General features: G+C 37.8%; 2 protein-coding genes and 1 pseudogene across 5 annotated transcripts; 2 read left to right on the top strand and 1 right to left on the bottom strand.

Moving 5' to 3' along the window:
- Positions 1 to 5,017: 5,017 nt before the first annotated feature.
- Positions 5,018 to 5,708, bottom strand: LOC119259793 (60S ribosomal protein L12-like; annotated as a pseudogene).
- Positions 5,709 to 56,773: 51,065 nt separating this feature from the next.
- On the top strand, positions 56,774 to 173,111 carry XPO4 (exportin 4). 2 transcript variants are annotated; one of them, XM_037527353.2, is made up of 23 exons: positions 56,774 to 56,920; positions 76,690 to 76,795; positions 81,976 to 82,117; positions 87,143 to 87,281; positions 97,461 to 97,577; positions 98,296 to 98,449; positions 120,151 to 120,263; positions 124,670 to 124,827; positions 125,072 to 125,246; positions 148,559 to 148,735; positions 149,323 to 149,465; positions 149,967 to 150,112; positions 150,917 to 151,094; positions 156,269 to 156,428; positions 156,954 to 157,123; positions 157,924 to 158,098; positions 159,807 to 160,100; positions 161,357 to 161,537; positions 162,247 to 162,365; positions 164,697 to 164,827; positions 165,391 to 165,508; positions 165,933 to 166,025; positions 167,865 to 173,111. In XM_037527353.2, the coding sequence occupies exons 1-23, from the start codon at positions 56,852 to 56,854 to the stop codon at positions 168,060 to 168,062; spliced, it is 3,456 nt and encodes a 1,151-aa protein (XP_037383250.1). In that variant the 5' UTR covers positions 56,774 to 56,851; the 3' UTR covers positions 168,063 to 173,111. The 2 variants fall into 2 exon arrangements, with proteins under 2 accessions (XP_037383250.1, XP_037383252.1); XM_037527355.2 differs by lacking the exon at positions 56,774 to 56,920 and adding an exon at positions 81,711 to 81,865 and having other exon boundaries at positions 76,757 to 76,795.
- A 5,902-nt stretch (positions 173,112 to 179,013) lies between these two features.
- On the top strand, positions 179,014 to 198,894 carry EEF1AKMT1 (EEF1A lysine methyltransferase 1). 3 transcript variants are annotated; one of them, XM_037527357.2, is made up of 5 exons: positions 179,014 to 179,048; positions 185,620 to 185,782; positions 192,151 to 192,233; positions 195,590 to 195,870; positions 197,279 to 198,894. In XM_037527357.2, exons 2-5 carry the CDS (start codon positions 185,639 to 185,641, stop codon positions 197,413 to 197,415), a joined length of 645 nt encoding a protein of 214 aa, XP_037383254.1. In that variant the 5' UTR covers positions 179,014 to 179,048; positions 185,620 to 185,638; the 3' UTR covers positions 197,416 to 198,894. The 3 variants fall into 3 exon arrangements, with proteins under 3 accessions (XP_037383254.1, XP_037383253.1, XP_054557480.1); XM_037527356.2 differs by lacking the exon at positions 179,014 to 179,048 and adding an exon at positions 179,473 to 179,542; XM_054701505.1 differs by lacking the exon at positions 179,014 to 179,048 and adding an exon at positions 181,930 to 183,687.
- The last annotated feature ends 5,127 nt before the right edge of the window (positions 198,895 to 204,021 follow it).

The raw sequence follows: 204,021 nt of genomic DNA on the forward strand, positions 1-204,021 counted from the left end.
TCCCATCGCAATGAACATTTCAGTATCTGATCTTTTTCTATATAAACAGCTGGAATAAATGTCCTATGAGCCATCATTTTGTGCATGTTCGAGTAAAAATGTAGGACAGATTCCTAGAGGTGGAACAGTTAACTGTATTTGCTATTTTTATTGCCAAGTTGCCCTTCAAAGATCTCAGAAGAAACACTTCCATGATTCTCCTACACATCTTGCTCTGTATGCCAAGAATGCAAGGCCCTGAGAGCTCTTTACATGAGCCATTTCTCATGTAACAAGTTTGCAATGAGCAACTTAAGGAATGAGTGATATCTCCCTTCAAGATAAAAGAGCCAGCTTGCTTACTGCTTGCTATAATAGGGGCAGACTCCCCCAAATTGGCAGTCCTCGACAGAATCTGTCTGGATCTCTTGTGCTTCCCCTATGGGACTTAGGGACAAGGCAAACCTGTGCAAACATGCTGACACTCATGCCACTTACTGTACTGTGAGTAGTAAAGAGGGGCATGGCGCCTCATTATTCCCTTGTAAAGGTACAAGTCTCCACTGATCCCCTCTTGACATACAGAGTCAGAGATGTATCTTTGTTACTGCTGAGTAGGGTGGAAGTACATGCTCTCCAAGTTGTGTCCTCTAACTACAGTGCCACTGGGAAGTACTCAACTGTCCACAAGGCTTCCTCTGACACCGTGCTAGCAGGAAGGGAGAGAGATGCCTCGGTACTGACAGGTGGATTGTGAGTCCAAGTTTCCTGTGTTTTCTACTTGGACTGCCAGGAAGAAAGCATTGCCAGCCAATGGGGATAAAAATCCAGTTTTCACTTGGAGTTCTCTGAAATGACTCCAGCAGGAATGTTGAGGGGGCTCATTGCAGCCTTGCAAGGATGTAATTACAGGCTCTCCATTCCACTTTGGTTGCAGTGGATGGGGGTGGCTGCACAGTTTCTTCTGTGTTGATTGGTTGGACTAAAGCAGTTATTGTCTAAAAGTTATCTTGATAGTTTACCCCTTTACTCCTCTTTTGGACAGAGCAGGCCTTTTGTTGGTATTTTTTGGTGCTTATTGGCATTTTCTGGTCACCAGCTCCTTTAGTTCCAAGTCTAGTCTATTGAGGCAAAAAGAAAATCCAGAGAATTCACTACTATGTCATTCCTTGGCTGTGGGCATCCCAAGCTGCTTTAGTTTTTCCTCTCTACCTTTCAGAATCTTGTTTGTTGTCTATATAATATTCAGGAGCTTTAGTTGTAGTTAGCAGGAGGAATAGAAAAAAACTACTTCATCTTTCTGGAAGTAGATGTGGGTTATAATTTCAATTTTAACTAAAATTCAAAATTCAATTAGTTAGATTTCACATGATCAATACCCAGGCGTTTAATGGCTACCCTATTGAATAGCGCACATCAGAGAAAATAGTTCTCTCATTTTGCATTAATCCTTGCATTGAAAAACATCTTGCTGTATTTTGGGACCAATAAACAGTTAGTCCTCATCTCTTTCTTCTGTGTCACTTTGATTTGGGCAATAGAGAAACCACACTATTTCTCAGGTAACAGTCTACTGAAGATCCACAGTCCATCCAATACTGCCTTTGAGTCAGTAGCAGCCTAATTCCTTTCATGCTTTGCTATCTGACTACCTGTTATTTCCTAAAATCACTCATTTTCTGACTGTCTCTTTAAGTTGTTGACTAATATCTGCAAGGATCAGGATAGCTTATAGGCAGAAGAATAAGATAATAGTATGTATAACACACCTCCTTCTCTCTGTTTTCTATACAGCACTATTTAAGCAAGGCACACATCTGGCTGAATCCAGACTCAACCTCAAAATCCAACTCAGCACTTGGAGCAGTCTTATCCATTGATCAAAGTGGGCGTTTGAGACATACCTGCCACTCTTGGCATAAAAATCACCAATCTCTTAACTTCCTCCCTTCTTCTTTTGGTCCTATGACCTCTGAACTCTTTGAGCACCTCAATTTTAATTTATTCCTTTTTCACCTTCCTCAACTCATACACCACTATGATCAAAGAAATGCACATTTTTCCTGTTCCTAAAAATTAATTGATTATAATTGGTTCCATTAATTGATTTAATTGACAGAAGAATCAGTTCAAACAGGACTATAACAAAAGAATCATGGGTAAGGAATCAGGGGCCTTGATTCTAAGACCAACTGTGTATAACTTTGGAAAGTTAGAACTTCTGTCAGATTTACTACTTATATTTATTAGTTGTTATTGATTTATGAGTCATTTATATATTGCAGATACAAATGCCTTATCAGAAGTCAGGTTTGCAAATATCTTCCACTCTTGAAAGTATATATTTTTCCATGTTTTGATTGTGTTATTTGAAGCACAACAAGTTATAGTCTTGATGAAGTATAATTCCTCTTTTTTGTCCTTTGTCATTTTTTTTTAAAGATTTATTTATTTTATTTATACATGCACTGGGTAGAGTCAGAAGCACGGGAGGGTGAGAGAATTCACCAGAGCCAGAGCTGGGAGCAGAACAGGCAGACAGATGGAGGACATTGCTGAGGGGAGCAGCAGGCATGGCAGAAGAGGTCTGCGCACCATGTGGGACCCTCACCGGGGTCCGGGGATCGAACTGGCGCTGCAGAGGCTGCGGGAAGCTTTGCAGCCCAGTGCTCAACTGCTGCGCCACCAGGGAGGCCCTGTCATTTGCATTTTTGTTGCTGCATCTAAGATGACTTTCCCTAACCCAAGTCATGAAAAATTACATTTTCTTCTAAGTATTGTATACTTTACAATATACATTACATGATCCATTTAAAGTTTGAGGTTATTTTCTGGTCTTTCTCTTCTGTTCCATTCATCTGTGAGTCTATTTTTATTCCAATACCAACCTGCTTTAATTACTATTGTCTTGTAGTATAGATTGAGGTCAGGGACTATAATATGTCCATTTCTGTTCTTTTTTCTCAGGAGTGTTTTTGCTATTCCAGGTCTTTTGTACTTCCAAATAAATGTCATGCTTGTTTTCATTCTTTTTCCATGAAGAATGGCCTTTGGAATTTGTTAGGGGTTGCACTGAATTTTGCCATAAGTAATAGCCATTTAAAGACGTTGACTCTTTCAATCCACAAGCATGGGATACCTCCCACCTCTGTGTTTTCTATTTCTTTTAAAAATGTCTTATTGTTTTAAGTGCATAGATCTACTACTTTGGGTAAATTTATTCCAAGATATTTAGTTATTCTGATGCAGTTGGAAGGGAAATTGTTTTTTTCTGACTTCTCAGTTCATTGTTCACATATAGAAACAACACAGATTTTTTTATATTAATTTTGTAGCCTGGCATTTTACTGTATTCATATATTATTTCTAACAGCTTTTACTGGAGTCTATATTTTCAATTTTCAATATATATTTTCATATTATCTGCAAATAGTGATACTTGTACTTCTTCCTTTCCAATTTGGATTCCTTTTATATCCTTTTTTTTTCTAATTACTCTTACCAGGACTTCCAACAGTATATTGACTAGTAGTGGTCAGAGAGGACATCCTTGTCTTGTTACTGTTCTTCAAGGAAAAGCTTTCAGTTTTCACTGTACAGTATGATGTTAACCGTAGTTTTGTCTTACATAGCCTTTGTTATGTTATAGGTTCTTTTTATACCCATTATATTGAGGATTTTTATCATAAAAGGATTTTGAATACTGTCAATTGCTTGTCTCTTGAGATGATATAATTTTTGTCTTTCATTGATGTGGTAGATCCTATTTATTGATTTGCATATGTTGAATAATCCTTCCATCCCTGGAATAAATCACACTTGATTATAATGAATGATTCTTTCATAGTAATGTTGAATTTGGTTTGCTAGTATTTTGTTGAGGATTTTTGCATCATTTTCATCAGAGATATTATTCTGCAGTTTTTTCTTTTTTGTGTGATGTTCTTGACTAGTTTTGTTATCAGGATTGAGTTCATAGGATGTATTTGGGAGTTTTCCCTCCTTTTTAATTTTACAGATGAGTTTAGAAGGACAGGTATTAATTTTTCTTTGAAGTTTTGGTAGAATTTTCTAGTGAAGTCATCTGGTCTTGGAGTTTTGTTTTTTGAGAGGCTTATGCTTACTGTTTCAATTTCCTAACTCAAGGACCTATTCAGGTTTTGTTTTCTTTTCATCCTGGTTCTTTTCATCCTGATTCAGTTCTGGAAGTTGTATGTTTCTAAGAATATGCCTATTTCTCCTCTGTTGCCCAATTTGTTGCCATATAATTGTTCATAATACTCTTATGATCCTTTGTGTTTTTATAGTAACTGCTATAACTTCTCTTTCATTTCTGATTTTATTTATATGTGCTTTCTCTCTCTTCTTCGTGAGTCTGGATAAAGGTTTGTCTGCTTTGTTAATCTTTCCAGACAACCAATTTTTGGTTTCATGGATCTTTTGTATTATCTTTTTTATTTCTAATTCATTAATTTCTGCTCTAATTTTTATTATTTCCTTCCATCTATTGACTTTTGTTCATTTATTTTCTTTTTTTTTAAGATTTATTTATTTACGCATACAAGAGCTGGGGTGCAGGCCAGAGATGCAGGGTTGAAAGGATTCACCAGACACAGACTGGGAACAGAACAGGCAGACTGACTGAAATATACTGCTGAGAGGAGCAGCGGGCGAGTTAGGAGAGGTCTGCTGCCAGCTCCTTGGCTGGGGATAGAACCAATGCAGTGGCTGCAGACAGCCTCGTAGGTTGCGTCTTAACCCCTTGAGCCACCTGGGAGGCCGTGGAATTGCTGTAATTTTTTTTTAGAAGTGGGATACAGGGCAGAGTTGTGGAGGGTGAGAAGATTTGCCAGCAAGAGCGGGAGCAGAAAAGGCAGATTGACTGAAATACACTGCTGAGGGGAGCAGCGGGAGAGACAGGAGAGGCTTGCTGCGCCATGTGGGTTACTCCCAGCCAGCCTGGGATCAAACCCTCACTACAAAGGCACAGACAGCTTCACAGTGCTGCGCTCAACCCCCTGCACCACAGGGAGGCCCGGAATGGCTGTAATTTTTAACTGTCCACAGAATAATTGTTGTTACTATATATATTTTTGGGTTTTTTGTTTTGTTTTGTTTTGTTTTTCCACTGTCAAATGATCCTTTATCGTGATTTTCCTCGATTTTTCTTAACTGGCAGGGCACTCCACCCCACCGCTATTGATGTCATCGATGATGTCTTAAGGGTGGCGGCCATCAACACTGCAGCCCACAGACTGGGCGGTACCGAGGATCTCTTTAATGGTGCCAGAGAGTTCTCTAGCTAAAGATGGGTGCCCCATCTGCCGGGCTATGCTGACAATCTCGTCGAACGTAGTATTTCCACTGTGCTTAATGTTTTTCTGCTTCTTCCGGTCCCTTTGTGGTCCTTGAGGGCTTTGATGATGAGGACAGAGGCTGAAGGTACCACCTCAATCTGGGCCTGTCTGTTATGAATGGTGAGTTTCACTGTTATCCTCAGCCCCTTCCAATCACTAGTTGCCTTGGAAATGTCATCGCTGACTTTTTTTTGGAGACAGACCCAGGGGTCCAATCTTGGAGGCCAGGGCAGACATGGCACCGATTTCCCCACTGGTGCACCGCAGGTATAAGACTTTGACTTCATTGGGATCGAACTTAGGCAGCATGGTGGGGCCAGCTGGTGTCGGATGAACCTGGATTCAGGATGACAGAAGAAAGTTGCATCTTGGCCTCCTCCAAGCCCAAGGCTGAAAGTCTTTTTATTATATTTTTCTTTCATATTAGTTACTAAATGTTACTAAAATGTTTCCTTTATTGTAACGTTTTTTTACACTTAGGTTTTTATGTTTTCTCTTTTATGTGTTTTCAAGAACTCTTTTTTTTTTTTAATAGAGGCATTTTTTTTTTATTTATTTGTTTGTTTGTTTGTTTGTTTTGTTTGTACAAGCACTGGGTACAGTCAGAAGCGCGGGAGGGTGAGAGAATTCACCAGAGCCAGAGCGGGGAGCAGAGCAGGCAGAAGGACCGGAGTACACTGCTGAGGGGAGCAGCGGGCGGCAGGAGAGGTCTGCGCGCCATGTGGGACCCTCCTCCAGTGGCCGGGGAGCAGCTGGGGATCGAACCGGCGCCGCAGAGGGCGCGGGCAGTTTCGCAACCCAGCGCTCAACTGCTGTGCCACCGGGGAGGCCCTTCAAGAACTCTTTATACTTAGATGCTTGACTGAAATACACTACTGAGGGGAGCTGCGGGTGAGGCAAGAGAGGTCTCTGAGCCATGTGGGCCACCTCCCTGGCCTGGGATGGAACTCATGCTGCAATGGCTGTGGATAGTTTTGTTTTGTTTTGTTTTTATATCCTTTTTCTAGTTCCTGTCATTGTGAGTTTAGGTATCTTATTTGCATTCTTTCCTGAACTAGGCCTGCATTGCTATGAACTTCCCTCTTAGTATTGCTTTATTACCACAATCCCTAAGTCTGACAACTTGTGTCTTTATTTTCATTCATTGCCAGGTATTTCATGATTTCACCTTTGATTTCCTTATTAACCCAAAGGTTGTTCAAAAACATGTTGTTTATTCTCCACACATTTGTTATCTACCCCTTTTCTTCCTTGGCTTGGTTTCTAGTTTCACACCATTATATAATCTGAAAAAATGCTTGATGTGACTTCAAATTCATAAATTAATATATTGAGTCTTGTTTTGTGTCTCAATATGTGGTCTATCTTTTAAAATGTTCCATGCTCACTTGAGAAGAAGATATATTCAGGTGTCTTGAAATTGGAATGTCCCATAAATACTGATCAAGTCAATCTCATCCAATTTTTCATTTACAGTCATTATTTCTTTGGTGATTTTCTGTCTGGATGATGTCTTTTGCTGTAAGTAGAAAGGTGTTAAAGTCCCCTATTATGTTGCTGTCAATGTCTTCCTTTGTGTCTATTACTATTTCCTTTATATTTTTCAGTGCTGCTATATTGGTGCATATATATTGATAATTGTTATGTGTTCTTATTGATCCATTTATCTTTATGTAATGTCCAACATCATTTCTTACTATCTTATTTTTACTGGAAGTCTATTTTATCTGACATTGCTATAATGTTTCCCACTTTTAAAAATATTCCAGGGGTCTCCCCTGGTGGTGCAGGTGGTTGACCACTGTGCTGTGAAGCTGTCCGCAGCCTCTGCAGCACTGGTTCGATCCTGGCTGGCCAGCAAGTGTCCCACATGGCACGGCAGACCTCTCCTGTTGCTCCCACTACTCCCCTCAGCAGTGTATTTCGTCAGACTCCCTGTTCTGTTCCCCACTCTGTCTCTGGTGAATCCTCTCACCCTCCATACCTCTGGCCTGTACCCCAGTTCTTGTATAAATAAATAAATAAATCTTTAAAAAAATATATTCCATTGGATCCTAGCAGCAATTTCCAACCCTTTACTTAGTGTCTGTTTGTCATTGTAACTTAAGTGATTCTCTTGTAAGCCGTATACAGCTGGGTTTTTCTTTTTAATCCATCTGTCCACTTTGTACCTTTTGATTAGTGAGTTCAACCATTTACATAAAGGGTGATTATTGCTTTATGAAGGCTTGCTGCTGCAGTTTTGTTTATACTCTTCTGGTTTTATATTTATTTATTTATTTATCTATTTATTTATTTCCTTATTCAATTATTTTTGTGGATTTTTGCCCTTCAGATTTAGATAAAAAATCTCCTGTCAACTTTTTTTGTTGGCAAACTCCACCTTTTGTTTGCCTGGGAAGGCCTTTATTTCTCCCTGATACTGAAAAACAGTGCCTGCAGGATATAGAATTCTTGGCTGAAAGTTTTTATGTTTGAGTATTTTGAATATGTCATTCTGTTGTCTTTAGACCTATAGAGTTCCTGTTAAGAAGTCTAATGAAAGCTTGATGGGAGGACCTTTATAAGTTACCTACTATTTTTCCCTAGCCACCTTCTGTGTTCCTCCTTTGTCTTGAATTCTTGATAGTTTTAGTACTATTGTCTAGGAACAGGACTTAATGCATTTAGATAACTCACTCTTCTGTTAGCTTCATGTGTAATAGGAACAGTGAATAGTAACCTCTAAACCAGTTGGAGGTGCTCATAGCCAACTCAGTGGTAGAAGGTGGGGCTTTTCAAACTCCATCCCCTGAACGGGGACTGATGGGAAATAGGGCAGAGCTGAAACTTTTGGCAGTTAAACTGTTAAAGCTCTTTGCCAGTTATACTGTGAGGTTTTTGGTAGTTGTGACCATTGGACTTTGGGCAGTTAAGCTGCTGGAGTTCTGACAGTTAAATTGCCAATGCGGAGGGGTGTCTATGAAGAGAAGACACTATCTTGCTATCTACAACTGTAGTTTTGATTACAGTATATGCTCAGCAGGTGCTATATGGGGTAGGACAGACCATATTTGGTCACATGCCAATCTGTATATTCTCTCTCTCTTTCTCTCTCTCTCCCTCCTATGTTTCCCTCCTACCTTCCCTTCTGAAATACCTATTCTACTTATGTTGCCTTTTCTCATGAAGTTGGAGAATTCTCATAGTGCTTCTTTATTATTATTAAATCTTATTTCTATTTCTTCTTCCATATGATTAACTTGTGAATTGCTATCTTCAAGGTCACTCACTTAAAACTGTCAATCCATTGAAAATGGACCAATCTCAGTAGAGGTCCCATGGACACCAATCAGATTCGAGATTGCACCAATGCCAAAGGGGCTTGAAGTATTCAGTTTTTTGTTTGTTTGTTTTTGTGGGACCCTCACCAGTGGCCGGGGAATGAACCAGCACTGCAGAGGCTGCGGGCAGCCTCGCAGCCCAGCGCTCAACCGCTGCGCCACCAGGGGAGGCCCTTGAAGTATTCAGTTTTGAAGCCAAACCTCAGTCTAGGTCAAGTTGGGCACACTGGTGCATTTCAACCAGCACCAATCAAATAGGTGGGATTGTTAATGGACCAATGGACCAATCCATGAGATTGGAGCTCTCATGGGTGCCAATCAACTAAAAGGAACAATTGAGTTTGAAAAGTGGGTACCCTGAAGAGTCTATAAGTCAAGCACCAGCCAGCTGAAGTGGTCAATCAGATTCATCCAGACTCTCTGCTGGGAAGACCTTTGTAGAGCTATAACACTGGTTCCTGTCCTCTGGCACTGTTCCTTCACAAACTTGATCTCTGATTCTGCCTCTGACATTGCCAACAAAGTGACACCATTGACCCTGTGTTAGGTGTCATGAAAGAGCTGTTTGCTGTTGGCTTTATGCCCAGCATTTGTAAGAGCTATAACACTGGCCCTTGCTTCTGATATATCTGCCACCAGCCCCTGGTGCTGTTGCCTTTGTAGCAAACTGGCACAGTGTCCTGTGCTGCCTGGTCTTTGGATTGTTGTTGATGATTGTTGTGGTGGTTCTGTAGAGATCTTCATAAAGACCTTTGCAGAGACCTTCAAGATCTGAGACTTTCCAGATTTTCACATCTCATCTCTGCTTCAAACCACCACCTGACCATTGCTACTGCCTCTGGCCCTGCCTCTAACTCTTTTCTCTCTCAATTCTCTATCTCTCACTCCCCTTTTGTAAATAAATTCTGTTGTTATTGAGCCCTGAGCCTGAGTCATGTCCTGCAATTGTAGTTGTAATGAAATGAGTGGTCAGGGCAGGAGGATTGTGATACCAGCATAGGCCAGAATGGCCTATCCACCTGCCTGGTCTCTAAGACAAGAGAGCCAGCAAAAAGCCCCAAGAGGCCAAAAATCAAAACCAAGGGCTACAGCAACAGTATACCCACACAATAGGGGCCTATGGGCTATATAGCCAATCAAAGGACAGTTCTTGATTGGTCCATTCCATGATCCAGGAATTACACCATTGCATAAAAGGACTCTGAGAAGCTACTGCCACAACTTACAAAAGGGTGGTTGCTGGGCTCTGAGGAGCAACTGTCACAACTAACTTGTGGTGAAGCAGCAGGGTGAGAGAACACCACTGCTGCTGCAGGCTCCTACCGCTGAGGCGGCTGGGTTGCAGTAACAGTGAGAGCATGGGTGAGAAATCACCAACTATGACATTTTGTCTCTCAGGCTTTGCAGTTTCAACTTGATCCCTCGTTTGATCTGTTCTGATTCATAGCTTTCTCTAGAATTCTTCATCTCATTTATTGAGTTCTTTACATTGTGAACCTGTAATTTTCTGATTCAGACAGCAGGACTTCTAGCCCAGCCGAGGACCTGCATACATAGACCATAGTCTCTACTGAAGTCAGTAAAGACCAAAAAAATTAATTCATTTCAGTTTTTACATTCTGTTCATTTATATTATTTATAAATTTTTTTATTTTATATTTTATTTCTGAGTTCATTAATTTATTTTTCTGAGTTTTGTTGTATCTCTGATCAATTTTTCTGAGTTCTCTTATATCACTTTGATTTGCCTTTTGAGCTTCCTGCTATCAATTTGAGTTTATCTTTTACAATTTTGAACTTTCTCACAGGGAGATATAATCTTCCACGTCTTTGTGGGTGAATTCTGGAGAGTTGTTCTCTTCTTGTGATGTCATAATCTCTTGCAGTCTTAAGTTGCCATGTTTTGTTTTTGTCTGCCCCTTTCATTAGTTTAAATTTTCCTATTTTTTAAAAAAATCTGGCTTAGTAACTTAGGGAGTTTAACTACTTTTACTTTTCCAGCAGGTGGTATTGTGTTTTGATTTGACATGAATTAATTTTTTTGGTCTTTACTGGCTTCAGCAGGGACTACGGTCTGTGTATGCAGGGCCCTCTGTGGGTCTGGAGTCCTGCTGTCTGTTTCCTCCACTGTGACCACATCTCCAAGTGTTTTTCCCCACCTATCTAGTGAAACATGAATCTTTTCCTTATTTCTTTTTGCGAAGTTTGTGTTGGTCTCTGAACCATAGAGCGTTGCTTTTTTTTCTCATCCTGTGCCATGGGACTCTCCTAGAGTACAGTCCATCCAGTTAATTGTTAGATATTTCTCTTGGGAACAAAGCAAGGAACATCCTCTCCTGCCATCTGGTTTGTTTATTTTTAATTCCACATATAAGTGAGGTTATATGATACGTGTTTCTCTGTCTGATTTTTTCGCTTAGTATGTATGTCCTCAAAATCCATTCATGTTGTTGCAAATAACAGCTTCCTTCTTTTTTTTTACTGAATTATATTCCATTGTATATATATACACACCACACTTTCTTTATCTATTCTTCTACTATGGGTACTTAGGCTGTATTCATTTCTTGGCTATTATAAATAATGCTATAATGAGCATGAGGGTGCAGGTATCTGTTAAAGTTAATGCTTTAATTTCCTTTGGATATTTACCCAGAACTGGTATTACTGGATCATATGATAACTCTACTTTTAACTTTCCATAAATGCTGCATTAATTTACATCCCACCAACAGGGTAAAAGGGTTTCCTTTACTCCACATGTTCACCAACATTTGTTATAGCTTGTCTTTTTGATAATAGTCATTATAACATATGAAAGTTGAGACCGCATTGCACTTTTGAATTGCATTTCCTTAATGACTAGTAATGATAAGCATATTTTCTTGTTCCTGTTTGTTGCTAATATACTCTCTTTATAAAAACAACTACAACTTGCTCATTTTAAGTTAAATTATTTGTTATTTTGCTTGGTTAGTGTTTTTTTTTTTTTTTTAAAGATTTATTTGTTTATACAAGAACCAGAGTACAGGCCAGATGTGTGGGTGGGTGAGAGAATTCACCAGAGACCAAGCAGGGAACAGAACAGGCAGACTGACTGAAATACACTGCTGAAGGGAGCAGCAGGCAAGACAGGAGAGGTCTGCCGCACCATGTGGTTATCTCTGCAGCTAGCCGGGATCGAACCTGCACTGCAGAAGCTGCAGACAGCTTTACAGTGCTGCACTAAAAGTCTGTGCCACCCGAGAGGCCCTCCATCAGTGTTTTTATGTTTCTATTTAAGAAATCTTTTCCTTCCCCATGAGCAAAGAAGAAATTCTCCTGTGTTTTCTTCTAGAAGTTTTTTTAGTTTCAGATTTTATATTAGATCTAGAATCCATATCAAAGTAAACTTGTGTTTTGTGAACATGTCTTAATACCCCATTGACTTCCTCTGCCTGCCAGATAGTAGGAATTGATATTTTTATTAAATTCATGTATACATCTACAAACTCCTTCAGCACATGACTTGTATATGACAGTCATTTGTTTTCTCTCTGATTCATTCATATCAAGTAGTGCCTAACACACTGATTGCTATACATAATAATCACCCTCAAAATAGATTCCTACATGAAAAGATGTTCACCTCTTGTTATTAGGGAAATGCAAAACAACACAAAAAAATAATACCTCATACCCATGAGAATGGCTTTTATCAAAAAACACAAGAATGAAGTGTTAGAGAGGAGGTAGAGCAAAGGCAACCCTTGTACACTATTGTGGGAATGCAAAATGATGAGGCCATTATAGAACACAAAATGGTGGTTTGTCAAAAAAAAAAATTGAAATTCTATGTGATTATACTTCAGGGTATTTACCTGAACAACACAAAAATATTATTTGAAGAGAAATATGACCCCATGTTCACTACATTATTTAAAATAATCAAGGTTATGGAATAACCTAAGTGCCCATGGACAGATGACAGATGGACAGATAAAGAAGTTTTGGTCTATGGAGGTGAGCACCTCTGACTCCAGACCCAGCCACAAGCTCCTTAGGAGCAGAGGCTTGAGTTGCAACCTTGAAGGACCTACCTGTTTACCACAGTTCCCCACTGGGCCAAGAATTGCATAGGCCATTCTTCTGTATGAGGAAACTTCAGCAACCCTCTGCCTTCCTGGTCAACAGAAACAGGCCCTGAGGGCCTCCCCGGTGGCACAGCAGTTGAGCGCTGAGTTGCGAAGCTGCCCGAGGACTCTGCGACGCCGGTTCGATCCCCGGCTGCTCCCCGGCCACCGGAGGAGGGTCCCACATGGCGCGCAAACCTCTCCTGCCGCCCACTGCTCCCCTCAGCAGTGTACTTCGGTCCTTCTGCCTGCTCTGCTCCCCGCTCTGGCTCTGGTGAATTCTCTCACCCTCCCATGCTTCTGACTGTACCCAGTGCATGTATGTATAAACAAACAAACAAATAAATAAATAAAATATGCCTCTATAAAAAAAAAAAAAAGAAACAGGCCCTGAACCACCATTCCCGGGAGAGACAACTAAACCTCTTGACCCAGCACCCGCCCTTCCACAAAACCACCAGAACAAAGACGTGTCTTGGAGAAGGATCTAGCATCATCCCAAGTCCTACAAGACCCCAGTCATTGTACCCACCATCAAGTAAACACCTAGAACAATTGGCGGAGAAGGACTTAAACACAACAAAAGCCCCAAATACAACAGAGAAAAATCCAAAGCAAACGATGGGGAGAAATAAAAATACAATTGACCAAGAAAGTCATCAGGGGAATAATATATAACAGAGAGAAATTCAAACTCTAGAACCCAATCACATAGACACAGAAGAATTCTTCTCTGTCATATGAAAAATTCAAAGGAGCCATAATTAAGAAGCCAAAGAACTCAAACAACACAAATAAAACTCAGAAAAACAAATCAGAGGTACATAAGAACATGCAGAACAGCTAAGCTTTGGAGACAACCCAAATGCCCAAAAATAGATGACTGGATCAAGAAGATGTGGTACATATACACCATGGAATATTACTCAGCATTCAAAAAAGATAAACACATGCAATTTGCAGCAACATGGATGGAGCTGGAAGGGATCATGCTCAGCGAAATAAGTCAGAAAGAAAAAGAAAACTACCAGATGGTCTCACTCATAGCAGGAATCTAGAAAACTTAAAATAAGGGACCAGGAAAAAGAATAACTATAAGAAAGAAAATATCAAAATCAACAAACAACTATGAACCAGAGACACTCTGTGGGGGGTGGGGGGCAGGGAAAGGAGGGCTTGGGGTCAAAATAAGGGGGTTGTAATTGTATGGGGAATCTAAAAATAAAATTTAAATAATAAAAAAAATTTAAAAAGAACATGCAGAAAAGGAAAAGAATATATGAGAAGCATAACCAACGAACAGAAGGTCAAGATTAAAACTTTAAATAAGAAAACAAAAGAAGTGCAGGATATAAGAAGATCAATGGAGGAGGTAAAAAAAAATTCTGGACAAAGACAGGGAAATAGAATAAAATATATGGAAGAATAGTCAGTATTCTCAAAGATACAGATATAAAAACTAAGAAAGAAAAAGAAAGATACAAAGAAAAAAGAGTAAAGAGAAACACTTCTATATATACACAAGAAAACATAGGTAAAACACTCCATGATGTAAACTTCAGAAACATCTTTGAGGACTCATCTCCAAAAGCAAGGAGAATATAAACACCTGGTACTACATCAAATGAAAGTCTGTATAATAAAAAAGACAGCAACCAAAACAATAAGACATCCTACTGAATGAGAAAAAATATTTGCATACCAGACAATAGATGAGACTGACACCAAATAGCTCACACAACACAACAAAACCAAATCAAAGAACCCAATTTAAAAAAAAAAAAAAATGGGCAGAAGACTTAAGAAAATGCTTCTCCAAAGAATAAATGCAAATGGCCAACAGGCATATGAAAAAATGTTCAACGTCACTTACCATCAGGGATATGCAAATAACAACCACAATGAGATACCACCTAATACCTGTGAGAATGGCCCATATTAGAATAAACAGAAACAATAAATGCTGGTGAAGATGTGGTGATAAAAGAACCGTCTTAGGGCCTCCCCAGTGGCGCAGCGGTTGAGCTCTGGGTTGCGAAGCTGCCCACAGCCTCCGCGGCACCGGTTCAATCCCCAGCTGCTCCCCGGCCACCGGGCGAGGGTCCCACATGGCGCGCAGACCTCTCCTGCCGCCCGCTGCTCCCCTCAGCAGTGTACTTCAGTCCTTCTGCCTGCTCTGCTCCCCGCTCTGGCTCTGGTGAATTCTCTCACCCTCCCGCGCTTCTGACTGTACCCAGTGCTTGTATAAATAAATAAATAAATAAATCTTTTAAAAAAAAAAAAAAGAACCGTCTTACACTGCTGGTGGGAATGTAAACTGGTCCAGCCACTGGTTCAGTGTGTGAAGAGCTCAAAATACTAAAAATGGATGTACCATACGATCCAGTGATTCCACTTCCAAGAGTCCACCCAAAGCACACAAAAACACTAATGTGCTGAAGAAGAAGAAATAAAAAAAACCATCCCTTTTGTTATTGAAACAAAAAAAATCAAATATTTGGGAATAAATCTAACAAAAGAGATAAAGGACCTATACAAAGAAAACTATAAAACACTGTTAAAAGAAATAGAAGAAGACACAAAGAAATGGAGAGACATCCCCTGCTCGTGGATTGGAAGAATAAACATTATTAAAATGGCCATCCTTCCAAAAGCAATATACAGATTCAATGCTATTCCAATCAAAATTTCAATGTCATTCTTCAAAGAAATAGAACAATTATTGATGAAATTCATATGGAATCACAAAAAACCCCGAATAGCCAAAGCTCTCCTGAAAAAAAAAAGAAGGGAATGGAGGCATTACACTCCCAGACTTCAAACTATACTACAAAGCCATAATCATCAAAACTGCATGGTATTGGAACAAGAACAGACATACAGACCAATGGAATCGAATAGAAAATCCAGAAATAAATCCACAGATTTATGGTCAACTAATCTTTGACAAAGGAGCAAAGACTATGCATTGGAGCAAAGAAAGTTTGTTCAATAAATGGTGCTGGGAAAACTGGGTCGCTACATGCAAAAGAATGAAGCTTGACCACTACCTCACACCATACACAAAAATCAACTCAAAATGGATTAAAGAACTAGACATAAGACCTGAAACCATAAAATATATAGAAGGAAATATAGGCGAAACACTACGTGATCTGCACATCAAAGACATCTTTACAGACACATCACCCAAAGCAGTGATAGTGAAAGCAAAGATAAACAGCTGGGACTACATCAAATTAAAGAGCTTCTGCACAGCAAAAGAGACAATAACAAAAACAAAGAGAAACCCCACCAACTGGGAGAACATTTTTGCACCCAACACTAATGATAAAGGACTGATCACAAAAATCTGCAAAGAGCTGATGAGACTCAACAACAACAAAGAAAATAATCCAGTCAAAAAATGGGCAGAAGAGCTAAAAAGAAACTTCTCTGAAGAGGAAATGCAAATGGCCAACAGGCATATGAAAAAATGTTCAACATCACTTGCCATCAGGGAAATGCAAATCAAAACTACCATGAGATACCATCTTACACCAGTGAGAATGGCACATATTAAAAAAACTAGCAACAACAAATGCTGGCGAGGGTGTGGAGAAAAAGGAACTCTTCTGCACTGTTGGTGGGAGTGCAAACTGGTCCAACCACTGTGGAGAGCTGTGTGGAGATTTCTGGACCTACTAAACATAGAGCTTCCATATGATCCAGCAATTCCACTCCTAGGTATTTACCCAAAGGACACAGAAACATCAATTCCAAAGAGCACCTGCACCCCTATGTTTATAGCAGCACTGTTTACAATAGCTAAGCTTTGGAAACAACCCAAATGCCCAAAAATAGATGACTGGATCAAGAAGATGTGGTACATATATACCATGGAATATTACTCAGCATTCAAAAAAGATAAACACATGCAATTTGCAGCAACATGGATGGCGCTGGAAGGGATCATGCTCAGCGAAATAAGCCAAAAAGAAAAAGAAAAATACCGGATGGTCTCACTCATAGCAGGAATCTAGAAAACTTAAATAAGGGACCAGGAAAATGAATAACTATAAGAAAGTGAAAATCAAAATCAACAAAAAACTATGAACCAGAGACACTTTTAGGGGGTGGGGGCGGGAGGGGAGGGATTGGGGTCAGAATGGGGGGGCTGCAATTGTATGGGGAATATAACAATAAAATTTATAAAAAAAAAAAAAACACTAATGTGAAAGGAGACCTGGACACCTATATTTGTTGCAACACTATTTACAATAGCCAAGATACGGAAACAACCCAAATGCCAGAACAGATGAATGGATCAAGAAGATGTGGTATACACACACACACACACACACAATGTGATCAAAAAAGATACTCATGTCATTTGCAGCAACATGGATGGTGCTGGAAGGGATTTTACTAAGTGAAATAATCCAGAAGGAAAAACATATATATTGGATGGTTTCACTTACATGTGGAATATAGAGAAACTGAACAAATGGTTAGGTAAAAGACAAATATTGCAAGCTGACTGTAGATCTGAGGAATACAGTAAGGGAGGGGGAGGGACAGGGGTTAGAACAGGGGAAGGAAGAGCACAAGGGACTGTGGTGATGGCTCATGGGTGCTATGGTGGTGGGAGAACTACAGGGACTACACCTGAGGGGAGAAATAAAATACTCTCCAAAAATTAACAATGATGTAAGAAAATAAATTTTAAAAATAAAAAAGAAGTTGTGATATATTAACAATGGAGTACAACTCAGCTATAAGAAAGATGAAATCCTGCCATTTGGAACAGAATGGATGAACCTAGAGGGTATTATAGGTATTATAATACCTATAATATTATACATCCTGAGATAAGTCAGGAGAAAGCCACTGTCTGATTTCATTCATATGGGGGTACATAAACAAAATAATATAGGCAGGGATTGGACCATGAAAGAACATACGCCTCTTTGTAAGGATTCTGGAAGAGGGTAGCCAAAATTGGTTTCTTTTGCTTGCAACCAAAGAACTCTGCCAAATTCAACTGAATCACAAACTCAAGAGCTCCAGGGTTACAACCAAGCCTTTGAGAAGGTAAGGTATTAATGCCTTGTAGTTCTACAGTGAGGGTCACCTGTCCAGTGTCACATTGTGACAACCAGAGTTTAGGTCTTCTGTCTCTTAAGATGGAGCAGTTCACCTCACTGATGCCAGCTTTTTACCCCATTTGGTTTCTAGTATAATATTTTGCTTTGAGACAGATTCTGTGGAGATGATGATACTGAATTTAGGCATGTTTAAAACATGAAAAGAAGACTATGTTAGTTGGTAAGAGTGTAAAAGTGTCAAACAGTACTTCTTCCAATGTTTAAAATATCTGGAATTTTTAAGCAATCCCTCATTTTAAAAGAGCATTAATCTTTCTTCATTTCCCTTTTCCTGGAATCAGTATTCTCCTTAACCAATATTCTTGTGTTGAACAAAACAAAGAAAGTTACCTGTGGTGGTTTCAGCAACTCCCACCCATCAGGAAGGAATGGCACTGGCATGGGCCCCAGCGAAAACTCACCTCGTGTGCAATCTGTGCAAAGAGTGACTGTCTAATTAGGTAAATGCCTTTGATTTAAAAAAGGAATATGCTGAATAGCTGAAGTATTTTTAAAAGTAATAAAGATGTTTAAATGAGTCATGTGGTTTATAGTAACTCCTAGGAAACCCTTTTCAAAACAATTTCTCTCTAGTCTCTGTTGATACATACAGTATGGGTTTCTGTGAGCAAATATGACTGTAAAAGTGGCATCTTAGACCAGAGTGGAACTTCTCAAATGTAGCCTGTAGATTTCAGGGGTTCACAAGATCGTCTTCTTTACCTATATATCTCTGGGAGTCTGGAGTTTCTCTACTTACTACACCCAAACAGCACACCACACCAGAATGGATGTGCAGGCAGAAATCAGAATTCAGATATTTCTATTGAATTGCCAAAAATAAAATAATCTTATTCATCCCATCACCATAACTTTTGTGTAATTTTGGAAAAGATACTTTGTATAAAACATGCTATTTTTTTCATTTATAAATGAATATTTTGAAATGTATTAGCTTTAATTTCTAATATAATAATGTTAAGAGCTAGAACCCTTTTCATCCCCTCATTTCAAACGCCACAGTTCTTTAGGGTCTTGAATAATTTTTAAATATTTTTGAAGATTTCTTTTTTTTCTGTTATGTTTATTGAGGTAAAGTGGACTTACATCTTTGTATCTGCCTTGAGGGTTATAGGTTTAAAACTCTACAAATGTATAATTTCACATACTGCCCACCACCAGTACCAACAAGCAGACCAAGCTCACTGTGGCCTCCCATTCACCTCCCAGGAAGTGCAGGCTGGAGGTTGTGTGGGTCAGGGAGGCAGAGTGTCTCCCAGACTCCCGAGGGAGGGTGCAGGCACTCCTGGGAGACCAGAGATCATGTTGGAGATGACTACTTGGCTCTCTCCACATAGTCTGAACCCAGACTCTAGTCTTCTGGATGTCCCTTGTTGATCTCCAGAAAAAGCTATGCTCTCCCAGTGAATTACCTTCTCTCCTTCCCTGCTGGTGGGAGAGCCAGGGGAACAGCTGGGGGAAGTGCCAATTGCCCTTCCACTGATCTGACACCATTCCTGACTTACTGTTTCTCAGTTTTTCCTTCCCTTTTTGATCATTTTTTGGCCCACCTTGTTAAGACACTGATTCTCATTTCCCCAGCCCTATTCTAGGTGTGGCCACTCCTGCCAGGTGCTTGTTCTCAGTGTTCCTGAGAGAAGTAAAGACGCAAGGATCTTGTCTAACTGCCATCTTCTCCCCCTAAGTTGCCAGCCTTCAACATTTTGTAAGAGTGTGAAGACATCCTAACATCAAAAAGTTTGAGACCAGCTTAACTAGAATAATGTGTGCTGTGAAGTTTTCAAAGGTGGAGGAAAATAAAAGGCAGTGCAATGTCAAGAGCCTGTTTGGAGTGAGCCTGGTGTACCTGGTGCTTGGAAGGCTGAGAAACTGTGACCTACTCCTGTGTGGTTGGGCTATAGAGTCATTGCCGTAGTGGAATCCGGAGCCAACTCTAAGCCGCACTGCAAGACACCCACTAGCAGAGGATGAAGGAAGGGAGGAGCAGAGTGGGCAGGAAGACCTGAAGTGTCTGTAACACCAGCTGGCCACTCTCTCGGTGGATGGTGTCAGCTTGCCCTCCAGCCCTTGTGTTCTGGTTTGTTCCTGTTCTCTTTACCAAGTGTCTGCTCTTGACAATCTGCTTCTGATCAGTGGGCCATCCTTTTATTTCATGGATGTCCCTTGTTGAACTCTGAAGAAAGCTATGTTCTCCCAGGGAATTACGGGTCCCACCTTACCTTGCTGAATGAGCTAGCTGCCATCTTGTGTGTGTGGTGCCTACTTCCTGTGGTCACTAAACTACAGACACTATCTGGGTTCAAAGATTGCAGTCCAGCCACATGCCAACCTATAAATTTACTATCTCTCTCTTAGCACTTCCTTTTCTCAATTCCTGTAATTAAATGCTGTTGTTGTTTCTCCCTATGTGCCTGCTTTTGAGACATGTCTTGCAGCTGTAAACATGTGGGTGATGACCCACCAAATGGATGTCTTTTCCCTAGGGTTTGCTCTATTTCTGCTTGGAACTCACAGTGGGGACAGATACCTGTAACTGGCAAGCCCAAGGTCCTCTTCCTTGTGCTAGCCTCCACAAACACAATGCAATTGCTGGACATGTGGCAGGATTATTCTGTTCCTAATTTAGAGATCTTTGGTTTCCACTGAGTGTTCTCTCGCTGCATGTTTGAGTAAAAATTGAGACCAATCTTCAGTCAGCTCTTCTCCATCTCTTCCTCTTTCTCCTTCCTCTTCTTCCTTTACATCTTCTCCTCTTTTAAGTTGTAATTTTGGGGATCTGATAAAGCCTCATTTATGAAAGCTTTCAAGATTTTGGTGGTATGTCAGATTTTTGGGGCACACATCTGGGGCTTGTTTTCAATCCCTACTAGGATTTCTGCTTTTGGGAGTCTTCTTGGTGTGTTTGTGAAATTTCTCCAGATTTGTTTTTAGTTTGAGAGGTGGAAAGCCTTCTACTCTAGCTGAGAATAGAAGCAAACAAATTAACTATTTTTTCAAGATTCTGCTGGTTTGGAGGGACGGAATTTCTCCTCAGTCCCCAGTGGGAAGGGTGTTTCATGACCAATAGTATCTGGAAGGTTGCCCTCTTTTTTGTTCAATCAACCCATCAAGAATTAGCTAAATGAACTGAATCAGCCAACTGCCATCTTGAACATGTGGCTCCTGCTTATGTGGTCTCTAAACAACAGACACTATCTGAGTTAAAAGATTGCAGTCCAGCCACATGCCAACCTATGAATTTGTTCTCTATCTCACTCTTAGCTCTCCCTTTTCTCACTTCCTGTAATTAAGAGTTGTTATTGTTTCTCCCTGTGTCTGCTGACTTCCTGGTTGAATTCTGACCGACTAGGACAAGCTCAGTTGTCAAATGGAAGAATTTCAAACTGTTATATCCCTCCATGAAATAGTTTTAGAAAAGATAGAGGCCCGCTTAATGACACAAAGAAGAGCAGCCATCTCCTTACCTTGAGAGTTGTAAAATGGAGGTTCAAGAAGACCATCACTTGTTCCAACACAAGGAAGAAGACCTTGGGCTTGCCAGTTATGGGTATCTGGCCCCACAGTTGGAGAATACCTTCCAAGATGCCAGCATCACTTCTGGGGAGTCTGCAGATGATCTAAAGGACTTGCTGACCCTCTTCCCAAGAGTAAAACCAGAAAGAGTTCTCTTTCTCACAACTAACAGGGAACCAAATTTGGCCACAGGGGCTATTTTTCTACCCAGAGGTAGAAAATTTCCTTTGTAGCTAATTTTTGATGGGTTGATTGAACAAAAAAAAGGCAACCTTCCAGATACTATTGATCACTTGACACCCTTTCCACTTCCAGAACTGGAGAAATTCTGTTCCTCCAGACCAGCAGAAACTTTAAAAGATGACTAATTTGTTTGCTTCTATTTTTGAACCTCATCATCTCACCTGGGTGGACATATAATTCGTTACATATGCTACTAATGTTGGATGATAAGAGAATGGCTTTAGGGAAGGCCAGTGAAGAGGATCCAGAAACTCTGAAATTGGAGGAAGCTATCCCAATGGTGGGGTCCCAGTGATTGTGAAACAGAAAGACTGGAATACTATGAGAGGTGCTTATTAGTAGAACTAAGGAAAGAATGCCTAAGTAAAAGAGTTTTGATAACTTACTGGAGTTTTAGCAAAAGACCAATGAGGATCTGTTTGAAATTTTGAAAGGATTATTCAAATGTATAGTAGTTATACAAACATGAATCCAGATGCTCCAGAAAATTCTTGGATTAATACAATAATCAATCTGTAGTGTACTCTGGCTATAAGCAGGAAATTAATCAATGGATAAGTCCTCCCCACTTAGTGGATATATATAACCTTTAGGATTTATAATGTGAGAGAAGAAAGATATCTATAAAAGGGTAATAAAGTGGTTTGGCTGGTGGACCTCCAGGACATGCCAAAAATACAGATATAATAATAATAGAATTGGTGGATAGGAGCAGAGCCCCAAAGAGAAAGAAATATCCTCAAAAAGAAGAGGTCACATGGGGAGTTTAGCCAGTTTTAAAAAAGTTTCTCCAATCTGGTCGCATTTGGTCATGCCTCTCCCCCACAACACTCTGATTTTGCTGGTGATGCAACCCAACACCACTGAGTACCATTTTGTTCAGGATGCAAGAGATATTAAGGAGATTTTCCAGATCATACACCCAAAAATGTCTAATCCATATACTGTTTCTGACTCTATGTGCATGAGAGACAGTCGTCTGGGGGTGCTAATCCAATAATTAGGCTCAGAAATGCAGCCTGTTGCATACATGTCCAAACAGCTGGATCACACCACTAAGGGGTGGCTTCCATGTTTGTAGGCATAGCTGCTACATGTGATCTTCTGAATGAAGCAGAGAAATTTGCCTTCTGTTAACCCATCATTGTGGTCACCATACCAGGTTTTGACATTGCTAGGACAAAGGGGTTGACTTTTGTTTACTGCTAGATGCATGAGGAAGTAACACTCTACTAGATAACTCCAATGAGCTTATTTATTTATACAAGCACTGGGTACAGTCAGAAGCGTGGGAGGGTGAGAGAATTCACCAGAACCAGAGCGGGGAATAGAACAGGCAGACTGACGAAGAAATACACTGCTGAGGGGACGGCAGAAGAGGTCTGTGCTCCATATGGACCCTCATTGGTGGCCGGGGAATGAACCGGCACTGCAGAGGCTGCAGGCAGCTTCGCAGCCCAGTGCTCAACTGCTGCGCCACCAGGGGAGGCCCTCACTAACTCTTTAAATCTAGCTACCTTGTTCCCAATCAATGCAGAAAGCCATGAGGATGGAATCTCTTTTTTTTTTTTAATATTTTTTTTTTTTTTAAAGATTTATTTATACAAGAACCGGGGTAGAGGCCAGATGTGCAGGAGGGTAAGAGGATCCACCAGAGACAGAGCGGGGAACAGAACAGGCAGACTGATGAAAGACACTGCTGAGGGGAGCAGCGGGCGAGACAGGAGAGGTCTGCCGCGCCATGTGGGACCCTTGCGGCCAGCCAGGATCGAACCGGCGCTGCAGAGGCTGTAGACAGCTTCACAGCACTGCGCTCAACAGCCTGCGCCACCAGGGGAGGCCCGGAATCTTAATCCATAATGGCTTAGAGACTATTGAAACAGTGTGCGCTAACCAGCCAGATTTGTCTGACCAGTCCCTTCTGGATCCTGAGTGAGTTTATGGAATTAAGGATATGCCATGGTGATGCTTCAGGACACAAGGATACCAAGGCCCTCTCAATGAGGATGTTGGCACATAAAGCCGAACTGATAGTTCTGACCCAAACCCTAGAACTTTCTGTAGCTCAGAAGACAAACATATACACAGCCTCAAAATATGTCTTCAAGGTTCTACATAGACATGGAAATGTGTGAAAGGAAGGGGGACTCCTTATAACCAGCTACAAAAATGTTAAGATGTTAAGTACCTGCTAGAGAGCTTAGCCTACCTAAGAGCAATAGCTTTTTTATCTGCCTCAATGGGGATACATTTCCCCAGTCACCAATTTCAGTCACCTGAAACTGCAGGAGGCAACAGAAGAACTGATTACACAACTAAGGTCACTGCTCATTCTGCTCTTCAGGGGACACTCATCCTTCTCTTGGACTTATCCAAACTTGTTTCCAAATACTGACCAAGATGAGGAAAGGACTGGTGAATGGGGATTTACCAACACTGACCCCCAACTTCACATGGTAAATCAACACACATGGATTGATAGTCCTCCCAGAGGCCCTAGTTGGTCCAGTGTTGAAACATCTGCATGAAAGACCCCACTATGAAAGAGATATCTTGCTAGAGTCTATGTGCCCATATTTAAAGGGCTTCTATCTGCTTAGAGTGGTTCAATAAATTACCCAAAGTTGTCATTTATTTTATTATTTTTAAAAGATTTATTTATTTATGCATACAAGAACTGGGGTAGAGGCCAGAGGTGTGGGGGCGGGGGAGGATTCACCAAACACAAAGTGGGAACAGAATAGGCAGATTAACTGAAATACAGTGCTGAGGGGAGCAATGGGCGAGTCAGAAGAGGTCCGCTGCGCCATGTGGGTAGCTCCCTGGCCAGAGATAGAACTTGTGCTGCAGATGCTGTGAACAGCCTCGTATGTTGCGTCTTAACCCCTTGCACCACCAGGGAGGCCCCAAAGTAGACATTTATGTGCCAAGAATAACCCCAAGACTGACGCACATCCTAAATAAATCTGTGGGATTCAGTATCAAGGCAAGTGCTCCTTTGAAGACAGGCAAGTGAATTTTATCCAAATGTTCAGAACACTGGCAATTACAAGTATCTTTTGGTCCTTATGGGCACTTTCTTGGCATGGGTGGAAGCTTTCCCCACCAGTAAAGAAAAAGTTTCAGAGGTTGCCAAACATTTGTTGAAGGAAATAATTCCTCACTTTGGATTTCCTAGCTCTTTTCAGTGATAATTGCTCTGCATTTGTTTCAGAAGTAACTCACAAAGTCAGTAGCACCTTACAGATTATGTGGAAGCTATAGACCACCCAGAGACTACAATCTACAGGAAAACTGATGATCATACCCTAAAGAAAGACCTTGGTGAAACCATGCAAAGAAACCCATCTGCATTGGGACCAGGCATTGTCTATCGCCCTCCTTTGAATAAGAGTGACTCCTAGAAGTAGGCTTCGTGTAAACCCCCTTGACATCATCTTTGGAAGACCATTCTTAGTGTCAATTTTGAACAATGTACCAGATGTAGAACAAGAATGCAAAATCAGACAGTTCTACAACATAGCCAGGAAATTTTAGCTGTAACTCATCAATTTGCTCTCTCTAGGATTTCTGCAGGATTTCTATGCCTCCAGATGAACTCTCACATAGTTTCAGACCAGGTGACTGGTCTTATTCAAGATCTCAAAGAGTGGAGATGCCCACCCCTCTGTTGGAGAAATGGTCTGTTCCTATGATGTTTTGCTAGCCACTTACATGTCTTTGAAACTTGCAGGCATAAAACACCGGGTACATCACTCCAGAGTGGTGAATACGCTGGAATACAATGACTTGCAGACCAAGACACGTTTGTCTTTTGAACCTGTTGGAAGATCTGTGATAATTTGATTAAGAAAAAAGGCAAAGATTTAAATTTTCTTCCCTTTCAGCTTCTGTTGCAGGATACCTTAGGACTGACCTAATAAACACTGGAAACCCGGATATGATAAATAAGACTATAAGCCTTCCTTGGTAATGGCTCTTAATGTTTTTTCTCTTTCAAAAGTCTAAGGTATGTAAGATGGTACCTGACATATTGCAGCTAATAACTCCAGCCATTAATATTACCCAGTTTTGGAAATTTGGTTTTGATGCCATGGAAAAAAATTGGTTTCCATTTTGCTTTTAATTTTTTGTTTTTTTACAATTTTGATTTTTGCAAGTTTTTATATATTGTCCTATGTTTCAGTTTTTCTTTTGATCTCTTTGTAGAGTGTTTCTGCAAGCAAATATGAGTAAAAACTACAGTTGCATAAGATATTCCATGTGGGTTAAATTTAAAATTAAGGGATCTGTCTGTGTCTATATGATAATATGTCTTCTCCTTTGGGTTTAATTGCTCTGGCCTACAGATGAAAGACAGTGCCTATAAAATTTTAGCTCAAAAATATGATTGGAACTGGCTCAGGTGTTTCCAGAATGCATGGCCTGGGATAGCCTGTGGTTAATGAAACTAATTTGGTATTTAATGGTTTGGGTTGGAACACATATATTTTTGAAGTACAGCTATCTGGTATAATTTTATTTATTTATTTATTACATCATTGTTTTCTGTTTCTTTTTTGTTTTATATATTTTTTTACATAATTTTTCATTTTTGTACAATGTATGCATTTTCATCTTGGTTATAGTCCCCGTAAAATTCCCTCCACCCATTCACCCATGAACTAGCACCATGGTCCCTTGTGCTCTTCCCACCCTTGTTTTGATCCTACTCCCTTCCCACCCCCATAGAATGTCTCTGATTTATAGCTGCCTGTTGATTTTGATTTTTACTTTATTATAATTAGTTTTTTTCCCCCGATCCCTTATTTGGATCCTCTACATTCCTGCTATAAGTGAGACCATCCAGTATTTTTCTTTTTCTTTCTGGCTTATTTCACTGAGCATGATCCTTTCTAGCTCCATCCATGTTGCTGCAAATGGCATGAGTTTATCTTTTTTGATTGCTGAGTAATATTCCATTGTGTATATGTACCACCTCTTCTTGATCCAGTTATCTATTTTGGGGCATTTGGGTTGTTTCCATAGCTTACCTATGGTAAATAGTGCACAGAAGAGGTAGCATAAAGTGAACTTGCTCATATTAAGTCTTTAAACATCAGGTAAAATGAAAGTTGGGAAATTGTTTTTTTAAGATTAATAATTCTAATTATGAATGTGCAGTAATAAATTATAGTTTGGGTATCAGCATTGTGCTGATGGGGCCTAGTTAAAATTTTTACATCTGAAATTGTCATTGGGGAGTAATTAAATGTTTTTTTCCCTAATACTTAAAACAAAACAAAATTGGCAATCTCATGTTTTATTAATCAGAGGAAATTTTATGGAATCTCACTAGAGCTTTTGAGAAATCCCATAAAATTTCACCCTTTCCTTATGGGAAAGACATTCAGTGAATTCTACCTATTTAGTATTTGCCTGGTAAACTGGAAGTTAATGGAAAGCATTGTCACTAGAGAGAAATATTAACCAGTGCATACATTTGAAGAGCAAAATTGGTATTCTAAAATTGTCATGTGGACTTCTTGTTTGATATGTTCTGATATAATATTGTTTGCAAATTCTGTGGTGGTTGTTATAATTTTGAAAAAATTTCCTTGTCAATTATGTAATTATTTGGTCTTTAACTTTGGTTATTTGAAATTTTTGGTACTTGCCAATTTTTTTTCTAGAAAACAGGATAAGGACCTTCACAATATTTTAAGACTCAATTAACAGAATTCAAGATTGTGAGTTTTTTTCTTTGGGATGGAATGCACCATTGAAGATGAACAAAATTTTAATAAGTTTTTATTTAACTAGAAATAGAGATTTATGCCATGCTGGCTATACATGGGCAAGGCCTGATAACCAATTGCTTCTCCTTTGGATACAATGCAACCCCAGAGAAAACTGTCTTATGAGGCCACACCCCAGCATCCAGATATCTGACTTTTATCACCATATACATGGTGACAAATACTGAAAGCAAGGAAATTGTTGGGGAGGCGGGGAACAACACCTCCAAGCCAGTCCCATGAGGCCACATACTGAGGAGAGTTGCTGGCCCCTGCCCCTAGCACTACTATGGGAGGCTGTTTCAGTGGAGGAGTTCACAACACCCATCAAGAAGGCAGCAATGCTTCAAGGCCTGTTTGGCATGAGCTTGACTGTTCAGTGCTCATGGGATGGAGGACCACTCTCCACTCCCGTCTGATGGGGCCACAGAAACATTGCCATTGTGGGATCCAGAGCCTCCTCCCCTTCCATGCTGCCAGGCACTAGCCAGTAGGGGGTGGAGCCTTCCACTCCACCCCCAGCGGTCTTAATGAGGGCAGCTGGGAAAGAAGGGAGGAGCAGAATGGCCATGAAGACTTCAAAGAGCAGAAACAGGAGGGCCTCTGTCCTGGTGGATGACATCAACTTGCTCTCCGGTCCATATATTCTAGTTTTCTCGTGCTCTCTTTGACATGTGTTCAGCCCCAGTACTCTTCTTCAGATTGGGGAACATGTACCTCCTTTCACATCCTGGCTTGCCTTGATGAGGAGGCCAGCTGCCATCTTGTGCATGCAATTCTTGCTTCCTCTGTTGAGCAAGTCATGTGCCATGGTGCATGGTGGGCTCCTGCTTGGATTCCATTCCCTATACCTGACACTATCTGGAATAGAACAGATTGCATCTCACCACACGCTGGCCTATATAGTCTCTCTCTCTCTCATGGTTGTCTTCGCCCCCACTGTGTTTTTTTCCCTGTGTGTCTGCTTTTGAGTGCTGCACTGAAGTTAAGAACATGTGGGTGAGGGCCCACCAACCAGGTCATACCAACTCCCCAGGTTTGCTCCATTTCAAAAGCACCACAGAATATACACATTTGTTTCAGTGGTTCTGCACCCATTTGAGACCCTGACTTGGTAGCAGGTACTGAAGTAGAGTCAGGGGAACCCACAGTGTTATTTCCATCAGTCTCCCTACTGAAGACTCAATACCTCTCACTGGTGCCATTGTCTGTGTCAGACACCTCACCTGCCACTCCAGACCTTTGTCCTTTCCTATCTGGGTCCCTCGATACCTGCCCCCACACCATTGCCATCCAGATGCCAGCTGCATGTGGACTCCACCATCCCTATGTGCACACTCACCATAAGCTGGCTCCCCAGGACCTCTGGTTCTCACACTTCAGAAGCCATAAGTGCAGGGAATGAAAGTGCAAGGGATGAGTCATCGACCAATGAGGTTTGGGAGCAAATAGATATATCCTTCTCCTTCCTGCCTCCAAGGAGAGTGTGAGGGATAGTGTCAGAAGACCATTCAGGAATTAGAGTACTGGGCTATGCTAGGTACCAGGTTGAGGTCAAAATTCTAACAGAAATTTACCACTTCACAATATTTTCAGCACTTGCAGAGTATAATGGACCTTCAAAGGAGAAAAACATTTTTATTACGGTTATTTTAAATTTAATTTGACTTTAAGTAACAAGAATTAAAGAATAGCTTCTAAAAATAACAATCTACCAAGAACTAACCTTTAGATTTTCCTACAGCAGCATTCTGTTTAATTATCCAAAATGTTATTTACTGAGCTGTGTATTCAGTCTCTCTCCAAGCTCTCGGAATCTAACTCTTATCCATAATGTAATTTGTTTCAAATCGTGCATGGCTCAAGGTTTCTAGTAAGTCTTTTCCATATTAAAGGACAAATCAAGGATTCTCTCTCTTTCTCTTTAGTTTTTATTTATTCCATTTATTTAAACTTTATTAAGGTGTCATTTATGTAATTTACATCTCATAAATTTTTACTTAAAAATATACCATTCAATGCTTTTAAGCAAGTTTTTCTACTTGTGCAACATTCACCGTAATCCAGTTTTAGGTTATTTTCATTATCCTAATAATATACTTCATGATCACTATCATTACCCAACTCCAATCCCAGGGAACCACTAGACTACCTTCTGTTTCTAAATTCCTTTAAGTATAATTGTACAATATGTGGCCTGTTATAACTAGTTCTTTTGCTTAGCGTGTTTTTGAGGCTCATCCATGTTGTAATGTCTTAGTATTTCATTCTGTTTTATTGCTGAATAATATTCCATTTTATAGCTGTATCATATTTTATTCATCTACCAGCTGGTGGATTTTTCCTCCTGCTTTTTGGCTATGTACAAAGATGCTATGAAAATTTGTATGCAAGTCTATGTATAGATGCATGTTTTGTTTCATCTCTCCTGGGTAGATGCTTAAGAATGAAATTGCTGTGTCATATGGTAAATTTACATTTAGCTTTTAAAAAATGGCCCATCCATTTTCTAAAGTGACTAGCTTTCATTATTTTTTTTTAAGATTTTTTTATTTATTTATACAAGAACTGGAGTACAGGCCAGATGCACAGGAGGGTGAGAGGATTCACCAGAGCCAGAGCGGGGAACAGAACAGGCAGACTGACGAAATGCACTGCTGAGGGGAGCAGCAGGCGAGACAGGAGTGGTCAGCTTTGCTATGTGGGATTCTTTCCAGCCGGCCGGGATCGAACCCACGCTGAAGAAGCTGCGGATAGCTTCACAGCACTGCGCTCAACTGCCTGCGCCACCAGGGAGGCCCAGCTTTCATTATGTTTAACTAATACAAAAATTGCATTGATGGTCTTATAGTAATTTTTTTTTTTACATCCTTCTTCATTTTTGTACAATGTATATTTTTTCATCTTGGTTATAGTCCCCATGAAATTCCTACCACCAATTCACCTGAGTACCGTCACCATAGTTCCTTCTCTTCTTCCCACCCCTGTTTTGATCCTACTCCCCTCTCATCCCCTTCCCCCCAGTAGAATGTCTCTGGTTTGTAGTTACCTGTTGATTTTGATATTTACTTTATTATAATTACTTTTTTTTCCTGATCCCTTATTTGGATCCCCTACATTCCTCCTAAAGGTGAAACAATCCAGTATTTTTCTTTTTCTTTCTGGCTTATTTCACTGAGCATGATCCCTTCCAGCTCCATCCATTTTGCTGCAAATGGCATGAGTTTATCTATTATGATTGCTGAGTAATATTATATTGTGTATATATCCATATCTTCTTGATCCAGTCATCTATTTTTGGGCATTTGGGTTATTTCCATAGCTTATCCATAGTAAATAATGCTGCAATAAACATAGGGGTGCAGGTGTCCTTTTGAATTAGTGTTTTTGTGTCCTTTGGGTAGATCCCTAGATGTGGATTTGCTGGGACATATGGAAGCTCCATTTTTAGCAGTTTGAGGAATCTCCAAACAGCTTTCCATAGTGGTTGGACCAGTTTGCATTCCAACCTGTAGTGTAGGAGAGTTCCTTTTTCTCTACATCCTTACCAACAATTGTTGCTAGTTTTATTAATATGTGCCATTCTCACTGGTGTGAGGTGGTATCTCATTGTGAATTTGATTTGCATTTCCCTGATTACGAGCGATGTTGAACATTTTTTCATATGCCTGTTAACCAATTGCATTTCTTTTTGGAGAAGTGTCTTTTTAGCTCCTCTGCCCAATTTTTGACTGGGTTGTTTACTTTGATTTTGTTGAGTTTCCTCAGCTCTTTGTAGATCTTTGTGATCAGTATCTTATTTTTAGTATTGTGTGCAAACATTTTCTCCCAATCAGTGGGGTGTCTCTTTGTTTTGGTTAATAATGAAAAAAAATTACACAGGTCCTATACTTCTGTTTTTGAGGAGAATTTTTATTGCTGTTTCAATTTCCATGATTATGATCTGTTTCTTCCAATTTAGTTTTTATTTTTTTAAGTAGATTGCATTTTATTATTTTTTTATTTAAATATTTTATTTTATATAATTCTTACATCTCTTTTCATCTTTGCAAAAAGTATGCATTTTCATTTTGGTTATATTCCCCATAAAATTGCACCCCCCCTTATTTTGACTCTAGTCCTTCCTTTCCCCACCCTTCCCGAACCCCCCCCACCCTGTAGTGTGTCTCTGGTTTATAGTTGCTCGTTGATTTTGATTTTTACTTTGTATTGGTTAGTCTTTTTCCTGGTCTCTTATTTAGGTTTGCTAAATTCCTGCTATGAGTGAGACCATCTGGTAGTTTTCTTTTTCTTTCTGACTTATTTTGCTGAGCATGATCCCTTCCAGCTCCATCCATGTTGCTGCAAATTGCATGTGTTTATCTTTTTTGATTGCTGAGTAATATCCCATTGTGTATATGTACCACATCTTCTTGATCCAGTCATCTATTTTTGGGCATTTGGGTTGTTTCTATAGCTTAGCTATTGTAAATAGTGTTGCTATAAACATAGGGGTGCAGGTGCCCTTTGGAATTACTGTTTCTGTGTCATCTGGGTAAATACCTAGGAGTGGAATTGCTGGATCATATGGAAGCTATGTCTTTAATAGGTTGAGGAATCTTCACACAGCTCTCCATAGTGGTTGGACCAGTTTACACTCCCACCAGCAGTGCTGGAGAGTTCCTTTTTCTCCACAACCTTGCCAACATTTGTTGTTGCTAATTTTTTTAATATGTGCCATTCTCACTGGTGTGAGATGCTATCTCATTGTAGTTTTGATTTGCATTTCCCTGATTACAAGTGATGTTGAACATTTTTTCATTTGCCTGTTGGCCATTTGCATTTCTTCTTCAGAGAAGTTTCTTTTTAGCTCTTATGCCCATTTTTTGACTGGATTATTCTCTTTGTTTTTGTTGAGTCTTATCAGCTCTTTGTAGATTTTTGTGATCTGTCCTTTAACGTTAGTGTTGTGTGCAAAAATTTTCTCCCAGTCAGTGGGGTTTCTCTTTGTTTTGGTTATTGTCTCTTTTGCTGTGCAGAAGCTCTTTAATTTGATGTAGTCCCAGCTGTTTATCTTTGCCTTCACTATCCCTGCTTTGGGTGATGTGTCTGTAAAGATGTCTTTGAGGTGCATGTTATGTAGTGTTTCACCTACATTTCCTTCTATGTATTTTATGGTTTCAGGTCTTATGTCTAGTTCTTTAATCCATTTTGAGTTGGTTTTTGTGCATGGTATGAGGTAGTGGTCAAGCTTCATTCTTTTGCATGTAGCGACCCAGTTTTCCCAGCACCATTTATTGAACAAACTTTCTTTGCTCCAGTGCATATTCTTTGCTCCTTTGTCAAATATTAGTTGACCATAAATCTGTTGGTATTTTTCTGGATTTTCTATTCGATTCCATTGGTCTGTGTGTCTGTTCTGGTTCCAATACCATGCAGTTTTGATGATTATGGCTTTGTAGTATAGTTTGAAGTCTGGGAGTGTGATGCCTCCATGCTCTTCTTTTTTGTTTTCAGAAGAGCTTTGGCTATTCGGGGTTTTGGTGATTCCATATGAATTTCATCAATAATTGTTCTATTTCTTTGAAGAATGTCATTGAAATTTTTATTGGAATAGCATTGAATCTGTATATTGCTTTTGGTACGATGGCCATTTTGATGATGATAATTCTTCCAATCCATGAGCAGGGGATGTCTTTCCATTTCTGTGTGTCTTCTTCTATTTCTTTTAACAGTGTTTTATAGTGTTCTTTGTATAGGTCCTTTACCTCTTTTGTTAGATTTATTCCCAAGTATTTGATTTTTTTTGTTTTGATAATAAAAGGGATGGTTTTTTTGATTTCTTCTTCTTCACATTTATTGTTTGTGTATAGGAAGGCTACTGATTTTTGCGTGTTGATTTTGTATCCTGCCACTTTACTGAACTGATTGATTAGTTGAATTAGTTTTTCTGTGGAGTTTTTGGGGTTCTCTATGTATATTATCATATCATCTGCAAATAGTGATAGTATGACTTCTTCTTTTCCTATTTGGATTCTCTGTATGTCTTTCTCTTGTCTTATTGCTCTGGCTAGGACTTCCAGTATTATATTGAAAAGCAGTGGTGAGACTGGACATCCTTGTCTTGTTCCAGATCTTAATGGAAATGCTTTCAGCTTTTCACCATTGAGAATGATACTGGCTGTTGGCTTGTCATATATGGCCTTTATGATGTTATGTTCCTTGTATCCCAAGAATTTCAAGGGTTTTATCGTGAATGGGTGTTGTACTTTGTTGAAAGCTTTCTCGGCATCTATTGATATCACAATATGTTTTTTATATTTCTTTTTGTTGATGTGTTGGATGACGTTGATTGATTTTCGGATGTTGAACCATCCTTGTGTTCCTGGAATGAATCCTGCTTGGTCGTGGTGAATTATCTTATGGATACATTGTTGGATTCTGATAGCTAAAATTTTATTGAGGATTTTTGCATCAGTGTTCATTAGGGAGATTGGCCTGTAGTTTTCCTTTTTTGTGTTGTCCTTGTTTGGTTTTGGTATTAGTGTAATGTTAGCTTCATAGAACGTGTTTGGTATTGTCCCTTCCTTCTCAATTTTTTGGAAGAGTTTGTGAAGGATAGGCACTAATTCGTCTCTGAATGTTTGGTAGAATTCATTTGTAAATCCATCAGGTCCTGGGCTTTTGTTTTTGGGAGGTTTTTGATTACCATTTCAATTTCGCTGCTTGTAATTGTTCTGTTTAGATGTTCTATTTCTTCTTTATCTAGCTTTGGGTGATTGTAGAGTTGTAGGAATTTGTCCATCTCCTCTAGATTGTTGAACTTGTTTCCATATAACTGTTCATAGTAGTTACTGATTATTCTTTTGATTTCTGCTGTGTCCGTTGTGATTTCTCCTCTTTCATTTATGATCCTGTTTATTTGTGCTTTCTCCCTTTTTCCTTTGTGAGCCTGGCTAGGGGTTTGTCTATTTTATTTATTTTTTCAAAGAACCAGCTCTTGGTTTCATTGATCTTTTGGATTGTTTTTTTAGTTTCAATTTCATTTATTTCTGCTTTGGTTTTTATTATTTCTTTTCTTCTACTGGTTTTGGGTTTTTTTTTTTATTGTTCTTTTTCTAGATCTTTGAGCTTCGAGATTAGGTTGTTTCTTTGAGTTCTTTCTTGTTTCTTGATGTGAGCTTCTATTGCTATATATTTTCCTCTTATTACTGCTTTTGTAGCATCCCATACATTTGGGATATTGGTGTCCTCCTTGTCATTCAATTCAAAGAATTTTTTAATTTCTTCTTTGATCTCCTCATTAGTCCAGTGGTCTTCCAGTAGTGTGGTTTTTAATTTCCATGAGGTAGGAAAGTTCCTTGCCTTCTTTTTATGGCTTATTTCTAGTTTGATGCCTTCATGGTCAGAAAAGATGGTTGGTATGATTTCAATCTTGGTGTATCTGTTGATGTTTGTCTTGTGCCCCAGCATGTGATCGATCCTGGAGAATGATCCGTGTGCGCTTGAGAAAAATGTGTATTCTGTTTTTTTGGGGTTTAGTGTTCTATAGATGTCTGTTAAGCCCAAATGCTCTAGGTCCTTATTTAGAGCTTTAGTTTCTTTACTTATTTTTTGTCTTGTTGATCTATCCATTGTTGATAGTGGTGTGTTGAAGTCTCCCACTACATATGTGTTTTCTCTGATGTCTGTTTTCAGAGATGACAACAGTTGTCTGATATATTTTGGTGCTCCTTCGTTTGGTGAGTATATGTTAATGAGTGTTATTTCTTCTTGAAGTATTGTCCCCTTAATCATAATGTAGTGACCATTGGGGTCTCTTTTTTCATTTTTTTGAGTTTGAAATCTGTTTTATCTGATATAAGTATAGCTGTTCCTGCTTTCTTTTTTGGTCCATTTGCTTGTAGGATTGTTTTCCATCCTTTAACTTTGAGTCTATTTTTATCTTTTGTAGCTAAATGTGTTTCCTGGAGATAGCAAAAGGTTGGGTTTTGTTTCTTAATCCAGGCTGCAACTCTGTGTCTTTTTATTGAAGAGTTTAGTTCATTTACATTTAGAGTTAATATTGATATGTTAGCATCTGTATTTGCCACTGTGTTTGTCTTTCCTGTGGTTTTATTTATTTATTCTTTTAATAACTTTTTTTTTGGCCTTCTTTCGTTGTTATTCATCCCTCTGTTGGTTCTGGCTTTAGGACTCCTTGTAGTATTTTTTGGAGTGGGGGTTTAGTCGTAATGAAATTCCAGAGTTTCTGTTTGTCTGGGAAGGTCCTTATTCTTTCTTCATAGAGGAAGAATAGCTTTGCAGGATAGAGTATTCTTGGTTGGCATTTGTTTATTATTTCCTTCCCTCTACAAGCTATGGGTCTTGTTCCTATTTGTCAAGTTGCTTTAGGTGTAGATTAGGGTACGTAATGTGGGCTTGTAGTACAACTATCTTCCCACTTAAGACTGTTCTTGCTGCCTCTGGTAAATTCTGGTAGCTTATAGCTTATAGCCTCCTTTTCATTAGTCTAATGTTAGTTTTGATGTCTTTTCTAGTTTCCTCTTTTATTCAATAACTATTAAGCAGTATATTGTTTAGTCTCCGTGTATTTATAAGTTCTTCTGTTCTTTTTTTTTTTTTTCTTTAGAGTTGATTTCTAGCTTTATAGCATTATGGTCAGAGAGAGTACTTGGTATAAATTTGATATTTGTTGTTTTACTGACCATTGACTTGCATCCTAACACATCATCTATTCTTGGAGATGTTCCATGTGAACTTGAGAAAAACGTGTGTGCAGTGGGTTTTGATTGTAGGGTTTTGTAGATATCTGTTAAACTTATTTGGGCTAACTCTTCATTTAAAACTGTTTCCTCATTTAGTCTCTGTCTTATTGATCCGTTCATAGTTGTAAGTGGAGTGTTAAAATCCTCTAGTGTTTTTGTATTGTTGTCAATATTTCCCTTTAGTTCTGTTAATAATTGTATAACTCTTCCTGACTAGTTTTGGTTGCCATTTGTTGTAGGATTATCATCCAGTCTTTAAGTCTGTGTTTGCCTTTGGTAGTAGGGTGAATTTCCGGTGAACAGTAGATGGTTAGACTTTTTTCTGAAATCCATTCAGCCACTGTCTACCTTTTAATTGGTGAATTCAAGCCATTTATATTTAAGGTTATTATTGAGACAAATGATTATTATGCTTTTTTATGTTTGCCTTTTTGCTTATTTTATTTTTATAGTAGTGACGCACACTTTTTATGTCATTCTGTAGGCTCGAAATGAACAATATAGGGAACTTCATTTTGCTTATCCATAGCTCCTAAATTTTCAATAATGAAAACTTGTTATTTATATAAACAATGTTATAAAAAAATTAACAAAAAATTAAAGGTAAAATGTAGGGTGTTTGGATTCCAACAAAACAGGAGTTTTCAAATAGCACATTAAATAAGTAGGTATAATTAAGAATGCTTTTTCCAAAGAGTGAATTTTTGCTAAGTTTTACATATTATCACAGAATTTTGCTGTTTTATTTATTATCACCAGCTTGAGTTTCCCATCTTTTTTTTTTTTTAAGATTTATTTATTTATTTATACAAGCACTGGGTACAGTCAGAAGCGCGGGAGGGTGAGAGAATTCACCAGAGTAAGAGTGGAGAGAAGAACAGGCAGACTGATGAAGTACACTGCTGAGGGGAGCAGCGGGAGGCAGGAGAGGTCTGTGGGCCATGTGGGACCCTCACCCGGTAGCCAGGGATCGAACAAGCGCTGCAGAGGCTGTGGGCAGCTTTGCAATCCAGCGCTCAATCACTGCGCCACTGTGAAGGCCCAAGTTTCCTATCTTTTCTGGCTTTCTTTCTTTTTTTTTGTATAAAATATTCTTATTTCATTCAGTATTTTCATTAATAATGAATATTAAACTAAGGAGGTGAACACAATTTTTCACATCTTATAGTTTAATATAGTAACCTATATTATTATTATCTTAAGCAAATTTTTAAAGTTTTATTTTAATTTTTTGGGCTTACAGTTTTTGCTCTTCCATATATACACATGCACCACTCACCCTCCACCCAAGCACCCATGCCAACAGCCCAACCACCTCCCTGTCTTTTTTGCTCCTCCCTCCCCTCTTGTAACCATTATATTCTTTTACTGAGCTCAAGATTTATTTCTACTTTTTTCTGACTTTTATTACTAGATTGGACAGATGGAAATTTTTTTATAATTTATTATTTTATTTTCTTACATCATTGTTCAGTTTTGTACATATTTGATTTCTCCCCTTATGTGTAGTCCCCATAATTCTCTCACCACCAAGTGTCCCTCGACCATCACCATTGTCCCTTGTGCTCTTCCCTCCCCTGTTTGATCTCTCTCCCTCTCCTTCCCCTGCTGTATGCCTCAGATCTATGGTTTGTCTGCAAATTTTGTCTTTATCCTGATCCTTTGTTTGGTTTCCCTATATTCCCCCTATAAGTGAGACCATCTGATATTTTTCTTTTTCAGATGAAAGATGTCTAATGTTTTTTTAAAAAAATAACTGTCTCCTGATTAGTTACCCAGCATACATTCTTTAAATTTCCCCCAGTTTCAAACATAAAGGGGAACCTGGCTGAGGCAAGAATCAAAATATGTTTAATGATAGTATTTACTTGTCTTCGCCTTGACTCTGGGTGAGGGTAAGGCAGGTATTTCTCAAATCACAGTCACAGGCTACAAATAATAGCCTTTTCTATGAGCAGACACAGGTGATCCAATCTAAGTCTCCTTATCAGTTCAGGCTTCCTAACTATTCCTGTTTGGTAGCCATAGGCTCAAACTGACAAGCCACTCTGCACCCTTATTCCTGTAGTTCTCCTGTGATGTACCCTCTGTCCTGCATACAGACTTCATGCACCCTTCTTTCCAGTATAGTTATTAGGTTTTAAAGTTTCAGATACAGGAATATGCTCTTACTAAGAACAGCAGAGAGGCTCTCTACGGAAGCTGCCCCTACTTGTCATGGGTTGACTGCCCCAGTACTGTTCCACTTTAATTATTTTTCCTACCCCTTCCCACCAAGCCATTGCTCTTGATGCATGCAATAGTCATCCAGTCATCATTCAGGAGTCTTTGTTTAGGGATAATAAGTTGTAAATATGTGGAGGAGGTGAGCCCAGTGTCTTTGCTCTGCCACTACAAACTTTATTTTAAACAGTCTAATGGCTATCCATTTTTCATGTAATAATTTTATTATATTACTGATTGATCACAAAAATAACCTATAGCAGTAGCAATCACAATTCAGCTACAATATAATTTTTCAAAATAAAATTGTTCTCCTAGAACATGCTTTTAACAGGTAACATTTTTTTTTAATCCAAAGTTTGATTTACAAAAGTATAAAGGCTTTCCTTTTTTTCAAATGAAATCTGGATTTTTCAATTTCAGTCTGGGTCCTTTAAGAACTTACACACTAAGGCCATCCTACCAAAAGCAATATATGGATTCAATGCTATTCCAATCAAAATTTCAATGTCATTCTTCAAAGAAATAGAACAATTATTGATGAAATTCATATGGAATCACAAAAAACCCCGAATAGCCAAAGCTCTCCTGAAAAAAAAAGAAGGGAATGGAGGCATCACACTCCCAGACTTCAAACTATACTACAAAGCCATAATCATCAAAACTGCATGGTATTGGAACAAGAATAGACATACAGACCAATGGAATCGAATAGAAAATCCACAAATGAACCCACAGATTTATGGTCAACTAATCTTTGACAAAGGAGCAAAGAATATGCATTGGAGCAAAGAAAGTTTGTTCAATAAATGGTGCTGGGAAAACTGGGTCGCTACATGCAAAAGAATGAAGCTTGACCACTACCTCACACCATACACAAAAATCAACTCAAAATGGATTAAAGAACTAGACATAAGACCTGAAACCATAAAATACATAGAAGGAAATATAGGCGAAACACTACGTGATATTCACATCAAAGACATCTTTACAGACACATCACCCAAAGCAGGGATAGTGAAGGCAAAGATAAACAGCTGGGACTACATCAAATTAAAGAGCTTCTGCACAGCAAAAGAGGCAATAACAAAAACAAAGAGAAACCCCACCAACTGGGAGAACATTTTTGCATACAACACTAATGATAAAGGACTGATCACAAAAATCTGCAAAGAGCTGATGAGACTCAACAACAACAAAGAAAATAATCCAGTCAAAAAATGGGCAGAAGAGCTAAAAAGAAACTTCTCTGAAGAGGAAATGCAAATGGCCAACAGGCATATGAAAAAATGTTCAACATTACTTGTAATCAGGGAAATGCAAATCAAAACTACCATGAGGGCCTCCCCGGTGGCACAGTGGTTGAGCACTGGGCTGTGAAGCTGCCCGCATCCTCTGCAGCACCGGTTCTATCCCCAACCACCAGCGAGGGTCCCACATGGCGCGCAGACCTCTCCTGCCGCCCGCTGCTCCCCTCAGCAGTGTACTTTGTCACTCTGCCTGTTCTACTCTCCGCTCTGGCTCTGGTGAATTCTCTCACCCTCCTGCACTTCTGACTGTACCAGGAATAAAATAAATAAATAAATAAATAAACAAACAAACAAATAAATAAATAAATCTTTAAAAAAAAACTACCATGAGATACCATCTCACACCAGTGAGAATGGCACATATTAAAAAAACTAGCAACAACAAATGTTGGCGAGGGTGTGGAGAAAAAGGAACTCTTCTGCACTGTTGGTGGGAGTGCAAACTGGTCCAACCACTATGGAGAGCTGTGTGGAGATTTCTGGACCTACTAAACATAGAGCTTCCATATGATCCAGCAATTCCACTCCTAGGTATTTACCCAAAGGACACAGAAACATCAATTCCAAAGAGCACCTGCACCCCTATGTTTATAGCAGCACTGTTTACAATAGCTAAGCTTTGGAAACAACCCAAATGCCCAAAAATAGATGACTGGATCAAGAAGATGTGGTACATATATACCATGGAATATTACTCAGCATTCAAAAAAGATAAACACATGCAATTTGCAGCAACATGGATGGCGCTGGAAGGGATCATGCTCAGCGAAATAAGCCAAAAAGAAAAAGAAAAATACCGGATGGTCTCACTCATAGCAGGAATCTAGAAAACTTAAATAAGGGACCAGGAAAATGAATAACTATAAGAAAGTGAAAATCAAAATCAACAAAAAACTATGAACCAGAGACACTTTTTGGGGGTGGGGGGCGGGAGGGGAGGGATTGGGGTCAGAATGGGGGGGGTTGCAATTATATGGGGAATATAAAAATAAAATTTATTATTTAAAAAAAAAGATTCCAGAACATGGAAAATGTTCTATAAAAAAAATAAAATAAATAAACAGTTTTCATGTATATTCCCAAAAAATAAATAAATAAAATAGAAATATGATAAAAAAAAAAGAACTTACACACTAAGTATATAAATATCAGAAAAGGAACAATCTAGAAACCAAGACCATGCACGTTAGGTGAATTTTAAAATATTAAAAAAAAATTTGTTAAGTAGAAATAACTAGAATCCACCATCAAAATTTCAAGAAAGGATTAATACTTGGAATAAGAAATACCTCAAGAACAGAAAAGGATGTAAAACAACATTAAAAAAAAAAAAAAGAATAGAGGGCCTCCCCATTGGCTTAAGAGGTTAAGACACAGCATTATGAAACTATCCGCAACTACAGCAGCACAAGTTTGATCCCCGGCCAGGGAGGTGACGCACTTGATGCAGCAGACCTCTCCTGTCTCACCCGCTGCTCCCCTCAGCAGTGTATTTCAGTCAGTCTGTCTGTACGGTTCCCCGCTCTGTCTCTGATGAATCCCCTCACTCCGCCACACACACACCCCTCTGGCCTGAACCCCAGTTCTTGTATGCATAAATAAATAAATCTTTAAAAAAAAAAGGAATAGAGAAGGAAAATAAAATTGCTTCCCCAAATATGACTCAAAATTTTCTTCTCAATTAATTTTTCCCCAGAATTTTGAAATTAAAATATTTATGAATTAGAGTGAAGGTTTCAATTGAAGTCAGTGACAGCTTCATGGTACTTGTCTCCTGAGGAAGCTGTGGAATTTGGTTTTGAATTATTAATAGTTTTGATAAGTAGGGGTTCAGTGGGGTATGGTTGCGCCACCTTTTTCTCCAGAAAAAAATTTCCCAGAGATCATCTTAATTTTGTTGAGTAGGATTTTTGTGCATTTCTCTGATGGGATTTTCATGGATATTTATACTAAACAGCGATAAATAGATAACTGCTGAATGTGTCATTTCTTTCCAACAATGATTTCATAATCACAGCTGAAATAAAAACAGGTATTAATAGAATGTATGTAGAAATACTCCAATGCAAATAAATACAGTTTGTGGTTTGATTTCCTTTACTCTCGAATATACATAGAATATACTGATATTAATATGCTTGGATGTACTTCATTTAGTAGCAAATTTATCCTTAATTCTATATGTCGTCTTAGTGCAGAGAGTATCACAAGTTCTCTGAGTTCCAAATCAAACAAACAGTAGAGGGAGCTGGTGATGTATTTTTGTGAGATTTGTACTCACTTTAAGGATCCACTAAATTTCTTGGCAGGTCATTTCCAAGGAGAAGTAGGAATTCTTCAATAAACCACCTGCAAATTACAGTATTTTCTTTTCCTTATTCTTATAGTATTTCCAGAAAGGTTCTGTTTCTCCTGCATACTCACTTAGAAACTATAACGTGCAGATTTCTATTACGTTAAGGCAAATCTGCATTAATATGTTGGGTACCGTTGTATTCAATGTTTGTATTGAGCACCACTTTGCACTTATTAAATACTTAATTTTTTTTTTTTTTAAATATTAAATTTTATTTTTATATTCCCCCATACAATTGCAAACGCCCCATTCTGACCCCAATCCTTCCCCTCCCGCCCCCCACCCCCCAAAAGTGTCTCTGGTTCATAGTTTTTTGTTGATTTTGATTTTCACTTTCTTATATTCATTTTCCTGGTCCCTTATTTAAGTTTTCTAGATTCCTGCTATGAGTGAGACCATCCGGTATTTTTCTTTTTCTTTTTGGCTTATTTCGCTGAGCATGATCCCTTCCAGTGCCATCCATGTTGCTGCAAATTGCATGTGTTTATCTTTTTTGAATGCTGAGTAATATTCCATGGTATATATGTACCACATCTTCTTGATCCAGTCATCTATTTTTGGGCATTTGGGTTGTTTCCAAAGCTTAGCTATTGTAAACAGTGCTGCTATAAACATAGGAGTGCAGGTGCTCTTTGGAATTGATGTTTCTGTGTCCTTTGGGTAAATACCTAGGAGTGGAATTGCTGGATCATATGGAAGCTCTATGTTTAGTAGGTCCAGAAATCTCCACACAGCTCTCCATAGTGGTTGGACCAGTTTGCACTCCCACCAACAGTGCACAAGAGTTCCTTTTTCTCCACATCCTCGCCAACATTTGTTGTTGCTAGTTTTTTTAATATGTGCCATTCTCACTGGTGTGAGATGGTATCTCATGGTAGTTTTGATTTGCATTTCCCTGATTACAAGTGATGTTGAACATTTTTTCATATGTCTGTTGGCCATTTGCATTTCCTCTTCAGAGAAGTTTCTTTTTAGCTCTTCTGCCCATTTTTTGACTGGATTATTTTCTTTGTTGTTGCTGAGTCTCATCAGCTCTTTGCAGATTTTTGTGATCAGTCCTTTATCATTAGTGTTGGGTGCAAAAATGTTCTCCCAGTTGGTGGGGTTTCTCTTTGTTTTTGTTATTGTCTCTTTTGCTGTGCAGAAGCTCTTTAATTTGATGTAGTCCCAGCTGTTTATCTTTCTCTTCACTATCACTGCTTTGGGTGATGTGTCTGTAAAGATGTCTTTGATGTGCAAATCCCGTAGTGTTTCGCCTATATTTCCTTCTATGTATTTTATGGTTTCAGGTCTTATGTCTAGTTCTTTAATCCATTTTGAGTTGATTTTGTGTATGGTGTGAGGTAGTGGTCAAGCTTCATTCTTTTGCATGTAGCGACCCAGTTTTCCCAGCACCATTTATTGAACAAACTTTCTTTGCTCCAATGCATAGTCTTTGCTCCTTTGTCAAAGATTAGTTGACCATAAATCTGTGGGTTTATTTCTGGATTTTCTATTCGGTTCCATTGGTCTGTATGTCTGTTCTTGTTCCAATACCATGCAGTTTTGATGATTATGGCTTTGTAGTATAGTTTGAAGTCTGGGAGTGTGATGCCTCCATTTCCTTCTTTTTTTTTCAGTAGAGCTTTGGCTATTCGGGGTTTTTGGTGATTCCATATGAATTTCATCAATAATTGTTCTATTTCTTTGAAGAATGCCTTTGAGATTTTGATTGGAATAGCATTGAATCTGTATATTGCTTTTGGTAGGACGGCCATTTTAATAACGTTTATTCTTCCAATCCATGAGCAGGGGATGTCTTTCTATTTCTTTGTGTCTTCTTCTATTTCTTTTAACAGTGTTTTATAGTTTTCTTTGTATAGGTCCTTTACCTCTTTTGTTAGATTTATTCCCAAATATTTGATTTTTTTTGTTTCGATAATAAAAGGGGTGGTTTTTTTGATTTCTTCTTCTTCAGATTTATTGTTTGTGTATAGGAAGGCTACTGACTTTTGCGTGTTGATTTTGTATCCTGCCACTTTACTGAACTGACTGATGAGTTGAATTAGTTTTTCTGTGGAGATTTTGGGGTTCTCTATGTATATTATCATATCATCTGCAAATAGTGATAGTTTGACTTCTTCTTTTCCTATTTGGATTCCTTGGATGTCTTTCTCTTGTCTTATTGCTCTGGCTAGGACTTCCAGTATTATATTGAAAAGCAGTGGTGAGAGTGGACATCCTTGTCTTGTTCCAGATCTTAATGGAATTGCTTTCAGCTTTTCACCATTGAGAATGATACTGGCTGTTGGCTTGTCATAGATGGCCTTTATGATGTTGAGGTATGTTCCTTGTATCCCAAGAATTTCAAGGGCTTTTATCATGAATGGGTGTTGCACTTTGTCGAAAGCTTTCTCAGCATCTATTGATATTATCATATGGTTTTTATATTTCTTTTTGTTGATGTGTTGGATAACGTTGATTGATTTTCGGATGTTAAACCATCCTTGTGCCCCTGGAATGAATCCAACTTGGTCGTGGTGAATTATCTTATGGATACATTGTTGGATTCTGATAGCTAAAATTTTATTGAGGATTTTTGCATCAGTGTTCATTAGGGAGATTGGCCTATAGTTTTCCTTTTTTGTGTTGTCCTTATTCGGTTTTGGTATTAGTGTAATATTGGCTTCATAGAACGTGTTTGGTATTGTCCCTTCCTTCTCAATTTTTTGGAAGAGTTTGTGAAGGATAGGCACTAATTCGTCTCTGAATGTTTGGTAGAATTCATTTGTAAATCCATCAGGTCCTGGGCTTTTGTTTTTGGGGAGGTTTTTATTACCATTTCAATTTCGCTGCTTGTAATTGGTCTGTTTAGGTGTTCTATTTCTTCTTTATCTAGCTTTGGGTGATTGTAGAGTTGTAGGAATTTGTCCATCTCCTCTAGATTGTTGAACTTGTTTCCATATAACTGTTCATAGTAGTTACTGATTATTCTTTTGATTTCTGCTGTGTCCGTTGTGATTTCTCCTCTTTCATTTATGATTCTGTGTATTTGTGCTTTCTCCCTTTTTTCCTTTGTGAGCCTGGCTAGGGGTTTGTCTATTTTATTTATTTTTTCAAAGAACCAGCTCTTGGTTTCATTGATCTTTTGGATTGTTTTTTTAGTTTCAATTTCATTTATTTCTGCTTTGGTTTTTTATTATTTCTTTTCTTCTGCTGGTTCTGGGGTTTTTTGTTGTTCTTTTTCTAGATCTTTGAGCTTCGAGATTAGGTTGTTTCTTTGAGTTCTTTCTTGTTTTTTGATGTGAGCTTCTATTGCTATATATTTTCCTCTTATTACTGCTTTTGCTGCATCCCATACATTTAGGATATTGGTGTCCTCCTTGTCATTCAATTCAAAGAATTTTTTAATTTCTTCTTTGATCTCCTCGTTAGTCCAGTGGTCTTCCAGTAGTGTGGCTTTTAATCTCCATGAGGTAGGATAGTTCCTTGCCTTCTTTTTATGATTTATTTCTAGTTTGATGCCTTCGTGGTCAGAAAAGATGGTTGGTATGATTTCAATCTTGGTGTATCTGTTGATGTTTGTCTTGTGCCCCAGTATGTGATCGATCCTGGAGAATGATCCGTGTGCGCTTGAGAAAAATGTGTACTCCGTTTTTTTTGGGTTTAGTGTTCTATAGATGTCTGTTAAGCCCAAATGCTCTAGGTCCTTATTTAGAGCTTTAGTTTCTTTACTTATTTTTTGTCTTGTTGATCTATCCATTGTTGATAGTGGTGTGTTGAAGTCTCCCACTACATATGTGTTTTCTCTGATGTCTGTTTTCAGAGAGGACAACAGTTGTCTGATATATTTTGGTGCTCTTTCGTTTGGTGAGTATATGTTAATGAGTGTTATTTCTTCTTGAAGTATTGTCCCCTTAATCATAATGTAGTGACCATTGGGGTCTCTTTTAATTTTTTTGAGTTTGAAGTCTGTTTTATCTGATATAAGTATAGCTGTTCCTGCTTTCTTTTTTGGTCCATTTGCTTGTAGGATTGTTTTCCATCCTTTGACTTTGAGCCTATTTTTATCTTTTGTAGCTAAATGTGTTTCCTGGAGACAGCAAAAGGTTGGGTTTTGTTTCTTAATCCAGGCTGCAACTCTGTGTCTTTTTATTGAAGAGTTTAGTCCATTTACATTTAGAGTTAATATTGATATGTTAGCATCTGTATTTGCCATTATGGTTGTCTTTCCTTTGATTTTATTTATTTATTCTTTTAATAACTTTTTTTTTTTTTTTGGTCTTCTTTCGTTGTTATTCGTCCCTCTGAGGTTCTGGCTTTAGGATTCCTTGTAGTATTTTTTGGAGTGGGGGTTTAGTCGCAATGAAATTCCGGAGTTTCTCTTTGTCTGGGAAGGTCCATATTCTTTCTTCATGGAGGAAAGAGAGCTTTGCGGGATAGAGTATTCTTGGTTGGCATCTGTTTTCTTGGAGTCTGTTGACTATGTCCCTCCACTCTCTCCTTGCCCGTAGTGTTTCTTCAGAGAAGTCTGATGTCAGCCTGATTGGTTTTCCTTTGAATGTTATCTGTTTCTTCCCTCTTGTCAGCTTCATTATTTTTTCCTTGTCCTGGATTCTTGGGAGCTTTACTATTATGTGTCTTGCTGTGTTTTTCCTTTCGTCGTGGAAGTTTGGTGTTCTTCTTGCTTCTTGTATATCAATTTTCAGCTCCTTCTTCTCATTTGGGAAGTTCTCTTCAATTATATCCATGAATATTTTCTCTGTTCCTACATCTCTCTCCTCTCCTTCTGGAATTCCTATAACTCTTATATTTCCTTTCCTCATGGAGTCAGATAGTTCCCGAAGTCTTTCTTCATTCTTTTTCCTTCGTACTTCTCTTTCCTTTTCTGTTTTGGTTCTTTTTATTTCTGTGTCTTCAAGATTACTTATTCGTTCTTCCATTTCATCTATTCTGCTTTCATTGCTTTTCCCAGAGTTCTTTAGTTCCTCCATTAATTCTTTGATCTGCTGCATTTCTCTTACTTCCCTCTTTAGGGACTCAATTTCCTTCTTCTGATCTATCACTTTTTTAATCATGGCAATTTTAAATTCTCTTTCTGGAAGGCTCAGAAGTTCTTCCAAGTTGCTGTCGTTGCAATCTGGGGAGTGGTTTTCTTTTTGTGGTGTGCTTCTTTCCTGAGGAGTTGTTAGGTTGCGTGTGGTTCTTCTACTCCCTACTGTCTGTTTTCTAATTTGTCGTATGCGTTGGGACACTGTGTTGCTCGGACTGACTGACATCTTGGGTGAACTTCTCCGCTCCCCTCTGGCTCTTCCAGGAGCCATCTCTGTCTTCTGGGGGAGCTTTCTGCTGGTTTTAGGCAGTTTTTACTGAAGAAATGTCCCTGTTCTCAAATGGCGAAGCGGGATGCAGTCCCTGCGCCTCCGGTTTCAGGCACACTCTTCTGCGCCCCCGGTCTGCCCCGGACGTGGGTGCCTGCTCCCTCTGTGGGCTCAGACTGCTGGTCGGAAGGGGCCTGGCGTGGAATAACTTCCCGGCTGGCCACTGGGTCCTCCAGAAACCTTCTGCCCTTTTCAAGCAGTCTTAAGAAATGTCCTGTTTTATAGGGTGTTAGTGACTTTTTTTTTTCCTGGTCACTAGGTAGCGCCAGAGATCTCTCCTATTGGCCTTGGGGGGCTGTTTTTCGCCTCCCCCCACCCCGTGGGACAGAGAACAGAGCGGGAATGGTAGGGTACACCTCAACAGCTTTGGGGTGCTGTGTCTGCCTTGTGCCCCACCGTCGTGGAGAAACCACGGCCCGAATTTTCGTGCCCCGGGTCTCAGTTCAAAGCCCTCAGTTCCAGGACGCGGGCTGTAGCCCAGTTCAGTGGCGCGGGAATGGCGCCTTTTGCACAGCTCCCGTGCCTGGGCGCCTGGTTCCTGCTCACTCAGGGAGGGACCTTCACCTCAGTTAGGACCTCCGTGCGTCTCCCCGCAAGCCTAGGTCGCAGGCGCGGGGACCTGGGCAGCCGCGATCCAGGTCTGCACTTGCTTTTCAAGCTCCCCGAGCGCGCTGCGTTTCCGCGCCAGCTTACCGGCAGCCCGGGCTGTGTGCGCGTCTCCCGGGGTCTTTGTTCTTCTCTAATGGCGCCAGGAGCTGTTCGCTCACCCCCGCGGCGGATCCTGCAGGGTTCGCCTCAGCTCCCGTTCACGGGGTGTGGTGGCTGCAATAGTTCCTTTCCACTCACAGTCCCGCTTGCTTCGTCGTTTGTTCTTGTGGGCCGTTTTGGTTTGTTGGTTCCTCCTCTCTGCCGGTCGGAGAGTGCCGCCTCTGTGGGCGGGGGAGGGGAGCAGGGTTCTGCGCTTCCCTCCCTTCTAGTCCTCTTTTATGGCCACTTTCTTCTTCGGGCAGTTCGCTGGCGTCACCCGTTTATCTTCCGTGTCCCAGTTCTCACTGGGACCTGCCGCTTTTCCTCCCTATTCACTTTTTTTAATGGGAGATCTTACTCGCAGTGTCTCCTCGCCGCCATGTTGCTCCGCCCCCTTTCCTAAATACTTAATATTTAAGCTTGAATTTTGCAAAATCTGTGGGTGTCTACATAAATTTACAATAAGTTTTTGCAGGACAGCAATATAAAGCAAATATGATTATCTGTTTCAATTAATAAATTCTATTGGTCATCACTTTCATCAGACTTTAAATTTGTAGCATTTACCTTCCAGATTTAGAAGAATTTTGGTTTAATAGGATTGTTCTCTGAAATTTCTGTGGGTTAATAGGTCTTCATCACAGTTTTAGTGATTTTTAATTGCTAAGTGATTTTTAATTGTATACCTTACAAAGGTACTGTATTGTACCTGGTCTTTGGTTAGAAGTATTTTACATAATAGTTGCTACATTTTTACATATGATATAAATGAAAAAAACCTAGATTATAAAATTATAATGCTATGGAGTTCAACAACCTGATATAAATTCTGATTTTATTTTCTAAAAGCAAGCTGATTCGAAAACAAATTTCAAGATGGTAACTTGTGAGAGCAGGAGATATACAATCACTCCACTTTTTGCAACTGCTTATTTCACTGACTCACACAATCATGCACATAAAAACTGTGTGATAGTTTAATAACATACTTAGTATTTGAGAACTTCAAATATTAATGTTTCATAGACATGCAGAAACCTGCTTTCTGTGAAAAATATTTTATGAAATATTTCTTTTGGTCTGACAAATTTTTATTTCTAGGGAAACGAAATTAAGTTCCTTTAAATTTGATTATCATACTACTTCTGGTTCTGTACCACTACCTTCAAAGATTTTAGAACTTTGACTTATATTATCCCTTAATATTTTCTAGATCAATTATCTTTTATATCAAAAAGGAACTATTCTTATTAAATATTCTCATTTAATTGGGGTTTTAAAAAGTCTTTGTCCCTTTTTTTATTCCCTTAAGAGAGTATAGAAAAAGCAAAAAAAAAAAAAAAGTATAGAAAAAGCACTCATCTTCCTGCATAGCTCATATAATTCATCTGTATTTCTTGTCACATCTTTAAATTAATTAATAATGTGCTGAATATTCTTGTTACTCGTTGGTGACCTTATCTCAAGGTGTTCTTTGGTTTTTAGCGTGGATAAGAGACGGATATACAGATGTCCAGCAGAATTTTTTACTCTATTCTCCTTGAGACTATAGCATTGGATTTGCAAGACAAATAGCTGTGTTCAGAACTATGTCTGAAACTGAGCAAAGCTGGGGATGGTCACAATTTGTAAGTTCCCATCGTGTGCTTACAATTGTAAAAACAACTGAAGCTCAGCATGCAAAAACAACAGGGTTGATTTACAAAGGTGTGGTTGAGATAAGAAAAGAGTTTCTAAAGCCACAAATGGCTGGCTGTCCTGCCTCAGAGAGTGTCCACAGTGAGAGCAGTCCCAACCAAAATCTGTTAGTGTAAGATGTTATTGTCCCTCTGATAAGAGCTTGGAACTAGTAGTGTATCAGGGTGGTTCCCAGGGAGAGGGGGGATTCCAGGTTCCCTGACCCACCCAAGGAAGAGTAGATGTGAGTAGGGAAGTGGGGAAGCAGAAAAGGAGACTGGGGAAAGAAGGATACGGATGGAGAGTAAGGAGACCTGGAGGAGGCATGTGGAGCAGAGACACATGTAAAGAAGCTGCACTTGCTTGGCCTTGGACTTATACCAGGAACTTGAGGAACATGGAAGCAGACACTTGAAAAAGACAGAGATGTGAGTAAGAGACCAGTGGGGAGGCTGACAATGCCATTTATGTTGACTTCAGTTTTTACTTAGCTGTTTTCCCTCCAGACTTGCCTGGATCATTCTGCCCCTTTTCTATGGGTCCCCACTAGAAGGTGCCTTAAACTTGTGGCAGGTTTTTGGGCTTCAGTGACCCTGCTTTGGGCCAACCCTGTTTGGCTGTGCATTTACCCACGAGGCCATGGGTAACTTCAAGTGCTTGACTTGGAAACTATATTCTTTTCTTTTCTCTGTTGCACACTAATTGTATTACAGTTCCTTTCCATTGAAGGTCTTGTGGACTAGAGCATGTTTTGTCTTGATGCGGCAGATGGCAGAACCTATTTACAATAGGTTGGGCAGGTTTGGAGGCTCAGGGGTGCCCCTCACCCTGCCTTGTAACAGTAGCACACAAGTAAATGGTGGACCGGGACCATGGTACTACTGAGGCCACAATGTAGCAGCAGTCCAAAGGCCAGGTTGGGCAAGCCAGACTGGACAACTCTCAGAGGTATTGCCAGAGGAGCATGGTAGGCATAGGTCAGAGGCATTCCCAATGAATGCAACTAAAGTCAAGGTCTTGAAGGTCTGCGGAGGTCTGTGAGGGTCTGTGACAAAAGTCTCAGGGAAGAGTCCAGATGAGTCTCTCTTAAGCTGATTGAAGCCTCTGCTTAAATCCCCTTTTAGAATACTTGTCTTTCAAACCTGATTGCTCTATTTTCCAAACCAGCTCTGTTTCCAGGACTTAATTAGTGTCAGTGAGAGCCCAAACCCAATTGGTCTGTTTTCAGAACAAGCTTAGGATTCAAAACCCAAACCCCTGTAGAGTGTCCAACTGCCCTGCCCTCTCTTGAGCTGGGTGTGTGGTAAGGGGCCGCCATGGCGCTGGGACACTTGCTGCACCTGGCTGAAGCTGGATGGAGCAGGGCAGACAAGATCTGCTGTATCTGAATGGTGCGAGGCAGGTTTGAACCTGATCTTTGTGTCTCCAAAACTGCCAAGCCGTTTTGTTTTTTAAGCCAATCAAAGCCAGGAGATGACAATCCATTCTCAGGGGGCAATCTTGTGCTGAAATTAGCCATCAAACCCAGCTTGCACTGGGTTGCCCATGAGCTGTGTGCTGAGCTCAGGAGGTGCCAGCGGCAGGAAGGGAGAGAGGTGTATGCCTGGCACCCAGGGGTCTCCCTCCCCAGGCCATGTACTGGGATAGAGCCAGGTAATTTCTGCCACCACTGGAGAACCAGGAGCCATGAGGGCTACACTTCCATGTTCACAATGTGTATATTGATAATGTGAGGTTGACTTACACAAGCTGAATAGTGTCATCATGGGATATGAATACCAATGGGAATTACAATCACAATCATTGTAAATTTGATGATGGTAGTGGGAAGCTAAGTCCAGAGTGGGCTTTCCCAGGTTTTCCTTCACTTGGACACACATTGTGTGTTCAATTCCTGGTACCTTATTTTTCAAGAGTATATTAGTCTTCAACTTTAATATTTTTGAAAGTGTGGCATTAATGTATACCATAACTAATAACACCTAAAAATTAAAATTATGCATCCCTAAATAGTCTGAACAGGGGCCTCCCTCTTGGCTCAGGGATTAAAGTCTCAGCACTATCAAGCTATTGCCAGCCACTGCGGCATGAGTTCGATCCCTGACCAGGAAGCTAACCCACATATTGTGCAGCAGACCTCTCCTGTTTCGCCTGCTGCTCCCCTCAGTAATGTATTACAGTAGATCCGCCTATTCTGCTCTCCACTCTGTCTCTGGTGAATCCTCTCACATCCCACACCTCTGGCCTACACCACAGTTTTTGTACACATAAATAATAAAAAAAATCTTAAAAAAAATAGTCTGAACATTAAAAGTTAAGCATTAAAACAACTAAAATGAAAGGGGAAAATTTTCAAAGAGCTTCTGTATATGTGGGTTATAATTATTGGCATTTACTGCGTTAAAAGTTAAAATTGAGAAAGTAAAAGAAATATTAATTCACTTAAAATAATAGTAAACTCATTACAAGTTCATAAAATTTATGAAAAATAACTATTTTTAAAAGGAAAAAATTGAGTGCTTTTTTTTTTTTTTTTACATTTTTACCAGATTCCTTACCATCTACCTAAAATCTAAAAGGTTTGTTTTGTTTCTAGTTCCATAAGTGAGTGAAATCTTATTTGTGTTTGGTATTTGTCTTTCTCCCTTTATTTCACTTAACATAATCCCTTCACGGTCCATCTATGTTGTTGTGAATGCAAGATTCATCTTTTTTATAGCTAAGTAGTATACCATTGTGTATATATAATGTATCTTCTTTATCCATTCATGCACCTTTGTGCACTTGAGTTGTTTCCCCATCTTGGCTACAATGAACACAGAGATACCTATGTCTTTTTTTTTGTTTTCATATTCTTCAGGTAAATATTCAATAGCGGGATTACTGGATCACATGGTAGTTTTTTTTTTTTTTTGAGGAAACTTCATATTGTTTTTCTTAGGGGCTGAACAGTCTACATTCCCATCAATAGTGTATGAGGGTATCTTTTTATCCACATCCTTGCCAACCAAACAAAAGTCATTAACCTATTCACATCTTCTCTGTTACTGTCACTACTCATTTTTATTATACCATTTATTACTTCTTGACTTTTTGATAACAGTCTGGTATGAGATAAACTCTTATTGTGGTTTTGATTTGCATTTCCCAAATGTATTTTTATTTATTGGTCATCTGTATATTTGTGTCTTCTTTAATTTCCTTTGGCAACATTTTGTAGTTTTTAGTGTACAAATCTTACACCTCCTTGGGTAAGCTTATTCCTAAGTATTTTATTCTATTTAATGATATTGTAAATGAAATCACTTTCTTAATTTCCTTTTCAGATAGTTAATTATTAGTAAACATAGAAATACTAAGGTAATTCATGGGTGTGATTATTTTGACAAGATGTTTATGACTTGACAAATGATGGTTTTACAAAAATATATGAGGTTCTATTGGCAAATGCAAAAACAAACTAATATATGTAAAAGTAAAAAACAATGGGAACATTATAATATGGATTGTGCAAACATAAGGAATTTGATAGTAGTCCTAGATTACGTCACCATATTTCATGATTTAACAGTCTTCAAGAACTCAGATAATATACTAAACTGTAATAAGTCAATTTTTTCACAGGTGGCATAAAATTCAAGTTACTGAATATCTGAACACCCAGTAATGCACTAAAATTGAAATCACAAACAAGAAGACACTTGTAAAACAATTTGTCTTTTGAAAAGTAAAAGCTTTAGACTTTCTATAGGCAGCTTTGCTTTACTTCTCAGTTTTGTTGTATTTTCCATATATTTCAACTTTGATACAGATTTTTAGTAGTCTTTATTATATGGATAGCTGAAAAAGTTGACATAATCACTTAAAATATCCTTACTTATGCTGTAATTATAAGCCAAAAGCTTAGCTAGAAAGCCTGGGTCCAAATCTCAGTTCTGTTATTTCTGAGGCAAGTTATCTACTGTATGTATTGTCTACTTTGAATCTGACACACTTGTAATAGTCTCCATTTTACAGATGATCAAACTGAGGTCCTGGGATGTTAAATTACCAGTATACATCTCAGAGGAGATATAATACAAACCCAGTTTTGACTTGAATTCTACTTCATCACATAAGATACTAGACTGCAAAACTTAGTCCTAAATCACTTATCTTTTCTGGGTCCTTTTTCCTTCATCTGAAAAACAGGAGATCATTAAGTATTTTCAGTTTTTTAATCTTTAGACTTTATACTCGCTAAGTTCTCTTCTTTTTAAAATATCATTATCTGTGACTCACAACCATTGGTTTTTTCCTTTGTACCAGAATGTTAGTAGTGGAGACAGTCATACTACATTTTTGCCTAACAAATGTACCAAAGAACCACCAACTTAGGAAAAGACAAAATTTAGTTAATTTGGCTATAAAACAAATCCCAGTGGTTTTCCTAAAAAAAAAAAAAAAAAAAAAAAAACCAAAAAACTCTCCACTCCAAAAAGAAATAAACAACAACAACAACTATGTTTTCAAGGTAAAGATATAATATACTAATCACTTTTGGTGAAGAATAAGCAGGAATAATTTTAGGGTCCATGGCATTGTATGTGTTAAAGGAGTACCCTAAAAGTAGAGGGGAATGTATTTGTGAAATGTTCTTGATTTCAGGCACATTTCAACCAGACACCCACCCTTTCCTAGACCATACTATTTCTCTCATGCTTACTAGGAAATTAGTGGAATCTGCACCACTTTCTTTTCTTCTATTTTAGCATAGAAGAACTAGGCTGGAACACTACTTCATATACCTCCCTAGTGGCTGTTATTATTGAATAACAATTCAAAAAATAAAGAGTCAGGCACTAGAGGGGAGGTTAAACTATTAGGTAAATTATAGTGTCTTCCACCATTGAGAGTGTAAAATTTCCTTTTCTTTCTTTCTTTTTCTTTTTTTGATTATAAGTCTCAAGTTTTATTTAAATAACCTTCAGCGAGAACAGAGTGGGCCAACCACTACCCCTCCCCTGTAACAGCAATTACCCAAGACAGTGCAGCCTACAGCCAGCCTGCCAGCCACTCATGTGAGGAGTGGGGTGCCTCTCAACAGGGACTGCCACGATCTTGGCCCTGATCAGCAGCTGTGGTCGCATCCACTGTTGAGTGAGGGCTCTTGATGGTTTTATCTTCTGACACGATATGGCACATGCCAGATACTTAGTCAAATATTTGTTGAATGCTTACTCAGGGCACTGTTAACCATTTTGTTTCACACAATTAAAAAAATTAATTTACTTTCTTACATTGTTCATTTTTGTACAGCATCTGGTTTCTCCCCTCAGTGTAGTCCCTGTAGTTCTCCCAGCTTGATAGCTGGGAACCGCCGCATAGTCCCTTGTGCTCTTCCCTCCAGTTTTGACACCTCTCTTCCCCTCCTGTGCTGTATGCCACTGACCTATGTATGGTCAGCTTGCAAACTTTGTCCTTTATTTTTTAAACCTTTTGTTCGTTTTTTCTATATTCCACATATTAGTGAAACCATTCAGTTTTTACCTTTCTCTTGTCTGGTTTTTTCACTTAGCATAATCTCTTTCAACTCCATTCCTATTGCTGCAAATGGCATGAGTTTATCTTTTTTGATTGCTTAGTATTCCATTATAGTTTCACACAATTCTTTAAAAGGCCATTAAATGCATTTTGGCTTCCTTTTCCCTTTTGTAAGGAAATAAAAGGTAATTCCCTTGTTTTTCATACAATCATACAATTTTTATCTCCCAAGGTTAAGGTGTAGAGATGCCAAATACCAGAAGCATTTTTTCAGCGACTCCAGTAATACACAATTCTGTTGCAGTGATTAAAAAAAAAAAAAAAACACAAAAGTATAGCCTATTGATAACTAGTAAGAAATATAGAAAGAGCTCAACAGAGGAAACTTAGAAACATCGAAATGATTTGACTTTCTATGCAGCCCCAGGATGTAGTACATTTCCAAAGATAAACGTTATAGAAAGTAAATGACATTATAGAAAGTAAATCCCCTCATCCAAACTTTAAAAAAAAAACAAAACACAAATGATTTGAATACTGAAATAGTTGTTCTCAGGGCCACTTGCCTTGAATGCTTTAAAGAAGCAAGGAGGAAAAGCTGAATTACTAGATATTCTAACACACCTTTCAACAAGGATTCCATAATTAACACCACTATTTTGAATTCTTTAAACACGACAAAACTAGTGGCTACTGAGTTCTTACTGGATTCACGAAACGAAGTGGTCAAGCTTAGGGTTCCCATTTTTCTCACTCCAAGAGACAGCCCTTAGTTGAGGGAAGGGCAAGATAAAAGGATGGATTTTCCTGCTAGGATCTTGTCCTTTCTACCGTTCAAGTAAGTTTGGACACATCTTTTGCGGGACCTCCACTAAGAGACCAAATGTACCATTCAAGCAACACTTCTTTTTAAGGCAAGGAGGAACAGGGAGGTAGGAGGCATAAGGAAGATGTTTTTAAAGGCGGCGCACGCAGGAAAAAGAGCGGCTCCAGGTCAGAGCCTACACTTCGTGGCGCTTAGAAGGGAAAAGAACAGCCAAGGTAGACTAGCGGGGGAAGAGACACCTCCCCCTCCCCCGAGAGCGCAGGAAGAGCGCCAGGGGTGCCGCGGCCTCGGGGGGAGCGAGGCCCGCGCCTAGGCGCCGCCGGCACGCATGCGCGACCCGGAGTCGCGGCGCCCGCCCCGCGCGGCCGTCACGGTCTGCGCCATCCCCGCGTCTGCCCGGCGCGGAGCTTCGGGCCTCCACACCCGAGTCCGGCGGCCCCGCTTGCGCTCTCCGCCTCCCCTGCCTGCCAGACTCCGCCGGCCTTGCAGTCCCCGCGGCGGTCGCGACGTCGGCGTCGGCCGCGCTGCTTCGGCTGCGGGGCGCGCTTCAGCCCGGGGTCGCGGCGGCGATTGGCCGGCCGCGGCGCCCGCTCCCATAATGCAGCGCATGGCGCGTCATTGAAGAGAGACCATGATGGCGGCGGCGCTGGGGCCCCCAGAAGTGATCGCTCAGCTGGAGAACGCAGCCAAAGTTCTGATGGTGAGTACGCCGCGCCCCCGCGTCCCGGCAGCCGCGGGTGTCGGGCGGCCTTGCAGGGCTAGGCCTGGCTGCCCACTGGGCTGCGACCCGCGAGGGTCTCCAGGGAGCCCCGGAGGTGGAGGAGGAGGAGGTGGCGGTGGCGTGGCGCAGAATTCTCCATCCTTTCCTCCTGCCTTTAGTCCCTGCTTTCTGGGGCTCCCCCTTTTCCCTATATCTCTGGCACCCCAGCAGGACGGCGGGTTAGGGTAGTGTAGAAGGAAGGCTTCCTGTGCCACGGTCTTCGATTTACACCCTGCTGGGCGGACTGGGTCCAGAGCGAGCACAGGGAGCTAGGTCGGGTCATCTCCGCAGAGCTTGGTAGGGGGCTGTTTGCGCGCAGCTGAGGAGTTGGTGCCAAGAGGGAAGAGGTGGCTTACCCGGGTACTGTAAGCAATCCTTGTTTCCTTCTTGTATTCGGATCCCCGAGAGCTTTTTCTGTTCTGCAGTCACCTCGGGTAACCCAGCCGGCAACACGTGGAAGGACCGGCAGGAGACAGGGAGGGGGATCTTTGGGACCAAGGTCATTGGGGCAAAACTTGGTCCAGTATCTCTCTGTGGGTCGCGTCTTAAGGAGAGCTGTGTCTAGGGTGCATATGTTGACTTCATTCTTAACACTGTACAATAAACCGTTTGATGAGTGGATTATTTACCCAGGGAGTTTGAGGAGGCCAAGTGAAAGGATAAAAAACATTCCACTAAGGAATAGAAGTAAGAATAAACTATTTCAGTTGCTCAGTGAACTGTGTGTTTTTATTTGCTGGTTCAGTTTTGCTTTTATAAATTATGATTACCGTGTTTGTAGTGTTTTTTTTTTTTTAAATACAAAGTTTAGAGGTTCATTTGAGTGCTTGAGTTGATTCACCTTTCTAAGAATTGAATGTAGCGAGTCTTGTTACCTTTATGGTCTCTCCCCCCCATTTTTTTTTTTTTGGTGTTTGGGTTCTATGTTGCAGCATCCCACCCATAAATTCATGAACAAATTCTATCATATTTTGTAGTTCCATTTATTAAGTTCTGTTTTCACACACAACATTAGATAGCTCATGAGATTTAGCTCATGAAATTCAAAGTCCAATAAAAAGCAGAATTTACTTGGTTCATCATGAGCAAAGTTAAATGAATCGTTTTGTCACAAAACTGAATAATGTTTTCAGACTTTTTCAAGTTAAGCCCAGGAAAAAAACTACCTCATTAGTATCCCTCATAATATGTACAAAGATCTTAAAATCCCTGACATGAGAGCACGTGCTGAAAAACCGGAACATTTTCTAGGAGCTAAGTGCTCTATTTTCATTAGACTCTGGAAGGAGTATGTGACCTAAAAACACTGCATTAGTTCTTACATTGACAAGGTAAAATTAATATCTTTTTATCTTTAGCCTGAATATTAGCCTTTCTCTTTGCCAGTACCTCTCCCCTTTCCTAGCAAAGTTACTTTTATCATATATAAGAGGGTAGATGAGAAGATAGTAGTAAGTACTGTTTATTACATTGCCACATATTATGCTTGTTATATTTTATACTTTATTAATTATCATAATAGCTTTACAAGGTTGAGAGAGTTTGAGTGGTTGAATTAGATTTAGAACTGAGATCTAAGGGTGAGTGAGTCTCTTTCCACTCTGCCACTTCTTAAATATGTGATAAAGATATTCAGTTACATTTTCTCCCCTTAATTGATGTAACATTAGTTTACAACACTGTATATGATTTCAGGGAGTAAATTTCACACATCCCCCCTCCAGACATATGTCACCACACTATTTACATACTTCTAAATCATTCCAGAAAAGACTATTTGAGAAAAATGTTATTAAAAGTAGAAAATTTTTGGAAATTTCTACATATCTTCAACAATGTCTCAGTATCAGTTACTGTGTTATTTCTCATATGAAAGCTACATTCTGGTTTATTAATAGTAATAGTTCAGGGCCTCCCAGGTGGTGCAGTGGTTGAGCGCTGGGTTGCAAAGCTGCCCGCAGCCTCTGCAGTGCTGGTTCGATCCCCGGCTGCTCCCCAACCACCGGAGGAGGGTCCCACATGGCGTGCAGACCTCTCCTGCCGCCCGCTGCTCCCCTCAGCAGTGTACTTCAGTCCTTCTGCCTACTCTGCTCCCTGCTCTGGCTCTGGTGAATTCTCTCACCCTCCCGCGCTTATGACTGTATCCAGTGCTTGTAAATAAATTAAAAAAAAAAAAATAGTAATAGTTCACATTGTTGTAAGGTTCTGTGCCAAACACATATATTACCTTATTTAATCTTTAATAAGATGTTGTTTTCTTTTTCTAGACTAAGGAAGTCAAACATGTAGATGCTACGTAATTTACTCATTTTTTTTTTTTTAAAGATTTATTTATTTTCATACAAGAACCGGGGTACAGGCCAGATGCGCAGGAGGGTGAGAAGATTCACCAGAGACAGAGTGGGGAACAGAACAGGCAGACTGACGAAATACACTGCTGAGGGGAGCAGCGGGCGAGACAGGAGAGGTCTGCTGCGCCATGTGGGATTCTCACAGGCCAGCAGGGATCCCACCCACCCTGCAGAGGCTAAGGCTCTCAACCCCCTGCCCCACCAGGGAGGCCCTACTCATTTTTTTCAAAGATTTATTTTTTTTTTTAAAGATTTATTTATTTATTTATACAAGCATTGGGTACAGTCAGAAGCGCGGGAGGGTGAGAGAATTTACCAGAGCCAGAGCGGGGAGCAAAACAGGCAGATTGACGAAGTACACTGCTGAGGGGAGCAGCGGGCGGCAGGAGAGGTCTGCGCACCAGGTGGGACCCTCCTCCGGTGGCTGGGGATCGAACCGGCACTGCAGAGGCGCGGGCAGCTTCGCAACCCAGCGCTCAACCACTGTGCCACCGAGGAGGCCCTCAAAGATTTATTTATGCATACAAGAACTGGGGTACAGATCAGAGGTGTCGGGGGTAAGAAGATTCACCGGAGATAGAGTGGGAAACAGAACAGGCAGATTGACCGAAATACACTGTTGAGGGGAGCAGCAGGAGAGACAGGAGAGGTCTGCCTGCCATGTGGGATCGAACTCGTGCTGCAGGGGCTGCAGATTGCTTCATAGTGCGTTGCTTAACTCCTTGTGTCACCAGGGAGGCCCTACTCAATTTTTTAGAAATTTATTTTTTTATAGTCAAAAGGCAGCTTTATTATAAAAAGAGAAGGAAAGTAAAGGATGCTTACACAGACACAAGCGGGCAGAAAGAGTTGCCCCGTGAGAGGGACAGGTTTGTTAAACGAAAGGCCTGCATGGTCACAGGCAGGCAGCCTTGACAGAAGAGCTGCCTCTGCTGATTTGCAAAGGTTAGTGAAGAGAAACACCGGCATAGTCACAGGTGGGCAGGAGAGCTGCTGCCATTTACTTAACCCTTAAAGGAAACTGGTAGAGTTGGGACTCCAACTCACATCTGTTTATTACTGTAGTGTCTGTGGTTCTTAACCTGTAGGTCGTGGGACTAGAACATGATTAAATCACTTTGAAATATTTAAGATAACAAAGCTCTTACAATTATTAAGCATTAGTGTATTTTTTTCAAGTGGTGGTTTTAGCATTTATTCACCTGTGAGTCTAAGGAAAGCTTGTTTATAGACAATTGCTCTGTTGTGTAATTGTTAAGTTTTGAGAATAATTAATGAGGTAAATAATTAGTGACATCTTGTACAATTATTTTATTTTTCCACTTGGTAGTCCATTTAGTTCATGAAAATTAGAGTTTTAGTGTGTAGAACAATCTCAAGATAAGCTTTTAATATTGTGGTCTTATGGAGTCCACATTGGATATGAGAAGCAAAATTTGGGTGCATACATACTTTTTTTTGTATGGGATCGATAACATTCATCAGGTTCTCTCAGGAAATAGAGACCATGAAATATAATAACCTAGTCTAAGCATTCTCCCTTCCATTCTGCAGATGGGGAAACTGAGGTTCAAAGAGGTAGAAGTGACTTGCCAAAGGTAGGTCACAAAGCAAATCTAGTGATAATACTGATTCAGAACCCAATCACCAGTCTCCTGTTTCTGAACTCTTAAAATTTTTATTCAACCATATTGCTTCTCAAAGTCAGTGTAAATATAACATCATAAAAATTGCATTTGATTACTTGATGAGAAATTTCTAAATGTGTTTTTAGATATTGCAGTTGTTTCACTGTGAGCCCCTGTTTTATCAATCTTAATAGGTTATTGGGTAAGCTGTCAAATAAAACATACACAAAAAAGACATTTATGCATTTCATAGGTCTCAATATAAAGTAGTAATGGGGCTTATTTTCTGTCGATGCGTGTACATACTTCTTAATCTTCTAAGTCAAGACAGTGAGTGTGTTTTATGTACAAGGTATTAGCTAGAAAATAAATGTGAAAGTAAATAAATTAGAATGAGGAAGAATTGTGGTAAATTAGTAACAGTATGCAGGTGAAGTTACCTGTTCAGAAAAAAACCGCAGACAAAGGTCCTGAAAGTTCGTTTAAATAGATCCTGAAAATTTCTTTTCAAGATTCCAGTAGCTGGCCATTGCTTAAGATACCTAACTTTAAATTTATATACACTCAGATTAAGTGAAGTCCACCACACTTCTGTACTAACATTCTCATCAGTGATAATACTGTGTTAGCTTTGACTGTGTTAGTAAGTTCACTTACAACCTGAACATTTGATTTGGTAGTTATATTTTATGATATTTAAAAGATATAACTAATACTGAGATATATTTTCAAGCATATTAACACACAACTGTATAGAATGAAGTGAGTCTCCTTCTTTTCCCTTTCCCCCGCTCTCAGTCCATTTTCCTAAGTGATCCATATCAAGTTTATACTTTGAACTTTTTTCCTGTACATCTACAATATATATTAGTTTTTTTTAACATAAATAATGCAAACGTTCTTGATTTTAAAAATTCTTAGAGATGTCTTTCTAAATGATGAATTCATTTTGTACAGGAAGGAATATAGGGAAAAGCGCCCGTTCCCTTTCTTTAGAAACTGTTTCTTGTGTGTCCATATTGAAAATCTCTTAAGCATATAAGAGCATACATACATCACTTTGAAAATTATTTTTTTACACAAATGATATATGATCCATATCTTCCCAAAATTTTCTTTGTTTAATCCCATTATGGGTGAATTTTACCTGGGCTGTGTGTGTGTGAGAGAGAGAAACAGAAAGAGAAAGGAGAGAGAGAATAGATGTAAAATGTAGGATGTTTTGATTTTAGAAACTTTATATAAAGAAAAAGTTTAGTATTCTTTTTTGGTATTAATATTGCATTGTTTGAACCATAAACCCAGAGTGCTTTATTTGTGTTCTTGAATTTTCTTGGCTTTTTCCCCTGGCTCTCTTGGTCTTCTTGGGAGTATGTACAGTGATAATAGAAAATAGTGCAGAGCACATATGTTAACTGATACAATAAGGTAATATGTTGTTTTAAAACAAGGATAGGTTTTATTTTTATTTTTATTTTTTACATATTTTATTTATTTATTTATTTATTATTTTAAAAATAATAAATTTTATTTTTATATTCCCCCATACAATTGCAAACCCCCCATTCTGACCCGAATCCCTCCCCTCCCGCCCCCCACCCCCAAAAAGTGTCTCTGGTAAAACAAGAATAGGTTTTAATATGTCTAAATCCAACTTCAATAAAAGGGATTCAAATTGTTTTTTCATAGTTTTTAATTGTGAAATTTGGTTACTATTTTGATAGCATCTTCTATTGCAGTTCAGTGAAAAGGATGAGTCTAAAGAAAGCTAGGATAAGGGGATATAGTAGTCTTAATTTTTTTTTAATGCCAGAAGTAACTCTTGTTAGAGGCGAGTGAATGTATATTTGGGGGGAGCTAGGAATTGTCCCAAAACAATTTGGATAAGCCCATACTTTCTCAATATTTGTCTTGAAAATTAAGAGATTTAATTCTTTTTGTTTGTGTTTTTTTGAGATAAAATTCACATAACATGAAATAAATGAACCACGTTTCCCCCACCACCCTTCCTTATTATTATTATTATTATTATTTTTTATTTATACAAGAACCGGGTGTGGGAGGGTGAGAGGATTCACGAGAGACAGAGCAGGGAACAGAACAGGCAGACTGAAGAAATACACTGCTGAGGGGAGCAGCGGGAGAGACAAGAGAGGTCTGCTTGCCATGTGGGTTGCTCTGAGGCCAGCGGGGATAGAACCGGCACTGCCAAAGCTGCGGACAGCTTCTCAGTGCGGCGCTCAAGCCGCCTGCGCCAACAGGGAGGCCCCCCCTTTATTATTACCTTCCTCCTTCCTTCTTAACTTCAGAGCCCTCACAGCAATTTTGTCTATTTTTTTGTATTTTACATTGTTAAATTGTCTGCTGTGTAAATACCTATTGTTTGTTTTTGTCATCCTGACGTGCTTTACTACCTGTAATTCCCTTGAACTCCCTCCATTTTGCTATAAATGACTGATTTTCATGTTTCATTGGGGCAGAGTAGTATACCATAGTGTGCATGTACCACATATTCTTGTCTATTGGTGAACATTAAGGCTGCTTCCATGTCCTGGCTATTGTGCTGCATTAAACATTGTAGAGAATATGGTTTATTCATTGATGGGTTTATGTTCTTTGGATAGAAGCCAAGCTTGCTGGGTTGTACAGTATTTTCATTTTTAGTTTTTTAAGATAAATCTAAATGGTTTTCCAGATTGCCTGTACCTGTTAACATTCCCACTAATAATACCTTAGGGTTCCTCTTTCTCTGCCTCCTCTCTAGCATTATGTTATTGGGGATCTTTTTTATACATGTCTTTCTCACATGTTTGAGATGGTTATCTCATCATGGTTTTTTTTTGTTTGTTTTTTTTTTTAAAGATTTATTTATACAAACACTGGGTACAGTCAGAAGCGCGGGAGGGTGAGAGAATTCACCAGAGCCAGAGCAGTGAGCAGAGCAGGCAGAGGGGCAAAATACACTGCTGAGGGGAGCAGTGGGCGGCAGGAGAGGTCTGCATGCCATGTGGGACCTTCGCCTGGGGGGCTGCAGGCAGCTTCACAGCCCAGTGCTCAACCACTGTGCCACCAGGGGAGGCCCTCTCATCATGGTTTTAACCTTCATCTATCTTATTGGAAATGATGATGAATATTTTTTGGTTTTGTCGGCTTTCTGGATATATTCCTTGGTGAGTTGTTTGTAGCTGCTGCCTATCTATTGGGTTCTTTTTCTGTTGTTGAATTGTGTGAGTTTTTTATATATCTTGGATGGTAACCCCATGTCAGTTACATGTTGTGAATATTTTCTTCTGTTCCAATATTTTATTGTACAAAAGTTTTTTGACTTGAGGTAATCTCAACTGTTTATTTTGCTATTATTTTCCTTACCATAGGAGCCAGTCACCAAAAACATCTTTATTGTTGATGTCATGGAATATATTGCCAATGTTTTCTTCTATGTATTTTATTGTTGTCTCATCTTAATCTTTATTCCATTTGAAATTTATTTTTGTGTATGGAGTTAGAGAGTAACCTAACTCATTCTTTTATGTGTGGCCTTCCAATTTCCCAGCACCATTTATTAAAGAGACTCTTTTCCCATTGTATGGTAGTAGCTCCTTTATCATAGGTTAGGCACTGATGTGTGTGTGGCTTTATTTCTATTCCATTGATCCACACAACTGATTTTGTGCCAATACTATATTATTTTTAATAACACTGGTTTATAGTAAAGTTTGAATTTAGGTAATATGATGCTTTAATTTCTCTCCTTTTTCTCAGGATTAATTTTGCTAGTTGAGACCTTTTGTGGATCCATGTAAATTTCAATATATTTTGTTCAATTTCTTTGGAAAACATAGGTATATTGATGGGGAGTCGTGTTAAACTTACATATCACTTTAGGCAGGATGAGTCATTTTGACTATTTTGATTCTCCCCATCAGTGAGCATAGGATGTCCTCCTCCTCCTTTTGTCACTATCTAAGTCCTTTAATAATATCTTGCAGTTCTTATATGAATCTTTCACCTTAGGTTAATTCTGAGGTGTTTGATTCTTTCTGAAACAATTGTAAATGGGGTTATTGTCTTAATTTCTTTTTTTTCTCTCATTTGTTTTGTATACAACTCTACAGATTATTGCTTATTTTAATAATTAACATTTTTATTTTTTACATCATTTTTCAGTTTTAAGCAATATTTGCTTCCCCCCACCCCCTCAGGTGTAGTCCCCATAGAATTTCCTTCACCAGTGCACCATCACCTCAGTCCCCTATGCTCCTCCTTCCCTCTGATCCCTCTCCCCCCTCCTCCCCTGCAGGATGTCACTGATTTATAATTGTTTTGCTTTGTTGTGCTTTGTACTGTTACTGTTTTTTTACACTGATGTCTTACTTGGTTCCTCTATATTCCTGCTATAAGTGAAACCATCCAATATTTTTCTTTTTCCTTCTGGCTTATTTCACTGAGCATAATTCCTTCTAGCTCCATCCACGTTGCTGCGAATGGCATGAGTTTATATTTTTTTGATTGCTGAATAGTATTCCACTGTGTATATATACCACATCTTCCTGATCCAGTCATCTATTTTTGGGCATCTGGGTTGTTTCCAGGTTTTACCTATGGTAAATAGTGCAGCAGTAAACATAGGGGCACAGGTGCTCTTTTGGATCAATGTTTTTGTGCCCTTTGGGTAGATCCCTAGAGTGGAATTGTCAGGTCATATGGCAGCTCCATTTTTAGTAGACTGAGGAACCTTCAGGCAGCTTTCCTAGTTGTTGGACCAGTTTCCACTCCCATCAGCAATGTAGGAGAGTTCCTTTTTCACCACATCCTCGCCAACATTTGTTGTTGCTAGTTTTTTTACTCTGTGCCATTTTTACTGGTGTAAGGTGGTATCTCAATGTGGTTTTGATTTGCATTTCCCTGATTATAAGGGATGTTGAACATTTTTTTCCTATGCCTGTTGAACGCTTGCATTTCCTCTTTGGAGAAATGTCTTTTAAGTTCTTCTGCCCATTTTTTTTTTTTTTTTTTTTTAAGATTTATTTATTTATACAAGCACTGGGTGCAGTCAGAAGCGCGGGAGGGTGAGAGAATTCACCAGAGCCAGAGCGGGGAGCAGAGCAGGTTCTGCCCATTTCTTGACTGGATTGTTCACTTTGTTTTTGTTGAGTTGTGTGAGTTCTTTGTATATCTTTGTGATCAGTCCCTTACCAGTTGTATGGAGTGCAAAAAATTTTTCCCAGTCAGTGGGGTGTCTCTTTGTTTTGGTTAATGTCTCTTTTGCTGTACAGAAGCTTTTAGCTTCATGTAATCCCAGGTGTTTATCTTTTCCTTAAATTTCTTTGCTTTGGGTGATGAGTTTTTAAAGGTATTACTGAGATGTATGTCTTGTAGTGTTTCACCTATGTTTTCTTCTATAATTTTATGGTTTCAGGTCTTATGTCCAGTTCTTTTATCCATTTTGAGTTGATTTTTGTGCACGGTGAGAGGTAGTGGTCTAGTTTCATTTTTTTGCATGTGGTGGTCTAGTTTTCCCAGCACCGTTTGCTGAACAAATTGTCCATCTTCCATTTTGTATTCTTATTCTTTGCTCCTTTGTCACAGATTAGTTGTCCATATAAGTGTGGCTTTATTTCTGGAGTCTGTTTGGTTCCATTGGTCTAACGCTGTAGATTTTTGTACTTTTTTTTTTTAATTTGCCACTTTGCTGTATTCATCTATTTCTATTAGATTTTTGGTGGAATCCTAAGGGTTTTCTATGTATATCATCTGTGAATAGTGATGTTTTCACTTCTTTTCTGACTTGGATTCCTTTTATTTCCTGTTTTTGTTTGGCAGCTCTGACCACAAAACCTCTACTACTAAGTTAAAAAGAAGTAATGACAGAGGGCATCCTTGCTATCACTTTTTACCACTAAGTTTTAGATTGACTATTGGCTTGTAATGTATGACCTTTATTATATTGAGGTAGTTTCCTTCTATTCCGATCTTGTTTAGAATGGGTGGTGTCTCTTATCAATGCTGTTTCTGCATCTATTGATACAATATTTAATTCTAAACCATAATATACCCATTTTAATATAAGGTTATTTCTCTCCAGTCTTTGGCTAATGCAATTTTGGAAAGATGATCTGTCTTTATTTTGTGGTTTTGTAGCAGTCACTAGGGACTTTTTTAGAAAACAGTAAGACTGTGACCTAATCAAATGATACCTGACCAAAATCACCCTGTTCTTATATTTAAAAAACATGGGAAATTATTAAAATTGAGGACTTGAATGGCAGTATAACTTAGAGCTTCTGGAGCCAGACTCTGGATTCTTAGCTCTACTTCTTACTAGCTAGGTGCCATTTAGTGAGTCTTTTAATCTCCAAGTATCTGTTTCTTCATCTCTTCAATAGGAAAATAATAATACTGACCTTACGGAGTTAGTGGAAGATGAAATGGTTTTTACTTTACATTCAAAGGAAAGTAGTTAGTGTAGTGCTTGGCACATAGTAAGTGCTGTATAAATGTTAGTTATTTTGTATCTTGCTGTATTAAATAACAAAACATCAAAGCACGTAAATCAAGGTAACCTTTTAATCACTCAATAAATATTTGAGTTAATTAAATTTCCTCTAGAGTAGTGCTGATAGAACATTTCCATATCTACACTTTCCAGTATGGTAGCCAGTAACTACAGGTACATATTGCACCTGAAATGTGACTAGTGCAATGAGGAACTGGATTTTTAATTTTAATTTAAATAGCCACGTGTGGGTAGTGACTTACCATATTGGGCAGCACAGGCCTGGTGTCTGTATGTCTCTTTGCAGTCATCTTTTCATTTGTAATTACTGAGTCCAGATTTCAAATAATTCTTACAGGCTTTATTATTACTTCTGGCTGTTGAATTCCCCGTCAGTATTGATTCTAGATATAAATGAATCTTTAATATGTTTTCTTTTATTATTCTGATTCTTTTTCTTGCTCTAGAATAATCAAAATACTACTTTTGAAAATATTGATGGTGGGCCTCCCCGGTGGCGCAGTGGTTGAGTGCTGGGTTGCGAAGCTGCCCTCAGCCTCTGCAGCATCAGTTCGATCCCCGGCCACGGGGCTAGGGTTGCACATGGCACACAGACCTCCCCTGCCACCCGCTGCTCCCCTTGGCAGTGTACTTCAGTTCTTCTGCCTGTTCTTCTCCCTGCTCCCTGCTCTGGCTCTGGTGAATTCTCTCGCCCTCCCGCCCTTCTGACTGTACCCAGTGCTTGTATAAATAAATGAATAAATCTTTAAAAAAGAAAAGAAAATATTGATGGTATGTAATATTGATGAAGAGAAGATGGCCATATTCTTGGTTTCATAATTATAAATCATTTTCATTTTTAGATTAATAAACAATCAGCATGATCAAGACAGTGAATTTTTCATCACCTTTATATGCACACTATCTTTAAATTTTGTCCACTTACGAACTATATCAAATACATTTTTTTACACAGATATAGAAGAGTAAAGAATACTTGATTTTAGCGAATCAAGTTGATTCAGGTTCTTGTCATAAAATATTCGGTAATGAAATAATGTAATGACTGGATGAGAATATGTATTTCCTTTTGTCCCTCAAATTATATTATTCTTTCATTGATTCATGAGTTTGAGAAAATTCATCTAGGGCAGGGTCTCTCAGCATTGTCACTGTTGATGTTTTGGGCAGGGTAATTCTCTGTTGTTGTCAGCTGGCCTGTGCATGGTAGGATGTTGAGCAGCGTACATACCCTTTATGCACTAGTTGCCAATAGCACTCCCCAGTTGTGGCAACCAAAAATGTCTCCAGACATTGTTAGATGTCCTTTGGTGGACAAAATTGCCTCAGTTGAGACCCACTGATCTAGAATATCATCATCTGAAGACTAAGAGTCTGAGATTACACTTGCATGATCAATTTTACCATTATTGATAGTCTGCTCATTAACTTTATGCAATTCTAGGAATATATCATTTTCTATCTCTTGTCCAGTGTGATAGCCACTAGCCACATGTGACTCTTGAGTACTTGAAATGTGCCTAGTGCAACTAAGGAACTAAAATTTTAACTTAATTTGATTTAAATAGCCGCATGTGGCTAATGACTATGAATTGAGCAGTACTGGATTGCTGCTGTAGATCATTTTGCGTTCATCTTCTGATAGCATCTCATAATTATAAGCTCTCTTGTTGGTTTTCTTTGTCATTATGAGTGGAAAAAAAATGAATTCTTAACACTGCCCAATGAAATATTTTTAAAAGAGATTACAAAAAATGATGTCTTCAAGTTTCTTTTATACCTTCTTGAAAGATCATGCTGTACTTTGAGCACTGTGGTTTAAAAAAAAAAAAAATTGAGGAATAGTATTGATAATTTATTTTGCTGTTGCATCTTTTTTTCCCGGTGCTTTCATCATATCTTGTTTTTGAATTTTGTTATTATTTTAGTCTTAACATAGTTGGGAATAATTCATGAGTTCTGATGAAGTAATCCTTAACATGATGAAATAGCAAGACTTTTCATGATATAGAAAGTTAGTGATAGTTAAGATCTATAAGTTAGATTTGTGAAAAGAGTGTAATACAAGTTATTTATGGACTCAAATTACTTTAATTAGAATGAGTTATTATATTTTTTACAAAGTAAAATTTGTCTTTATTTTTTGGAAGACCTTTAAGAAAAATGAAAAGTCGTGAAATACCAGACATTGTAGATAGTTAGAACTGCTACCAAAAAAACAAACTCCAAAAATTGAATCCAGTGGACCGTGATGGTATACTGACAATTAAGGGAATGCCTTTATTGCCTCAACTTGTTTCCATATGTTAGCTATTGTAAATTGTGCTGCAACATTAGGTATGTTTACTAATGGTGTATTGCAAATTCCTTTTACCATGTTAAAGAAGTTGTCATTCTCATTTTACTAAAAGTTTAGTCATGTTTTTGTTTTTGTTTTTTTTTTTTTTTAAGATTTATTTATTTATTTATACAAGCACTGGGTACAGTCAGAAGCGCAGGAGGGTGAGAGAATTCACCAGAGCCAGAGTGGGGAGCAGAAGCAGGCAGAAGGACTGAAGTACACTGCTGAGGGGAGCAGTGGGTGGCAGGAGAGGTCTGCGTGCCATGTGGGACCCTCCTTCGGTGGCCGGGGAGCAGCCGGGGATTGAACCGGCACTGCAGAGGCTGCAGGCAGCTTTGCAGCCCAGCACTCAACTACTGTGCCACCAGGGGAGGCCCTAGTCATGGTTTTTAATTTATTAACCATGTTTCTGCATTTTAAATAGTCTTTTCTCCTTTGATATGAATGTGTAAGGTGGTGGTTGATTTTCTAGTATCAACCCAGTTTTGCATTTCCAGGATAAACCAGCTTGGTCAGACTTTTTTAAAAAGTCCATAGTAGCATGTGAGCTATCTAAAGATTTCTTTTCTGTTCATGAGTCAAGACTGGCTTATGAGTTTTTAGTTTCTTGCACTGTCTTCGTCTGGTTTTGGTATTGGCATATTTATGATGATATGCTAACCTCAAATGGGTTGAAGAATGTTGTAGGAGGCAGGAATGGACCACAGTGCAGGTTTTCTGATCCCATGCAGACCAGGTAAAGGAGGAGTCAGAGTCCTCAGTGGTTCTTTGCAGGTTTTTTATTGGGGTTCACCAGGCACATGGCAGGCAGGGGTGCTGGGAGGCTGGCAGTCCTCCCAGCCCCCAGCAAATCTTCACTCTATCTGGGCTCTCTGGCGTTCTCTGCTTCTGCTTTGGGCTTCTTCTTTTTCGGCTTCTGCTGCTGCTGGCGTCCCCGTGATGCCGCCCTTAAAAGCCCAGTCTTAGCCCAGGTGAATCCCATCTACCTATGCCCACACCCTATTCCAGGTGCCCGCCATCAGGCATGCATTCAGGACCTCAAGGATCCTGATGGCGGGAGGGCAAAAAAGCCTGACATATTTCCTTACTCTACAAATGTTTTCTTTTGTATTCTCTTGAAGTCTATGTAGGATGGAATTATTCTCTACTGTTTTCTATAATCATGTATGTAGGTCAGTGGGTTTTAAAGAAAACTATTTTAAACCACTGATTTAATTTAATTATTGTAGGACTTTAGGTTTTCTATATTTTGCTAAGTCATGGTGTTATATTTGTCTAGGGATTTGTTCATAGCATGTACTTTTTAATATTTATCATCATAAAGTTGTTTGTTTATATATTTATTTATACATACAAGCACTGGGTACAGGCAGAAGCGCAGGAGGGTGAGAGAATTCACCAGAGCCAGAGTGGGGAGCAGAGCAGGCAGAAGGACCGAAGTACACTGTTGAGGGGAGCAGCGGGCGGCAGAAGAGGTCTGCGCGCCATGTGGGACCCTCCTTTGGTGGCCGGGGAGCGGCTAGGGAGCAGCCGGGGATTGAACTGGCGCTGCAGAGGCTGCAGGCAGCTTTGCAACCCAGTGCTCAACCACTGCGCCACTAGGGAGGCTCTGTTTTTTTTTTTTTTAATATCTCTTATCTGAGACATCTGTTATATTCTCTTTTCATTTTGCCTATTTATATAGTTGTGCTCTTCCTCCCCTGACCTCCATCTCTTTAGTGATCTTGTCAATGTTTTATCAGTTTTATTGGTCATTTTGAAAAAGCAGTTTTGGGGTTTTATTTATTTCTATTGTATATGTAATTTCTGTTTCATCCTTTTCTGTACATTATTGTACTTCTGTTTTCTTTGGATAGGTTCTGCTGTTTTTCTAAGTTCTTAGATGTTTACCTCATTTGTTTTAATCTTAATTTCTAAAGTAAGCATTTAAGGCTGTGCATTTTCCTCTAGTATTCCACAGGTTTTTGATATGAAGTATTCATCAATTCTAAATGTTTTCCATTAGGATTTCTCTTTTTGTCCTTCAATTTTTCGTTAAATCAGGTTATAACTTAATAGCTTTGTGCTTAGAGAATGTATCATGTATATACCAGTGTTTTGTAATTTATTTGAATATGCTTTATGGCTTAAAATGTTGTCAGTTCCTGTTATGTGTTTGTAAAGGATGTGTGTGACCAGTTAAAGGAGTGTTGTGTCCTGTCATTATTTCCTTTATATATATTTGAGACAGCGTGTTATTTATATACCATTTTTTGAATATAGATGGCCCACTTTAGTAATGTTTGAAGAGAAAAATGCCTATTTTTGGTTTTGAATCTCAGCCGATTAAATCTTTGATGGCTGGGGTGTGGGGTTTTTGTTGTTGTTTTTTTTTTTTTTTTTTAAGCTTCTTGGAGCTTTCTGATACAGATAACTTGTTTGGAAACCATTGCTAAGTCATTTTCAACCCAAGAAGAAAGAATTTTTTAATTTTATTTTTATATCATTGTTCATTTTTGTGTAAAGTTTGATTTCTCCCCTGAGGTGTAATCCCCATAAAATTTCCACTCCAAAATCACCTGTGCACCGGTCACCATAATCTCTTGTGTTTTTTCCCTTCCCTTTTTTGACCCCTCCCTCTCCTCCTCCTCTCCTAAGGTATGTCTCAGTTCTATATTTGCTTGCAAGTATTTGTCTTTTTTTTCTTTCTGACCCCTTGTTTCTATAAGTGAAACCATCAGATTTTTTTTCCTTCTGACTTATTTCAGTGAGCATTAGTCCCTCCAACTCCATCCATGTTGCTGCAAATGGCATGAATTTATCTTTTTTGATTGCTGAGTCGTATTCCATTTTATATATGTACCACATCTTGTTGATCCAGTCATCTGTTTTTAGACATTTAGATTGTTTCCATATGTTAGCTGTTGTAAATAGTGCTGCAATGAACATAGGAGTGCAGGTTTCCTTTTGAATTAATGTTTTTTTGTGTCCTTTGGGTAGATCCCTAGGAGTGGAATTGCTAGGTCATATGGTAGATCCACTTTTAGTAATTTGAGGGTTTTCCACACAGCTTTTCATAGCGGTTGGACCAGTTTGCTTTCCCACCAGCAGTGTAAAAGCGTTCCTTTTTCTCCACATCCTTGCCAACATTTGTTGTTAATTTTTTAAATATGGGCCATTCTTAGTGGTGTGAGATGAGATATTCATTTGGTTTTGATTTGCATTTCCCTGATTATAAGTAATGTTGAGCATTTTTTCATGTGCCTGTTATCAAGAAGAAAGAATTTAAGGTTTTCATTTTTGGAAACTAAAGTGTTTACTAAACTGCCATTTAATATATTGGCTTGATAATTTTATTGTTTTTGTATGGTGGTTAATTATATTATATTATATTATACTTCATTTTTAATGAAATTTGATATTTTATAAGTATAATTTTTTGTTATATAAAGTCATATTCAGACTTGTACTTTATTAAGTGTGGATATCAAAGTATCCAAAAATCATTAGTTTAGGAAATATTTTTGTCTGTAGAAAAGCTGGTATATTAATTTGCAAAACTAAGCCTGTGTAGTGCTTTTTATGAATGATAGGAAGAAAGAATATATAGTTCAGAAATACTTGGGGTAATTCATAGTTGATTTTTATTCATAAAACACGGGAATAGCGTTTACTGATATGCTCTACATTCAGGATATAGTCAGCAGATGTTAATGATGAAGCATCTTGTAAAACATAAACTCAAATTGATGAATTAGGGACAATAGTGACAAAGAATTTGCCAGTGGAAGGACAAAAATATTTATATTTAGCATAGTTACTGCTTTAGAGTTTCACTAATGAAGTCTTTTAAAACTATTCAAGAATTTAACATTATTTAATGGAAATATTTTCATTTTTATCTAGATGCTGTAGAGGGTGCTGTATCATTAGGAATAGTAGTTTGAGTTGACTTCAATTATAAGAATTTCTTTAGGGTAGAGTTTCAAAGCTAGTTAATTTCTCTTGGATATACATCTTATTACTATTTTGACTAAAATTAGAGTGACTAATATTGCATAATTGACATAGTTTGTGTTTTTAATAGTTTAGTGTATTTTAATAGCAAACTTAAAGCAACAGCACAGAAGACAGACAACATTAAAAACATGTACTTGATGGGGCCTCCCCGGTGGCGCAGCGGTTGAGCGCTGGGTTGCGAGGCTGCCCGCGGCCTATGCCGGCGCCGGTTCGATCCCCTGCTGCTCCCCGGCCACCGGAGGAGGGTCCCACATGGCGCGCAGACCTCTCCTGCCGCCCGCTGCTCCCCTCAGCAGTGTATTTCGGTCCTTCTGCCTGCTCTGCTCCCTGCTCTGGCTCTGGTGAATTCTCTCGCCCTCCCACGATTCTGACTGTGCCCAGTGTATGTATTAACAAAACAAACAAACAAATAAATAAATAAATAAAACATGCCTCTATTAAAAAAAAAATTAAAAAAAAAAAAAACATGTACTTGCATGTTGGACAACTCAGAAAAAGCATAGTGAATGGATGGAATCTACTGTATGATAAAAATGCTGCAAACACCATTTAGTTGCTGTCAATAAGAAATTTACTTGTTTAAAAAAAATCGAAATGCTAAAATTGTCCAGAAAAATTTAACAGGTTTATTTATAATTGCTATAATTATATGCTGAAACTTGTTCACTGAAACATTTTGACTTGCATAAATCTTTATATCCCCACATTTATATTAAAAATTCACACAGAAACGAAAATGGAAAAAATGCCAATACCTGATTTCTGTCCCCTACTTTTTCACTTGCAATCATATACTTTGGCACCTTTTTTTTTTAAAAAGATTTATTTATTTATACAAGCACTGGGTATAGTCAGAAGCGTGGGAGGGTGAGAGAATTCACCAGAGCCAGAGCGGGGAACAGAACAGGCAGACTGACGAAATAGACTGCTGAGGGGAGCAGTGGGACATAGCAGGCGAGGTCTGTCGCTCCATGTGGGACCATCGCCGGGGATCAAACCAGCGCTGCAGAGGCTGCGGGCAGCTTCGCAGCCCAGCGCTTAACTGCTGCACGGCCAGGGGAGGCCCTGCTTTGGCATCTTTTGACCCTGGAGGAAAACCATTATTAACATTCAGAACTACCAATATCGAGAAGAAGATTTTTTTTTTTTTTTTTTTTTGGAAAATGAAGTGTTTTCTTATCATAGTTGTTTCTTAAGCATGTTCTCCAGCAATGTGACATGCTAGCTGTGTCTTTTGACATAATTATAACACATTTGGCATGGAGAGCACACAGATGGTGTCTTCCAAAGGGCCAAGCATATAGATAGGTCTCCCTTGCCTCCTGCAAAGCACTGATAGCTGAACTATGGAAGCACGGGTGTGTTTTGAAGTTGTGAGCAATTTCTCACACCAGATGCTGGAAGAGAAGTTTGCAGATCAGTGCAGGGGATTTCTGATAAGGTCTCATTTCATGTGGTGCCGCAATACCTGTTCTGTATTAATGGATTTCTTCACCGTTTCAGTAGAGAGCCACTCTTTGTCAATGACTTTTGTAGCTAGTTGCTTCCTCTGTGCTTTACCACAAGGGTATTGGCAGGCAGCCATGGCAGGAGCCGTGGTACAGAGACCTCCTTACTTACCCTGTCATTGAGTAGGTCTTGGGGAGCTGTGGGCCTGAGGTGCTGGCTAGAGATCCTGTAGTGGGGCCTCTGAACATGATTATTGATACAGTTTGTAATTAATATTGCTCTAATAGTTGCAAAGTGTTTTTCATCTTCCAGATTCTTCTACTATAGTTAATTTTGATTTCCTCCTTATTTGTTCCAATAACAATGGCTTACTTTCCTATTGCTTACCTTCATTCTGACCTCCCAAAAGGAGAATTCTGATATTTGCTTGGCAGGCTGTATAAACTATTTCTTTTGCTTCTTTTCAGATGGGGGACAGTGGGTGAAAGATAACCAAATCATACAATGAGAATATTCCCATTATAAAAGGTAGATTGGGTTCAGCAGAATATTATCTTTATAAGAAAGATTAAGACAAAAGGAATTTTAAAATCTGGACAGACTTTAGAAGTTGTTTTGTTAATAAAGAAGTCTTACTGACTAACTTATTGCTCAGAGTTCTGTAAATTCCAAATTTTTACTATTCAATTTTTTTTTTCTGATTTAATGGTCATTATACCTGTGCAGAATTACCTGATAATACTAGAAATCAGTTTTTAATCACCAGGGCTGAAGAATTTAGAAATTATCTGAACTTAGTTAAGTTAGATATACTGGTGTATTTTGGAATAAAAGACATCAGCTGTGTTTAAAAAAAATTAATACACAAAAAAATCTTTTTTAAAAATGTAAGCAACTTTAAAGAATTTTGACCCACATCTTGCCAGGACTTTCTTCCATTTACTTAAACTATTTTAAATATTTACTATGAAATTTTATACTATAATTTCTTTTTAAAGCTCAAATAAGAGGGCCTTCCTGGTGGTGCACACAGTTGAGTGCAGCACTGTCGAAGCTGCCTGCAGCCTCTGCAGTGCCGGTTCTATATCCGCTGGCCTCGGAGCAACCCACATGGCGAGCAGACCTCTCCTGTCTCGCCCGCTGCTCCCCTCAGCAGTGTCTTTCGTCAGTCTGCCTGTTCTGTTCCCTGCTCTGTTTCTGGTGAATCCTCTCACCCTCCCGCGCATCTGGCCTGTACCCCGGTTCTTGTATAAATAAAATAAATCTTTGAGAAAAAAAAAAAAAAACTCAAATAAGAATTTGTCCTTTCATTGCCCTCCAAAAGTGTAAGCATTTTCCTTTCTGGGTAAAAGAATTGATATTGTTCAAGCTTTCATATTAAACAAGTATACTCTGTTTTTGTTTTTGTTTTTTTAACTCTCAAGGCACCGCCTTCCATGGTCAATAATGAACAGCGCCAGCATGCAGAGCACATATTCTTATCATTTAGAAAATCAAAATCACCCTTTGCAGTTTGCAAACATATTTTGGGTAAGTATTCACTTTTACAAATGTTTTGCTTATTAATCAAATATAATTTTTCTATCTTAAACAGATATTTTAAATTGCATTTAAAATAAGCAGGTTTATATGGTGAAAATTTTCCATTAATAATCATTCTACTGCATTGACTTAAAAATTGTCTATAAAACCAGATAGAAAACCTTCTGTTTACCTTTGGATTCCACCCCACTTCCCAAGATGTTGTGTTCAATAAATTGTTTTATTGTTGACCGTGACATGAAGGCTGTTAAATGGTAGGAACAAAAGCTAATAATTCTTTAAAATTATTTTCAAGTGTGATCTTTTATTATAGAAAATGTGCTATAATTTTTCTTCTCCCAATATTTTTAAAATAAGGTTGTTTTGGAAGTGCCTATAATTGCAGGGTTTTTGTATTTTTCTTCCATAATTTTTTTAAAAACCATTGTTTGTACTCAGCTTCCTCAGTGAATATTAGTTCTGTGTAGGTTATCACTGTATATCCTAAAATGAATTAATTGATTTTAACTTTTATAAAAAAATATTTTTATGAGTACTTCATGATCTATTTTCAAAAATGATTTCTTTCCTTTAAAAATAATCACAGAAGCTACAACTCTTTTCCAAAGATGGCATTTTCTGATATATATATATATATATAGCATCTTGCCTCTTAATATTTTTCTGTATTTGTAAGAGATTTTATTAATTATTTATATTTTATAACCTGATTATGATTGACTGTTTTTTCTTAATTAGGGCCTTTTTTGTAATCCATGTTTAAGTCCTTTTTGTAAGACTTTGCAGTTAGTTTCCAGATTGAAATAACGTACAATTAAAGTTATGTGTTAAAAATGCTTTACATATATGCACTTATAAATGAGAGTTGTTAGCTTTGAGTGGGAAGATCACTGGTGTAGAAGCTGAGACCCATGTGCCAATGATGCCTGCTGCTGGTTGTCAGCTTGAGGAAGTCACTTACCACTGTGAAATGGGAATAATGATACCATTTTTTTTAATGGACTTGGCTATCATAAATTATTGTGAGGCACAAGTATAGTAGCATAAAAACACTTTGATAAAAGACAATTATTTAGACCCCTTAGCTCATTTCAAACAGCATTTAAAAACATAAGCTTAAAATATATTCTATATATTGTCTGTTTTGCAGGGAGTTAGCAATGGTGAAGGTGGTTCTGTCTCACTTAGGTATTAGATCTTATTAGAGAAACCGTTTTATTAATCACCCTTTAAATTATAAGTGAGGCAGTTTTGAATTTTTTTTTTTTTTTTTTTTGGAGTGGTCAGATTATATACTTGAATGGATTTGTTTCTGTCACAAATTTTGTTATCTTATACCTGCAGAGAATATTTAACTCATTGTTAAAAGAAGCAAAATTAAGCATCTGTACTAATTTGAGGGAGCCTTACTTCATCCTTATTGCCTTGAAATTGCTCAGCATTAATAGATTTAGGTTTATAGATTTAGATGAATAGATTTAGAAAATCATTGTGTTAAACTAGTAACCTAAAATAATTTCAAACTGGTTTTCATGACATGCCTTAACTAGAATTTCATCAGTATTTCATCTGACTTTCTATTGTAATTCAGTTGTCATTCTGTACTAGTTGGGAAATAATTCATCTAAGTTATAAGTATTTTACTAGAGTGTATTTGTTTATACCATTCTTTCCTTTTTAGAGTGTGTATATTTTATGAAGTAGTATTGTTTTGTTATGATTTGAGCTTGTTTTGAAATACTTTTGTTTTTCCCATAAAAATTTCTAAAGAATAGAATTGCTAGTTCCAGCCATGCTTTTAAAATTAGTTTGGGTTTTGAGATATTAACTATTTAAAAGATTGAGTGCATGTATTACAAGCATAATCATTAATGTACTGCAAAACTCTGTGTTACATTAATGTTTACATCTAAACTTCACAGAAAATCTTTTAACTCCTTACTCAGTTGCCACCAGCACAGTGGTTAATTCCTCTAAGAAGACTTCTCATACAAATGGCAGTCAATCGCAATTCAGAATTTTCACATTCTTATTTAGGGATTATTTGTCATTTTTATAGAACGTCTGGGTAATATAGTCTAATAAAGGGAAGACTTTCTCTTTGATACTTCCCCTTTCTGGCCTCTTAAAATTCTTCCCTCTTCTAACTTAACTTTTATTACGTTTGTCAATTTTCCTCATAACTCTCATCTTAACTTTTTATTTACTTTCGTTTTTTTTGTTTGTTTGTTTGCTCTCTTCTGTGTTCACGCACATGTGTGTGTGCATGTTGCATGCTTGTGCATTGTGTCAGAACAACACTTTTCGACTTTAGACAGGAGTCTTTGGCACTTAGGAATTTACTAGTTTTTAGGGTTAAATGTTCATTCAAAATATCTGTGAATTCTGGTCTTTAGTTAAAGACAAACTTCCAAAAACTGAGGAATTAGTTCAGTGCTTTGGTGCTGACTTTGTAGTAATCTTTTATTCTTTCTTGGGCAGAAATAGATTTTGTTAATTTCTTATTTCAGAAGTACCTGAAATAAAGTGAAACCTGAGATTTACTGATATGTGTGATTCTGTATCATTAAGCAGATTTTTTTCACTTTCCTTGCCTGTGCTTTGGATAGAAATTGTCAAGATCTGAGAAGTGATTGTAGTAACTAAACATCTGGTGCTTGACTAAAAGGGTTCTCTTTTACTTGAAAAAATTTTCTTTTGATCAGAAAGTAGTGCTTTTCCTTTATTTACTATTTACTTCACTTGACCTTTGTCTTCATGGCTTTGTCTAGTTTCAAATGGCTGACAAGATACAAATGAATTTTATATACATTGCTATTGAAGTTACTGTGGTACTAAGTGAAAGCTTCCTGCTAAAGTGGACAAAAATAATTTATCATCTAGACAGGGAAGATATTTATCATCTAGACAATGGAAGATCATCCTAAAAGTATTAGAAATTCTAGATAAATTGTGAGTTCTTCATGAAGACTTTGCTGTTTCATGTCTCTTTACAGGACAAAGCAAGAATAATATTCATTTGTACTTTTGAAGTACTGATCTTCTGCTCATAGGTTTCTAGATTTCATTTAAGCATCTTTTGCACATTTATATTACATATAATTAATTTATTGAGGTTAATTTTTTTATGAGAGGTTATAATTAGGTTAGAGAAATTCCCCTTTTAAATTAGGGATGTAACCCCCCACCCCCATTCCTTCATTCTTAGAGATAGCTTCTTATGGTAGTAGTAATTTAGAGATCTTAATATAATACGGAGACATCTAAGAAAAAGTGTAATCTTGAAAACTATTGAATATCATTCACTTTCTGTAATTGTCCCCCAGTCCACTCTCACCCCTACACCTAGGGGAAAAAAGCGTAGGATATAATCACAAATAGTTAGAAATAAGCATGTTTTATTGCTCATGTAAACCAAAAGATACTTGTTTGGTCTTCTTTGGCCTATACATTTAGGGATGGATTAGTATTGCTCAATAAACATTCACCAGCCATGTGACTTTTAATTTCTTCTTTTAATCTCTTGATATATCAGTTTCTTCCAACTGCAAGAATTGAATCCGACAATCTTTGGATTTCTTTTTCTAAAATTCTGTGAATCCTTTAGTTAAGATTTTGAGGGTTTTGTCCTTAAAATTTTTACTAATACAGTAGAAAATAAAGACAGGCAAACAGCCATCATTTCCTTTTAAGAAGAGGTTTATAATACGTTTTTTTGCATTATCTTTATGAAGCAGTATGTATTTCTTTTTAGGTGATCTAAATAGATAAAACTGGTTTCTGTTTCAAATCCTCTTTGAATAAAACACTTTTTTCCCCCCCCTCCTGGAACACTTAAACACATCTTTTAGTAATAGGCGTACATTTTGGGAAGCTATTTATTTATTGATTATATTTTTAGATTTCTAAATTTTGATGCGTTCTAATCTCAGTTCATGTTAAGTTAGCATGGAAAAACCAAGCTTAAAAAAATAGGTTCAAATTAGTTCCTCTTAGTTTTGGTATGTTCAAAATTTCTATGTAGTAGTCTAATATTAGAGGAATTTATGTAGAACATACCTTTCCTTGAACATTATTTTAACTAATTGTGTCAAGATCACTTTTAAGATTTTTAAATAACCTGAGCTTAACTAGGAGAGAAAATGATGTTCCTGTCTATATCTTCATGCTCTTCTGGATAAATTCTTGGAGGTGCCCATCTATACCTAGAGTTAATTTCTTACGGCCTTCAGATACTTGTATCTAGTGATCTTGGCAAATAACCTAGAGTCTAATCATAAACTTTTCATGGATTTCACATTATGGTTATTTTTCAGACCTTCAAAAAATTTCTACTTTTTCTTGACTTCATTTTGACTGTTTCTCCCTTTTGATAATGCTGTTTGGAAACTGATTGTAGTGGAATTGGTGGATAAAAGAAAAAATAGAAAATTAATACAAATTATTTCCTAGGTATGTTAATTTTCTATTTTTCAACCTTCTCATTTAGTTTTTAGTTCAGGTACTATATCTTGCTAGTAAAGCTGGATCTTTCTAAGTGTAGCTTTGAGATTTACTCAGTTTGATCAGTATTGCAATCAGAAAATTCATAAAAACTTCTCACCTTGTGTAATGTGACTTTTTTATATATGTAATTTTACAAAAAATAACTTAGACATGATTGTCTTTATTTCTGAACTTGCTATTGGAGATGGGTCATCCTGCTAAAGGATTACTTAATAAACTGAATTTTTTTAACAGCATGACTCATCACAAATAGTAATGTTCAAAGACTAGTTTATTAATATGTTTTCCAGATATAAATACAAAGTTCTATTTTGCACAGGGTGAGAATCTCTTAGGAAACTTTCTGATTGCTTTATATTTTTATTTTTATTTTTTTTAAAGCTGTGTTATTTTTTAGTTCTTCATGCTTTGGAAGTAACAGTTGAAGAGAGGTGAGGAAAGTTTGTGAAAATTGTGATCGGTGATTAGCTGCCACCTGCCTGAGGTGTCTTCTGAGAGGAACTAACCTCTTTGTGGTGCTAGAGCAAGGTCACTGGATTAAAAAAAGAACAGGTAACCATCTTATTCCTTGTCTGAAAAGTTCTGTTTTAAAATTAATACATGCAGAATGCTCAGCGGAAGATGAACTGCTGTTTAAAGGAAGTTTCTAATTTTCTCCTCAGAAACAAGTAAAGTAGACTATGTCCTCTTTCAAGCTGCTACAGCCATAATGGAAGCAGTTGTCCGAGAGTGGATTCTCTTGGAAAAAGGTAGCATCGAGTCACTGCGAACATTCCTTTTAACCTATGTCTTACAAAGACCTAAGTAAGTACACAGAGGAGTTACTGCTAAAATACTATTGCTGAGCTTATCCATTTTTAGCTTTTTGATTTGTGTTTTTTCCTTTATGTTTTAATGATGCAAAGTTATAGTTAGGCTCTGTGTGGGGCTCATATTTTAAAAACTCATACACATGTATTATAGGTTGTATTGGTACTTAATGAAAGACTACATTTTATTTAAGTTTATGATACTAAGTTTTGCTTCTTTGAGAAGATTTTTAGTAAATATTAAGTTGCTTTTGTTATTGTTGAGTACTGAAAATACTGATTATAAGTAAAAGTTGATCTTTGACTCAGTTGAAAATCCCTTATATTCTCTTGGTGTTTGGTAAGTATTAGAAGGTATAGGTGAGTATTCCAGTAAGGAGTGATCAGGGATTTCATGAACCATTAAATAAGTAAATATTATGTATATATGCACATAGTAGTGTGTATTAAAAGACTATAGAAGAAAAAATACTATTTTTTTTTTAATAGTCTCCTTTGGAGAGGGAATCACAGTGAAAGTGACTTTTTAAAAAATATTATACTCATTGTAGTATTTAAACTATTTTTTAAGATTTATTTATTTATACAAGAACTGGGGTACAGTCAGTGGCACAGGAGGGTGAGAGAATTCATCAGGGACAGCGGGGAGCAGAACAGTCAGATGGACCAAAGACACTGCTGAGGGGAGCAGCGGGCGAGGCAAGAGAGGTCTGCCACTCCATGTGTGTTTCTCCCCGGCTGGCAGGTAATCGAACCGGTGCTGCAGAGGCTGTGGGCAGCTTCAAAGTGCAGTGCTCAACCCACTGCGCCACCGGGAGGCCTTATTTAAACAATTTAAAGACTGTATTTGTAGTTTCTTTGATTTTCTTTTTTTAATATGAGAAAAATTAATTAAAACTTTTGGGGGGCCTCCCCAGCGCTTGAGCGCTGGGCTACGAAGCTGCCCGCAGCCTCTGCAGCGCCAGTTCAATCCCCGGCCACCAGATGAGGGTCCCACATGGCAGGCAGACCTCTCCTGCCGCCCGCTGCTCCCCTCAGCAGTGTACTTTGGTCCTTCTGCCTGTTCTGCTCCCCGCTCTGGTTCTGGTGAATTCTCTCACCCTCCCGCGCTTCTGACTGTACCCAGTGCTTGTATAAATAAATAAATAAATCTTTAAAAAATAAATAAAACTTTTGGGGTAGAAATTCACGGATGACTTATATATGTATTTTAAAAGTCCCCAAATACCAAGTCTTATTTAAGAACATGCAGTGCACATTGTATGTGCTGTTTTTATGTGAAGATTTTTGTATAGGTGTTCATTTCCAAATTCAATGAAGAAAATGATGTTTATGTAATCGGGAATGCTTATAATTAGGAATGTCAATTGATCACCGTAAACATGCATAAAATTTTAAAAATAATTAGAGCTTACTATCATACCTTTGTTCCTCCAACTGTTCACTAGTAGTCTCTGAGTTTATAATATTTAGTAATTACTTGCATGACTTTAGCACTCAGTTAAGTGCTAACTGCTTTACTTACAGAAAAATGCATGAGGAAAAAACTATGTTTTACTTAACCTATTAGCATTACAAGTTAAATAGATAATGTGTTTTATATGTGAGTGGCTTTCCCCACCTCCTTTTAACAGAATAAGAGAAACTTGCCCTGGTTTCAAACCTTTCTTTTCTCCTTCATGCTAGTTTTATTTATTTTTTTAAATTTTAATTTGTTGCTTGATGAGGCCATTTGGGTATGATGCAAGCTTTCCCTTAAAGCTGCTCATTTATATTACCCATAGCATGGGAACCACTGAACATGGGGCTTGGTTAACTTAATGTGACAAATTTTGATTGTGTGTATATTTGTGATTTATTGTATTGAGATTATCCAAAATAATCTCAAGTATTTGGATTAGCTCAGAAACTATTTGAGTTGATTTTGAAGTTGCACATTGATATAGCTCACATATATATTTTCTTCCAAACTCTTGTTTTGAAAAAGTAAGCCAAGTGGAAAGAATAGTACAGTGAATGTGCATATTCCTTCTCTCTACTAGATGCCCAGTTAACATTTTGTCACATTTATTTCTCTCAAATATGTGTTTTCCTCTGGAACAATGTAAAAGTATGCCACAGAATCATGAAGCTCATCCTTAAATACTTTATTTAACTGTCTTCCTTAATTGCATAATCTAAATACTTGAAATAATAAGTATAGTTATATTTTCTAATATAATTCCAGTTTTGTGATTTCCCCCATTATCTGAATATGATATGTATATCCGTTCTCTCTTTTACAGGTTATTTTTTTTTCTCCATTATTATATATTTAGTTGTCATGTCTCTTTAATCTCTTTTTAATTTAGAGTAATTCTGCTCTTTGTTTTTTATGACAGCCATTTTTATGTTGTATAATGTCTTACAATATGGATCAGAGTCAAGCTGAAACTTTTGATACACTGCATAGGTCAAATACTATAGGTTATGTAGTATAGAATATTATATAATGTGAACTTCCTATACATGTACAGAATTTTTTCTTTTCTATTTTTTCCTCCTATTTTAGGAAAAAAATTTCCATGCAGCAAAAGAGGGTACACTTTTAAAAAGACAGTATAACATAGTGATTGAGAAAAGGGACTGTGAGTCCCATTTCTGCCACTTAATCTCATTATGCATTAATTTTCTGATTATTAAATAGAGTGAGTAATAGTTCTATACTTAGAAGATTGTTGTGAGGATTGTGTAATGCTTGAGAAGTTAATTCGTATAGTCTTGCATATCATAAACATTTAATAAATGTTAGCTGTTATTTTCCTTATGATTTGTAATTCTTACCAACAGACAAGTTTTATGTGTTTTATAGTAGTATTCAGCTTCACAGATTTTCTAGTGGTCTATTGTGTTGTCCCCTAGCAGTACAAAATTCCTTTTGGTCCACTGATAATTTGCACATTATAGAATGTCTGCATTTATTTGCTTGATTAATCTTCACATTTGTGGGGTTTTTTTTTTCCTTAAAGATTTATTTATTTATTTATACAAGCACTGGGTACAGTCAGAAGTGCGGGAGGGTGAGAGAATTTACCAGAGCCAGAGCGGAGAGCAGAATAGGCAGAAGGACTGAAGTACGCTGCTGAGGGGAGCAGCGGGCGGCAGAGAGGTCTGCGTGCCATGTGGGACCCTCACCCAGCGGCCGGGGATCGAACTGGCGCTGCAGAGGCTGCAGGCAGCTTTGCAGCCCAGCGCTCAACCGCTGTGCCACCAGGGGAGGCCCTTCACATTTGTGTTTTGAAGAAATTTTTTTTCACTGAAGTCTTCATATGGGGAGATATGTTCTTTCATTTGAATAAGTGTTTAAAAATACTTATGTGGCACACAGTGTACTTTGTCATGGGACAACACTAGCATTATACTTAGTGTGGCGACTGGAAGATACAATTAAACCTATTAACAGATGCCTCATGTTATGTGAGGTATGGGAAGAGCCATCATTAGTCATGAACAGTCACATTGTAGAGGAGCTGTTCACGAAATGCTTTATGGATAAAATGGCAACATAATCTTGGCAGGGAGGTGTAGAAGTTCAGAGCCCTGGAGAGCATGAGTATTGTGCCACCAACTGAAAGTAATTCAGTGCATCTGCAGTTTTGACTCTCTGTGCAAGGCATGATTTCAGAGAGGGGAGCAGGTATCTAGCTGTGGAAGTAAAATAATTTATGTCCATATAGGGACATTTTTTCAGAATAAAAGAAAGCACTATTAATAATAATATATGGACAACATGAATGTCCTAGAAAAGCCGGGATAGGTCCTACTGATTATAAGCCAGATTAAAGGATTTTAATTTATGCTAAGGTAGCATGGTGGTTTTATCCTTTCAGCATTCTGGAAGCTGGATTATAAAGGGTTATTTTCTTTTAAGATTTATTTACGCATACAAGAACTGGGGTACAAGCCAGAGGTGCGGGGGGTGAGAGAACTCACCAGAGACAGAGTGGGGAACAAAACAGGCAGACTGTCTAAGGTACACTGCTGAGGGGAGCAGCGGCAGAGACAGATTTCTTGCCGCGCCATGTTCCTAACTCCCTGACTGGTTGGGGATTGAACTTGTGCTGCAGAGGCTGCAGATAGCTTCACAGTGCTGTGCTTAGCCCCTTGCACCACCAGGGAGGCCCTAAAGGGTTATTTTCTGAATCTTTAAAAAGATTCAGATCTTTGGGCCTCCCCAGTGGCGCAGCAGTTGAGCGCTGGGTTGCGAAGCTGCCCGCAGCCTCTGCAGCACCGGTTTGATCCCCGGTCACCGGCTGAGGGTCCCACATGGCACGCAGATATCTCCTGCCACCCGCTGCTCCCCTCAGCAGTGTACTTCGTCAGTCTGCGTGCTCTGCTCTCTGCTCTGACTCTGGTGAATTCTCTCACCCTCCCACGCTTCTGACTGTACCCAGTGCTTGTATAAATAAATAAATAAATGAATCTTTAAAAAAAAAAAATTCAGATCTTTAAAAAGAAATGATTTTGAAAAGGCAGTTATGTCTCTAAGTGGCCTAATGGGCTTTGTAGAATGCCAAAACTTGAAATTTTGTGCTTCTGTCACCACACTAAAGAGCGAAACTTAGATATGAAAACAAAAAAAGGTTTTTGTAGAATTTGTATGTTTCCAAAATATATCTTTGATAGCTAGCATGTTTCCTTTACATAATAAAGGGAGTGAATTTATGGTAATAGTACTGGTTTGAGATGGTTATCAGATCAGAATTTATCTCCTAATCAGCAGGATCTTAATCTGCCCTTAGTGAACTGTCTTAGCCTACTAAACACTGAAGCAGCTAGCATTTACATAGTACTTAGTATGCACTGGGAACAGTTTTAAGAATTTTTAGTCCTTATTATCTGTGCATTGCCAGTAGAGTAAGTATACTTACCCTCAGATTTAAGTGGTGTTATTAGTAGTTTTAGGCATTTTGACAACTTTGGGAATATTTTTATATTAGATTCATGTAAACATTTTCACAATGATTTTTATGTTTTACAGCCTCCAAAAGTATGTTCGGGAACAGATTCTATTAGCAGTAGCAGTAATTGTAAAACGAGGATCATTAGATAAATCAATTGACTGCAAAAGCATTTTTCATGAAGTGAGCCAGTTGATAAGTAGTGGCAATCCTACTGTGGTAAGTACACTATTTATATTCACAGATATTTCAAGTTTTTATTTTGTATTATATAGATGCCATTATAACAGGTATTAGATGGCTACATAAAAGAACAAGTACACAGTTTAAGTAATAAAGCAATTTTCACTTGTTCATGTTTTCTTTTAGTTCTTTTTATATTTACATATTACAGTATACTTTTTAGTATATTTTAGCTGTAGTATACTTTTTCTTTTGATTCTGTTTCTTCATATTGCCATAGTTCATAATCATCAGTGTTATAAAATGTAATTTATAAAACCATAATTTTAACTACTTTTTAGACATTTTCTCCCTTTTTTTTTTTTTTGGTGGGACCCTCGCCGGTGGCCGGGGATTGAACTGGCACTGCAGAGGCTACAGGCAGCCTCGCAACCCTCCCATTTTTAATAAAAGTGAAAACGACCAGTGATAATAGAACTGTTAGAATAAAATATATTTTATGTAACAAGAATAATAAATGTTATACTAACAGTTCAAGGTACACTGTGACTTCTAGGTATTAAGGTCACTTGAATGAATTTGAGAACCACTGTTTTTGATTGAGTTACTCTGAGTAGCCTGAATTTTTTTTTCTTCCTTTTGAGAACTGGAGTTGTACGCAGACAATGTTTGTTTGCAGTCACTCTGTTAGAAGCAGGAGGAATTGAAATTGTTGTTAGTAATCCTTGATTAGAACTGACATTTAATTCATACAGAATTGGGATTGGTGATATTTGGCTGTTTGGATTCTTGCATATTAAATCTTTAATTTGGATAGTTTTTTTAATTTCCCCAGCCTCTTTTTTTTAATCACTTGAATCATATCTATGTGAGGTGATGCATCTTACAACTCTTTCTGAATAACTATTTTCAATGGGTCCTAAGTGAGTGAATGGTGTGATTTTAATCATTTATTTGATGCTTTAGGAGATGGTAGGAATTTTTAGGAGGGCTAAATATCTGCACAGTGTCTTATATCTTACTCTCATTTCTTCCTGTACATAGATGTTCATCCACCTTCCTCCTCTAGCCATCTATTTTCTACTCCTGTGGACCCTGAAACTGATAATACCATGCTCTTGGTTAAAGGAATGTTGTTTTTTTGTTATCCCCTTTGGAATTCACCAGTGGTCATGTATTTTTTTTCCTTCTCAACTTTGTTGAGGAATAATTTACACTCATTATTGCATCCATTTAAAAAGTTTGCTTTGACGAGTTGTGACAGTCATATATATATCAATGAACTACCACAGTTGAGATCACAAGCATTATCTTTATCTCAAATTTTGATTCTGTGGCTATTGTGTTCTAAGCCATGTTTATAGCAGAATTCTTCTGTGTTGATGCAAATGTTCAGTATCTACTCTCCAATGTGTAGCCACTGCACTAACCACTTGTTTCTTTTGAGCATTGAAATGTGGCCAATATCACCGAGGAACTGAAGTTTCATTTTATTTAATTTAAATTCAAATAGCCACATGTAGCTAGTGGCAGCTATATTGGACCCGTGTTGTTCTGGAGACTTTGCTAATCCGAAAGTCTAATTTCATGTGCTTTTCACTTAATTTTAATATTGAAAATTTAATGTTTATATAAAACTAACCACTTCAAAAATGTATGTTTGAATCATTACATTTATGAATTATTTCTCTTGAAGATAGCATACAAATAAGATTTCATAAAAAATTACTGAGGTCGTGAAATAAATCAGAATGAAAAAGAATATTGGATGGTTTCACTTATAGGAGGAACATAGGGCAACCATACAAGGGATCAGGAAGAAAAAAGAAAACTAGCAGGGAAACTATAAATCCAAGACATTCATCAGGGGAGGGGGAGGGAGAAGGAGCAAAATGGGAGGGAAGAGAGCACAAGGGGATATTTTGATGGTTCTCGGGTGACTTAGGTTGTGGGACTATCATGGGGATTACACCTCAGAGGAGAAATCAAACATTGTACAAAAACGAACAATAATGTAATATATATATTTATATATTTATACATATAAATAAAAATTACTGAGCTAAAAATGATTGGGAAGCTGCTTTTGGCTTATATTAATATATACACTCAATCTATTTGTAAATATGGTTTCCATTTTTGATGAAGAGCTTTGCTCTTGAGGTACTGATCATCAGTGCTACATGTATTAGTTGTATAACAGTAAACTTGTTATTTATGTAAGTTCTCATTAGCATTTGCTGCCTAGCTCATGGCTACATGCATGATTCAGTGGTTGCATCACTGATATTTGAGGGTAAGCCAGTATTGGATGTAACTAGCCAGAAATAGTAGGGCAAAGGTTCGGAACTGAAGCTGCTGCTTGAAACTAACCTAGACCCTTCTACCCTGAATCTAGTTACTTTTCGTAGTTTATATTCTGCTTAAGGACATGTTTCATTGACAAAGCTACAGTAAAGGAGTCCTGCTTATTCTTCAATGTTTAAACTTTAGTAAACTAACCAGTAATTTGGGGATCTATATACTTATGACTAATGTCTTTCCCCTTGTTAGTTTGGTGATCCCATTGTCTGTGATTTCAGCATTAAGGCAGTATTTCTGCTGCCCTCATTCCTCATAGTTAGCTTTCACACTGGATGCTGCAGACAAAGGATCAAGAGTCCCTTTCTTCTCCCAGAAGTGAACACGTACTCAGGAATTGTGTTTTCCATTTCCTTTCCCCTTGAGTAATTTGACAAAAAGTAGTCCCAGTGCAACCCTGACAAGTGAATTTTGGAGCCACTGAAATAATTAATGTTCTGAGAATGACTGGAAAAGATGTAACTGATCAGAGAAGATGTTGGTTTATTTACAGTGCTTCCACTTTGAGAATAGTGGGTAATTTAATGTCTTGATGACATACTCCAAAACAGAGACTAAATTAAAATTGAGTTGAATTTCTATTAACAGGGCTAAGAACTTTATAATAGTAGGGGATCAGAAGTGGGAAGTAGAATTTAATTTCAAGATTACTGGGTGAATTTGGTGTGATGACCACTTGTAAATATTAAACTTAAAAAATATTCTTACATTTATATGGCAAGTTAAATACCATCCTGTGGCCACTTACTGTTTGTTGTTGTCTGGCACCTTGAAATTAGCTCATTCAGCTGGTCTAAAATGTGATTACAGACAAGTGAGACATTTTATTGCAACCTCCACTCTCTTTTTCTTTCTCTCAGACTGTTAAGAATTTGTGGGAGTGGTTCACAAATTTACTTATGGTTTTATTAGTCCCAGAGACAGGAGCAGTGGGAGAGGTGTTTAAAATTTTGAAAAAAAAAAAAGTAGAATGATAAAGTGGTCAGAACACTGATAAAATATTGGCAGTGTCAGGTACAGGCAGAAAATTCCCTAACCCAACTGGATCCTTAAGACCAAGTGGGCAAACAGGTAACATCAGACAGATTAGGTGGAGAAAAGGTCAAAAGTTAACAATTACATGGATAATTTACGTAGTTGTTGATTTTAAAGACTTATGGAGCTGATCTAGGTTGTTTATCCTGCATTTTGGGACCTGCAGCACCAAAGAGAGTGGGGTGGAGGACTTTACATTTTTACCTGACATACAAGAAGGGGGTGCTTCATCCCTGCTCTGAGAGTAAAGATGAGATGGTTAGAGAAGTCATATTCACTGATAAGCCTTCAATTAGGTGAGGCTCCCTTGCAAACTGTATTCTTCTAGGTCCTTAAAGGGGAAGCAATGATTGCTTCTACAGTTAGGAAAAGGACAAAAGTTCAGGATGTGATGATTTCTTTTTGATTTGCTAAGAGTGAGGAACAGAAGCTTCTCAGGCACAAGTGATATCATTGCTCTTAGCTTAAATACTTTAATTGCCATGGCAGAAAATCTTGAGACTGTTTCGGAGAATTTTAGTGTGGTCTGATTTCAGTACCTTCAGCTAGAAACTTTATTTCTAAAGGTGATTTTAAGAGATACTTGAAAAGAAGAGGAAATTGACTAATAGTTTGCTGTAGATGAAAGAAAAGGTTAACCTCATTAATTAAATTAGGTAACTTTCTCCTTACACCTCTTTGAGAATGACAGTTCATTAGCCAGAAACTTAATATAGTTTGACTTGCACTTTTCCCTTTCTAAGAGTATTAATTTCGGGTGGTCCAACACTATGTACTAGTTTAATACACATATTTAAATAAGTTTAGAGGTAGTGTAGTTGTAGGGTAAAGAAAATGTCAGGCTTTTCTGCCCTTCCGCCATCAGGATAGATGATGGATCCTTGTCCTGAATGCATGCCTGATGGCGGGCACCTGGAATAGTGTGTGGGCATAGGTAGATGGGATTCAGCTGAGTTAAGACTGTGCTTTTAAGGGCGGCGTCACGGGGGGACGCCAGCAGCCCCAGCCAGCAGCAGCAGAACCCGAAAGAGAAGCCAAGAAGCAGCAGAACGAACGCTAGAGAGCCCAGATAGAGTGAAGACTTGCTGGGGGCTGGGAGGCCTGCCAGCCCCCCAGCCAGCACCCCTACCTGCCATATGCCTGGTGAACCCCAAATAAAACACCTGCAAAACTACTGAGGACTCTGACTCCTCCTTTACCCGGTCTGCATGGGATCAGAAAACCTGCACTGTGCCCAGTCCTGACTTTACAGTAGTGTAATACAACACTGCGATTTTGGTTTTATACTTAAGTTTAAATACCCACTCTGCCACTTATTACCTAACATGAGCAAATTGCTCAATTTATCTAGATACTGATACACTAATTTATAAAATAAATATGATAATATTCATTTCCAGGGCTGGTCAGAAGAGGAAAGACAATGTTAGGTGTCATCTCACACTCCTTTCTTATACTATTTTGGGATGTGAAATATATTAAATTATCTCTTTTCCTATCAAGCAATATTTTAAGTTTTGAAAATGAGAAGAAAGGATTTATGCTATTATTCACAGATGGAAACTAATTGTATTTAAAAACAAGGTGACCTACACATTAGCTTTGCTTTAAATGCTTTAATATTTTATAGCCTTGGGTTTTTTACAGATAGTACTATGGCAAAATACCTAATACATAAAATATTTCCTGAGGAGATTGTCTTTTTACACACAGTTGTTTTCCGTGTATTATGATGAATCCTTAGAGTAAGTATGCTTGTACAATTATTAAATAATATGTTGTTTTCACCATCTTTGAACAGGTCATTTCTCTATGGTTATAAAGGTTGCCTTGGTTGCCTCATTTCAGTTTGCAATACTGTCAGACTTACTCTGCTAATTTAAGAGGGGTAGATATGGATACTTTATTTCCTAAGGAAAATAAGAAAATTATAAGTTAACATTTAATCTATCTCATGCTTGTTTTATTTCCTTTGAAAGTGGTAAGCATAGTTAAATCACTCTTATTGCTGTTTTCATTTTGCATTTAAACCTCTTTTCTTCCTCTTTACCAGGCTAGAGTGAAGTGGGTGAGAAATTTCCTTGTCTATAGCAGTGCTGCGCCTGGATGTGATAGCTTAATCTCTCTTATCACAAGTCTCATTGATGTTTACTTAGAACAGCAGCTGGAAGTCTGCTTTATGTATGGCAACCTTTCATAAAGTTTATTCTTGGTAATAAAAGTTCCGGGGGCAAGAGCCAGGCTATTATAAGAGAATCCTCTTTCTGAACAAGGGTATTTTATTTTGTCAGCTGAAGTTAGTGTTTGAGTATTTTGTACTCGTGACAGTAAGCTGGTGAGGAAGGCAATCTATTTCTGAAGTGTTTTTTTTTTTTTTATCACTATCAAGAAATTAATGGCTTTTACTAGAAATGAGAATTCCACTATAAGACTTAAGTCACTTAAGTTGTTAACCAATATATTAACCTGTGAATTTTCAGTACCAACAAAAGAAAGTATGTATGACTATAATAACTTTGAACACTTTTACTTGTTTTATGTGTTTAAACTTTGACCTTTCAGTTGTCAACAGCTAAAAATTAGGGAACACGTCACATTCAATTTTCATCTTCCTGTGTTAATAAAGTTTCAAGCATAGAAGTTAACATTGATTCTTAGTAATCCAAATGACATTTCGAGCATCTACTTTGCACCTTAAATGATGCTTCAGTTATGGATCTCTTTTTTATTTAATAGCTTACCTTGTAATTTTAATTAGGTGGGATGTAGATGGATGAGAAAATCACAGGAGGACCAGAAAAAACAATATAGGTGGTTGTATTTTATGATAATGACAAAAGTACTGTTGACATTTTACCTTGTCTTATTCTAACCTGCTGTATTTACATACTACTTTTACATGCATTATCTAATTAGAACTTTAGGACTATCATGTGATTAGGTACTGAGACCAAGAAAGATGAAATGATTTGCCTTCATTTACTTGAAGTGGTAAATCTTAAACTGTTTGAACCCATATTTTCTGACTTATCTAAACAGTGAGATTCTTGACTTTTTGGGCTCCCAAAAGAGCCTTGTAGTTTTTTAAATTAGAATTTATTTTTGATATATTGATAGCTTAGTAAATTTTATTGTTTGATTTCTAACTTGATGAAAATAGAGTGATCAATTAAGGACTACTTGTTAGTGGTAGTCAAATTGCCAGCAGCAGTGAGGGATAGACACTAACACAAAACATGATTCAGAAAAGCTATAAAACCAACATAAATCAAAAAGCATTGGGCTATGGTGCCACTTTGTCAAAGGGTGTAAAGTCTGGTATGTTTTAGTACATGACAAGTATTCAAGTTATACCATCAAATAATAGATTCCTTAGAAATAATTCTTCTGGAGAAATTTACATGAAGTATGTTTCACTAAAAAATACTTGCTTGCTGAATTTGGAAAATTAACTGACTTTAACTTAATTCTTTAGATCTTGGATAAAGGAAACAGTACTATGTTAACCACTTATAAATCTAAGATTTGTGCTAATGGTATTTTTATACTGATCTGATCCCTGTTAATTCAATATGACAGTTTCAGCTCAAAGTTGACTAACTTTGATTTAATTAAAATTCACCAATTTTAATTATTTGAAACTTGTTTCTAACCCTCCTAAATATCAGAGTCATTGTCTCTAGTATGGAATTAATATCTTAGCCCTTCCTGTGACAGAGGTCAGAGAGAAACCACTTGAGGGTACTTGTCAGTTCAGGGGGAGTTAAGAGTACTGCATTAGGAATGACCATTGAGACCTAAAGGTCTGAAGCAAGCAGACAGCGAACCTTCTACAAGGGTAAGGAAAACAAAAAACTTGTGATTTCTCATAGGTAGGTTTGGTTTGATGTCCCCCTTCTTCCCTTTCTCTCTCTGAAGAAGGAGCTGTCCCCTTTTTTTTCTTTTTTTTAATCCAAAAGAGAAGGTTTATTATTAAAAAAAGGAAAGGACGCTTGCACAAACACAAGTGGACAGGCTGGGGAGGAGAGCTGCCAGGAGCTGTCCTCCTTATTTCTCCCTTACGATTTCATTTATGGCTTGTTTCCCTAGCTGTCTCTTTACAAAATAATGCATCTAACTTTATTTTAATAAACTATAATTAAAATTAATAATTAAATACTGAAAATGGATAGACATTGGGGTATGAGTCTTAGACTTGTGATATGTGTAATTTCTCCATGCATGAAAGTACTTGAATGTACTTGTTTTATGGGTGGATTTGAACTTTTTTATTAGTTGAAAATTTGATATGTTGGTGAGATCTCTATTGCTATAACTCTATAAAGTAATTCCATCCTCCCCACTAAAGCCTCCTTGTTCAAGAACGTTTGTGCTACAAGAGTCTTTTATTTTAAAAAATCCTTTTTTCTGACCTCAGAAATGTTCTTGACTTTGTTTGCTCCTGCCCTTTCCTTCACTTATTTTTCCATATGTTGACTACAGTCACATTCATTTATTGTTAGGAAGTTTATTAAATATAAACACACATTTAAAAAATTTTGAGTCCATGCTTCAGTTATTCATTAGAATTGTTACAAAAAATTTGAATGAGGTCACAGTTAAAAAATATGCCATTTTTGTGGTGAATATGTTAGTGCTAACAAACTCTAGCCACAAAACTTAAAAACTATAATAATAAGTTTATTTAATAAATGCTTCTGGATTCTTCTGGGTTCTTGCATAGTTTTGATTAGGTAGTGCATGAATTCTTTTTTCAAGAAATTGAGATCTGAGATACAGAAATTGATTTTAAGTTCCATCTTCTTAAACATTTAGGTATCTGTTCATAATGTTTAATTTACTGAACTGTTACTTAGAAAAGATAAATGAAAAGCTAAGACTGAAAAAATAAGATATTAAAAATTGCTTTCAGGATCATGATGGCATGTTATATAGATCATTGTGAGTTGCCTTTCTCCACTGAATTTTACTAAACTGAATTTAACACCTGCTTTCCCCACCAAAGCTTAGCTGTATTTAAAAACTATGTTCGTTGTTGATTCCAATGTTATTTAAATGTTGACATTTTGATTGTTGGCACTTTAATCATTAATCACAATTTTAAAAGACCTTTTTTTAAAAGTAGTTTTACTAAGTAAAATTGAAGGGTTTGTACTTGGTGAGTTTTTAAGATTCTTTTAAACTGTAAAATGAAGTGATTGTGTGATAAAAGTGTTTTCTCTGTAAGAGCCTCTTTAGTGCCTGCTTTCTTCTCTGTGTGTCTGGGGCCGTGCAAAGACATTAAAACTTGTGTACTTTTCTTAAAGATTTGGGAAAGGTGAAGCATTTTTATACTAAAACAAGTATATTTTTAAGTAGAATTGCGTGTGTGTGTGTGTGTGTGTGTGTGTGTGTGTTTGAACTAAACCAGGCATTTCAACAGTTCTTTTATTATTGTTGAAGGCTGCTTAATCTGTCCTCATTGTACCACCCTCCCTCTAACTCCCCAGGGAATTTACTGCTTCTGTTCTCTGTTGCTAGGATTTCCTGGTGTGAAAAAGTCTGAAAAGTTGCATATATATTAGTTATACAGTCATGCTTATTTTAGTTGAAATTAAGAGACAGATAGGAATTTAATTCATTTCTGCTTTTTTTTAAAGGAAAATTTTAGACACACAAAAATAGGCAAGTTGTATATTGGTTACTCATGTAGCCATCATTAAGCTTCAACTCATGCCACTCTTTAGGAATTTAATTTTTTGTGTATTTCCCAAGATTTGCCAAGATAAGCATCTGTAAGGTCAAGGTACTGACATCAGAAGCATTTCTGAACAAAGATGTTGCAGTTGGTGGGTGGGTAGACTCTTCAGCTGTTGTATAAGCTTGCATAAATAGTATCATCTTGACTTTAATCTTCCCCTTGTTCAGAGGTAGTGTGCATATTTCTGTTTAACCCCTGGAAATTTGCCAAATTAATTTGTATCCATCCTTGGCACCTTCACTCTAAATGTTACATGAATAAAAGCAGTAAATCGATATTAGCAGTCTATTGAATAGAGCCATTGAGAAGGAAAATCATTATCTTCCTTAAAAATTTTTTGTGTATTACCTGGTTAATATTTTGAAAACTATAAAATCTGTGTCACTTTTTATCTTTTTGGGAATACAGATATCAGAATATAAAATGAGAGAGACCTAGATTCAAACCTCACTCCAAATCTCACTTCTTTTTTTTTTTAAATTTATTTATTTATGCATACAAGAACTGGGGTACAGGCCAGAGGTGTGGGGGGTGAGAGGACTCACCAGAGACAGTGGGGGACAGAACAGGCAGACTGACTGAAATACACTGCTGAGGGAAGCAGAGGGGAGACAGGAGAGGTCTGCCGCGCCATGTGGGTTTCTCCCTGGCTGGCCGGGGATTGAACTCATGCTGCAGAGGCTATGAATTGCTTCATAGTGCAGTGCCTAACCCCTTGTGCCACCAGGGAGGCCCTCACTTCCTTTTTTAATATAAAAAGGACATAGCAATCATTGTTTGAGTTAGGTAATACATTCAAAATTAATTATCTTAAAATATCGTTTGCACTGTATTATGTATGAGTTCAAGTCTTAAATGGATTTTTCTCAACTGGAGTTGAGAAAGTACTATTACTTTATTATTTAGAAAGGAAAACTAATAACCTAATATTTGCCATATGTAATTTTTGACTGGTAGGTATAAGATCTAAAGATGTAGTAGAAGAGCTAATAGAAAGTATTTATGTTTGAACAAATGTTCTGTTGAAGCAAAACACTGGAAAAAGTGCCTCACTATTATTTCTTATCAAATAATTACAGCAAACTCTGGCCTGTTCTATCCTAACTGCACTATTGAGTGAATTCTCAAGTTCAAGCAAAACTAGTAACATTGGACTAAGTATGGAATTCCATGGTAACTGCAAACGAATTTTTCAGGTATGTTTCCCTTATATTTTAATTATTAGATTGTTCATTTTTTACTCAATCTGTTCCTAATGGAGTAAGAATACTTTATCTAGTTGAATGGTAACCAGTACTTGAGGATTTGTGGTGTGATTGCAAGGATACAGTAAAGTGATAGATTTGGTGAACATAGTTGACAATTTAGAATACTTGTTTGATATTAGTCTAAATAAAACAAAAAGAAAATGCTTCTGTGAAGATCCTAAGTTTATTGTTTTGCTCTGTGTTTAGATGTAACCAGTTCAAATGGTGGGACTCTGTCGGCCTTAAAAATAGGCCTGGCAGAATGCCAAAGAGCGCTGTGTATTTAAAATGTTATTGCAGATGGTGTGGCCTCTTTGTCGCCTATGTATTGTTTGGCTCTGAAGTAGAGTTATGTGAACAAGTTGGCTTCAGTCTGAGGGCTCTGCACTATAGCAGCTGGCCCCTTCCAGCTTGGAGTGGTTGTCAAAGACTGACTTCTCTACAGCGTTTTATGTATATTATAGTATATGTGGCCAGATTGTTGTCTTTTGAAAGCATACTGTGATGAAAAATACGAGCAGAGCAGAACAGAAAATGTAAAGTTCTTAAGGAAATAGTGTTTTCCTTTGGAAATGTTAAGGTTTTTATTAAATTGTGTTGTTCTTCTACAAGGGACTATATTTTGAATAAGCTTTTGATATAAAAATATGTGTAACATATACTATAGGAAGAAGACCTTCGTCAAATCTTCATGTTAACTGTTGAAGTTCTGCAAGAGTTCAGCAGGCGCGAAAACCTCAATGCTCAAATGTCTTCTGTATTTCAGCGTTATCTTGCACTTGCCAATCAAGTCTTGAGCTGGAACTTTCTTCCTCCAAATTATATCCTTTTAACAACTGAATAATTTTTTGTGATAATTTTCCTAGGTGATATAATTATGACTGGAGCACTTTATCATCAGTCATAATTAAGGTTTATAAATAATTTTTCTCACCCCATGTAGGTTTGTAAAAACATGTTGGAAAAATAAGTCTTTTTAGAAACAATTTTCTTTTATAATTCCTCAATGCAGTGGACTACTAGAACATTTTAAATTTTATTTACAACTCTGTGCAGAATGGTTGAATAAATTGGAAACATTTGGTAGATGATGGGACTGTTGCTACAGAATAGTATTCTTGAGGTAAAGGGAAAAGACAGGAAGTGCATTTTATCAGGAAACTGATTCTCTTTGTAACGTGATTTAGATTGAATTTTGAGCTGACATTCTTTAAAGCTAGTTTGGACTTTTCTGGTTTGGTTTTTGTGAATGATATTGTTTAAGTGTAGATGGTAAGCTTATCCTTTGATAAGTTTATTCTTTGAAGGCCTTTTCCAATATAAAAATATGGTAATATCATTTGTGGCAGATTATTTTAGTAATATAAAACAATTTAAATAGGTTATATTATCTGTTTTTTTATCAGGTACTAAAGTTGGGATATATAATTATATTTTAGAAAGTTATTTCATAAAGTTTGTGTTTTGCTACATTTGCTGATTGAAAGGAATAATAAATAGTATATAGATACTCATTTGTATCATTGTTGAGTCCAACAAATCTAGATTCAAGTCTCAGTTCATCTTAGGTAAGTTATTTATCTGAGGTCTTAGTTTATGCCAAAAGTATTATGGGCAGGTGTGGATTGTTGAGTTAATTAAATGAAACAATACATTTAAAACACTTAAGAATTAACCACTATTTATTGTGCTCTTACTGGTCTATTTGAATAGAGCAGTTCATCAGCTAGCTATCTTTATTATCTTCTTCTTGATCTAATATATTCCTTATGGTATAGGATACTGTAGGAAATTTAACCTGTTCTCGATGTCTTTAATCCATCCTTTCTTGGGACAAAAAGGGTTAAATATCTATTTAGGAGACAAAGATAATAAGAAAATGAATCATGTCAAAAAAGTAAGGTGAAACATTTCTCTTTCAACAGAGGAAAGAGCTACTACATTCATATACAAAGAAATTAGCTAATTATTTATGGCTAGTGAAATTGTGGGATTTTAAAGGACCAAGTGGGGTGTAACTTTTTCTTCTATTTTCAAGCTAATATATATTTTTTAAATATTTTATTTTATATAATTCTTACATCATTTTTCATTTTTGCACAATGTATACATTTTCATTTTGGTTATATTCCCCATACAATTGCACCTCCCCTTACTTTGATCTTAATCATTCCTCTCCCCGCCCCCCTAGTGTGTCTCTGGTTTATAGTTGCTTGTTGATTTTGATTTTTACTTTGTATTGATTAGACTTTTTCCTGGTCCCTTATTTAGGTTTTCTAAATTCCTACTATGAGTGAGACCATCCAGTATTTTTCTTTTTCTTTCTGACTTACTTCGCTGAGCATGATTCCTTCTAGCTCCATCCATGTTGCTGCAAACTGCATGTGTTTATCTTTTTTGATTGCTGAGTAATATTCCACTGTGTATATGTACCACATCTTCTTGATCCAGTCATCTATTTTTGGGCATTTGGGTTGTTTCCATAGCTTAGCTATTGTAAATAGTGCTGCTATAAACACAGGGGTTCAGGCTAATATATTAATGTAATAGAAAATTAACTGTACAAAATGCTGGATAGGAAAGTGAGTCTCTGACTCAAAACCTAAGTTCTCCAGTTTTCTTTCCTAAAGGAACCATGATCAGTTGTTGCTTTGTGGTGCAAAGCTAACATGAAGTTAATCAATAGTCTCTAATCATCTTCTCCTAACAATCAGTTTTATATTTTCAATATATTATTTTGGTTGTTAAGAGGCAAGAATTTCTTATGTGTACATTAAAATAATTTCCCCATTGAATGTCACAATATAATTTTGCTCTAGTCTTTGTTAATTAAAAAAAAAAAAGTCACAAAACTCTCTGTTTTAGAGAAAATGTAGTTGGCTGAAGAGTGACTGTTTCATAAAAGGAAACAGTTCTCTAGGAATTTAGAAACAAAGTTTGTTTGAAGATACATTAAGTATTTTACAAACATTTTAAATATTTGTTAAATATTATAAAGATTTCAAGAAAGCTTTGGAAAACCTGTCATAGAAAAACAATAATCACTACTACCCTGTTGCCAAAGGAAATAATTCCTTGTTTAAAGAAAAGTAGATTTTAATCTTTCTTGCTTATATTCTACTTTAAGAATTACAAGTTGGGCCTCCCCGGTGGCGCAGCAGTTAAGCGCTGGGTTGCGAAGCTGCCCGCAGCCTCTGCAGCGCCGGTTCGATCCCTGGCCGCTGGGTGAGGGTCCCACATGGCGCGCAGACCTCTCCTGCCGCCTGCTGCTCCCCTCAGCAGTGTACTTCATCAGTCTGCCTGTTCTGCTCTCCGCTCTGGCTCTGGTGAATTCTCTCATCCTCCCGCGCTTCTGACTGTACTCAGTGCTTGTATAAATAAATAAATAAATATTTAAAAAAAAAAAAAGAATTACAAGTGATTTCCTATGTGACTTTTGATGTTTGTTGGCTAACTGAACTACATAGTTAAGTAGTCCTTTCTTTAAGTGGATTAGCTTTAAGTGTAGGAAGAAAAAAAACATGGCAATGAATTAAAGTTGCATTTTTTGTGGTTAAAGAAATTAGTTCCAAGGAATCCAATTTGTTAATTAATGAGAAATCTGTCATTTCATCAGTGGGGAGAAAATCTAATAATTTTGTACTTTAGACAGGATCTAATGATCAAACTTAACATATTTAATATGTTTTAAGTTTATGGTTTTTTGAAATATGATTTATCTTTTAGGATAAGCAGATGAACAGCAAGTAGATCTTGTAAAATGTGTTGTATATTTTGTATCAAATATATTTGATCATTTAGAGTGGCATTATGTTAAATAAGATTATGTTAAATTATCGTTATCCATCCCTATTCATAATTTTTGTAATCTACTTTCCTTTTTTGTATCTCTGTATTTGTTGTAATTTTAACATTCAGAAATACTGTAATTCAAAGAATTGCCATATGCCCCTTATGAAGATTCATCAATTGTTGACATTTTGTCTGCTTTTTTTTACTTCTGTTCACACATACATGTACATATGTACATGTTTGTGTACATGCATGTAGATACTTAAGCACATTTTCATCTCAACCATTTGGGAGCATTTGTCCACATTACATCCATTTACCCTTGAATACTTCGTGTATGTTTTTCTGTATGTTTTCCTGTGATGAAGAGTTTTAATGTTGCACTGTGGTTCTTATAGGAGAATGTCTTACAAAACTATAGTACAGTTTTAAAAATCAAGAAGTTTAGTGTTAATACATGCTATCATCTGATCTACAGCCCATATTCAAATTTTGTCATTAGTCTCAATATCTTTATAGCTATTTTTAATGCTTTGTATTTAGTTGTCCTTGATCTGGAGCAGTCCTTTAGTTTTCTTTCATAGACTTGACATATTTGAAGTGTATAGGTTAATAACTTTTAGAAATGTGCTTAAATTTGTGTCTTTCTAATGTTTCATCGTGATTAGATTCATATTTTTTGTTTACATTTTTTTTTAATAGAGGCATGATTTATTTGTTTGTTTGTTTGTTTGTTTGTTTTGTTTTGTTTATACATGTACTGGGTACAGTCAGAAGCGCGGGAGGGTGAGAGAATTCACCAGATCCAGAGCAGGGAGCAGAGCAGGCAGAAGGACCGAAGTACACTGCTGAGGGGAGCAGCGGGCGGCAGGAGCGGTCTGCGCGCCATGTGGGACCCTCCTCCGGTGGCCGGGGAGCAGCCAGGGATCGAACCGGGGCCGCAGAGGCTGTGGGCAGCTTCGCAACCCAGTGCTCAACTGCTGCGCCACCGGGGAGGCCCAGATTCAGATTTTTTTTGTAGTAATACTATAGCAGTGATATTGTAATTTTGTAGTAATACTGTAGCAGTCCCTTTCAGTACTTTGTGGCAGGGAACACAGTATGTCATTTTACCATTTGGGGTGATAAAGTATTCCGAAGCTTGAATCACTTGATTATGGTGGTTCCTGACATTTCCCCAAAACCTTCCCTTTCCTTTTATAATTAATAATTTGCCATGTTATACTTACAGACTATATAAATATTCTTTCTCCTAAATGTTTCACTGATTAGCTCTAGCTTGCATTGGTGATTCTTGCCTGGATCAGTTGTTACAATAGTTGTAAGATAGCAAACCTTTTGCATTTATTTGGCAGCATTTTCCCATTAGGAAGTTTTCTTACTTATTTATTCATTCTTCTATTTGCATCAGTATTACTCACAGGTTCTTATTCTTTGGAATGGATTGTTATCTGTTCCTATCATTCATTATTTTGATGCCCACATTGTTCCAGCTTTGATGTCTGCCAGTGACCTCTCTGTCCTTTTGATTTGTCCTACTATTAAGTTTCTACTGAAATGACTTAGGCTTAAAGTTTTAGGGGTGAATAATTTTAGATGTTGCTGACTAAAATAAAAGACAAAGGATTTATTAGATAATCAAAGTGAGGATTTCCACCACCATGCAGTCAGATGGAATTTAATCTGTGAGAACTGTTCAGACAATCACAAATTGAATGTATATAGATAGGAACAATGAGTCATTGACATCAAAATGTAATTATTTTGTGGGGCAGGGGAGGGTTTCTGTTTTCCTTCTGTAGGCTTAGATCTTTCCATTTCCTCATTGATCTTGACCAAAAAATATGTTTATGATATCTATGTGAAGAGGAGGACAGTGCTGGGGTTTAACCACTTCTCTACTACTAAAGTATGCACTGGAGATACAGGACTGGGTTTCCATTACTTGTCTTTTTTTTTTTTTTTTTTTTTTTTTAAAGATTTATTTATTTATGACTACAAAAACTGGGGTACAGGCCAGAGATGTAACTTTGGTTTTTATTGGGTGTTGAAAGGCTAGTTTACCTGAAGGTAGTAGATTTTTGCATAGGCTACTTCACAGAATAAGATTGAGTCTGTTCTGACTTCAGGTTTATGAGGATGGTTTATTTATAAAATGTTCTTAATGTTCTATGATGAATCCATTCTAATTATTTTAAAATTTTACTTGACATGTATAGAACTTTAAATTGAGCTCTCTTAAAGAAAATCTATGTACTGAAGCACTGTATCTGTGATTTTGCTGAAGATAGTTTTCATTGCAGTGATAATTGGCTAGTCTTTATAATAGCTTTAATTTTTATTTTTTGAAATGTAATTGTTATATTTAAAAATTAAATTAAATTTTTATTTATTTTACCTAAATAATTGCGATCTCTGTTAATATGTAACTCAGTTGCCCTAACAGCTTTTCTTAATTTGAAATACAAAAGCGTAATGGAAAGAGATATTGTTCATAAAACTCAGTGGTCTGTAATGTTAAATGTACATATTCAGCCCAGCAATTTTATATGTTGTATGTGTTAGGCATTATTTCTTGGGAAATGAAAGGATGCAAATACAGACCAAAATGTGCATTTGATTGCCTACATGGAAATTTTGAGATGAAACTATTGAAGCTTTTAGAAATTTCTCAGAAATTTATGTAAAATATGACTATAAAAATGTTATGGGGAGGGCCTCCCCTGGTGGTGCAGGCGGTTGAGCGCCGCACTGTGAGGCTGTCTGCAGCCTCTACAGCGCGGGTTCGATCCCGGCCGGCTGGCGAGGGTCCCACATGGCTGGGCAGACCTCTCCTGTCTGGCCCGCTGCTCCCCTCAGCAGTGTATTTCATCAGTCCGCCTGTCCTGTTCCCCACTCTGTCTCTGGTGAGTCCTCTCACCCTATCGCGTAAAAAAAAAAGTTATTGGGGATACCAATTGAGACTAGCACAACAGTGGAACAAGGATGTACAAAGAGTAGTTCTGATAAAAGAAATTTGAGTTTTAATGCTGTCATATTTATTGACTTGTTTTGTTATGATCTTAGATCAAAAATCTATACGCAGGGGCCTCCCCAATGGTGCAGCAGGTTGAGCACAGTGCTGTGAAGCTGTCTACAGCCTCTGTAGCATGGGTTTGATTCCCAACCCACCAGGGAGATTCCCATATGGCGCAGCAGACCTCTCCTTTCACACCCACTGCTCCCCTCTGCAGTGCTTTCTGTCTGCCTGCCTGTTCTGCTCCCCACTCTGTCTCTGGTGAATCCTCTCACCCTCCCATGCCTCTGGCCTGTACCCCAGCTAGTGTATAAATAAAAAATACTAAAAAAAAAATCTATATGCATACAAAGTTACACTAAAGTAATGTAATTCTCCAACAGTCGTTCTCAGTAGGGGGTGATACTGTACACTTGAGATATTTGGCACTCTGGAGACATTTTAGTTGTCACAAGTAGTGAAGTGCTACTGGCAACTAGTGGGTACATACCAGAGAAACTGCTAAACATCCCACAGTGCACAACAAGCAGTTATCCTACCGAAAGTGTCAGTAGTCATTCACACAAAAATTTGTATATGAATGCATATAACACTATTATTCTTAATAGGCAAAAAGTAGAAGTGACCTGAGTATCCATCAATTGATGAATGGGTAAATGTGTTTTACCCATATTACAGAATATTGTTAATAAAAAAGGAATAGTAGTACTGATATATACTATAATGTGGATAACATTTAAATGAAAGAAGCCATTTACATAAGACCACATATTATGTGACTCCATGTACATGAAATGTTCAGAGTAAGGAAATCTGTGGATAGTGGTTAGGGCCAGGGTAGTTGGAGGGAAAAAGGAGGTGAAAACAGGGCCTCCCTGGGGTTAAGTCTCAGCACTATGAAGCTATAGGCAGCCTCTACAGCAAGAATTCAAACATGGCATAGCAGATCTCTCCTGTCTTGCCTGCTGCTCCCCTCAACAGAGTATCTCAGTAGATCCTCCTGTTCTGCACCCTAGTCTGTCTCTGATGAATCCTCTCAGTCTCTGGCACTTCTCGCCTACACCCCAGCTCTTGTATGTATAAATAAAATAAATCATTAAAAAAAAAAGGAGGTGAAAATATAAGTATGTGGTCTTTTGGAGGTGATAAAAATGTTCTGAAATTACATTGTGATGGCTGTGTAATTATGAACCATTGAGTTGTTTGTATATTCCCATGAGTAAATTGTATAGTATGTGGATTAAGTCTCAACAAAAGCTTTAAAATATTACTCATATCTAGGGTTAGAAGTATTGCCAATTAGCCAATTACCCACTGTCGATAGGATGTTATGTTATGGAGGGAAATTAGGGGTGAAGATAAAGCTTTGAGAAATAATCCAATGTTAGGACCATTGAAGTCAGGGATAGGAAAAGTCATTCAAAGAGAAGAGTACCAATGTTAAGACTTTTAAGAAAGTGAGAACCAGGAAGAAGCAAAAGAGATTAAAGCAGGACACTTCAGGTAAGCAGAGGGGAGAACCAGATAGGACTCTTTGGTAAGCAAAGATAAATGAGTGTCAAATAGAAAAAGGCGTGGACATAGTCTATTGCATGTAGCATATAGATTGAAAATAAGCCTTTAGTTATAAATTGGAACATATATAATCATATTGAGATCTATTTAAGCAAGTGAATTTTGGTTTATTAATATATAAATTGAATTACTTATTTCCTTTCTATACGTTTCAGTTTTGACAGGATTTTTTGTGTGTATCAGGAAGCTGTGCTTTACATTTTTTTTTTTAAGGATTTATTTATGCATACAAGAACTGGAGGGCCTCCTCTGGTGGCGCAGCGGGTGAGTGCTGGTTTGCGAGGCTGCCCGCAGCCTCTATAGCACTAGTTCGATCCCCGGCCACCGGCAAGGGTCCCACAAAAACAAAGAACAAAAAACAAAAAACTGGAGTACAGGCTATAGTAGAGTTGTGGGGGGTGAGAGGATTCTCCACAGACAAAGTGGGGAACAGAATAGGCAGATTGACTGAAATACACTCCTGAGGGGAGCAGCAGGTGAGAGGAGATGTCTGCTGTGCCATGTGGGTAGCTCCCTGGCCGGGGATTGAACTTGTGTTGCAGTGGCTGCGGATACCTTCGTAGGTTGCGTCTTAACCCCTCACGCCACCAGGGAGGCCCAGGAAGCTGTGCTCTAGATTTAACAGTAAGAGCATGTGGGTTTAGTTCTTTCATGAATTAAGTTACATTTAGCCATTGGTAGAACTATACTTCCTACCTTGGTCGGTGTCTTTAGCGATTTTGGTCGTTATTTGCAGGGGACGAAAGAGTCTGTGTGACTCTATTATCATTAATGCAACATCTTTGTTCTACTGATAGTAGGCTGGTAGCACAATCTTTTTACATAAAGCTTGCATAACTGCTCGTCCTAAAAGTTCTTGTGGGAGATCCCAGGGATCAGTATCTACACCTAAGTTCAGTGACAGCCTGAGTCTGGTTTTTAAATTGCATGGAAGAGGGAACTATGCCTTTTCTTTTCACATCTGTTTTGGTTACTAGACAGTAAATAACCAACCTATTGGAATGTAATATAGAAGAGAGCTTGATAGCTGTAAGTTCATTGATCTAACTACCAAAAACAGTCATCTATATCTAAATGTGTAACATTGAACTGAATGGAATGTAATGGAAGTATAGTCTAGTTGGAGAAACCATTATTTAATGTAGCCTTTTAAAAATCACTTAGGACAGGGCCTCCCCGGTGGCGCAGCAGTTGATTGCTGGGTTGCGAAGCTGCCCATAGCCTCTGCAGCGCAGGTTTGATCCCAGCCGGCTGGCAAGAATCCCACACAACGAAGCAGACCTCTCCTGCCACCCGCTGCTCCCCTCAGCAGTGTACCTCGGTCCTTCTGCCTGCTCTGCTCTCCCCTCTGGCTCTGGTGAATTCTCTCACCCTCCCGCGCTTCTGACTGTACCCAGTGCTTGTATTAATAAATAAATCTTTAAAAAAAATCACTTAGGACAGTAAATATTCATCATTCTGCATCTAATTTGCTTCACAAAGCAGAAGTGGTGAGTTGGCATTTGCAGAAGACTTGGATTAAGATTTAAACTCATTTTGCAAGTTGATTCATTTTGTCTTTTCATTAAAATAATGATTATTAATTGATAATTCATGTTCAAATATTTACATTTGGCATTGATAAACAAAAGGCACATGTAAATAGCATAAAACTTAAGGTTCAAAAATACTGTATTTTTACTTTTTTAAAAAATAGACATTGTGCCATATAGGACACATATTTTATGTGGTTTTTTTTTTTTTAAGATTTATTTATTTACTTATCCATAGAAGAACTGGGGTATAGGCCAGAGGTGCTGAGGAGTGAGAGGATTCAGCAGAGACAGAGTGGAGAGCAGAACAGGCAGATCTACTGAAATACACTGCTTGAGGGAGCAGCAGGCGAGACTGGAGAGGTCTGCTGCACCATATGGGTCAGCTCCCTGGCTGGGGATGGAACTCTGGTCACAGAGGTGATAGCGCTGAGACCTAACCCCTAGGCCACTAGGGAGGCCCCTAGGTCACATATTTTAAATGTACAATTAAGGGAGTTTGTTCAGAGTCATGTAACCCTCACCTCAATCAATTTTAGGGAATATCACCCCCCAAAAGAACTCCAAACTCTTCAGTAGTTACTCCTCCCACTCTTAACTTACCCACCCCTACACAATGACAACTACTAATTCACTTTTAACTCTTTAGATTTGTCTGTTCTGGACATTTTATTTAAATGAAGTTATACAATATGTGGGGTCTTTTCAGTTCTTCACTTGGCATACTTTCAGTGTTTATTCATGTTGTAGCTTACATCAGCACTTCATTCTTTTTTATTGCAAATTATTCCATTCTATGGGCATACCACATTTTTTTTCTCTGTTCATTTGCTGATAGTTGGTGGTCATTTGAATTTTCCCATTTTTTGAAAAATTGGTAAGTGTTCAATATAGAATAATACTGTGGACATTTGTTTACAAGTTTTTGGGTAAATGAATGTTTCCATTTCTCTTGGATATATACCTAGGAATAGAATTGCTAAGTCATAGGGTAACACAACATTTAACATTTTGAGGTACTGCCAGACTGTTTCACACAGCAACTGATTATTTCACATTAACATTGATATGTATTAGGATTTCATTTTGTCTGCATTCTTGCCAGCACTTGTTACTGTTTTTCTGTTTATAACCATCCCATTTCATGTGAAATGGAATCTCATTATGGCTTAGAGTTTTAGATTTGCATTACCGTAGTGGTAAATGCTTTGAGCATCTTTGGTTATAACCATCTTTGTACAAATTTCTATGCAGATCCTTTGTTTTTAAAATCGGTTACTTGTCTTTTCAAAATTCTTGAGTTACAAATGTTTATTTTATATCTTACAAATATATTAAAACAAATCCCTTAGCAAATACATGATATTCCATTTTTTATTGCCCATTCTATGGGTTGTCCTTTTACTGATGGTGTCCTTTGAAAACAAGCGTATTATCTTTTTATTTTGTTCATTTGTGCTTTTGATATGTTTAAGAGCTTTGATTAGCTCTATTTTTTAAAAATAGACTTTTAATTAGTTACTTTGTTTAGGTTTACAGCAATATTGAGTAGTCAGTAGATTTCCCATATGTCCCCTTTCTCCTCCACATGCATAATCTCTGACATTATCAGTGTCTCCCAGGTTCCCATGAAGTGAACATTTGTTGTAATTGATAAACAATACACATCAGTATCACCTGAAGTCCATAATTTACATTAGGGTTTACTCTTGGTGTTCTGTGGGTTTGGACAATGTTTAATGACATGTATTTACCATTTCTGTATCATTCAGAGTGGTTTTACTGCATAAAAATCCTTTGTGCTCCACCCGTTCATCCCACCACTCCCCAAAAACCTTAGTAGCAACTGCTCTTTTTCCTTTTTCCATACTGTTGTATTTTCCAGGATGTCTATATTGGGAATCACATAATATATGCCCTTTTCAGATTGTCTTCTTTCACTTAGTTACATGTATTTAATATTCCTCCATCTTTTTACATGGCTTGATCAGTTCTTTTTATCACTGAGTAATATTTCATTGTCTGGATGACAGTTTACTTACCTATTTACCTTCTGACGGATGTTTTGTTTGCTTACAAGTTTTGTCAATTACAAAGAAACAATCATGTTCAGGTTTTTATGTGGACACAAGGTTTCAACTCCTTTGGTTCAATACCAAGAAGTGCATATGGTGTTCTTGGGTCATATGGTGGGAGAGTGTCTTTAGTTTTGTAAGAAACTGCTAATATCTTTTCCAGAGTACCATTTTGCATTCCTACCAGCTATGAATGAGAGATCCTCTTGCTCCACACATGCTTGCTGCCTTTTGATGTTGTCTGTGTTTCAGATTCACCCATTCTAATAGATGTGTAATGATATCTTACTGTTTTGATAAGTGTTTCCCTGATGACATGATATTGAGGATTGTTTCATGTTCTTTTTTTTAAAAAATATTTTTTCTTTAACTTTTTATTTTTGCGTAGACAAACTGGGGTGTAGGCCAGAGGTACGGAGAGGTGAGAGGATTCACAGGTGACAGAGTGGGGAGCAGAACAGGTGGATCTACTGAAATGCACAGCTGAGCAGGCAAGACAAGAGAGGTCTTCTGTATCCTGTGGATTAGCTCCCTGGCTGGGGAGTGAACTCAGGCCCTAGCAGTGATAGCACTGAGACTTAACCCCTAAGCCACCACGGAGGCCCCAATTTCATGTTCTTATATGCCATCTATATATTTTTAGTGAATTGTCTGTTAAGGTCTTTGACCCAATTTTTAATCCAGTTTGATTTTTGTGGGTATATTTTGGGTAATAGTCTTTATGAGAAATATCTTTTGCAAATATTTTTACCTACCTAACTTTAAAAAAAATTTTATTTTATATAATTCTTACATCATTTTTCATCTTTGCACAATGTATGCATTTTCATTTTGGTTATATTCCCCATACAATTGCACCCCCCCTTATTTTGAAGCTAGTTCTCTCCCTTTCCCCACCCCACCCCCACCCCCACCCCCACCCCCCGGGTAGTGTGTCTCTGGTTTATAGTTGCTTGTTGATTTTGATTTTTACTTTGTATTGATTAGACTTTTTCCTGGTCCCTTATTTAGGTTTTCTAAATTCCTACTATGAGTGAGACCATCCAGTATTTTTCTTTTTCTTTCTGACTTATTTCGCTGAGCATGATTCCTTCTAGCTCCATCCATGTTGCTGCAAACTGCATGTGTTTATCTTTTTTGATTGCTGAGTAATATTCCACTGTGTATATGTACCACATCTTCTTGATCCAGTCATCTATTTTTGGGCATTTGGGTTGTTTCCATAGCTTAGCTATTGTAAATAGTGCGGCTGTAAACATAGGGATGCGGATGCCCTTTGGAATTACTGTTTCTGTGTCATTTGGGTAAATACCTAGGAGTGGAATTGCTAGTTCATACGGAAGCTCTATGTTTAGTAGGTCAAGAAATCTTCACACAGCTCTCCATATGGTTGGACCAGTTTGCACTCCCACCAACAGTGCAGGAGAGTTCCTTTTTCTCCACAACCTCGCCAACATTTGTTGTTGTTAGTTTTTTCAATATGTGCCATTCTCACTGGTGTGAGATGGTATCTCATGGTAGTTTTGATTTGCATTTCCCTGATTATAAGTGATGTTGAACATTTTTTCATATGCCTGTTGGCCATTTGCATTTCTTCGGAGAATTTTCTTTTTAGCTCTTCTGCCCATTTTTTGACTGGATTATTTTCTTTGTTTTTGTTGAATCTCATCAGCTCTTTGTAGATTTTTGTGATCAGTCCTTTATCATTAGTGTTGTGTGCAAAAATTTTCTCCCATTCGGTGGGGTTTCTCTTTGATTTGTTATTGTCTCTTTTGCTGTGCAGAAGCTCTTTAATTTGATGTAGTCCCAGCTGTTTATCTTTGCCTTTACTATCACTGCTTTGGGTGATGTGTCTGTAAAGATGTCTTTGAGGTGCATGTCATGTAGTGTTTTGCCTGTATTTCCTTCTATATATTTTATGGTTTCAGGTCTTATGTCTAGTTCTTTAATCCGTTTTGAGTTGTTTTTTGTGCATGGTGTGAGGTAGTAGTCAAGCTTCATTCTTTTGCATGTAACGACCCAGTTTTCCTAGCACCATTTATTTATTTATTTGTTTGTTTAAAAAAAAAAAAAAACTTTATTTATTTATTTATACAAGCACTGGGTGCAGTCAGAAGTGCGGGAGGGTGAGAGAATTCACCAGAGCCAGAGCGGGGAGCAGAACAGGCAGACTGACGAAGTACACTGCTAAAGGGAGCAGTGGGTGACAGGAGAGGTCTGTGTGCCATGTGGGACCCTTGCTGGCAGCTGGGGATCAAATTGGTGCTGCAGAGGCTGAGGACACCAGCACCATTTATTGAACAAACTTTCATTGCTCCAGTGCATATTCTTTGCTCTTTTGTCAAAGATTAGTTGACCATAAATCTGTGGGTTTATTTCTGGATTTTCTGTTCGGTTCCATTGGTCTGTGTGTCTGTTCTTGTTCCAATATCATGCAATTTTGATGATTATGGCTTTGTAGTATAGTTTGAAGTCTGGGAGTGTGATGCCTCCATTCCCTTTTTTTTTTTTCCAGGAGAGCTTTGGCTATTCGGGTTTTTGGTGATTCCATATGAATTTCATCAATAATTGTTCTATTTCTTTGAAGAATGTCATTGAAATTTTTATTGGAATAGCATTGAATCTGTATATTGCTTTCCTACCTAATTTTTTTTTAACCTTAGTAATGTCCTCTCTCTTCTCCTCTCCTTTCCTTCCCTCCCCCCTCCCTTTCTCCCTTCCCCCTCCACCTCCTCTTTGTATAGAAGAGCTAAGGTATAGGCCAGAGAAAGGTACAGGGCATGAGAGGATTCAGAGTGGGGAGCAGAACAGACAGAACCTACTGAAATATACTACTTAAGGGGAGCAGTGGGCGAGACAGGAAAGGTCTGCTGTGCTACGTTGGTTAGCTCCCTAGTGGGGCATCAAACTCAGGCCATAGAGGTTATAGCACTGAGACTTAACACCCCCCCCCCACCCCGTGCCACTAGGTAGGCTTGATCATCTCATTTTCTTAATGTCGTCTTTTCACAGTGCAGAGGCTTTTAACCTGTATTAAGTTCAGCTTATCCATTCTTTCATGGGTTGTACCTTTGGTATTTTAATTTAAAAGTAGATATAATTTGGTTTTGACAAAAGAAAATTTTAACTCAAATCTTTGGTGGAAAGCTAAATCATAATATAGGATTGTGATACAGAAGTTTCCTCTAAATTAGGATTTCCACTGGTGTCAATATTAGTATTTGGAGATTATACTTGGGAAAACATTTAGTTGAGGTAGTTCTTTATTTCCGAAGGACTTTAGGTTGCTTGAACTAACTGCTATCTCTACTGGGCTGTAAGTTCTGTAATATGCCAGAAAGAGGAATAACAGTTTTTGTTGTTACAAAAATTGAAGGTGACAAAGATTAAATATTTATTTATTTTTTAATTTTTTAAAGATTTATTTATACAAGCACTGGGTACAGTTAGAGGCGTGGGAAGGTGAGAGAATTCACCAGAGCCAGAGTGGAGAGTAGAACAGGCAGAGTGACGAAGTACACTGCTGAGGGGAGCAGCAGGCGGCAGGAGAGGTCTGCGCACCATGTGGGACCCTCGCCCGGGGATTGAACCGGCGCTGCAGAGGCTGTGGGCAGCTTCGCAACCCAGGGCTCAACCACTGCGCCACTGGGGAGGCCTGAGATTAAATGTTTAAAAAGAAAAACTAGGCTTTCCCTTACTTGTGAAACTATGTTTTACTAATGAGGTAGGATGCAAAGAATATAGGAAGATGAAGAAATTAAAATATTTATTACTTTTGTAAAATATACATCTTTGCTACAAGATCTTCCTGTATTGTAAAGTAGTACTTATAAGAATAGGCAATGGTAGTTTTCAGAATCTCCATAGCTATTGTACGAGTCATTAAATAGTTTTTTTTTTTTTTTTTTTAATGTCAGTTACCACAACAAAATCACATCCTTGCTGAAGGTGTTAGTAGGTGAACTAGAACTATGCAGGAACTGGTTTAATTCCAAAGATGACTATTACTTGCTCTGCTAGTATGTGCTTAACTGATAATACTGTTTGTTGTTTGATATATTAAGATTGTTTGCTTTAAACAGAAAATTTAAGATTTACCCAGTGATAGCAGCAGTGTGCGATCAAGCTCTATCCTTTTGACTGTTAGCCTAGTATGTGTTTTTCTGTGGTCATGTAGTTTGTAGAGTAGGGCAGGTGGTCCATTGTTATGCCCAGTATTTCTCAGACATCGGTGAGCCCAAGCTGAGAATTTTAGAGCTAGATAGGATCATTGTGGTAGAAGGGTCTACGGAACAGAGTTAATTCTTCACTGTTCTATGGTGCAGTTAAATTTACATATGGCCTCAGATGATTTTTCAGGGAATGAACATAGCATTGAATTTGGATAACTTCAGATATCGAACCACCTGGAATTCTTGCTAAGAGAGTACTGCATCAGAAAAATTGTACTGTAACTCCTGGATTCTTATATTTACTGAAAACATGAGAATGTGAAGTAAGATTAGATGTGGATGACAATTTTTTAAGTGACGCGAGTCTATTAAAAGACTGAAGCTGCTCTATATGACTTACTGGTTAAAGTCTATTTTGTTACAAATGAATTATTCTGAGTCAAATGTAGATTTAACTGAGTTCAGTGTGCATTTTAGAACTGTATAAGGCCGTAGCTCAAGAAAATTCTGATTTGAATTTTGATAATTGTTAGCTTTTCACTAGTATCAATGTATTGTGATTCATACATCTCCTAAAATCTAACAAGTACAAAATGCATAAAATAAATAATTAGTAAATAATCACTTTATGATTTGTCTTTAATTGGTGATATAGTTGGGTAAAAAGATAAAATAATAAAATATTTAGATATTATGACATGTTAAAGTAGTACTATTTTATAAACAAGTTTATACTATTTTATAAACAAAAGTACTATTTTATATACAAAAGTTTAGTATTATTTTATAAACAAAAGTTTTAAAGTTTTGAAACTTTAAAAAACCTGTATTATTAAAACCCATTTAAAAGAAACTTTAAATGTCATTTAAAAAATTATTAGGAATACAAGTGCTAGATTTCAGAATTTTAGTGTAGTCTTTTTGTTTTATCTTTCAAGTATTCCACATTAAGGATTTTCTGGGGGAGAAATGGTATTATTTTTGGGCCTCATACAGACAAAAATAGTTAATTGAATTACTATTAGTTATTTGAATTACTATTTGGAAATTAGTATTTCCAAATTCCTATTTGGAAATTCAGATTACTATGAATTACTAATTAATAGTTAATTGAATTACTATTAAATTTAAAATTGAATTTGTCCTAATTCTTTACATTATTTTGAATGTGTAGTTATCGTTTAGATCTGTATATGACTTTTACTCAATTGTGGTAATTCTACTAACTAGTTTTTTCAATTGAAAAGCAATACATGTACATTCATAGTAACCATGTTTCATGTAACACAATAGAGCCCTAGTAGTCTCCTGTTCAGAGGCAACAACTTCAACAGATTGCACAGTACAGTTAATCTAAAACATTTTTCTTATCACTATAGCATTGTTCTAAAATATTTGTTACATTTGTTACTATACTGTTCATTTTATATTTAAAAAGTATTCTTTAAATACTTTAGGGGATAACTAAATGTTCTTTTAGTAGAGAGATAGTTTTGTAATTGAGTTATATGGTTATGTCTATGATCTAAACTGTGCATTTTTATTATGAAAAAGTGATATATTTAGTGTTGGATTGACTGAAAAAAAGAAGGTAGTTAAGTCTGCAGTGTTGTAGATTAATTCTTCAAAGAAATAAGGTGCAGGAGCCTTCCTGGTAGCACAAAGGGTTTTTAAGACGCAACCTATGAAGCTATTTGCAGCCACTGCAGCACCAGTCAATCCCTGGCCAAGGAGCTACCCACATGGCATAGCAGACCTCTCCTGACTCGCTTGCTGCTCCCCTCAGCAGTGTATTTCAGTCTGTTTGCATGTTCTGTTCCCCACTCTGTCTCTGGTGAATCCTCTCACCCCCGACACCTCTGGCCTATACCCCCGTTCTTGTATGCATAAATAAATAAATCTTTAAAGAAAAAAAAAAGAACAATTTATAAAAAACAAAAAAACAAAGGAGTAAGGTGCAAATAAACTTTATTAACAGAAAGTGTATGTCATGCCAGAGGTAAAAGTTGCTTCTAGATCTGTGCCTGGAAAACAAAACTCACATGGAACTTTAAAATAATCAAGGAAACAATTTTTTAAAATTTATTATTATTGAAGTACCATTGTTTTACGTCATTGTTAAGGTTTTGACAGTATAGGATTTTCCCCCTCAGGTGTATTCACAATAGGACTCACACCATTGAAGTATCCTATAGTCCCCCACCATAGACCATGGTGTTCTCCCTCTCCCCACCAACCCTTGTTCTCCCACTTCACTCTTACCCCTCTAAAAGTGCAGATCTGTGGTCAGCTTTCAAAAGTTTATTTTAAAGTTAGTCTTTTTTTTTTTTAAAGATCTACTTACTTATTTTTATATAAGAGCTGAGGTACAGGCCAGAGGTGCGGGAGGGTGAGAGGCTTCACCAGAGGCAGAGCAGGGAGCAGAACAGGCAGACGACAGAAATACATTGCTGAGGAGAGCAGCGGGCAAGACAGGAGAGGTCTGCTGCGTTGTGTGGGATTCTCACCAGCCGGCTGGGATCGAAGCTGCGCTGCCAAGGCTGTGGACAGCTTCACAGAGAGGCTCTCAACCCACTATGCCACCAGGGAGGCCCAAAAGTTGGTGTTTTTCTGACCCTTTGTTTGGTTTCTTTAGATTGCACCATTATGTGACACTATTCGGTATTTATCTTTCTCCTGATTTATTTCACTTAGCATAATCCCTTCCAGCTCCATCTACATTGCCAAAAATGGCATGAGTATCTTTTTTGATTGCTGAGTAGTATTCCATTGTATATATACACTGCATGTTCTTGATCCATTCATCTGTTTGGAGGCATTTAGGTTGTTTCCATATCTTGGCTTTTGTAAATAGTGCTGCAATAAACATGAAGTACAGGTTTCCCTTTTGAATTACTGGTTTTTTGTTCTTTGGGTAGCACCTAGGAGTGGAAGAGCTGGGTCATATGGGAGATTCGTTTTTAGTGTTTTGAGGATCCTCCACACTGCTTTCCAGAGGGGCTGGACCAGTTTACATTCCCACCAATAGTGTATGAGGGTTCCATTTTCTCCATACTCATGCCAGCACTTGTTTCTGGGCTTTTTGATATGGGCCATTCTCACAAGTATCAAGTCGTTTTGATTTGTATGGGACAAAATATTTCTGATAGTTGTCTGATATTAAACACACAGATCTCCTTATGATGTTGGTAACAGGTAAGGAATTTAAATATTAAAAATGTTCTGGTTGTCAGCTTTTAAAGGAAAGTTTGCCCTATGGATTAGGTACTAGGAAAAGTATTTTTGAAACAGAACAAGATCAGGAAAGGCTCAAACCAGGATTTAAAATAATGAAAACTTTGAAAAAGATTAAAAAGAACTTTGAGGGTTAATTTGTAACCATTTAAGTAAGCAATTGCAATTCTATTTCATATTTGGAAAACATTCTCAAACTGGTCTTTCCATTTTCTTACGATAAATAATTGATATCCACAAATATTTATGGTCCATACACTTTTTAAATTAAAAATGGTAGAGAAAATTAAGCAAGTTTGGCTTTATTTTTTTATAATATTTGCAAATCTTTGAAGTTATCACCTCCCTTTATTAAAAAACAATGATAAAGTGTATTACAGCTGGCAGCCTTAGAATACAGGAGATTTTTCACCCATTTGGATGAGATATTCTGTAGTTCCAACAGTAGGAAAATCAACAAATATTGCCCCTACCATAGTATTTTTTTCTTTGATCTGTGTAGAGATCTTACCTGGGAGCAGCTTGCATTTACTACCTGCCCTTGTGGCTTTATTAACAAGAAAATAGGCATGTTGTCTTTTTTTTTTTTTTTTTTTAAATATTTATTTATTTATTTATTTATTTATACAAGCACTGGGTACAGTCAGAAGCGCGGGAGGGTGAGAGAATTCACCAGAGCCAGAGCGGGGAGCAGAGCAGGCAGAAGGACCGAAGTACACTGCTGAGGGGAGCAGCGGGCGGCAGGAGAGGTCTGCGTGCCATGTGGGACCCTCCTCCGGTGGCCGGGGAGCAGCCGGGGATGGAACCGGCGCTGCAGAGGCTGCCGGCAGCTTCGCAACCCAGCGCTCAACCGCTGCGCCACCGGGAAGGCCCCTATGTTGTCTTTTTTTGAAACCAATCATTTTATTATGATGATGTCTTTCCCATATACCATCTAACTTAAAAATAAAGCCATGACATTGCTTAACAAGCATAGGAAGTATAAATTGTTATTTTCCTACTTGAAATTAAACATTTAGTGAATAGCACTTTATTTCCTAGATTTGGAAACCTAGCCAAAAAAAAGATTTATTTTAATGTCAGATTACAGACTTCTTAAAAAAAGCCAATTTTGATTGATAAATTTTTCTTTATGTACTCTGCTCAACACCATGTTTTATAAATATTTAATGAATACTTCCATTACTAAGCATTTTATATCCCCCCCCAAGACTTTTAAATAAAATAAATATGGGGCATTGGAAATTAAGTGAACCAAAAATGGGAAAGAATAATTGATATACTTTTATGAAATATAAGGAATTTATTGCCTTAGTACTAAGGTTTTATTTCATATGCTCAAACCTCATTCTTTATGCCCCAGCTTTTTTTTGTGGAAAATTTCAAAGATGTACAAAAATAGAAAACCCAGATTCAACAGTTTTTTTTCATGTACTGCCTTCTATCCCCAGGTTATTGTGAGACAAGTCCTGGATATCAGACAGTTTCATTCACAAATATTTCATCTTTTTTCTCTAAAAGATAATCATGTCTTCATCTGAGACATGGAAAAGATCTAGTATGCAGTGAGCACATTATATTTTGAGGGAAGAACACAGTTATTAACAACCTTAGCCCAAATTGGTGTTGAGTGAGAAAATAAGTTACTATAGAAACTATTGACATGCTGATAACTTTAGTACTCCTGAACTAATTTTATTTTTCTCTTAAAATTTTGAGTGCCAGTAATTCCTTCCCTTTGGCTTTTGATGCTTTCTCTGTATCTCCACAAGGGGGCAGATAAAGGAAGAGAAAAATAAAATGTGTATGAATCTGATTTGAGTCTCTTTTATTTAGCAATCAAAGGGAGCTGCAGAACAGTATTGGAGTGATTTTTTCAAAATGTCTTTTCTTCTGAAACAATTTGCAGGACCTCTTTTATTCATCAGAGACAAAATAATAGTTGTTTAAAAAAAGTAGAAGCATTAATCTTTAAAAAATGTTTTTCAAAACACTGTCAACCTTTAATCTGTTATTATTTTGGGTGTCCATGAGAAAATAGAATTTCAGTTTATATATACTTTTTGCCAGTTATGGTTTTGGATAACTATTGTTGGAATTTCTCCTTGAATAATGCGGATGTTGCCTAGTTGATGAATTGTATATTTGATTAGCTGTCTTCATATGTAGACAGCTTTTTCATTTTTTCAAAACCTGTCATTTAGTGAATTGTGTTCATAAGCACCTACAAATATATTATGGTTGCTTTATGTCTGACAAAGTTTGAAGTATGTTTGATAGCAAATACCTGAACTCCATTAAAATATGTTTACAGTCTGAAAATTTTTATTTTTTAAAGATTTATTTATTTATACAAGAACCAGGGTACAGGCCAGATGCGTGGGAGGGTGAGGGGATTCACCAGAGACAGAGTGGGGAACAGAACAGGCAGACTGACAAAATACACTGCTGAGGGGAGCAGTGGGCGCAACAGGAGAGGTCTGCAGAGCCATGTGGGACCCTCTCCGGCCGGCCGGGATCGGACCGGTGCTGCAGAGGCTGCAGACAGCTTCACAGCGAGGTGCTCAACCGCCTGCACCACCAGGGGAGACCCGTCTGAAAATTTTAAATGAACATCTGTAGTTTTATACAAATCAATTCTTACTTTATATGGAATTGATATTTGGATACTCTCTGGTGTAGAGGTTTCTTTCCCAATGAATATATTTCTTTGGGGGGCAAAGCTAAGTTTTCAAGTAGACTGTATATCTTTACATTTTGTGTATGTGGTTTTAACTGCAAAAGATAGGGGTTGGGGGAGGGAATGATGTGATAAATATGCAGAAATTGATTGTTCCTACTTTTGGCATCTGTTTTGCATTATTGTTTATCTTCTGATTATCAAAGTTTCTGTACTTACGCAGCATGACATAATGAAATTATTATTTTACATTCCTATAGCATTCTGTTTTGCAACACTTAATGCCTTTTATTCTTTAGCTTCATGCATGAATTATGTAGCATATGTGAAGAGGCTTAAACTGTTTCCATTGCATTCTTTCTAGATGGCTCCTGTTATATTTAGGATATACTTATACTTTAGACAAAGTAAGAATGTTATTGTTGTTGACCTTGACACCAGATAACTGGGCAGACATTATATAGCTATGTTTGAATCCTCACAAAATGTGCTGTTAAAGCCAACAGAGTGCTGGCGGGAGACTCTTCTGGACCGCAGAGTTATGGAGCTTTTCTTCTCAGTAAGTCTTTTTTTTCATCTCTGCTAGTAAAGGCCACAGATGGTGCCACTAAGACTGTACATGCTTTTGTGTTTTTCTAAAATAAAACAGGACAGATTGCTTTTCTTCGCCAAGGCCTTCTCTTTTAATCAACATATATGCTTAATCAAAAAATACATGGAAATAGTCTTGCTAATTTATTAAAATGTTACATAATTACAAAAAGTTTGCTTAAAATTTGAGGTTCTCAAACTTTTTGGTTTTAGACCCATTTTACATTATTAAAAATTATTTTGGACCCAGAAAGACTTTTGTTTATATGGGTTATTGCTGCTAATATCTTATTAAAAATTCAAACTGAATTTATAAAAAGTTTTAATTCATTGAAAAAAATAGTAATAGCAAACCATTATGTATTAATATAACATTTTAATAATAGAGACCTGTATTTTTAACATTTTTGCAAACCTCTGATTTAAGGCTTTCTATGACAAGCAGATTCTCAGTCTGTTTCTGCATTCAATTTGTTGCAATATTACACTCATGTAACGTTGGGGAAACTGCACTGTATACATGTATGTCAGTGAGAGAGTCTTAACAGTGAGAATGAAAAGACAATTGCTGTTGTGAAAATAGTTTTGCTTTTTCAGATAAGGTTTTAGGAACCTCTTAGGGATCCCTGGACTAAACTTTGATAACTGCTGTTTTATAGTAGTACACTTTTTATATACCAATTATAAGTCAAGAGTTAAATTAGTGTATTGAATAGCAATTTATTTTACCTTTAATCTTGTTTATATTTGCTAAATAAAAGAAACTATGCAATATATTCCTGTGTTTGCCTCGAGGATCCTTAATATAGTAAAGGTCAGAAGTTTAAGGGAAAATATGACTGAGGGAGAGAGAGGGAGGCAGATATACAAGTTAGATACCATGACTCAGGCAAAGGTCCAAATAAAGACCCCATAAAAAGAAAACATGGAAGGTACTTTGCTTAATCCTGTCCTTCAGTTATACTTTTTTAACTTCTCATTTGTTTTAAAAATATTGACTAGCCATACAACTGCCTTTCCTATTTTTATTGAGCCATTTAAAATATTGTAGTTATATGGCATACATTACAAAATACCTAGAATCAGGGTATTTACCCATGGGTAGACATGTAGAAACGTTCAGACTGAGCATTACCTTGCATTTTCTCTAAATGAGAGAAATGCTGTTTAAAAATACCGTGAATATCAAAGACATGATTATAACCAAATTTTAAAACGTCGTCTGCTTTTGGCCTATGGAATTGCTTTGCTTTGTATCCAAGTTCAATTTCTTGTATAATTCAATTGACTGAAAATAGGTCGTGTTCCAGCAGTTTTTGAAAAGGTAAAAAACTTGCTGGCAGCTCTGGAAACAACTACCCCAAATCTGAACAGTTGTCTAGACAAACTGGACAGCTGCTCCTGTCAGCTGTGAGCTACCACATGTAAATAACTTCTCAGTTTGAAGGTTAACCCTTTTTCACTTTGTTAGTTTAATCTTTTTGTGTTTCTGGCCTGTTACTTTTATTTAAGCACTTCTATAAGTTTAATAGGTAAGTATAAATAACAAGTTGCATGGAATTGACACTTTCAATATGATCTTATCTGAACTTTAGAATACTTTTATGTTGGATTCTATCCCTCAGAACTTCACAAATTTCTCAGTTTTTTTCTTCTATAAGGTTCTGGAAAATCACTCTCATTAGTTTTCCTCCTACCTTTTTGACAGATTTTCATTTATGGTCTCTTCTTTCTCTGCTCATTGAATGAATATTAGTATTTTTATTTTAGTTCTAAACTTTGCTGACTAGATATGCTTTCCTTAGGCTATTCTTTCCACCTGTATATCCTGAAGGCCCACTTCTGTACCAGTGTCTACTTTAAATCTATATTAGCATAGGCTTCTCCCAAGTTCCAGAGCCTTACAATCCAAGTACTTACTGAAAATCCAATGGATGTTTTTATTTGGATAACTGACAAACTGTTCATTATTTTCCAGTAGAATTCATCATCTTAGTAACTTGCTTCTCTTTACTCCTATCTTTATTTTTTGTTTTGCTTCCCTATTTAGCTCTCTAGGTATTCTGCTAGACTTTGTTTTTCTTTATCCCTCTTCTTCTTTTGCCAGAATTCAGGTCATGAATTCAATTTTTAATTTGTATGAAATGTTTCAGATATTCTAGAACTACTTCGTAATGCTGACATTGGAAGAAAGGCAAGAATTTAATATATTACATAAACATTAACCATTGGATTTATCAGATTTTTGGTGGCCATATTTCAGAGAACATAAATTAAGTTTGAACATAGGCAGATTTTCAGAAAAGTTTCTTTCTTATTTTTAGTTTATTACATAGTTAACATTAGTTCTCACCTCTAGACCAGGAATAAGCAACCATTTTCATCTGTGGATAGAGAAGAAACTCTGTTCCAAGTTTCCCTGTATCCATTGGTAGATTGTTAACCTGGATATCATGTTTATAATGTTGATTAGGTTCAAAGGCATGATAGAAATTTATATTTTAGAGAAAAGGAACTTACAAATGAGTTATGTTGAAAGTTTATCAATCAGGCAGTGTGGATATATGAATTTGTATATTGTACAAATAATTTGTTATATAAAACTTAAAATGTAGACTATATTTTGAAAAACACATGAGTTGCTCTAATCCACAATTCGGAAACTTCTCTAAAAGCCAGGTCACGATTGTAGGTTTTCTAGGTCATATGTTCTCCAAGGCACCTATTCACCTCACCATTATAATAAAGAACAGCCATAGATGATACCTAAACAAACAGATGTGGGATTATGGCACAGTAAAACTTTTGACTATTGTTAAAATGTGAATTTAACCAAATTTTCCCATGTCTTGAAATATTCTTATCATTTGATTTTGTTTTTCCCACCCATCTAAAAATATAAAAAACATTCTTACTTCACAGGCCATATAAAAACAGGCACGAGGCCAGAGTTGCCCTGTGTGCTGTAGGTTACCAATCTTGTTCTAGGCCAATTAACTTTGTCACTTTTAGTTTTTTAGGTTTCTTAGAACCTTAAGAAGTTCAGGGATTAACTAAAGATTAGTGGAGTCAGTGGTTGAATAAGGATTTATTGAAGATTTGGTCACTCTATCCCAGTGAATACTTAGTATAAAAGTTCCATTTTCAAGTAACTGAATTGCAGAGTCAGCATGATCACAACATGAGATAGAGAATAAGTGTTTAAAGCTGACATTCACAAAACAGGAAAATAAGAGTGGAAAAAGCAAATCCTTGTAGAAAGTTGGAAAATGGTCACAGTGAATGCTGTGGTGGAGCAAGATGAAAAATTACCTATTACTACATAATTTCCCATTGCTATTTTAATGTCAGATCACAGAAATAAACTGTCTTTAAAATCTGAGGATATTAAAAATACTATAAAATTGGAGGGGTATATTTTGGGAGTATCTCCGTCATACAGAGCACTGTGTACCAGGTACTTTGCATCAGTATTGCATTATTGAAATAAAATCTAGGGGCCTCCCTGGTGGTGCAGGGGGTTAGGACACAACCTATGAAGCTGTCCGCAGCCTCTGCTGCATGAGTTCGACCCCCAGCTGGCCAGGGAGCAACCCACATGGCGCAGTAGACCTCTTCTGACTCGCCTGCTGCTCTGCCTGTTCTGTTCCCCGCTCTGTCTCTGGTCAATACTCTCACCCCCAGTGCCTCTGGCCTGTACCCCAGCTCTTGTATGCATAAATAAATAAATCTTAAAAAAAAAAAAGAAAGAAAATCTAGATGAGGTTCAAAATGAATTTAAATATTATTTACATAAAATTTTTGTTTTTAAAAAGTTTCACCATTTATTAGTAAAATAGCAATAATTTAGAATAAAAGGAGATCCAAACAAATTATAAGCCATCTCAGAGTTAATGAAGTGTTTGTATATATTGGTTGGACGAATGAGGGATTGAGTGGTATATTTCAGAGTATGCAACTGTTTACTTCCACTAAAGCAGCATTTATATACTCTTGATTGAACTTGTCTGCTAACTTTAGCAAGGAGCTGTAGCTAGGCATAGTTAGCATAATACAGATGACTGTCGTTGCTGTTTTTAGAAGAAGCAGTATGTCTGACTGACTGGCATCTGTTTCTCTCTTTGTCATAACATGCTGGAGACAGTTCAGTTTTCAAAATGTAGGTAGCCTTCAGTTAAAAATTAATTGGTATGTTTAAAATCATGGTCTATAATATAAAGTGGGCTGAGGAACAATTTTCAAATTTAGTTTTATCCAGGAATTAATTTTCAAGAATTAACAGTTAATTTTTCTCTTACCTCATTCGGCATTATAAACACGTGACCCTTACAAAAGAAGAATTTATTTTTATAGATTAGTAATTCTTTTTAACAGGTACATCGAAAAATCAGAGAAGATTCAGATATGGCACAAGATTCTCTACAGTGCCTTGCCCAATTAGCTTCTCTTCATGGACCCATCTTTCCCGACGAAGGATCACAAGTTGACTATCTAGCACACTTCATTGAGGGATTACTGAATACTATTAATGGGTAGGTATATTTGCCCTTTATAATTGAAAAAGGAGCTTTCTTTATTTTTAACAGTGGAGGAAAAAGAAACCAGTGATTATTTCCTCTTTTTTACATTTTGAAGTATAGTCCTATGGGTAATTTTAAATTAATACATAAAGATGTGCCTTTAAAAATGATTAGGTGATAATATTTCCATGTTTAGAAATTAGTTGTTATAATTTCTTCAATCATCATTTAATAATGCTCATTACTTGATTTTTAGAATTGAAATAGAAGATTCTGAAGCTGTGGGAATCTCCAGCATTATCAGCAACTTAATAACTGTGTTCCCTCGAAATGTTTTAACTGCCATTCCAAATGAACTTTTCTCCTCTTTTGTTAACTGCCTTACACACCTCACTTGTTCTTTTGGGCGAAGTGCTGCATTGGAAGAAGTGGTAAGTGACTATTCTAAAATTATGTCTGGTTTCATAAGCTAATGTGCTGTACCTTGGGAGCATTTTTCCCGACAATTATTTAAGTGAGTGCAAGAATTTCTTAAAATTGCATTTTTGTTGATATGTGCAAATTATTATTTTTTTCAATCTGTGTTTGGGATCGTGACAAAATTTTTTTGATTAAAATTACTTTATTGGATTAAATTTATTGATCTTAGTATTTTAACTGAGATAATTTAGTACCTGAATATAGGAAACAGAATGAAATGCTAATATTAAGAAGTATATTAAGAACTCATTTTAACAAAAAAACACAAAGTTTAAAGTGTGCTGCTAACTTTGTGAGGTGGCTCACAAAGTTATGAATTTTTTGAATAACTTTTTTGAATAATTTTTTTGATTATGAATAATTTTACATATTTTCTGAGAGTTTTAAATTTTTGGACTTCTTTGAAAATTAGGTAAATATACTTTGATTCAAATAATTCTAACCAGTCAAAGTAATTTTTTTGAGTGTGCTCTTTTATTAGTAGTATGTTTTAATAGTTTACCTTAGTAGAAGTTAATTTACTATAAAGATAAGACTAAGGACTTCTACAGATGTTTTGGATACAAATTTTCAAATGCACAATTGAACCAGATTTTTATATTCCAAATATTTCATTTAGTTTAGATTGCTAAAACCCTTGACAATACAGTTTGAGTTTGTAACAGTATTATGAATAACTACATTCATCATGGGAAATAATTGAATTTTTCCTACAAAGTAATTAGTTCGTGAAACTAATTTTTCTTTTTATGAGTTTGATGGCTAAAAGGGGGCCTGTGCATGAGTTGCCAGAGGATTAAATTAAGGTACATCTTTTTCAAGGATTTTTGTAAGGGTAAAAGGAATATTTGCAGATAATCTGTTTGAATTTTGTGTTAAATTCTGATGTATTTTGTTTGGGGAAAGGTTATGGCAACATGTATGAAATTTACATACCCTTTTAGATGTGTTCAGAGATTGAAGGACTTGGGAATAATGGTCTTTATGTAATTGGACACTTCAATGACTTGATGAAGAAAGGAAGCAGGTTAGGAAGATATTTATGTGTTGGAAAAAAGTAGGTAATAGAGATAGAAATCTAAACTTATCATATATAGGATTTTAATTTCTCAGGGTAAAAATTTATGTTCTAAGCTTGCAAATCCAGATAAGTATTTAAGGTATACTTAAGCCCCTTCCAAATGTCACAAATTCTAAGTCAACCAGGTTTCATTTAAGGTGATTTTTACTATATTTAGTCCCTCCTGCCCCTTGCCTTGGTTGTTTTCTCTTCTAAACCAAGAGGATTAAATAGCGTGTTGGCTATATATTTAGAATACACCTTTTAATTTCTGTTTGTGAGTTAAGAATGTTCCTAAAGATTTTAAAGAAGAACTTTTAGAAGTCATATTACATTTTTGGCTTGTGGTTTTTAAGTTCAGAATTTATTTTATTTGACTAGCATACTGACAACTGGGAAGACATTTTTTCTATGAAAGTGTGACATGGAAATGTTGGAAAGCCTAGATACTCTTCAGAGAAGTGTTTATGTATTATGCTTGTTTCATAAGAAATCGTCCTCTAGCTATAATGTATCAAATAAGTTTTATATAATTATTCAGTTAATTAAATTTTCTTAATTTGTTTCTGATATCAATTTTTAATGTTCTTAAAAAAATTGCTACCTATTGAAAATTCAGGGAGGAGTATATCTTGAAGCTTTGCATTACTCCCAGTGAACAGTAATGTTGCTGAAGTTGAGGGCTAAAAAGGAGATCCCTGTATGAGTCACCAAAAGACTAAACAATGTCTTAAATGTCGTATCAGCCTTACATGGTTTTCATTATATCTTGTGTGTTCTGGGGAAGGGGACCTTGGCAGTGTACAGCTAATACCAAGGTACATGAGCAAATTAGCCAAACCAATGTCGAACTTCCCAGGGCACATCTTATGTTGCCTTGGGCACACAGTGATTGTTGTGCTAGTACATAATGCATAGTTGTTGGACTGAGTTGGGAAAAAATCTAAAGAAATTATCTTTTCATTTAAAATAAAAACATTGCTGTGGCAGTCAATGTGGGATAATGAACTTTGGAAGGAGCCAGTGTAGTCCTCGGCCAAGTAATAATAAACTACAGGATTTTGAGCAAATTGCTTAACCTTTTTTATCCATGACATTTCATAGGTATCTAGTATAATCAGCATAATGATTTCTTGTGATATATTATGTGGTGGGTTAGCTATGTGAAAATTACCTGTAAGGTGTGCACAATAAAATATAGAATAATAATGATAAAAGTGAACCTTATGATAGCATTGTCTAAACTATCTTACCAAGTAAGACCAGGTCTTGAATCTTGTTGTTTTATGTAAACCAATAATTTTAATATTTGTTTTCTTTATAATTTTGTGTTTCTTTAATTTTAAAGGACTTTCTTTTCTCAATAGGGAAGTAGATACAGCATACATACTTTTGTTTTACTGTGAAAAAAATTTTTTTAAGAACTGTACCTATTTAGCAGTACTAGTCTCCTTTTAACAAATGTGTATCAGATGGTGATTATTTTGCAGCAATAAGCAAAAAACATCGTCACAGGAAGAAAATACATGGTACAAATGTGTGTTCATGATAGTATATGTCCTTGTTTGGTGACTTTAACCTATGTGTAAAGAGTCTTGTGACTAACCTTCAACCTGCAATACACTGAAAAGTCAGTGCTTAGAAAGAGCAATTCTAGATCCATAAACTGTATGACAAAATAGGAGATTCCAATTAACATCTCTTCTAAATACAACTATAAACTATATTTTGACCACAGAAAATATCAACAGTTCACTCTAGTAACAGGAAACCAAAACACACATTGTACTCCAAGGTTCATGACTTGTCAGTGGTGCTGAGCAGCTTACTGTGAGGGAGTTGCAGACAGATCTGTGGCCATACCACCTGACCCAGCATGCGAGGGACCATGCATAGACCTTGCATGGTGAATCTCAATAGGTGAGCAGAGAACTGCTTACAGGTGTATACACTCATTGAGTTCAGTTAACTCAAATTGAGCTGCCAGCCACCTGGGAAGGGGAGTCCCCCTCCCCATTCCTTGAGGGAGTGTTGAGAGAGATCAGGTATACATTTTATACCAGGAGGGATTTGTAATCTCTGTCTAACACTGGAGACTCCACACAAACCCCACAATACCCTTGCCAGGATTGGCACCAAGCATCCAGTGGTCCACACAAGGCCTGCCTCAAGCACCTGGCACCCTTTGCCAGAATTCACACTAAGTCCTATGTTCCCTGAGCCAAGACCCTCACCACCTGGCTATAGGAATAAGAATGACAAGGAGATAGAGTTCTAGAATCAGGGCTTTATGACGCATTGAATAGCTTTTGCTGTACAGAGTAAGGAGATTAAAGGGTGTGCAAATAGCTCTGATTAGATTTAAAAAAAAAAGCATTGAATAGCTTTTGCTGTACAGAGTAAGGAAATTAAAGGGTATGCAAATAGCTCTGATTAGATTAACCCTCCCTCCTCACGAGATTAATACCAAGTCTCTAGATTCCAGCATTCCCTCCCTTTCTCCCTCAGTAGTTGACACCTTAAACAAAGAAGATAAACAAGTTAAGCCAAAATAAACAATTTCAGCACTCCAGCTGAAATAAGCAAGTAAAGTAATACAATACATTAGGAGACCAAGCGTATCTGAATACAACATGGAAAAATTGAGAGAGATGAATAAACACCCAGAAAACATAAAGGACACAGAATTTGAGGACCTAGCAGACAATGATCATAGAATAATAATTTTACGACAGCTCAGTGAAAATCTATAAGAACAGAGAAACACATAACGATAGGTAGAGGAACTCAGGAAGAGATTCAGGAACAAAATGAATACTTCAGTAAAGAGATTGAACATATTTTAAAAAGAACCAAATGAAATAAAATTAAATATGTAAGGTGTAAGCTATCTGAAGAGAGAATTTTAGAAGTTGAAGATACAAATACACAAATGACCCAAGTGAAAGGAGAAAAACAAGATTTAGAAGAAATGAATAAACTCTAAGAAATGTCACACTCCATTAAAAGAGGAAATATAAGATACTGGGTATTTAGAAGGTGAAGAGAGAAAGAGTAGAGTTGCTAAAAACTTTTCAAACCTGGAAGTTCAAGAAGCTGAAAGAACATCCAATTTTAAATGTAAAACAACCTTCACCAACACACATCATTGTCATATTATCAAAAGTCACAAATAAAGAAAACTATCAAAGACTTGGGGAGAAAAAGAATATTAATCAAAGGGAACTTGATTAAACCTTCATTGGCTCTTTCAACAAGTACACGCAGTGCTAAGAGAGAGTGGAATGAATTATTTATTAAAAGTTGAAAACTCAGCCAAAAATAATTGATGTTTCCAATATTATCTTTCAAGGATGATGGAGAAATACTTTCCCAAACAGCAACTAATGGCGTATATACTACCACTAAACCTGCCCTACAAGATACACTAAAAGAGTTCTACATGAATAGACAAAGTAACAGAAAACCTTAACCAAAATAATAAGTGGTAACACAGAATTAGAACTATAAACAAGGATAGTAAGAGAGAAAAACTTTGAAGGGGAGGCAGAAAAAGACAAAATCTGTGCAGTTAAATGACAGTAAATCAATGCCAGCAGCTAAAAGACTATTTTAGATAGAGAAGCTAGGATGCAGTACTCAATGGTAATCACAAAATAAAAATCTAGTATAAAGGGACTTAGAAGAAGAAATTAAAAAGACTGAGAACCACCAAGAAAATCCAGCCAGAGGGAAAACTGATAGAAACATGTGGAAAAAGATACAACAGAAAAAGAAAACAATCATAAATAATAACAGCAAATAATACTCACTTATCAGTAATCACTTTAAATGGGAATGCTCAAACGCAACCAATCAAAAGAAACGGAATTGGATAAAAACGCATGAGCCAGATATAGTATGTATTTAAGAAACCAGATTTACAGCTAAAGACTAGATTCAAAGTGAATACATTGAGCAGAGTATTTTATACCAATAACAGAGAAACAAAAAGAAACAAGGAACTGTTCTTATATCTTATAAATTAGACTTTGGCCAAAAGGTAATTAGGAATAAAGATTAGTACTCTTTGATGTTACTGTCATCATTATTTGTGTTGTTGAAAAAGTCATGCATTTTTGCAGCAGATGGCATGCGTTCATTTTTGGAAGCATTAGAGTCATTCACATCTATGTTATTGCTAGTCATTTGACAGTTGACAGTTCTAGCTTCATTCTAAAAAAAAAATTGAGCAATTTGGTTGAGCTTTGGGTGATTTTACAAGTTAAAGATTGAATAACACACTCTGTATTTTCACCATATTTTACTTCCATAAATGGAAAAACATGCATCAAGCTAGTGTAAAGTTTATGGTTACAGTGTTCTCCAAGAACACCAGTGCCATTGATGGCTCATGAAATTCTGTGCTGGTGATTTTTTTTTTTTAAAGATTTATTTTTATTTATTTATACAAGCACTGGGTACAGTCAGAAGCATGGGACGGTGAGAGGATTCACCAGAGCCAGAGCGGGGAACAGAACAGGCAGACCGTTGAAATATACTGCTGAGGGGAGCAGCGGGTGCGGCAGGAGAGGTCTGTCGCACCAGTTGGTACCACTCACCTGCGGCCCGCGGATTGAACCGGTGCTTCAGAGGTTGCGGGCAGATTCGCAACCCAGCGCTCAACCGCTGTTACCACCAGGGGAGGCCCTGTGCTGGTTATTTTGATCTCAGTGATGCACCTCTGTCAGGGAGATCCACCAGGGTTGATGATGACAAAATAATGGCATTATTCAAGTCAAACTGAAATGGGTAGACAGGGCCACAAAAGGCCAACGAGGCAGGAGGCCAGATGGAAGGATGGAACGGCCACCCCCCTGCCCGGGCTCTGAGACCAGAGAGACACCAAAAAGCCCCAAAAGGCCAAAAACCAAAACCAAGGGTTAGAGCAATATACTGCCCACACAATGGGGGCCTGTGGGCTATAGCCTAGCAAAGGACAGTGCCTGATAAGAAGACAGGTCACTGTCTGTGGGTTCTCACCATGTGTACAATCTCAGGAGACCACAGGCCCCAGGAACAACCATGGGGTTTATTTTATAAATGGGTAAGAAAGAGCTTAGTATATCCACAAATGGCGGCTACCTCGTCCAGATCAGTGATGGTCATCAGTGGTCACCATGCGTGCTGAACAGCACTGGCCAATAGTGATGGTCACTACTGGTCCCTCAGAGAGAGGAAATGTCAGAGACCAGTGTTAATAGCTCTTTGTGAGTTGGGCTATACCAACAGCAAACAGCTCTTTGAGACACCAGGCCCAGGGCCTTTGGTGCTCCTTTCAGGCAAAATCAGAGACAGGACCAGAAGCCCAGTTTCTGACAGAGACCTTTGGTTTCTCTTCCCTCCTTAGAGGGCAGCTGCTGGATGCTTCTTTTCCTCTTTCTTTGGAGGCCAGGAACAGTCTTCCTCTTCTTTCTGCTTCCTCCCAGGGTTGGTATAGTCTCTCTTTGGGGGCTCTCTCAGCTCCCTTTAACCCTCGCTTATGTCCTCTTTCTCCCACAAGTTTGATTGGTCCATTATAAAACGGCAGTTACTGAGCTCTGAGGAGCAACTATCACAACTGACTTGTGGAGCAGCAGGGTGAAAGAACCCCAGTGCTCCTGTTGGTTCCCCCTGCTGAGGTGGCTGGGTTCCAATAAAAAATCCACATCACATGACATGAGAGATGCAGAAACATTGAACATCCATCATTCAAGCATTCATGGCCACCTGAAAAAGCTGGGATACAGAAGCAAGCTCAATATTTGAGTTTCTCATGAACTCAAAAAGTTCATTTGATGGCGCATGTGAACATAGACAATATGCTCCTTAAATGTGAGGAAAACGATCTTTTTTTGAAGTGACTGATAACTGGTGATGAGAAGTGGATTGTTTACAACAATGTGGTGTGCAAACAGTTTTGGTCCCAACTTAATGATTTGCCTCAAATGCCATAAAGCAGATATTCATCAGAGAAAAATTATGTTCTCAGTGTGGTAGGATTTTAAAGGTGTGTTTTTCAAGCTCGTGCCAAAGAACCAGACAATCAGTCCCAGCGTGTACTGTTGGCAGTAGGACAGTTTGAACAAATCCATCATCTAGAAGCATCCAGAGCTTGTTAATCATAAAGGAGTTGTGTTCCATCACAACACAAGATCACATGTGAGTTTGATAACCCATCAAAAATTATTGGAGCTTGGATGAGATGTGTTGCCACGTCCGTCATACTCACCTGACTTTGCGCCATCTGACTTGCACTTGTTTTGCTCTCTTTAAAACTCCTTGGGTGGTATGATGTTCAGTTCAGTTGAGGCTGTAAATCAGCATCTTGTTTAGATTTTCACCAATAAAAACAGTTCCTTCTATGAACAAGGAATTAGGAAGCTCACTGAAAGATGGCAAAAGCTTATCAAACAAAATGGGCACTATATCATTGATCTTTGTTCTTTATATAAAAAAAATGATCTTTGAAAAGCATAGAAAAAATAGCTCATGACTTTTTCAACAGCCCAATAACACACCTGACACAGGTAACACTAAAATATATATTCATAGTCATGCAGTTACAGCAGGAGATCTAAACACACCACTGATCATCCAGACAGAAAGTAAACAAGGAAATAAGGACCTTACATGAAGATATTGATAAGTTGACTTGATAGTCATTTATAGAACCTTCCATTCCAAAGGAAATGAATACACATTCTTCTCAAAGGCACACATGAGACCTTTTAAAAGATAGACCATATGTGTTGGGATACAACATGCCTCAAAAATTTATACTAAAATGGAAATTATATCAAGCATCCTTTCTGATCACAGTGTGATAAAGCTAGAAATCAACCACACACAAACACTTCACAGACTAGGAAAAAACAAAACATGTGGAAATTAAGCAGTGCTTTTGAATAGCTCCTGGATCAATGAAGAAATCAAAGCAGAAATTAAAAAAGTTTCTGGGGACCAATGAAAATTAGTAGACAAACTTCCAGACTGAAATGTTCTAAAAGCGGTATTAAGATGAAAGTACGTAATCATATAGGCCCACATCAATAAAGAAGAAAAACCTCAAGCAATGTAACTTTGTATCTGAGGAAACTAGGAAAAGAAACCAAAAGTAAGTATGAGAAAAGGAATACTCAAAATTAACGTGAAACTCAATGAAAGAGATACGAAAAAAAGATGACACCGAATATCAAGGAAACCAAGAGCTGCTTCTTAGAAAGGATAAATGAAATAGAAGAACTTTTAGGTCACTAAGAGAAGAAGAAAAGCATCCCCCCCCCCAAAAAAAAAAAAAGCCAGTAATGAAAGCAGTAAAATTACAAATGGATGTTATGGAAATGTAAAGGATTACAGGAATCTACTGTGGACATTATGTAATAAACAGAATAATAATAATAATACATAATAAACATTATGTAATAAACAGAATGATCTGGAAATGAACACATTTTTAGATTCATACACCCTTCCTATGAAATAAATAGCTTGAACAGACCAGTCACATACTCAGAATGGGAAAACAATCTAAAGGACCCCTAAGAACAAGAACCCACTACTGAATTCTGACAAACCTTCAAGAAGATCTAATACTTGTCATTATCAAATCCTTTCCAAAGCTGAGGAGAGGTGAAAGCTCCCAGACACATTTCCCAATTACCTTGATCCTCAAACAAACCAAGAACAGTTCAAGAAAAGAATATTATAGACCAATATCTCTGATGAAAATCTTTAAAAATCTTGAAAAACATACGGCAAATTGAATCCGGTATATTGAGAGTAATCCATCATGCCCAAGTGGGTTTTATTCCAGGGATGCAGGGCTGGGTCAACATATGGTAATCAATCACTGTCATTCATCACATCAACAAAAAAGATAAAAATCACATGACCATTTCAATAGTTATGGTAAAAGCATTTGATAAGTCAACATTCATGATAAAAACCCTTAATAAAATGGGAATAAAAAGAACATACCTCAACATAGTAAAGGTTATATAAGACAAACCCATAGCAAACATCATACTCACAGGTAAACTGAAAGCATTGCTTATTAGAAACAAGACAAGGATTTGTACTGTTACCACTACTGTTGAATATATATTAGAAGTTCTAGGTAGAACAATCCTGCATAAAAAGACATATAAAGAACCCAAAATGGAGAAGAAGTGAAACTATAACTATTCATAGGTAGCATGACAATATACAGAGACACCGAAGATTCTACCAAAAAGGGGAAAAAGCCTAATAGAGATAATAAGTTAAAGTCGCAATTAAAAATCAACTCAAAAATCTGTTGGATTACTATATGCAAACAGTGAATTAGAAGAAACAGAAATTAAGAACACAATTCATTTACAATTGAGAGTAGCAAGATGCCAGCAGGGTGAAATGCAGGCTTGCTCATTGTTTCACTGTCAACTAGACCACAGCAGAATGTCAATTACTGAAGTTAAAACAGAACTGCAGTGCACTTTAGGAACAGCATCCATAGGAGGTCCTGCTCCCAGCTGCCAGCCACCAACTGCAGGAGCCCAATTTCCAGCCACCAGCTGTGGGAGCCAGCAACAGGGTCTGCCCCACACTAGTTGCAGCTGTTGGAGCAGTGAGCTTGAGCAACACAGGTCCAGGAGACCGTTCCATGGATTGGGAAAGGATAATTGACTGATTATCCTTTGGACAGCTGAGACTAGTGAAGCCTTCCACAGGGTCAACACTGAAGAGAGTCACACTACATAGAATAAGAAATGTGTGGCGAGGAGGACCAGGAAGTTGTGGTCTGGACTAGAGGATACTGGTGGCACAGCTGTCAGATAGCCAGAACACTTGTGGAAGGGGGAACAGTGTTTGTATAGAGACACATATGTTCAAAGGGGAGGCAAGCCTTGTGAAGGAGCTGGGGTGGTTCCCAAAGTTTGGGTACCTGGTAGAGATAATAACAGAGCAAGCATTCTGACCTACACTCTTTATTCCCACTTCCTGGTGCTTGCCTGGTAAGGCAAAGTGTGAGCACAGGGACTGCGAATCTCTCACCCCAGGCTCCAGAGGGGAGGGATATCAGGGGTGCCATAAACGGGTGCCAGCCCCAGGCCAGCTCATCCATACTGATGTTTGGATTCTACCAATACGCATCCCCACCAAACTAACATACATAATAGAACACAGTATGTACAGAAACCAGCAAAGACGAAAATAATCCATGCTACCTCCTGTGGGAAAAATAAAAAATAACTTTTTAAGTTACTGCTAAAGATATTTAAAGATTTATTTTTATTTATTTATCCATTCAAGAACTGGGGTGTAGGCAGAGGTGCAGGGGGTGGGAGTGGGAGGTGAGAGGATTCACCAGAGACAGAGTGGGAAACAGAACAGAAAGATCTACTGAAATACACTGCCGAGGGGAGCAGTGGATGAGATAGGAGAGGTCTGTTGTGCCATGTGGGTAGCTCTCTGCCCAGGGATCGAACTCATGCCACAGTGGCTGACGATAGCTTGATAGCACTGAGACTTTAACACCTGAGCGAGGGAGGCCCAACTGCTAAAGATATTTAAAATAATAGCAGAATAAGAAGATCTCGTGTAGCAAAATAGGCAGAGAAAAAAATACAGCACATGAAAATACAAGATCAAATGAACATAGCATTGCAAGTTAAGAATAACACTCTAGAATCCAAACACAAAATGATGTAATACTGTATCTCCCTATTAGTGTGTTCAGAATTACTATAACAATTCAAAGTGATGCATAGAAGAAAATTCAAGTCAGTGTAACACAACAGAACTCAGAAAGCCAAGTAATATAAATTCAAGAGAACTCAGCAAAGCTAAACAAAATTGGAAAAACAAATCATGAGCTTAAAAAAAATCAGTGAACAGAAGGTGGAAGTTTAAACTTTAAGTCAGAAAATAACAAATTCAGGAAGCAAAAACACAATAAATGAGGTTTAAAAACTAAAAGAAAGATATGGAAATAGATCAAATGCAGAATTGAGTTAGTGAACTCAAAGATAATAGTGCTTTAAGGGCCCAGGTGGAAGAAGAGAGTGAGATGAAATGGGGGCAAACCTGAGTTTTAAAGATAAGCACAGGCTCACAATGAATGCTTGGAAAACAATCCTACAAGAAAATGGGTCCCTAAAAACGTTTTGTAGTGACAGCCATACTTATATTAGATAAAATAAACTTCCAAGTAAAAAGGTAACTAGACAGAGTGATAGACATTATGTAGTTATTAAGGTATCAACACATTAGGAAGATGTAACACCAATATATTTTCACCAAATGAAGGAACACCAAAATGTATGAGACAACTATTAATAAACGTAAATACAGACATTAGCTGTAACACAATAATAGTGGGGGATTTCAGTATCCCACTTACATTAGTGGACAGGCCAACCAGTTAGAAAATCAACAAAAAACAGTTACCTTAAATGAAGGAATACAGCAGATGGGCTTCTTAGATATTTATAAGGCACTACATCCCCAATAAGCAGAGTACATATTCTTCTCAGTGCACAAGGCACATTCTTGAAGTTAGACTGTGTGCTTAGTCACAAAGCAAGTGTCAATTAATGCGTGAAGATTGAAAATCCTATCAAGCATATTGTCTGATGACATGGTATTCAAACTACTGCTCCCCTCAAACTAGAAATCAACCACATAAAGAAAACAGGCAAAACCTTGTGGAAACAATAATATTCCACTGAATGACTTTTGGAGTGAATCAGAGGAAAATATAAAAATACCTGGAGGCTAATGAAAATGAAGAAACAGGCTGCCAGAACGTATGGGATACAGCAAAAAGAATACTAAGGAAGGATACATGCCCACATCAAGAAATAACTCAAGCTAACCTTATGCCTTATGGAATTAGAAAAAGAAGAACAAATTAAACAAGGGGCCAGTTGAATGAAGGAATTAATAAAAATTAGAGAGGAAATAAAATGTAAATCATAAGGACTGTTAAAAACATAAAGAAATCAAAAGCTGTACCTTTAAAAAAGTAAGCCTAGTTAGATTCACGAAGAAAAAAGGAGAGAAACCTGATAGAATCTGAAATGAAAGAGATGTTACAACAGACATCCTTGAAATTCAGAGGAAATTAGAGACTACTCGGAGCATCCATGTACCAAGAAACAGGAAAATCTGCAAGAGGTGGTCATGTTCTTAGAAGCACATAACCTTCCAAGACTGAATGAGAAAGAAATAGAAAGCCTTTACAGACAATTACAACAGAAGAAATTGAAACGGTAATCAGTCATTATCCAAAAAACAAAAGCCCAGGACCATATGTTTTCACAAATAAGTTCTACCAATCCTTCAAGAGGACTAATACCTATCTTCCTCAAATATTTGCAATGAATTGACGAAGAAGGAATGTTCCCAGACACATTCTGTGAGGCCAGTAATACTCTGTTCCCAAAAGCAGTCAAAGCCATTATAAAAAATGGAAAATTAGACCAATATCTCTGGTGAACACAGATGCAAACATCCTCCACAAAATTTTATTTTCTTTAAAGATTTATTTATGTATATGAAAGCAGGTGCAGGCCAGAGATGCAGGGGGTGAGAGGATTCACCAGGGATAGAGTGGGGCGCAGAACAGGCAAATCTACTGAAATACACTGCTGAGGGGAGCAGTTGGCGAGACAGGAAAGGTCTGCTGCACCATGTGAGTCACCTTCCTGGCCAGGGATTGAACTCATACTGCAGTGGCTTTGGATAGCTTCATAGTGCTGCGTCTTAATCCCTTGCACCACCAGGGAGGCTCCCTCCACAAAATTTTAGCAAACCATATTCCAAGATATTCATGATGAATTGAAATTTATTCCTGGGATGTGAGGATGTTTCAATACATGCAGATTAAATCATTGTAATTCACCATATTAACAAAAGGATTGAAAAATCATTTGGTCATATCAATAGATGCAGATAAGGAATTTGATAAGATCCAACACCCATTTATGATTTTAAAACTCAGTAAAATGTGGTTAGAAGGAACATAGCTTAACATAATAAAGGCTATATTTGCCAAATTCATTGCCAATGTTAAAGGTGAGAAACTGAAATCTTTTTCTAAAAGATCAGTACATGACAAATATGTTTACTCTGACCACGATTCAACACAGTATTGGAATTCCTAACTAGAGCAGAGAGGCAAGGGGAAAATATAAAAGGACTCGAAATTGGGAAAGAAGTAAAACTTATCATTATCTGCAGATAATATGATTTTATATATGTAGAAAACCCTAAAGTGTCCACTAAAAAAAGAAAAACTAAAAAAAGAAATGGTAGATCAGTACAGTATAGTGGAAGGCAACAAATCAGTGTACTAATGTCTGTTGCATTTCTGTATGCAAATAACTAACTAGAAGAGAAATTTCAGTGATAAGAACAAAGGAAGTATTTTACTTTCTGGAATGTTGCTGTCAGTACAATGCAAATTCATAGTCTGCCTTGCACCTAAACTCATGGAAAGGTGAGATTTTTATTAAGGTTTGTTAGCCTCTCCACCCAAGATGGCCCCAAGAAAGTATAAATGGATGGAACTGTAGAGAACAAAACAACTGTCAGCCCCATTATGCACATTCATTTCCACTGCTTGAAAGATCAAAGAAGAGTAATAAAGTAGATGCATGGGAGTTTTTTAAAAATCTTACACATTTAAGGTATTCTTATTTTGAATACTAGTAGTCAGTTTAGCTCAATCAGGATATTTGGAAGAAAACTGGTTACTATTATATCTTAAATATAAATTCTTATTAAAAGAAATATTAAAAAATAATTCCAGTGTTTTATTTATTTAATTCTGATTGAATAATTCTGTTGATGAACCAGCATTGATACAGCATTATCATTCAAAATTCACAGTTTATAGAGTTCACTCTTGATGTTATATGTTCTGTGGGTTTTGACAAGGGTATTAATGACATCATAACACAGAAATTTCACTACCCTAAATACCTGCTTATTCATCTCTTGCTCCCCTACCCCACCTTAATCCCTGACCCTTCTCTCTATAGTTTTTCTTTTTCCTAGTATATGATACACTAGGATTCAAATAGTGATGTTAGATTTAAATTTCTGAAATTCAATTCAGTATTGCAAAAAGGATCAGATTCATATACTAAAATTTTTCCTTCCAAAGCTTCATTTGGAAACATTTTCATAAAAATTAATGTGTTGTTTTATATATTCACATACGCTGCATAAAAGCAGATTTTTTTCTATGATTGAAGAGCTAGAGATTCACTCTGTATATTTCCAAGTTAATTATGGGTGTTGAAATACAAATGTTATTTTGATTACCTTCTCCACCCTTCATTCCCAAATTAAGTAAAGTGGGGTCAAGTAGTCTCATAAGCTCTAAGCTGCTTTCCAAAGCCATTCTGGCAGCAGGCCTGACTATGCCCAGACTGTGAGCACATTGTGTCTACCTTGGACTCTTTCATTATCTCTGTGCACGTGCTTTGGCTTGCCTGCTGGGTGTTGGCCAGAGTGGCCATGGAGTAGGGCCAAGGTATTAAGAAAGAGCACTCAGTTCAGTTTCTGTTCTGTGTGCTTAGACTGAAAAATTTAGTTGTCAATTGTCATCACTAAATTTCTCACACTTTCCTTCATGAGATGTTTATATAGTATCCAGAAGGTTTTTGTTGTTTCTTTCTTTCAAAAGTTTCCAGTTCTTTTAAATCACTAGCCAATGAATAAAGGACTTTTACAATATGCCTGTGATCTTCTGTTTTGTTTCATGTCAGGGCTTTATAGGAGAGATAGTTGAATTATTGAAATGCTATTTCAATAATGAAATGGCTTATAAAGCTTTCATAATTTATTTGTGCTTTTCTGTATGTAAGTAATTAAACCATGATAAGAGTGCATTGATATGTTCCAAAAAATAACAAAGATAGTTCTTAAAAATGTCTTGTTTTTTCCTCTTAGACACTGGATGTCAGAGGATGCTATTCTATAAATTCCTCTTAGATATGTTACTAGTCCATTTATTTTGGCAAGACAAAGTATTTAGACTTAAAAAACTGACTTTACTCATCTTTGTATTCTGGTGCTTAGGTTTTAATATTTAATACATTTTTGATGAAGGAATGAAATGACTTTTGCTGCTAATAATAAATTAAACACTGTGCTTGGTCATTTTAGTACTGTATTTGATCATTATATACCCTTTAATCCACAAAACCACCATATGTGATTTATTACATCATGTTTGATATAGACCAAAAAATATACCCACAATAACATGTCTTCCGAAAACATTAAGTGACCACGAGTAAAAACCCGTGGTGCCCCACCTCAAGAACATTATCAGCACCCGGTTTGTCAGTCTTATCTTCCTCCCAGTTCCATCTCCCTAGATCTGCTCTTTCCAACTCCAGAACAGAGGTGACCACTATCTGAATTTTATCATTCCCTTGCTTTAAAATTTCTGATTATTTTTATATATCCTTATAAAATGTTAATATTGTGCCACGATTTATTTTTCCTTTCTGCTGAAAATGGAATTTTGAGTCTCCTGTTTTTTTGCCTTTACAATGTTAAACATTCTTTTATTTGTTTTCTAGCACACATTTGTGAGATTTTCTAAGGTCTCAATCTAGGAATGGAATTTTTGGATGTTAGGCTATATAGATGTTCAGTTTTGCAAGATAGTTTCCAATACTTTGATTAAGAGATTCGTCCAATTTGCTGTTCACCCATTAGGGGCTGAGTTTTTGTTGATCCATAGCCTCACCATCACAGTACTCACTTTTTTGGTCAGTTATTGGTATTGCAGATTTACTCTCTGGTTTTATGTCTCCTCTCTTTACCTTATAGCATTTTAAAAAATAATTTAGGATCATTTTAGACTTGAAAGGTAAAAAATATTACAGAGAATTCCCATATAACTTACATAGTTTCCCCTAACAGTATCATCTTACATTGCCATGGTACTAAGAAATTAATAGTAGTACATTATTAACTGTAGGTTTTATTTGTATTTCACTAGTTTTCTGCATATGTCTTTTATGTTCCAGGATCCAACCCTAGATACCATATTGCTTATGAAATTTATTGTATGTTTTGATGAACAAATGTTCTTCATCTTAGTGTAGCTGAACTATCAGTCATTTGATTTGCATTACTCTTTCTCTTCCTTTCTTTTGATTTCTTCTAATGGTTTGAAAGTTTGCTTTTTATGACTACCATTTAAAAATTTGATTTGTATATAGTGTCAAGAGGTGATCCAATTGTAATTTTTCATGTGGATAACAGATTTTCCAGCAACATTTTTTGAATGCCCCCATCATTTCTTAATGATTTGCATGACTATTGCGGTCATATATCTAGTTTTTACATATAAGTGAGTCTTCCCTGAATTATTTATCTACTTATTTATTTTTAATTTTTTTAAGATTTATTTATTTATGCATAAAAGAACTGGGGTACAGGCCAGAGGTGTGGAGGGTGAGAAGATTCACCAGAGACAGAATGGGGAATAGAACAGGCAGATTGACTGCTGAGGGGAGCAGCAGGCCAGTCAGGAGAGGTCTGCTGCGCCAGGTAGCTCCCTGGCCGCAGATCAAACTCATGCTGCAGTAGCTGCGGATAGCTTCCCCTTGCGTCATCAGGGAGGCCCTACTTATTTATTTTTTAAGATGTATTTATTTATGCCTACAAGAGCTGGGTATAGGCCAGGGGTGTGGGGAGGGTGAGAGGATTTGCTAGAGACAGAGCAGGGAGCAGAATAGGCAGATCTATTGAAATAGACTGCTGAGGAGGGCAATGGGCGAAACAGGAGAGGTCTGCTGTGCCACGTGGGTCACCTCCCTGGCCAGTGATCGAACTTGTGCTGCAGTGGCTAGGAATTACTTCATAGTGCTGAGACCTTTCATAGTGCTTAACCCCTTGCTCCACCGGGGAAGCCCTTTCCTGAATTCTTGAATCACTTTTCCCTTGTTTAGTTTTTTTCTGATTCTGCACATCTATAGCTTGCACTCCTAAAGGGATGCCCAGATAATAATAGGTCACATAGTCTCTACATACCCTCCCAGTTCTTCAGAAGAGTCTTGGGTATATTTGGTTCTTTATTCTTCCATGAAAGTTTCATCAGTTTATCAAGTTGCATTGTGCTTGGAATTACAGGAATTTTTAGTTTGTAAAGAATGGACATCTCCACTACTTTAACTCTATAAGTGTGGTATTTTTCAGTATGAATTTTGGTTGTATTATCTTTCAAATAAGAAACAAATTTTTCTTTCTTCTATTTCTGTATCTTTGCATACCTTATATTTTGTTGCTACTGTAAATGAGATCCTTTTTAAATCTTATTTTTCAGATTACTACTGGCACAGAAATGTAGTTAGTGTTTGTATATTGATATGTTATTTATTAACCTTTCAAAATTCTCATTGATTGTAATAATTTGTCTTTAGTGTCTTCCATCATCTGTAGGTAATCAGATTATATGTGAAGAATGACAGTTTGGGTTATTTTCAGTCTTCACAATTTGTATTTCTTATTGTATAATACATTTTTTAAATTTGTAGACTTAGGTACAGATGATAGTAGAAGATAACCTTTTCTGTTTTATCATTAGGAATAATGTTGAGTACAGAATTTTGAGCTATCCTTTATGACAATTGCTAATAGGTTTTTTTTAAAAAAAACTATTGACTTACTAAATGCATTTCTGCTTAATGTGTTAATGAGATAAATTACCTTAATAGGTTTTTCTAACATAATACCCTCACATTTTTGAGTTTAGATTCAACTTCATCATTGTGTATCATAATCTTTTATGCAGATTTGTTTGATACCAGAATTATACTAGTTTCACTCCAACTTGTTCTCAATCTTTGTATCAGTTCGTGTAAGACGGGTTGTTTTTGTTTTTTATTTGTCTTGTTTAGCTTAGTAGATCTCACTTATAAATTACTATACCTACTTGCTGTTTTCTTTAAAAGAAAAATTTAAACTAAAAATTTTAAATGATTCATTTTGTGAGTAATCAGATTTTCATTTTTTCTTGATCCAAATACCAGGTTAGATTTTTTTTTCTAGGATTGTGTCCATTTCTTGTGAGTTTCTAAGTTCTGTTGTTTCCTTCACATAATTTCAATTTTGTGATTATCACTTCAAAATACAATTTTATGTGAAATGGTATAGCAGTATATGCTCATCGTAAAAATAACTCAAATAGTACATAAAATTAAAATTATCCAAAAATCCCATTTCTTGTTATTTACACAGAGCAGTATAATACCCTGTTCCACCTGATTAGGGACTGGTTTTTAAAAATAATTTGAGAGAAGAAAAAATTAGAAGTAAAACAAATCACTTATAGTTTTACCTTCTGAAATTTGTTTTGGTGTAGTTTTTTCCAGATTTGAATGCATATAAATTACACTTAGATAAAAACAAAGGAATTAATTTTTTGTATTATTACAAGCATTTTCTTTTTTTAAAAAAAGATTTATTTATGCATACAAGAACTGGGGTACAGGCCAGAGGTGTGGAGGGGTGAGCGGATTCACCAGAGACAGAATGGGGAACAGAACAGGCAGACTGACTGAAATACAATGCTGAGGGGAGCATCGGGCGAGTCAGGAGAGGTCTGCTGCGGTCCCTGGCTGGGGATCGAACAGGTGCTGCAGCTGCTGCGGATTGCTTCCTAGGTTGCATCTTAAATCCTTGCGCCACTGGGGAGGCCCCTGCAGGCATTTTCTTACATCATTTGATAATTGCAATCATGGTTTTTAATGTAAAAAATTAGGGGAATGATTTATTAAATTTATTTGCACTATTTTTATGTAATGCTACAGCAAATATTCTGATATATAAACCACTATGTGACTCTTGTTGAAATTTGTAAGTAAATTTCAATGTTAACCCTTCAAGTGGTGTGTTGTTCTGCATAAGGCTGCTCTTTTACCATGCTCCTTTACCGTGAAATAGACAGACTTTAGAAGATTGGGCATGTCCTAGAGAGAAAGAAGAAAGACAGCAGTTGAAAGTATGTTGGAGAGAGAGAGTACTTTATTTTTGTTTCATACAAGATTTCTTGTGGCTTATAAAAAAAACAACCAGAAGCTTTTAAAATGAAATAATCTTTGAAAATGTGTAAAACACAACTAGAATTAAATAAAGTAGAAAATCCAGATTAGAAAAAAGAGCAATCTTGATATATAGCAATCTTGAGATATAAAGAGCAATCTTAAAAATATATATAAGCTATCTGTACATAAGTGTTTGATTTTTTGAAAATTTGAAGTTGAAGGTCTTGGAATGGAACAAGACCAAGGGGATCTAATGCAAAACAGGGAAGTACAATCGTTTCACAGGAAGTTTCCCTAATATTAAGTAAAAATGTTTTTAAAAATTGTTTAAATGGGAAAATCTCTTGCAAATCTTCATATAGGAGTCAATAAATGATATGAATCATCAATTACATAACAACAGATTATGCTTGAAAGTTTTTTAAAAAAATTTTTAACGGTTTCCCTATTTAAAAATTTGTTCCCTCCTTCCTTCCCCTGACTTTTCTTCTTTCTTGGGGACTTTAGAACAAAATCAAATTATTATCCTGGAATTAATTCCTTCTTGAATACATCAAACTCTTTTAGAAGTCTAATATACATTGTGGAATAATAGTGATGGGATTTCTCCTTTATCTTGCTATTTCATGATCAGAGGAAGGATTTCACCATTACCAGTTCTCACCTATAATTTAAAAAAGATTTAAAATTGTAAGAAAATGGAGGAATGATGCAATCATGTAGAAGGGTGATGTAATAGTGAAATGGATCATTGCAAATGAAATAAGTAGTTATTGTTTGTTATTTTTCAGTGTTTAAATTGCATCTCCCAAAGTTCTGGCATGATCTTTCAGCCATAAAAAAATGCCTGCATATACCATTTTTAAGTTTTCTTAAATTTTTAAGTTTGTTTTCTTTGGATACTGTTTGGAATTTAGAAATTTTTGGTTTCAACCCATAGTGACAAACACAAGGAAATTATCAAGATGAGACATTTCATAGTGATAAAATAAACCAGAAGATGAATGTAGATTTACAATACCCTAGGTAAAATTTCTCAAACTTAACATTTGGTGAGCAAACAGTATTTTCCCAAGGACAAAAATGTGATAAAGGCATTCTAATCTAGTCAGTCATTCCACAGGAATAAACTTCACCCAATATTTTGTGGCCAGCATTTGGATCATCACATTTGCTAAAGGTTGTTGACAGTATCTGTTAATCTTTTTTGATATTAATGCAGCAGAAGTTACTCAACACAGTTTGTAATTTTATGAATGCTAAAGTAAAAGGTGGTTGCAGGGAAATTAATGAAGAAATGAATTTAGTGAATTGATTATTTTTACTGGCATGCGTAGATCTAAAGGAATAGGTTATTTTATTTATGGAACTAAGGATATATGATTGTTCTTCAAATTATGAGCTATCACAAATTTCAAAATTAATACATTTTGATGATAACATGAGCAAGAAGTAGCACTATTAGTAGCAAATTAGAAACTAATAGAAGTAGATTTCATAAATACAGTCAATCCTCATTTTCCATAGATTCCATATTTGCAATTTTGCCTCCTTGCTAAAATCTGTTTGTATCCCCTACATCAGCATTCATGGCACTCTGATGATTATTTATGGTTATGTGCATGCAAAGAATGATGAAAAAATGTTAATCTTTGCATATACTTTTTCCCAGTTAGGTCAAACAAGGCAAAAACTGTTTTCAGTTGTCATACTGTAAACAAGTATCCTTTGACAGCCTCTTGAGCTACATGTTTTGCTTTTTTGAGTGAAATGGGATCTTAGAAGTTTTGCTCACAAAGTATTGTTCTTCCTGTTTAGTGACTGAGTAGTTGGTTTTGCTTTTAAAGGGGCCTTCCCAAGGTTGTACTGAAGTGCTACCTAGTATTCTAAATGCAGGAAGACTGTGGTATACCTTATGGAGAAAATGTGTATTAGATGAGTTTTGCTTAATGATATTTATTGAATATGGTGCCTATAAACAGAAACTACACATGAAAAAGGGTCCATTTGTTCAACTGTACCTAGTGAAAAAAACGTAGTGACCAGAGAAGGAACCTAACCCTATATTTGCTAATTTAGTGCTTATTGCAACTTCATATAAACATAATTGCCACCAAATAGCAGTAATTTGACACTTTCACAAGATGAATATGTTGCCATTAGTTGTATTCAAAGATAACATTCAAAGAATGTTATCTATCTTTAGTATATATACATGCAAAGACAAGAAAATGTGGAATAAAAATTTGGGTTGGCTGTGTTTAAATTCTTTTCAGAATTTTATAGTGAAACTTTTCATTTTCTTATCATTCTTACATAAAGTAAGAAGGCAACTTAAAAACAAAAGAAAGTTTACAAGGCAACTTAAAAACAAAAGAAAATAAAGGTTCACTTGACTCAGAAAATAACTGTTTCTTTTTGTATACTGTGAGTCAATAAAAGCTGAAAGCGGGCCTCCCCTGGTGGCCCAAACGAAATGATTGAGTGCAGCGCTGTGAAGCTGTCTACAGCTTCTGCAGCGCCGGTTCGATCCTGGCCAGCCAGCGAAGAGTCCCATGGTGCAGCAGACCTCTCCTGTCTCACCCACTGCTCCCCTCAGCAGTGTATTTCGTCAGTCTGCCTGTTCTGTTCCCCGCTCTGTCTCTGGTGAATCCTCTCACCCTCCCGCACATCTGGCCTGTACCCCAGTTCTTATATGCATGAATAAATAAATCTTTAAAAAGAAAAAAGTTGAAAGCGTGAAAAACCCCACATTTCTGTAGAAGCAGTTCACCTAAATTTCTTAAATATTATGATGTGATAATAGTATTCTGTTGTCCAACTTCATCTGGAACACTTGAAATAGATCTTCCTTTACTTTTCTCTGTTGAGTCATTGACATATTGCTAAAATAACAACTTGAGATGGTGCTTTGATGAAGGTTCCACAGTTTTTTATTTGTAAGCTTAGGGCTTGTTTGTTTTAGAAACCAGAAAAGCAAGTTATAGATTAGATCCATAAACCTTAAGTATTACTAGGCCCACCACCTATTAACAGAATTCAGAAATGGAGGTTGTGACAAAGCCTTTTTAATAGTGAATACATAGTTCAGTGACTACTTTACTTGTAATAAATGGCTGATGATAGGTGCCATCATTGAAAACTGCCCTGTTATTCAGGTATTTTTGTTCGCTTCTCACTCTTCCCTATTCCACTGAACTCAGAAGCATTAATAGTATGCTATGTTTTCTTACTAAGCATAGTGTTTAACACTATAAAGTTTTTAAAGATACATTTATTGAAAATACTGGCTAACATATATTGTGTGCCTGTTTCAATAGTCATCTAGTAAATTTGTGGATGAAATAATCAGCACACAAGTTAAATTATATGTATCCAGATTATGAATTAATGTAAATTAGGATATGGATTCTTATTGGAGTGAGAGAGTTATGTTAAACACTTTGAGCTTCAGAGAAATATTCATAAACTATAATGTACACTCTTCCTTCACAGTATGACAGAATGCTTTGAAATTATTTTAGAATATAACTTGTATATGATGAAAAACATATCCAAGCTTGCATTTTGCATTAGTTTCCTTCTATTCTGTATTCTTGCTGTCCCCTTGATTTTTCCACATTTGTCCCCTTACACTTTGGGTTCCCTTAGTCCACATGCTCCTGCCTTCAAACCCTCAGGTTCCTGTGTAGTCCTGTCCTTGCTTTTCTTTGTTACTACATATGATATTCTCCCCCACATAATCTTAGGTATGCTCATTAAGCTTGCCTAGTGCAGATTTTCTCTTTTTATGCTAACACTTTTTTTTCCTGACTACAGAAAAATTTTAGCATTTTTATTTGAAAAATATTTCTTCCACGAAGCCCTGAGCAGCTAACCTCCAAAAGTAAACAATTCCTGTTTGCATAAGAATTTAGTTAGTTTAAATATAGTAGGTTTGTACATTTTACTGAAATGTTTGAATTGATTAATTTTAGGGAGAGCTTAATGAGCTAGATTATTGAATAATAAGGATACTTTGTTAAATGAAAATCTTACAAAATTTTATTTGTATAGTTGTATGACTCTTGTGTATAATGCCCATCTTATTTCTCTGTTCATTTATTTTATGCATGTTCTTCTCTTATAGCTTGATAAAGATGACATGGTATACATGGAAGCATATGACAAATTGCTGGAGTCCTGGCTAACTTTGGTCCAAGATGACAAACATTTCCATAAAGGCTTTTTTACCCAACATGCAGTTCAAGTTTTCAATTCCTATATTCAGTGCCACCTAGCTGCTCCAGATGGCACAAGGAATTTGGTAAGCTTTATATCAGTCTATAATTAAAAATCATATTTTATCATAGGTTCCATTTCATGTCTTTTGTCCTATTACACATGGTATAATACTAGAAATTTGGGTTGAGATCCTTCAGAAGACTGACTGAAAGCCTTAGACTAAGAACAAAAGTGAGACCTCCTTGTCTAAATGAATTCTTGTTTAGCAGGTTGTTGCTTCTAGTTACCTCCTTTATCTTTAGTTTTCAGTTACTCATCTGTGTCTTCTTAGTTGTCAAATGATATGAATGGTATCTAGAGGACTGTGGATCTTAAAAGATGTCAAATATTTTCAGTGGCAGTTTGAATTCTCTGGTGTGGGAGGTGGTTTGTAGGTATGCAGTTAACTGTGTTTACATATGGGTGCCTTTCTTTTCGCTTCATGTTTCCTTGATTCTTTTTTGTAAATCTTAGGGCTCTCAGCATAGTTAGATAGGAGTTCCTAAACAGTGTTGCTTGAGGTTGGCTCTCTCCAGCTCTCAGAGGAGTGTCGAAGTTATACTAAAAATGCCTGATTTATTGAATAAAGGAGTACAATTTCTCATTCTTTGTTTCTTTCATTCATAATAGACTGCCAATGGTGTGGCCTCTCGTGAGGAAGAAGAAATAAGTGAACTTCAAGAGGATGATCGAGACCAGTTTTCAGATCAACTAGCCAGTGTAGGAATGCTAGGAAGAATTGCTGCAGAACACTGTATACCTCTTCTGACAAGGTACACACAGTCCAAAGAAACCCCATGGAGCAAATATTCACTATTCACAATTCCCTGGAGAGCACTTAAAGTGTTTAAAGACTTTAAACACCCCCACCCCGTATCCCAGCACACTGGAACAAATGGACAGAAACATACTCATGATTGCATTCCTTGGCTTGTACATTTGGAGCCCAGGCACTACAACATAGATGGCAGAAAGATTATGGAAAACATGGTATGAGAAATGATTTGACCCATATCAATAAAACCTTGGAATAACCAGTTTTCAAATGCCTGTTGTAAACTTTGATTGTTTGTAAAGCAATGTTTTAATTCTATGTCATAAGTCACAGTTGCTATAGTGCTATGAGAACAGTTGTGTATTATAATAAATACTTTTGTATATATGTTTTTGTGCTAACATTTTAGTTTATGTGGTCTAGTAAATAGAAATTTAAGTTGTTCGCTGTCTTTGCTTAATGAACTTTATGGAGCTATTATTTTGTTTTCCTATTTTAGTTTATTAGAAGAAAGAGTAACAAGGCTCCATGGTCAATTACAACGACATCAGCAGCAATTACTTGCCTCACCTGGGTCAAGGACTATTGACAACAAAATGCTTGATGATTTGTATGAAGATATTCACTGGCTTATTTTAGTTACAGGTTGGTTGGTTATCTCTTTTCGAAATATAATTTCCAACAGAGTGGTTTAAACTTTAAAAGACTCCTCATATATTAAAAGCAACAATCCATACCCAGTATTGGATGGAATTTGGATATAGCTGCTAAGTGTTACAGATCTTAAAAGATACATTTATTAAAAATACTGGCTAACATGTATTGAGTGCCTACTTCACACCATATGCTTTATTTGGAACATAAAGCCCATTGAATTAGTACTATTACTAGTTATTGTTGTTAGTATTGTTGTTACCCCTGTCTTATAAATGAAGAAGCTGAGACTTGGAGAGTTATAAGAACTAGGCCATGGTCATACTGCTATTAATTTTTGAGACAGAATGCACATATAGGCAGTTTGACTGTTAGGGTCTTCTGTAACCATTCTACTAATGTTTCTGTTTCTCATATGCAGGGGAGAAAAATCTTAATTTTTGAAAAGACATTCCCAAATACTGACTTTTGATATACTTAATAGAACTCCTATTACCTTTATAAAATGTTACTGAGAATTACTAAAAGGTACTAGATTAAATAGCATACATATCATTATGAATTATAAAATTGATGAATAAAACATTTGTCCTTTTCTGTATTTTTGAGAGTAAATTATCTGAGAAATACAAAGTTTCTTCTCATCAAACTTGAAATTAACATTAACATTTATAATTTACTTTTACATCAGTTTATATGATATATAGAAATCAAATAAAACTGAGAACATTTATAGTGCAATTTGGTGAATATAGATTTGTTAAGTGTTCATTTTTAATTTTTTTTAAACTGAAGGCTACCTCTTAGCTGATGATACTCAGGGAGAGACTCCGCTAATACCTCCAGAAATAATGGAATATTCCATTAAGCATTCATCTGAAGTTGACATTAATACAACACTTCAAATTTTGGGATCTCCAGGAGAAAAGGCTTCTTCCATCCCAGGGTACAACAGAACAGATTCTGTGATTAGGTAATATGAACTCTATAGCTGTGCTCTTGTAATTTATACTGTTTTATAAATTCTGAGTTGATGGGTAGATAACTTGAGGGATAGGCATGTTGTAAATTTGATACTTGAAAGAAAATAAAACTTGGAGAAGCCTTGAAATAAACAAGGATGGCAAGTACTCACTATGTTTAAGTGTGCCAGTTTGGTAGTAATTGACAGCTCTATCAAGGACTGAGGAAAGCAAATGTAAAGTTATTCTGAATACAATTAGATTTTGAAGGAGATTTGATCTCATGTACTATAAATATATCCCTTGTCCATAAGAAAATAATACTGATAATGATATAAGATTTTTAGAAACCAGGGGAATATTAGTTCATAAGCTAAAACTACATTTCAGTGGCTTTCTTTGGGGAAACTGTCATTCTTCTTTCATAAAATAGAAATGTTTATTCTGAGTACATGAAGTTTGAGAGACCTGTCAGATGATGATAGAATAAAGTAGTATGCCTTAAATGAGGAAATTCACTTTTGTTTTCCTAATACTAATGGTGGAATTTTTTTGTGAATTCTCAATGGTGAAATTAAGGAGGAGTAAATCTGGACTAAATATTGTTGTAAAAGTAGATTTAAAAACAGTATTTTAAATTTCACTATCTTTAACCTTGAATTTAGGTTGCAGACACAGAAATCAGTAATGAATTTTGTTTTTGGTCAGTTGCAAACCAGGTGCTATTTCTCTTTATTTTATTTTATTTATGTATTTTTAAAGATTTATATATTTATACAAGCAATGGGGTACAGTCCAGAGGTGCAGGAGGGTGACAGAATTGACCCAAGACAAAGCAGGGAGCAGAACAGGCAGAAGGACCGAAATACACTGCTGAGGGGAGCAGCGGGCAAGAAAGGAGAGGTCTACTGCACCATGTGGGAATCCCCCTGGCCGGCCAGGAATCGAATCAAATCGGCACTGCAGAGGCTTTGGACAGCTTCACAGCACTGTGCTCAACCTGCTGCGCCACCAGGGAGGCCCATTCTCTTTATTTTCAAAAGTAATGGATATCATTTAACCTGTGCAGTAGAAAATACATTTTTTAAAAAATTGAAATATTAATATCAAGGAAATGTTTGGGAATTCATTTCCTTTGTTGTTGCATTCTTTTGTTTGAAATAAAATACCAATGCTCTGTTGAAAAAATTTGATCTATTCCTTTTGGGATTGTTATAGGCATTAGAAATCAATGCTTTTGCTTTGGTTTGATTCATGGTGAATGTTAATTTCAAAGCCATTGCATTTCAGAGTGCTGTCATGTTATATTCTTTGTCCTGTTCCTTGCCTGGGCAGTACCATCAGGAATGCTTTCCTTGTATATTCAGTGCTTTTTCAATTTTTGCCAGTGTCAGGTATCAGTGCAGAAGCAAAATACTTTGGTTCTGAGAGAGCACAGACTATGGAGGGTTGAGATGAGGATTGGGACCAAACAAAACAACATTACCATTTCGTTGTAGTACAAAGAATTAATGTGAAGTAGACTTGTATATGGGAGAAAACTTCCTTGCTTCACTGAAAAAGTAGTTCACATTTCTTGAAGAAGTTATCATTCAACAAGTAACTATTGATTATCTACTATATGCCAGGTACCATTCCAAACATTTGGGATACACAGTGTACAAATTAAACAAAAATTGCTCCCCTTTTTATAGCTCATTGTAGAGGAGAAATAATAAGTAAATTATATGGTGTGTTAGAAAACCTTGAGTGCTATGGTTAGGAAGTTAGAAGGGAATGCAGAATTTAGGGATTGTTTGTAATTTTTATTAGTGTGATCAGATTAGGCTTTATTTAGAAAGTGACTTAGGAGCAAAGACAAGATATTGGTAAGGGAGACTCAGCAGGCCTGGGGCAAGAGCATTCCAGAGTAAAGTTTTATTCAAAAGCCCTGTGGCATACCTGGCATGTTCAGAGAGAACAAGAGGAACTGCCATTGGGTTGAAGAAAGTGAGATGGAAAGGAGATGGAGGTAAAGGGGAAAAAAGAGAAGTCAAATAAAGTCATTAGACCTTTGTAATATCTTTGGCTTTTGGTCTAAATGAAATATGGTGCTTTTAGAGGATTTTGAGCAAAAGAGTAAACTGTTAAAGAGGTTACTCTGCTACACTGAGGATAAACTATTAGGGGCAAAGATAGGAGCAGGGAGAGACCAGTTAAGAGGCTAATTGCACTTATCCAAGAGAAATTTGTAGTGATCTAGACCAGAGTGATTTCATGGCAGTTGAGTGGTATCCAAAAAAGCTCTATTTGACTTGTACTGACTTTTGGTTTATAAAATGCAAAGCTAATCCAAGATTAATTTGGAAAGTGGAAAACTGAGTGCTATCTGAAATAATAATGTTTAGAAAGCTTGCTTAGAAGCTACAGTAGTTTGGATTATTAATCTTCGTGTATCAGCTATTAAAAACAAATTTTTGATGGTTTTTTTGTTGTTGGTTGTTTGTTTGTTTGTTTTATTGTTTTTTCAACTCCTTTGTGTGCCAGTATCTGTGGAATATAATAGAAGTGTGAAAGAGTGATGTATGAGCACATAGGTTCCCCATACCTGTTGGCAAGGGAAGAGCTTCTTGGAAGAGATGGCATTTAAACTGATAATTGAGAAATGAACAGGAGTTTGCAAGGAAACAGAAAGAGGAAAGAATACTCCAGGCAGTGATAGTAGCCTAGATAAGGGCCCAGCACTGAGAACTTGGCTGAAAGCAAGAGAAAAGGTTATGTGGCTTTTGTGTCCAAGTAAAGGGGAGAGGAGAGGTGTTTGATGAAAATGGAGAAGTAGGGGTGGGCACTGTTGGGTGGGCTAGTGAGGTAGGTGTACAAATGGTGAAAAGAATTTGGAGTAGGGAGGTTAACTGATCAAATTGTTTTAGAAGAGTTATACAGTGGAAGAGGAATCAAAGGCAAGTTAGAAAACAATTTAGAAAGTACTGGTAGTGCAGTGAAAATGTAACAGGCAGAAGGATGTGAGAGATAACTCCATGGCAGTGCAGATGGATTGAATGGTGAAGAAAGAGGAAAGAATGAAGAAAAGCTCCCTGGAGAGCCTTCTGTGTATCTGCCTAAGAGCTGCCTGTGGTATTCTCTTTCTTTACTTTGCTCCCTCTTTGCAAAAGAAAGGTGAAAACTCATTCTGACTCTCATTGTGATGGATTGGCAGGTGTGTTAAAACCTGCAAGCTGCCAAATGAAGAGGCAGTTCCAAGTAGTGTGGTTTTAAAAGTGAATGACTGAGTAATTATACTTTCCAGGAGGTTTTCAGTTCTTTACAGTAAATGAAATTAAAGAGTAGCTTAATCAAGTTGTCAGTTAACAGATTATTAAAAACAATTTTGATGGTAGATCTCTGGTTTTTGGCATATAAATTGGACGAATAATTGAGGGACCCTGCTATTTTGTGTGTTCAGTGCTTATATCTAATAAAATAAAAAAACAGGAATCAAATTATGTTTAGCTGTATCTCATCCTATCAAAATATGTATTCACAAGTACAAAGACTAATTTGGGAAAACAAAGCCTGCTACATTAATCTCATTCAGAGATGCATAAAAGTATACTATTATGTTTCATGTAAATATTTTAATTATTTAAATTAGTTTTATTTATTTTGCCCATCTATATAACTAATAAGTATTGAGACAGTAATAATTCAATCTGGAAGGCATTTTTAAACACTTGTTCTTATGATCATTGGAAATTTTTTTATTGCATCTCAGTATCTGGACGTTTGCTTCAGAAAAGTATGTGATGTGATCAATAAAGTACTTGAGCATAAAAAAATTTATATTAGGGTACTCTGTTGGGAAATGAAGTTGAAATAAAGTTCAAGGAGTAAAAGAAACAATGTAAAGTATCTGTTAAAGAAAAAGTTGTTTATTTTTCAAATGGATGATGGTGGGTATTCCGATACTATGAAAATTAAATTCTAGTGCATAAATTCGAAGGGTTGCCCTAACTTGCATTCAGATTCTTTTTGGCTGCAAATTATGTCATTTATGAAACTATTCTTGCGGGGGAAATGTTAATACATTAACTTAAATGTATCACATGATTGTTGGGATAATTTTGTTCATATGCTCTCTAAAACAGTTTTTATTATAAGTTTGAGCATTGCTGGTATAAGGAGTGTATATAGTGGGGCGGCGGGGGGGTGGGAACCACCTGATTTAAAGAAGTTGGACAGAAGAGGAGGAAACCATAAACTGGGGAAGATTAAGCACATACATTCGGGAAAGTATTGTACAGGGAAAAAATTATTTCACAAGGCAAGTAGGTGGTCATCAATGTTTAGTACTTCTGAGACCTTCAGTTGGATAAACAACAAAAACATATCCATAATATCTTATTATTAGGATGTGATTTTATCTTGAGAGCAATAAGGAAATTAGCAGAAGCCAGATTCCAGGTAATTAGAATCCTTTACATTGATAATCATAAAATGGGATTGTAATGGGTTCTTTCAGTTACATCGAGTATGTATCACTTCTGATTATATACCTCGATTATATACCTCTCGACTTCAACCTCCAGAACAAAGACTTTATTCTTATCTGCATAGCTTGCTGTGTTTCTAACACTACACACTTATATGAATTATATAATTAAGGACAATATCTACCCATATGTAGGTAATTTTTCTGGCAAATTTTTATTTTAAAACACCATTAAGTTTGTTAAGAATTAAACAGTACTATCAGATTTAGGGACGACACTCAGTATTTAAAACATGCTACATAAATCAGTTCCTGCATCCTGCACTATAATGTCAGCACTCTATAAAAACATGCTCAAGAGTTTTAAGTAGATAAGGGGTGCTGAAGAGTTTAGCATGTATTCTGAACTTTTAATTTTATCTATTTCTCCACTTTGAATATGAAAAAACTCTTTGCAGACAGTGATGCTGAGATTTGCACGTGCAGTATCAATGTCGGTAGGAGGCTGTTTCTAGCCATGACTTTGCTCCCTTCCTTCATTCTGTCTCCTGCTTCCTGAATAGTCAGAAATAAAATGGGTGTATTTACCAACATGGAAATTTCGAGTATAACCTGGCCCACATCCAAAGAGTTGAGAAATAAAAAAGGACATTTAAAACTGTATTATTAGACAACCAACAAATAAAAGAATAAATTACTTATTTTTTATACCTACAGGTTGTTATCAGCAGTTCTAAGAGTTTCGGAAGTTGAATCTCGAGCAATAAGAGCAGATCTCACTCATCTGCTAAGCCCTCAAATGGGCAAAGATATTGTTTGGTTTCTAAAACGCTGGGCAAAGACTTACCTCCTGGTGGATGAGAAACTATATGATCAGGTCAGAATGTAAAACTGTTTAGCTTCATTTGCATTTATAATGCTAACAGTAATACAAATGACAACTTTTTTTGGAAATTTTCTCATCAAAAGTTGAATATCTTCCATATTAAAAAAACAATGTAAATGGGATATTGTTTTAATAAATTTTCTTAGAGCAGATCATTTGGCTCATTTTAACCAACATTAAGTTATAGATTATTATGTGGGAATGGAGTATTTTATGTTCTTTGTATTTCTATGTACTAACATGTAAATATCATGTTAGTAATATTAATAGCTAATGAAATTAATAAATAAAACATGTTAGTGTTAATATGAAAATAATTAAATCTGATAGGAAAATCACATTGGGATGTGTTAACTGGATAGGGATGTCTTTTTTGGACTTACAGAAATGAATCCATTTATAAAATTAATGTGATATAAGCTGGATTTAGATGCTTATTTTTAGGTTGATTTTTCTATGTATGGATTTTTTTCCCAGATAATATTTATGACTTTAATTTTTGTTTTTTCTCTCAAGATAAGTCTGCCATTCAGTACAGCGTTTGGGGCAGATACAGAGGGTTCTCAGTGGATTATTGGCTACCTCTTACAAAAAGTCATCAGTAACCTCTCAGTGTGGAGTAGTGAGCAGGACCTTGCAAATGACACTGTGCAGCTCCTTGTCACTTTAGTAGAAAGAAGAGAAAGGTAAGCTGATTGTTAGAAGACTGACTGTGTGTATGTGTGAGAAAGAGAAAAGATGATCAGAGAGAAACTTTGATTTGCTTTTTAAGTGTCAGACAGTTACATGGTCCTAAGATCCAGATAGCCATACATTTTTAGAGTGGTATTTTTTAAAAAAACGTTCATATTATTTTTATAAATACAAATAGAGTTTTCCCATATTACAGTTGAGGATTGTATGGACTATTCAAGATTTGGCAATAAAGAATTTTATCAGTAACATGTCTAATTCAGTGATTTATTACTAAACAATTTAATATGGAATAGTTTCAATGTGATGTTTTCAAGTATTCCATTGCATATCCCATTTTAAAGATGAGGAAAAATTTTCAGTGCTTTCTGCACCAAATGTAGGAAATATTTTTATTTTTCTTACTACATAGCAATATGGTTGTTATTATTACTGTTGTCATTGACTATTGTTTATTGACATCTTATAGTTTACTGTTCTGAACACTTCATTTATAGCATCTCATTTAATCATCACATCAGTCTGATCCATGAGCTTGAGGACTTTTATTACTATTGCTATCCTTATATTACCAAGCAGAAAACTGATAATTGAGAGAGATAAGGTAAACTTTATATTGTCATATGACTAGTAGATCTAGTAGATTTGAATGCAAGCTATATGACATCATAGTCAATAACAAGTTAACTCTACTATACTTTACAAATTAATTAAAATCCAATTACCTTCCCTTTTGTTTTACTTAGCATGCATGTAAGTAATACATCTTATATTTTGTTATTTTTGTCTGTAGGGCAAACTTAGTAATTCAGTGTGAAAACTGGTGGAACTTAGCTAAGCAGTTTGCAAGCCGAAGCCCACCTCTGAATTTCTTATCAAGTCCCGTGCAGAGGACCCTGATGAAGGCTCTTGTCTTGGGAGGTTTTGCACATATGGACACAGAAACCAAACAACAGTACTGGACAGAGGTAATGGTCTTTTTTTTTTTTTTTTTTGTGATTCCTTGTATAATCCTGTGGTTGCTATATCTATGTGTTACCCTCTAACATCTGTGGAAACAAACATTTCAGTCATGACTTTTCTGATATTTTCCCCTCCTAATGAATAGGTTGAGACTTACTATTGTATAAAAGTAATCTTAAAATTTGTCCATATCTGCTTATGTGATGACTCTGAATGTTATCAAGTGTTCTGCAATTTAAGCACATTTTTCCTTAGCTCAATGAGAGCCTGAACTTGGATATTAATTCTTAATTTAGAATCAGTGAAACATTTCTTCTTAAACATGAGTTGCAATTTAACCATAGTATTAGTTTGCTAGGTCTGCTGTAACAAAATACTACCTCTCAGTAGCTTAAACAAGAAAAATTTGTCTTATACAGTTCTGAGGCTAGTGGTCCAAGATTGAGGTGGTGTTGGTAGATCAAGGTGGTTCCTTTTGAGACCCATGCGGGAAAATCTGTTCCAGGCCTCTCCCCAGGCTTCTTATGGTTTATTAGCAATCACTGCTGTTCTTTGGCCCATAGAAACAACACCCTGATCTCTGCCTTCCATCTTCTTATGTCTTGGTCCACATTTTCCCTTTAGATAAGGACTCCAGTTATAGTGGGTTAGGACACCACCCTAATGACCTCATCTTAATGTAACTTACTTCATTTGAAGCAACCCAACTTCCAAATAAGGCCATGTTCTGAGTTGTTACAGGCAGTGAGCATAATTCAAGTCATAGTGACCACCATAGACATAGTGTCATATATAATTGAACTTTAAGTTGAGAACTGAGAGTTACCAGTGTATAGAGGTCACCAGTTCATAGCCCTTGAAACTAGTGTACTTTTAATTTATGAGAAGGGGGCACAGGCACAGTAACAAAATTATTAGGCAATTGTCTGTGACTTCAAAACCAAAGGAAAAATAGGCTGACTATATGTTTCTAGTGTAAATAATTAAATTAGCATATGCATGGGCTTGAGTAGAATTAAAATCTTTTCTCCACAAATATGCATATTCACCTTTATATCCGAGGTAGATCACTTCTCGGCCTTTTGGCTAACTAAGATCAAGTGTATATCCGAGGTAGGACTGATTATCTGAAGTTATGTTTTATGCCAAGGGAAGTTAGTAAGGAGCATACAGGCCAGAGCTTTTGTTGTTGCCCCCTCCCTGTCCAAAGGTTAGCAAACTGGTTGCCCCCTCCCTGTCCAAAGGTTAGCAAACTGCAGCCCACAGACCAAAATGGCATGCTGTCTGTTTTTACAAATAGTTTTATTGAAATACGAACATGCTTAGTTGTTGCCATAGTGTCTGTGACTGCTTCTGTGCTGCAGTGTAATCTCAATTGAGTAGTTGTAAAGTTTGGCCCTCTAGAGAAAAAAGTTTGACGGTTACTTCTATGGAAGTTTTATTTTTTTTTTTTTTAATCAGTTTGAGAGAAGATGGTAGCAATCACTGAGGGAGAGATGCAGATAGTAGCAGAATTCTATGACTGGCATTGAGGAGGTTGTGTTTTATGATATGTTTGTTCTTACTATGAGTGTGCCAACAGTTACGATGACCATCCTCAAAATAGGGAATGGGTATGTGGTTCAGATATGTTTTTTTCCTGTGCTTTTTCTGCCTCCCAACAAGTGGAAATGTTTCAGAAAGTGAATATTTATTCATGCTTAATTTTTGTAGGTTCTTCAGCCACTTCAACAGCGATTCTTAAGAGTGATAAATCAAGAAAACTTTCAGCAGCTGTGTCAGCAAGAGGAAGTCAAGCAAGAAATCACTGCTACGTTGGAGGCCCTGTGTGGCATAGCTGAGGCAACCCAGATTGACAATGTAGCAATCCTTTTTAATTTTTTAATGGACTTCCTTACTAATTGCATTGGATTGATGGAAGTTTACAAAAATACCCCAGAGACTGTCAATCTCATAATAGAAGTTTTTGTTGAAGTTGCACATAAACAGATATGCTATCTTGGAGAGGTAAGCACTACCTAATTTTATACCCTCAACATTAAAACTCTTTGAAACCTGAACAAAGTAATAGATTTGACATTTCAAATTTAATGATTATTATCTGGGATAATGTTTTCAAAAATAGATTTTTCAAAAATAATGGTTTTCAGAAGAACTCAATTCAAAGGAAGACATGAAGGAATAAATTCTTGCCCTAAAATTATGTCAACATGAGTAATTTTGCACTAATATGTTATTCATTCAGTTTCATTCAAATGGGGAGTATTTGATAAAACAAATGCATTATGGTATTAACCAGTTTTACCACTGAGGGTTCTCTGTAGTAGAATCCTAAGACTAAAAAGAAGTACCATTGTTTACATCCTTGTTAATATTTTGACTGTGTAGGATTTCTCCCCTCAGATGTGGTCATTGTTCTACCACCAAAGCACCCATAGGCCTCCAACGTAGTCCACTGTTTGCTTTTTCCCTGCCTGCTTCCACCCTTAAAATCTTAAGTGGCAGTTTGTATCTTTGTTTCGTGAACAAGGTGTATGTTCACACATGCTAAATTCTTTAATATGAAGTAGGCAAAGAGGTATTTTTTGTCCATTAAATTAGTTGTTATAAAAAGCTTTAGAGGAGTATTTGTACTCCTTTGTTAGATTAACACTTATCTTTTTCCAAATCATTTAATATGGGTTCCTGATTTGTAATTTTTTTGTTAGATCAAAGGAACTAGCTCAAAAGAAAGCTTGTATCTTATAGGTATTATAAATATAGTCACAGATGCACTATTGAGGGCAGACCAATACCATTTAGTAATATTTAAGACCAGTGTTTGCAACTCTGTACTGTTGAACAATTTTAAATTTACAATCAATTTTAAATCTTATAATAAGCGTCATACTGGAAGTTGAATAGAACCAGTGTTACCTCAATTTAAAGACTAACAATGAAAAAAATTCTTTTTAAGTTGAAAGCAAAAGAAAAGTAGTTCTACTGCCAATATCTTACTGTCTCTCTAATATATATCAAATGAGTAAAATATTTGGATGTTAAATTGTTATTAGAAAACTGCTAATGTTTTAAACATAACTGTAAACTTCAATATATGCCTTTTAATTACTGTTAATGTTTTAATAGTTTAAAATGAGTATAAAAGGTTCTATTTGACTTCACAGTAAATTTATTCCATCATATTTTCCAATTTCTGTAATATTTATATTTGTTTCCCAACTCACTTCTATGCATTAGCATAATTTGTATCTGCTTTCTTATAGTCCAAAGCTATGAACTTATATGAAGCTTGCCTTACTTTGTTGCAAGTATATTCTAAGAATAATTTAGGGCGGCAAAGAATAGACGTTACAGCAGAGGAAGAGCAATACCAAGACTTGCTTCTCATCATGGAACTTCTTACTAACCTTCTATCAAAAGAGTTCATAGATTTCAGTGATACGGGTAAGATAAAGTGTGTTTGTTTGAAAATTTTTTTATTTTAATTAAAGCAAAGGAATGTTTTCTTGGAGTGAAATCCCATGCAAAATTTCAGATTACAAAACAAGTGAAAATGGATCTTTTTGGTTGAAGTGAGAGTAGAATTGAGGGCCTTCCTGCTTGATATTCAGTCTCTTACCATCGTAGTGATAGCTTTCATTAATTAAGTTCTAACTAAATACCAAGCATTGTTCATATCTCAGTGATATGAAGTAGGTACCATTGATGTGCTCATTTTATAGTAAAGGAGACACAAAACTAGTAAGATAGATAGCCAGTAAATTGCAGGGCTGGGATTCATATACCAGCTTCTGACTTCAGAGCCAGTTTCTTTAGAGTTATACTTTATTGATGAATTACTCCTCACATAATTATTACTACAGCACTTAACTCTTAATCTGACCAGTTTTTTAGTAGTGCTGATTTTACTTCTGAAAATACTAGTTTAGCATTAGTTTTATTTTCATCATTGTTGAATAATAATGTAAACACAGAGTATCTGCATAAATTACTGAGACTCTAAAAAAGTGAAGTACTGAAGGATAACACTGAGCAAGACTTAACCAGATAACTTTACTATCTACTCACAAATTTATTTTGACTTGGGAATTTAACTGTATTTTCACTCTACTGAAGTTACAATTCTAAGACTACATTCTTTTTATTTTAATAGATGAAGTATTTAGAGGCCATGAGCCGGGGCATGCGCCTAACAGATCTGTGTCAGCAGCTGATGTTGTTTTATATGGCGTAAATCTAATTCTGCCCTTGATGTCACAGGATCTTTTGAAGGTAATTGAAGAAGGTGAATGTGAATATTAAAATTGTATGTGCTTCATGACTAAAGATATTTTGGACAAGAGCCTAGATCTCATTTAATCAAAGAAAAGTGTAAATGTCTATCTGTCAAGTGCATTGCAAATAAAATATTTGCATTTCTGTTACTGTTAATATTTATTCACAATAGTTACCATGCATGCATCTCAATAAACAGGCCCTCTGTTGCTGTCTCGGAGACCTACCTTCACTGATAGATTAGTGACAGAAAAAAAAACATTCTTTTAGAAACTTAGTTCTGTTGTTAGCAGGTTTTCTTTTTTTAAAGATTTATTTATGTATACAAAAACTGGGGTATAGGCCAGAGATGCGGGGGGTGAGAGGAATCACCGGAGACAGAGTGGGGAACAGAATAGGTGGATCCACTAAAATACACTGCTGAGAGGAACAGTGGGGAGACAGGAGAGGTCTGCTGCGCCATGTGGGTAGCACCCTGGCCAGCTGGGGATCAAACTCGTGCTGCAGAGGCTGCGGATAGCTTCACAGTGCTGTGCTTAACCCCTTGTGCTACCAGGGAGGCCCAGAGTCCTTCATCATTTGTTGTTAAGCAAATAAGATTACATTTTTCAGCTGTATTCCTCTGATACCCTTTGAACATCATTCTGAGGCTGAGAGACTGAATATGAAAAGGCGTTTTCTAAGCCACTCCATATAGAAATGGAATGGTAAAAAATAAGATTAATAAAAGTATTTAAAATTTTGCACATTCTGACAATGTTGTTCTTTCACCTCACCAGTCAATACAAAGAGTGTGGTGTGATGCTGTGGCTCCCCAAGTATGCCATAGGGGAGAGGAAGGAGTCTTTTCCTGAGTTGTCATAGGCAAATAAGGGTAGGAACAAAGACATGACTGATGAACGTAAAAGGGGTGTGTGTGGGTGTGTGCATGCACACGTGTGCGTATACTCTTATACATCTGTACACGCATGCGCTAGATAAAATGGGAGAGGAGAAAAGAGATGGTAGGAAGGAAGAATGTGGAGACTGAGGACTGGAGTATAAGAATAAGGGTGTTATTTTATTCCCAACATAGCAGAATGTAATCATATGCTTCTCTTGACGAGTGTCTGTTGGAAAGGGTTCTGTGATGAACCACGAGCCACGTACCCATGCAGCAGCTAGGAAGATGTATATTGATATTTGTTTATTGATTTGCTTTGTGGGGTTTGTTGTTTTGGGTTTTGTTTTTTTTTCCCCCATCAAATCATTGAACATTTAGGAATTTGGTTAGGTTTTTTTTTTTTAAAGTATTTAAATATGTATTTTCTTAAATAACGTGAAGCTGTAGATTACATATTTTCACCTCAGTTCTCTCGGACTGTCCAACTAGGAAGTAGTTTTTAGAAATAGGAAATTCTGAATATTCTGCTTATAATGCATAATCTTAACAATTTATGTTATCTTTTCCAACATGCTTGATTGCAAATAAATATTTGCGAGAGTTTTATTCCTAGGTCACTTAATAAGATGAAATCTGGCTACTTTGTTTACTTTTTTTCCCTTACAGAGTGTATGGAATTACTGTAATTTTTTTTTAAAGATTTATTGATTTATGTATACAAAACTGGGGTCCAGGCTAGAGGTGTGGGGGTGAGAGGCTTCACCAGAGACAGAGTGGGGAACAGAACAGGCAGACCAACTGAAATACACTGCTGAGAGGAGCAGCGGGCAAGTCAGGAGAGGTCTGCTACAGCATGTGGACAGCTCCCTGGCCAGGGATTGAACCCGTGCTGCAGTGGCTGCAGACAGCCTCATAGGTTGCATTTTTTTTTTTTTTTAAAGATTTATACAAGAACCGGGGTACAGGGCAGATGTGCAGAAGGGTGAGAGGATTCACCAAGACAGAGTGGGGGAGCAGAACAGGCAGATTGACTGAAATACACTGCTGAGGGGAGCAGCGGGTGAGACAGGACAGGTCTGCCACGCCATGTGGGTATCTTGCTGGCTGGCCGGGATGGAACCTGCGCTGCAGAGGCTGCAGACAGCTTCACAGTACTGTGCTCAACTGCCTGCGCCACCAGGGGAGGCCCTGTAATTGCTGTAATTTTTAACTGTCCACAGAATAATTGTTTTTACTATATGTTTCTTTTCTATTAGTTACTAAATGTTACTAAAATGTTTCCTTTATTGTAACTTTTTTTACACTTAATTAGGCCTTTGTTTTCTCCCTTTTATGTGTTTTCACGAAATCTTTGTACTTAGATGCTTTTGTTGTCTGTTGGTTTTTTATTGCATTAATGAAGATAAAAATTAGATAGCATTAAATATTTAATATTTCTTTTTCAGTTTCCAACTCTTTGTAATCAATACTACAAATTAATCACGTTTATCTGTGAGATTTTTCCTGAAAAAATACCACAGCTTCCTGAAGATCTTTTTAAAAGTTTGATGTACTCACTAGAACTAGGAATGACGTCATATCCTTTAAATGAACATCTTTATTGTTACTTGAGGGAAAAGATCTTATCTGAGAAAACCCTTAATTTGTATTTTTCTTTTTTTTTGTGGTTCAGTTTTATTTCTTAAAAAAGCTGTCCTCTCTGTTTGCCCTAATTCTGTTTGTTTTGTTAGTTTGCCTCATCCCGTCCACTTTTCACAGATCCCAAAGGCATTTGTGCCCAGTTCCCAAGGTCAGTCTTTCACTATATGCCACAGTTAGTATGTTTTTATATGTATGTTGCTAAGTGTCTGATTATCAGCTACCTGAAAATAGAGAATAATGAGGCTTTTTATTAGTTGTGTGCATCATAATCAGCAACAACCTAGATATGTCCAGTCTAACAATCCACATACCAATACTTATGGATCATATCTAAAATATTACAAATCTTTTCTCACCTAACTCAGACACATTGGACACTGACGTATTCTCTTATCTGTATTTCTAGAAATAGTCATCCATTTGATAATAGTTAGGACTTTTTGGTCTTTTTAAGTCAATTATATCTACTCTAGTTTGTTCTTTGACCTTCATGATCAGAATGAGTTCGGAGGTTTGCCAGCTTTGCCTGGAAGCTTTGACACCATTAGCTGAACAGTGTGCAAAAGCACAAGAAACAGATTCACCACTTTTTCTAGCAACACGGCACTTTCTAAAGGTAAGATGTTTGGGTAAGATGTCATGCATGTATATTTGAGCACATCATTCTTTATTCAAATGAGGAAATGCTTATGTTCTTTCATAGAAGAGGCAGTAATGACTTTTCATTTACTTAGTTTTCTGGAGATCAATTTCCTGGACACAATATTCTCCACTTTTATTTTATATTCTTGAAAATTGATGTGGTAAATATAACCAAGAATTTGATTATTTGTTATACCACAGCAAGCAATAATATCTTTACATTATCCTTGGATTTTATAAAACCTGTTTTCTTTAAAAGAGTTGTTCAGATTTATTTAATAAATAAGAATAACCATCACCCCCTCTCTTTTTTTTTTTTTTTTTTTTAATGGGTAGGGGCTGGAGCATTATATGATCATTAGATATTTTTGTTGAGAGGTCTTATCATGTACTTTCAGCTGGTTTTTGATATGCTGGTTTTGCAAAAGCACAACACAGAGATGACCACTGCAGCTGGGGAAGCTTTCTACACGTTGGTGTGTCTGCATCAGGTACCAAGTACACATCTTTTCATGGGACACTTTTCATTTCTTTTAACAAGGAAATTGTTCAGGCAGATTAGTACTTCCATTTCTTGGAGGTTCTGTGATTCAGTGCTTCAGTTTTATTTCGATGAGGTTATTATTTCTTCCATCCTCATTAGCTTTATTTTTTTTTTTAACTTATCTAACAAATTTCTTTGTTAGCAAGCATTTGTTTCCTTTCTCCACCATTGCAAATCATCCTTTACATTGATCACTGCCTTAAAGCTTATGTTTAAACGACTATGCTAGAAACCAAGATACAGGCATTAAAGCATTAATAGAGACATGGTTTTTGGCCTTGAGGAACTCACAGTTTTGAAAGGGAGACGAAAGGAGTGTGCCTACAGAAAACATGGGGGGCAGGGAAGGAGTATTATTTCATATTACAGTAAGGAAATTACATGTTCATACATTACATACATTTCAGACATTATATACATTATGGAAAATACAGCTCATTATTCTGTTGTTTTGCTGACCCTACAGATGCTGAAGCGCTCATTGACTTGGGGTTAATTTAACAGAAGAAAAGTTATGCTAGCTTCCCTGTCTCCCACCACTATTCAAATCGAAAAGGTGTACTCATTAAGTGTATGAGACAAACCACATTGGATCACCATGACCTGGTGGTTCACTGGAGATGCTTTGGCATTGTTTTAAAAATAGAAGCCATAGTATTTGCTGTGATTTTCCTTTCATTTTTAAAAATACTTGGGATTTGAGGTTTTCCATACTACTTAAGGACTATCTCCCTACATTTTATTTATTGCTCTCTGCTATAAATACCACTTTCTGCCAGCTGATATCCATCTCATTCTGGTCTTTCTTTGTCATTTGGCTTCTTGTTGCTTACTAGAGTAGGCTTTTTGTCCCAACATGTATAAGTTGTCATTACATTCTGATGTCCTTTTTAAAAAATACATATTTACACATTATAGAAAAGAGAGCAGGAATTTGAGAATGGTTAGTAGGATATCTTGCTGGTTTAGCCCCAGAGGCACGATCATTTCTTGTGAATAGGGAAATGATTTGAGTTTATACTTCTTCCTCTGTGAGCAGACCTCTCCCTTGGATGGCGCAATTAGGGCGGTCAGAAGCTAATGAAAAACAGTGACAGAGTAGCTTCAAGAGAGTTTATTTTGGAAAGTTTCCTTTATTTCCACATTCATTTCTCGATATAAAACTATTGGGGGTCAGAGTGGGGAAGGGGGTAGCAGAATAAAGAAAAACCACACGATCACGCACTTCATATTTTTATATTTGTTAAAGCACCTTCTCCAAAGTCACCGGGTACAGTGCTGGTTTGGGGATGCATTTACACTCAAGGTATTCTGCTTCCACTTTGAGAAAGAACTGAAATACACTCCTCCAAAATAACTGTTGTCTGTATGTGGGTACATTTGCTGTCCTCACAACTTTGTTGGCAAGATGTCTGTGAATAATAGGCTTTGGAGCCACAGAAGAAGCAATACAACTAAGTTGGTAATAAAATGGGTTTTGTATCCAAACAGCCTGGATTCTTAAAGGCTGTGTGATCTTGGACTTATCATTTAACCTTGTGTAAGAAATTTCATCTGTAAAACAAGAATATTAAACAGTATCTACATGATAGCATTGTGATAAAAAATTAATGTGAATGGTTGGAGCAGTACCTAGAATATAGTAAACTTTCAGTAAATGTTCATTATTAAAAAGAACTGTAAATCCTGCCCTATAGAAACCCACAAACTCAGTAATATGATCTACTAGTGTAAAAGGTATTTGAGGAAGATACATGTTCTTATATATACTTTGTCTCTTCAATAGGCTGAATATTCTGAATTGGTTGAAACATTACTGTCAAGTCAACAAGACCCAGTTATTTACCAGAGATTAGCAGATGCCTTTGGCAAGCTCACAGCAAGCAGCACTCCTCCTACGCTGGATCGGAAGCAGAAGATGGCCTTTCTAAAGAGTTTAGAAGAATTTATGGCAAATGTTGGTGGTCTCCTTTGTGTAAAATAAACAACAAAGTTTTATGCTTAATTTAGATCCTTTCTGCAAAGTGCACTGAAATGCTAAAAGTTGACTTGAGTCTTATTCTGTTCTTCAGTTCTTTGGCCATGATTATGGCAAGCCTGAAAGTTTAATATAAAATGCCATGAAACAGGAGAGGTCAACTTTGAATCAGCTTCTGCTGTTAGGTGAAAGCCACAATCCATCATACATGTCTTAGAGATTTTGGATGGTGATTTAAATTTTTCAGAATGAAATTCCGTATGTACAGGCAGTATGGGCACCATGAAATACATATTCAGTGCCTTTTCCCCCTTTATCAAAACATTAGGTGGCTAGCCAAAGTTTCGAATTTTCATTATTAAATATTAAATGGTTATATGCTTAGTACTGTTCTCAAAATGTTGTCCAGAGATCCACCTGCGTCATTTGAGGAACTGGGTGAAAAGGTAGATTCTTGGGGTGCAACTTATACACCCTCAGAGTCAGAATGTCTATTTGCTGGACCTTGAATTCTTCGTTTGAATAAGCTCCTTCCCTCTGCCACGCCAAAAGTTTTAAATCAATAGAAAGGACATTGAAAACTCTTTATACGTTCTGTGCTTTCAGATTTTTCCTCCCTTTGATGATTAGGTTTCTATTTCAGCAGGAATAAGAAACATTACCAGGTATTTGTTGACCTTTTTTAGTACATGTTCCCTGCTCTCTTTTTTTGTAACATCAACCTGATGTTGTGGGTTTTGTGTAATACAGGTCTCTAATCATACTCTGATGCCTGAAATTGAGAAGGAAAATACATGTATATTTTTTGTTCCATGAAGAGAACTTTAGGAACCGTAGCCATTTCATTGCCTTAATTTTTAAGAAGAAATTTTTAAAAAGAGCAGATTTGTTATAGTAATAAATCAAGTTTTGATGCTTCAGAGTTTGTTTAGAGTGTTAGCTGCTATAAACCTGGTGCCCTTTTGATCCTGTATTTATGTGGGTTTATGGGTGAAATGAAAGACTTGTTCATATGTAGTCTTAACTTTTTTTGAGTGTGTTTCTATCCAGCCATGAAACTCATGGCTAATAATCTACTCTGAATGGCTTGCTTAAGCAATAACTATTTTAAAGGATGTGAATTACTGATTCACACAGACTATTATACTCTGGGGGCATCTAGGGGCAATAATTATGCTAGAGTGGGTATTTTCCTCATTTCATAGGAACCACGTAAATTTAATTTAAGAGATTAAGAAAATTCACTTTAAAAGTCTCTAGTTTGATTTTTCTAATCAGGAATTTTGTACTACTGCCTTGCTCCCTTTAATTCTTTATGCCAGTTTAAATTATGAATATGAAAGCTGACTTATAAACCACAGGTATATAAAACTGCCCACTGCAATATCAAAATCACACTGCATAGAGACAGAGGCCTTTGGTGCAGGCACTCTTGGAAACTGTGCTTCCAAGGGGTGGCCTTTCATCTGCTGTGTCCTTGGCACCAAAATGCTAAACTGTCCTTCAAATATAGTGTCTATTTCTGAGTTGCACATAGCATATGCACCTACATGTGTGATGCTGTGCAAAACTTTGTCTAACTCTGTGCTATAAACAGTTGCAGTTAACAAAACTGGAGCATCTAATTTCCACCCACCCTGTGCATATGGCATTTAGACACAGTGAGTGCAAGGCCTTGGCTCACAACTTTTTGAGGATCTTGATTTGATCACCATTGAGTCACAACTGAGGTGGAGCCAAGATACCTTAAAAAGACAGCTAGGAAAAAAACCCATACTCTTCATAAAATATATGCTGTTGTATTATTTAAAATATTTGAATAGTGCATTTATTTGTAGATTTCTTCTTTTTTGCCCTTACAGAGCCTGAAGCGTTTTTTTTTTTTTTAAAGAACCTGGAATCCTATGCAGCAGTAATAACTTTGTTTTGCATTGCTTTTGGTGTTTTCTGTTTCTCAGTGCCCTCACACTTTCTTGGTGGGTGTAAGTAAGCTACACGTATCTGTGTGTGTGAGAAGTGTGGCCTCTTTGCCAAAGGACACCAAAGGACACACACCTGACTGCATAGGCCACTGCTCAAGTTATTAAAAATAAGTTGAATAGGAAAGGAATGCCTTGGTAATAAATAAAATGATATCCATATTTAATAACTTACCCAGATAGAAATGTGTTTGCTAAATTTACCCAGGTGTAATTACAATACTGTAATTTCATTAGGCCAGTTTTAATTAAAACCAGATTTACTTCAGATCGGACCAAATAATACTTAAGATATCACCATACTGTTAATTAATAGCGAAGTGTGGATGTGAGGGGTGGAAGAAGCCACCATTTTTTAGATAATAGAGTTGTCACTTAATTGCAGTGGCTAGAGTATGTGTGTTTGCCTGCTTGGTTAGTTATTCAGTTTAGATCTTCTTTTGTTTTGTTTTGTCCAATTTTGTCTTCCATTATGTTTACTGGCATTTTTGTTTTTTAAATGCTCTTGGCCTAGTAGGTGTCAAGAACACTGGCTTAATTCTCTTAAATTGATTTTTACTGGTAAAACTGACTGTTTTTAGAGTTTTAAAAAGCAAAAACATTTGTGCCCCCTTTTTATATATACTTTAAGGGACACTATTGAGTATTTGATTGTAGGAATTTTGTATTTTATAAAATTTCTCTTGTTCATATATAATACCTTTAACTAGAAGTTTTCAATTATTTCTTTTTTGATTTATCTTGTTTTGTTTTCCTTGGCCCATTTGTTTTCCAAGGTATACTCTCTAAGAAGTCCCAAGGCATAATTACTAAGACTTTTTCCTTTCACATTTTGTATTTATGTAGCAACATCTGTAACTATATTCTTGTAGCTCTCTTGAAAGGATTGGTTTCCTTTTATGGTTCTGAATGGGTGGCTGCCTGGATAGCTACACTGCTTAACAATATTCAACAGTGTTCTTTCAACACAATTATTTGAGTCTTTCTGCCTTCATGTCTCAATGTGGTTGGAAGACTGTGGCATGTTAGCATCACTGCATTGAGTTTTGACTGGTTACAAAGTGTGACATTTTATTAACAAAAACTTGATTATTTTTCCAATTAAGTTTTAGAACTTAGTCTTATTTCATTGTAAATCTTACATATAATTACATTACTTGGTTCAGATGAGATGGTTACTACTTTTTTAATTCTCATTTCAATACCAAGCATATCTCTATAATTTCTTCCCAGTCAGCATCATATAACACTCCCCTTGCCTTTCATTGAACTTTGCCCTTTATCAAAAATGTCATTTTTCTTTGTAAGTCAGCATACTTCCCATTTTTGTTAATAATCACATGGACCCTTGTGTGTGAGAGGGAATAATCTGTCAATTTCAAGGTCTTTAAATTCGAGTAATATACAGTGTTGATTTAAAATACTATCCGTTCCAATTTTATGTGTGTTCTCTTTGCTACCTCTGTCATTAGAGGTAGTTGTTATTAAACCTTACCAAGTTAGCTGTCTCTCATGAATAATTATCATTAATGGTTCCTAAATAAAATATTAAGTATTAAGATACAAGGAACCTCAGTACTTCTTAGGGTTTTTTTAAAGGCCAGATTATAAGGAGCTAATTTGGAGATCAGTTCTGTCAATTTTTCTACAAAACAACATAACTGGTAATATAGTAATGTTTTAAATTATTTTAAAATATAAATGGATATTCTCTGACTTGGTACTATGTTCTAAAAAAACTGCTTTTAAGAATTCTTTTAAAATTGATTTTCTGAAGTTAAAAAATGACTAAATTAGGTATACTGCCAAATTCAAATTGATTTGAAATGGCACGGTGAAGTTGAACTTTAAACATTTTCATATAGATGTAAGAAATGTCAAGTCTGTTTGATAATATTAGGAACCCATGACATACTTAGCCAAAGAATATATTTGGTTCAGGTAAAGTAATAAACTTAATAATGGGCATCTATCCCATTTTGAAGAGGATGGATGAAGTGGTCTGTTTCTGGCCCCTAGCTCTCTATACCTAAGTCTTTGAAAAGACTGAAATGTTCTAAGATGGCTTCGGTAGTGATTGGTGGGTGTGGCTTGCACAGTAGACTCCTTGAGCTCACACCACAAACCTCCTTTATCCACCTCACCCACTGTGGCTGGCTTTTTGCTTATTCCCAGGCCTACCCAACAGTAGAGGTTTTGTTTCTTTTTCAGTCTATATTCTTAGGTCTCTTAGCTATTAGCAAATGTCAGATATGGACTAATAGCTAATTTTCCTAACCTGAAGTTAAATACTGTATCTGCACTATGTACCTAATGGGAATCTGACCTCAAGTGTGTTCTGAGCCCAGTCTTCCTGGTGTGGTGTCTTTTACCACATGAAATTATGGCAAATTGCAAATATTGATATTGTGATTTGGTTCTCTGTACAAAGAAAGAAACTCCATGCAGTGAGTGTGTGGTTTAATGGTCACAAAATGTTAGCACTGCTACCATTCAGCACGTGTAAAATTTTTTAAATTTATAAATATTAAAATTTTAAACTTACACTAAGACTTTTCAGTTTTTTTATGAGTCCCAGGGATGAGTATATTGTTAAAATATTTACCTCTTAATATTACTAATGAAGGTATAAAGTTGCATTTAATTTTTCAAAAGATGCTATGATAAGATGTTAGGAAATAAACTAAGGTTCTGTATTAAGCCAGTTACAAACTGAATATCAAATTGATAACATTTTCTTTGTATTTTTTTAAATACATAAATGGGAGTTAAAATGTGTCTTTTCACTAAATATTTTTATTACATTTTGGTTTTGACCATGTGTGATTTGTTCATGAGTAATTAGCTAGTCTGTTTTATGAAATTTATTGAAATGGTGCTAGTTTGTTTACTATTTTAGGATTATTGTCACTGGGGACATAACACAGTCATGAAATAGTTTTAAGTAAAAAACAAGAGGACATATATGTGGATAGTTAAAATAAAAATTTGCGTTACCTTCTGGGAGAACACCCAATCCTAAAAGAATATGTAGGTTTCAGAAAGAAAAGTTTTCTTTATATTATTTATTATTGAGCATATTTATTTTTATATAAGTCTATGTGGTCTTAGAAACCATTTCAGAGTTGTTATTTAAATCCTTGGACTTGGGGTATAGCTATAGTAAATATTTTTAGTGGATTAGGCTGTTCTTTTTGGCCTCTCAGGGAAAGTGGAGAACGACCATTCTGCTGGGGGTTAGACACACTTTCAAAACCCTCTGTCCAATCTTAAATCTTGTAAACATGCAGCAAAAAGATATATTTTTAAAAAAATGCATTTTGAAAATACATTTAAACTTGATTTTGCTTCCAATATTCATTTATAATGCTGTATCTTAGGTTACATTGAGATTATATTTCACTTAAGGGTGGGTGGATAAAGAAAAGTTAGCTTGTATAAAGGGAATTCCTACGGTGTATGTTCAGTTTTTGTTTCCCTTCTTTCATTGCTAAAGTCTGTGGTGCCTTAGACTCAAGCTAGTCAATTAATCCATCATTTGAGAGAGTGATACATAGTACCCAAATATAAAATGTAGGTATTGGTTTTTTTTTTTAAGATTCATCTATTTATGCACAAGAATTGGGGTACAGGCCAGTGGTGTGGATGGTGAGAGGATTCACCAGATTGGGGAACAGAACAGGCAGGTTGACTGAAATACACTGGTGAGGGAAGTAGCAGGCGAGTCAGGAGAGGTCTGCCATTCCATGTGGGTTGCTCCCTGGGCGGCCGCGGGATCAAACTCGTACTGCAGTGGCTGCAGACCTCTCCATAGGCTGTGTCCTAACCCTTTGCACTACCAGGGAGGTCCCTGTTTTAACAACTTTTGAAAAATTTTGCTCTCTTAAAAAATATAGTAGGTTTATATCAAATGGCTTATGAATGATGTCTTTGATGTGACCCATTGTGAAACACTTGGTTTGTTAAACAGGATCCCACATTGGGTCACTTGAGGTCTTTGTAATCTCAAATGGAAGTTCAGTTTGATTTTCTTTGCAAACTAAGTGGAAGCAAAAGGCATAATCGTCGAAATTAATGAGCTAATCTTTTGCTTGGAAATTCCATGTAACACTAATGGCAGCATGCTAGCTCAGATCTAGCACGTAAGTCAACATCCTCCTGAACTCTGAATGTAAATTATTTTTAACACTTAGCATGAGAGAAAGTGAGGCAAGTCTTTGTTTCCCAGAGTTGAATGGAAAAACCGAAACAGAGCTAGAATGGGGATGTGCCAACTATATTTATTCCACAGTAATTAGTAGTGTTCTTCACGTTTTGATAGTGTTCACTTTTGATCACTTTGCCAGGTTAGTCCCGAATTATTTCTTCAGTAAGCCCAAATCCTTGAACTGAGATACTCATTTGTACCCTTGCTTACAACTGCATTGGCCTTTCTGAGAAATGCACTGTCAAAGCTGTTTAAACTGGTAGAATAAAGGGTGGAGACGGAACGACCTGATTCAGTTGCTAACTGAGCTGCTTGGGGTTTATATTAGTTTCCACAAAATCTATCTGTATCATAAGACCATAAGTGTTGGTAATTTCTCCCAAAGGGAAAAGATTTTAAATGTGAGATAGATAAAATATAATAGTAGATACTCAGTAAATTCCATTGTATTTATTTATTTTTAAGATTTGTTTTGTTTATTTATTTATACAAGCACTGGGTACAGTCAGAAGCTCGGGAGGGTGAGAGAATGAGCCAGAGCCAGAGCGGGGAACAGAACAGGCAGACTGACAAAATACACTGCTGAGGGGAGCCGTGGGCAGAGCAGGAGAGGTCTGTGCACCATGTGGGACCCTCGCCGGTGGCCGGGAATTGAACCGGCACTGCAGAGGCTGCGGGCAGCTTCACAGCCCAGTGCTCAACCACTGCGCCACCAGAGGAGGCCCTCCATTGTATTTAAAGATTATTTCTAAGAATGCATTTTGCTCCATCTGGTAAATGTGTTCTAACACAAAGTCTAATACCTGATTATCATTAGTTACTTTAAAATACTGTTATGTACTATGAATACAATGTGAGTTGATAGTCACAGAGTACCTCATTGTTTTGTGGTAAGAGTTCACTATAATGTACTGTCTCTTTTTTAAAAGAGAAAATTGATCTATTTAAATCAATGGTTTCAGTTTTTCCTGAATATGCTCTGTATTATTCCAGCTCCTAACAACACATGAGTTTGATACATAACAAACTATTGGTGACTTAGGTGGTCTAAAATAAACTGGAGATATAAAACATGTTACTATGTAAAGTTAAAGACTTTACAACACAGAAGAGTCTCAATCAAATTTTCTATAGTCTCTTCTCAAAACATTTTATGGGACTAGAGTTATAGGTAACATCTTTTGCAACATCCTTAGAATAATATGATTATTTTGCACTTGAAGAATGGAATAATAACAACTGAATCTATAACAACAGGTAATTTACTAGTTATTTCTAAAAAGGAAAACATCTTGATCTTTCAGAGTAATCTCCATTTCGTTTATATGCTTTTTCTCAAGAATAAAAGTATGAATAAAGATTCATAATACACGGAAGGAATAATTCTAGATAGAATTGAAATTTATTTTAAAAGCATCTTTCACGACAAGTTTAACTTGACAACTAATTTTCCCTTCTATGAGAATCAAGTTGTTGATATTTTCAATTTTGTATGATTTGCAAAGCCCATTAAATTACAATGTAAACATATCATCAGGAAAATTTCCCTGGATGTATTACTGGTGTGCTGTCTTAGCAGAAAGCACTGAGTAGAGGTTTAACTATTTTATTCCCTGACGTTTGGGGTGGGGGTGGGAGGGTTTGGGAGGCAGATGGGGTATGAGTCCAGGTAATTTGTAAAAAAAAAAAAAAGAAATTTTACTGTTTAATGTCAGAGGACATGAAACACAGAAACCAAGAATGGAAAAGAATAGGTAATGTTCAGTGTAGTTTATATTACTTTAATGCAGTACCTTTTTCTTACATCCTTGTTTTCTAGCAGTATAGGATTTCTTCCCTCAGGTGTAGTCACCTTATTCCTTCCCCCACCAAAGTACCCATTGTCCATTACCATAGTCCATTGTATTTCTGTCCCCCTCCCATTTTACTCCTTGCCCTCCCCTTCTCCCCTCCTGGAGGCCTCAGATTTATGGTCAGATTTCAGTTTGTCTTTGACCCTTATATTCCATGTAAAAACCATCTGATATTTATCTTTATCCTTCTGAGTTACTTCACTTAGCATAGTCCCTTCCAGCTTCATCCATGTTGCTGCAAATTGCATGAGTTCATCTTTTTCTGTAGCTGAGTAGTAGTCCATTGTGTATATATACTACACCTTGATCCATTCATCTGTTGTGGGTGCATGTTGGTGGTTTTCGTATCTTTTTTTTAAAAAGATTGATGCATACAAGAACTGGGGTACAGGCAAGAGATGCGGGGAGGGGGATGAGAGGATTCACCAGAGAACGGGGAACAGAACAGGCAGATTGAATGAAATACACTGCTGAGCGGAGGGGAAACAGGAGAGGTCTGCTACACCATGTGGGTCATCTCCCTGGCTGGGGATCTAACTTGCGCTGCAGTGGCTGCGGATAGCTCCATAGTGCTGTAACTTAACCCCTTGGGCCACCAGGGAGGCTCCCTGATTTCACATCTTGACTATTGTTAATAGTGCTGCAATAAGCACAGGAGTGTAGGTTACCTTTCCAATTAGTTTTTGTTTGTTTGATTTAGGTAGATTCCTAGGAGTGCAATCGCTGGATCACATGGCAGATCCATTTCTAGTGTTTTGAGGAAACCACACAGCTTTCCATAGAGGCTGGGCCAGTTTACATTCCCATCGGTAGTGTAAGAGGGTTCCTATTTCCCTCACCAGGGAAGCCAGTGTGCACTGTTAATTTAGCCCTTGAACACTACAGGTTCTTGTCCGTGGCTAGGGATCAAACTCATGCTGCGGTGACTGCAGATAGCTTAATAGTGCTGTGTCTTTAACCCCTGCGCCACCAGGGAGGCCCTTTCAATGTAGTTTTAACACGGCAATATATACACACAAAAAAATCAAGGGCCTCCCTGGTGGCGTAGTGGGTTGAGCACAGCGCTATGAAGCTGTCTGCAGCCTCTGTGTGGCCAGTTAGAGTACCGGCCCGCCAGGGAGATTACCACATGGCGCGGCAGACCTCTCCTGTCTCGCCCGCTGCTCCCTTCAGCAGTGTATTTCGGTCCTTCTGCCTGTTCTGCTCCCTCATCGGTCTCTGGTGTATTCTCTCACCCTCCCACGCCTCTGGCCTGAACACCAGTGCTTGTATAAATAAATAAATCTTTAAAAAATTAAGAAAGCAAAAGCACATATTTTGAATTTATTTAAAAACACAGTAATACATGTACATAAAGGAACTATTGTGTTTTATATGCTACGAAGGCAATTGAAACTTTGGAGACTCAAAGAGATCTGTTTCAAGCCAAATTAATGTGCTTTACCAAACCTTCCTGTTAAATCATAAACCAAGGCAGTCTCCCATGTATGGTACACTACCTCTGTGAAAAATATAGTTTTTATTTGTTCTTTGGTTCATCATGGTGATACATTTGTTTTATATATTTTTTTGCCTTTATATGTTTTCTGGTTTTGAAATACTTTCATAGGCATGTCATTGAAACCATCAAAGTAAAAATAAAGCAGAGCTTGTTACAGACCTGGAAACAGTTTTGAAAATAGAAATTATGGTACTCCCAAAGTTGAAAACTTGTTTTATGAACTAGGCAATGGCATCATACGGTAACTGAGCAATCCTCATATCAGAAAGGATTTAGCTTAGCTACTGAGAAGATTGTGTAAAATTTAGTAAGGTCATGAAATTGGTAAAGAAAATGGAGCAAAGGAAGTTTGCAATAGAAATACACTGATTGCCTTGGGGAACGGAAAATAGATGAATCACATATGATTTGATAGCTGCTAAAGTGGAAAGGAGCCTTACTGAGTGCCTGTTATGTCCCTGGTACTGTGCCTAGATGTTTTAATATATACTAATGAACGTATTCAACACTGAAGAATTTGAAAGACTCAGGCAATCAACTGAATAAAAAGGATCCTACTTTTTAAAAAGATTTATTTTATTTATGTATGCAAGAACTGGGGTACAGGCCAGAGGTGCGGGAGGTGCGAGGATTCACCAGAAAGAGCAGTGAGCAGAACAGGCAGATCTACTGAAATACACTGCTGAGGAAGGCAGTGGGTGAGGCAGGAGAGGTGCTGGGCCAGGTGGGTTGCTCCCTGGCCCTCCAGGGGTCGAATTTGTTTTGCAGTGGCTGCCAATAGCCTGCCAGCCCTGTCTTTAACCCCTGCGCCACCAGGGACGCCCGGATCCTACTTTGAATTGTTTTCATAGAGAACGTTGTGGCCTCAAGAAATTGTGAATTATTTGCCAAGTTAGCAGCTGATCTTATTTCAACATGAACACAGTTTACCAGATTGTGCACTTGCTTACATCTTGCAGACTTTGCATCTAATCGCCAAATGAAGCCTGTATAAGGCTAGACGTATTAATTGTATTGAATATGGGAAGGCAAATTGCACTGAAGTGCAGGTTTAAAAATTTTTTTCTAATACCAGTATAATCTCAATGTCTTAATTTCTTGATTATAAGACTGAGTAGAGGAACAAAGGAAGCCTTGATTAATGTGTGTGATACTCAAGTACAACAGTAGCTTTCTTGGGATGCATTTATCTTGAGGGGAGTCGAATTAAAACCTGACTATGTATGTGTGTATGTATGCATGTATAGCTATCACTTTTGGAGACTACTGATGAGCTAGAGAAGCTTGAGGTAGCAATTCCCAGCCAGTCCTTCTTCGCGAGCTATTATCCCAGGTCACCACATGGCCTGGAGAAAGCCGTTCCCGCGCCCAATGCACGCACGGGGTAGAGCGTGTGCGCGTGCGCGGGTCGGTCCCTGCGCCCCGCTGGCCTGGGATTGCGCATGCGTGCCGGTGAGTGGCCGGGCCGTGTAGGTCGCGGGGTTTCGCCGCTCTGTGCGGGCTTGTGGGTGTTCGTTTGCTGCTCGCCCTTTCCCCAGGGCGTGGGAGCAGCGGGCTCTCAGGGCAGGCGCGCAAGGGGCAGCGGAATACTGAGGAGAGTCCTAGTTCGGTGTCGCCCGCCGGAAGCGGGCTCAGGGAGGGGCCTGGAGTCGCTCCCTCGCTGAGGGAAAGCGCCCCCCACCCCCAGTAGAGTCCCCCAGACCGGGGGAGGCCGGAAACCCCTCTGGAAGCGGCCTGGGCTGCGGCCCCCGCCCTCGACGCCCGGGGCGTGCCCAGCGGGGCTCGGTTGTCTGCCCGCCGGGCGGGCGCGGGAGCTCGGCCGGGGGGTGGCGCTGCGGGGCCGCGGGGGGCGGGGCGCACGGGAAGTGGCGTCGGCCGCGCGGGCCGCGAGGTGCCGGGAGCCCGCGGGGGAGCCGCGTGGGACCTGAAGGCCTCTCGGCGGGGAGGTGCGTACTTGGGGCGTAGCGGCTGGGCGCTTCGCCTTGTCTGTTTATGAGCCGTATTTCACTGTAGGTTAATATTACTTGAGTTTTTTAAAAGGTTAAGTAGCAAAACGATTTTAGAAAGCGAGAAGGAAGGCGCCATTGCACTACAAAATCAAAGATGAAAAGAGAACCCCCCCACCCCTTTATTTTTAACGGTAAATCAGATTATGTGTAGGCTCATGCAGCAAGCAATGTGCAGAATGTGTTTCGGGAACGTCTAGACCATTCTTGCCCATTCACAGAAGGGGGCACATAAAGGAACCTTGGTTTATCACCCTTCTCCCCAATTCACTGAGAGTCTGGCCTGAATCCTGGGTTAATGTTCTTTCCGCTGGATTTCACTGCCGTGCTAAAAATTTCTTGCGGAGGCAATATGATATTTTGTGAATTTATGGGGGGGGGGCGAGGGTCTTGCTTAAAGTATATTTGATAGATGGAAATTGAAGAATTTTATGCATTTGAGATGTGGTTGGGTGTCCATGTTACTTTTGAAGATCACGGTTAGTTATGTTAAGTACTGTGTAAAGAAATAAAGCCTGCTAATTCCTACTGATGCTGCACACTAACATGTTCACCCCTTTGCTCTTGCTGTTCTTTCTGTAATCTGCACACTTCACCCTTCCCTCACTCTCTACTTCAAGTTGAAATGCCACCTGCTGCTTCATTTCTATCCTCTACCCAGCCGTGCTCTTCACTCTGATCCCCTGGCATTAAATGGTGCCCCTGCAACAAATCTCATCCCATCATAACTGTCACTTGTTTATGTCTCTGTCTGCCATAGTTCTTTATTAGGGAGGGTTGCGGGTTGCCCGTAATGTGCAGTGTTTACCAGCATGCCTGACCGCTACCTATTTACTACCTGCCGGTAGCACTGTTCCCAGTTACTATGACAGCCAAAAATGTAACCACACATTGTCAAATATTTCTCTGGAAGGCAAAATCTTACCTGGTTCTCCTCCAAGAATCACTAATCTAGAGTATAAAACACATAAGACTCAGCATCAGTTTACTAATAATATAAGAGCCCTTCCCAATTCTTTTGGACTTAGAAATATCTCCAAGTCATTTCACATATCCAGGTAGAAAATTTTAAATAATACTAAAGCTATGTTAAAGTTAAAAAAAAAAATTGGCATGTTAAAACTAAGTATATTAAAACAAATTAAGACATTTAAATTGCCCTTAGTAGTGCTTATTACATAAACAGATTTTTAATTTTTTCTACTTAAAGATGCTCTCTTTAAACTCACTTTAAGACTGTAGGAAGTAGTTCGATTGCTAAAATTGCAGCCCCTTGTATGCGCCACATGTTCCTCCATTGCTGTATTCATTGTCCAAAATGTGTTTTATTTCTGTTGTTTATAGCTTCACTTTGCCATACTCATATATAAACTCCAAGAAGATGGGGAATTTATATTGAAATTTAATTAATTACCTTTTACAGACTGGTCTTTGGAATTATTTGTTTTAAAATTAAAATCAACTGGTTTCTTTTAATTTTCATGTTTTATTTCTAAATGGTTAGTTAACTGGTTTCAAGTTGCATTTTGAAAGCTCCACAGATGCAGCTTTGGAAAGTGTTTAATACTAATAAAAATTAAAATATACTTAAAATATTTCTGTGTATACCAAGGATATACACATATCTGTGTGTCTGTATGAATGTATATGGGTACACACATTTCCTTCAACTCGTCTAGGCAGCTAGAAGAGTTGTGTGATGCAGCTCTGTTCTGGAACGGGTAGTTCAAATCTGCCAGGAGACATAGGATTTTAATTATTGCTCGATTCTCTTTCTGAATGAAAGGACCTCTCAATCCTGAAATACCAAACCAAAATGAAACCTTTCAGTTGTTTTGAGGATCAGTTTGCTGTATTTTCTCAGTCTTTCCTTCACAGCCTACATACATACTAATCTTTGGAATTTCCACTAGGAAATTCTCCAGGCTGGTAGTTTTTGGTATGCTTTCAAAAAAGTTTATTTTTTTGTGCTTATTGCAGTAAACTAAAACTACTCATTTCAAGCCCTTGAATGCCAGTCTTCGCTGGCAATAGCTCTGTGTTGACATACTATTTTATTTATTTATACAAGCACTGGGTACAGTCAGAAGTGCGGGAGGGTGAGAGAATTTACCAGAGCCAGAGTGGAGAGCAGAATAGGCAGAAGGACTGAAGTACACTGCTGAGGGGAGCAGCAGGCGGCAGGAGAGGTCTGCACGCCATGTGGGACCCTCCTCTGGTGGCTGGGGGAGCAGCTGGGGATCGAACCGGTGCTGCAGAGGCTGCGGGCAGCCTCGCAGCCCAGAGCTCAACCGCTGCGGCACCAGGGGAGGCCCTAGCCTGGTTTCTCTCTTGCCTCTCTCCTGCTTCTTCTGCTTCTGTTTCTCTTGGTGACTATCCCAGTACTCCTCCCATGGCCCACAGAAGTAAACAAGACAGCTTACAATAATGTAACAACTGCAGGTGCCCCATGAGGCAGGACAATCCTAATGGTGGGAGGGCAGAAAAGCCTGAAAACCATTTACCCTACACATACCCTCTTTCAGAGTCCTCCACCCTGTAAGCCTCTGGACCATTTTCAATACTAAGTATCTAATTGGTAATGGCTAGCACCAATTGGCTTACTTCCATTTTCAATATGAGTAATTAACTCACTGCCATAAATAAAACTGAGCTCAAACCTGATTGGTCCACTTATGATCCAGGTGTCAAATATAAAAGTGAAAAAGCCCAGTGCCTGCACAGACTTGACCTGCCCTGAGGTCAGGGCAGGTTCATGCTGGTGGGCTCAGAGCAGCTGCCAGATGCTGGTCTCAGTGGGGCCAGAGCACAGTGCACCCCGTGCCCCTTCAATGGATGTGGTCTAACAATGCTAAGGTGTGGGTGGAGGAGGAGGGGAGTCTGCAATAGCACTGGGACATGCAACTCAGCCACAGCAGGGCAGGTTCTGCTGGAGCCCACCATGTTGGCCCAGTGCTGCCTCAGTAGGGGCCTAACACTCCTCCCAGTGGCCCCAGCCAGGAGCCACAGGGCTTGGGGATTTGCCTCAGCTGCCGTGGTTTGCTCTGTAGAAGGGGGGAATGTGCACTGCAGCCCCAATGGGGCTACATACCCTGGGGCAGTGTGGCAGGGAAACCACTGCCACCACGCTCTGCTGCCATCTGCCTGATCCCCAGTTGGGCCACTTAAACTGAGTGCAGCTGCCTCAGCACACCTACCTGCTGCTTTCAAAGCTGCCTGAGCCTGTCCACTCCACATGCACTGGGGTGGTGGGGAGGTGCTCCTAGGCAGAGGTCTGAGGCAGCTTGCCTGCCCCTAGCTGGCCAGGGAAAAGCCAGCCATGCCCTGGGGCTTCGCACTCTGGGGATCTGATTTTATAACTACACATAAGAAGAAATTTCCCCCATAAAGGACGCAAAACACCATGACCAGTTACAGTTAGGTATCATTACTTAACTGTAAAAGACTGAATACTTTCTCCTTGAGATCTTGAATAAGTCTGGGACATCACCTGCTGTCACCACTCACTCAACATGGCAATAGAAGTCCACTACAATAGGCAAAAAAGGAAATAAATGGCATCCAGATTGGAAAGGAAGAAACACAGCAGTTGCTATTTATAGAAACATGATTTTCTAAATAGAAAATTGCATGGAATCCTTAAACTCTTGAACAAGTGAATTCCTCATAGATACAGGATAAAGCAAAATCTCAATCAGTGTTATTTCTATATAACAACACTTAACACGCTGAAACTGAAATAATGAAATACTTAAGCATAAATTTAACAAAAAATATGTATACGGGACCTTTATACTGAATAACTTAGAGGATTTACCAAATAAAGAAAAACTAAATAAGAGAAATTTTGTGTTTCATTAGTTGGAAGACTTATTAACACAGTAAACCTGTCAATTTTCCTTAATTTGATATATCAGTTTAACACAACTTGTATCAAATTTCTAGCAGATTTTTTGTACCTACTGGCAAACCTTCTATAAAATTTATGTGGAAAGGCAAAGGAAATAGACTATCAAGTAATTTTGAGTAAGAAGAGCAACATAGGAATAATCGTGCTACTTGAATTTTAGAACATATAAATCAAGGTAAGTGTGGTTTTGTTGAGATCCACATGTTGGTGAGTTGGAATGAAATAACCCAGATCTGCACAATATGTCCAGGTGCTCTTTTTTTTTTTTTAAAGGTTAATTATCTATTATGTATGCATACGGGAACAGGGTGTAGGCCAGAGGTGCAAGGGATGAGAGGATTCACCAGAGAGAGTGGGGAGCAGAATAGTCAGGTCTACTTAAATACACTGCTGAGGGGAGCAGGGAGCAAGACAGGAGAGGTCTGCTGTGCCATGTGGGTTAGCTCCCTGGGTGGGGATCGAACTCATGTTGCAGTGGCTGGCAATAGCTTGCTAGCACTGTGTCTTTAATCCCTGCGCCACCAGGGAGGACTTCCAGGTGCATTTTGACAAAATCAAAAATGCAGTTTTAAAAATAACCTTTTCAATAAATGGCCTTGGAGCAATTGAACATCCACTGGTCTCCTCCTCCCAAAAAGAACCTGACCTAGAACTCACCTTATGTAAAAGTCAGCGCATTCAAAGTGGGTCCTAGATTTAAACCTAAGACTATTCAACTTTTGGCAGAAATTTTACCCAGGAACTTAGTGCTTGGCAAATCTCTATTGGGCTTGGCATCAAGAGCAAGATCTAGGGCCTCTCTGGTGGCGCAGGGGTTAAAGACAGCACAAGTTCTATTCCCCTGTCTTGCTTGCTGCTCCCCTCAGCAGTGTGTTTCAGTCAATCTGCCTGATCTGTTACCCACTCTGTCTCTGGTGAATCCTCTCACCCCCGCACCCCCACCTCACACCTCTGGCCTGGACCCCAGCTCTTGTATGCATAAATAAATAAATCTTTTTTTTTTTTAAAGAGCAAGATCTAGAAAACATTGATATATTTTATTTCACTAAAATTGAATACTTATGCTCTGTAAAAGACCCTGTGATGAGGAAAAATGTACATGCTACAGACTGGATAAAGTATTTGCAAGCTACATATCTGATAAAAGACTTGTATCTAGATCATACATAAAATTGTCTAAGGTTCTCTCAAAATTCCACAGTAGAAAAACAAATGACCCAGTTAGACTATAACAAAAATAGATACGAGCAGATATTTCAAAAAAGCACACACAGATGGCAAATAAGCACATGAGAAAGAGTTCTGCATCATAGGTGTTCAAGAAATGCAATTAAAACTTCCATGAGATAGCACAGCACACCCATTAAAACAGCAGAAATAAGCAAATGCCAAGTCCTAGTGAGGATGCAAATAAACAGGATCTCATTGCTGATGGGACTGTAAAATGGAACAACCACTCTGAACAAAGACTTGGCAGTTTCTTAGAAAACTGAACACTGAATCATTCACAAAACATCACTCATTAAAGCTTGGTCTTAACTCCGGTACTGTACAGTGTCACTAACTCCAGGTGGTACAATAAGCAGCAACTGTTCTGGCCATAAGTTTCTAAAAAACACCTTTTCTCTCTGCTTCTATTTTACTTTTCTTTTTCCTTTTTTCCTTGTTTTCCCTTTGATTTTTCGGATCTCTTTACACACCCCTCTTTTTTTCCTCATAAATCCTTTACTATTCTGTCAGTAACACCCAGTGGCCTTAAACCACCCAAAACATTTAAGTGACATGCAATCATAAAAAGATCTCTGATTCAGAGACTGCTATGAAATGTCTGCATCTGGACAGAAGAGAGCAAAAAGATTAGATATTTGTGGTTAAAATTTTGTTCTATAAGGAATCATGAAAATCTCACTTGTAGAAACTATTTAAAAAGAAAAGTCTGCATTTGTTAAATTGTAGTTCAATAGACCTCCTAGATGTTTGATCTCATTTAAATATGTATATTTTCCTTATAAATTCACCTCCAGTTGGGATCCTTGCTCCGCGATAAACTGTAATTAATAGATAGGAAGGGGAAAAACCCATGGCACTTTGGCTTATTTATTGGCAGGTCAGAGACCATTTATAAAATGAGTGACTTTGAAGATGATGATATGCCCCAGCTTTCTGCCCATACCCTCGCAGCTCTCCAGGAATTTTATGCTGAGCAGAAGCAACACACGGACACAGGTGGGGATGAGAAATATAACATTGGAGTCATAGAAGAGAATTGGGTAAGTCGAGGCCTTCCACCTTTCTCAGGAAGTATTATCATGGAACATGTTCTGTATCTTAATCCAATTTTTGTCTCTACCCCGCTTAAAGACCCAAATTTATCTCACCATTTGAGAATGGATAGCCTATTGAGGGAGCAAAGGCAAAAAGAACGGTCCACAGGCACTTTTATATAGCAGGAATGCAGATTTTCCTGTTTTCACTCAGATTGGCTAGTGATTAGAGCAGGGGACTTTTCAGATAAGGGAGTGGGGCCAGCGCAAATTTATGCTTCCTTCTTGTGTATGTAAATGTAGTCTATTAGCTTTCATGCAACCCAGCAAACCTGATGGAAAAATCTATCATTGTGTTAAGTGGAGTAACTAAACTTAAATGCAGTGAAAAATGGATGAAAGGGAGTTTTTAAAAAGACAGTATTTTCTGATGCATACTAACCTTTAATTATACTTTTATAGTCAAAATAAAAATGGGAATTATGAAGAGGGGAAAAATGAAAAAAAAAATTTAAATACTTTGTACTTTTTGCTGATTCAAAAGTAATCTATGATTGTTATAGAAAATATGTAAAACATTAAAAAAACAAGTTAGGGGCCTCCCTGGTGGCGCAGTGGGTTGAATGCTGTGCTGTGAAGCTGTCCACAGCCTCTGCAGCGCTGATTTGATCCCCAGCCAGCAAGGGAGAGCCCCACATGGCAAGGCAGACCTCTCCTATCTTACCCGCTGCTTCCCTCAGCAGTGTATTTTGGTCCTTCTGCCTGTTCTGCTCCCTGCTCTGTCTCTGGTGAATCCTCTCACCCTCCCACGACTCTGGCCTGTACCCCAGTTTTTGTATAAATAAAATAAACCTTAAAAAAGAAAGAAGTTAGTAAAAGGCAGAAGATTTAGACAATCTGGAGAAATCAGAGTATTTAAATAAAAACCAGTTAGTTCTAATCACATTAATTAGAATTAACTATCCTTATAATTTTGATACTTTTTTTGGCTTTTTTTGGTTATTTATAAAATTGTGGGAATCTCAGAGGAAATTAAGAAAATAATAATAGCGTGAAGTATAGGAAAGAAAATATTATAAAGCTAAAGGATAAATCCAGGTGGTTCAAAATTCAACTACTTGGGCTTCTAGAAAAATTGAAAACAAAGATGGAAGGAACTATTCAAAGAACAGTGTTAGAAAATTTCTCAGAACCGAAAACTTTGACTAAGACATGATTATGATAATTGTGAAAATTCTGAATACAGGTAACAAAAAAGATTCTAGAATCTTGCAGAGGAAAAATAGATCCCCTACAAATCTCAGTACTCTCAGTCATATTGGACTTCCCAATAGTTTTATTAGAAACTTGGGGTGGGGGAGAGAGGGGGGACAGGGAGTGAAGCAATAACTTCAATATCTGGAGTATTTTCATTGTAGAATTCTGTCTGAGCTGTCAATCAAATGTGAGGATAAAATAAAAGAATTTTAGACATGGCGAGCAAATCTTACAGCACTTGCCTCCCATGCACCACTTCTCAGAAATGGCAAGAGGATGTTAGGGATACATTCAGACAAATAGTGAATGAAAGAAATCATTCAAACCAATAGTGAAACAGTCATGCATTTAATATTAACCCTGGGAAAAACGAAAGGTAGGATATTGAAGGAAATACAATCATAGTGTATTACTTGGCTCAGCAGTGAACACTGACAATAGATTTTAACTAAAACTGAGGTACCAGCTATATTGGGAGAGTGGGGAGGAGGGAAGAGGAGTATATAAAGAGCAAACTTCTTGTATACCGTAATAAATACAGAATGTGAAGTGGATTCATCAAGAGATTGCATCTATAAATAAAATTTGAAATAAGGGACTAAATTTTTAAAGGAAGAGTTGAATTGAAAATTGCTTCTGAGGAGGAGTGGGACTCCGTGGTGGGAAGACATGAGCAGGGGGCTGTTTTTCTCTGTAAGCCTACTGATGCTTTTGATTTTTTTTTTAATGTCACTTATGGATTTTATTTTTTTAATTTTTATATAATTTATTAATTTACATACATTTTACAACATTGTTCATTTTTGTATAAGGTTTGCTTTCTCATCTCAGGTGTAGTCCCCTAGAATTTCCACCACTGGGGCCTCCCTAATAGCACAAGGGGTTAAGCCTCAGCTCTTATGAAGCAGTTCATGGCTACTGCAGCACAAGTTTGATCCCCAGCCAGGGAGGTGACCCACAAGGCATAGCAGACTTCTCCTGTCTCGCCCACTGCTCCCCTCAGCAGTGTATTTCAATATATATGCCTGTTCTGCTTCCCGCTCTGACTCTGGTGAATCCTCTACCGCCTCCCCACCCCCACACACCTCTGGCCTACATTCCAGCCTTTGTATACATAAATAAATAAATCATTAAAAAAAAAAATTCCTACCACCAATTCACCCACGCAACATCACCATAGTCCCTTGTGCTCTTCCCTTCCCTGTTTTGGTTGTTCTCCCTCCCCCTCCCTTCCAGAATGTCTCTGATTTATAGTTGCTTGTTAATGTTTTTGCTGTTGCTATTATTTTTTCCCCTGATCCCTTATTTGGTTCCCCTATATTCCTTCTGTAAGTGGTGCTTTGATTTTTAAAGGCATGTTCACATAACACGTTGATTAACAATGAGATTTTTGTTTTTGAGAATGCTATGAAGAGAGCCAAGACACTCGATTGGGCTGTGACAGTAGGGGTGAGAGAGAAGGGCAACTCCGTAGCTCACCAACAGAAAACTCTGCCACCTCCCAAGTCCATTGAAGCAGAAGCCCCTGTGTGCTGCTGTGCCCTTGATGCTTCCTGAGCAAAGAGGGAGTCAGAGCCTCACATTTGTTCTGTAGCTGAGAGTGGTTAGACGGTGACATCTAGATATGATATAACATATGCCCTAATTAATATATACACATATCCCAATGCATATGTACTTTGTCTTTAGAAACACTGTAAATCTGGATTTAAGAGCTGTCAGCAGGCACTGGCTGCCCACTCACCTACTCACAACACTGCCCTGCTGCCCACTGTGCAGGGCAGAGGCCTCTTAGAGAAATGGACCATTCCCCCACAGGAGTTTCACGTTTCCCATTAAAATCATCTTTATTTTTTTTAAAGATTAATTAATTAATTAATTAATTTATTTATTTATACAAGAACCAGGGTACAGGCCAGATGCACAGGAGGGTGAGAGGATTCTTTAATTTATGAATGAGAATAATTTAAGGATCATAGAAATTTAAAGAAAATCATCAATCAGCGTGAACAGGAGTTGTAAGATGGAAAAAAAAAAACCTTACCCCTGAGGGGAAAACAAGTAATTAAGGGACTATTCAAAAGGTAAAAACAATGCCATCATGGAAAGCAGTCAGGAGATTCCTCAAAAATTAAAAATAGGAATTCCATACAATTCCATTACCTTATATCTGGGATACAAAACACATGAATTCAAAGATATATATGTACTCCATGTTTACTATAGCTGAGAGCTGGAAACTGCCTGAATTTCCAACAATAAATGATTAAATAAGATGCAATATATATACCAGTGGAATAGTGTAGGCTATTAAAAAATTACAAACCCTGCCATTTGCAACAACATGGATGGACCTACAGGGTATTGTGCTTAGTAAAATAAGTGAGGCAGAAAAAGACAAATACCAGATGACTTCACTTATGTATTACATAAAGAAACAAACAAATGATTGTAGCAAATAAAGCAAAAACTTTTAGAATGTAACACTAAATATCTGTTACCAAGAGGGAAGGGCATAAAGGGTAAATGTAGTTAAAGTGGTCAGTCATGTTTGCTTTTTTTCCCCATCATGTACTGGAAGGCTGAAGCTGGTGTGTGCTGTTAATTTAGCCCTTGAACCACCACAGGTTCTTGTCCCATGAAGCTGTAAAAGGGAGTTCCCAGACTTTTTAGATAAGTAAGCAGAGCGAAGCAAACTTTACTCAAGAAAGTGAAGTTTATTTAGAGGGAAAAGAACAAAAGCAAAGACTCCAAGACAGCAGTGCCAAGGAGGGGCAAAATACACTATTATGGGCCCATGTCTAGAGGATGTTTAAACTCTTTTCCTCTGTTAGAAAATCTCGTCATGTTACAGGGCAATCCTGATAAGAAACAGGTTGCCTGACTGTGGGTCCTCACCCACACACTTAAAGGGAACTTATCAATGCTAAACTGCAGGCACACACAAGAGGTTGATAAAAGGTTTATTTACAAGGGAAGGAGAAATGGGGAAATGAATAACTCAGAAAAAGAGGGTGATAAATTCGTAAATGCCTCCTACCTGTTCACCTGGAATCCTAATGACCCACTGAGAGCTGGCAAAAAGCCAAGCATTGTGGAGCCAAGAGGGTGACCCCAGTGCACATGACTAGTTATATACCCAAACAGAAAACATGGCTGCTTAACTCCACGCTCAGGTCCTTGCAACCCTCCCTTTGGTGATCATGGGATTTGTAGTTCCCAGTGTCTTGATGGCTCTGGTCTAGAGTGGGGGCAGAGTCCACAAAACCTCCATGGAGTTTGCTCCATGGGATGTGCCCATTTTCCCAATTCTTATCTTACAGGTTCTCTTTTGACCTTCCCTGTCCAAGCCCTCTTAAAATTTACTGTCCCAATTAGCCTTAAATTTTAGCCTTAAAATTTACTGCCCTTATTAGCCCTTATTAGCCCTCCTGAATTTCTCTGACCTTATCCCAGAAGCCTCTTTAACTCTTTCAAAGCCCCTGCCTATACTGTCCCTGAAGCTGCCTAATTAACTAATTAACCCTAACTTGCCCTGTGTAGGGTAAATAGTTTTCAGGCAATTGCATGCCTGATGGTGGGCACCTGCATTTTGTTACATTGTTATATTCAGTTGTATTGTTCACTTCTGTGGGCCATGGCTGCAGTATTTGCAGTATCTATATTATCCAAGAGAAGCAGAAGCAAGAGAGCGCACAAGAGAGCTGGGAAAGAGGAAAGAGCAAAGACTTGCTGGGGGCTAAGAAGCCTCCTAGCCTCCTGCCACCACCACCCCCCAAACCCTGAAAAATCCACCCAGGGCTCCAGGACTCCTTTACCTGTCTGCTCCAATCATAGAAAACCTGCTCTGTGTGTTCCTGGCACTATACCCTAGGACTCAATGTTTTAATTAATTAATTTTGAATGAACTGCCATTGTCTTATAGCTTTGTTAATTTTTTGACAGTATAGGATTTCTCACCTCAGGTGTGGTCGCCATAGCTGTCCCACCACCAAAGCACCCATAGTCTGTCACAGTACATCTGCTCTTCTGCTGCCCCCTCCCCAGGTGTTCTCATGTCTCCCCCTCACCTCTCTCCTCATATTCCCCTCCTGGGTGTATATGGTCTATGGTCAGCTTTGAAAGGGTTGATTTTAAAGTTTGTCTTTTTCTCACCCTTTGTTTGGTTTCTCTATATTCCACATATAAGTGACACTATTTGGTATTTACCTTTCTCCTGGCTTATTTCACCTAACATAATCCTGAAGGGATCAATAGTGTGGTGAAGAATGGAGTTAAGAGTTTTGGTGGTAAACATTAATGTAATATGGTTTGACTAATAATGATGCACACCTGAAATCTGTAGACTCTCCTACTACATGTTACTTCAGTAAAAATAATTTTTTTAAAAAAGGTAAAACCTAGAGGCCATGACTAAGACACACAGATGGTTTTGCTGACCTGTGTATCTGTTATATCCTTTGGCATGTTCTTTATTTAGTCCTTTGTATTTGGGTATCATTTAATACATTCTTCTGTTCTCTGTGTTTGAAATTCTGCTAATTGTTAACTGACTCAAGAAGCTCAATTAAAGTCAGGTTCAGGGCCTCCCCGGTGGCACAGCGGTTGAGCGCTGGGTTGCAAAGCTGCCCGCAGCCTCTGAAGTGCTGGTTCTATCCCCGGCCGCCTGGTGAGGGTATCACATGGCCTGATAGACCTCTCCTGCCGCCCGCTGCTCCCCTCAGCAGTGTACTTCCTCAGTCTGCCTGTTCTGCTCTCTGCTCTGCCTCTGGTGAATTCTCTCACCCTCCCACGCTTCTGACTGGACCCAGTGCTTATATAAATAAATAAATAAATCTTTAAAAAAAAATTCAGGTTCAGTTTTTTTTCAGCAAGACACATAAAAGGTGGGAATGTGTTCTTAACTGGCTGTCTCCATTGTCATGTCAGCAGCCATTGATACGTAATGTCTGGATTCCATGAATTAATGAGGGCCCTTGGTCAATGTAAAATACTTTTGAAGAAAAATTAGTTTTAAAAAGAAAAAACTTAAATATATGCATACTGGTATAGTACGCATACATTAATACAATTTATGCCAGTTCTCGAATAACCTCAGCCTATTCCTGTGTCAACAGCAGCTGAGCCAGTTCTGGTACAGTCAGGAAACTGCTCTTCGACTCGCAAAGGAAGCTGTCACAGCTGCTGGAGAAGGTGGCAGGTGAATTCAGGTTTTGTTTCTCCTCTGTCTTCTAACCTGTAGTAATATTTTAAGTGTCCTTCCTAGATGAGAGATATTTGTAAAAGTCTGAAGTATAATCTTCAAAATTTATAGCTCATGATTTGAGAACCACTTCAATATAGAGTTTAGGGGTAATTCAGTATCTGTTCATCGTTCAGTCTCTTCATTCTATTATATTTTGAATGTATTCATTCTATGGAAGACCTTGTAAGAGGTCTTTTCTCTTTTAACATTCTCTAACCTGTTTCTTATATTTGTGCCCCCAGAGTATGCTTTAAAAGAAAAAATCTTAATGTTTGACCTTTATGAAGTTTTTAAAACAAGGTTTTCTTTTTTGTTAGATTTATTTTTATCAAACATTTCATGCATGCAATTTAAAGTCCTGGTCCTAAAAGATTTGTTCCAAAAATAAAATCCATTGCTAACTTCCCCCTTGCCTACTACCCCTTCCATCTCACTTTCAGTTGATTATTTTGATATTTACTCCCATATTTCTAAATAACATGACAAATCAGCATGTCTTGATTTATCACTCATACACATTTCTTTACTTCTTGCCGCAGAAAATAAGGGTCCATCCCCCACACGAGTGCATAGTTTCTGCCTATGTCCCCAAGAGAGTTATCTCCTGATTTTGGTTATGAAACAGGGGTGGTGGTGGCAAGAGGATGGGATAAGCCGGCATAGCTACCCACCTGCCCAGGCTCTGCGACAAGAGAGCTGCCAAAAACCCCTTTAACCTGTGTGCACAATTGCAAGAGACCTCAGGCGCCAGGATCAACCACCATGGGGTTTATTTTACAAACAGGGGAAATAAAGAGCTTACTGTAGCCACTGTAAGGTTATCTCACCCAGATACTGTCCACCAGAAGTACAAGCAGAGTAGTGGTCACCTGTCAACAGAACTAGACCACACCGGCCAATAGTGATGGTTACTACTGTTCCCCCAGAGGCAGTGTCAGCAGCTCTTTGTGTGCGTTGTTGGACAACACCAACAACAAACAGCTCTGAGACACCAGGCCCAGAGCCTTTGGTGCTCCTTTCAGGCAATGTCAGAGATAGGACAGAAGGCCCAGCATCTGACAGAGGTCTTCAGCTTCTCTTCTTCCCTCAGAGGTCACCTGCTAGATGCTTCTTTTTTTCTCTCTTCTTTCTGCTTCTGGTCCTTCTTTCTTCAGAGGCCAGAAACACAGTCTTCCTTTTCTTTCTTCAGAGGCTGTAACAATCTGCTCTGCTCACTCTGACCCTGTCTTATATCCTCTCTCAGGGTGCCCCACCCACAAGTCTGATTGGACTGTTTTTCAATTCTGAGGCTTACTGGACCATTTAGCACTAATCAGCTCATAGTTCGCACCTGATTGGTCCATTCCATGATCCAGACAGTAAGGGCAGTTGCTGGGCTTTGAGGAGCAATTGCCACAACTGATTGTGGTGGAGCAGCAGGGAGAGAGGATACCACTGCTGCTGCCAGCTGGGTTCTGGTAACAGTTAGTACAGGGTTTATATTGTTACAGCCATATAAATGTGCTTTACAATTGAGCCTTATCCTTTTTATACAGTTTTTCATTTTCCCTGAAAAAATAATTCTATTTGTATGTATGTTTCTATGTATATCCCTAATTAGTCCTCAAATTCCTCCCCCCCCTTTCCCGTTGTGTAAATCCCTTATCAATAAATGCAAACTTGGGCCTCCCTGGTGGTGCAAGGGGTTAAGACGCAACCGTGGAGCTATCTGTAGCCACTGCAGCATGAGTTCAATCCCTGGCCAGGGAGCTACCCACATGGCACAGCAGACCTCTCCTGACTCGCCTGCAGCTCCCCTCAGCAGTGTACTTCCACCAATCTGCCTGTTCTGTTCCCCACTCTGTCTCTGGTGAATCCTCTTACCCCACCCCACACCTCTGGCCTGTACCCCAGTTCTTGTATGCATAAATAAATAAATCTTTTTTAAAAAATGCAAATTTATTTTAACCCCTTAAAACAAAGTACTCCCAGAATTTTTTAACCTGTTCCAATCTAGCCTATTTGCTTCCTCACTTTGTTTCTGCTCTTATCTTTTTATCTCTCTCTACCATCATGCTGAGGAGTGCTCTTTTGTTCTGAATTTCCTGTTCTCAGTACCCCAATTCTTGGTTTATAGCCTAATCTTGATTGGGTACATCCTTCAATATCTTCCACAAAAAAGGTACATGGGAGGGGAATTTCACAATAAATATTTTTATTCTACCTTTACTCTTGGTTATGACAGTTTAGTAGGAGATCTAATTACAAATTTTGAGGGTATTTCTAATTACCTCCAAGTTCCCATAGGTGCTGTTAGAAATCCAATACCATGCTAATTTCTTGTAAGAGACTTGTCTTTTTTCCTATAACTGCCTACTACAAGCTTGAGAGGTTCCCTAAAATCCTTTGTAATGTGCAGTGTGGGAAAATTGTCTTAAATTATTTTTTTTATTTCTCCCCTTCTGTTTGTCTGTTCTTTCTGAAACCCCTGTTGTTTGGACTTTGGATCTGATATTTTACTTTGCTGCAAAGTGGGTTGAGAAAAAAATCTTCCTCTGTCCCCATGGTCTCCAGATCCCCCAGTTCCTCACCTACAAGGAGATGATGGTTATTGGTCTTATGAGTCTCACAGAGATTTCATACCCTTTTCTTCCTTGAATATCTTGGAGATTAATGACTGTGTGATATGCTGCTGTAATAGATGTACCACAATCAACTCAATATTTAAGTTACCATTAGTTTTTCAGCACTTAGTTTTAAAAGTTAGCCATTAGAATATTGCTCATTCATAACTAGGATTCTGTCATTTTCTATACACAAAGCAGAAATTCCAAGTTTATCTTGGAATTTAATGTCTTAAATTCCACCTGACTTTAATGTCTCTTTTTGGAAAACTGGAGTCATTTAGGCAGTTATTTGGGTTTTTCTCTTTCAAGATTATGAATATTACAAAATGATGTCAAAATAAATAATTTGAGATAAAAAGTATTTGAAATGAATATTAAAGGGCCAACATGAAAGTAATAGGTAAATTTGGGCTTTGAGTCAGCTAACTTTTGTCCTAAAATGTTTCTAAACATTTTTTACTATAAAAGCACATTATTTCATACCTTAAAATTATGAGTGGTAAATTTTTAAATACCAGATTCCTTAAAAGTGGCAAGCTAAAGTTTTCTCTCAATTTTTACTACTGTTTCATTAGCTTGTACTATTATTTTCTTTAAGAAAATCTGAATGTAAGAACCTATGCACATTGCTAGAGAAACACTCTTTATTTAACACCATACACTCTCCATTAAAGAGCTTTCATGAGTGTTTGTTTTAAATTCTAGAATTGCATGCGTGAGCGCCCCCAGTGTTTACCAGAAACTGAGAGAGCTGCATAGAGATGACTTTTCTATATACATCTTTGAATATGACAGAAGATTTGCCATATATGAAGAGGAGTTTATCTTCTATGATTATAATAATCCATTGGATTTACCTGAAAAAATTGCCTCACATAGTTTTGACATCGTCATAGCAGATCCCCCCTATCTTTCTGAGGAATGCCTCAGAAAAACATCAGAAACCATTAAGTATCTGACACGGGGCAAGATTCTGCTGTGTACAGGTAGGTGCCAGGTGGTATGTCTTATGGGAGCTGGTGAGGGTGATATTTAAACCTTAAATTTCAAGAATTAGAAGAGCTCTTAGAAATCAAGTGCTGAATTCCTTACTGTGACCGTGAACAAGTTACTTAACTTTTCTGTGCCTCAGTTTCCTTATCTATAGCTGCCAGTCAGGATTGTTGAGAATTGACACATTACACATAAAGTGGGGTCTGGCACATAGTACATGTGCGTGAAGGTTATTTTTACTTACCAGCAGCAGCAGCATGATGATTTGGTCTCTACACTTGATAAAAGAGAAATTTGGAATCTATACAGTTAAAGGGAATTTCATAATCACAGAACTAGACATTATGTTTATTATGTGTTTTGGCAGGCTAGTAAATAGTAGTCAAATGAATAGATACGAAATTGATACTACTGATGGGGGCCAAAAGATTTGCGTTGTTGACACATTCGCAAGACAGGCAGTGGATCGGGGCTGGGCTGGAGGGAGAAATTGGTGTGAGTATATTCACTCATAGGTTGCAAGATTAAATATTACTGAAAAGGGGGTTCTTGACTCAAAGTTGGCAAGCATTAGTTTTTAGTAATTTTTGCTTGTCTGATTTTTTTTTTTAAAGATTTATTTATGCATACAAGAGCTGCGGTGTAGGTCAGGTGTGAGTGGTGAGAGGATCCACCAGAGACAGAGTGGGGAGCAGAAAAGGCAGACTGACTAAAACACACTGCTGAGGGGATCAGTAGGCAAGACAGGAGAGGTCTGCTGCGCCATGTGGGTCACCTCCTTGGCTGGGGATTGAACTCGTGCTGCAGTGGCTGCCGATAGCTTCATAGTGCTGAGACTTAACCCCTTGTACCACCAGGGAGGCCCCCTAATGTTATTTTGAAGAATATAATCTATTTCTAATTTTCTAAGTGTTTCAGCTCTGCGGAGGTAAGAAAATTATTTATTAAATAAAAAATAGGGCCTCCCCGGTGGCGCAGTGGTTGAGCGCTGGGTTGCGAAGCTGCCCGAAGCCTCTGCAGCGCCAGTTCGATCCCCGGCTACTCCCCGGCCACCGGAGGAGGATCCCACATGGCGCGCAGACCTCTCCTGCCGCCCGCTGCTCCCCTCAGCAGTGTACTTCGGTCCTTCTGCCTGCTCTGCTCCCCGCTCTGGCTCTGGTGAATTCTCTCACCCTCCCGCGCTTCTGACTGTACCCAGTGCATGTATAAATAATAAATAAACCTTAAAATAAATAAATAATAAAAGGATAAAAAAGGTTATTTTCCAAAACCAACCTTTACCTCTTGCCTATTGAATGTTACTGTCAGCTAATGGCTTTGTGTGTTCAGTTTAGCGAGTTTAGGGCCCCCCTGGCTTGGGACAGCACCAGGGTGCAGACTTATTTGGTTCCTTCTCTTCAGGTGCAGTCATGGGAGAAGAGGCCGCAAAGCTCCTTGGCGTGAAGATGTGCAAGTTTATTCCAAAACATGCACGAACCTTGGCAAATGAGTTTCGCTGCTATGTGAATTATGAATCCGGGCTAGATCATGATGTTTAGGTGCAGACAGGAATGTAAGACAGTAGAAGGCCCTTTGTGATGTTCCCCTCTGGTTATTTTCTTGGTAGAATCACACGTTATACTCTCCCCTACCCCAGGACTGGGGCTCTCCTTGGTCCAATTTCCAAAATAAAGAATATCGTTTCTCCTGATGATTTCCGTATTGACAGCTTCTCTAGAGCATCTGCTAACTTGAGTCCATGGAATTATAGGTGGTCGACATCTTAGAACCCCCCCCCCAGCTCTTCTCCTCACAGGCCATGGGTAAGAAGCAGAAATATAAACATGTCAGTGACTTGGCCAAGACTGAACTAGACAAACCTTGAGCTCTCCATCAGGCTGCACGCCCCTTAAAAGGGGCTGCCTCTGATGCAGCCCAGCAGTTGTAGGTCTTGTGATGGGGCTCCTCCTCTGCCCCGGGCCCCTCAAGGAGACACAACTTGCCTTCATGAAGTAAGTTGATAACCCCACGAAGTGCAGTCTGGGGGCCTCCCGGACCTCTTTCAACTCCCCAGTGCTGGAGGCCCCGCAGGAGCATGGCCTAGGTCTGCTGTGCCTACCTCAGCCACAACTCCTCTGCTGAGGGATATGCCATGCTCCCAGCACCCGAGAAAATAAAAGTGCTTTCTGCAAGCCAGATATCACGGCAAAAAATCATGCTAGACTTTATTTTTGTTCAAAAAATACTCTCAGGCTTCCACACCACAGAACACTGCTCAGTAGCTAAATCATTGATCCTGGCAACTTGAATAAGTTTTCAGGGTATCTGCTGAGTAGTCAGTTCCCCAAGGTCACCTGCTGTGCCATTCCCTATCTGTGACGACACCCTGGGATGGAGAACAGATGAGGGGCGGCGAAGTTAGCATGGGGTGGGGTGGGTTTGGCCATAAAAGGGAGAGCTCTGTGCTGCTAGGACGATTGTGTCGTCACCGGCAGGCCGGCAAGCGCAGGGTTGTCCGCATTCCAGGGTGAGACAGACAGGCTGCACCGGCGCCCTGCGTGAGGTCGGCGTGGTGACATCGTGTCATCCTTATTAAGTGAGATGTCACCGCTTGGGGAACAGGGTGAAGGATACAGAAGACTTCGGTAGTGTTTTTGTGATTTCCTGTTTATCTGCAATCACTTCAAAATAAATACTTTAACTCCTTTCTCTGGGAAACCATGTTGCTTCCTACCTCATGGGACTTGCTTGAGCTGACAAGACATGAAAGATCTTTATTCTTGCTCAGACACAGTGACCAGCACTATTCCAGATGGAAGCTGCACTGGCTGCGGGGTCCAAGCAGAGCAGGGCCACAGGGACCCCAGTGGCCAGAGGGCTAGTGGCCCATGGGCCTTTGAGGGGAAGTGAGAGACCCTAGGTTGTCACCACAGCAAACCCCGTCTGTCCTGAGGTCCCCCCAACTGGACAGTGCTCAGGGGTTGTGGGGAATTGCTCATGTCTGTTATTTCATGACCTCGGTTGTCATATTTTAGGAAGAAATTAAAATTAAATTTACTTTCAAAAATCACTTTTTCATGACTCTTTTAAAGCAATGTGCCAATGTTTGTTCTTTAAAAAACATCTCCTGCATGATTATTTATTTATTAATTTATTTACCAAAAATTGTGTAAGCCAGTAATAAATTTTAGTGACATCATATATGGAATGTGTAACTTAGGGATTGTGGCCAAGTAGCAGCCTAGATAAAACAATTTCAGCTGTTTTCTACATCTAGCATTTAGATAGGAAGAGAAATCTTTTTTTAAGTCTCCCTCTATACATTGATTTCATTCTAAAAAAATGGCTAAAACGTTTTCTTTTTTTTTTTAAAGATTTATTTATTTATACTAGAACCCGGATACAGGCCAGATGCGCGGGAGGGTGAGAGGATTCACCAGAGACAGAGCGGGGAACAGAACAGGCAGAAGGACCAAAATACACTGCTGCCCTAGGGAAGCAGCAGGCAAGACAGAAGTCTGTGCGCCATGTGGGACCCTCGCCAACGGCCGGGAATTGAACCGGTGCTGCAGAGGCTGCGGGCAGCTTCACAGCGTGGCGCTCAACCACCTGTGCCAGCAGGGGAGGCCCTAAAACGTTTACTTTATACTGACTCTTCATGTATGAACAGGTGTATCCAGGTGCCAAAAGACCCATTCTTATACCAAAAACCGAGTTGCTCTGGGAAAATGCTTTCTGTCACACTGCAGAGTTCATAATACGTGCATATATGTCAGATGAGTGAGTTTCTTAATAGCAGCATCATGTAATCCTTATAAGAACTTTACATGGCAGGTGTTATGATCATTTTCATTTTATAGGCAGGAAGGAGGCACAGGAGGCGGTGAGCTTGCCCCAGCAACCGCCAAGGCTGCCCGTTGACTTCGGCAGGAGCCCACCCGCCTCTGCTGTGCCTGCGTCTGGGTGCCCGGCAGTGCGGAGCACAGGTCCCCTCCTCTGGGGCGTGAGCGCCTGTTTCCCTGCGAGCTTGCGATGCGGCGCATCTCGGTGTCGCTGTGTGTTTTACAAAAAGCAGGCACAGCCTTCAGATATCCCACCTCTTGCTGTGCTGTTTTATCACAGAGTGGGAGTGCTCCGGTGGGCTCTCCAAAGAACGATTAGAAATGGTGGTAAGAAAGTTATTATAAATCAAATAATGAAAACTCCCGCTGGACTTTATGTCTCTCCTTGACTTGTGGGTGTGTTCAGGGCTGGAAGATGGTGTTAGACACGGGCACAGGGAAGGATGTGCCTGTGCAGCTGCGCTGTGTCCAAGCCATGGGAATGATGGCGATTTTCATTGAAGAACTTCCTGAAAATATTTGACATATCTCCCATCAAAAGGTGGAATCAAAATTCTTCCCTTGAAGATGAGCTAGCTTTAGTGCCTCACATTTTATGAATACAGTGGACCTCAAAGTGACCCTGCCTGAGCTCCTGCCGCCCCCTCCCTTTCATCCCGCCCCTGCCCCACCGCTGTCTCCCTCTTTCTCGTGGAACTCGGTAGCCATGCTATAATGAAAGGCCCACTGTTGCCTTTTTTATTTCTATGTATCACCGACATACAGCATGAGTTTCCTATCTATAATATAGTGATTTTATATTTGTATAGAATGCAAAATGATCATCACAATAAGTCTAATTAACATATTGCCACTGTTACCATTTTTTTCTTGTGGTACAAACACGATCCATCCTCTCAGCAACTTTCAAATAAATGGTACAGTATTATGAGCTGTTGTTACCATGCTATATGCTGCATCCCCATGACTTATTTCATAGTTGGAAATTTATGCTTTTTACACTCCTTCATGCATTTCAACCACATTTTACCCCCATTTCTACCTCTCCTCGACCCACCTCAGGTGCCACAGGGCTTCACGGGTTGGTTTGTTTGCTTTTTCACATTTAAGTAACATCATATAGTATTTGTCTTTTTATTTTTTTTTTAAAGATTATTTACGTGTAGAAGTACTGGGGTATAGGCCAGAGGTAGGGTGGGGGTGGGGGTGAGAGGATTCACCAGAGACACAGTGGGGAGCAGAAGAGGGGGATCTACTGAAATACACTGCTGAGGGGAGACAAGAGAGGTCTGCTGTGCGCTATGTGGGTTAGTAACCTGCCAGGGGATAGAACTCAGGTCGGCAGTGATAGCGCTGAGACTAACCCCTAGGCAACTAGACAGGCCCCTGTTTTTATTTCTTAGTTTTTCTGGTAGATAGTATTTGTCTCTCTCTCCTTGACTTATGCCACTTAGCATAGTGCCTTCAAGGTCCACTCATGTTGTAAAAGGCAAGATTACCGTTTGTATGGCTAGATAATTTTCTGTGTGGGGGGTGTATTTGTGTACCCATTCACCCGAGAGGACGTCATCAACGTGGCGGCAAAGAGACGCTAGGATCAAGTTCTCCCATAAAAACAACTGATAGGGCGAAATAACGGGGAGTTCCTGGCAGGGCCGGAATGTGTTAGACAAGCTGGGCGATGGCAGTGACATAGAGGAAAATTGGAACAACAGGGGAAGGGAAGAGAGAAAATCATCAGGACCCTTCTCCCATGTCCTCAAGCAGAAAACGAGAAAAAACTTGGAGATCATTCACCCGGGGAATTGTGAGACATCTGAGAGCTCCGGGCAATGACAGGTGGGCAAATGGGGCCTCCACACAGGCACACAGTGCACCCGAAGGTGCAAGCCCTTTTGTTGTGGCGCTTCCCTGCCTACTCCCTCCCCCTCCTGGAGACCTGGGGGGAGCCCTGTAACTGGTGGCACCTACCTGGGGGAAAGACATAACAGGAGCCTTGTAGGGCTGGTCCCTACATCCGGGGCCTCTTGGTACCCCAAGCCCTCAGGTAGAAGGAGGCCTCAGGAGCCCCAACACCCACCCAACTACCCCACCGGCCCAGAAAGAGTGCTGACCCACCACACCCACAGCTGCAGTTGAATCTGCGCCCTTTGTGGACCCCCTCCCCCTCTTTTTTTAATCCTCCCTCAACACACTGCAAGGCAGACTGCAGGCCCTGGGAAGACTGTCCTACTCAGCCGGGTGGCCCTCCCCCGCGGACCAGACTGAAACTACAGCAGCTAGTCACTGGGAACCTGAGAGGCAATTTTCCCATCTGTTTGTGTGTATTTGTTGGTCAGCTGGTTGTCTGTTGTTCCTTTGTGTCTTCCCTATTTCTGTTTACTGATTCTTCTATTTTTCTTCTTTCTCCCCTTTAACGTTACCATCTCTACTTTCTCTTCTCTTTCTTACATTCCTCCTCTTCCTCCTCCCCTGTCTTCCCCCATCTGGCCCATTCTTCCTTCTCTCACCTTCATTCCTTCTACATTTCCGTATCATCGTCCTCTTTCCTCTGACCCCTTCTGTCGCTCCTTATTCTCTTTGGATCCCCATATTCTTCTGAGACACACCTAGAGGGACCTAGCAGTTCAACAGAGAAATACATCCCGCCCAGCCTGGAGGCACTTCCCAGAGGACTTGGCCTCAGCGTGCGTCTGGAGGTGCAGTGCTCCACACGAGACCCTTGACTACCACAGGCTGAGGCATCGGATCCCATCCTACACAGTGGGGACCAGAAAAGGAGGGGCTTGTAGTGCAAATCACAGCTCAGAACAACGCCTACCATAATAGACGAGTGTCTGGACGTGTCCCCAGCCACAGCAGCTCAGACACTAGACAGACACATCCATGCATCAGCAAGAGAAATCAGAAGTCATGCCCACCAGCACCAGCAGTACAGGGGGAATACAAGCTGAGCAAAGCCAAAGGGTAACAATGGGAAGAAAGAAAAATACAAATGATCAAGCAGGCCCTTCTGGGAACAATACACCGCAGAAAGAAAATCAACCTCCAAAACCCGACAACACGAGCATGGAAGAATATCCACACCTAACAGATATTCAAAAAGGCCTTAGTGAAAACAATTAAAGAGCTAAGAGAAAACCCAGAAAGAGATAAGAATATAATCAATGAACTGAGGAAGAAAGTGAAAGAACTAGAGGATATCCAGAGATGAGTAGAGGAGCTCAAGAATTCTGGGTAAAGCCATGAAAATGGAATAGAGGAAATGGAAGAATGAATCAGCACTCTTGAAGACACAGGCATAAAAAGAACCGAAAAGGAAAAGGAAAGAGAAGTACAAAGGAGAAAGAATGAAGAAATACTTCAAGAACTATCTGACACCTCAAGGAAAGGAAATATGAGTCACGGGAATCCCACAACATGAGGAGAGAAACAAAGGAACTGAGAAACTATTCGAGGGGAACATCCCAAGCATGAAGAAGGAAATGAAAATAGACAAATTACCACAATGAAAGGAAAGCTATAGCAAAACACATAATAGTAAAATTTCCAAAGATCCAAGACAAGGAAAATGAAACTGATGAAGGGGAAGGAACAGATAACCTATAAAGGAAAACCAATCAGGCTGACATCAGACTTCTGTGAAGAAACACTACTGGCAAGAAGAGAATGGAGTGACATATTTAACAAACTCCAAGTCAACAAATGCTAACCAAGAATACTCTACCACGCAAAGCTCTCCTTCTTCTATGAAAGAAAAATAAGAACCTTCTCAGACAAATAGAATCTCCAGAAATTCATTGTTACTAAACCCCCGCTTCAAAAAATATCACAAGAAACCTTAAAGCCAAAACCAAAGGAGGAATGAATAGGAAGAACAGAATAAGGTAAGGAATACAATCACAAAAAGGCAAACAAAATGGCAAATAGGCCAGTGTATCAATATTAACCCTAAATGTAACTGGACTCAACTCAACAATAAAAAGACACAGAGTAGCAGGCTGGATTAAAAAGCAAAATGCAACCTTTTGCTGTCTACAGGAAACACATTTAAGTACAAAAGACAAACATAGATTGAAAGTAAAAGGATGAGGGCCTCCCCGGTGGCGCAGCGGTTGAGCGCTGGGTTGCGAAGCTAACCGGCCTCTGCAGCGCCAGTTCGATCCCCGGCTGCTCCCCGGCCACTGGAGGAGGGTCCCACATGGCGCGCAGACCTCTCCTGCCGCCCGCTGCTCCCCTCAGCAGTGTACTTCAGTCCTTCTGCCTGCTCTGCTCCCCGCTCTGGCTCTGGTGAATTCTCTCACCCTCCCGCGCTTCTGACTG

This window comes from Talpa occidentalis, unplaced genomic scaffold, assembly GCF_014898055.3.
Source record: "Talpa occidentalis isolate TD23 unplaced genomic scaffold, MPIMG_talOcc4v2.1 talOcc4.5, whole genome shotgun sequence".
Taxonomy (NCBI): domain Eukaryota; kingdom Metazoa; phylum Chordata; class Mammalia; order Eulipotyphla; family Talpidae; genus Talpa; species Talpa occidentalis.

What these genes read in the sequence shown, in the direction of transcription:
- XPO4 (XM_037527353.2), top strand. Translation starts at nt 56,852, where the DNA reads ATGATGGCGGCGGCGCTGGGGCCCCCAGAAGTGATCGCTCAGCTGGAG. An exon ending in AGTTTGCAAACATATTTTGG is followed by an intron (nt 76,796 to 81,975) that starts GTAAGTATTCAC and finishes TTTTCTCCTCAG; the next exon opens with AAACAAGTAAAGTAGACTAT. An exon ending in CTAGAACTAGGAATGACGTC is followed by an intron (nt 164,828 to 165,390) that starts ATATCCTTTAAA and finishes CTTCATGATCAG; the next exon opens with AATGAGTTCGGAGGTTTGCC.
- EEF1AKMT1 (XM_037527357.2), top strand. Translation starts at nt 185,639, where the DNA reads ATGAGTGACTTTGAAGATGATGATATGCCCCAGCTTTCTGCCCATACC. An exon ending in GAGTCATAGAAGAGAATTGG is followed by an intron (nt 185,783 to 192,150) that starts GTAAGTCGAGGC and finishes CTGTGTCAACAG; the next exon opens with CAGCTGAGCCAGTTCTGGTA. An exon ending in GCTGCTGGAGAAGGTGGCAG is followed by an intron (nt 192,234 to 195,589) that starts GTGAATTCAGGT and finishes TTTAAATTCTAG; the next exon opens with AATTGCATGCGTGAGCGCCC.